Raw genomic sequence first — 288,358 nt, 5'->3', positions numbered from 1 at the left:
ACATTTAGACATTATAAAGAAGAACCAGGCAATACAGGGAAGTTACCTTGTCCGTGCCCATATAGCTGCTTAGTGGACAACCCAGAATGTCACCCCAGGATTCAGGCCCCACAGATGTCGGAGAATATGCTGTGACAGCAGCCTTTATCTCCAAGTGTTTGTATTCCAAACCATGATTTATTTATGGTGATAATCGAGAACCATGGTGTCTGGATCTTCCGAACCTTTCTGAGAATAAAGACTATACTGAACAGTTTGGGAACTCCGCTTTCGATAAACTAGGTTTTCTTCCGAAGAAAGCGCTGACTGGGCACAGCGCATGTGTTCAACTGTTTATCTGTGCCCAGCACTTATTCAGCGACGCTGTTGGAACTTTAGACTTCATTTTCTGTGCTAGATTGCCAACATTTCACTTTCTACCACAAATGAGCGAATTCTCTCCTTCCTAGAACCTAAACAGCTGTGCAGTTGGCACATCTGGAATTCTGGAGAACATCGGAACACACAGCTCTTGATGGGGCATGAACTTTATTCCAAGTCACTGAAGGTTTTCAGGAAGCCATCACTGCAATTTCTCTTGCTCGCTGTGTGCTCGCTGTGTGCTCGCTGCCACCTCAAGTTGGAGTGCATTTTTGGCGGAAGTGATAACGTTAGTCTTTCTCCGCAATGGCATCTGGGAGAAATAGGCACTACATGCTTCTGTTCCTGCTGCTGACTGGGGCCCAAAGGCCTCTGGGTAAAGAAGTGGGTGGGCATTGCACAAGGCAGCAACAGTCGGTCTCTGCGAAAAGCAGTTGGTGGACGTTACATTCCAGCGCAAAGGCCTCTGGGTGAAGCCGTTGACGAGCGGCTGCTTCGGCACAAAGGTCTCTGGATGAAGCAGTTGGTGCTCCTGCTTGGCGTGGAAGACTTTGGTGAAATTCGAGGCCATGGGCACTGGGCCGTTGTTATTTTAGGTGAAAAGGGGGTAATGCAGTGGATGTCTGAAATCTTTGTTTTCTACTTAACAGAAGTATTCGCTTCAGGGGAGCCCTCCCCCTTTTTGTGAACTTCCTGTATTCGCTCCTTAGTTTCTTAAGCTAGGTGTGGGAGACAGTGTAGTTCTGTCTCCTTCACTTACTTGTTTTGTAAAGCAGCTAAAAGCCTTGCCTGCCTGTGCACATCTGAAGCAGGTTAACTCGTGTTTTCCTCTTCCTTATTACTGAAGGACATCGGGCAATTTAATCTCTAGCAGTCCTGTTGCTTTCCCAGGGGTCATTTCCATGGCGGAAGTGGGGTGGAGTGGGCAGAGGGGAGGAAGCAAGAGACTGAGTTTCCCTAGGGCTGCTGGAACAAACTTGGTGGAGTAAAACAAATGTACTGTCTCACACACTGGGGTTGTAAGAGTCTAAAATCCAGGTCCTGTCAGGGTTGGGTAAAATGAACTCTTAGAGAGTATGCACCTTCCTCTTAGCGTCAGATGCTGGGTGGCAATCCCAGATGTCCCTTGGTTTGTGGACTCACCATCACAGCGTCTTCAGCCGGTCTTCCCGTCAAACCCTCCTGGGTGTCTTTTTTTCACTTTGCATAGGAAAGTCACCAGTTTAGAGCCCACTCTAATCTCGTGAACTCATCTTGGTTACATCTGCAAAAATCCGTATTATGTTTTGAATCTGAAATGTCCCACATAGACTCATGTTTTGAATTCTTGTTTGCTCTTCTCTCCAGCCTTGGTTTTTTCTGGAAACTTCTGGACATAGGACAGTGGCTCTTAATGGCTCTAACCCATGGACATACCTCATAGACGGCCTCTGCTCCTTGGCCGCTGCAATGTGTGTGCAACGGTGTCTGCTACGCTCTGCTCTCTGCGGCCACTGCGTCCTGCACTCAGCTCACATGGCCAAGTAAGTGCGAACACTGGTTTAGGAAGCTGAAATAATTAACTAACTCATCTCTCTTGTTACTTTTATCAGGGACTTATCCCAGTTATGCTGAATAACTACACAACCCTATGTTCTGGAGTTAGAGTTTAACACAGTTCCAGGAGCATGTAACTCACCCTACAAAAACACACAATCTTAATAGCTTTTCTTATGAAGAATACCTTGGACCTGAGGAGCTGTGGTAGTTGGTAAAATGTTCTTGGTTTTGAGAATGAAGCCCTGAATATGATCCCCAGAAACTACGTAAAGCCTGGGTGTGGTAGTTTGTGCTGGTTGTCCTTGCCCTGGGAAGAGGGAGACAGTCTTCTCTGGAGCTAGCTGGCTAGCCAGTCTAGCTGAGTTGGTGACCCAGGTGCCAGTGAGAGACTGCCACAGAGGACAAGGTGGACAATGGCAAGCTGAATGGCTTCTGAAAAACAACACCTCAGGTTGACCTTTGGTCTTTGCCCACACACCTGCCTGCAAACTTCCTGCCTCCTTTTATGCTCAGCTCACACCTGACTTTAAATATGATGTATTTATTTTTATTTTTTAAATTAAATAAATTTATTTTACATCCTGGCAGTAGATTTCCCTTGCTCTTCTCCACCCAGTCCCTCCCCTTTTCCCTGTTGCCCCTCACAACAATTCCTTCTCCGTTTCTTTTCAGGAAAGGACAAGTCTCCCATGAGTAGCAATGAAACATGGCATATCAAGGTGCAGTCAGACTAAGCACCTCTTCATGTATTAAGGCTGGGCAGGATGATCCAGTATAAATAGATTCCAAAAGCCAGTAAAAGAGTTAGAGACAGCCCCTGACCCCACTGTCGGGAGGCCCACAAGAGGAACAATCCACACAATGTTAACATATATGCAGAGTCCCTAGGTCAGTCCCAAGCGGCTTCCTGGTTGTTGGTTCAGTCTCTGTGAGCCCCTATGGGCTCAGGTTAGTTGATTCTGTAAGTTTTCTTGTGGTGGCCTTGATCCCTCTGGTCCCTATAATCCTTTCTCCCCCTCTTCTGCAGGATTCCTCAACTCTACCTAATATTTGGCTGTAGGTCTGCATCTGTTTCCATAAGTTGCTGGATGAAGCCTCTCTGATGACAGTTGACCTAGGCACCAATCTGTGTGTATAGCAGAATATTGTTAGGTATCATTACATTGACATTTTGTCCTCTAGTCATGGTTGGTTCTATCCTAGGTCTCTGCATCAGCCAACCTGTAGGTCTTGGTGTTTCAGGCCGTTCATAGGTAGACTTATCTCCTGGTATGGGTTTTTGTCTAGACAAGTCATTGGTTTGCCATTCCCTTAATCTTTAGGCCACTATTATCCCAGCACATCCCATAGTTGGGACAGAATGTAAATCGAAAGTTATGTGTCTGGATTGATTTTCCACTCCTTCCACTTGAAGTCTTGCCTGATCCCAGGAGATGGCAGATCAGGCTCCATACCCACTATTGCTAGGAGTCTTAGCTGGGGTCATCCTTGTAGATTCCTGGGACATTCCCTTGTACCAAGTTTTTACCTTGACCCTGAAATGCCCCCACTTTCCAGTAGTCTCTTTCAGTGCTCTCTCCTTCCACCCCACCCCAAGCTGATGTATTTACTTTTTGAAAACAATGTGTGTGTGTGTGTGTGTGTGTGTGTGTGTGTGTGTATGTATGTGTGTGTGTTTTGCCTGAGTGTACATATGCGCACCACAAGTGCCTAGTGCCTGCAGAGGGCAGATCCACTGGAACGGGAGTCACAGATGGTTATGAGTCACTGTGTGGGTGCTGAGAACTGAACCCCAGTCCTCTACAAGAGCAAGTGCTCCTAACTGCTGCTGAGTATAGCCCCTATTTTAGATAATCATTGAGTGTAATTAGTGCTTTCCACATACACATGGGTGTGGGACCGTCCCCTGGAGCACGCTCAGCCTACCACCATGGACCACACTCCTAAAGAAAACTGAGTTTCCATCTCCTTGCCGCTGTCAGCTGTAAATTGATCCCCAGGGTTGAGGTTCATGTGGTCAACCTGGTCCTCTGGTCTATTGCTTAAAGGTGTTTTCAGTTGTCACCAATAATGTTTTCTTCATGTTGAAATTCCTCCAGAGTTAATTTTGGGGTCACCATCTTCACAGCAATAATTCATCCATAATTTTGATCTGAAGTCTTTTTCATTATTTCTCCCTCTCACATAGACAAAATTTGTGCATTTTCTATAGTAAATGTATCAACACTTGGGAAAAAGTGTGATAAAAATAAGATTTGTAAGTGTTTTAAAGTTCCAACTTTAACCTTAATCATTACTAACTGGCTGCCTGACTTCTGTAGATGTGATTTAATCACACATAAGATATGAATATATAAAAGGGCATATTTAGATTAAAATAGATGGATCTTTCACTATTCTGCTTATTATTCTTAGATTTAAATAACTTGATATAACTTTTATTGCTTTAAGTAAATGCAAACCAAAATAATCAAAAGGATATCATAGCCTCCAGAACTCACAACCTCTGAACAAATTGCTGAATTATCAAAACAATATGAAGTTAAGTGTGTAAATTTAATTGGAATAGCATTTTTTTGAGACAGACTTTCTCTGTAGCTTTGGAGTCTGTAGACCAGACTCTGCCTTCTGAGTGCTGGGATTAGAGGCATGCACTACCACTGACCAGCTCAGAATAGCAATTTTGTGGACTAATTGAATAGTATAGGGCTTTCTTTTGAACTTTCCAATGCTTTATTTACAGGGAGGGATTAAACTTTTCATCTATAATTTAGAAGCTAAGTTCACAAAATGCAGACAGAAGTTTCTGTCTCACCCAGTCCCGCAGACGTTCAGTCCCAAAGAAACAAACATACAGAAGCTTATATTTGGCCTATTAGCTAGACTTATTAACTAGTTCTTATAACTTAAATTAACCCATAATTCTTGCCTGTGTTTAGCCACATGGCTTGCTACCTTTTCTCAATAAGGCATTCTCATCTTCCTTCCTTTGCAGCTAGCTGGTGATTGACTCTCTCTGCCTTTTCTCTTCCCAGGATTCTCCTAGCCTGGTTGCCCCTTCTATACTTTGTGCCTGTCTACTGGCCAATCAGCATTTTATTAAACTAATATGAGTGACAAATCTTTACAGTGTACAAGAGCATTGTCCCACAGCAAATAAAACATATATTAGTCACTAGCAATAAACTGGAGAATGTTCCAGAATTGCCTTATGAAAAAGGACTAATTGATTCACAGTCATCATCTAACCCAAAGGAAGACACTGAGCAAAATCATTTGAGAAGAAGATTGGAACAATTGTCCTAACATCTGGACCACTGGAGAACTCACTGAATGATGTGCTTTGCCCATGATCTCTAGGAAGACACAGGAACAAACAACAAAAGTGAAGTGACTGGAAGATGATAGATGACAAGCTCCTGAAGCTGGTGAGACACTGATGCTTCCCATGATGGGTGAGTTCCCACAGTGGTGCCAGGTCTGGTGATTCTCTAGCAGGATATACAGGACTCAGCACACAGTCACACCTGGATAAGATTTATTACAGAGAAGTGGAGGGTGGGTGCCTATGAGGAAAGGAGAGCCAAGCCTACAAGGTCTCCTCCAGAGTCACACAGAACTTGTTTAATTTCTTTGACAGTGAGTTGTGGGAATGCATGTGGTATGTGAGCCCGTGAAGAACATTAGAAACAAATGCAGTGCTCAGAGTTTATTGCAGATGTCACATAGGTGTCGTGTTCATAGAAGGCACCAATAACCCAGACTCACACAGAAGCAGGTGTTGGACACAAGCCGCACTGATCATGCACACAGCTTAGTGTGTCCACCACTCTTCTGAGTGAATGGTTGGAACTTTCTTGAAAACCAGTTTCTTAGGTGCCAGGTTGAGGCTGACTTTGTGACAGCCAGACTTTGTGGGGAGAGTGTACTTAGTGCTTTGGGCATTCATGGACAGAACAGGTAGAGTCCTGAGTATTCCTTCATCACTAGGAAATAGGGCAAAGACCACTGTCCTTGCCCTCTTCCTCAGCTAAATGATAGACAAAGGATGGAAGTTTGTTTATGGTGCCGACAGAAATAAGTCTGACTGCTAACAAGTCATGATAGATCAGTCATGGCGGAGATTAATTTACATATAAATTTTGTTAAATGTAATTTCAAACTGAATTTATTTCATTTGCTTTGCACTCTTTCATAGGTTTCTATGGTGGAAGAAACTGTTAATTCAGCAGTGAAAGTGGAAATAAATCACGATGCTTTGCTTCTTCATCTGTAAGTATTTTAAGCCTAATGCAGAAGAAATGGAAGTGGAGAGGCTGAGGATTTTCCGTTTGAGTCATGTGTATAGTCAGAATGGACCTGTAACCATTGAAATGATCCCGTTAGGAAACTACCCTGCTCATTAGTCCATCCTCTGCCAACCCTTATCTCCGCATTGAATTATGGAATGTCTGTATTAGTGTGTGTGAATAGTAGGAAAACAGTTTGTTTACATGGATGGAAAAAGCTACAGTAAGGTCTGTAAAAGGTGTCAATATAGCATTGTCTTTACAGAACAATTCAAATGTGAAGAACAACAAATAAAAGGTGCACAGCTTCCTACTTAGCAGGGTAATTAATTCACATTGCAGTAGAGGTCAAGGCCAGTGTAACAAAACCAAGGCAGGTGTTATCCATTATAATCAGTAAGCTGAGAATTACAGGGTGAAGACTACTTCTGATTTAAAAAATACGCAGTCTGCACAGACTATCCTAAGATAAGGGAACCCAGTTATCAGTTGTTGAGGGCTTCCAGACTGCTTTTTAAAAAAGCAATGAGTTGATATACTTAGAAATATATAGCTTATACAGTAAAAGAGTACACATGATAAAGTGAGAAAACAGTTAAGTCCAAAACACAGACTTGTAAAAGCGATAATATCTTACCCAACACACGTAGTATTTTGCATGTAAAAGTATCTGGTTTCTGCAAGGAAAAAAAATGTGCTTGGTTTTCAGCCGTATTGCAGCTCTTGTAAACTGATTCCCTTGTGTGCAAATTTCTCCGAGACAAACTAAATGTCTTTTCAAAGCACACAACACTACAAGTGTTCTCACCACAGCCTGAAGAGTATTTTGTCTTCTCTTACCGCAGAAACGCATTTAATTTTAAAGATTTGTTTTATTTTTAATTATGTATATGTGTGTTTACTTGTGGGTATGTGCAGTTGCCCATGACAGCCAGGACAGGGCAGGGATCCCCTGGAGCTGGAGTTACAGGCAGAGTTGTGAGCCTTCTGATGTAGACTCTGAAAATCTAACCCAGGTCCTCCAACAGAGCAGCAAGTGCTGGGCTGCTGAGCCAGGTCTCCAGTTCCTGGTGGCACATTTAAAAACGGTAAAAGTTCATGGTACAATGACACATTAAACAACGCGGTGGTAAATTTTTGTTATAAAAGTCATCCTTGGTTTGTAGGGAGAGTCTGCCAGGAAGGGTATGGTAAAGAAGACCCTGCTTACTCAGACTATCAGGAGTCCCACAACAGTTGCTGCCCAGAGGAACCCTGAAATAGAATTTTTGACTCATTTACAGGAATTCAAACCTATCCTTTTTTTCCCAGCCTGTTTTGTGTTTTATCGTGAGCCTCCTTAGGCCTTGGCAGTTCCTTGTGCAATGGGCACGGTGCTCCTTCTGCAGCTGCTGCTTGTCTTTAGCTCTGTGGTTGGAGTTCACTGATGTGCAGTGCAGGGGCCAGGCAAGTGTCTGGTTCCATGAACCAGCTGTACTATTTGTGAGTTAATTAAAAAGGGATGGGATGCCCACGTGTGGACGTACCAACAGTTGAGGGCACAGTGCCACCAATTTAGTCATGATGTTTCCTTAATAACTGTAGGTCTGAGCTCAGCTCTGGGAGCCTTTATCACTTGCAGCCCTGGGAGCAGCAGATACCTTGAAGCACCTGCCCACAGACCAGGTAGTGGCAGAAGCCCACATTCAACAAAGAAAGAGGCAGCAGTGAGAACCATAGTGTCCCTTCTATGGCACTGGGTCAGAGCGTTGACAGTGGCACACCCCAGCATGGCATAGGGGAACCATGCTGGCTTCAGGAACTGCATGGTTGCCTGCTTTCAATCCTAACATTGACACCAAACCTATATAGGTTGCTACAGGCCCATGTTAACAGGGACGATGTCCTCGTCTCTGAAGGAAGCCCCAGGTTGTTAACAGGGGACGATGTCCTCGTCTCTGAAGTAGCCCCAGGTTGCTTCTCTAATGACTCATTCTGCACCCCCCCTTTTTTTTTTCAGAACTGGAGGCATCTACTGCTGCAGTCCTCATAGCTCAGCTCCTCAGCTCCGTGGTACTGCGGATAGTTGCTGTCTCTGCTGTCTGTGTCCACAGGAGACAGAAGATCTGACTGTAGGTTTGAGGGAGGGTAGTCCAAGGATTGTTATAGAAGGGGCAAGGCTAGCCGGAGGGTCAGGTAAGACCACACAACATCAGGTTTATGGAGTCTGGAGAAGTTATCACACATTGCTCGGCATACTCAGGAGTCTCATGAAACTCTGGGTAGTTCCCAGCTCCCAGGAGGTGTGTGATTTGCAAGGTCAAGGACTTGGCAACAGTATTCACAGCATCCTAAATGACCTAAAGGAGGTGGACCACGGGGTGATGGAAGGAACACTGACTTTCATGGTCTCCATGGAGGCCGTCTCTGGATTAGTGGGTGGCTAGGAGTCTGTGGGCCAAGCAGAATCTACATTTTTAGAAGTTATAGGTGGTCTTTTCTTAGGGCTGTTTCTATTGCTTATGATCAAGAAATGACAAGGAAAGATGGTCATGACTTGGGAAGGAGACAGAAGTGACAATTCTCTGGCATGGGGTTCTCATCTACTGAGGGCATGCATATCAATTCAGGGGTAACTGACAAATGGTAAGAAAATTATTAAATGGGACATATTTCCTCATTTCTCTCTCTTTCCTCTGCCGCATTGGACCCTTAATTTCTGCTGCCTCCTAATGCCTTCCCTCCCAGGATGGCAACCAGCCCATAATATCTGGTAGTTCCTCTGCATAGGCTTTGATGCCCCAGAGGTGGGTTTAGATTCATGGTACTGAGTAGGTGCCCAGGAATGGGCTCTGGGCCCTGACTCTGGACCCTCCCTAGAGTGTGAGGAATAAACCCAATCTGAGCACATCAGGGGGTTTTTGACGCTCACCATGGGATTGACTGTCACAACAGTTCTTGCTCCATAGCTACACCATTTTCTGGATTCCTGTTTAACCAAACTCTTAAACCTTGTTGCTGTTTTCAAATAAGTACCATCCTAACTTAGGAATAAAAGTCATTCTTTTTCCTCTTTATACAAGTGGGTCCAATTTTGCTGGAGGAACAGCAGGGCTTGTAGACTCCCTCTGTCATGAGCTGCTTTATGTGAGTTCTGGTGACACCAACTCAGGTTCTCACAGTTATCCAGCAGGCACTTTACCCCGCGAGTCATCTCAGCCCCTTGTGAACCTTATGAGGTTCTACAAACATTAAAATCCTTCAAGGCTGGGGACATGGCTGAGCAGTTAAAAGTGCATACTCTTCTTGCAAAGGACCTGAGTTCAGTTCCCAGCACCCACTTCTACATAGCTTACAGCTATCCAGGGATCCACTCCCTCTTCTAGACTCCATGTACACACACACACACACACTTTACACATACATATAGACATAAAAATTTTTAAATAAAAAAAATCAATCTTTAAAACCATACTGTCAGTAATAAATGTGTAAATAAAGAATAATACAAAACAATTATTCTTAGTATAATACACTGCAGTTTGAAATCTTAGACATTGTGAGTTTTGACCTTTATTTATGGAGAAAAGCATATGAAGAATACTTTGAACAGTGACTTCTTATGTCTTCGCTCTGTAAGGTAGACATATTTTCTATGTTGTTAATCATCATCCTCTGTGTGTTTTGGATCAACACCTAATCCCTTTGTATGTACTTTTGGTGCTGGGAGATCTCTGCTATAGTTTCTTTAATGTGAAGGTTTAGATGGTGCCATCTTTCTTCTTTTGCTACCACCACGTTCCTCATGAAATTATCTGCTGCCCACGTAGAGTCTCTTGAAGGGGGTTGGTGCCCACACTGCACAGTCACTTGCTTACCTTCCCTAATTCCATGCTGGTCGAGATCGCATCTGACCCCAGCAGTAGCTCTTCCTGCTTCTTCTCTGAACTCTCATCTTTTTTGCCAGTTCCATTTTACGAATTGTTTACATCTGTAAACACTGTGAGGCCTCATCATTGAGTAACAAGGGGACAATACAATTATCTGCTTCCTGGGTATGCAGATATGGAAAGAGATGCCCACTGAGACCAGCCTATTACCAGCAGCACTAGAGGAAATGATAGGATTGGCCACTGACAGTGATAAGCATTTTACATTGGTATGTTCATTTGTGGAGTCAAGGGCCAGCACTCAAGTCTGTGCATGAGGAATTCCTGATGCTACATTTGTGAGGTATCTGCCAGAGAGACCTCTCAGGCATGGCTCAAGCCAATAAGAACCCTTTATTAGCCAGCCAGCAACTACACTGGGTGTTGGGGATCTGAGTGCAGTCCTAAGCCTTTTTCAGGGTGAGCTTTTAAGCCTGAAAACCACATCCTGGTTTGACAATCCACAGTTAGCAAGAAAATCTAGCCAGAAGTCAAACAAAAGAAGCCAAAATGCAAAATTCGTGTATTTAGGGACTTTCCCAGAACTTTGGACTTAGATAGATTACGTCTTTGTTCTCATTCTAGCAGGTGCTGCTGCTGCCTACATGCTGGCTTCCAAGGCCTGGATGGTACTTCCATCATGGCATCAGTTGTGCTAATGTCTGGGGAACTACTAAGATCTGGAAGCCTGCAACACTACATCTACCGTGAGGAAGGGAATTTGAGCCTTGTGTTGGACCAATGTTACGCAAACTCTGGCAACTAAAATTCATGAGTACCCACACCGAAACGAGAACCATTTGTCTTCTTTAAACATAATGCCAGGTCAAACAGGGAAAGGATGTGTAGAGCCTCAGTTTCTAGAATAGGGACTTTCATAGGATACACATTGAAGGCAAAAGTCACAAACAATCCCACACCAGTTTGGAATTATGATTAATAGAATGGTTATTTATTTAAATGGGAAAAAACTTACAGATCACCATCCCAGACAACAGCCCTCTGCGTGATCAGGAAAGGAGTCTAAGAGCCTGAAATGGAGCTGGAAGCAAGAGACTGAGTGGAGGGCTGCCACTGCTTTTTTAAAGAGAAAGAGAGACCACGCCCTAGTGGGCTGGTATCTCAGCGGCTATTGGCTAAAGGAGTGGAAGGAGCTCCTGCAGCACCTCCCCCTTTTGTTTAAGTAAGAGAGTTCTCAACCTACTACGAAATTATATACAATAAGAACAAATATCCTATTCTAACTAGCTTAGGTCTTGTATAATAAATAACTTGGCCAAGTCATGAGAGGAAAGTAACTACATTTATATAGTCTTCAACCCCATCAAAGATCTGAGAAGGGAAATAATGTTACCTGAGTAATTAGGAAGTGCAATCAAACAACTTCCAAAACATGCAACAAATCACAGAGACAACTGGCTACCTGGGCAATCACCCAAGGTCACGTTTGCAGCGTTGAAGGAACCAACTTTGGCTAAGGCCTAACATAACTGACATACCATTTTCAAAGGCAAGAAACTTTTCAAAACTATCTTACCCTGTCTTGGTAGGATATGGCAGTCCTGTTTTATCAGTTTACGGATATACTCTGTTTCTCTATCAATGGTTGGGGTATGGGCATTTCTTTTCTAAAGGCCAGTTTTGCCAAGAAAAAAGGCTCCTGGTAGAGTGTTTTGGTGCTCAACATTCTCTCGGGAATAGATTGGTGTTGCCAGGAGCAATTGTGTCTCACTACCATGGAACTCTGAGTTAGATTAAAGGCCATTTTCTACAGCTCTTTGAAGAGGTTGAAGATTATCTATCTATACTTAATATAATCTCTATGTATCTAAAGAACCTGATTAGTCTAATTATAAATGACAAACATAGATGACTATTGATCTATATAATTCTCAATACCTATCTAACTTAAAGACTAAGATAATAAACAACTGTGCAATAAATGAAGACAATGACCTCTAAATGTAAACAATGTACAAGTATACATTACAACATGGTAAATATATATATCAATACATAAACAATATATAAGTATCTTAAGCAGAGGTAGAAATGTACACTACAATAATGCAGCAACACATGAAATGATTTTTTAAATAATGGATGTGTTGTTGGTGATACCAATTTCTCTTAAATATTACACTTCAGTTTAAAACTCTTCTTCACTTTCCCACTATTCTCCAGATCTTTTAAATTTATTTTACTTACTTTGAATTAAAAAAACCATAACAATTCTGCAATCTTCAGTCATCTTTTGCTCTCTGGCAAAAACATAGAATGTGTAGCAGACGGAGGTAGCAATCCTGGGTTTTGCTTGGTGACCTTAGGAACAACCTGTGTGCCTCATTTCCCTCCTGGGAAGTTGTGGTGAAACACTGGGAGCTTCCATGATATAAAGCTTCCATGATAATATAGTCCAACAATGACTGTATAATAAATAATAATAAATTTATTTTTTATAATAATAAAAGTGGATCTTCCCACTTTAAGTAATTTAATTAAAAAATATTTGTCACAGGTATATCCTGCCACTTGGGTTTTAGTTAATACCAAACATAGTCAAGTTGTCAATCAAGAAATTGACCATTGCAGGCAGTGAGAAGAATTCTGATGAATCTTTGCCAGTGAAAGAGGTTTGTCCCTGTCACTGGGAGAGCTGTTCTTTCCGTCAGTGGCAGAAGCATCCTCTCTTAGTAGTGATGCATTTTGCCTAGCACCATCAGAGGGTGTCTCCCGTCCATCCTAGGGAAGCTCTTGTGGCTTCTGTGAGGCAGCTCCAAGCAAGGCCGTGCCCATGTGCTCAAGAAGCCCCCTTGCAGTCTTGCTTTGCTTCTAGGTGTATAGCAGAAGTCTAAGCAGGCCACTGGATATGAGATTAGGTTGGTTGATACATAGACCACAAGATTGGTCCTTAGTCAGTGAGTTGGATATGCTTACAATACTGTGGTTTAAGGGTTCAAAGACTCAGGCAGAGAGTTGTCCAAGGGGAACTGTCATTTAAGACCCACCCACACGAAGGGTCTGAAAGACACAACTTTCACCACTGTTGTAGGAATGATTCATAAGGGGAGTCCCGGCATCCATGGAAAGTACGGTCGCTACTCTCTGTGAGACAGACCTTACGGTAGGGGGCAGTCACGTACCTGTTAACCTGACACATGCCATGCCACTCCCTTCTGTCTCGTATCCCCATCTCACAGCGGAAGAGAGTCCTGCGTCCTGTCTACAAATAGTTCGTGTGACAGAACAGTTGGGCACCACCAAGAAGCAGGCAGTTGCAGATTCATGGCCAATTTTTAGAATTCCCTTTTTTCTAGAGCATATCCTTTTGTGACATATGTCCTTCCTAGGATATTCTCTCACAGTAGAGACAAGCTGGTTTACAATTGGCTTGTAAGAAGAAATGACCAAATTCATGAGTTCTGGAGGGTCACAGACTCTGGTGCATGAGCGTAATGTAGATCACAGGGAAATTTTTAATGGGCTTATTGATTCTTCAAAAATTCCATGCATACACACCATGCATCTTCAGCATATGCACCTCAACAGCTTCCCTTCCCTCCCGGTGTTCCCAACATATCCCTTCTCCTTCCATGTCCCCTCCTTTTCTGTTTGACAACTCAGAGTCTGATTAGTGCTGCCTGTTGCTGGTCTGACAGACCTTGTTGACTTAGCTTGTGCAAGTGAGTTCACTAGTTGAGTGGTAGAGTGCCCTAAAGACACAGCATTTCCCAGCACTCTGGGGACAGCCTATGGCTCTTACAACTTCCCTCCCTCCTTCTGTGATCCTCCCTGAGCCTTGCAGCTGGGGGAGGAGTTGATATAAATGTCTCCGTTGGAGCTGAGCACTCAATTGACACTTATTCTCGGCATTTTGACCAGTTAGGAGTTTCTGCACTAATTGCTGAGCACTGCAGAGGAGCTTCTCTGGCTGAGGGAAGGCAGCTCTAATATTTGGGTGTAAGCAGAACTATTTAGACAGCAGTTTGATAATACATTGTTTAGTAAAACAACAGAAGTAGGCTTAGCCATTATCTTATACACTCACAAGACTTTTGACAAAGGTATAGCACTGAGCCTGAATTCCTGCCTGTGGAGCAGACGTCAAATCCAAGCTAAAAGTCTTTGGTTAACCTGTAAAACCTTCATGTCACTATTGAACCAGTGGGCTCATCTTGCCTGGCAGATTGGTATTGTAGCCATTCAGGGATGCCATTGTTTTTTTCCTCTCTTTGGCCTTCATTGCACTTCTGGCACCATGAGAACTGGTCTGCCATGAGGAAGTTTTTAGCTTGACTTCTGTATGCATGATAAGGACATTTGAGGACGAGATGCTGTATAGACTTCTCTGAGTGGCAAATGATATAAAATTACTTGTGTTCCCTATGACTGGTTCCCAAAAGGTGGCCTTAGTAGAGAGAAGAGGAATTTAATAATTGAGTGAATAGAATGATTTGATTTGTGGCTGCTAGTCAGCTTTCTATCCCTACCACCCACCCTGTCATTACACAAATGAGTTTGTGAGCTCAGTGGCCAGGTGTCAGGGAGAGAGGTGATGCTGGGCTCTGCACCAAGAATCTTGCAAGAGGTGTTCAGTACCAGGGTCATGTACTCTAGTCATTTTCTAATAGAGGGGTTGATGGGGTCTCAGGGCCCTCACTTGAGATTCCAGCTACAACATCCCACAGCTCCCAGGCATTTGGATGTAATTCTTCCCTAATGGCCAGCGTTGTTCAGTATGCTGTGTTGTTTTGTTTTGTAGCTGGGTCTTACCCTGTTGCCCAGCTTGGCTCAAACTCCTGGCCAACAGTGATCCCTCTGCTGCAGCCTCCTGACTGGCTGGACTGTAGGCCACACTACTGTGTCTAGCTGTACTTCCCATCTTTGTGTTCAAGGTGCCTGAGATGTCAGACAGCTTCCTGTTAAGGGCATTAAGATTGGGTTTGCATTTTTATTTTGTTTTTCTGCATACAAGGACCCAGCTGACAAAAGTTTTATAAAGGTCAGCATTGGGAATAGGAGTTGTCATGCCTTGGGGATTGTTGCTTTGGGGGTCTTCATCCAAGTTCTGGCATTAATTTCTTGCCCAGTAGCTTACCCATCAAAAATAATAGATCTAGTATCACAGAGATGGCTCTCTATATACTGAGTCTCCTTGGCCACAGCTTCTTTCATAGTCTAGAACCTCCGAAGTAGTAGGAACTCAAAGAATTTTGGTTCTTACACCCTGCTGGGTAATAGATCCACTAAAGCCCAAGGCTTTCCCCATGGGTTTTGGATACCCACATTCACAAACACCAGATCTGACTTTTAGAATCCCTAGACCCCCCTCCCCCCCGGGCAGTGGCGGTACACACCTTTAATCCCAGCACTTGGGAGGCAGAGGCAGGCAGATCTCTGTGATTCAAGGCCAGCCTGGTCAGTTCCAGGATAGACCCCTGTCTTGAAAAACCAAAAAAAGGGGGGGGCTGCTTTGGGGATGGCACGTGTGTGTGGAGTGGGCCTTAGGCCTTGTCAGACCCTGAATCCGGCTGTCTCATTACCAGATTCAAGCTATGCCCCCTCACCCCAAAACTGCTGCCTGGAATCCTTATCTGGAAACCAATGAAACCAGGCCAGAACTTCCAGGACAATCCTCCCTGGTCCTGAGTCCCTGTGCTTCACCTATGGTCAAGGCCAGAACCTGGACTACACTTGGTTACCTTGAGCCTTACTGGAGTTGGATTCCCTGTAACACTTCCCCCTCCCTAGCTAGCCAGACCCATAGTGGCACCAAAATCTGCCTATCATTCTGCCTTATGCTTCAGTCACAAGCCAATAGGACACTTTGTGTCGCACACCACTTAGCTATTGCTCCCATGTTGTTCATGTCCATACTTCCACTCAGAAAGGTTACTAAATAGCCCACCCAGAGCCCCACCTAATATCATGGCTTTACTGGACGCTATCAGACTCCTAGAGTAGGTGGTGATCATTGCTTGCTAGGCTCCCGCAAAAGAAAATGACCAGTTGTCACTCAGAGATCACGATGCTGACACGACAGCAGCCAAGGCAGCAACTGCACGGCCACCTCAGTTATCATCGTCCACCTCCTGCCTTATCAGCACAACACCCAGGAGGAGGCTGGCATCAGTAGCCGCAAGTGTCATTCATCTCCCTGAGCATGGAGAAAAGGGGCCAAGTTATCAGCGCTTATTGCCCTGTCTTTCCTTTTTGAGAGTCTACCCAACCTCCATAGGAGATACTCCTACTCCACACACTCACACACACACACACACACAAGCACACACACGCTCCATCCCCATAACAGCCCTATCTTTGAGGGAAACGTATTGCAGAAGCTACCCAGCAGCCTTATAGAAGCAGCAGCCAGATGTGTGCAGTGCATGCTCTGACCTCATCCCTGTCATTCTGCTAACTCATAGTATGACCCCAGGTAGAGCCTGACTGCAGCTCTGGCCCGAGGACTGCAATCTATTTCACCCCTTTCTCAGCCAGTCTTCTAGGTCAAGTGTTCACAGCTGCTGTACTCTAACTGCTGAGTGATTTGTAATTGATTGTGGGTTTCCTAATCCTAGGACACCCTTCTTCTAATAGGTCTTCGCATACTCATTCTTTATATTGTCTGTGTACTGACTGCTAGTCAATGTGGCAGAATGACACACCACCTCCATAAGACTCACCTCTGTACTGGGGCAGCAGCTATATGTGTCTTTCTTGCAACTGGGAACCTTAAATGCACCAAAGGTTTTCTAGACTGAAAGACTAAGCAAAGCATTCTGTCATGAGGTTACAAGTGCTTATTTTTCCAATAGAGACCACAGGAATGACAACTACACAGAACTAAGTACAGGAGGAATGGGCACACCTAACTTGTCAATGGCTACCAATTACTCCTTGGCCTGAAAAGACAGAACCCTGCTGCAACTACAAAGAAAGCCACCAGTGGACACCACCTGTTCTTCCAGTTACTCCCATAATTCTTGTCTTGCTAGTTTAGTGCCCTTTCCTCACATATGCTCTCCCACTCCTGAGTTCCACAGTCGGCCATGTCTTTATGCCCAGGAAAATGTCTTTAATGATAGTTGTCCTCCCAGGCCGTGAAACCACTGTTTCTCATTACCAGGGATGAGCTCTAACCAGCCAGGCTGTGGGTGGTGGGCATGTGGAAGTACTCCTTCCTGGTTTATCATCAGGAAGGACCTCATTTCAGAGTTCTTATTCCCATAGATTTTCAAAGTACCCTGAGCGATTTTCCTGGATTCCCATGAGAAAGGTTTGGGAAGGGAGATGGGTGTCTGGTGAGGGGGTGATAGTACCAGGACTTCTCAGACAATTGTCCCCCATGTTCCAGTTATCTACCCATCCGTTCCCAAACAAAAACCCCTCTTCCACTTCCAAATCCTTCAGGCAGTCTCACGACCCTGAGGAAATCCCAGATTCTTGGGAAGGAAGGTCCTGGAATGCCTCTCCATCAGATTAGGTTGCTAACTTCCAAATTGATCAGGAGACAGGAGTCTGGAACCTGGCTAAGGAGTGACAGGCAGACAAATACTGCCTCGAAGGGTTCTGTCCATTGCCAGGCCTGTTGTCCAGGCAGCTCTAGGAGGCTTTGAATGGCTTCCTCACAGAGATACCCAGAGGCCATGCAAGTTCTGTGAACCTGGAGACTAACCCATGGTCAGAGTCTCTGGTTCACACATCACCTAAATTCCCTCTGTGTGCTGGTGGGCCAGGCCAACAGCACCTCTCTGAAGTATCCAAATACCTACGAGAATCACACAGCTCAGCACTAGTTTGACTTCTGCTCTCCCTGATCGCCTTCATAGCAACTCAACTCATAGTATAAGATATCCTTTTTCAAGCCCTACTGATTTCTACCAGGAGTCCAAAAACACTATGAGGCAATGAGACTCATCCACCCAAACCAGGACTCATCTTTCCTATGTTATCCTGTGCAATAGCTTAAAAATAAAAGAAACAGAAAAGTTGGACATGGTTTCCCAGAGATGGAAGCTTTCCAGGTGCCAGGATCTATGTGGGCACACGCGGTTCATTTTTTTCAGGCCACAGTGGAATTGTCTTTGATGAACCTATCTGCCTATCCTTAGTGCCATGGGGCTTCCTCAGGGGTATCTGAAGCATGGTGGGGCTTCCAGCATCCTTGCTATTTAAGGTTGCCAGTGTGTGACTTTACTGTACACTAGAAATCCCCGCCCCCCTCACAATGTGTTCAGCAGGAAAGCTAAATGACTGTCTTCTAAATCTGGCAAATGTGAGCTTGGGTGGCCTGGAGAAGCAGAGTAGGACAGAGTGGGGTCCAAGAACTCCCTGATCAGAGCTCTGGTCAATCAAGCTGACCACACAGCAAGTGCTGCTCGGCCCTGGTCATTGGACAGGGGCCACACCTGTTATCTAGGGTGGTTCTTGGCTCATCTCACCTTTCACAATTTGTGATTCTCAAACCTATTCAGGGTCCCTGGTGTCATGTTGTCCTGCCCGAAGACATGATTCTGGGCTGGACATGTAGCCATAGAGGTTGAGCTCTGTCTTATTAGAGTCATTCGGGGCCAGCTATCTTGAGTTTCTGATGTATCATTCCAACCTTGTTCTTTGAGAGACTGGGAAGGACACAGCAGCCTCTCACCAGTCTAAAGGTGGAAAAGGAGGCAGTATCTCTATTGACAGTCTCTCTGTGCCTTCCCTGAGCAGGAACCAAAGTCCATTCAAGATGCCCAAGGCTCAGCCAGAATGCCACTCATAGGTCACCAGGAGAACTGCTCTTGCCTAGGCTAATTGGTTGGCACTTGGCATCATTGGCATTAATTCTGCTAACTCCTTACTGGAAACTTGGCACTTGAAGGAATCTTGTAGCCGTAAGAGAGCTTATAGGCTTTCTTGAGCTGCTGACTACCTGTTCATGGCAGAACATCTCTATAGGCCCAGGGGAGCCCCAGAGTTAATGTAACTCCTTCCTTTCAGGTTTCTGTTCTCAGGATGCCATCTTGGCCTTGAGTGGGGTGCAGTATCCTAGAGGATCTGTTTGTGTGGTTTTGAGAAATATTAGAAAAGCATTTTCCAGGAAGGCAGGGAGATGGGGCACAGGCAGAGAAAACAGTATGAGCAAAGGTTGTACAAGTAGGTGTCAGGGTGTTGCTTGTTAGAGTGCCAGGGCTGCTTTATAATTTGGCTGGATCTGGCAGTGGAGCCATTAGGTCCCAGGTTGTTGCCCTGGATCTGTGGGTCAGTGGTCAAGCTGGAAGACTCACTCCAAGGTGGAACAAATGATGGTTTTGGAGAAGACCATTCTGCAGTTCCCTTCAGGGTGAGTAGTTGTATCATATCCACCCCTGTAAGCAGAGGGGCCAGTGTCGCAAAGGAACCTCCAGCAACGAGTGCTGGACCCCATGCAGACACTGGGTGTGGAAGACCAGGAGCAGTGCCTGTGCCTTTGCCAATGGCCTTCCTTATGCCCATACTGGCTCTCTGGGAAAATTCAGGCTCCCAGGTTGCCATAATCCCAGGAACAGCAGTTCTGGTGAAGACCTGGGAATTAACTCTTTGTTCATTGCTTGCCTCCCTGTCCTCTGCCTCTGGCACATGTGTCTTCTACCTTCTTTTCATCGTGGCTCTCTCTTTCTCAGAGACTTCATTTATGGAGGTGGCATTTCCACTTCAGTGCCCTTCTGTCTGAGGACCCTAGTGTTAAGAAGGCTAGGATGTCTCTTTGCCGGGAGCAACTTGGCTTCATGCTGTCACAAACCACGAATGGCTGTGTCTTCCTCCTTTCTTTCCCTCATCGGCTTCTGCAGTCTTTGAACGAAGTTTCTAGACTGTAGCTTGATGGCCTCACTGGTCCTTCTATTTTTTTTCTTACTCTAAACCTGATCAACAGGTTAATCTGAACTATACCAAACCCACATCGATTAAAATCTTAAAAGTGAACCTTACAGATATTGAGCCTAGGTTAGTTTTTTTTTAAATTAGTGGCACATTCCCCGATGTTGAGGAGGTTTCATGCCCTGAACGTTTTGTTGAATCATCTTTTCCTGACACAATGTCTGAGTGAGATGTGTTACCGTTGCTTGCACTGCTGTGAGCTCTCACAGGGACAAGGTTTCAGAACCGTAAATGATGCCCTAAAAATGTGGTTAAGGCATTCTGATCTCCCTTGCCCCACAAAGCTGACTCAAATTGGGCCCTTCAGTCTTGATGCAAAATATACTTGACAACTTGTCTGCTCTTGATCACCAGGAAGCTTTTCGTGACTCAGATGCAATGAGGATAGGATGGTAATCGAGATTTGGCTAACTTCTGGACTAAAGCAGCAAAGTGTTATTGCAGCCCGCAAAGATGTGTCATCAAATGAATGGAAATTCATGAGGCTCTCCATAGTAGCTAATGGACTAAATGCGGCAATGCAAGAAAATTGAGGTGCATCACTTCTGCTTGTATATATTTACCCGTAGGGCAGAGATTCATTCTATGGCATTGAAGCTGAAGTAAGATCATCTTGAGCGGCTTCACTTTGCCATGCTATCAATAAAAGCAAAGTACAATCAGACAGGTTTTCTAATTTATGGTCTTCATTACAAAAGTCATTCCTTTTGTAATAGTGTGGGGCAAATGTCTTTAGGCAGGGGAGGGAGCGAGACTGAGCACTTGTTGTCACAGTGCCTGGCCAATAATTGCTGTGTTGTTTGGGAGCAACCGATAGGTGAAGTTGATGTTGAGCCAGGAGCAGGGTTGGCCTGCACTTGCCTGGGCTCTTTGTCGATTCTGGTCACATTGACAATGATCGACACTCATTCGAGTATACATAACCCAATCTATTGCCCAACCTGGGGGAATTTGAAGTATCATTTAATTTTCCTCCCTCACTGGTCCTTCTGTGAAGTTTCTATCCAGACTGCAGCCTGAAGGCCTCCCTGGGTCCTTCTGTGAAGTCTCTAGACTGCAGCTTGAGGGCCTCATTGGTCCTTGAGCAGCGGTTTGTTTCTATGAGGCTCAGGCATGGATTCTACCTTCCAATTGCTGGACCACACCTGAGCCACTTTCTCTGGTTTCAAACTTATCCATTTTAAACCTTTGCTCAATCACAAGGGCAGGCTGAGTGGCTGGGATCTCAGTTGTCATTCGAGATCCCTGGACCGTCATGTTTCCAGCTGGAAGGAAGCTTCCCTGACTCAGTTCTTAACCGAACTCTTGCCACATTTCTTTATAGAAAGGATTAAGCCTTTTTCAGAGAAGTTGGATATACTGTTCAGTGATTTTCACATACCCATGTGTACACCTACAGTTAGCTTCTGCATTGTTTAGTTATGTTTCCATCCCCTGAACTTTTTCTCTTATTTGCCTTGTCTCAAAGACGAGCTCCTTCAGTTGCTACTAAATTTCCACCACTCACCTCCGCTCCTGATATCTTGGACTCTGTTCCCATTCCTGCGGACACTGGAAGCTCATAGCACATTCCCCTCCCAGTTGCATCTACTGTTCCTGGTTCCCCTGTGTGCCAGGGATTCAACAAAGGGTTCATTTCTTGAAGCTTTGATTTCAGGAAGTTTTGTGAGAGCCAGTGTTTTTAATGCAACAGACCCTTCCAGAAGTCTCCTTAACTTCTAAAGGGACCCTCATCTCCAGGGCTCTGAGCCTAGGATTTTTAGTTCCAGTAGATGCCTTTCCGTGATTAGAGGCACTGTTACTAACCACCCATCTCCACCCTGGTGCACTGTGAGCACTGCTGAAATAGGCGGACAGTTCCTTGGGGTTACAATTGTCCCTCAGTTGACTGGATAACTTAAAGTGGTAGCCAGAATCCTGGGTGTCCTTTGGGTTAGCCCTGACATAGTCAGTCTGTTGGCATGAGTATCTACAGTGATGATTCTGTGAGGGGCCATGCCAGCCCTTACGGTTGTTTAGGCACCTCGTGGACAGCTGCAGGCCAGGTGTCTCTCAGGGCAAGTCGCTTGTACCCTCTGCTTCCCTCAGATACTGAGGGCTCTTCAGACATTGGCTCAGGACTTGCAGCAGCATCTCTGGATTTCCTCTCTGGTGTGCCAGAGTCTCTACTGACTGTCAGGGGATTGGTTCCTAGTCAAGTTTCTGCAGACAGGCATCGCCACTAGGATGTGCCCAGGTGCTGTTCATACCAGAGATGTGTGGAGAAAGACACCCACTACAAATTATGGCCAAATCAAAGCAAGCTTTATTTGGCGCATGCCTGAACTAGGTTGGCAACTCAGGCTCTGTCTAGGGTGGAGTTCTAGAGAACAACTCTGAGCCAGTTTCCCACATCTCTGTTATATGGCAAATTCAGAGGGTGGGGGGAAAGCATGGTTATAGAAGTGAGACCAGGAAGTTAAGAAATTTTTACTGGAACATCTGCTATAGAACATTCTGTGGTCATGGGGTTGGGGCACAAACAGAAACTTGTTGTACAGTAAACAGAAATCTAGCTGAACTAGAATATCAGAATCTAATCTTGTCTATCTATCATCTATCAATCTATCTATCTATCTATCTATCTATCTATCTATCATCTATCTATATCATCTATCTATCTATCTATCTATCATCTATCTATCTATCTATCATCTATCTATATCATCTATCATCTATCTATCTATCATCTATCTATATCATCTATCATCTATCTATCTATCTATCATCTATCTATATCATCTATCATCTATCTATCTATCTATCTATCTATCATCTATCTATATCATCTATCATCTATCTATCTATCATCTATCTATATCATCTATCATCTATCTATCTATCTATCTATCTATCTATCTATCTATCTATCTATCATCTATCTGCCTGACCCAGCAATGCTTAAGCATGCACGGGCAGCCTGGTATGACAGTTCTCCACTTGTTCCTATCCTGGGCAGTCCTAGTTGCTTGTGTTACTGTCATACCCAAGGTTCTACAATCTTCCTTTATGCTGTCTGTCCAGGGTTTTTTGGGTCTTACTCTTCATCTTGTCCCATGCACTCCTCCAAGCAATGCTATCTTCAGCTATCTGCCATCATTCTCATAACATGGCCAAAGAATCTCAAGTGCCATTGCTGGATCCTGTAGTTTGCTACCTTCTGTAGGTGGAGATGTTTCTTATGTCATCGTTGCACAGCCTGTCTCTTCGTGTGATGCCTGGAATCCTCCTGAGACGTGCCACCTTGAACACATTCAGCTACTGTGTTTAATTGTGCAGGTTTCAGAGGTATGGAGAAGGCAACTCAAGCAAATGTCTCATAGACTTGTAATTGTGTTGTTGTCTCCTGATGACCAAACACTTCTTAGTGCCTGGAATGCAGCCCTCGCTCTCCCTATCCACCTCTTGACATCTGAAATAGTTCCGTCCTTTGAAATGAGGAAGTTTCTTCCCAGATAGACAAAGTTGACTGTTTGCTTGAGGTTCTGATTCTTTATTACAGTCTTAAAAACCTTGTGCGCCCTTCCCATGTGTTGTATCTCAGTCTTCTCAATGTTTACAGCATACCAAGGTTTTCACTCACTATTCACTATTACTATTTCACTGTTACTATTCACTATTACTATTTTACTGTTACTATTACTGTTCACTATTACTAATACTATTACTATCACCACCATTAGTATTACCATTTCACTCGCTCTATTTTCCATGGCCTGCAGCTCGTTTGGACTCTCAGCAAGTAGTGCTGTGTCATTGGGGAAACACAGCTATTGATTCCCACACCGACTGTCTGCACAGCTGTCTCCTCATCCTCCAGGGCTGTTGCAGTTGTTAATTTCAGGACTGTACTATAGAGCAGTGGTGGGAGGACGCACCCCTGCTGCATGATTGTCTTCCACTCATCACTTAGTTCTCCACAGACTGTGACTGATGCAAAGGTATCTTTATAGGCATGTTCTAGTGTTCTTATGATTTTCTCTGGTTACCTGTAGACCCTCATTGTTTTCCAAAGTCCTTTCCTCCAAATGCTCTAAACGCCCTCCTGAAGTCAATGAGGCAGACATATAAGTCTCCAAATTCTTCACATTTTTCTGTCAGTTTCCTCAAACTGAAGAACTGATCAATTGTTCTGTTAGCTCTGAATCCACTCTGGGCCCCTACTAGGATTGCCTCTGTTCTGTCCTTGATCCTTTGCAGGACAATGGAGGAGAAGACCTTGCTGCTATGGCACAACAAACTAATGCCCCTGTAATTTGAGCAGTCCAGCTTGTCCTTTTCCTTGTGTTCGGGAATTATGGCTGAGTGCTTCCATTCCATAGGAATCACTTTGTGTTCCCATATCTCTCTGAAGAGCCTGAGAAGCGCCTCCACCCCTGAGCCTAGAGTAGCTTCCTCCATCTCCTCCACCGTGATGTCAACTCCTCCTGGGGCTTTCCTGGAGATCGCTCTCTTTGTATTGCTCCTGTCAGTATTTAATATTTCCCCATCGTCTCTGGTGTTGGAGTGGCTGCCGAGGTCTTTCTCATTGCAGTCTATGTTGGTAGCATTAGGGTCATTGTACCGGGTGTCACAGTATTGCCTCCATCTCTGCTTTACTTCCCCTGGTTCTGTTAATAAATGACCTTGCCCATCGATAATCACCCGAATCTGAGGAGCATATCTGGCAGGTGTCCATCTGATGGCTTCATAGACAAGATGTGGTTTATTATGGAGTCGAGCCTCTTCGACCTCCTTGCATATGCCTTGAACGTACAGCTCTCCATCTTTCTTTGCTCTTCGTTTGACCACCCTGCACAGATAGTCGTGGTGTTTTGCTGCCTGCAGATTGCCTCTTCATTTGCTCTTTAGCTTCCTTCTTTCTTCTGCCAGGTTGATCATCTATCTCTGCAGTAAGCATTCTACTGGTGTTGCCCTTTTTGCATAACCAAGCATCTCCTTTGAAGCCTCCTGTGTAGCTCTTTTGACTTTCTCCCATTTCCTTTCTATATTTGTAAAGGGTTGTTTAATGATTTCACTCATCTTTTTTTTCAGCGGTTCTCTTATACTCTGTCCCTACAGCTGGACTCATCAGTTGTTAAGGATTGATCTTCTGGTTCATCTTGCCTGGTGTTCCTCTCCTAAGTTGTAGTAATATGAGCGGCGGGCTACATTCCTGGCACCCGGCCGCCCTCACGGCTAGCTTTACCCTGAAATAATTACATGGAAACTGTATTCTTTTAAACACTGCCTGGCCCATTAGTTTAGCCTCTTATTGGCTAGCTCTTACATATTGATCTAACCCATTTCTAATAATCCGTGTAGCCCACGAGCTGGTGGCTTACCAGGGAAGATCTTAACCTGCGTCTGTCTGGAGTGGGAAAATCATGGCGACTCACTGACTCGGCTTCTTTCTCCCAGCATTCTGTTCTGTCTACTCCTCCCACCTAAGGGTTGGCCTATCAAATGGGCCTAGGCAGTTTCTTTATTAATTAACCAATGAAAGCAACAGATTAGAAGGAAATCTAATCACTGTTTCAGCTGAATGTTGGCCATAACAAAGTTGGTGATCTGACCCTAAGTCAGCACTAGGAAATGATTGGCTGTTTTGGATGCTAGCTAAGAGTTTCCTGCTGACCTGAATGTAGTCATGCAGTCAGTTTGATCGTGTGTGCATTTGTCAGGGGATTCCCACATCAGCATCTTGATGGTTTGTCCTGCTTGAATTTTGCGTTGGATCTGTGCAAATCGTTTGCATAGCAGAGGTCAAGCTGTTGTTTCCGTCTATCGTTCCTTTGTCCTCCGAATCCATGTGTTCTCCTGACACTGTAACAGTCCATTCCTTCTCTGGATCACACTCTTGCATGACGACTAGTATGTCGTTCTTGTGCTCCCTGCTAACCGTGTTCTGCAGATCTGTGTCGAAACTGTTGATGGCATCCGCTTTTGCTTCTGCTGTTGGCATGTATACCTGTGTGATAGTTACTAGATGTGTCATTGTTTGAAATCTGGAGGTCTGTACCAGAGCAGGCCATTTTTTGGGTCAAACTGGATAGCACTAAAGGTACACCTGCTGTGTGTTTTCTCTCTCAACCTGAGTTTATATTGTGCATCCATTTATGACAAGTTCTTGTTAAGGAGTATTGCCGGGTGATAATGGCGCATGTCTTTAATATCAGCACTCAGGAGGCAGAGGCAGGCTGATCTTTGTGAGTTCAAGGCCTGCCTATTCTACAAGAGCTAGGTCCAGGACAGGCTCCAAAGCTACAGAGAAACCCTGTCTCGAAAAACCAAAAAAAAAAAAAAAAAGAAGTAGAGTATCAAGTGACTCTTCCTAATCTCCCCAACCAAGTTTGTTTGGAGTGTGTGTGTGTGTGTGTGTGTGTGTGTGTGTGTGTGTGTGTTGAAACAGGGTTCCGCCGTGTAGCCTTGGCTGTCCTGGAACTCACTCTGTGGACCAGCTGGCCTTGAACTCAGAGATCAGCCTGCCTCTGCGTCCTGAGTGCTGGAATTAAAGGCGTGCACCACCACTGCCCAGAATTCTTCCCTTTCCTTATGTGTCCTTTCCAAATCCTTGATAGGGATTTCCATTTCTAGTTGTTGTTAGTATAGGACAGAGGACAAGTGTTTTAACATTTTCTTTCTGGTGGGAAACAAAATTTATGTGACACGGAAAGATACATGGAGCGATTGTGAGGACATCGCCAGGAGGATTAGGGCACCTGCGGTGGCTGAAACAAGCAGTAACTGGATGGGTCAGGAGAACAGTGATTGATAACAATTGTTTCACTCCTGTTGGTCTAAGTATTTAAATTTTGTTTGTTTGTTTTTCAGTTTTTTCTGTATAACAGTCCTGGCTGTCCTGGAATTAGCTTTTATAGACCAGGCTGCTCTTGAACTCACAAGAGATCTGCGTGCCTCTGCCTCCCCAGTGCTGGGGTTAAAGGCACTGCCAGCTAGTATTTAAGTTTTAATATTGCTTCTTACCATGGCCAAGGTGGCCCTGCTTATTATTCCTGACTGGTTGACATCAAACAGCTGGTTTCTCCTAAGGCTACACTGTTTCATAGAAAGCAAGTTGAGACCTCTCCAATTCTGCAAGACTACTTCTATCAAGGGGTCTACTTGGTTTTCCAGCCTGGATATCGAGTCTTCTAAGAACTCTAAATCTTCCTTAGTCTGGGCATTCAAGGTTCTGAACCCTTGTTTGATCTTATAGTATCAGGGCTGACATTTCCTAGTGCAGTAGATCCTCCAATCCCTGAACTCACTAAGAAAGGAATTAGTATGGGGATTGCTCGTTTTGGTTGAGAGTGGTCTGGAATCTTGGCTAGATGTAGGTGGCCTGTGTCCTCATCATAGTTATAAAGTTGTGGAAGGATGTGAGTAAGGACACAAAAGAGAGGATGTGTCCCATGAACATTGTGGGACACCAATAGACATTGTCTGATACTTTTGATACAAGCCCATCAGGTGTCAGAGAGGGCAAGAAGGAACAGCTGTTGACTGTTGGTACCTGTGGCAGTTAGGTTCCATGTAATAGTTGCACAATTATCCAAATAGGGAGAAGCCAAGTAACCTGATACCTTTGACATGACACATAGTCCTTGTCCTTATAAGTCACATAGGGTTATTTGGGGCTGGGACCAGGAACAGGCATCAGCAGTGCTTGTGGCAGTTGTGCAAGTGACAGGTTGTAGACCATTCCTAAATAATAAGGGGGTTTTGGGTCAAGTCAGAGCCAACAGTCCTGTGTCAGGTTAGGTGTAGAGTGGTTGAGGAAAGAAAAGGTTGCTGTTAGCTTAGTTGGGAGAGGGACTTCCATTGGAGAAGTGGGTAGAGGGGGCTCTAACAGAGGTTAGAAGAGGTGAGATAGTTAGTTAGTGGACTCTTAGGATGTGGGTGTACTGGGAAAACCTGAGGCACCAGGGGGAGGTCTCTGTTGGGGCCTGTGGGTTTGGGTTCTTGTTTTACCCTATATCTTTGAATTATGATTGAGAAATCAGAGTCTGACTCAACTGCATATAGCCTAATTGCCCAAGTTCTTCTGGCATCCCAAGGTAATTTGCTAGAGTAGTCATAGATGTCCCAGAGTTTAGGTTGGAAACTTGCAAGGCTGCATGACCCAAGCTGACAGAGGTTTGGGGAGATGGTAAGAAGATCTTTGTTGGACTTTTCCTAGTGGCTAATAGTTACACAATTCTAAAAGGCACAATGATGTGAATTAACACCCTGGCGAGATTTGCCTTCATTGGACTGGTCATGCATAGATCAGGATACCTTGTAGGTTCTTCTGCAATTGTAAGTATCCCCACGCCATCCCAGAATGGAGGGGAAAGAGCTTGCAGTATTCTGCTTTCAAGTTGGGTCAATTAGAATTTGTAACAGTGTCCAATGTCTGACCTGTATCAGAGACCCCAAGTCCTCATTTCTAGGTGGGTGGTTTATGTGAATTGGAATAGCTAAAGTTTAAGGGCGTGACTATAATTCAATATGCTAATATCATGGCTTCTACAGTATCAAATGAACAAGGCTACTAATAAAATATTAAACCTTGAGGGGACTTTGTTCAGTCACTTTCCATCTCTGGTGGCCCGTTTGTCTATCTGAGGGATCCTCAGGTACTTTCTTGAGATGAGAGTGATGGATGCAGGCAGGAATACCAGAGACCTGAACAGTGCTGGGCATCCTTCCTTGGCTTGAGGCATAAGTTTTACAGTGATGTTGGGGTTATATTTATGGAAGTGGAGTGGGGTCTTAGGGACACCTGACAGCTCCAAGATGGTTTGGGGACAAAGCTTCCCTGGGTCTGAAGGCTACTATCCATCTGATGTCCCAGCCAGTGTATAATAAGCCAGGTCAGGGGGCAGTGAGATGGCCTCCAGCAGTTAGGTGATTTCCTGTTTATTTTTAATGTTTTTTCTTTTTGAGTTTAGCAGTCCCCTTTGTTTATTTGTCCATGAACATGAGCCATGGAAAATGGTATTGGCTATCTGTGTAAGTGTTTACTTCCTATCTCTTGGCCCATTCAGTGCCTAAGTTAAAGCTATTGTTTCTGCGTTTTGGGACGATGTGTCTCTGGGTAGGGTTTGTGCCCAAATTATTTCCTTTTAACTTGTAAATATCACTGCTCCTGTGTACCTTATTCATTCACAGATGAAGCTGCTATCAGTGAAGAGGTCAGGGTCTCTGATGGAGAAGGGAATTTCTGTCAGGTCTGGTCAGGTCTCTTGGATGACATCTAGCATCTTCAGGCATCTCCAGTTATGGATGCGTTCCTCAGGGTAGTTGTCCAGGAACAGGGTGGCGGGATTGATGGTCATGCATTCGTCAAAAGTCAATCTGTCTTTATCCAAGTGAAGGGCCTGGTATTGGGTTAGGTGGGCATTAGACATCCAACAGTTAGTGGCATCTCTTAATAGGGTCTTTGTAGGATGTGGGGCCATTGTGGTTAGAGTCTATTCCAAGATAAGTTTGTCTGCCTCTTTCAACAGGATTATAGTTGTTTCTATGGCTTGTAAACAAGGAGGCCATGCTGAGGTCACAGGATCTGTCTTTTTGAGATAGATCTATCGGTCCTTTTCAGGGTCAAGACTCCCTTAGCAATGCCTTTTCTTCCATGTACGTAAAGATGGAGGGGCTTTGTGATGTCAGGGAGGGTAAGGCAGAGGTTCTCTACAAGAGCCTCTTTCAAGTTCTTAAAAGGCCTGTTCGTGTTCCTCAGTCCATTTCAAGTGGGTGTTGCCTTTGTTCTCAGGTGTAGACTTGGCGATTTCAGCAAACCTGGGGATCTAGAAGTGGCAATATCCAGCAGCCCCCAGGAATTCCTTTCTTAGTGGTTGGAATTGAGATTTTTAATATGGTTTCTAGGCATGTTTTAGATTAAAGCCTTTTTCTTTCTCTAAAATTATAAGCCAAATAAGTAATCTGGAGTCAACAAATCCGAGCTTTGTTTGTGGACACTCTGTAATTGAGCCAGAGTTTCTAAGAAACCCTGAGTAGCTCTTAAATTGTCTTCCTTTTCCTTGGCTACTAACAGGAAATCATCCACACATTGAAGTAGGGTAACTTCTGGGAACTTAGGTACTTACTGTGAAAATGGCTGAATTTCTTGTTGAGAGCTTCATCAAAGATGGTAGAGGAATTCTTGAACCTCTGAGATAATCAGATTCAGGTTAGTTGCCTCGATATCCCCATTTCAGGATCAACCCATTCAAATACAAAGATGGTCCGACTTAATTTTGATAAAAAGGATGGGGGGAAAACGTGTCCTTCAAGTCCAGTCCTATGTAAGCCTTACATCCTGGTGGTAAAGACTGAGTATGATATAGGGAGTTGGGAAATTGGGGGGGGATGCTTTCTACCCATTTATTCACCTCCCTTAAAGCTTGGACCACTCTATGATCTTGAGTCCCAGGTTTCTGGACTGGTAATAAGGGAGTATTCCAGGCAGAGTGACATATGTTTTTTTCCACAGGGATTGTTTGACATGAGAGGGGATAGGGCTAGGATTCTCTAGAACATCAGGAGATCAAGACCACTTAACCTCAGACCCCACTGTGTCCTTGAAGGAAGGTGTGATGGTTGTTCTTAGTTGTCAACTCGACAACATCTGGAATTAGCTAAAAGCTCAAATCACTGGGCATATCTGTGAGGGAGTTTTAGTTAATTTGATCATTTGAGGTATGAAGACTCACCTTAAATTCAGATCACTAGAGGTGGGAAGACTCACTATAAATCTGGTTCATTTGAAGTCAGAAGACCCACCTTATACTTGAATCATATGTCCTGGTGGCAGCCTGTGTTTAAATAAAATGAAGAAGAAAGTTTGTGCTCCCTGACTACTTGCCCTTACTCTCATTTCACTGATGTTTAAAACCTACTTCTTTGGGATCTGGATCTACAGAAGACCAGCCTCATGGACTGACCAACTGCTTGGATTCTTGAACGTTCAGTTGGTAGACAGCCTTTGTTGAATCAGTTGCCCTACAGTCAGTAAGCCACTCTAATAGATTGAGTCTATGTATTCCGTCTGTTCATTCTTTTCCCCTACAGAGAGAGCCCCGACTAATACAGAAGGGATTCACGAGGGTTCTTTGGACCAGATGTCTGTGGACATCCTTTTGACTTAACCTCTACTCTGAAGAGGTCCAGCACTGAGGCAATGATTTTGTGAGTGGGATTCTGTGCGGACAAGCATATGGTAGTTTATATCCCTTTTGTGCTAGACAGAATCCTCTCGACCAGGGTTCAGCCATCAGGGGGCCCAGCCAATCCATCAACACTTAAAAGCAGAGAGATATGGGAAAAACAGTTTGGGTGTCATTGAAATACGTGGACTTTCTCTTTGACTGTGCAGGCCCTGCAGTAGGATGGTTTCCTTGGCTGACTCTTCCTGGGTGGCCTTTTCTCTCACCAGCCCTTCTCTACCATTCTTGCTTAGCCTCCAATCACCGTTTTCTGTTGTCTAGTCTACTTCACGGTCCTCAGAAGGGAGATGCTGTGAGAACTGCCTTCTTAGGTGACAGGTATGTTAAGTGAACCATTCCCAAAATATGCATATTTGAAAAGGATATTAAAAGTGTCCAGAGAAAATGCAGACGTTCATGTGGCCACTCTACCTATTTGTTCCCACCCCCGCCTCCACTGTTTTTCTGATTCACTGACAGGTGTCTCTTCCTGGTCAGTGCTGCCTCTTTGGGGTCAGAGGGCAGTGACATAATCTGTTCAAGCAATTTACAATTTGATTCTTTAGACCTTCTGCATTTATAGTGAGACTCTATCACTCCTTGGGGCTGGCCATGGAGTTTTGCCTGGGGTGATATCTGCAGAGGGTTGTGAGGAGAACTGCTGTCTTTGTCTTGAGGGCTCATGTTCTATTCTGGGCTTCCTTCCTGGAGATGGGAGGTGTTGTATCCTAGGAGTTTGTGTTACTCTTTGGGTGTTAAGCCCCAGCTCTGGTCACTTTCTGGGGTGGCTTGATGAAGGAGGTTTCTGATAATGAACTCTCTGAAGATGGGCAGGTCCATAGTACGTCCTTAAGCATGATGGTGCTCTCCATCTTTCTCCAGCTGCTGCTCACACCGCGAGGCCTCCTGGCTAGCCTAGGGTATGTTCTGTTAGAGTCTGATGCCACTGGCTCCTCTCTGGCAGCACAGAGTTGCAGATATGCTGTGCACTGTTTCACCCTTCCCGCCATGATGGAAGCTTGCCGTTAGTGGGCGAGGTGGGAGTGGAATGGCAGGGAAACTGGGTCCCGTCAGGCAGAGAAGGAAGGTGGGAGGATGTGCAGAGGTGATGGTGCTACCCGGCTTCCAAGTCTTAAAATGCTTGTCAGTTTGTCCTCTCCATGGAGACAACTGCTGCACAGTTAAGTGCTATCTCCTCCTGCTTCTCTGTCTTAAAGAGGTTGGGTTTTTTGAAGGCTGCACCACAAACCTATTTGTAAATTCATGTAGGGTTCTAGTTGGTTGGGAATTTGTTAAAGAACCCAGGGAAAGTTGATCACCATGGTTCATACACGGGTGTCTTATTATGTGGCCTAGTTGGGACTCTGCCCAGGGTCAGTGGCCAGCCATGGACTGATCATGTCATAAAGTTCTAGAGAAAGTTAAGAAGGGATAATACAATATTTTATAATATTTTCTACCTACACATGCATTTCCTTTATTTTTAAGTAAGGGAGACAAGACATAGTAACCACAAAAGAGTATTTCTCCCGTATCCCAGATGTCCACAGCAAGCCTATCATACACCGTTCCTAAAGAATTCAGGTGCACAACATGCAATGGTACCGCAGAAGGCCATGAACTTCTCCTTAGTGCTCGGTTTGTTACTCAGGCCAAAATCATTTATTTTTTAAAAAACCCAGAAACACTTGGCGAATTTGAGCGTCATCCTTCCACAGGTTTTGAATTGTTCCAGATTTAGTATATGTGCTGCTGAAGCGAGCACCAAAATTACTTATTTCATGCCCCCTGGTTGTCCACCATGATGTTTTCTGTTGTTAATTACCTGTGTCTATTTCCTTTTTACTGGAGAACGCATACTACCTGCTTGAATAGTTTAAGAATAGTTATGAGCATCCTTCTGCAGAATCCAAACGATGACATAGTTCATCCGCTGTGGCACTCTGCATTGACGCCATGACTCTCTGTAACCTGGCTCACCTACTAGGCTTGCGCCATGATGATACAGGTGTTGTATAAGGTCAGTGGTGTGGTAGAGTGTGATAACATTGGGATGGTCTAAAGCTTTTATTATCTCAACCTCAGACATGGTAAACCAGGCTTTCTTCTTTCCCACTTCAGGATTTTACTGCTGTCAACTAATGTTGGCCTGCGCAGATCTTGTCTGCTGAACCTGGGGCCTGAGGACCTGAAAGAATGGGGCAGACCTTACTTCATTTCCAGTGTACTTTTATACACAAATATAGCAAAGAATGCAATGATCCAGGGAAGGTTGTTTGATTTAAAAGACATGCAAAGATGTCAGGAAGCAGATACTAAATATTAATAGAGCAGCCCTTTCCCAGAACGTTCCCAGGACAGACCAATTTAAACACGATTTGCCTGGCGTGTACTATAGATTATATCTGGGACAGCATGAAAGAAAAACTGAAGGCCGTATCCAGATTCAGGGTATCCTGAGGACGACACCCAGCATATCCTTTCACCAGATTGGGTTCCATAGCTATGTTCCGACATCCAACAAGAATAAACTTGTCTTGTAAAATGGATGTAAATGTTTAACACAGGAGGAACAAAATCACATGCAAGAACAAAATATATCTGAGGTAATAATGCCCTCTGCCTTTTTCCTGGAACCTCTCTAGCAGTTCCCAAAGTCATTGTTCACCATGGGTCATTCCTATGACCATGTTTCAACACACCGCTACCTATGTCTCTATGAGGAAGACCAGGCCAACTTCACCCCTTCAAAGACACTTGGGCCAAGCAAGTTTTGTGATAACAGTGTTGGGTTTTTTTTGTTTTGTTTTGTTTTTTTAAGACAGGGTTTTTCTGTGTAATTTTTGAGCCTGTCCTGGAACTCCCTTTGTAGACAAGTTGGCCTCGAACTCACAGAGGTCTGCCTGCCTCTCCCTCACAAGTGCTGGGATTAAAGGTGTGCACCTCCACTGCCCAGAAAGTAATCTGCACATATCAAACCAGCAAGGGATCAAACCTAGAATCTTCTGATCCGTAGTCAGACGAGTTATCCATTGCTCCCAGGCACAGTGAAGATGATATTTTTCAAGGGTGTGGTCATTAGAGACGTTGGCCTTAAGGTCCTCCTCCATCACCACCCTTCCCCTTGGCAGAAATATTTAGTAGCGGCAACAGCTAAAGAAGGCAGATGAAGAAAATTAAACTCAGATGTTATAGAATTTTGAATGAATTCCTGTGCTAGGAGTAGACTACCTCTTTATGGGTTGTTGACCTGGAGGTTGCTGTGGTACACAAATTACAAAGGATTCTGGCACTGTTACTGAGTACATGCCAGAACTATTTGATAAGGCCCCGTTCTTGAAGATGCCATATGTTTTGGTTATAGGTCATAGAGAAAGAAAGCTGAGACTGACCTGGAAGTTCCGTCCTCAGTGGCTGGCCTTCATAGTGTTGAGAGGTGCTTGGGGGAGAAGTGTCTGTTCATTTATGGACCCTGTATGCTACAATACCAGTATCTGCCTTCTGGCACATGGCTATTATGGATACAACCACAGCTTTCTGATTAAATTTAAGACTTGCTTGACCAGAAGGAATTCATGTCTGGTGCTGTAAGCCAAAGCAGAACCCTGTGGCTGCAAAGTCAAAGCCCCAATAGGGAAGCGACTCTAATTGTTTGGTTAAATGGATGATCATGATAAGTCTGTCTCCTAAACTGCCTTCTAAATACTTGTGCTTCCTTACCCCATAGACCACTGTTGCTGTCAGCTGCAATCAATCACAGAAGGAAACTTCCTTTTTGGAAATGATGGTGTGTGACGGAGACTCATAACCACTGGTGAAGATCCTGATAAAGAATTGACTATTACTGTGTCATAGGGACTGAATACGTAATCAAAGGCACGCATGTGCATCACCCTCTCCAAGGCTCAGGGAACATTGCGGAAGAGGGGACGGGAAGATTGTAAGAGCCAGAGGAGGAGGTAGAATATTGTGTACCATTTGTTTGTTTTTCCTAGAATGGAAGTGTTACCTCTACGAGGGAGCTGGGAGGCTCACCGAACTTAAGAAATAAAATTCACAAATCTGAAGAAGTCTCTGAAGCTAAAAGGATTCACAAGACCCCTCCCCAAGATTACAAATATAAGACACAACTGCTGGGGGAGAGATCCTCCTACCTATGGAGCTGTTTGCAAACCATGTAGAAAGCTCCAGTTTTGTGGCTCTTGTGAGTTTGAAGCATGGGCATTTCAGTGTTGTAGTTTCTTATGAGTCACTGATGCGCTTGCAATTAGCTTCGGATTCTTGTAAATAAACCCATTAAATACATTTGTTTATCATGATGGACTTTGGTAGAATTGTTACTTTGGTCTGTCATTGGTTCTATATCTGAGGTGAGTAGACATTTGCTTGTGATTCCCCAGGAAAAGTCACATAACACCACTTATGCCCTCATTGACCCTGTTTGTATATCTGGGCCACACTTCCTGAGGGTCCCACAACTCCTGAAAAGAGCAACTCCTGGTGGGAACCTAGTAGCCAAACACACGAGCCTGTCCTTGACATTCCACATCCAACCCATAACAAGGACTTAAGATAATAATGACAGTAATGAGGATAATGATTTTACTTCATTGTGTTATATTCTAGTTAGGTAGTAGACATGTATGATGCTGTAGTGGACTTTTCAAACTGTTTCTACTATTCTCTAGTAATTCTTTTGGTTTTAACAATTCTTATCATATCACTAAGCTATGCAATTGCCTTTTCTAAACTTTTGTTGATTGATAGTTAAGAAAAAGTGTGGTATCAAAGTGTTTTATTAACATTAACGGGGCTGAGATGGACAAGCTTCACCATAGATTCCAAAGAAGAGCCTCTGTAACTTTCTTTTAATTTATTTATGTATGTGTGTGTCTATGCATGAGAATGTGCAAATGTATATGGGTGCCCAGGAAGGACAGATGAGAACATTAGATTCCTTGGAACTAGAGTTATAGGCTATTGGGACACTAGACATAGGTGCTATGGAATCAAACTCTGGTTCTCTGCAAGACCAGAAAAGTGTTCTTAACTGCTGAGCCCCCTTTCTAGCTTTCTCCATTATGTTTCTCACCAGAACTCCAGGGTTCCAGTAGGCTGCCACATTTTAAATGATGAAGAAAGAACTGAGTCCAGAATCCCACAGAGAGCAAAAGTATCCTTCCCATGGATGTGGGTGAGGGGCCCATGTTTTAGTTATGGTTTCTAGTGCTGCAATAAAACACCATGACTAAAAAGAAAGTGAGGAAGAAAGGATTTGTTTGGGTCACACTTCTTTCTATATCACTGTTACTGTTCTTCATTGAAGGAAGTCAGGAAAGAAACTCAACTAAGGGCAAGAATCTGGAGGCAAGACCTGAGGAAGAGGCCATTTAGGGAGGCCGTTCACTTACTTGCTCTCCATGGCTTGCTCAGCCTGATTTCTTATAGAACCTAGAACCACCAGGCCAGAGATAGCAGCACCCATAGCACCAATGGCCTGGGCCCTCCCCCCTAAATCGCTAATTTAGAGAATGCCTTGTAGTTAGACCGTTTTGTCTTTTTGTCACTCCAAAATAATTTGGTTTTGACATCTCTCACTATGGAGGCCCAGGTAGCCTTCAGATACTTTGTTTACAGCTCAAGACCACCACTGCCCAGAGTAAGCTGGTCCTTCCCACTACATACACGAATCGAGACTGTGCCCCACAGATGTTCCCACAGGCCAGACTGATGGATGCAACTCTTTAATAGATGTTCCCTCTCTATTACTACGTAATGCCAGTCTGTGTCAACTGATGAAAACTAACCCACACACTCAGTATATGAGAAGACCACCACTCCCTCACTTCTGGGCAGGCCCATAGCCCAGGCAGTCACTACTAGGGTGTAACCAGGCCGAGACTAAGACTCAGAAGGTTGTGTAGATGCTGACCTCCTCGAAGGTCATTACCCAGTCTGTTGACCCTGAGGTGTGTCTAATTCTAGGGGGAATGCCCATAGGTTTCTGTGAAAGCCTATGCAAACCCATGCCCTCTTGCTTCTATGCAGTTCAAATCCAGTGCCCACTTCCTTGCTTCTTCCAGTTTAAACTCTGTACCCAGACGAATGCCCACACTACTTCACAATGTAGGGATGGTACCCAGGAACACATTTAAACATTGCTCACAAGGCAAGACTGCTTGCCCAGGAGTTTGACCCTTTGTTGACTTCAAACAAGGCAAAGAACAAGTGTTTCAACTCAGTTCATACATAGTAACCAGGGACCCAAATATACTTTACTCCTATGCCAAATATCAAGTGGGCATTTGGACTGCATCTCCATATCAGGTCTGTAGCACCCAAGGGGCCATCATGCACACAGGCCCAAGGGTAAGCCAAGTGGCCATGGGCTGATCGTGTACTGATTTAGACAAGGCCCAGATCTGAGAGCCCCATCAGGCACCGGGGCAGTCACAGTACCCAGGAGATTTTCCGCACACTGCTACAAGGACAAGCCTAGTATTAGTATCTAGGAGGCCACTGAAGGCAGACTACAGGACTGACCCTACATCCTGGGGCTGAGTAAAGGACACACCCACAACTGCTTAGTATCCTAAAGGTTGAATACATACTGGATTCAGGGCAGGTCAAGGTCCTAGAGGTCTGCTCACATACCACCCTCCTGTGCGGACCCACTACACATGGGGCAGAAGTGATACCCTGTCCCCAGGACAGACTACTGACCACTTAGTAAGCTCAGTAGCCAAGAGGCCACACAAACAGAGACCTCTAAGAGGGCAGTGTCCAGAGGACCCAGAACGTTTTATTGCAAGGCTGGGCTGTTACTCGGGCAGCAACACTGTTCCCCAAGGTATGAACAGTGCCCAGGGTTGGAGCTGTAGGTTGATGCCAGGATTGGCCAGTACCCAGGTGGGCCACAGAAATGGCAGTTTCCAGGAAAGAATAGTCAGGAACCAATTGCATTGTACCACTATGTTGGGAAAAGTATTTAGGGCCTTTCCCCTGACTGACCTTAGGAAAGGCACAATGCCAGGGTCTGGACCTTGGGCTTGTGCCCAAGACAGATGAGTGCTTACTGGGTACTATCACATTTATGGCTGTTTAGGCTCAGTAACCACAGGCTCTGCAAGATTGGTCTAGTATTCTCGGTGCCAACTACATGAAGACCTTAGGTCAGGCCTTGTGTCAAGGGGCCACACCAATGATGGCACATGGCAGTGTAGTACAGGGAACCCTTTAGGGAAGGTTCAGTCCCCAGGGGCCATTGTCATCTTTGGCATGAACAGAGGCCCTCTAGGATTTGATGGCAGAGGGACAGGACTCCCACTTCTGTCTGAGGCCCCCCCCCCCCATGACTCCAATTGAGAGGATTGTTTTTCTGTTCAAATGAAGTTTGAGATTATTATTGTATCGTATATTCCTCACAGCAGGGGCCCCTCTCTGCCTGCCTGCCACTTTCAGTTTTTCTGCCTGGCCCTTCTGTTAGGATGAACAATTATTTGTCCATCCATGGAATGAACTCCATAGTTTCCCTAGGTGAACCCCCAAGACCCCCATGACAATTGTCCTCTCGGGAATGCACATACTAATTCATGACCCCCATACTGCACCCACATAACCAGAGTGCAGAGAGTGGCCCCAGGATAAAAAAGAGCTCTCCTTTGCATAGATCACTCTGGAGGCTGTGCATGACAAGGCCCCATCTCCTGTTCCAGAGGGAGACACATAAACTGGGTGTGAGCCAGACACTGGAAAAAAGGACCAAGTCTGGGCTCTTATGAACATTTTTAAACCATCAACTCTTTAAGGCGGTGAAGGCAACAGGTGTGTAAAGCAAACAAGAAGCACAGAGAACATTCCAGTCACAGTGAATATTTGTCAAGGAGTCAACACTGGTGTGGTGGTAAGGGTTGGAATCCATGATGTGCCTGCCCAAGACACCCACATGTCTAGGAAGAGGAATGGGGTTAGGCCTAAAATTGCAGGATGAGAAAGCCTGTCACCATGGCACCCAGGATCCTGAGAGGGATGGTGAGTTACTGGCCAGCCTGCTCTTCACAGCAGCAGCCTGCTTCAGGGAAAGAAAGGGGAAAGATCCTGCATTTATGTCAATATGGGTGAAACAGGAAGGTAACATGCTGAACAAAGGAAGCCACAAGAGGAGGAAAATATTGCATAGAGGAACCTAAAGCGAGATGCTAAAGTGATAGGAAGACATTGGTCTAGGATGGAAACGAGCCAGTTTGTAGCGGGAACAAGCCAGAGATCTACTGTACACAGTGACTAGTGGATTATTGTGGATCACAGTGGTTCTCGTCACCGGGGGAAATTGTATGATGAGAAAATGTATCATGAAGTGGTGGCACCTGCTGGCTTAAATATACAATAAGATTTATTTTGTAAAGAAAATAATAATCTTAATATTGCAATACATATATTTTGTCCCAGTTCCTGTGTGCGACACTCTTGGGCACACTTCTGCAGGCACCGTGCGGTGCCCAGCTCTCTGCACACATCCTGCCTGGCTGATCTTCACCCAGAAGCACAAGGCACAAAGTCAGCAGTCTTGTGGCTTTCTCTCTCTGGGTGCTTTGGCACTGCTTCAGTTCTGCAGGTATTGGCTGATGTCACTGCTGTCGTCGTGCAGAGAGAGCCCCTAAAGTGACTGTCAGTGTTCTGTATGTCTGGCCCTCACAGCTGGCAGTCTTTCTGAGTCCTCTTACTGGAGAAGTGGTGTCTGTGCCAGGTGCCCACAGGGACAGAAAGACCAACTGACTCTCCATGCCCCATACACACAGCAATAGAGGTGACAGATGGAGGGGATTCGAGAAGCACCTTCCCCTCCCTTGGCTTCTGCCAAGACAGAGAGGAATTGCCCTCACTGAGGAAGTTCTTTAAGCTGCCTCAGACACAAGGGGTCAGGGTGAGGTGCTGGGTGCTCCCGAGATTGGAACACATTGTTCTTGTTCTCCTCAGCCCATCCACTTGTGAGTCTGGCTCTGGCCTTACTTCTCTGTCAGTCAGCAGGAGCTTCATTCAGCAAGGAGCCAGGAATAAGAAGGAGTTTGGTAAGAATCACAGAGTTCAGTTGTGACCATCACTCCCTGATGGCCTGAGCCAGGGAATATCACCTGTGAGCCTCTCTTCCATTCAGGGTGTCTTGCTCCGAAAACAGGCCCTTTCCCAGGTTCCTGCAGATGAGGCTTGTTCCATGTTGAGTGATGTTCCTAGTCGTTGTCTGCAGTTTCCATAGCATGGGGCTTTGGATGTTCACATATTGGCACCCGAAACACCTGGCCTTTCCCAGCCTGCAATGGAGATAACAATGTAGCAGCAGCAGCAGCAGCGGCAGCAGCAGCGGTGGCAGCAGCGGCGGCAGCAGCGGCGGCAGCATCCAAGGCAGAGGTGGCAAGGACCTGTGCATGCTAGGTGCCCACAGTGTGGTAAAACGGATGAGAATGACCCAAACAGTTTGCACTAGAAGTGGGGTCAGGAGGTGGAGGAATCCAGTTCCTCCTTAACCACATTTGAGGGTCTCTGGGTCTTTCTACTTGGTGGGAATATGGCAAGACACTATGGGCCTCCCAGAGGAGAGCCCACACCATCAGAGCAGGGGATCTCATGGGTTTTCCCATCAACATTCCCCTGCCCCCTGCAATACTTGTTACCGGCTCCTTCTCTGGACTCAAGTGGCAAACACTTCAGACCTCACCTTGGGTCTTCTCAAAGGACAGTCAGTAGGTCAGCCTCTCCTTGCACGTGGCTGGATGCCTGGGGCAAAGTGGGGAACAAGGAGCATACTGGCTTCACGTGGCTCCCATGAAGCCCGCAGGCAGGATGATTAATGCTGCAGGTGGGGGTGGAGACAAGAGCAAGCTGATTTGAAGGGACATCTAGGTGTTTACAGAAGTCACATGGAATATGAAATTCTCTCCATTTCAAGCAAACTTCTCCAGTTGTCAGCTGTGCATAAGACAGGTTAGGAGGAGTGTGTGTGTGCGTGTGTGTGTGTGTGTGTGTGTGTGTGTGTATGTGTGTGTGCGTGTGTGTTTGTTTCTGACCAGTTATAAAAAGTAGAGATCAGATGACTCATTTCAGAGCATCATGCACAATCAGACATTAGAGCTGGGGTGATGTGGGAAGGTTCCTGTACAGTAGCCAGGGTGCTGTTAAAGCCTGCACCCGAGCCATGGGGCTGAGCTGTCCCTGCCACTGTGTCTACACTTCTGAACTCCAGATGGACCCTTCGCTGTTGCTTCTCTGTCTTCTGTTGCTTGCTCTGACCTGATCAACAGCTTATCTCCTAGACACACCCACCAGGTCAGGACCTCTGGGTCCTCTGCTTCCAGAGCCAGTCACCTCAGCTCACAGGTACACCCACACCTGGAGACAGATAGCTTGGGTGACATTCCCATTGTGCATGGAAGGTTCTCTGAAGTCTGGTGTTTCTTCTCCTTTTCCATAAGAATCGCCGGCACTCCATGGATCTCCTTTCTCAGGGTTTCTGAGTCCTGCTCAGAGCAACGCACTGGGCCATGACTATTCTGGGATTGTTGCCCAGTACTGAGCTCCCTACAGAGGAGAAGCAGAAGGACCATTAGCACAGATGATCTTCCCAGAATCTTCCCTCAGTCCTGATAGAAAAACAATGCTTTGCTCCTAGTTTCAGCCTGTGCTATGGACCCAGCTTCCCCCTGGCACCCACCATCTTAACTTCTTACCTGGCTCTCTCCTGCGCCTGCAAGCATCCTCAGCACACTGCTCTCCACTCCCCAGTATCAGCTTCCAGGGAGCACAGTGCCTCCAACAGCACTTGAAACAGACACAAGAAATGGGTCTCTTTAGGCAAACATGCAGGACTTCCCTTCGACTGTGCTGGCTCTGGGCTGGGCCCTCACTCTGATTCCTCCTGCCAGCCTGCCCCCTTGCTCTCCTCATCAACCCTTCTCCCACATCCTCCAGCCACTGTCCTCTGCTGTCTGTCTACATCCAGGTCAGGTTTTGGAGGACTCCTAGTAGGAGGGAGGGCAGGCTAGGATTTTCTCTCTGGGGTGATAGACACAGTGTCACCAACCCGCTAAACATGTATGCGAAGACTATGTTAAGGGAAGAGGAACGAACTGGTGAAGTGTGCCATTTCCATCTCACCTACTTTTAGCCTGTATCTCTGTCTCCGTGACCCTCCTCATTGGCTGCCATGATTTTCATCTTGCCAAGGTGTTTTCTCTTATTTTGGGGGCAGCAACACAGGCTGTATAAGGCTTGGGAAATCCTCTTCTTCAGGCCCCTCCTACCCTGCTGTCTCTGTGGGACTCTTGGTCCACCCTTGCATTGGTCTCCAAGGTGCTCCTGAGGTTCTGTTTCCCTGGAGCATGGGCTGCTATCTTGTAAGGATTTGCTGTCTGTGCCGTCTCCCTGGACTTGCTCCCTGGATCTGTACTCCTGGAAGGAGATGCTTGTATCTGTGTTCATCATCTGAGAGGTCTCGATGCTTGCATCTTGGGTGTTTTCACAGCTTGAGACTGCTGAGGATGCAAACTCTGAGGATGTTGTTGTCGATGAAGATGTGGACTCCATGGTCCACGGAATCTCTCTGAATGTTGCCATCTTAAGGTGAGGTATAGGTTCATGCTGGGGGGAGTTTTTTTCCGGGAGAGCCCACTTCAGGGAGGAAAGGGTAGGAGGCTCACTATGTACCTGGCATCCTTTCCTCTTGTCTCCAGACAGTCCAGGGAGAATGGGCAAAGTGAAGGTGGGAAGGGTAGGGACACTGGACCCCTTCCTTAGAGGCAGAGGGAAGTTGGGAGATTTTTCTGGTGCCATCGTACCATCCTGTTCTCCATCTTGGTCATTTTTGTGCTGCCTCTGCTTCTTTTGAAGAATTAAATAGGTTGCCATGGCACGAGTATATTCTTTTTGGTTCAAGGCATCTTTGATCTCTTGAATTTTGTACCCCATTGAAAACATTTGGAAAGCAATGTCCCAGTCTGGTTCTTTTGGGATTTCTGTCAAGGAAATCAATGAGTCTTTCTCTTGGCGCAGCCACGGGTGTGCCATGACTTCCACGATGAGGGGCCTCTGTGTGGGGTCCACTGTCATTAATTGGTTTAGTAGGTCTTGAAGCTCTGGGGAGAGGTGATGTGGGATCCAACACTTTCGGGATAGAATCTGTGCCTTTATCTTGGAGAGCTTTTTGTCTCGGAATGGGAGGTATCCAGTCACTAGAAGGTAGAGGACCACTCCAAGGCTCCAGATGTCAGTGGGAAGCCCTTCATATTCTGTGAGACCGAACACCTCGGGGGCACAATATTCAGTCGTGCCCCAGAAGCCCTTGACCTTTTCCCCAGAGGTGAATCTTTTTCCCAGACCAAAGTCACTGAGTTTGATGTGCCCCTCCCAATCCAGTAGGATGTTCTCAGACTTGATGTCTCTGTGGGCAATATTGTGACTGTGGATATATTTGATGGCCAGAGTCAGCTCCCTAAATAGAGCCCGTGCCTCATCCTCCTCCAGATGGCCACATTCAGTGACATGTTTCAACAGGGAGCCCCGGGCGGCATATTCCATCACCAGGTAGGTTTTCTGCTTGGTCTCGATGACCTGCAGCAGCTGGACGATGTGAGGGTGCTGTAAGGTTTTCAGGAGCTCAATCTCACAGTTGATCAGGGGTTCGGTACTTGTGCCCTTTTTCAATATTTTGATGGCGACCAGGGTCTGGGTCACAAGGTGGAGAGCCACTTTGACTTTTCCCAAGGATCCTTCACCGAGGGTGCCCATGACATAATAATCCTTGGCCAGGGTGTGCCCTTCGAAGGAACTAGTGGTGAACTTTCTTGTCATCGTCATTGGGCCTCGCTTCTCTTGGTGGAAGTGACGAGTAGCAACAGCAAGGAAAGGTGGCAGAGAAGAGAAATTAAATCCCTTCTCGTAACTCTCATCATCACTATAAATTCTAAGATTAGCCATCAAAGACACCCCAAGAAACAGTAAGGATATGCTTCCTGGGAACAGGAAAACAAGAACACAAGGGCAAACACCGTGGATGGGAAGAATGAAGGATCAGGGCAGGTAGGAAAGGAAATGGAAAGACAAGAGGGTCAGGAAAATGAGGATCCCATTTCAAAGGGCAAAACATTGAAACTCTTGGTTAAGGAACCCACCAGGAGGGGAAGGCACTGAGTTAAAGGCCACAGTTGAGTGTCAAGATAGGTTTACCCAGGAATGCATGGGATGCGATATGCCCCAGCTGAAAGACTGACAGTATATAAACAATATTAGGGGCCACAATCACACAGTGCCTATGGAGAAGAATGAAAATTTGTCATTTTCTGAAAATGGAGGTAATTTGAGGCTACTGTATTACATGTAATAACCTAGCCCAACAAAGACAAATATCCCAAGTTATTCTCGTTATATTTTGCAGGATCTGGGCAGTTTGGGGCTGGACTGAAAGGAAAGGGAACTGGTGGGAACCTTGATGATAAAAATCGGAATGGGTAGAGAGTTGCAGAAAAAAGCAGGCTCACACAGTCAAAGTGCATGTGTGCAAAATGTCAGTGAAGTAAAGTGTAATTAATGCATACTAAGGTCAAGTTGGAAAGAAAAAGCGAGTTACAGTTTTAGCGTGACAAAGGAAAATAGGAAGTTAGGTAAAGAGAAACGGATGTTTGCCAAGTGGTGGTGGCGCAGGTCACTCAGCACTCAGGACAGAGGCAGGTCAGTCTCCAAGTTGGAGGCTAGCCTGGTCTACAGAGCGAGTTACAGGATGGCCAGGGCTACAGAGAGAAACCCAGTCTCTAAAAACCAAAAAAATTAAGAAAACAAACAAACAGCAAACAAAAATGAATGCATATGACGGTTCAGTCACGAAGAAAAGTAAAATAAAGTCAAAGGCTGAAATCAAAGCACCCAAATGAAAAAGGTCACATACACAAAAGCCCCAAACTTCTGAGCTTGTGTGAGCAAAACAGCAGGAAAGAATGTCAGTCCAACCAACCACCAACCTCCAAGTCCTACGGTCACCACCAAACAGCTCTCTGCACAGAAGGACCCAAACCAGTCCCAGGTGTTAGAGGGACAGCTGTCTGTCATTGCTCACAATGGCTCTTGTGAGGTCAGAGCATTAGTGAACCAATCCCAGCTGGCACAGCCCTCAGTGGCTCTTCTCACATTTTGGTCCCATGGGGCTAGCTCTACCTGCCACTTTTCATTTCATTGAGACTCATATCTCGACAAGAAACACCTTAAGGGAGGAAGGGCTTTATTTAGGCTCATGCTGTGAGGGGGTCCGAGGAGTGTTGGGGTTCCTTTTCTTGCACTTGTAATCTCATAAATAAAAGAATTCAGTAAGACTTGGGAGAAGCTCCTACACAGCTTTGAGTTGAGGGACTGTGGAAGGGAATGGGAGAAAGCCCTCCCTGCTGCGTTGGAGGCCCGCAAGTCAGCCAGGTGGATGAACTGGGTGTAGAGAGGCTTTGGAGCATGTGAGAGAGATTCCAGAGTGTACAGGAATACAGGAATACATTTCAGAGCTGGAACTGGTACAGAAAAGAAACAGGATCAGAAGGGAAAATTACTCTTCCCTGAGATAGGACCAAAAAGCTGAGCAGGCTCTGTGGTGCTACGTGGGGGAAGCTGCATGCATCCGTCAGTTTTGAGGAGGGCCTTTTGGAAGCATGACTACCAGCAGGGACACAATTATTCCTCCCATCTTCCTAGCATGGCTTCAGTTGAGCCAGCTCTCATGGGTGAAGGTCTCTTGGCCAAGGCCAGATTTCCTACAGGCTGCATCCCCCCCCTTTTTTTTTAAGAATGAGAGAATAGGATGTAACATTTTGAGGACTCAACAGAGACAGGACTAGGCAGGGCTAGAGAGAGAACTGACTTGGTCCACACCAAAGCCCAGATACCTACACTTTCATATAGTGTGCAGCTGAGTCTTATCCTTTTCACGTTTCCAGGAAAACAGGAGGTGGCATCCACAGTTGACAATGGCGGGAGGCTTTGGGCCACAATGGCCTCTAAGGCTTTCATCTCTGTGACAAGGCAACTGATAAGGCGGGGAAAGTGATGGTGACCGTAGCAGAGATCCAGGAGGGGGCTGGTTAATCAGCTTTGGACCCCCCTGTGAGGGGGTCCTGTTCTTTTTTTTTTTTAAGATTTATTTATTTATGTATACAACATTCTGCCTCCACGTATGCACGCCAGAAGAGGGCACCAGGTCTTATTACAGATGGTCGTAAGCCACCATGTGGTTGCTGGGAATTGAACTCGGGACCTCTGGAAGAGCAACCAGTGCTCTTAACCACTGAGCCAACTCTCCAGCCCCTGGGTCCTGTTCTTAAAGCTGTACCACATCTCCCAAGCTCTCTACAGCTTCCCAAACAGCACCTACTGCAGACTGTTTAAACAGACGAGCTGGGAGGGATGTTTGCAACATCCAAACCATGACAGAGATGCTCTCCACTCCACAATAACAGTTACAACAAGGATAATGATCATGCTTCACTATGCGTGACACTGGTATTTAATAGTTACTGAATGTGCAAAATGCTGTAATGACCTTTTCAAACTGTCCCTAATGCTGTGTTGTCACTTTTCAGGTATTCAACCCGCATCATATCTAAACTCATGTAAATAGTTTCTTCAAACAAACAAACAAACAACTCAGATTGATTGGTGCAGTTCCTAGCTGGGTTTCAGCTTGCTCTGTAGAGCACGCTGGGCTGGCCTCGATTCACCTGTGTCTAGATATACTGCTACACTGCTGCTTCTGCTTTCTCCCAAGAGAGGCCAAGGTAAGACCTGAAGCACAGACCACAGACTAATGCTTACTTGTTTGCTACTCTTGGGTTACTCAGCTGCTTTGTTATACAACCCAAGACCATCTCATCTACCTAGGGGCAACACTGCCCACCGTTGGCTGGGCCTTCCCACATCATTCATTAGTCAGGAAAATGCCCCACAAATGTGTCCACAGGCCAATCTGCTGGAGGCAATTCTTTGGTAGATGTTTCCTCTAGGTTACCAGGTTACCAGTTTGCGTCAGGTTGACAAAAACTAACCGGCACACTAAGTATATGAGGAGACCACCACTCCCTGACTTCTGGACAGGCACATAGCTCAGGCAGCCACTACTAGGGTGCATCCAGGGCAAGACCAAGACTTAGAAGGTTCCTTGGATGCTGACTTTCGGGAAGGCCAGGAGCCAGGGTTGACCCTGAGGCATGTTTAGGACTAAGGAAATGCCCACAGGGTTCTGTGAGGGCAGATGTGTATCCATGGGATACCCTCTTGTTCCTACTCGGTTTAGACCCAGTACCCAGAGAAATGCCCACATTGCTTCAAAAGGTAGGGACAATGCCCAGGAAAACACCTTGCACATTGCTCACAAGGCAGGACTGCTGCCCAGGAGAGTGAGCCATTGTGGACCTCAGACCAGGCGCAGACCAAGTATTTCATTCCAGTTCATGCCCAGCAACCAGGGACCTCTAGGTCAAATATCAAGTGGAGAGATTTTAAAAATTTTTATTATTTTATTTTACTACTTAAAAAAATACCAATCCAAATTCCCACTTCCTCCTCTCCTCCCACTCCCTCCAGAACCCTCCCCTTTACCCCCTCCAATCCAAGGCACCCTGCCCTGTGGAAAGTCCAAGGTCCTCCCTGCTACATCTAGGTTGAGCAAGGTATATATCCAGAGAGAATAGGATCTCAAAAAGCCAGTTCATGCAGTAGAGACAAATCCCCGTGCCATTGTCATTGACCCCTCAGTCTTCCCCAACTGTCAACCACATTCAGAGGGATTAGTTTGATCCCATGGTCGTTCACTCCCAGTCCAGTTGGAGTTGGTGAGCTCCCATTAGCTCAGACAAATTGTTTCAATAGGTGAACCCCTCATGGTCTTGAATTCCTTGCTCATATTCTCCCTCCTTCCACTCTTCAACTGGACCTTGGGAACTCAGTCCAGTGCTCCAATGTGGGTCACTGCCTCTGTTTCCATCTGTTGTTAGACGAAGGTTCTATGGTGATATTTAAGATAATCATCAGTCTGAGACAGGGCAAGGCCAGTTCAGACACCCTCTCCTCTATTGCTTAGGGCCTTATCTGGGGTTATCCTGTGGATTCCTGGGAATTTTTCTAGAGACAGGTTTCTTGCTAACCCCAAAATGGCTCCCTTGATCAAGATTATCTCTTTCCTTGCTCTCATATCTGTCCTTCCTCCATCTCGGCTATCCCATTCTCTCAAGTTCTCCCCAACCCTCCCCTTCTCCCCTCCTCTTTCCCTTCTCCCCTTCCTTCTACCCCCTCCACCATGCCCCCAAATTTATCAGGCGATCTTGTCTGCTAAGTGGAAAGATTTATACTGTGACCCCAAGCTTCTTCAGTCTCCAGCACCCAAGAAGCCACCTTTCACACAGGCCCAAGGGCAAGCCCAGTAGTCAGGAGATCATCAGTAGCATGCTGGCCTCAGGACAGTCTCTGGAGCCAGGAGTTTTTCTAACATTGATTGACTGACAGATCAAAAATCTAACTCAGCCAGAAATGGGAATCTTGGATCTTGGATAAGCATCTCAGACCTTGGGAGAAGAGGAAGGAGGGTTGTGTGTTTGAAGCAAGCCTGGGCTACTGGCTGAGAACCCGATCAAACAACAACAATAAAGAAACAAATGGAAATCTCATCTTGAAGGGGGTTTGCCTGCCTAGAGCCTGATGGGAGAAGAGACTCCTGGGCTTGTTTTAAGCACTCCAAATGCTTCTCCGTTTTTCCCTTTCTTGATAAGTAATAAAACTTATTTTCTCCCATTAATCCTTATATTTCCAATCTATTTTATAGAATATAGTTGTCAAAACCTTACTATTAGGTAAAACTTTTGCAGTGTTTGAAGAAGCCACGAGCTCCTGCCTATCCTAAAGCTCTGTTTGCTGCGAGATAGCAGGTGAAACCCACATCCGAGTCTATCCACATTTCCTGACAAAGAAAGTTTCTCACTCTGTGGAGAAAGATCTGTTTCACTTCAGCAACATTGGCCACTAGGTGTCAGGGCTGGCCTGAAAATGGCCTTATTGCAGCTTTTAAATGAAGCTTACAGCAGGCAGAGAAGCGGAAGGCCAGACATCCATGAGTGAACCCCCTATGCTCTGTCTGTTTGTCAAAGAGAAAAAGCCACTAGGTGTGTGCTGTGTGACACCGTTCCTGAGGAGACCTGAGCAAAGGCTGACTCCCTGCAGAGAGGGAACAGACAGCAGATCATAGTAAGGAAACCACCAAAGTCCAACATGGTGAACCAATGACTTCAATTGGGAGGACAGGGAAGACTGAACCCTCCCATGGAGCAGAAGGGAAAAGACTCACTATCTTGATTTTTTGTAGGAACAGAGACTGGGAATGTGGGAACCAGCTCTCCTTTGGTGCGGGACTTGGATCTTCAATGGAAGTAAACACAAATGAATGGGGTTCACCAAGCACCCTCATCCATATGGGAGTGTTCATTTCCCAGCAAGGAGGGATGGACATGTGACACCTGACCAGGCAGAGATAACCCAGAGGACTTTCTGATGGCCGCCACCCTAGGGAGCTTATCTGCATAGTGAGATCTTCACTGCCGTGTCTTCTTTCCTTGTCACCGCCTCTCGCCTGCAGCATCAGGTGTCTTTCTGTATGTTTATAACAACACATTTCTCTTTTGAGTTTCATGTCGTAATTATGTGGCTCTGAGCATCTGCACATCAGCATCATCAAAAACATTGGAGCTATAATTAGGGTTTTAACCAGGGAGACACAGATCCAGGCAGCTCTGAATTGGGTTCTGAAGCTCATAGAACATTTGAGATAGTCCTTGTAATTCTTTTCTTCTTTCGAGAGCTCTCTATTCCCAGTCCATTTTTGAGTGGTTCCTTTATCCTTTTCGCTTTATGTTTTGAGTTCTGTGTATATCCTGTTTATTGAACCTCTGCCATATGTAGTGCTAGCCAAGATTCTCTTACATTCTGCAGGCTTCCTGCTCATCTGGTCGATTGTTTCTTTCTCCATGAAGAATGGCCTGGGAACTATGGTTTCTGAGACTGGGTGGAGTACTCTGGAAGTGTGTGGGTACAGAGGGCGTAGCTCACACTGGTGTGGCATGAAAGTTGAATCTGAAATGAGATTGGAGTTCTACCACAGATGGAGCTGCGGAATGAGTGAGAAGGGAGGCTGAGCGTCATGCCCAGCTCTCAAGAAACAATGCTGCTAGAGCTATTTCTAGCCTTGAGTTGGCTGGAGAGAACTGCATCCACTCCCAGGACACCCTTCCTCCACATCCACAGGTCCAAGGCCTGTCCCTGTTTCAGGCCTTTCATGTCCAGACCTTCCATGTATCCACCCCCATCCTATGTACAATCCTTTCCCTGCTTCATCTTATCTTGAAATTTCCATCTGTTATCTTCTTTTGTAGATGTGTAAGGGTTTTTATGCCTGCACATATGTCTCTCTTGCTACATGCCTTTCTGATGCCTATAGAGGTCAGACTAGGACATCACATTCCCTGTAACTGGAGTTTCAGGCAGTTGTGAGCCACCGTGCAGGGACTGTGAATCAAGTCCAGGTTCTTTGGAAGAGCAGCCAGTGCTCATAACCATTTAGTTATCTTTGCAGGCTCCCACCATCTGTCATTCTATTTTTTAAATAGATCATCTGACTTTTGCTTTTGTTTAATTTTAGTTACTTCAATCATATAGGTATATGGAGCACAATGTGGCATTTCTGCCCCTGTGCACAACATGGACTGGCTAATGGAGACTGGTCACACTTTCATGTCCTCGTCGTTACTGTGTGTGCAGCCTTCAGGCTCCACCCTCTGGTTCTTATGCACTATAAGGCACACATGACACCGTTGAACACTGGTTTATCACTCCCATCTAACTGTGTCTGATAGCAGTTACCCTGGCCCCCAGCCTCTGCAATCACTAGTCTACACTAGTTTGGCTTTTAAAAGAATCCACAGGTGAGATATTTGTCTTTCTGGATCTGGAATTTCCCTCAGTTCAGAGTCCTGCAGTCCAGTTTATTCTGCTATAGGTGGCAGGGAGTCATCTTAATACATCTGAGGAATTCTCCACCATACACATACCACAGTTTGATGGAGGAAGGTCATTGGTTAAGTAATAAAGAAGCTGCTTGGCCTCATAGGTTAAAACATAGGTGGGAGGAGTAAACAGAACAGAATGCTGGGAGGAAGAGGAAGTGAGCTCAGACTCGACAGCTCTCCTCTCGGGGGCAGACGCCTCAGAGAGACACCATGCTCCCCTCTTCTAGGCAGATGCAGCGGTGAAGCAAGCCGCCAGGTCAGACATGCTGAATCTTTCCTGGTAAGACTGATGCTACACAGATGATTAGAAATGGCCTAAATTAATATGTGAGAATTATCCTAGAAGAGGCTAGATAGAAATGGGCCAAGCAGTGTTTAAATGAATACAGTTTGTGTGATGTTATTTCGGAGCATAAGCTAGCCATGCGGGCGGCCGGGTGCCGGAGACGCAGCCCCGCCGCTCCTATTTACAACAACAGTTTTTGATCATTCATCTGTTAATGGACATCTAAATTGATTCTATATCTTTGTTATTGTGAATGGCAAACAATGAACATCTTCTCTGTTGTTACAGAAGACCGTTGTGTCGGTATTTGAGGAGCAACTGGCTAGGGGACTCTCTCAGTCTCCAGTTCAGTGGCACTAATGTTATGTTTCTTGGTGGAACATTTACCCTTGGGAAACTAAGAATACCCAAACAGCTGAATTGAGAGTCAGGGTCATATCATGAGAAACACAAAGTTAGCTGTGGGCTGTAACCACTGTGCTGTTCTATGGGCTCGTGCCCGGGTGGGCAGACAAGCACTGTGTTTGTCAGGGCAGTTAGGACCCAGAAGTCCACATGGGTGCTTCAACACACTCTGAAGTGAGGTAATGGTTAGGCCCGTGCTGGCAACTCAAAAAGCACATAGATCAAAACTGGCCAAGTCAGGCTGTGTGGGCCCTTTGTGGGAACCCAACACTCCTAGCCGTTTGCACTCATGTCTCTGGTTGAGGAACAACCCAAGGACCAGAGGTCTTCTGGGTTTTAGATCTCATTGATTAGCTAGGAGTGGCCCCCTAGTCCAATTTTAATCTTTTAAAAATTATTCTTTGACGGACACACACACACATACATATTTTGGTCAGTTTAGCCCCTCGTTGCCTAGTCTAGTTTTAGTAGCTGCTATTATTATGCTTTAACTCGGAGGACAATTTTGTGTCCCTGCGATTTTGTCAAAAACCTTTAAGAGTAGGCAAGACTGTTTCCATCTAAGGAGGAAGAGGGAAGGAGTAGTCAGGATCTGATATTAGAAGTACATGAATTTTTGTTTTGAATTTTGGCCTTTTTGTCTCCACATTAAAGCGCAGAGGAAGCAGTGAGACAGGCATCCCAAGTGGCAGGTGGATCTGCTCTGCCAGGGAGCAACAGGAAACAAGAACATGGAACGAGCTCTTACAGATAGATGTAATGATGCTGCCTCCGACAAGGCATTACTGTGCTGTATCCCAAGAAATCTGGACCGTTAACTCTCCAGGAGTGCACAGGCCGATCTTACGTTGGAGTCTATCCTGAAGAGAACAGGCTAAGTTCTGTGGAGAATTCATTCCCATACATGTCCATCAGTAGAGCCATGGCCAAGACATCACTTTGCTTCTGGAAAAAAGGTGGGAGAGCAGAAAAACATCAACAGAACCTACGGATGCTAGACACACTTCTCCTTCCTCCCACTTCTTTCAAGGGCTCCTGTCCCAGCCTAGCTTATAAACACAAGAACCCAGGAGCTGAGGAAGGACAAAAAAAATGAAATCTAAGTGCTATCTTTTGTTGTTTACTTTTGTAATGATGGTTAAGCATGGGCTTCCACTTCCCTTCCATGGGAAGAGACTATAGAATTCTTTATTTCTTTCTGCCTCCAGCACCCCTTTGTGCTGTCCATAGGACCCTTCCTATTTGGGGACTGTATGGCTGGTGCCACATGCTGTTGTTCTATGTGTACTTTTTTGTAACTTATTTATTGATTCTTTGTGGATTTCATATCATCCCATTAATCTCCCCAGCCCTTCATATCCACACTCTTCCCTTGAAATCTCCTCCCAAAGATAAAATAATCCAATTTAAAAGAAAAGGGAAAAAGAGAAAAAAAAGGAAAACTCTCTTGAAAGCTGCAGTGTGACACAGTGAGTCGCACAGTGTACCCTTTGTCCGTACATCTTTACTTGCAAATGTTCATTGCAATGAGTCCTTGGTCAGGTTTGAGGCCCCTGGACCCTCACTGAGTCTCCTCTTGAATATCCTGTTGTTGTTCCGTGTCATGGAGATCCTGTAACTTTGGGACAGCAGGATTAGCTCCTTTAAGTGCTCCAGCAGATCCTCAATGAGGAAAACATTAGGATGGACCAACTCATAGTCCTATAGTCCTAGTTCTGGGACTGGCTGATTGCTGGTTTGATCAGCCTTCAGACTCTCCCTCATCCTCAACACCGGAGTGGGCTTTCAAGCTAGCTCACCCTATACAGTAAGCAGCGAGGAGCGCAGCTCTCCTGCTCTCATGAGGTTATACTGTCTGAAGTGAAGATGTAAGTGAATAAGTCAAGCAAATGTCTCATCAGCTGGACTGAATCATTCCTGCAGAGCTCGCTATTGACTCTAAATATCCACTAGTTCAGTGCAAACCCCTTCAAATACTGATACTATTTGTGGGGAATGGACAGGGATGTCCATAGAAAGGATAATAAAGAGAAAATAGTTCTATTAAGTATAAGATGTGCTATTCAAGTCCAATAGCTGGGTTTTATTGGTGCTGAGGGTTTTCATGGCGTAGACAGGGCTCTAAAACACATAACAAATAATCACAGTTTGTCTACGTGACAGATAGTATTTCAAATCAGAAGGTCAAAGAAGGATTATTGTTTAGAGACATTTGCCTATTCAGAGAAGTGCTGAACCCCAACCCCGCTGACTCAGCACCCTAGAAAATTCTAAGTGTAGCTGAGACAGGGACAAACGGAAGGGAAACCCGGCATTCTGAGGTGGAAAGGTGAGTTCACTGACCATTGCACATGGGAAATGGCTTTCTATTAGGATATGTATTAGAAGCTTGAAGCAAAAGGGTGAGATTCTGTATTTGTCTGAAAATAAAAAAAATCAATGAGGGAAAAAATATTGCCAAAAAGAGAAAAGTATGAGCCGAAGAAAATGTTTGAAGTCTAAGTGACAAGGAGCTTATGTGCCTCACCGAGCCGCAGATTTTAAGAACAGCCCTCGTTGTCAAGGAGGACAATGTTTGCGAACCCATATGAAAAGGGAAATGCACATGGAACTATAATGAAATGGGCCAATTCGTTCACTAAAAGGAAGCTTGCCCAGTGTCTCTTGGAATTAAAAATGTACAATTTAAAACAAGAAGACGAAAATCCTCCTAGTAGCAAAAGTACCCATCAGGCTGTGCCGACTGCCTAAATTGGCCTCAGATGGAGAGGGAGGGGGAGGAGGGGAAAGGAGCTAGAGAGAGAGGGAGGGAGAGAGATGTTTGTTAGTACTGAGAACCCTCCCAACAGGCCTGAGTCCCCTGCCTACCAATTTACCCCATACAAGGCTTGCCCATTGGTGGTCCCATCCCCACCAGTCTATTGAAGGTCCCAAAAAAGTGGCATGGTTTTACGGCTCCCACTAAGGCTGACATGTGCCTGTCAGCCAATATGAGCAGATTCCTGGACAGGGGCAGAGCAGGTTCTGAAGCCTGTGTAAAAGACAGCTTCCTCTCTCTGTTTCTGCTAGAAGGATTTGCTTCTGCCCCGTAGGAATCACTCCCCACTCCTGCATGTTCCTCATCCTCCACCTCTACTGGGAGCTTCCTTCTCCTTTGGCCAGATAACGTGTGGGCTGCAGGATAACAAGGCTCTATTTGCCAAGAATCAGACAGTGGCTGGGAGACAAGAAGGCCAACAGGTCTGGACGTGGTAGGGTGTCAGGGAGGTGGTCTCAAGAGGTGCAGGGGCTGGGAGTGAGGGGCTCAACTAAGGGTTTGAGTCACTGGGGCTCAATAACAAACACACTCAATCTACCAGTTCACGAAATAGGCTCTTAGCTGAGAACTCAGAGATTGAACCATTTACTCTCCACTTTCGGTCAACAGTCAGCAAGGATGTTCTGGCTCTAAGACAGGAGGATAGATCTAGGAAGGGTCACCACTCCACAGGAAGTAGGCTGAGGACTGTCAGAGGCCATGATCTTTGTAGGGTATGGACAGTACCCACAGGGTCAGTTCTGGGAGGGACCCATTGTTATTGGATGATTAGTTGGCTGATCTCTTGGAATTAGAAAACAGAGTCTATATAAATAAATAATTAAAAGTGTTTTTTTCCCCCCTATCTTCTAGCTAGCTGGACTGCTCTGGGACTGTAGAACTGGAATGAAGCCACTGCAATCTGGGTCCCTGTTTAATAAAACAACCACAGCATTATCTAGCCATCGATATTTGTCTTCCAAGTCAGTTGGCAGCACTGGTGTCTCTAATTGCTGAATACATGTGGTTAGCAGGAAAATCTAAAATAATACAACACATACTCTCTATTTATTGCAGTCAAAGAATGTACGCTATTTCGAGTCCGTGGGAAATTAGACATCTTCGAGCACCGTGGTAAACCAAGCCTGCGTTGTACTTTCTAATGCAGAGACAGCATGGAGTTCTGCGTTCATTGCAGGGATCGTTCCACATGCAGCACTGGCTGATTTCTGCAGACAACTTTACAGGCACGGTGTGGCATCGCTTCTCAGAGAAGGCATGCCATAGTCCCTCCACAAGGGGGCAGTGCTGAGTGGAGAGTTTGGGTTCAGAATGTCCCCTGAAGCCCCATCTGCTGGGCTGGTGAGATGACTAGGTGGGTGGAAGGACTTACCTGCTGTGGAGGTAATCCTTTTGTACATTGTGAAGATGTGTTGCTTCCATTGCTAATAAATAGCTGATTGGCCGATAGCTAGGCAGAATTTTTGGGGCGGAGAGAATGCTGGGAAGAAGGGCGGAGTCTGGGGAGTCATGAGCCAGGTGCAGAAGCAGCAACATGGGAAGTTCACAGATGAGGTAAATTAGCCTTGGGGCAGCACATAGATGAATAGAAATGGGTTAATTCAAGTTGTAAGAGCTGCCTGGAGACAAGCCTAAGCTCTTGGCCGAACATTTATAATTAATATTTAGTCTCTGAGTGGTTATTTGAGAAGCGGTGGGCGGAACAAAGCTGGTCTCAGCCTTGCCAAAAGCCTCTGCCTACGCTTGCCGCAGATCCTGACAGCCTGAGTCTGACCTCAAACCCACATGGCAGAAGGAAAGAACCAACTCTTGCACGTTGTCCTCTGATCTCCCTCAGCACGCCATGAGATGCCCCCGTCCCTACAAACAGTCAATAAACAAATAAAACAAAAGCTTGCTGCCAATCTAGGGAGCTATTAGAAGGTAGGGCCAAGTATAAGCAAGTTAGTCCACTGGGGTACGTTCTTGAAAGGCATATGGAGTCTCTGGAACCTTCTCTCTATTTCCAGTCCACTATGAGGTGAGCAGCTTTAGTATGAGATTCCCTACTATTAGGTGTTCTCCTCTGGGTTGCTCCCTAGCTCAGGGGCATGAATGAGTCACCCCGGACCACTTAGGCCACTCTTTCCCAAGTATATCCAATTATCAATTCATTCAGCAAATGCATCGCCAGAAGCTGTGACGTCCCAAGCATTTTAACGGAGGGGGGGGGGATTGGTGAGAGAAACAAAAGTACTCATTCATAAAGACTCTCATTCCAGTGAAGGGGAGAACACACAGACAAGATAAAGAGGGGAAAAGTGTAAGGCACCAGATGTTGGCAGATTCTGTCATGAGAGTATGTGAGAGATGGGTTTTAAATAGAGGTGTCTCAAGCGTCTCACTGAGAAGGAGTCTTTGAACAAAAAGCCCAAGGAGGTGGTGACAGAAAAGACAACAGAAAGAGGTGTTGCGTTGGGAGGGATGGAGTGGGGAAAGACTGAGGAGGAAGGGCTAGAGGGATAAAGGGACAGAGGAAAGAGACATGGGAGGGGGAGGAATGGAAGAGGGCTGATGGAACAGGGAGAGAGACAGGAGAGGAAGAGATGGAGAAGCAAGGGACTGAGATAGAGGGGCAGAGAAAGGAAAGATGGAGGAGGGGAGGATGAAAATATAAATAACCCGTGTCTGACCCTTGGTGCTGGTCTAATTTGGAGGCAGGTGTTCTGTTCAGGCTTCTCACAGGTTCTCCATACCTGTATAGCCAACCGACCTGCTCGCACAGCCTGTGTAGCCTGCCTCTACCCCATCTCATCTCTATTCCCCCAGTGGCCTATGCTGGTAACCTCCCAAATCAGCCTATTGCCCTCAGATCATGGCCTCAACATCTGTTTCCTAAATGTCTGTTTCCTATAACCCCAGTCTAGCTCTATTATATTCTGCACGTGTTAAAGGACAATCCTTCAAAGCCAAAACCCCACGGTGCCCTTGCTCTGTCTGAACACATCAGTGACTGCATCTTGAGGGACATATGTGGGTACTGGCAATTGTCCTCAGGGTGTAGACTTACTCATTCAGCTTCACAGTATGATACTAAAGAAGGCAGGGCAGACACGCATCATGGGCCCATCCTGGAGATTAGGGCCTGTCCCATCACACCATGTCTGTCAAGGGGGCAGGGAATGCATTTAGTTACCATGAAGAGAGTAATATGCTTTTGCACTTCCATCACACTTGAACCGTAAGTACAGTGGTGTAGAAATGAGCCTTCTCCCACCTCCATCTCCCTCTAGGTGTGGCTGACTCTGCCTGGCATCTGAACTTCTCTTCTACTGCCTTTCCTGGGTGTGTGGTGCTGGTGCTGGTTGAGCTTTGTCATCCAATACTATGCGGTGTCACCGTACATCATGGACTCTAGGAAAATTTCTTGGGCAGCTTGGCTCTAGGATATGGAGCTGACGTAGTGGGAGACAGAGCTATTAGAAATAGAACTTTAGCCAAGAGCTTTGGGCCTTGTCATATGTATCCTGGTCCCATGTTCATGACATTCTGCTTCATTAAATTAACATTACTTTCCTTCTTATACCTGTTTCTTCCTGTTTCCTCAGGAAAAAGGATGAGTTATTTAGACTGGGGAGTGTTGGGAGAAGGAACTGAAAATGCAGGGTTTGCCCTTTTATGCCTCTAGGAAACCTCTGGTGAGCAGAGGAGACCCTACCTTAGGGGGAGAACTATGGTCCAATATCCTGTCCCTAGTGGAGAAGTCACCTCATCTTGGATATATCAGGAAACCTGGGCCTCATGCATTGGTCATATCTGTAGCAAAGCAAACCTCTGACCCTAGGACTGTTTCAGTGAGCTTGAAATTGGTTGTGTCTTGGTCCATTTATTGTTATAACAACATCACAGAATGGATGGATTATAAAGAAGACAGGCGTATTTGGCTTGTGATTCTGGAGGCTGGGAAGTCCAAGAGCATTGCGTTGTCTTTTGCTTAGCCTCTAGTGGGTCATAGCATGGTCAAAGGCATCAAATGATGAGCAGAGGTGGGCTATCAGAACCAGAGTACCCCCAGAGCCAAGTCTTCTATAAGCAGATTAACCCCATCTTCCTCCCAAACACCATTAAAAACAGTCTCAAACACACGAATACTGTGGGATAATTTGATCACACTGTGAAACTCTGAGACTGTTAATAAAATTAGCCTTGGATCAGGAGGTGGAGCAAGTGACTAGTTGACAGGAATTAGCCATAGAGAGGACAGAGGAGCCGGGAATACTGATAGAGAGACACACAGGAAGGAGTAGGGAGGGACTTAGAGATTCACAAACTTTTTTGGTTTGGAGGGCTGGAAAGATGCTTCTCTGCCGGGTCTCTGGCCAAGAAGGAAGGCAAGCTGGTTGCTTCTCTGGTTCCCTGATCTAGCAAATTTTCACTTTCGCCCGAATCTTTATTGGTAAATATAACAATAGAGACTTAGTTAAAACCTACATTTGGCAGCTGTGGAACTGGTGCTGGCCGGACTGGAAATCCCACCAGGCTGTGGTCTGAGCTGCGAGGTGCTGACTGCAGGGTCCTAGGCAGTTAAAATCTGAATAGATTCAGGTGTGGTCACTAAGACGGCTGAAGAACACACGTGAACTTAGGGAGATTGCTTCAAACTGTAGCAATGAGTATGTCTTGGTTCTGAGGTTAAATTTGGAATAGGGGCATGGCCTCTAGGCCCTTTGTACACACGTGAGATCTCTGATTTGCTCTCTAGCTTTTCTTGTGGATACCTCTCGTGGCTTCAGCTTGTGACTATGGTGCAGGACTGGCAGGTAGCAGGCACCAAGGTAAAGCTATGTCAGCCACTCTATCTGCCTTGCCCAGAGATGCTGGAGGCATCTCCTGTTGCTAGGACTCCAGGACCTCCGTGGGCTCCATCAGTGACATGGGGGGTATCTATCCTCTGCCCATGGGCATGCTACAAGAACTCCTGATTAATGGTGCCTTCCATTCTACCCCTGAGATGTCAGCATCAGGAGTTGTTCCAGAAGCTTCTTCAGGGAGAGAATTCTTCCTATTCAAGGTGGGTGGAGTCGCTCTGGGAAAGCTGGTGGATGGCACCGACTGTGAACCTGACTCTGGAGCAAGCTGTCAAGGCTGAGACTGCATCAGCCAATGCTGAGATTAGGCTGTGATAGTGGAGAGAGTCTCATCAAAGGCAATCACGATTCTGATGTAAATGCCATTTTGGAAGACTGATTAATATGCCAAAATATTCAGCTCCCAAGGTATGATAAAAATAAGCAGAGTCCTCTGTAATTTCATGGCTTAGCATTCAAGTGACTGATTTAAATTCCATTTCATAAAATCCTATTTAGTATGCCCTCTTTTTCTGGGAAGCCTGCTTCACTGGGACCTGAATTTGCATGGGCCGGAAATAACATCAGAAACCACAGGCTATTGTGAGACTGTCTCCGGACTAGGGTGACAATAATGCTCTGATCCTCAGTGGCTTTCATACAGTGGCCAGGCACATGAATCACACACAAGAAAATAGGATGCTGGGGACAGGTAGATGGACATTGCCCGTGTGGCAAACTTTAGGGCACACACCTACACCACACCCAACCTGGAGAGAGTATTTCTGTTGATTTTTTTTTTAAGAGTCAAGGTCTCCCTGAATGACCCCAACTCCAAACTGCTGGGTTTTTCTCTCTGCTCTCCTCCTGTCTCAGCTTCCTGGGTGCTGAAATATAGGCTGTGCCACCAGGTCTAGGTGGAGAAGCTTATTTAAGCACGCTCCCCAGGGGCACATGGCTCTAGTGATGTTCTAGCTAAGACAAGGCCTTGTTGTCTCTGCCAGCCCGCTTTCTTTCTCTACTGTAAGTGTTCTCACGATTTTGTCAAGGTCTAAATGTGCACAAACCTTCCATGTGCTTAACATGCTTGCTCAGATGACTTTGTGACACCATCAACATGGCTAAGGTCATACACACATCCTTCAAACCTAGGTGTCCTGACTCTCTCTCTCTCCTCCCTTTCCCTCTCTGTCTCTCCCCTTTTCTCTTTCTCTTTCAGCAGGGTCTAAATAGAGAAGTTCCGCAGGCTGAGCGTAGACCGGCTCTATTTCCTGGGGTGTCCTTGCACTCATGGTCCTTCTGCTTCAGCCTCCCATGTGCTTGGAACCACCCCTGGTTCAAATTTTAATTTTTAATTTCACATTGTTAGTGGTAAGAACAGTCCATCTGACAATTGTACTTCCAAGAATTTTTCAAGTTTTGTTGTGGTACAAATGGCAAATGGAAATTGGATATAAAGTAACATATAGATGAACATATAGAAAATGATGGTGAGCTAAGATGTGAATGATTGTGAGATGGGATAAAGGATATATGGGAGATAATTGCTTCAATATGTACCTTTTCTAGAGCTTTAAATGATGCCAAAAATGGGTTGTAATACACACACATTATATATTATATAGTGTATATATTATGTGTGTTATAATAAATCATTATAATGGTGTTGATCACAAAATGTGCAATTTATCTTCTAGCTTTGTATATTCTCTAGTTTATGTACAATTTATCTTCTAGTTGCTTATTTTGATCTATTTACCTATACGACCTTTACTCTATTCACCAGTTGCTTACATTTTGGCTCCTTATGATTTTATCTAAGAATAATTCATGTTATTTTATTTTTCTGACCAGTTCTGAGAAAGTGGGACTTGTTATACCTTTATCCCAAAGTCCCTTACTTACATTAATTTTACTTATTTTGTGGGTGTTCCTGGAAGTGGGCAGGTGGGAAGTACAGCATTACTCTTGTGTCACTCTGTGTGTGTGTGTGTGTGTGTGAGTGTTTGTTTGTGTGTGTGTGTGTGTGTAGGCCAGAGGACAACTTTTGGGAGTTGTCTCTCCTTACTCCATATAGGTCATGTACCTGAATGCTGGTTTTTAAACTTCAGCAACTGTTTTTAATCACTGGGCCATCATGTTGGCTCTGTCCCTGAGCTTTTCATTGAATGTCTTAAGACAATAGCACACATTTTTACAAAGCCACAACACAACTGTCAGATAGGGAACCTGAATATAGTGGTGTTCTTCAGCCATGTTTGTTGATTTTCTTGGCAACGCCCATAGTCAGTTGTCTCTTCCACGTGGGCTCCAAGCATGGATTGTGAGTCCTCTTTCCTTTCATTACTTCATTCTTTAACTTTGGAATGATTTCTTAGCCTTCCTTTGTCTTTCACTGCTTTGATATTTTTGGGAACAGATGTATTATTTTGATTATGTTCAAATAATCAGACTTGAGTAAAGACACACAGGGCAGAGAAAACCCAAAATCAGCATACAGGATAGTGTAGCTGACTGAACTAACCAACTGACCAGTTATTTTTTTTTTTGTCAATTTGACACAAGCTAGAGTCATTAGTGAAGAATCCTCAATTGAGAAAATAATTCCATCATATTAGGCTGTAGAGAATTTTCTTGATTAATGATTGATGTGGAGGGGTCCAGCTCCTTGTAGCTGGAGCTTCCTAGGATATATAAGAAAACACGCTGAGTAATCCATGAGGAGCAAGCCAATAAATAGCACCCCTCCATGATTTCTGCTACAGTTTGTACCTTCAGGTTTTTGCCTTGACATTCTGTCCTGGCTTCCCTCAGAGATTGACTTATAAGCTGTAAAATGAAATAAACTCTTTCATCCCGAAGTTGCTTTTGGCCATGACAGTTTACTACAGAAAAGAGAACCTAGCTAATAACCAGCTATGTGTGTGAATATTGGATTGTACCAACAGCAGTCTCTCTTGCTGTTAGAACCAAACTCAAGTTCTGGAAAGAAAATTCTTAGCAGGCAGTAGCATAGGGGGAAGCACAGCTGTGACCCTGGGCCTTGAACCTTGTATCCACATGCCTGCCTTCCACCCTCACTGAGAGGTTTTTACCTCAACTAAAGCATTCTTCCGGGTGATACAGGAACTGCATGTACTTCTCTTGCCCCCGGAAGCATAGAAACATTTTCACTCTGACTCCATTCCTTGGGAGACAGAAATTGTTCTTCTCATTTCTTGGGGGAGAAAACCATGGCTAGAGAAGCCAAAGAGCAGCTAGTTTCATACAATGAGGTTAAGGGAGACCCAGACTTTAAATAAACATCTAGAAATGTCCTTCTCAAGTTAGGGGCTCCCATGATTAAAATTAAAGTTCTATGGACGCAAACAACAAATAGTCTCTGAAGCTCCTAGGACGGACAGGATTTGCCAGGTTGTATCTTAGTTCCTTCGTGCCCCTCTTGTATATTGTCGACACCCCTATAGGATTGCTTGTTTGCTACATTTCTTCCCCCAGAGGCATGAGGTTTCTTTACTTTTGCCCCCCCCCCCCCCGCGCCCAGTTCCCAGGTCCCCAGAATTAAAGCTGGCCTATAGTAAACCTGGCCCTGAATTGATAGCGCATAAAAATCCACAATCTACTCTGTGGCCTGTCCTTGACTTAAAACTCCAGGCCAAAGAGTCTCCACGAGGCAAACTCGTCTAAGTGAGAACTTTCTGAAATCCCATGCAGGAGTTTTAGAGGAGTCCCAAGTTTTCCCAAGTCATTGTTACTGTCTGTATGCTGTCCTAATGGCCAAGATACCCCTTGCTCCTGAAGAAGTCCCAGGACGCATTAAGGATCCAATTTGCTGGTGCCTTCTTGTGGTCAGGGCAACCTTGAAGCCTCAGCTCAACATTAACAGGGTCTCGGAACTGGATTGAACTGGAACATCAGGAATCTGGCTGACAGCTATGACCTCTGGAGTAAAACTTTGATGTGTTGTAGGATTCTGAGTCTGTTTTTCAGGCTTAGAGTGCTATGATTGGTTAGTGTTGTCTGTCTGCCTAGAGCTAAGAGTGGGCAGATGAGGGTCAAAGTTGTCAGCTCTATCCTGATTATCAACACTATGGGATGCGAGTCAAGGAATTCAACCTGAAACTCTTAACAGACACCTGCCATGTCCTTTGGAATGGTAAAGCAAAGACCACAGGATCCTGAATCTTCGATTCTAGTGGGATTTCAGTGGGCCTCAGTCCTCAGATCTATCCAGAGTTTGTTCAAATGCAGACTTTGGGGGTCACATTGTTCAGATATTGTGATCCAGTTTGTCTTGAATGTGTTCCAGCGTATTAACTTTTGCCGTGACTCTGAATAAGCCTCTAGTGATCTGAGAGGATCAGAATCAACCAGTGGAGGCTGCACTAGGAAAGAATACAATAGTGGAAGAAAACCACATTGGTAGGAGGCCTTCAACTCCAGGCTAAGGCGTAATGGGGTTCTGTTTTCAACCTAGGTGGCCAAACACCCCATTCAGGCATCTCACCCGATTCACAGCCAGAGGCACACATTGCTGGTTTATCTCCTTGTGTTTTCAGTGCTGCAGACAGATTCCCACTGAGCTGGAGTCACTGAGCTGGAGAAAGTGTCATCTACATGCCTGCCTCCCGTGGCTCAGTTATGTCCTTGTTGGCTTCTCAGCTAAGGGGAATAAACCGACTTAGCATCTATGATCCAGAAATAGAAACTGAGACTATGAAGTAAATATCCAATTCTGTCTTGCAATGGTGGCCAGATATCCTGTTGACCCTCTTCTGTGCCTCTCAGAGATGCCGCTACCTTTGGTAGTGACTACACAAGGCTGGTCTCTGGAGGATAGAGTAGTTTGTTTCCCCGGTGTGTAATCTTTAGTGTGTAAGAATGAAGAAAGCTTGCTTCTGTGCCCAGTGAGAGGCATTTTAATAGAGGCAGGAAAGTCTATGTAAACAGCACAGTGATAGATTCTTCTATTCTACATGCAGGTGCATAGTCAGCACAGCACAGCTGGCCGGAACTCCCTGGCTCCTCCTTAACAGGCTCTGATAGCTGCCAAGCTTCCCTAGACAGGTTAGTATGCTGATATCTTGAAGGAAGGAGTTTGTCTCTCTGGAAGAAGAGCTGTAGAAAAAAAAAGGCAACCTTGTTGTCCCTGCATTTGAGAGATATGAGGGTGATGGGTTGGTGTGGGCAGGTCTGGGGGACAACAGAACAGCTGGCAGCAATGTGTGGGACTCAGCTACTGTGCGCTGTATCGCTGCTGTGTCGCTTCGCTGGAGAATGTAAATGTTCTGCCCCTCGTTACTTTCACTGGCTGGCTCCAAAGCTTCAAAGACTTTGGATTCCAGGCTGCCACTTTCAAACATTTGTGCTGGGAGCCTTTCATCACCCCTTTGAATCTGGGGAGGCCTCTCTCAGCTCATTATAGCACAACTCCTGCCAGCATCGGCTGCCACAACACTCACATCTACATGAGATGGCTACCCCAAGGAATGGCTCTTCTGCCGCCTTTCTGGCACTGGCATTGTTGCATGTGTTTCACAAAGGATCTCTATGTTGTTTCCAAGTGCAAGAGCCTACTTTAATGACGCTGTCTGGATTTCAAAATACTAGGTTAAAATGTCTATGGCAGAGCTGGGGAGATGGTTCAGTAGCTAAATCACTTGTTTGCTTAAATGGTAGGACCAGAGTTCAGATCGCCTCTGCTCATAATCAAAGCTAGGGAGGCATGGTGGCAAGCACACGCTTGCAATCAATCCTAGGATTCCAAAGACAGAGGCAAGTCGTAACCAGGGAAATCTGGCAGGGTAGGTCAGCTAGCTTATGAGCTCTGGGTTCAGTGAGAAACCCTTCCACAATCAAGAGCAGAGCCATTGAAAAAGACATCTTACTAACATCAGCTTCTGTCCTCCATATGCGTACACACTTACATGATTGCACACTCATGAACAAATGCACCTCCACATATACAAGCAGGCATACACATGTACAAATGCACACCACACATATTACACATAAAAAGATTTGGTGGGGGCAACAGGACAGAGTTGTTTTAAATGTTTAGTGTGTTTTTGAAAGTTTGAGCTCATTACTGCTGTAGATACTCAACCAAGTCTGTTATCCCATAGATAAACATGAAAATCAGAATCCAATGTTTATTCAGCAGATAGGAGCTCACCTGAGCTGACTTCACTGCCATTGGTCTCATTAAAAAGCTTTTAGAGAACCCTGCTGCATTCGGTGTAAAGACGAGGCTAAAACTGAGGAGGGCCGAGTCTTCACTTCAGCCAGTCTAAGCTGAGGACTTGGTGTTTTAATTCAAGTCTGGCTCTGGGGCTCACAGTCTTCCTTTGCATGTGGCATGGTTCCCTTTTCCTCCTGAGAGTTGGATGCTTTGTTACATCTGATTTCTGCTCTTCCCTTGGTTCCTTCAACTCTCAAGTGTACAGTTTTGTAATTATTTTAATAATTTAGTTTGGGGTCTGCGGAGATGGTTCAGCGGGTAAGAGACTGCCGTGCAAACATGAGTCCCTGCATGTGGCTTCCTGGCATTCCCATAAGAGCCAAGGATAGATATACACGTCTGCAACTCAGCCCTGAAGGGCAGAGACAAGCGGATCTCAGGAGCTCTCTGAGGACACAAGTTCATTTCCCATTTGCATATCTGGTGGCTCACAGCAATCAATTCCAAAAAACATAATGCATGTATACCACTCCCATGTACATGTTGTTGTTGTTGTTATTATTATTATTGTGTTTTGAGGCAGGGTTTCTTTGTTTAACAGTCCTAGCTATCCTGGAACTAGCTCTTATAGATCATACTGGCCTTGGACTCACAGAGATCCACCTACCTCTGCCTCCCAAGTGCTGAGATTAAAGGCACGCACCACCACCACTGGGCTACAAGTAATTAATTTTTATAACATTAAAAATGATCCTATCGTGTCACCTTGTTAGACTGGAGACAGTATTCAAAACACATTAAGATGAGAGATTGCCTTTTCATCTGAAGTCCAGTACCCAGCAAACGCATGCCAAAATGGCCATATGATGGAAGATTGCCCAAATACACAGCCCTCCAGTCCCACAGCCAACCACCTGCTGGCAAGGTTACTAGTGGCATTATCGAGCAGAAGAGAACAGTGGAATAAAGTTAAATGTCAGGAAATTGAGATAGGTGCTCTGAGGAAGGGAGACCACCTGGCATCCCGCCTTGTCCTGAGCTCTCTGGTGAAGTTAGTGTGTGTCTAAAGTACGTGGCCACCTTGGAATCCTAGTGGCTACATGTCAGCCTCTCCTTTCTACATGAAACCTGCCATCAATATAAAACAACCAACACAACTTCATAGTATTTCAAATAACTCAGTGGTTTTCCTGACCTCATAGCCATGAACCATATATAACCTTTCCTTGTGCTGTTGAACTTATTCCTGCAGATTTATTAAGGAAGGGTTTGTAGTGGAAATGGAGTATTGTATCCCAGAGGGACCATTTCCTAAGGTCTCTGAGAGTGCAGTTGCATCTGCCCTGGGTATGCCTTTGCCTGCTCCATCCTGTTCCATTCAGAACCAGAGAAAGATCTTCACACCACCCCTCATACTAATTGACTGTCACTCTTGGGTGTACTTGAAGAACTCTAAGTCATAACACAGAGATATATGCACTTCTGTGTTTACTATAGAACAAGTCACCATAGTCAAGATATGGAACTAGCCTAGGTGTCCGTCAACAGATGAATGGATACAGAAGATGTGAGGCTGGAAAGAGATCAGGGAGGTGAAACCATGTTCAGTATATATTGTATAAAGATATTGTCAATAAAATATTTTTATAAAAGAAAATCTGGTTGTATACATGCAATTGAGTTTTATTTAGTCATGAAGAAGAATGAAATTATATCATTTGCATTTGCCTGGAGATCACTATATTAAGTGAAATAACATAGACTCAGAAAGACAAATATGTTTCCTCATATGTAGAATCAACCAGCCAATCAATCATCTATTAGTATAGATGATATGACCATATATACCTGTCAATAAAGTATAATGGGGTCAGTGGTAGCAGGGAGCCCTGTTTCCCCTTTCTTCCCAGTTATTTCCAACCCTAGCTCCATCTTGTTACCAGTCTTCTTTGCAGCCATGTTTCTACCACCTGCTCAGCATGTGGACTGTAACTTTGCTGTCCTCCTGCTCCTAGACAGAGTGAGCATCTCTTGCCTTTCCCAGGGAGGGCATGTAGCTGGTCTGAATGGGCAAGCTGCAGGGAGACAGTGAAGAACTCTGTACTTTCCCTCAGTCCTTAGTTGGCTAATGGCCATCATTTATTTGTAGTTTAGGACTAATATCAAATGTGAATGTACAAGTCACTTTACAGTTTGCTGTGTCACCAACTTGACAGAGACAACTTAAGAAGGAAGGGTTTCTTTTGTCTATCAGTTCTAAGGTGCAGTCCTGCAAGTCCGGCATGCAGAAAAGTCACAGTGCCAAGAGCTTGAGGCAAATGGTCACAGCTTCTACAGGAAGGAAGGAAAGGGAGATGAATGCTCGTGTCCAGTTCCCTTTCTCCTTTGTATTCAGTGCGGGAACCTCGGCCCACGGGATGTGGTGTCCACAGTGAAACTGGATCATCCCACTTCAGTTGATATAATCTAGATAATATCACACAGATATTACTGTAGGTTTATCTTCTACATAATTCTGGGTCTTATCAATATTGGCACTAATAGTTGTTTATTAATTAACCATCACAATGGGTAGCTGCTCATCTTTTTCAGAGAACCCAGAAGAAACCTGTAAAAATGTTCCCATTGACTTCCTCAATCTTGGAAGAAAAGAATCAAATAATATATCAAAATTCAAGTGATAATGTGGGAACACTGTCACTGTTACTGTGTGGATTGCTCACGTAGCAGACTAAAGGCTACCGAGACCCAACCCAGACCCTCACAGGTGACTACTGACGGGTTTGCTGGATATTGGGGATAGCATTGCTATGTGAACTATATTCCCAGATGGTGCACTCTGTCATGAGGACCCACACTCAACCACCTCCGAACCTTGGAGGAGGCCCCTCTGTGTCCCAAGGTGTAGAAAGCATAGTATTTATTTATTCTTTGGGGAGCTGGACAAACCCCAGGGGATTTGATACAACTTTGTAGAAATCATACAATCATCTTGAACAAAGGCCAAGGTTATCCCCTCTCTCATGGTTATGAGAAGAATATTTATTGGTTTACCTCTAAATGAGTCTTTGCTTCCCATGTGACCTTATGGTGTCTCGCGCAGGACAGTTACCACCTGTGAATGCGCAGCAATTCATAGCCTTCCCAGAATCCTTCCTGGCATTCTACTCTGCTCTTCTTAAACAATCAGGTGAAGCTGCTACACATTCTACTGATGGGCCAGACATCAGGGTCTCGGGGGCTGTCTGGCAGGAGATGGTACACTGGCCTAAGCTCTCCCCTGATACACAACAAATTTGCTCACTGGAAAGAGAGGAGGGAGGATGAGAAAATGAATGAGAAGGAAGGCTGTTTGTTGGGCAGCCTGTGGCTTGGAGACACTCTGGAAACAGAAGGGCGTTTCTTCTGCCGCTGGTCCCTCACTTCCAATCAAGAATCCCAACGCCATTGTTGAAAGCCAGCTTCACTCCTCAGTTCATTCCCACTGCCTTAGCCTGTCATTTATCCCCTCCAACATCATCTCAGTCTGAAATCATCCTCCATTGTTGACAGAATTTCTCCTCATGACCTAAGAAACCATTATAGGAAAAGCCTTAGCAAGGTGCAAATGAAAAAGATCACACTTAGTGGTATATTAAAGGTCCATCTTTGTCAAACAAGCACACAGTTTCCGATTTCAGATCACGATGGTGGCCATTGCCACTCATCTCTTCCTCTGGGAACAACTGTGCATGCCCCATCTTACCTCCGTCCACAGGTGTAAAGAGGAGTCGTACCTGAGATACTTTTACGTTCCTGAGTGACCGGCGTGACCTTGATGTGAGATAGATCTTCAGGAAATGTTGCTGTTCATATACCAGCACAGCGTTTTCAAATTGCTCTGAAATCACCAAATCCCCAGAAACAAGTGGGTTTTTTATCTGCTTTTCCAGGCCTTAGAAACACAGCTTCTGATACAGTCCATGCTCTCCCAGATGGCGGAAGAACGAGATAGTTAACTTAGGCATCTGAAGCAGAGCCCTAAACATTAACCTCTAATTAAATCATATCCTCCTGACACCTATAATGTTGAGATTATGGTAATGCATGAGGTTATTAATTATATCTAATTATTCAATTAACGGAAAGAAATACCACTGGAGATGAAAGTTGGTGAGTGATTTATGAGAAAAGCCAAGTTTGACAGGCTTGGAGCCTGCTGCTTCTTGACAGAGAGAATTTCCTAGGGATTGGGACAGAAAAAAAACCTATTATGGTTTCACTATGCCTCATTGCCCAAAAGTCGTGGTGGAATTTGATACATGCTATGAGATGTTAGGAGATGGGACCAAGGGGATGTTTAGGATATGGGACCATGGGGGTATTTAGGAGATGGGACTATGGGGGTGTTTAGGAGATGGGACCATGTCTCTATGAATGGATGAATCTACTTATTCAATTAATGGATCAATGGGTTATTGAACTGTTTCCAGATTGGGTCTGCTATGAAAGCTATGTTGGCTAGTTGTCTCACACCCTTCCTGCCCCTTACCATATGATGTTTCTTGTAGTGTTGGGATTCCACCAGCAGCAAGACCATTATTAGATGTATACCCTTGATCTTGAACCAGAACATGAGCCCAAGTAAACCTCTTTTCTTCATAAATTACCCAATCTCTGGTACTATGTCAAACTGTGCTGGAAATCACTATAGTGTTTACTTTTACCTTATTATGCTCATCTATTCATTTGATGGCAGACACTTAGGCTGGCTTTGTATCTTGTGTATTGTGAATATTGCTACAACAGCTTGTGTGTGTATGTGTCTCTGTGAAATCTCACTGGGGATGCACCCAGGAGCGGTAATAGCTATAGCAGATGGTGATGTTTAGGTTTTTAAGGTCACAGTGGCCAGGCCAGTTTACATCCTCACTAGCTGTGTGTGTAAGTTTCTCTTTCTCTACAACCTTGCCACTGTTTTTTTTCTTGCTTTTTTTTTTATTTATTGTGATAGTTATTCTGATAGGGGTGAGATGTAATTCCAGTGCAGTTTTACTTTCTGTTTCCTGGATCCCTAAGGATTTTAGAATATTTCCCTATATTTGCTGGTTATTTGCTTTCATTCTCTTGAGAACTTGAACTGATCTCAATTATCTTTATAATAAGTTCACAATTTATTTCTCAACATTTTATGCTATTTCTTGAAACACATAATTTGCACATTTAATTGAGTTGAAAAACAATGTACTAGTTTGGTGATAAGAGATGGCCATTTGAGACTCTTTGTCCACCATTATTAGGAGACCTTACTGGGATTGCCTTCATATATTTTGGGAAGTTTCTGCAGGTGTGGCTGGGAACTGGAGGAGCAGTTAGGGAGTAGGAGTGGAAAATAGGGTTGAGGTAGAAAATATGAAGAGAGACAGCTGGAATTGACCAGGCTGGTCTCGAACTCACAAAGATCCGCCTGCCTCTGCCTCTCAAGTGCTGGGATTAAAGGTGTGCGCCACCATCGCCCGGCAAGCTGAAGTCTTTAGATGATACCTCTACATCTGAGAGAGAGAGAGAGAGAGAGAGAGAGAGAGAGAGAGAGAGAGAAGGGAGAGAGAGATCCTGTTGTTATTGCTTATATATTTACAACTGAAAGTGCATATGAGTTTGTCTCTTAATTTCAGTCATGGAACACAAGGAAGAAATCTAGAATCAGGCCATTCCTTGATGGGTGTCAAAAGAGTATTAGAAGTTTGCATTGATTTCTTATTTGAGAGATGAAGGAGTTGATACCCAGAGAGAGAGAGAGAGAGAGTCAATTGTCAGGGCTATGTAATTACCGGGTTTGACGTCTTGGTTGGGACTAGATCTAGTAATAGTTTATATTATGTGCAGAGAAAATAAAGTAAGTGTTCTACTCTTGTTACCTCCAAGGGAGAAGGCTGATTTAGAAAGATCTTAAAGTCCTTTATTAAATGACTGGGAAAGGGAGCTGCTAGGATGGGTTGGTCAGGAAAGTGCTTACTTTGCAAATACAAAGACCGGACATTGAACACAGCATCCACATAAAATGTCCATGCATAGTGGCGTACATTTGACATCCTTCTACTGGGAGGCTGAGACAGGAGGACTCCTGGGGCCCACTGGCCAGCCAGATAGAGTAATTGACAAATTCCAGGTCAATGAGAGATACTGCCTCAAAAAGAGATGTACAGCATTTCTGAGGATGGCGCCCAAGGCTATTCTCTGACTTCTGTTTTTGTACACAAACATTCATGTGAACATATATCCGCAAAATGCAAAGAATGGGATAATGGGTAACATTTGCTTCCAAAATTTAATAACAAAAGGAATGACTCTAATTTCAAGAACCAAAGTAGATAGAAATAAACGTATGTAAAAAAGGGTTGCATGCAAAACAACCCAAAGAGAGCTAGGCTACGTATGTTAATCCAGGCTAAACAGGCAGACTTTAAGACCAAAACAGTTAGGGTAGACAAAGAAAGACATTTTATAACAATAAAAAGAAAAACACTTAAAAAAAACCCATCAGAATTAGAGAAATCGCGATTCAGTCATAATAGTTCAACACCTTTCTTTAAAGAGTGAGCAGAGCAACCAAACAATCAGAAAAATATGGGTGACTTAAAAACTTTTAATCCCCCAGAGCCAAGAGCCCAAATAAACCCTTTCTTCTATGTTTGCTTTGGTGGTGGTGTTTTATCTCAGCAACAGAACAGTAACTAATCCATCAGGAGAGGAGGTGGGCAGGTGATGAAGGTTAAAATGAGATCCCCACCTTGCAGTAGGTCTCAGCTGAAGAAGGTGAGTGATTAGGGAGCCGAGATGCTGCATGGCAAGGCTGAGGTGAAAACACACCATGGTGGACAGAGAAACTAAGCACCGCTGGATTTGAGAATGTCTAGCTTAAAGTGACATTTGAGGCACTGTGAAGAAGATGAGGGTTTCCGAGCTCAATACTCAGTGAGTCTTCCAAATTTAAAGGCTTTTTTTACATGGAGTTGGAGCTTCATGTTCAGCTGAGGAAACAAGAAGGAACAAGGGTAGTACCTTTTCTAAACCAGGAAAAGGACCGGGAGTGTGGCAAGATGCACATCTCTGTGTACCACCCTATGAGGAAGAAACCATCACTACCTTCGCTCTACAGGGGATGACTAGGACACTCATGGTGACTAACGAACCTTTGCAAATGCACTTAGTTATGGGTTGGTGACTGCCCCCACAGCAAATGTCACTGGCTGTCATGGTGCCAAGCTCAGCAGCAACAAGACCAAAGTTTTCAGATCATTTTCCCTTCACCTGGCCGTCCTTCCCAGGGAAAACTGAAACACCATCAGTGAGTACCCTGATATCAGTGGTAGGTGGATCTCTTGTAGAAGAGGCAATGTCCCAGTTATTCAAAGACATGGCATTCACAATATCACTCATCCTGGCTGTGACAGTGCACTCTTGCAATCCCACAGAGGATCTCAATCTTCCCCAACTCACGGCAGAAAGCGGTAGGGCAAGAATAAGCAAGCACGATCTTCACCAACCCCGCAACAGACAAAGGTCTGATCTCCAAAATATATAAAGAACTCAAGAAACTAGACTTTAAAATGCTAATTAACCCAATTAAAAAATGGGGCACTAAACTGAACAGAGAATTCTCAACAGAAGAAGTTCAAATGGCCAAAAGACACTTACGGTCATGCTCAACCTCCTTAGCGATCAGGGAAATGCAAATCAAAACAACTTTGAGATATCATTTTACACCTGTCAGAATGGCTAAAATCAAAAACACCAATGATAGCCTTTGTTGGAGAGGTTGTGGAGGAAGGGGTACCCTCATCCATTGCTGGTGGGAATGCAAACTTGTGCAACCACTTTGGAAAGCAGTGTGGCGGTTTCTCAGGAAATTCGGGATCAACCTGCCCCAGGACCCAGCAATACCACTCTTGGGAATATACCCAAGAGATGCCCTATCATATTACAAAAGCAGTTGTTCAACTATGCTCATAGCAGCATTATTTGTAATAGCCAGAACCTGGAAACAACCTAGATGTCCTTCAATGGAAGAATGGATGAAGAAAGTGTGGAATATATACACTTTAGAGTACTACTCAGCGGTAAAAAACAATGACTTCTCGAATTTTGCATGCAAATGGATGGGAATAGAAAACACTATCCTGAGTGAGGTGTCCCAGACCCAAAAAGATGAACATGGGATGTACTCACTCATAATTGGTTTCTAGCCATAAATAAACGACATTGAGTCTATAATTTGTGATCCTAAAGAAGCTAAATAAGAAGGTGAACCCAAAGAAAAACATATAGTTATCCTCCTGGATATGGGAAGTAGACAAGATTGCCGAGCAAAAATTGGGATCTTAGGGGTGGGGTGGGATAGGGGTAAGGGGAGATGTGGAGAGAAATGTGAGAAGGGAAGGATGGGGGGAACTTGGGGAATTGGGATGGTTGGGATAAAGGAAGGATGGATATGGGAGCAGGGAAGCATATATCTTAATTAAGGGATCCAGCTTAGGGTGGGCAAGAGACCTGAACCTAGAGGGGCTCCCAGGTGCCCAGGGGATGTCCCCAGTTAGTGCCTTGGGCAGCTGAGGATAAGGAACCTGAAATGGCCCTATCCTATAACCACACTGATGAATATCTTGCATATCACCATAGAACCTTCATTGGGCGATGGATGGAGATAGAGACAGAGACCCATATTGGAGCACCAGAATAAGCTCCCAAGGTCCCAATGAGGAGCAGACGGAGGGAGAACATGAGCAAGGAAGTCAGGACCGTGAGGGGTGCACCCTCCCTCTGAGACAGAGGGACTGATCTATTGGGAACTCACCAAGGCCAGCTGGACTGGAACTGAAAAAGCATGGGATAAAACCCGACTCTCTGAACAATGAGGACTGATGAGAAGCCAAGGACAATGGCACTGGGGTTTGATCCTACTTCATGTTCTGGCTTTGTGGGAGCCTAGCCAGTTTGGATGCTCACCTTCCTACACCTAGATGGAGGGGGGAGGACCTTGGACTTTCCACCTGACTGCTCTTCGGTCTGGACAGGGATGGGGAAAGGAATGGGGGGAGGGGGAGTGGAGTGGGAGGAAGGGGAGGAAAATGGGAGGATGGGAGGAGGTGGAATTTTTTTTTCCAAGAAAAAAAAAAGAATAAACAAGCACACATGTGTCAGACAGTTAAAGCGTGAGGATGGTCATGATCTGAAACAACCACTCTGGGTGACGTGGTCTCTCCAGACTAAGAGCTTTTTCCGTGAAGAAAGGCATTAATCCCCTTCAGGTCAAGCCCTTCCAAATGATAATGCCTGACAATGTAACCCAGAGGAAAGGAACACACAGAATGGAGGTGAAGACTCCACATGCGGTTAAACTAGAAAGCCCTCTATTACCTCAAAAAGAAGCTGGAAAATAAAGTGCAGTTTTGAGCCAAACAGAAATAAGAGTTTAGAGGCAAAAGAACACCCTGCCCTCAGGACAGAATCCTCACCAAGAGGTGAGGCAGCCAGACAGCCACGGAGTACTCACTGCTGCTACAGTCACAGGACCAAAGAAGAACACGATCTACCTGCAAGAGAGCCTCCTGCCTTTGATGGAATGGAGAGTAAGCAAAATAAGAAAGAACATGTAACAAACTGCAAATACAGGGGGAATAGCAGGCAAAGTGCACTTTAAGGGACAGAGCATGTTTCAGAGGCCCATTTAATAATAATCAGAAGGCCCTAATTCTTAATGATGTTTAATAATCCTAAATTTACATCTACCTGTTAATATAATTTCACTATTTAGAGCCCAAACTGGTGGAAGTAAATGGTGAAATATCCAAGGCCACAGACTGTGGGCAACTTCAGCATGTTTCAGTTAACTATTGATTAAACAAGATGAAGAACCTTGAGTCTGATGCCAGAGACCTTGAGCTGACTTCTGTAGGAAGAACTGAACCCGAGGTGCATGAAGGCACAAGTATGCCTTTCCGTGGGTCAAAGAACTGAGAGTATCATTGGTGCACTGTGTGACTTCATCTGAGGCAGAGAAAAACGAGCTACTGGGAAGTACCCGCACACCTGCAGGTAAATCAGCATACTTCGGAAACGACTCATAGAAGTGTGGGGGAGCAACAAGAGCAATCAGCAAACATCTGGAAATTAAAAATTTATAACATATTAAATCTTGGTTTGCAGCCAAAACTGTGTCTAGAGGGAAATTTTATTTTTCACTGCATATATTAAGGAAAGCAGAAATACTAAAATCCATGATAAGGCTATTCATTTCAAGAAGCTTTAACAATAACAGCAAACTGAACCCAAAATACATGGCAAGGTCAAAATAGTTAAGGGAGTAATAACTAAATGAAAATAAAATATGGACTTAACTGTATTATGGGTTTTTTAACACACACACACACATACATATATAATTTAGGTGAAAATTTCTCATCTGAACTGACAGTGTTCTCCCCAAGAGGCAAAGACCATCTAAAACAAAACAAAACAAAAAAACAAAAGCAACACCAGCCATGATTCGAAAAAGCACTTAAAAACCAAACATTTCCGTATTCCCTTTCTTTTCTTTTTAAAAATCAAATATCACATTATATTGCTATGATGTAGTAAAACTAACTCCTAAGGTAGCAGAAAACAGTGAAAGTGATGTCATGTAACTGAAACTGTCCATTCAGTGTGGGAGCCCACGTGTGACTCAGTTTCCATCTGGAGTCATTTCTGACTTAAAGAAGCCAAACACAAGTTCCAAAGAATATATACTTAGTTTTAACTACACCTGAAAATATATATGGGTTGAAGGATTTCTTGGAAAGGCATAAACCAATGAAATGAATTCTATAAGGTTTCAGAAGTCTAAAATCTCCAAGGCCATATTATAAATTGAGAATTTGCTCAGGTTATACTAGAGAAGTATTGAAAGTGGTACCAGTAGCCATTTGCAGATATGACATGGCCCCTGGAAGGCACTGCTGCTGCGCGGGAAGACTGGGATAAAGTGCTGCATATCCCCTTCCTGCTGTAGTATGGTGCGTAGACTGTGGATGTATGTGCACATATACCACCTTGTGCATGGACGTCCATGCCCTTGGGACAGGAGAAATGACCCACTCTGGGGTGCGAGGGTGCTACTCAGGCATGTGGGTTTGGGAGAAGCTAGATGATTACATTTTGTTTATCTTTTATGATCACTCTGAATAATTTTTAACCATGCTCTTATTTTAAAATGGAAAATAGACAAAACGTTTACACACAACATTAAATAGTCTTCCATGAGTTATTTCTTATCAATTAGTCAGATGCAAACTTCAGGGGCTGAACTATGTGGAGTCTCCAGCTAAGACAGGCATGGGGCAGGGTGTGGCAAGTCCCAGCTCCTCCGTTCCCCGGTTGTTAGCAATAAAAAGCTGAACTTGGTGTCCCTCGTTAGTTCTCTTTCTGCCAATGGCCTCTCACTCATGCTTTTGTCATGAAATAATAATAAAATTGAGCCTGGAGGGTGATTTCCGAAGTGAAAATGGTGATTAAAACCCACAACTGTAGAGAGTTAGCAGAAAATGTCATAGTTTTCAAAGAATGAAATTCCTCCTCCATTAAAAAATGACTAACAGAATTAATTGTCAATTCAACGGCTTGCATGCCGATGAGAGTTCCTGAACTTTTAATGAACTGTTTCCTTTAAAATGCTCTAATGAAGCTGACTTCAGAAAGCAATTCTCAGATAATTACCAAGATCCAAGACTCTCCCAAATGAGCTCTTGGGTGTCATAATTTCCAATTGACCTTGGGCTCTTGGTGAGAGGCATTGTGGGATGGTCAATTCTATGACTCCAGTGGACTGTCTTATATCCTCACCCCTGGTTCATCCTCTTCCTTGCTAAGTCTGGATAATGTTGGGCAAGCTGTTTGGGATGAAGTTTGTGCTGATTGATTTCTGTCAAGTGGACACAAGCTAGACATGCCCGTAAGGAAGGAACCTCAGTTGAGGAGTTGCCTCCATCAGATTGGCCCATGGACACACCTGTGGGAATATTTTCGTGATTGATTCAAGAGGACCCCGTGTGCTCTGGGAAGTGGCACCCCTAAATAGCATAAGAAAATAAATGGAGCAAGCCAGCAAGCGGTTCCCTCCATGGTTTCTGCTCCAGTTTTTCCCTCCAGGCTCTGGCCTTGAATTCCGGCCCTGATTACCCTCACTGATGAACTGTAACATGGGAGTGTCAGCCAAATAAATTCTTTCTTCCCCCAAGTTGCTTTTGCTCATGGTGTATTTTTTATAGCAATAAAGAACCCAACGGGACAGGACTTTAACAAACACAGCTCTGAGAAGAGACTTGGGGACTTTTGTAGGTGTAATTGTTTTCTTAGGATTCTACTTCATGAATGCTTAATGTCCTACAAGAGTATACCTGGTTTGAGACCATTAAACCATAAGGACATGAAAATCCGAGCCATTGCATGGCCAGACCACATGGAGAGGGGAGTTAAAGTCTGGCTGCTGTCTTGCTCTGTTGTAGAGTGGTACTGGGTCTGTAAGTACTGGGTGCCACAGTTCTGGCCCAGAGGGGAGAATTGCAAGATAAACCCTGGTTCTATTTTATTATTATTATGTTTGCTTTAAGTGTCAAAGTGTTTGGTCATGCATGAAGAAATAAAGCTAGGAGCCAGGGCCTCTAAAGAAGACAGACCTGAGGAGAAGGTAGCAGGGATAATATAGGAGGAGTGACAATCTTCCCATCTGCCAAGCTTCCTGTCTCACAGAATCCTGGAGGAAATAACCAATATTGGCCCCTGAGGACTCAATCCCTCTAGAGTGCAGTGATTTTTTTTTTTTAATCTCAGCTCCTGCCTTTTGCCTGCTGATTCTGATCTGTCTTCTAACACGATTTCCCATGTTTTCTGTCTTGGAATCACATGTGTAAACTCCCAGGGACTCCACTCTGCTGGTCCATGCTCAGAGCAAGTTATTCCACCTTGCACGTCCTTCTGCTTGGAGAGGTCTCTGCGTCATCCACCAGGGGTCTCACTGCCGCTTTCACGTTAAATGCAGTGAGGCAGGATATTAGAAGGCCATGCGGCATTCTGAGTTTCAAGGAGGAAGACTTTTTTAAACAGTCAAAGTCGTGCTTTACTGACTGGGAAAGGGAACGAGCGGGAAGGGCAATATCCTGTTTGAGAGGGGATTTGAAGCTCCAGGGAAAAAAAATCTCTGAGCCCTCTGACTCAATGCCTGGAAGGCTAGCAAGGCCCCTTCTTATTAATGTGCACACAGTTGTCACCTTTTCTAGTCAGGGCACAGGCCCAGTGCAGAATCTACTTTAGGAGAACAGGCATAAGGCAAGTTCACCTGAGAGAGACTGCAGGAGTACCACTTTTAATTTTCTTTGGAAATATTGCAGTGAGATCTTAGTGAACCAGCTATGCAGAAAAAAAGGAAAACAAACAAACAAACAGCAGCAACAACAAAATCACAAATTCACAAATAGACAAACAAATCCCCAACCAGCTGGTTTTTCCTTACTCAGCATCCCCTGATTCTGCATTGTAAACATTCCCACATTGCAGACATCAGTCTCCTAACAGTTTGGCCACCAGCTGAAGGTTTAACAGTGGCCCTCTTGTACTTGTCTGCTCCGAATGCACCACACCTGGGAAGAGGCTTTCCCTGCAGTAATGCTAATGCTAGCCATAGCATCAAAACTCCTGACCAGAAAAACACAGTGCTCAGCCTGTGTTAGGTGATGCATGAGCTCACCTCATCAACCTGCAGGGGATGCAGAAAGAAGCTGAGGTTTCACTGGTACTTACTGGCCTCATGCTGAGAGACGGAGACAGTATCGTAGTCTTCAGCTTAGCGGTATTGATGATTTTCAGGGAACTTGCTTGGTTCCCTTTTTCTCCTTCCTTCCTTCTTTCCTTCCTTCCTTCCTTCCTTCCTTCCTTCCTTCCTTCTTTCTTAATTACACACACATGCATGCATACACCTCAGAGAGAGAAAGAGATAGATAGATAGATAGATAGAGAGAGAGAGAGAGAGAGAGAGAGAGAGATAGACAGACAGATTGCACAGTATGAGAGTGACGTGACTGCCCAAAATTCCTGGCTGCATGCAGTTTCAGAGGCATCCATGTACACGAACCCCAGCTGTACGAATGGAGTGCTCACGTGTGAATAAAGTCACTACAATGTATTTACAATATTTTTAATTGATCCATTTGGTCTCCCCATTGTATAAGAGTCACACCCCGAAAGACTTCCTGGACATGCTTTCCAAATCCAGATGTTCTGGGTACAAGAACAGGAGTTTCAGGGCCCTCAGTGCATGCTAATTCCTTGATGTCTTCCATGGCAGGCTCCGACGACAGGCAGGCAGCTCTGTTGCCTGGGCAAACCCTCTTCCAGAACAGTGTACAGAGGGAACACATTTGTGCAAAATTGTGTCTGTTATTTACTACAAGTAGGAATGAAAGGTCATGCATTTCCTGCTCAGTGATTGCACGCGGACTGTTTTGCTGTTTCTTGCCACGAGAGACACCAAGGTGAGGCAGGGGGTAAAAGATGTGAAAAAGCAAAGCCAAACAGATCTCCACAAAGGAGTGAGCTGCCACTTCCTCTTGTGTTATAGTTGACAATAATCCTGGCAGACTCATGGCCCATAGGCTACACAACAAGCAAACAAATGTCCTTGGGGAAGCTAGATTGTTTTAGTCATTAGGACTGCATGCCAGCCCACCCCTAACATTTATAGATTTAGTAAATGAGATTTACTACATTCACGACTCAGTAGGTCAGACATTGGTTCCCAGAGCTGATCTCTGGATCCTCTGCCTCAGACAAGGTCTGGGGTTCCACTGGACAGCAGAACATCTTAGCTCTGTGACATGATTCCACGATTCCCAACAGGGAAAACTTCAGGGTATTGTCATGTGGCATCCTCTGGCCCCCAGAAGCATAGAAGCCAAGAAAGAGGTAGCTCGTCTCATAAGCCTCACAGGGTCACTTCTGCTGATATATTGGACAGGAGGGTTACACAGTCCACTTGGGTTGGGAAACACAGACAGTCCCTTCCAGAGGCAGCCGAGAACCACACTGTGAGAATACAGGGATAGATACACCTTGGTGCAGCAGACTGGGACCATTGTTTGTTAAAGGTGACACCAGGGATAATACCAGTTGGACACATAGGGTCTTATCCTGGGACAAGAGAATACTGAGATTGGGGACAATCCCAAGGAAGAGGGTTTGCCAAGAAACTAGGTGCCCCCCCATTGTGGGTTTCATGGACAGCCTATAGCTCATTGACCCTGTCCATGTCTGGGACTTGAGTGGGAATTGGAGTTCCTGTGCCGAAGACCAATTTCTGTGAGTCTGTAGCTCTGACCCCTGTGGGGCTTTTTTTGCCTTACACCTTGGGAGACTCCCTCAGTCTTCCTTCTGGAAGCCTGTAATGTCTGCCAACAATTACCATGACAAACCAGGGAAAAGGCTGTAAGAAGGAGTATGTTGCCCGCCTGTGCAGTCCTAGGAAGATACACTGGCTGTTCCTGGCTATGCCATGGTAAGTCTTGACCACTAAGCATACACACCTGGGAGGATGTCATGAGGGTCTGGAGCTCCACTCAAGATGTAAGTCTGGCTGTTCAGGGGTTGCTCTCCAGCATAGATCAGGAGTTTGAGGAGACATAAAATAAAGGCAGCTGTCACTCAGTCCCCAAGGCCTTGAGGTATCTTCCCATGTGTAGCCAGAGGTTTTTCTGCATCCTGTCTGATCCTGCAGCCATTTATCTGTGTATTTATTTATTTATTTATGTATTTATTTATTTATTTTCTTCTTTTAAAATTGTTTTAATTGAGATATATATTTTTCTTTGTTCCTCTCACTTCCTCCCTCTTTCCTTTCTACCCTATATAAGCAGCAAGTGAGTATACTCTTTCCCATGATCCCCATGCTCCCAATTTACTCAGATCTTGTCTTTTTTTACTTCCCATGTAGATTAGATCCATGTATGTCTCTCTTAGGATCCTCTTTGTTGTCTAGGTTCTTTGGGGTTGTGAATTGTAGGCTTTATGTCTAAAAGTCACTTATGAGTGAGTACATATTATATTTGTCTTTCTGGATCTGGTTACCTCACTCAGTATGATCTTTTCTAGATCCATCCATTTACCTGCAAATTTCAAGATGTCATTATTTTTTTTCACTGTGTAGTACTCCATTGTGTAAATGTACCACATCTTCTTTATCCATTCTTTTTTTTTCTTTATCCATTCTTTGATCGAGGGGCATTTAGGTTGTTTCCAGGTTCTGGCTATGACAAATAATGCCTGCAGTCTTTTTAAAAATAATCATTCAGAGACTTAATATCATTTAGAATTGTTTGGTTGATGGCTCAGACTTATTACTAGCTATCTCTTACATATAAATTAACCCACTTCTAATAATCTGTGTATCGCCATGTGGCCCGTGGCTTACCAGTAATACTCTGGCATCTTACTCCTACAGCAGCTGCAGGTGTCTCCCTTGACTCCACCTTCTTTCTCCCTGTATTCAGTTTGGCTTTCCTACCTAGCTATATTCTGCCCTGCCATAGGCCAAAACAGCTTTATTCATCAATCAATAAGAGAAACACATATTTACAGTGTGCAGAAGGACATCCCACATCATCTGTGTCCTCTAAATTCATAATTAGCACTGGAAGGCTGAGTATTGTCTCCAGGAAGCAGCAAGTGACTAGATCAGCTCATGGCAGGGAAGGATGCTAGGTGTATCTGGGTGTTGGAGAGAGTTTTATGTGGCATGGATGCATAGCAAGATGATGTTGTGTGAGGAGAAGCTGTAGTCTGGGACCCTAGAGGAGAGCTGCACTTTGCCTAGGGCCTGGTCCAACATGTATTCTCTGTGGTAGGGTGGTCCTCCCTATACCTCAATATCCACACCTTTGAACACACTCCCTCCACTAGGACTTGCTCTGTTGGAGCCCAAGGTAGCTCCAGGTAAAAAACTGTATTCGAGTGTGAGGTTCTCCTGGGAAAGCCGAGCTCAGCTGGCAGGCTCCAATTTTGTCTTTGGTGACACTTTCTTTCCTTGGAACCTTAGCTCCTTCTCCACAAATACCAAGCTCACTATTGTTGTCTGGGGGATGACTCTGAGACCTGGCTTCTGTTCCTAGTTGCAGGATGTCTTCTGTCCCCCCACGCCACAAAGGGACTCTGACTTGGCACATTAGATGATGGAGAGACAGTGGTCAGCAGTGCTGGAGGTTACACAGTGCATGATGAGCCCTAGTGAGCTAAATGTAAAGGAGAGGACGGAATGCCAGAAGATTTGTGTGCAGGGGCCTGCCTGCGCGTAAAAGGCACTGAGAGAGAGAAGGTGGAAGATGTTCAAGTAACATATCTGGGGAGACCAAGGGCAGAGTAAGAAATCTGCCTGCTGGACCAGCCTCCTCCTGTCCAGCAGCCTTGCCTAAAGCCCAGCAGAGGGCAACAAAGACTAGAGAGAGGCTGTGTAGGCCATAGCCCTGCCTGGACAATGCAGAAATGTGGAGGCTTAATTAATGCAAATGTGTCTTAATCATCCTCAAATGCAGTTCCTGGTGAGGGTTGCCATGGTCACAGGTCTCTGTCTTCCACATTAGCTCCACATGTCCACGTATGATTCAGGCAATGCGTGACTGTGCGCTGAGCCCTGGGTACTGATAGCAGTTACCACAGGCAATCCTGGAGCCTCTTCCTTCCTCCTGCCACATTTCAAGAGCCACCGGAGGTCTCCATGACGATAAGCCATGATAGATATGAATGGTGTGGTAAGCTTTGTTCCTGGCTTTTGTGTCACCTCCGTGCCTTGAAGCAATACTGCCAGGCAAGGGCAAGGCAGAGGCGACTAAATCACCAGGCAGAAGAAAAAAATCAGCTCAGAGAGAATAACTCATACCCAAACCTCTCCAGGCTTCAGGTCTGGTAAAGAGGTTTATAGCCGGGGTAGTTCTGTGCTATGTATTGGTTGAGATGGGCTTCGTCGTCTAGCATCCCAGAAACTCATCAGGAAGGCATGACATCACCCTGTTTCCGGGTGATGAGAGAAACTTGGGAATGGTGTCATTCCCCTTGGGTCACAGAGCAGTGGGGAGGATGAGCCACGAACCCATGCTTGGGAGCAGAAGTGGACTCTAATCTCTATCATACATTTCTAATCTCAAGCCCAGTATTTAAAAATTGCTATAAGCAGGGGCATGGTTCTCTTTACTTACCCCGAAATGCTGCTGGAGGGCATGGCACTTGTGAGAGGGGAGAAAGATGGGGATCATGTCTTAGTGGGGGCTTGTGTCACCACGGAGGGATGACATAGGATCAGCCCAGATGCGCAGTGGGTCTGCACCAGATGCAGGTGTAGGGAAGGCACTCTTGGCTCCAGTGCAAATCAGATGTCCTCAGCAGAGGCCATAAAAACTAGGCTGGAGCCTTCATGACTGGTGTCACATTCCTGATGTCCTTGTCCCCTCATTAAAGTCAGATGTAATCTCTTGAAAATCACTACGTTTCTTCTTCTTCTTCTTCTTCTTCTTCTTCTTCTTCTTCTTCTTCTTCTTCTTCTTCTTCTTCTTCTTCTTCTTCTTCTTCTTTTTGTTCTCTTTCTCCTCCTCCACCACCACCTCCTCTTCCTCCTTCTGATTTTCCTCCAAGAAGCCACATAGGGCCGTTAGTTACCCTAATACTGTCAGAGGTTAAAGTAACACATGGTATTAGATATTCATGAAGAGACTGGATCTCTGAAGTGTGAAGTTACACCTCTACATGCCTGGCTTGGGGCTGGAGGGAAAACTTTGAACCTGGCATTGACAGCTGGAGGCCCAGGGTTTCTTTTCTTGGCAAGGCGTGTGCTTTGAGGGCGGGGCCATGTGACTGGGTCCTGGGAATGGAATTCTTTCTGAGAGCCTCTTAAGGATCTCTGTGGCTGACTTGGGCGCATCTCCACTGAGACAATACTGGTGGTGAGAGCCAAAGGATCCTAAAGGCCGAGAATACCAAACACAAACAGTTATGTGTACTCATTAAAGAGTCCAGAGTGTCACATTCTTGTCATCAGGTGGCTTTCCTTCATCCCAAGAGTCCTGGCAAGAACGCTTCCTCACATTCTCTCGGTAATGTCTGCCCTTCCCTCCGACCCTGACCCCGTCTTCCATTTCCCCACTGGATTTTATCCTGGCTTCTTCTTTTGATTTTCCTTATCTATTTCTCCAAGTCCTTCTTCCAAATCTTCCCCATTACCTCTGGTAGGGTTTCTGAGTCCCTATCCCAGTACTCTAGCCTATTATCCAACCTTTCTTAACCCCATGCCTTTCCTAGCTAATGGGAATTCTGAGCCATCTTCCTCCGAGTATGGGATTTGGCTGTGGCACTCTCCTAGGGATCTTCTACCCAAGAAGAAAAGAAGAGGAATGGAGTCATAGGAATATCCCAGCAATGCCCTTCTTACTTGTTGAGCAAATACAAAAAAAGCACAAAAAACTCATGTTCAGAATCAAGCTAAGAAAGTTTCCATCATATCATATCCCAGGGGCCTGGTTCCAGCACAGGGCCCTCAGGATGAAGGGACCACTGGGAATTCTGAGCTTGAAGGACTGATAGCGCTTGTGGATTCATGCCATCTTTAGCATCTGGCACTGCCTGCCCTCCTCTTACTGCCTTACTTTGGGCATTTGATAGAGAATTCCTATGGCCAGTAGACCTGCCATCCATGGGGACTTCTGGGAGACTTTCCAAAATGCTCTTCCGAGAAACAGAACAACCCACTACCTCTCTTAGGCCAATGCATCTTCATTTTTAGATGTCTTTATTACTAAATAATGCATAACACACACACACACACACACACACACACACACACACACCCCTCCTCCATCCTTCTTTTCCACTCTGGTGTAATTTCTTCGCATAGTGCCTGGATCATGCCAGTTTCTCAGTTGCGTTTGTTTAAATTGTCACTACATGTGATGTGATATGAAGTCGAAGGTGGAAAGAGATGGCTGGATCTGGGAGGAGTTTGGGGGAGGAGTGAGGGTAAACATGATCAAAACATGTCATACTAAAGAATTAATAAATGTCATATTAAAAAGGAACTTGTGAGTAAATGAATGGATGAATGAAGAATGCACTTGCTAAGAATCCATGTATTTCAACTCTACCTTATCATCCAAGCATATTGAGCCCATTACTTGCCAAGCCCGTTGTAAATTTCCTATGTTTGGGTCTCATAGTCTCCAGGGGAGGGAGAGGATGAGATATTGGCCATTGAGTTGGCATGTGCTCTGTGTCACGCCGTGACCATCAGACCACCCTCAGACTGCCTTCACCCACTTCCAGTGCTTGAGCGGGAAGTCTTTCTGGTGTCAGCTGTGAAGCTTGATCAGGTCAGCTGTGGAAGGGGTTTGTATGGAAGTCAAGAAAGAGTGGAAAATGGGTGCAGAGAAGCAAAGCAGGCAGCGAGGAGATTCAAGGAGCCCTTCAGCATGTGCTTGGACAAAAAAAGTCACGGGGTCACAGGGAGGCCCCAAGCAGTCTGTCTGGATAGCCCACTCAGTGACAGTTAGAGGGAGGTGTCAGGGACAGAGGACAGCAGACACTTCTCAGGGACTGAATTTATAGCAGCTTTTCAAAGGAAGCCTGGCTTGAGACCAAAAAAAAAAAAATTATCTTCTTCTATGCTTCATTTCCTTAAATTTACAGCACCAATAACTCCTTCAGCTCTCACTGCCCAGCCCGGCAGACTTAACAGGTGGAGACAGAGCGTGAAGAAGACTTCCAGGGTCCTTCTGTGACAGATTCACGTCAGCCTTTCCCTCAGGCCAGCCATGGCCTCGGTGTCTTCTCATCCTGAAGGTTCTAAACCCAGGACCTCCTAAGAGTCTATGGACCTTAGCTCTACCCAAGACTCATAATCCAAGGCAGAGAACACACTGTGGCATGGTTTGTAGGTCTCCCAGGCCCAAGGCGTGGATCGCCCAGGTGATGGAAAAGCATGTGCCATCCTCAAGTAGTACAGAAAATAATCAGGACCAGTCTCTGCTCTGTGGGGCACATGTGGCCCACTTTTCCAATTGCACTGAGATTGTTTATTAACTGTTCCCAGGACATTTTAAGTGTTTCATGGAAGCTACACTGTGGGTTTTTCCTCCAGTCAAGCGTCTGCTCCCCAAGGCAGTCAGTCACCTTCAGGACTGTCATTCTGTCACCTGCCTAGCCCCTCCACGTCTGCCAGCCCAGCAGGGCCCCATCTCCTCAGAAGCTTTTCTCATTCCCATGATTGCTGATTTCCCTCACACTGACCTCTGCATCTCTAGCTGACTTTGCTGTCCCCTGGAAATGTTTTTGTTTTGAGGAGCTTTGTGGCAGAGGAAATGATGTTAGAGACAGGCATGGTTGGGACTTGGCTTATCAAGGATGGTAAGGGACTTTCATGGTATTGACTTATTCTGTTTCATTGTTTGTATGCAGGGGCTATGTCTTCTACACATTCCTCCGTGTTTACTTCACAGTCAAACCTTGGACTGGTTGCAAGCTTCTAATGTGTTTTTTAGGCACAAAACCTATGGACTGGCACTCTGGGCATCCTGCATTGCACATAAATGAAGTTAGGCAAAGGGGATGTTCTTGTCCAGCTTCATGTCCTTGACAGTACTGAACTTCTTTCTTGGTATCTTTGGGTCTTCCTTGAAGATCTCAGAGCCCATCTCTGTTTCTATTGTCACTCAGCCTTCATTGGGCCTCTGTGGTTTGACTTTCATTGCATCTCTGCTCCCTTACACTGAAATCTGATTCCATGAATGTGGGAACCAGGAAGGGCTATAGCCAGGATCCTCGGTCCCCTTCAAACCCCGGAAAGCTCCATTTAGCAACATAACAAAACCCCGAGTTACCCAAGGGAGTCTCAACTCAGGGACTGCCTTGATCAGATTGGCCTGTCAATTTGTCTGTGGGGTGTTTTCTTGATAGCTTACTGATGTGGGGGTGCCCAGCCCACTGGAGGTGGTGCCACACCTGAGCTGGTGATCTTGGGTTGTATAAGAAAGCTAGATGAACAAGTCGCGGTAAGCAAACCAGTAAGTAGCTTTCCACTGTGGTGCTTGCCTCTCTTGCTGCCTGAGTTCCTGCCATGATTTCCCTCAGCGATGGACTGGTGTAGAACGATTAATAAAAGCCCAGATACAGATATTGGTGTCTAATCCGAAGGTCAGAAAAGCAAAAGGTCAGCCAGTCATTGATGTGTTTCACTGGGACTGAGCTGGTGCGGGACTGGGCGGGACAGAAACTTCCGTCTACAGATTTGGATGAGGAAATACAAGCCACATAAATTCTCTCCTTCTCAAGCTATTTTTGTTAGGGATATTTTTAGCACAGCAACACAAGTAAATCACAACAATACCCTTTCCCTTTTAGTGGAATAAGGCAATGTCAGAAAGTGTGAAAGGACCAGCTACAGACATCAGAAATGGCGGCATCCCTTCACCCAGAAAGCAAAGGTCGTTGCTGAGTAGATGAGAGGAGCGCGTCTATGATTTACTCGCTAGTGTAAAACGCTAATTCCCTTTATGCACAGAACATATCTGAAGTGACTGAACATAGCTGTTAATGGAAGTTATTTTTGAAATAAGAATTGTGAAGAATTTTTACATTTTCCAAATTATAGGATCTGTAAAATAGCAAATAAAATGGAAAAAAATGAGTCATTGCAACATAGAAAGGGTGGGGGCCTCTCATTCTCCACCAGAGGTCTGACTTTTGTGTAAATTTCTCCATGTAAAATGGTCAGTGTGGAGCTGACAGCCAGCGTTGCTTAGAACCAAGGAGCTTCCTTTTCCAGGAAACAATGGACTTTGTACACCATCCACCCATAGCTAGCAGAACTAGCACTGCTCTAGGGTGGCCCATCTCACCCAACTTCCACTTTCTTTTATTGATTTTATTGAGCTATATATTTTTCTCTGCTTCCCTCCCTTCCTCCCCCTTTCCCTTCAACCCTTGCCTATGGTCCCCATGTTCCCAATTTACTCAGGAGATCTTGTCTTTTTCTACTTCCCATGTAGATTAGATTCATGTATGCCTCTCTTAGGGTCCTCACTGTTGTCTAGGTTCTCTGGGATTGTGATAAGGAAAATGTGGTACATTTACACAATGGAGTTCTACACAGCAGAAAAAAATGATGACATCTTGAAATTTGCAGGCAAATGGATGGAGCTAGAAAACATCATATTGAGTGAGGTAACCCAGACCCAGAAAGACAGATATCATATGTACTCACTCATAAGTGGTTTTTAGGCATAAAGCAAAGAAAACCAGCCTACAAATCACAACCCCAACTTCCGCTTTCTATAATGGTCATATGCTGCTTTAGGTTGGGTCTCCCACATCACAGCTAAGACAAAGTCTTCGGGGACCGTGGTAGAAGGAAACGTAAATAAGGAAATGCAGACACGAGACAGGGAGAAGTCACAAGACAGGTGTTAGCAATACTCTTGGCATTTGCCTAACCCTGCATACACTTGCCCCAAACTGAAAATAACTCAAATGTTCCTCAGCTGGCAAATGGATAACTATTCTATAGCCACAACATGGAGAACTGCTTAGGTACAAAAATGAGTAAACTTGGATGCCAGCAATGACCTGGAGGGATCTTAAAAGGTGGGCTGAGTAAAGCCAGACTCAAAACCATGCCTAGTCTATGATACCAGGTCATATAATTCTCATGAAAAAGGCAAGAATAACAGGACCAATAACTAGGTAGTAGCTCCCATGGACTGTGAGTGGAACAGGCAGTGGCTCCAAGGAACATCCATTGCTATGTTCTGTATGACTTTAGTCCTAGAACCTTGACTAGGGGTGGTGAAAGAATATGACAGATACACATAGAAAAAAGTTGAGATCAGGTAGGGTATGCGCACTCTGATACTGAGGCACACACCACCATACCCTGCACCCTCGGCATGTTCATAATGTACAGCACAGGGCAGGGGATGGCTGGTCTCTATAGGTGACCAGTCTCAGATGGTTATCATCTAGGAGGAGGAGGGAGATTCAGTTGCTAGTTTTTGTGCACACTAATCAATTGTCTGTAAACTCTTGGACCAGAGGAAATGATGTTTCAACAACTCTGAGCACAGCCCATGGAGGGATAGCTTTGCCAATGGTCCATGGGTCCAAGGCCTTGGTCTTTGTTTTGACTGTGCCCATGTCAACAATATGCATTTACTCCAGGCTTCACTAACCCAAGGCTTCCTCTGCTTACTATAGAATATGGGTTTCAGTGATGAACTATCTTTGTGATGGCTCTTATCAGTATATATTGTTTAAACGCCTGTACATGTCAAAGGGTCAATTTCAGGCTCACAGTAAGGGCAGAGACAGATAGGATTGCTATTATATTCATGAGGCCCCTGGGTTAGGAAGCTTGTTGGAGCAGAAGCTACAAGCATAGAGGTGCATGGTATTTCCCTGAGGAGCCACGTGCAGTGTAGGGTCCACGCCTACAATGGCTGTGGTAGGCAGTAGTCCCACTACCTACTGCATGAAGTAACAAAATATTGACGACACGAGAAAATGAAGCAGGGTTGTGAAGGTCAATTTTTGTGTTAGAGCCTTTGTGTTAAGAAGGGGAGGAGAGGACAGGGAGGTGAAGTCTTGGGCAGTTGCCCCTGCAGATTGCTTTACCTATTGATGGCAGTGATTTGCTTGGGAGACAATCCCAGGAAGCACTGGGGAGATCATGTGAGACCGAAAGGGTGTGGAGCTAGAAGTGGCTACTTGCAAAATCAGGCAGTGCCATGGCTAGCTGAGGCTTAACCTCACCACGGGCCCTGAGGTCCTATAGTCCACACCTCTAAGAGCTAGAAACCTGGAGCATGAATTCCCATTGCTATTGGCTGGAGCTGCTGCCTGCGTGGCACTGGCTTGATCATGTATCTGACTTTCATCATTTGCAGAGACGGTGTAGGAGGAAGCAGAAGTGAGGGCTCATCAGCCTTTCAAGAAGTCAGAGCCTGCCGGGGACAGCAGGTTTGACTTCTCTTTCACCGAAAAGCCTTGTCAGAAAACAAACATTGCTCAACATGTTGTTTCATTTTCTAGTTCTGATCTCACCAACACCCACATGAGAGAGTGAACATAAGATGGTATCTCTTTTCCCTGCCTCCATCCATGAGTACACTCACACTTGAGGATCAGGGAGACATCTCAGGCAGACAGAGACCTGAAGGTGCCATGGATCTGATCAAGGGCCAGACCTAGACCTTCCCTTGGTGGTGAAGTGAAAACCCACGACATCAGGTCTCTGGGAAGGGAGGCTGCCAAGCTCACCCCTTCCCGTGGAGCTTTCCATGAACACATTTCTCTGCTCTCTGGAGATGAAAGGAAGCTTGCCACAGCTGTGTTGTGAGCCAAAATTTTTCCAAAGAGAGTTTTCAGCTTTCAAGCACATGTTTTTCTCAGTGTAGCAGTCTCTCCAGTTCTCTGGTAGCTGCGGCTGGTGTTGCTGATAGGCTGACAGGAACTTTGGGGACTGATGGGCTGTAGCAGCTGGATGTCCTTGGCTGAAGGTTTGAACGGGGTCTTTTCATTTTGTGGCTGGGGTGAGATTTTCACATGTGGAAAGCAGCCTTTGAGGTTTTGTACTACTTCTTTGGAAGATCAGGAACTGTTTGTGGAGTCAAATCTAGACGTAAACTTTGAGTTCTTCAGTTTTCTTCTCAACTTTGGAAATAGCTTTCCCATTTACATACTTCATCAGGGCATTTTTAATGGGGTCAGTTTTAGTCAGGTCTAAGGACATTTGCTTAACACAGTCTTTCCCCTCCCCCAAAAATAGTATTGAGAGAAATAAGCAAATACATAGTAAAATATCTGCTTTAAAAATAAATATTCAAATACAGAAGGAGTTAGAGTCAGGTGGGCAGCATGATACAGGGCTGGAATGGGAATCAGAACTGCAATGAGATAACTGTCACCGCGGTTCCTGGGTTGTGCCTGTCCCCTGTGTTGTCTCAGTGTTTCTGCACCAAGTGTCTGCTTCTCCCACTTTAAAAATGAAGAACACAAGTCTCAGAGATGTTTGATGATGTTGGTGGTTTGGGTTTCAGAATTCCCCCATTCACGTCTTCTGACCCTAAATCTCTCTCTCTCTCTCTCTCTCTCTCTCTCTCTCTCTCTCTCTCTCACACACACACACACACACACACACATACACACACACACACGAATTGTGTATGAGGCTGGACACATGGCTCCCTGGATAAAGTGCTTCATACACAAATATGAAGACCCGAGTTCAGATCCCCAGCACACACTTAAAAGCCAAATGGGCACAACTTCCCCTTTAGAGTCCCAGCTTTTGAAAGATGGAGGCAGGCGATCCCTGAAGCAAGCTTGGTTGGTCAACTATGATGAAGGACACTGCTGCAGTAAGTAGGCAAAGAATAATTGAGGAAATTGAGGAAGAAGCTGATGTCAACCACACACACATACACACAAGGGTACACACATAGAGCACACACATGCACAAATGTTGGCGAATATGTTGTATGCAGTGGTATATTATTTGTGTTTTAATAAATAAAACTTGCTAGAAGGTCAGAGGGCAAAGAGCCATAAAAATCAGCCAGACAGCCAGGGAGTGGTGGCACACACCTTTAATCCCAGGACTCAGAAGACAGAGGTAGACGTCTCTGTGAGTTCAAGGCCACCCTGGGCTACATAAGATTGAATCTGCCTAAAAGAGAAATAGAGCTCACACAAAGGTGATCCCAAAATTTGGGACCATATGCCTTCAATCCTAGCAATAGGGAGGTGGAGACAGGAGTGATATGCTTGGGTGGAGAGATATAAAGGGGAAGAGACAGGAACTCAGTGGAGTGTGGAGTGTGGCGTTTGAGGATTTGAGGAGACAGGATCTCACTCCTTTGGTCTGAAGATTTGGTAGAGGTAAAAGGTCTCTTTAGTGGTTGACTGCTTTGCTTTTCTGGTCTTCAGGTTGAACCACCGATATCTGTCTCTGGGATTATACAAGTGTATGGGCACCATCCACATACACACATGCAAAACCACCGTGTACAGTGTGCACACACAGTCTAAGATGATTAGAAGCAGTGTTATCCCTCTCATCCCGAGAGCTGAGTATTGTCAGTATTGCAGTCCTGCCTCTGCTGCCTGCCACCCTCATGCCCCCCTCCCTCACGAACAACCACCACCTTGAAGTGCGTATGACCCCAGAGACGAGGGACACAAAACCTCTCTGTTGTCAGAGGGTCTCAGTGACAACAATCCCCAGGATTGATAATTGAATGCCGTTGCTCTCAGCCTGTCATTGCCAGGCAGCCTTCATTCTTGCCTCTCTGGCCCTCCTCACATTATGACAGGCCTCTCATCCAAGTTTGGACAGGCAACGGATTGCTCACTGCCCACCAAGAGAGAAAGCATGGGCTGTGTATAAAATCACAAGTTCAAGTTAATCAGATTCAGCACACATCTAGTGAAGGGCCTTCCTGTTCATCATTCTAGACACTTGGGCAGACCTCATCGTAAAAGCATTTCATTGACCAGCACTCCGTGATGCAGAAAAAGAGAGAGCTCCAGAGGTGGAACTGGCAGGCGAGAGACTGTGGAAATGGAAGCGTCCACCAAGGAGCATTACCCACAGGCAGCAAACGCAGCCAACCCTGGGGAAATCAATGCATTTCAAGTAGACTGGCAGAAGGGACGCTTGAGTGGAGTGGTTTTACAGTTTTCCTGCCATTGATGAGAGACGGGGAGGAACGGATGCTGCAGCCCCTGTCTGATGATGAATTCTCTGCTGTGCTCCAGGTGGAATCAAAGAGGTCACTGGTGTCACTGAAGATTGGCAAGGGACAGCTGGAAGACCTGCTATACTGCTGCTGAGAGGTGACAATGTAATGACCAGTCGGGTAAGCCAGCAAAGCCGGGCTGCCGTGCACCGGCTGCAGTGTGGCCAGCGGTGGAACGGATTCTTCGGTGTAAGGAGCCCTTGTGTGTAATACATAGGCTGCAGTTATGCTGCGCTCGGCCTGTGAGTGTAGGAGAGAGGCTGGGAACAGTGCTGGATTCTCCGTGTCTTGGGTTACTGGCTAGAGGTACCACAAGTGTTTCTGGTGCCTGGTTAGCCATATTCACGCCTGCCTTGCCATTTTGCAGGTTCCTGGGACAATCTCTAGGAGCTGTGGCTTTGCATGATTAACTTCCCAAACAAATCATACTTTCTGTTTTAGCTTTCAAACTGAAAAATTGTTATGTATGTCTTTGGTACCTAACTAGGAAGTGAGGCTGCTTTCCCCGCCACACGGTCGTAATTCAGGAGTGCTGCCAGATGACAGAGCTCCGTCCAGAGGAGGTCTGTTTCAGATGTCATCTGCAAGTGAACCCCTGTGGGGGTGGAAAGTGAACAGGGAACCTCAGGAATGCAAGCTTCTGCAGTGCTGCTCAGATCTTAGCTGCAAACATCCACGCCTACACATTCCACCCTTCTTTGCATTCTGGTAGTAGGGGCCTCGGCAAGCAAACCTACGCCTGGTCTCTTTGCCAGGGGGAGACGGTGCTCTCTGTGTTGTGAGTTCTGGGCACATTTGGCAAGCCCGTCAAACTTGGCTTCATCTAATGAGTCTGTAGGGGCCAAATCTGTGATTGTAGCCTCCAGGTAGTGGCGCTTTTCAGCGTTTTACATAGTTGCCTCTTGTTCTGACAGTGTACAACGAGACCAGATGGATAGCATTGGGGAATGGGTATAGGTCTCAGGTGAAGCAACACGAAGGAAGAGTCCCCCAGCAGCTGTGGTGGAGGCTGGGTCCCCATTCTGGAGAAGGAGGCTGAGGGGACCACAATGGGATGTGTTGAGGGATGTTCTAACTGGTATGTGGACAGTTTGCTTTGCTATGGGGAAGTCACATGGGGTTGAGTTCTAGTCACTCGTGAATTCTTGAGCTCTACTTTGCTAAAGACAGAGCTCTCATTTCCCTATCCCTTGTCCATGGGTTTGGGGTAGGCTGGTTTCTCTAGGAAACACACACACACACACATCTGTACACAAACTATATAAAATCATATATGCACATGTATATATGTACACACATATATGTACATATGTATGCACACACACATATATGTTTAGTGGGGAATAAGGTCTGTAACCTAGAAGCAGTGGAGCTTGGTTGAGAAGAGTAAGATCAGGAGTCTCTAGTACTGTAAAGGGCCAGTGAGGCTCACTGTGGTTCTCTGCAGCAGAAGCTGCTGATAGAGAATCTGCATTTTGAAGGCAGGCTAATTGCCCCTCCTCATCCCCTCCCCCTGCTTCCTGGAAGTGAGGCCCAGCCAGAGTGCAAATGCTAAAGGGTGCCTGTTGACCATACCCCTCACAGCTGGACAGTCAGTCTAAACTGACCTTCAGCGAGCAGTACCTAGAGCCATGTAGGTATTAGTGGAACACACTTGGCTGGCTCAAGTAACACCAGCAGAGACTCATCAAGGTGAAACTTTTGCTTGTCAAAGATTTGTGGGAAGTCCTTAGGAGCACATCAGTCTGCCGACACCACCCTTTCTCGATTCTCCTCTCTGCTCCCATCTGGGAAGTCCCTTAAGTGCAGACAAGCACCTTCCATGTGGTCTGAGGTCTGCATCGTGGTGTATGCCACTAACTCCATCCCCCAAAACTCTTGTATGCCAGCTCCTAGGTGAGATTTCCTTGTGCACATGAACAGCCCAGGGTTTAGCCATGATGCTTTTCTGGGCTTCAATCAGAGTCCGTTTGTCTTTCAGGACTCTGGTGTAGCTGGGCTGAAGACAAGCTGATTGAGAAATGATTGTACCCTCTAGGATTGAGGATTTTATGGCCATGCCACATATCCAGCCTGGCCTATTTTTTCAAATATAGTATGTTCCGTGCACCCTAACTCAGCTGACACACCGTGCCCGAATCTTGAACAAATACAAGCTGGAATCCCTGCCATGACAAGGAAACAGGCATCTGGGTACCCAACACTTACTATGTTCAGGCAGCGGGAACCCTTTGTAAACAACACATTTTTAATTTAGGACTACAGACACAGGTGGACAGACAGATTGACACAGAGACAGGGCTGAGTGTCATTGCTGAGAGTGGTGGGTAAGAGGCTATGGTGACTGCTAACTGAGAATCTGGCTGAAAAACATGTGTATCATGAGATGAATGATGCGGAGCAGTGCTAAGGGCTGGGTTTTGTACCCCTAAAACTCTTATGTTGACACCTCAAATGTTAGGCCTCAGGTAGATGACTAAGATAACACAAGAGTGTAAGGATAGTCACAGTCTAATAGTCCTTACTAGGGCAGGGACTAGGACATGTGTGACAGTGTCCGGGAGAGCATCCTTCAAAGGACCAGAAGACAGCAATGCATGTGCCTCATGGGTTGTGTCAGAATCCTTTATCTGCCTAAGCAGAGCGGCAGGGAAGGAAGCTTGGCCTTTCATGATGGGGAGGCCCGAGGCCCTTTCTACCACCTTGGCTGACTTAGGAAAGCTGCCTCACAGAGAACCCTGGTTCTGCCATCTGTGAATAGGGCTGTGGCCCTTCTAGAGGGATGTGGAACCTTTCTTTCTAAAGCCATGGCTTCACCAGTGTGAGGACCATCATTATCTTATTCCTCTTGTACTGGAATTATGATACATGCAGGCAAAAGCAGGTAGAGCTGTGCCTTGGGCTACACTGGCATTTGGCTTCCTCCTCCCCTCCTCCGGTTTCACCCTCCCACTTCTATTGCTCTCCTGCTCAGCTGTGAAGCCTTCCTTGGGTCTGTGAGTGGATCTCAGGCTCACCTAACTAGGTGGCCTTCCACCTGTGTGGCGGGTCCTTCTCTATGGTGCTTAAATTGTAGTCAGTGTTCAAACACGACTTTTTATTTACAGCCCCCTTGGCGTCTGTCTAGAATACAGACAGTCATGACCATGTCTCCCGACATGGACTGACAGATACCCACAGTGGTATAAAGTTGCCCCTCGTTTGTTTATTTCCTTCTCTGTCACACCTTAATACTGCCATGTGTGTATTTTGACTCTACGCCCTTCTGGTCTTATGTCTTTTCTCTCAAACACTCTCCACCCCCAGTCTCTCCCTCCCTGGGAATCTGACTTAGACGAATCCACTGCTAGAGGAAGTCTGGGGAAAGATCCAGAGAATGTTCCTTCCCCTGTTTGAAGTCCACACCTGCTGTAGGCGAAGTCACAGGACAGGGCATTTGAAGGTCATTATGTCCAGCTTTTCTCCTGCTGCAAGTCTCCCAAAGGGGTGCGCTGTGTTGGGGTGGGCACAACTGGGTGTCCTTGCTGCCCAAATTTTAGCTACACCTGAGTTGGGGACACTTAAGGCTATCTCTGACTATTGCTAGGGGGCATTGGCCTTTGTACCCCCAGACTGAGCCTAGGGCCAGATTCTGTCCTTTCCCCAGTAGGTGTCAAGGAGAAAGTGTCACTGAGCAGTTTCTTCCTCTAACCCCAGGATGGGGACAAGGGCGGCAAAATACTGCTACAAATATGGAATGCAATGGGTTGCAATGTGTTATTCAAAGGCAGGACACATGTTATTTTAAAAGCCCCGTTGCTAGGAAATCCAGAAGACGCCTCGTGAAGAGCTGATTTGGGATATCGGAAGAAGCTGAAGATTTCTTGAAATAAAAATTAGAAGAACTTCATTTGTGAGGGTTCCACATCACCACCCCTGACTTCATCATCAACTGAGTGATAAAGCTCAAGTGAGCCTGATCTCTTTTCTGAATTAAAACTGCCGGTGGTCAGCCTTTGCTTCTAATTGCCCAATGCTTTCTGGAGAAAGCAAACAGCAATGTTGTCAGCTCGTGCTAACAGCTCCCCATGAATGGCTGACTGACTCTGTCCTCAGTAAGAGCAGAAACAGTCTTCCTAGGCGCTGCCTACTCCTCAGCTACACCCCACCAGTGACAGAAATCCCTTAAAACATGTGGGAATCATATCCAGGTGGCAAGGATGCTAGTTAGCACCTGTGACTTAAGAGTAGCGCTAAGCATCTTGGCTAAACAGCTTGATTTTCCATATAAAATCATTTGAGTCTAAAGATAGATTCATCATGTGGTAGAGACAGATCCAGATCGCTGCCTCTTATTAGTTGCAGTTTGTGAGTTAGACCCCAGGTGTCATGAATGTTGCAAGCACAGCACTGTGGGAACGGAGTATATTAAGTCAGAGCTGCATGCTGATCCTGACTGTGGGGCACCTCTGCTCCCCACACCTAGACCCATGGGTATCATACTGCCCTCCTCGCTGCCCATCTAGATTCAGATTGTTCCCAAGTGACCTGACTTCAGTGCAAAGCAAAGCATGTCACTTCGGAGGGCACAGGGTGCTCACTGACATTCACACCACGGCTGGCAGAACACCTTGTGTTTACTCTTTGTATGCCTGTGTGCTGGGCATACACGTAGACTTTTCTCTCAAGGCTTGGTGGAGGCAGACATGAGCTCACACTGCGCTGGAGCAAAGGGCTTGGCTGTGAGAGAAGAGACTGTTTATAGTGCTAAAGGGACTGTCATTGCATAAGTGGGATAGGTGCAGTGGCCAGGGAAAGCGGCGGCCTGATGACTCAGTCAGCCGATGCTCATCCTGGCAAGCAGGGAGGCAGAGAGCCCAGAGTGTTGGTTCAGAAGGAAGCATGGAAGCCTTGCGGCCTATATCCCTTAGTTGTGCTAATTGTGGCTAGCTAGTGGGGCAGATGTATGTCAGGCAATGACAGTGCTTACAGTCAATGTCAATGAGTGTGAGAGTCAGAATAAGACTGTCCCTGTGACTCCTCATAGGTGGCTTTAGTGCCATGACAGTGCAGGCCTGGCAGTAGACAAGCAAACGCTGTCAGGGTCTCTCATGGACTCTTCAAGTGTGGTCATGGAGAATCGCGATAGATCCTGAGGCTGCTGATAGCCAACAACACAGCCTTCATAGGGCACCGTCTTGCCAGGGGACCAGCCCTCACACAGTGTTGGCAGCAGACTCATAGAAGACAGTGGGGGAGAGAAGAGGAGGTGGCACGTGATACCAATGTCAGGGACTCAGCCCTGACTTCACCCCACTGCCACCTGGCTTTCCAGGGTTTCTGCAAGAAATCTGTCCTGCACACTGTGATTTAAAAACAAAGAAAACCAAACAATAACAGCCACACTCGCGGTGACAAAACCCTGAGGAATTAGCTCTTGGCCTTCCTCTTGGAAACAAGGCTTGTTGCCAATTTTTGCCTCAGGAAGATACAGATGCCCCCACCTGGCTCCCTTTTGCCATTGTTAAGCTTTAGAAAGCCCAGGAAGGCATCACCCCTAGAAACTAAAGCCTCTCCCAGGAGGTACCGTGTTAATGCTCCATCATCTCCATCACCCTGAAGGTTTCCCTTGCCATGAATCACTTGGCCACACAGGGCTGTGGAGCTCCTTGCCCAGTGTGTTGTCCCTGGTGTGTGGGCAACAGTACTCAGCCTCCGGTGTTCAGGAGACTGGCCAAGGCTGTGACTGCCATGGCTGTAGCGAGCAGCATAGAGCCACACCTGATGGAGATGTATAATCAACTCCTACGGCTAAAGTCTGACTTATGCTATGATCACGCAATGATCATCAGCTGCTTGCATATGCGTGGGCCAATGGGCAGTGCCCACCTCGCAATCCGGGATTGGCAGCCCATGCCTACTTAAGGGCTGGGAGAGGTTCGTCTGAGAGGAAGGAGAGAGGGAAAGAGAGAGAGAAAGGGGAAGAGAGAAGGAGAGAGAGAAAGTGAATAAAGTCCTGGAATAAACTGCAGTGAGAAGAGCTCCGGTGTGTCGAACGCGACACATGGCCACCTTCATTCCTGCTGGGACAGACAATGCTCTGGGATCTCCAGCCCTGCTTAAAGAAGCTCTCATCCCTGCTGCCTTTCTCCACAGGGAGCGCTGACCTTTTCCTGGGGTGCTCAGCTGGCTGATGTAGTCATTACTCCTTCTACAAGCTTGTTTGGCGGGGTGCCAGCCACCCTCAGGCCCATGTGTCTGAGGATAACATCCACAGTTATCTTCCAGAGCAAAGAAGACAAGTCCAGGAGTGCAGAGGCCTCTGGTCCTCTGCCCCTTGGTCAGCTGAGCTTATCCTGATGACCAGGGAGGTAACTAGCTGGGAACATCACAGACACAGTCACCTCTTCCGGTGCATCTGATATTCTCAGTGTTTGAGAGCAGAGGCACAGCCTGGCCTCTCTAAGAGACAGAGCTACTCCACTTTCCCAGAGCTTGCATGGACTCAGGTTCAGAGCTGCTAAGCCGTGGCTTATTAATACAAGTCAAGAGATGTCAATATGCGTAGCAATAAATGTGCAAGTAGAAACACAAATGTGTCTCGAAAGAGATTAGGATTTTAACCAGACCACTAGAGCCTCACAGACTCTGAAAATCCTCGAGGGTAAAGCTAGTTCTGAAAATCAGATCAAGCTTTGGCCACGGCCAGGACTGTGGTGACCATCGAACATTTATGTTCAAGGAGATGAAACAGTTACTGGCAAAGGAGGGGTATCCACTGATGCTCTTTATGTCCAGAGCTCATTCTGCATTCCAGGTGGCCTCTAGTGCTTTTAGAGGGCAGGTATCTAGCCAGGCTTGAGGGATGTCCTGATCGGCATAGAAGAGTCCGTTCATATCATCCTACTTAGACATGTGGCCCATTTGTAGAAATTGGGCAGCAACCAGGTCTCAGTAACTTACAGATAGGGCTTTATCATCATGTTCTTAGGACCCATTGTAGTTTCACGAGGATAGCTAGGATACCTGGTCAAATGAATGCAAATGGCTATGTAGTGTCTGCTGAGATTGAGGAAGGGCACTTGGAGGGTGGAGATGCCTGGCAAGTTGGAGATGCGCATTAAATGGGGACATATTGTGTATTCCAGAGACTTAGTATGGTTAACTAGCTGGTCAAGTGGTGACTCCAGTGAGGTGGGATACAGGATATCATGGGAGAGCCTCGTGAGGTGTGATGTGTGTGTGTGTGTGTCTGAGACACTTGGTAAGATGAGGCACCTAGCATATGCAGGACACGTGGTGGTAGAAGGATACTTCATAAAGAGGGAGAGCTATTGAGCTAAGGATACCCGGTAAAGTGGGAACTTCTGGTAAAATCAGTCTTCTCAAGCAAATTACAAAGATCAGTGAGAGAGGTGGAAAAGCCATTTTCAGGAATGGAATAGCAGCATCTGGAGAAGCGAGTTGAAGATGTACCACAGCCATTTTTAAAGAAAGGAGCATGGAAACCAACCATTGGAAGGGAGATTTCCTAAGCATTGATGTCATTTCAGCTCTCTTCATCCTGCTCCCTACATTTCTGACAAAGTTAGATGGACATATAGACACACAAACATCTTCCATGTCCCTAAGCATCATGTCTGTGTCTTACCAGTTATGTGATCTGAGCCATTTCTCTTGCTAAGGAGCAAGACATGGACCAAACTGAGCAAACCAGGGTTGCTACTTGGCTCACAGGACTTTGGGGGAAAGTACTGTGTGCCTCTGGGTCTCTGCTTTTCAACAATACAGTTGTGAGAATGACTTTTTTGTAATACTTGAATAAGCTGGCATGGAAAAGACACCTTTTCCTTGTCGGGGGCAAGGGTGTAAATGTCAGAAGTAGCACTCATGCCTGCTGGGACTTTCGCAGGCATGGCTCTGCCCTCTTGTCACACCTGTGGTGTGCAGTGTGTTCGTTTCTCTGTACTTCAGTTTTTATCCTTCCTTACTATGCTTCTCCTAAGACGCTGGTATGAGACTGTGCTCATGTGCTCAAGGATAGGTTTGCCCATGTGGTATTAGTCAGTGACAGGAACAGCAATCATGCTGATAAGATCCAAGGAAGTACAGGCTGCAGGAAGGTTACTCTGCTTTGCAGTTGATACTAACAGGGCCACTGAGGATGCCATTCATCCACTCCCCCCATGGACACCACAGCCATGCTGTTGACAGCACTGCGCTACCCACTCAACATGCGCTACCCACTCAACACAGCCCCAATACGCTAGTTCCAACTCTGCATGCAATCACTTTTGATTATGACCAGTATGATGCTTGAAATGGCCTTGGTCCCCGGCCCTGGAGAAATGAGTAGTGATTCTTGAGACTCTATAGCAAGGGCAGCAGCATTGTAAATGAAGCCTCTTTCATCTGGAAAGACAAGACCAGGATATGGTGGGTAGCTGAGCTAGCTCAAGAGGACTAACTTGCCTAGTTAGTTAGGACCGAAACTCTGTCTTCACCAAACTGTAAGAGATGGCAGTTTTGGCATCCCTTGAGTTTAAGATGCATCACTTTAGGCCAATACCCTCCCTGTTTTATACAACACTTCATGAAGCTGAAATCCTGAGAGGTTGGGCTAAAAGAAAAATGTGAAAAACACGCTGTGAAACGGCCTATGAATAATTCTGACAGTAACCAGAACCATGCCGGCTACTGTACCAGCTTACACCATCACTGTCTCTTGGCCCCAGGAAGTCTCCAGCAATCCTATGAAGCAAACCTTTCAATTATCCTGTCCCAGAAACACAGTTCAAAGAGTTGCAGACATCTGTCCCAGAAAACAATGATAAAATAGCATGACTGAATTTGAATCCAGGATAGATTGACCCCCCCCCCCCAATCTTATACTTTCTACCTGGCCAGCTCGCTCAGCTCTCATTGGTTCATCTTCTCTACAGTCCTCATTTAACTGAGGAAAACAATGCTAGTAATATTGGAAACATTAAGAGTTCAAGGTCAAGGGGGGGCAGTGTCAACTGGGAGAGCCTGAACTTGTTATCATTATTCCCAGGCAGGGGTTCTCACTTGTACTGTACCCTGAAATCACCAGGTTGAATTTCTGACGAGCTAAGTTAGTATTTCTGGGGCATTGATGCCAGGATTCCAGAGACTGGGAATAATGTAAAACTGCAGAGAGAACCCAAATAGAGCGCCTTGGCATTATTTGAAGATGCTCAAGATGGACTTGTAAGCAGCCAGGGCTGTGTGATTCATGATTCTTTCCCCGCAAGGCCGCCCAACCATAGTTGCCGAGTGCTGGCTGGCTCTTTCACTAGTAAAACATGAAGTAAATCATCAAAACAGAGCCCAGCAGTCACCATTCATCAGAAAGGAAAAACTCATAGGCAAACAAGCTAAAAGATAATTTTTGTTAAATAATGAACACTCATAAAACAGCAATGACATGGTATTAAAACATCTGTGATTACTTATTTCTCAGCATTCACCTGGCAACTGAAGCAGCATGAAGCAAGAGTTGCACTTAAAAAATGACAAGAAAATAGCCATTCATAGTCGACAGAGTAAGGCCCATTTCATTTCCAGGTTCCCAATATTGCTGCTCACGAGCAGGATGAATGCCCACGAGTTAAACATCCTGTGTGTCTTCACAGTTCCTTTCCCTCAGGCTGGGGTTGTTCTCGAGAGAGGTGGGGTTATGGCTGCCTCCGCTTTAAGACTGATGAGGCCCCAGAACTGTGTATTGCTGGGTATCTGCAGGAAGCCTGATGCTCCAAGCTGGGACAGCGTGCTGGGATGGAGCAGGGCCAGGGTAGGCGCTGTGCTCCTCTAGGTTCGCATTCTCAGGCAGGACCCATCTGTGGACAGAGATAGCCCATCTCCCATCATGTGCTTTTTGCTCCTTCTGAGCCCCACTTGTTTCTGACAAGGAAGCCACAAAGATGGGGGACACAGAGGAGTTAAGCGGGCCACAGCTGTGGTGACATGTCTCCTGCATTCTGCCTATTGCACCATATTCCATAAAAAATAAACATATATTTTTTTTAACTGTTTGTATATTGCTAATGGGGCGGCGGTCCAGGCACTGGCAGGCTGCAGAGCTGGGTTGTCATTGATCCATTAGAATCCATCCAGGGGCAGCCGCTGGGCTGGAATCTTTGGAGCTTCCATGTGGAAGAATCAGCATTGCTCGCTGCCTGGGTGCTCTGCACAGTGCTGAAGGTGAAGTGGAAGGATAAGAACAAAAAAAAAAAAAAGAGGAAGAAGTCTGGGAGTAGAAGATTCCAGGGCATCATGGAGTCGGTTGACAATCATTGTACTATACAGCATCACACAGGTGTCTCTTCTCTGCCCTCACACGGGTGGCCCGGCTCCCCCTCCTTCCGCCAGCCTTTGGGAAGCTTACAGGTGGTTGTTCTTGGAGAGGTAGGCGATGAGGGCAACGGCCACACCCACGTAGATGCCAGTTCCGATGGTGATGGACAGGACGGCCAGGAAGAGGGCTCTCCGGGAGCTGGTGCTGGCCTGATGGAAGTCTCCTTTGGCCACAGCTTTGTTCGTCTGCAGAGGTGGCAGAGGAAAACAAAGGGAGAGTGAGCGAGTTGGAAATAACGGGGAGGAGAGGGTTCTGCTTGGCTTCTTTCCGACATTCAGCTTCTCCGGATTACAGAAAGGGTATACCAGTACAGGCAAAGACACGGGAACAACATGTATTCCCATAATGACTGGGCACTAGGTAAGTCTCTAACTGTTAAAGAAATGGATGGCTGGTGTTTGTTCCCCACATGTCAAGGGAGCCAAAGCTCCCATTCTGTCTGGTCTCAAGGAAGTGACATCTTGAAGTATCCCGATGAGACCACAAAGGTGAAGGCAGGGCCTCAGAAAGGATGCCCCAGGGATGGGCGAGGCTCTCATCTCTACTGCCACCCTTCCTGCTCAACAATGGTATGGTTTTCTCTAGGATGACAATTTCTAAAGAACATTTTCAACCCCGATAGCCCAGAAGAAGTATGGGGAAAGAAACTGTATTTCTCATTTCTCAGAGAGAAAAATAGGGAATAATGTTATTAAAAGCATCCTAGAAATGCTGCGTTTCCACTCTTCAGAGGTTAGCCACCGTGTGCTATGACACCCTTGATTCCTGACTGCTTCCCACCCCTGCAATAGCTGGGGTTGGCACCATTTGTCTCTTGGTAAAAGTATTCTGTATACGGCCCTCATCTCTGTGCTTGAGCACTTGGTTATAGAACGGGGCACTGGTTTAGACATAAACTTCTTGGAGCCATGAGATAAACAGTGATGTTGAGATTAGATATTGGCTCGGAATCAGTGTTTGGGGGCAGAACCTGCAAGCTCTTCTCTAATTCCTCCTTTCCTTTTCCCTTTGCACAGTTGAGACTACAACCAGGGAGGGGAGATGGGTGTTGTAGGAAGGTCTCATTCATCTCTGGAAGGACTCTGGGAAGTATTTTGTTCTCTGCTAAGACACGAAACTACATAAGATCTGAAAGACACAGTCCTCCTGCCTGCCTGGGGACATGGCTATGGAGCCATCTATAAATGGGTGTCTTGAGACTGGGGAAGTCCCAGAGGTGATTACAGAAGCCCATGTCAACACTGAGAGACCGCTGAACCCGTATTAGAAGCCTCCTGGTCCACACCTGCTGGCTGAGGAACATGAGTCCCTGTGTTCAGATTCTACGGGCTGGCTGGGACTCTGCTATATCACACACACTCCTTGACTGAGGAAGTGGAGTGCTGTGGAGGGACTTCCTGAGTCACATGGCTCATGGACTAGTGGAGTGGATGCTGTGAAGACACATGATGCCTGTAGTGATGCTGAGGAAGGCTAATCTGAGAGGTAAGAGACTCTCTGCTCAGCAGAAAGGTATAGCCCATCCCACAGGTCAGGGAACCCTGATTGCTCTTCGAGTTGATGAGGGAAGGGGACTTGATTGGGGGAGGGGGAGGGAAATGGGAGGCGGTGGCGGGGAGGAGGCAGAAATCCTTAATAAATAAATAAATTAAAAAAAAAGAAAGGTATAGCCCACTCTTCTGTGGCATCCCCTAACTGGCTCCAATTTTCATGGTGCATTTGTGATGTTTCTGCCTTATATGTGGGTACAGGAGGACATATTGTTCATTTAACCTAAAAGCAATAACACGCCATGAGTCACAACAGGTCAGACTTGGAGATAACTGTTGAGTGTATTTTCATTTTCCCAATCTCCCGATTCTGATTTAGGGAGATTGGAACCCTGTGATAAGGAGTCACTTCTGCCACTGGACTCCTTCTCTGGACACTAACTTATGAATCTTGAATTCTAGGTTTTATTTTTTTCCCCTCCCTCATTTCTTGCCTTGGCATTGAACTTGGAAGCTAACAGCGGACAAGGTTCTGATGAAGTGGAGTTGAGGCAATTTAAAATGAGAAGCCTCAGAGGACAGCAGTAATTAATTAATTAAGCTATAATTAGCTGGGTTTCATTTTATATATCAATGCTTCCAAACACTCCAATGTCCTATAACATAATTCAGTGTAATTGCCCTTCTTGGCATTAACCCCAAACAGCCCTGGGACATCAGCAAGCAGCATGGCTTGTCACCAGCTCACCAGCTGTCGTTATCTTAGTCTTCACATGGTGTGCCTGGGCTAGGATGGAGGAGGGGAGGCAAAGGAAGCCTGCGGGCGGGATAGAGCCCACTTTAACTGATCGAGAACCTTCTAGAAGATCCCCTGAGTTCCACTTCCCTGTCTCATCAGAGTTGAACCTGTAGATACATACTATGGACCAGGGCCTGCACTTCCCTTGTCCTCTGTGGTCACCTGGGAGCCAAGAGGATGCACACAGGTGGTGGTGGTATGCTGGTGGGCAGTGAATAGCTACTAACGGATGACTAAGTTGGAGGTGCTGAAATATTGTCTTCAAAAGCCACGCAGGGTTTGCCCTTTAGTAACTGGTCTTTGTTCTTCCAGGAGTGAAAGCAGGGAGTCGTAGCCTGCCCATCCCTACAGGTGAACCCTGACCCCATATTGAAGGTTCTGAGCATAGGGAGCCAAAGCACTCATACCCAAAGTCTCCAAGTCTGAGCTCCAAGCTTACTCCTCCTTCTCCTGGTCTGCCTAAGAAGAACTTGCTTTCTCTTTATTGTTGTTGTTATTGAGTTATTGAATATTTCTTCCAACACATACCAGGGAGTGTGACTTGAGGACAGTGGGAAGAGTTGGTCAAAGCATCACGTAGGTAAGGTCAGGCTGTGCTTCAACGAGGCACTCACATTTGCTTTTCCCAGGCTCAGAGAGTTTCTGGGGTCCCAAAACCTTGAGAACAGTTGTCATTTACCTACCCTGTGACCCCAGGAAGGGGATTCCACACCAACCCGTCATCTCAGAGAGTAGGTGACTGTGACTACCTGCCTTCTTCTTGACCCTTTGTGAGAGGACAAACCAGAAGAAGTGTCTACCTCCTGGCTCACAGCATAAGGTCTATGGCAAGTTAATTGCTTCATATGAAGGTTAGGAGTATTCAGCCTGTTTGCCGATGATGGCAGCAAGACTGTGTACAGGAGTTTTCTTCCTAAGAGGTTGGCTCAGCTCAGCGAATTCTTCAAGCAGCCCCGCTGCTCCTGACCACTCTGTTGGGGAAGGGGAAGGAGATGAGGGACAAGGGACAGATGTAACCAGTGCCTCAAGGCAACTGGGAGGTTGAGGAGATTGGCTGAAGGAACAGTGCCCAGAATAACTAGATTTGTCTACACTCGGATCTACACAGGAAACTCCCGTGGCCAAAGTGAGTCTTTCGAAAGCACTCAAAGAAGTTGGTCTCAGGGTATTCTGTGGGTGTGAGACTATTTCTTGCTTGTATGTGAACTAGCCACCTACCTGTTGCAGCTTCCATGAGACCCAGCCTGACCTGTTAACGCTCTATCCCAGAATAGGCCTCACTCCCCACAGTCTAGAAGTTTGTGCTGTGTCCATCATCTGTTGCTAAGAAACATGGCATCTCCAACCTCTGTGGCCATAGGCAAGGCTACTCACTTATGCCATACAGTCTTTGTGGTCAGAGGTCTAAAAGAATTGGCTTGCGAGTCTGATTTGGATTCGGCTGTGGCCATCTCCCTGTGCTATTGAAGATGGATGCTCCTTGGGTTGGAAAGAGTCAGAATCTGTTCCCACCCCTGTGGGTCCTTCCTTGTGCTGATTCCTCAATCTTACTCAGATCCCACCTGCCCTCAGTGATTCTTGGCAACCTCCTCCTGATTCTTACTTAGGGTTCATATGACCACCAGGAATGTCCCATCATCCTCCAGATAGACAACTTGCTCATCCTCACTGTGGCTCAGGATCTTTGCCTCTAGGAGGTTCAGACCATAAGGTTATCCCTACCCCTAAGGCCACTGGGAAAGCACCATGTGATCCCTAAAGAAGGCAACTAATGCCACTACAGAGGCACATGCACAATGTCTACCTGGGGGTTCCTCTAGTCAGAATGGAATCTAATCTCAACCAGCCTTTGGAGTGTCACCAAATTCGGGCTCCTGTGCTTAAGAGGCTGTGCCTCTGGAGGGTCATCACAGGGGGCTTTCCTTCAGTTCTTCCTCTGCCACTTTAGAACCCAAAGCCACCAGGCTGAACAAGAGGGAGGTCACGGTGTGTAGCAAGCACTAAATAAATATCCCCCTCTCATCTGAATACACCTTCCTAGCCACAAAGATGTTATGCTTCATGAGGTCACGCTAACCCCCATTAGCCTATGCCTTAGCATGGTGGCAAAGCTGCTGTCTTCTTCCCTCAGTGAGAACAAACTCCCTTGTGCCTGGGTACTTCTTTCCCTGCCCTTTAGCCAACATGCTGTGAGTAATGTTTCTCATAAAACAGAAAGTGCAGGAGGTTCACAAGCCAGGAGTAGCAATGGCTTGTGTGCACCTTTGCCTGCCAGAGGAGTAGGGCACAGGGAGGGGCCTTAGTGTGGCCGGCAGCCATGGCTTCTGTACTCTTGAGCGCTGCACAGGTGGTTTTCAGCCTGATGATAAAGTCCCAGGAGGGGGAAAGAGAACCTTAGAAACTGGGCTGGGAAGATGGCTTAGTTTATAAAGGATAGGGCTTACTGAGTCAGAGTGAGAACCTGAGCTCAACCCCTAGCTGGCTGTGGCAGTCTGTGCCTGGAAACTTAGTGCTGGGAAGACAGAGACAAGAGGAACCCTGGGGTTTGTTGGCTAGCCCGCCCAGCCAAATTGGCTAGCTCTAGTTTCAGGGACTGTCTCAAAAATCAAATGAAAGTAATTGTTGAAGACTTCTGATGCCGATCTCTGTTACTACAAGCACACACAACACATGTATGTACACACACACACACACACACACACACACACACAGAGAGAGAGAGAGAGAGAGAGAGAGAGAGAGAGAGAGAGAGAGAGAGAGAGAGAGAGAGAGAAAAGTACAATGCAGGCACATATGCAAGTACAGTTTTGTTTTAGACATAGCTGGAAAGGGAGAAACCACCTAAACCATGAGGAGCTGGGCATGCAGAGGCCACTGTACACACTCTGGTTCCTGAGCTAAAGTGCGCTCTTCTTTTGCCTGGCTGTAAAGATCAAAGGAAAATCTGATCTTAAATTCCGAGAGCAAAAGTAGCCATTAAAACTCAAGACAACAGGTTCACCTTCCCGAATGAAGAGCAGTTCCACCTGAGACTGAGCTCTGTGCTGTGTGCTTGCCTGGCTCCCTGGAGCCCACCCCCCCCACACACCACAACCAACAGATGAAACCAAGAAGTAAATAAAGAAAGGAACAAATAAATAAAACCCGAAGCTGAGAATATAAAACCTCTGAAAAATGGGGACCTCTTGGTGAAAACAACTGTGCGCTGGCTAGAATCGCCACGCCTCGTTTATATCTCCTTAGGCTAGAGTTGTGGCCATCCGACCACTGGGCCAAAGAAACCCACTGTGGAAGAACTCAAGGCTTTCTGACATGTGATGACCTTTGTGCTCTGATTTTCGAGTAAGACACACCAAGTTTGCAGAGAAGCGGTTGTTTCTTCTTCTGGGGTGGTCGTTTTAATGGCTCTGTCTGACTGCTGGGGGAGCTCACCCGTGGGCAAGGGCTAGATGATGGTTCAGTCTCAGATAAGCACTGCTTTCTGTGGAGGAGCAGGGTGGTTCTGCCAGCATTCCTGCAGAGTCTGCTGGTGGGGCCACATATTTCTAGAGATCTATAAGGCTGGCCTCCCCTAGCTTTCCGAATGTCTCCCCTTTTGTTGAACACCAGGTAGGAACAGAGCCTCAAGCACTATTTAATCACCCATATACAAATCCGGCTCCATCCATCTTGTTGGGAATGGATGGAGACATACACATACGCACTAAAGTATAGCATATGAACTCAGTGGCTATTCGGTGTTTCAGGGTTGCAATGAATGTGACCGTGTGACCTCCATCCAGGAGGAACACTGTCCCCACAGCTGTGCCTGTTATGATCAGTGAGAGTGAGGACACAGACCAATTTTGACACATGGTGGGAAGAGCGTCACAGAGGCATGAATTCCCGGGCTAGGAAACACTAAAGCCCATCTTAGAGACTGGCTACCACAGTCATGCCCTGGTTATTTTGAGAATACTGGCCTACTTTACACCTCTTCAAAGTGTTAATGAATGTAATCAAATTATAAATAAAAATTGCATCTAAAATCACCATTTCTCTGCATATCTAGCCATACTGGAAAACTGTCACTATACAAGGAGTACAATTTTATCATCGGTACAGTGTCAGCTATTTTTCTTGAAACAAGAGTTTCTTTTCTAAGAAAAAGTGTGTGTGTGTGTGTGTGTGTGTGTGTGTGTGTGTGTGTGTGTAGAGGCACCTACAAAGGCCAGAATACAGTGTTGGGATCCCCTAGGGCTGTAGTTACTTGTAGGTTGTGAGTGGCCAGATGTTGGTGTTAAGAATTGAAGTTGCAAGAGCAGGAGCCAGTGTGCTTAACTGCTGAACTATCTTGTCCAGCCCTTATAAGGTACTCTTAAGAGACTTCTGAGAAACATCATACCTAGGCTGGACTATTCCACTTTCCCCTCTCCCTCCTCTGTGCATTTGGTGGCTTGCTCTTTAACAGACACGTCAGCTGGAAGATTCCTATGAGATTTAAGGTCAGGTCACATGACTTTGCGTTGGCTCTATATTTGGACACAGTGAAACACTTCAGGATGAAGGAAATTGAGGAATTCTATGGAGTCAGGGAAGGGATCTTGACATCTGAAGAAACTCATGGTCCCAGCATCTCCACATCCCAAGTGTCCACAGACCTGTGCTCACACTTGAAGTCTCAGAGGAGGTTCAATGACATCCAAGGACCCTGGATCTCAGCAACACCGTGACAAGCTCTCCTGGAGGACACCCTGTCTTCTGCTGGGATGAGACTAGTCCTCCACAGTTCCTGGACTCTGCTCTTTCAAGGTGCCAGTGACTGACCCTGGGCTGAGGTTTCTCTAGCTCTGAACTAAAATCTTGACAGGCAGTTCTCAAAGTGTTCATTTCCTTTGGCTGGAAAACAACTTAGTTTGAGGTTTTGGGAAAAACCGCAATTTTCTCTGAAAGACTGCCCCGCTGCTCTGCTTCTCTTAAAGTTACTATCCTAAAGAGAAGAAGGCAGTCAGGCCAGATGCTTCCATGATTTGCATCATCTACCTCGCTAGCCTGCTGGCTGTTCATGGAGAGTGCTGGATCACGCACAGCATGAGGGCTCTGGCAGCAAATGCTGGATCCCCCCTCCGCCCCATCCTTGAACTGTGACAGGCTCCTGTAGTCTTCGAAGACTTCTCTGAGAATTACTAGCACCACGGGCCCCTTTACTGCCTGCGTCCTCTAGGCTGAGTGAGTGGCTGCCTTTGCATTCTCAGCGTCGCTTCCATGATTTAGTGCCATCTAACATCCACTGTGCCAGGACAAGATCCCTAGGGCTGTGCTGTACTGTACTGCTAGTGGGAGCAGCGCAGTGACCCCAATATGAGCCCCCAGAAGAGAATGGTCCTTACAGGCAAACGGCTTTCATTCCAATATTAGCTGCCCTATACACAATGTTTGAGAAGAACGAGGGACAGATGGAAAGCCTGAATACACATGTCTAGCTACTTGCCACTGCTTAGATCTGAAAATCAGGTACTTATTTCTATGCTCACGTGATCTCCAATTCTGGTCTCAAGGTGAAACTTCCTGCATTCTTGAGAACTGTTGCACCTTAACAGGCCACATTAAGGTCACCTGGTACGGCCTGAGTAGAGCAGGCTCGCTCAGGCTCTGAGACATTTGGGGGGTATAACTGGCTTTGGAGTCTGACTCTTGCCTGGATGACAGAGGCTACAGTGAGGGAAAGTGAGCAAGAGGAGGGCCTTCTTCTGAGATAGGACAATGCTTTGCATACAGGACAGCAGATCCCACATTCCCTGAACAGACTCTTGAGGGCAGCTTGCCTCACAGCTCCCCACCCCCCCTCCAACCAGGCAAGCTGACCCTGATTTGCAGGCTCATCTGCACAATCCAAGGCCAGCATACAGAAGAATACAGAACATTTATTCTTCCTATTTATTAAGAACCACCTCCATGTGGGTTATATGGAGGAAGGCCTCCTCCGAAAGGAAGTCTAGCTGAGTGCATCCCAGGATTTGGAGGTTTCTGTATTTTATCTACCTTGTGATAGCTAGGCCGTGAGTCCATGGCAACCACGGCCATTAGGGGCTCACAGTTGTGTTCTGTGTACAGTGAGATCCTGAAGGTTTGACCTAGATGTGTAGATATCTACCTAGGACATCTCCATTCCTGGGTATGGTACCCAGACTACATACTGTGGAGTGTCTGTTGCATCCCTTTGTGATGTGTGCTGACAGACCTGTGGTCAAGACCGCTTGACTAGCACTACTCGTGAGAATTGAACCACAGACCACTGACCTGGGCAAAAACCCAAATTCAAAATTTGCAGTATTTTCCCCCTGTTCTCTTGTTCTTTGGCACAGACTTGTATGTCACAGAAACCCCACCTCCTCAACAAGGTATCCTTAGCACTAAGGAGATTAGGGTAGCCTCAAAACTCAGATATCCACCTGCCTCTGACTCCTGAGTGCTGGGATTAAGGATGAGTACCACTCCACCTGGGTTTTCCGCTGTTCTCGTCAGTGCTGCGGTTCTAATTTTCTGGACCTCCGGCCTCCACACAGGAATATATAGCCTTACAATACATGCTGCTGAAGTCGCCCAGAAATCCATGCTGTGACTATGCATACCTGTAAATCACCAGATTCTAGCCACTTGATTATTTAGCATTTTGGATGGATACATAAATCCATGTGGGAACTTCCTTTTCCTTAATTTTTTTTTTTTTTACAACCTTTTCTCATTTCCAGTACTTACTGGGTCAGTATCGGCAGCACCCAACGTACTGTGACCCTTCTCTTCTCTAGGAATGTTTGAGGGCACCCTTCTTCCTGCTATTCTAAAAGGCTTCCTTGAAAGCCCTCTCTTCCTGTTGGATTGCTGAGCTAGTCTCCCACCTGTCCCTTTTGTGTGCATGCATGTACTACTGTCCGCTGCTTGCCCTTGGGGACATTTGAGGAGAATTTTCCAGCGCTGTCCTCCAAGCCTTTTATGGGATGTCATCCTGAATGTCGCAGGCTGTATTCCCAAGGACTCCTCTTGCACCCTCGCTGCTGTATCTTTACTTCCTTGTTTTGCTTTAGAAAAATAATTTTGCTTTTTAGCTCTCTGAAAGTAATAATTGTACAATTTAAAAAATGTCTTTGTTCCTAAATGTGTTTATAGCTCAGTCCCTTTCTAAAGGCCCCTCCATTTGTTCAGGTCCCATCTGGGGCTTGGTGTAGTGGGAAAGGCTATCTCAGATGTCGGGCAATGGCTGGGTGTTATTTAATGTTTAAGAACATCACAAGGCTGACTGGGATATGGGGCCGACGCTCATGGGATTTTCATGGGAGCTTTTCAGACTCCACTGCCTGCACTGTATATGTCACTGGAAATATATTCTTTTATACTAAATGTCACTCCAGTCAGGCTGGGTGCTTGGTGCTGAGCCAAGGATTAAGTGCAGGCAACAGCGTGAAGGTGGTCACAGAGAAGGCTTCTGAGAATGTGGAGTCAGGAAAGGGAAGCGAAGAGCGGTGTATGGCCAGGTAGTGAGCAGGGATGGTTACATAGGTCTTACTGAAGACAACTGGAAAATATTTTGAGGGTTTCCTGAAGGCAAACCCTCCACCAGTGCTGAGGACATGCCTGTTCCTGAGCTGACTTCCCAGACTTCTGTCCTCCCCACCCAATGACTGATCACCCTGCAATGCGCTCTCAAGTACTTCCAGGGCCTAGGTAATGAGAACTTTTGAGTGTCAAGGTATGTGAAGGTCACACTGACACCATCTGCTGTGTCCAAAAAAAATTGCTTCATGTTGTTTCCATGATCTCCCATATCCCTATCTACTGACATATGGACTGTATTGGGTCCCTTTGGATTTCAATGAAAGTGCTGGCTTCAGCCAGGCCTGATATGACTTGCAAAAATCCTCTTGTTTGATGTGGTGGTACATTCTTATAATCCCAGCACATGAGACTGGGGCAGAGGATCAGGAGTTTGACACTAGCCAAGGTGATATAATAAGTCTCTGTAAAAAACAAAAATGACTAAGCTTCCAGTAGTTAGAGCCAACAATGATCTATGAGGACTGGGCAGGTCCAAGGGCATAATGAGTTCAGGAAATTCTGCGCGTATCTTGGTTTGGAGACAACTATGGTGATGGGAAGAGTCAGAGGTAGGAGACAGAGCAGGGCCAAGTGTAACAGGGTAGCCTAGGATAAGGGTGACCCCAGAACCAAAGACTGAAGATGTAAGAAGGTTCAAGGAAGAGGCCAATCGACAAGTGTTACTTTGATCTTACCATTCATCTTACTTGGAGAAGTCTCCGCTCATTAATCCTCCCCATTCATGGACTCTGCCTGGTTTCCTAGTCAATCACCTGCTTTTGGAATGCAACCCACGGCCTGGGTTACCTGCTCACACTTCATTCCTCATTGATGACTTCCCAGTGGGTAGAGGGGACTGACTGTCCTAATTGTCTGTGGCGGGGTAACAAGCGACTCCAGAATTAGTGGAGTGCAACACAAGCATTTAAAGACAGGGCCAGGAATTCAGGTCAGACCATCTGACTTCTATTCCACTGGCATCAAATGGGGTTGCTTGTTCTCTAGCTCGTGGTTGTGCTCCTCTGAAGGATCCAAGATGGCTTCATCCATAGCTAGTGTCTTTCCCCAGGGCTCCCAGTGAAGAGACGAGAAAGAGGAAACTCAATGTCAAACTAAATGGAGAAAAACTCAAAACGATCCCACTGAAATTAGGAACAAGACGAGGTTGTCCACTCTCTCAATAGCTATTCAATATAGTACTTGAAATCCTAGCTAGACCAATAAGACAACAAAAGATCAAGGGGATATAAATTGGAAAAGAAGAAGTCAAACTCTCACTATTTGCTGATGATATGATAGTATTAGTGACCCTAAAGTTTTATCAGGGAACTGCTATAACCCATAAACAGCTTCAGAAATTTAGTAGAATACAAGATTAACAAAAAAAAAAAAAAGAAAAAAATCAAATCATTAGCCCTCCTTTATACAGATAATAAGCAGGCTGATAAATAAATCAGAAAAAACAATCACCTTTCACAATAGCCACAAATAACAAAATATCTTGGGGGTAACTCTAACTAAACAAGTGAAAGACCTGTGTGACAAGAACTTTAAATCTTTGAAGAGAGAAATTGAAGATACCAGAAAATCTCCCAAGCTCTTGGGTGGGTAGAATAAAATAGTCAAAGTGGCAATCTTACCAAAACCAATCTACAGATTCAAGGCAATGCCCATTAAAATCCCAGCAAAATTTTTCACAGACCTTGAAAGAACAATGCTCAACTTCATGTGGAAGAACAAAAGAAGGAGGAAACTCCACAGAAGACTCAGAGAAGTCCCCATGTTGTGTCCTTTTGGTACAGGTTCTAGGGAAGAGGGCACAGCTGGCATGCCAAGAATCATCCACGGCGAAGGCCTCCTTCCTCAACATCTCTTTTCTGCATACATAGCCATGCACTGGAGGAGTCTTCATCTATGAAGTCCCCAGCTCATTGCTGGTCTTTTAATTTGGGCAGTTGAGTAAATTTCCCTTGTTTTAAATACATGTCAAAAACCCTCCAAGCACAGAAAAAGAAAAGTATGCCGCCAAAAAACACCTTAGTCTGTCCAATAACTGTGCATTAGTAAATACTATTTAAAAAATATATTTCCCCTTATGCTATTATTACTGTGGTTCATAAAGGCTTGGGTTCTTTATTCTTTGTCACTCAAGAGCACTGTGGCTTGCTAGTAACATAAGGCATTTAGATGAGTTCTGGGTGGAGCAAGATTCTATCAATCAACCCACAATTTATTGCCACTTAAAATGATTTTTGAAAAAATGAGGCAGGCATTTGTGACATTCAGTGTAGTTGTGGTCATGGTCCCAAGATGGTGTTTGAGCCACTGAAGCTTTTAGCAGAGTTTCTCGGTAAGGAAATAAAATGGACAAATTCTAACATGTTTTTATTTTAAATAAGGTCACGATCAAATACAAAGAACCTAGGATGGTGAGAAGAGACATTAAAATCAAATGTGAATAGAATACAAGAAATAGAATCAGGCCACGCCAGATGGACAGCCTCACAGAGCTGACTGGCCTTGGGGCCACTGCGATCTCTAAGAGGTACAAGGTGTACTGCAGTTCCAAGGAAATCGTGTTTGTTTTCATATTGTGAAATAGCCACTTTAAATGTAAATTGCAAACCGACTTCTGACTGTGGTTGACACCAGGATGCTATGGCTGTCACTGATTCCCAGCTGGGCAGCTAGGCCAGAGTTCAGTCCCAAGATTCAGTGCTTATGACGGAGAGCGAGCTTTTCTCTTACTTGGAGAATTCATATAACATTTAGGACTGAATCTGTTATAATTCAAGTGAAACAAGGATGGTAAGGACACCTGCTCCGCCAGGCTCACTCTCTTTCTCGCCACATATGTGTGTGTGTGTGTGTGTGTGTATAATCAAAACCAGTCTTGATACCACCTAACTCTGAAGGAGCACCAATTCATGAGCCATAATGGAGACCCACAGTTAGAAGCAATGCTTTATGGGCCTTTGACATTAAGGTCAGCAGACTCAGTATTGACTGCGCAAAACATTTATTTGTAGTGCAGTTGGCAAACTTGCATCTTTCTATTTTTAAATGTAGTATCTTCTAGAAGGGAGAAACGTTATAGAGACGCCTCGCTTTTGTGGAATCGATTTTTCCAAACAGCAAATAGAGGCTGAGAAATACGCAGAACTGCAGAACCAAGGACTTCTGAGAGTGAGATTTGTGTTGGTGACTCTTACTCAGAGTCGGCCCTTACTCCTGTGTGCACTGACTCCATGCTAATTTAGTAGAAACTTATTATGTGGCCCAGCTAATTGGTGGGGAGCCCTGGCTTGACCTTCCATGCCCAGGGTAGCCCAATCCTGCGTGCTGCATAGAATATGCCAAGGATGAATGCAAGCCACAGGGAGGAACGACTACCTACTTAAAAAAAGCAACAACTGTTTGCATTAACGATTTGAGAATTTAATGTATTTCAATCAGATTTGTCCCCTCCCCCAAGTCCTCCCATGACGTGAACGACATTTCTGTTTGTAATTTTGCTTTCTAACATGTTCTCGTTTCCAAGAGTCTTTGTCACTGAGGCTGGTGCTCACCTGTTAGAGAACCCAGTTCGTATTCTAGTAAGATGGTGAGCTGGCCTATCCTTCCAAAAGAAATCCACGTAGCTGGTGGGTGATGAGCATCCAGCAGACAGGCCTGCAGGCTGGGGCTGAGTTTCTAATGCCTTGACAGGGAGAGAACGGAAAGCATCTGGCAAGGAGAGAGCCCTTGCATAAAACCAGAAATTCAAAGAGTGTGTCCTCTCCCCGCAGGGGGCCAGACACTCCTCCTTTAGGCTGCAGAAATCAGCAATCTCTGCCTTTGACCTGGCCCTTGAGTAAGCAATCAAACCAAGTCCAGGCTAATCAGAGGTGTGGGCTCTGTGCTTATTATATTCAAGGCACAAGTGCCCTGCTGAGAAATTAAAATACAAATGGATTCAGCACTCAAGCTGGGGGAAAAAAATCAAACCACTACAAAGATAGTCTCTAAGGACAATGACAATTCGCAGCAAGAGCTCATGAGTTTCCAGCAGAGAAAAAAATATATAAACCTGGTTCTAGTTAGACCCACAATAGGAAATTATAAACTGCAGGAGACACGAGAGGTTGGTGAGAATCCCATCTCAAGCAGGATTGTTACTTCCCCAATCATGTCTTTTCATAGCAACTTTGTTGTAACGATCTAAGAGAACAGAGTTGTAGAGTGTGCAGGAACTGGAGTAGATGGTCTATTGCAATCTCAATGTTCAAAATAATTGAAATGATTTCAGTAATTAAGAGGGACAGAAAGCTATAATTAATCTAGAGTGGGTAATAGGTCACATTAAAACATGAAACAAAATCTAAAATTGGAAGCAGCAAGAATTATCGAAAGTGAAAGAACAGTAAGAGTTATGGTTGCAAAACAGATGATTCCCTACCCACGGCTGAAGAAAGAATTCGTGTTCTGGAAGAGAGATTTAAAAATGTCAACAAAGCAGGCCTAGAAAGAGAGAGAGCTGAAAACCCCTGAGGAGATAAAGCACACCAGAGAGTGGGGTAGAAAGAGTGTTCAAAGCAATGGCTGAGGAGAGTCCAAACTCAATCAGGAGATGAGTCTTCAGACTAAAGGGGTTCATTGAGAGTGAAGACATGGGGACAGGACAGTGGACCTGCAGAGCACAAGCTGGAAGAATCACAAAAGGCTCAGTTTAAAGATTATTTTACCCTAGACCACCCATCAACCCGCACAGGTTCAACCACCGTCTCCATGTACTGAACCTTGGCTTCCTAACTCCAGCCCATATACACACACGGTTGAGTTCTACCACTTGATCTCCTCACCTTCACTACAGCTGAACTTGCCATCATCCTAGCTGGACATTGGCAGTATAACCAGTGGGCTGGCCACCCTTTTCCTTGATCATCTGTCACAACAGAAACTTTTGCCCAACAGCTTTAAGTTCAGGATCCCCTTTGTTTGTCTGACACCATCTAGGCCAATCTCTGTCCTGCTCTCATTGTGGCTGCATCGGAGGATGAGGCAAAAATGGACACATCCTATAACTATCTCCCTGTCCACATTCTCTTGCCTCTTCTCAGAATATCCCTCAAAAGACTTTCAGTTTTAGAGGCCCTCAAGGCCTGCAAGTCTTGGCTCACCTGTCCCTGTCTTGGTTCTTTTTGTTCTAGTCCGACTGGCCATTTCTCTGGGCTTTTCATTGAGCCTCAGTGCTTTTGGCTTATCTCCCCAGGAGGACGGCTCCCAGTCTCAGCACTAGTACTCACAGAGAAGTCGCCTGCACCCACTCTCTCTGGTCACGCCTGTCTATATCACGCTTCCACAGAACTGACGCCTGTGTGTCCACACCGGTTGCTGCAGTGCTGTCTCCACTGGACCGTAATGCCCCAAGGAGTAGAGGCTGCTCCTTGCTCGCGTTTTAATTGTCAGCAGTTAACACATCACCTTGCTCGTGGGTGACATTGAACTTTACTCCTTTAATGAATGGTTTTCGCTGGTTTTTATTTTGCAGCTGGATGAAATCGTTTCTGGGAACCATTTTTTTTTCCAACATGAATTAAAACAGTCCAGTGATAATATATACATCAATCTAGCAGGTGCTGAACCCCATCAGCCAGGAGTATCCTAGTGCTGACTGTGAAAATTGAATTTGGCACCACTGGCTTGTTTTCTACGTTGCTGCACTCGACTTCAATGCTAATTTCAGATATTTGGCTCATCGTGTTCTGGCTTGCTTAGCAAAGGTGTTAGATATGAACTTCCTCTCATTGCTTTGTACCTGCAGCCAGGATATAGTATGCTGGGCTGGTGCTCGGCTCACACCTGGCTTTCTCTCTGGTGGCAGAGTCTACCAGCCAGACCTGTGCCCCTCTGAATTCACTCTTCCGGGGGATGGGGGAGGAGCATCATGTTTGACTTTATTTCCTGCAACAAGAAACAGTTCCTGTCCCAAACTAACACCAAATGTTTGATGAGACAGTGGGAGCCAGGGAGCTGGATGTCAGACTTTATTTGACAGGTGAAGTAAAACTGAGTAGACCTTGTGGTGAGCACAATGTTCTTTGTGTCCTCAGATCTTGGGCGAATCCAGGACACATCCACAAGAGGAAAGGCTGGAAATCACAACCCACATCAATGTCCTCTCTGAGGAGAAAATACTCATTTCAAAAGTTGGTTTTGCCTATTTATTCCATGGAGGTGCTTCTGTGAGGCAAAATGCTATAGATTGAAAGTTTGTGTTCCTATTGGGTCCTTATGTTGAAGCCTAATTCCCAATGAGGAGGGGAGGTGAGGCCTTTGGGGTCAAAAGGTGAAGCTCTTATGCTGCTATTAATTCTTTTGCAGGAAATTGAGAAAACAGCAGTATCAAAGTCTTCCATGTAGGACACAGGGACCAATATGGTTGCCTGTAACCTAGAAACGAGTCCTGACCAGAACCTGCTGACACTTGGCCTCAAATTCCCACCCTCCAGAGCCCCATAGAAGGATGTCTGTTGCCTACTGCCCACAGTTTACATTCTGCGGCTGAAGCTGTCCCATCTGACCGTGCAAACTGCTCACTCTGTCCTCCACCTCCCACAAACCTTCCTTGCACGCACCTAATTACTAGTACAAAACTTATGACTTGGGATTTTCATTCTAAGTGAAAAAGTCACTTCCTCATTTGAGCCAGACTCCAGCCTGATTGACTCCAATGGGATCGTTTGAGAAATGCATTTGAGCCTTTTCTTCTCCTTCCAGTTCCTTGAGAGATTTCCACCCTGTGGAAAATGCCTCATCTTCCCAACCAATGGGCACTTGTTACTCTTTTCATTGCTGTGATCAAATACTAGACAAGAAGCAACCTGAGAGAGGAAGACTGTATTCTGGCTCATAGCTGAGGGGGATACAGTTCACCATGATAGTGAAAGCCTGGTGGTGTTCACAGCAGTGGGACTTACATCTCGGAAGACAAAGAAACGAAGAGGGTAGAACAAAAGTGTGGCTGAACTATAATCCCTAAGACCTCCCTCCTCCAGCTCACTTCCTCCAAAGGTTTCACACTCTTCCAAAACAGCACCACCAGCCAGTGATCCAGTGCTAATACACATGAGCCTGTTGAAGCTATTTTACACCCAAACCACAGCAAGGCGCTGGTTCTGACTGGTTTTATGTTGACTAGAAACAAGCTGGTCATTTGGGAAGAGGACTCTCAAATGCAAAAATCCCCCTATCATATTGGCCCATGGGGTATTTTATTCATTGATCATTGGTGTAGAAGGCCCAGTCCACTGTGGGAGGTACCACTCCTGGGCTGGTGGCCCTGGGTACTGTAAGATAGCAAGCCGAGCAAGTCATCAGCAGCAGTCCTTCCAAGGCTCCTGCATCAGTTTCTCTCTCTAGGTCCTTGCCCCGCTTGAGTTCCTTCCCTGACTTCCTTCACTGGTGGACTGTGCTGTGTAACTGTAAACTGAAATAAATCCTTTCCTCCAAAGATTGCTTTTGGTCATGGTGTTTTATCACAGGAATAGAAACACTGAGTAAGACAGTGCATCTGGAGATACCGGGGCTATTTGGAAATATTTACCATCATCCTTCCCAGAGAAAGTGTTTGGCTCACAAGCAATGTCCCCGTGGCACTGCCTTGCCTATCCTAATCAAAAGGAACCTTACTTCTGAGGCAAGAGCTGATGGGACATGTACAGAAAACACATGTGAGTCTGCAGTGTGCTCTGTGGCTTTCTGTGGCTCTGCTCAGGAGAATGGATGCCGAGCCCTGCAGAGGACCACCATTTGCTCTGCCCATGTGCAAAGCACTCCTCCCCTGTGCATCAGTCCCCTGTGATCCCTGATTGGAAGCAGAATGCCAAACTACAAGTCTGCCTCCATGGGCTTCTTTGTTAGAGCTTTTAATGAAGTGCCAGTTGTTAGATGAGCTAGCAAGAAGCTCCCTGTTTGCAATAAATTCAAAGGCAAAGATAGGACATTTACTTTTACCAGACTCGAAAGAATGAGATACAAAGGAAGCTAGGGTCCCTTGTCTTTTGGATGGTGCTGTACATGGCTCAACATGAACACACTGACATCTGCTTGTAGACCTGTAGGTGTCAGATAGGCATGCATAGCTTGTCAGAACTGTTTGTGGGTTCCAAGTGAGATGCTGGATTGGAAAGGGAAGGTCTCTCTCCAGATACCACCGTTGGGAGAGGAGTAGCTCAGATGTAGATATGAGAATCTCCTGAGGCAGGGCATGCATCTGTCCTCTCCTATCTATCCCAGGAGAAGTAGCTTATGCGTTAGCATCCCAGGTAAAGTGTGATCTTTATCCTTGTGAGAGAGTATCTCAATTTTATGCCAGAAATTTCTGGAGCTAGGCAGCATGGGGAACTCTCACTGCAGACCTCTGCAGCGGAAGGGAAGAGCCCACATCTGAAGGTTTAGCTTTCGAGGTCTGTTGGGATGCTGTTCCCTGAGAATCTGCTGAGCACTTTGTACCTTATGAATACTGGACAGATGAAACGGTGGTCAAACGGAATAGTTGTGTGAGGTTCTTCTTGCTCCAGGCTCTGCCACTTGGCAGTGACGCCAGTGCTTCCGTGTGGGCCAGAAGGATAGAAGAGTCAGAGGGCCGAGTCTCCTAGAGAGCTCACAGCTGAGAGTCTCCAATCCTATCTCACAGGGACGAAGGCTGTCTCCACCAGCAATTCCATCTATGCTTGTTCCGTCTCCCCTCCTCCTTATCTGTAGCACAGACTGGTTATCCTTGCTAAGCTGCTTCAGTGGGAGCTGTAACTATGGGAACAGACACTGGTGAATTAGCTCTGAGTGTCCTCACTGGAACCATGGGATCCTCAGCAATGGCTGGGAAGCCAGTTAGTTTGGTCTGCTCATCTTGTGTTTTGGCTAAGCGGTCTGCCATTCCTATTCAGATGATCTATATTTAAGAGGTCCCGATGCTTTCAATGGAAAAATCATATGATAGATGTAATTAGCAAGGGCTTTTTTTCTTTTATTTTTTGCCTGGAAATGAGGCAAAAATCCTTAAAGACACTTTGGTGTCCTCATCCTAACAGGAGGCTCAGTTCACAGGCCAGGATAGCAGTGATGAGAGTCATCTTGCATGTGGCCACAGTCTGATCCTGCAGGCAAAGCAGGCAGTTTTAATCTTCCAATAGTTCCTTCCCTGAGTGTCTGCAAACATTTTGGGAACCCAAGAGCTTGCTTCCCTAATTGTCCAGATTTCAAGTTCACTGCTTCCCACTCGAGTGGTTTTCGGCAAGAGTTTTTCTTTCTCTGAGCTTTGATCTTCTCCTCTGACAGCTGAAGATAATGAGTCACTATGTCATGGGGTCTCTGGGAATAAACAATTTTTGAATAGTAGCTAAGGCATAGTTGTGGGAGGGGTCTGGCAATCAGTCATTCCGCGGCTAAGTATGCCAGGGGCTTAGTCAGAAGATGTTCATGGATACTGTGGGCCAGAGTCTAGGAAAGGCTCAGCAAGGGATTCTCAAGAATGTTCACATGGAAAGTAGACTGGAGGTCCAATTTGGAATTCTTTTTAAACGTGTGTAGCCTGGGCTGAGGTGACTCAAGGGTCTAGTGCCAGTGGTCTGTCTGTCCATGGCGCCAGGCTTGCTTTCAGCATGACGGCTTTACAGGGGCTAATTATTTGCACAGCATCTTGGGTCTGTAATATTTGCATCTCCGCAGATGAGGAAGAGGCCAGGCCTGCGTGACCCTGGCCTTGGAACTCACACAGTTCTACCTTCCTGCATTCTCTCTCTGACATACTGGGTGCTAAGCAAATCCCAGGGTGAAGAAAATGGCTGAACTCCTCCAGAGACAGAGCAGGGAGGGGCAAGGTTACCCAGAAGAAGAGTGGGTGAAATGGAATGTCACTGTAGCCGTGTTTGGAAAACACAGATTGCCACAGTGAGTGAAACGCTTTAAAAGTCATTTTAAATTACATCCGTCTTAGAATCTGTATGAGTTGCAGAGGGCTGGGGATGAATAATAGCCTCGCTTAAGGGATGAACACATGGAGGTTTGGTAAAGAAGATTAATTTGCTAAAAATCATACACTTAAATGAAAATGTGTTCAGAATCTGAAGTGTCCTGCATCCAGAATCAGCCACAGATTTCCCTATATTTCTGTGGGTAATGAGAGGTAGTTAGTCTTCAGGATTCTGCATTCTTCTTTGGAGTATAAAATCTAACTTTTACATTTTGAAATATATAAATCAACCCAAGGTAATTACCACTCAACATTCTTTTGTTTTGGTCAGTGCTCAGGATGAGACCAAGGACCTTGTTTTGATGACTTGTCTACTTCTCTGTTGAGAAATCTAGACAGGAGTTACAGAGCAAATGGGAAAAGCCAGTAGCACACCATTGTTTTGAAGACTACAATTTAAAGACTCTACAGTGAAGCTATATTGCTTCTTGTTTGAAGCTGAGGTATCTGAGAAACTGTCTTGTTCACATAGACCGTCATGGTAGAGACACATGTGCACTGCACGTAACTGTCAAAGCTCAGGGCACTTAATCACAGAGTATGTCTCAATGCTTACAAAGAAAATGAGTAGGAGGGCAGGGGACACCAGGATGAAATGCAAATTATGACAAAATGTCTAATTTTGCCTTAGAAATTTATGGAACAGCATGACTGAGGGGCTTGATGGGAAGATGTTGACCCAGGTGACTTTGGAAATGAAGTGAGATTGTGGACTAAGGGAAAAGGAACCGCACCTGTGTTTTGCACTCAAGTTCTTTCCTGTGAAGCAATTAGTCAAAAATTATGAAGCTCCAGGTTAATATTGGAGCAGAACAACTGAGTAAATGAACAGTGACTATCCAGAGACGGGGTTCTCATTGCAGAAGCAGGGATCTGCAGGAACACAAGAGAAGACTGCTATCATGATACGTGATAATGGGTTAGAGCTGGAGGCATCATCACGGATGGACCCAGATTTAGATTAATATGGACACAGATGGAATGCATATGCAAATGTATTCAAAGTAAGTGTAAGGGTAGAAATACTATGTATTTAAATGTACAAATTCTATTAGAAGTAGTCAGATGACTAAGCATACATATTTACTTCCTAGTTTTGTCACGGTGACAGCTGAGAATCAACAGTTATTGTCTAAATCTTAGTTTCTTACCCTGTTATCCAATCAAAGAAGCCAGGATCTATGAGGAAACAGCTGGTTCTAGAGCTAGAACCGGGAAGATGCATGACAGCAATTCTAAAGCTATACATTACTGCACATTAACACTGGGTGAATGGGAAGAGCATCTTGTAGTGAAAAGAGTGAGCTCTTGAGATGAAAGGATATCAGCTGGACACAGGGGCTGGTGTCAAGTGCTCCCCCAATGGTCAAAGCAATAAGGCAACATAATTTTAGACTGTAAGGCAAGAATAAACGAATATGCAAGGTTCATGTAATAACTCCTTAAATCTGTCCCGTCTTTCCACCATGGATTACACTGTCCAAAACTTCAATAGTAGGAAGAAAGTAAGAAGACTACCAAGGCTGAGACATGAGAGCTATTAGATCCTCATTAACGTTAAGCCAATATTTCAATTTGTTCCTACAAGTACAGGGAGGCCCTGGATGTGGTGTTCCTGTCATGCAGGTCAGCAAACTGATCCGGAGGGTAACCACATCATCTGAGCCTGAAGACACTAGACTGCTCGTTAAAATGCATGCCAAGGCTCTGCCTTAGGTGCAACTGGTGAGGAATACTGCCTTGCTCTCTTGGTTCTCATGGGCTTTCATCCATAACACAGGGGACTACTGTGTCCCCAAGCCAACAACCAATATTGTAAGTGCCACTTGGGAAGCACCCAATAGCACTGGAACTACAGGGCACAAGTCTCTGTTGGGGGTGTGCAATCCATTCTAGATACCTTAGAACCCTGCCACAAACCCAGTCACGATCCTCCTGGCTGTCTTTCACCAGACCAGAGGGGCATCTCTCCTGTTCACGTTTCAGACATTGCACATTTCTGGCTGTGACCCTGTGTGCAGCCTCTACGGTCCCTCCATGAGATGGCGTCTCCTTGCCTCCACTTCCCGCTCACACTGATCATTCTCCAAAGACAACAGTTTTACTTGCTGCCCTGGAAGAAATGGTCACAGAGCTGGTCTCCTGGCTGGACTAGAGTATCTCAGCATAGTTGTCAACAGACAAGACCTCTGACACTCCTGGGCAGTCCCTTTTTGCTTCTATTTCACAACTGACACCGAACTCATTCTGAATTTGGAAGTGAAAACCATCATGGGCCCATGATGAGGGTCACCGAGAGCCTTTCACGTTGGAGTCCCAGCCTCTGCTTGTTCATTTAATGTTACTCATCTTGACAATTGCTAGTCTCTTTTTTCCTAATTGTTTTCAGTAGCAACCACGTCCACAGAAGCTCCTCTGAGTGCACATCTGAAAACACACAGATTCTGTCTTGCTCTTCCACCACACTGCTGTTCTCATGTCTGCATGCCTGTCAGTTGGTATCCCCTCTTTGAAGAATTCAGTTTCATGCCTATAGTAGACAGACGTGGCGATGACACGGCTCCCGAATTTAAGTGTGTGTGTGGGGGGGCTGTTACTCTATAGGCAGCCACCTGACCATCTTCTTGTGGTGGGACAGAGTTGCTGCACAGCCTCCTGATTGCCCTTGCATTGTAGCCCCAAGGGGGAATTCCTTCCATTTTCATTGATTGTCATATTTCCCATCCACTATCCCCAGGAGAGAATGGTGTGTGATTCTCTGATAGGGCATTCTCATGGATGACTTGCCTCCTCTTCTGTGTTAACAGAGGATAAACCAGTTTGCAGTTTGCCTTTCAGACATAGGAGCTGCCCCTCCACCCCCCCCTCCCCACTCCTGCTGCTCTTAGCTCATAGCTGTACTCTGGCTGTCTGGCTTAGTCTTCTGTAGCTCAATGTCGACACTTTGGGACTTTCGGCATATTTTCTCCTGACTTTTCCTTTACCCATTTTTTCCTTTCCCTTCATTGCTCTTGCCTTGCCTTGCTCTGAGATGGTTCTTCTGCCATGCCCAGTCACGGAGTCTCTGGCTTTGGGACACAGTGGCAGGGATGTCCTGTACTCGCCCTTTTCCTATTTCAAATAAGGGGTGAACAACAGTTACTTATTTTACTCAGGTGACCCATTCACCTTCATCTTTCACAACTGTGTGTGGCAATACAACGTGCTGGCTGGAAAGAACACTAGACATTTTAGCCTTGGCCGAGAACCATCTGTTGCATGCTACAATACTTTTCAAGGTGTTTTCTATGATTGTCTGAGATTGCATCCACAGAGTCCTGACATCAGGAAGTGGAGTGGTAGTTTGGAAGTAAGGAGGTCCAGAGGGAGCACATGGTTTATACCAGCTGACTATTTTCATTCCTATTCTAGAGCCAGCTGTGCCCACTCCCATCCACTCCACAACATGAGTGTTGGGCCTTTGCACAGTGCTTGCTGGCTGAGTACTTGCTCTTGTTTCTGGGATGTCTGCCCTCTCCATTTAAATATAGAATATCAATGGCTTGAAATGGGTCACATCCAGGGATATCAGCTCTGGGGATAACTCTCTTCTGAGGACCCTCTACTGTGCTAGAATTTCCTAGGTTAGTAAGAGGCTCTGGGATCCCGTGCTAGGTGGGACATCTGAAGACAAATGTCTCTGGAGGGGAGGATCTATTGCACCCTACTTTCCTATCTGTCTAGGTTCATCGCTTTTGACCTAGAAGAGTTGTTAGCATGAAGGGAGGGGCAGATGAACACACATCTCTCCTTGTTATTTTTTTTCTTGGTTTTGTGAGACAGGGTTTCTCTGTAGCTTTGGAGTCTGTTCTGGAACTAGCTCTTGTAGACCTGGCTGACTCACAAAGATCGGCCTGCCTCTGCCTCTCCAGTGCTGGGATTAAAGGCGTGCACCACCATCGCCTGGCCACATATCTCCTCTTGCTCAACAGTTCTCCAAAAGAACAGCTAAGCAATGACTACTGTTAGGAGCAAATGCCCAGACGACACTGGATAATCTTCAGAGGCCTCCATAATAACTTTTAATTTATACCTGTGTCCCTAGGACATCTAAGTATGCTTAAACAGTTTCCCTGGGTTTCCTCCTACAATGCGAAGTCACTTTCCAGATATGCTGAAAGGAGTTGACTCTTTCTACTGATATGGAAGAGCTCCATTTCCGAAAGGAGAAAAGTAGACATTTTCCCTTTGTAAGTTGATTATCTCAGTCATTTGTCTGCACAGTGGGAGGCTGACTAACACTTGAGTTAACTGTGAAATGTCAGAACACATAGCAGCTTGGTTATCTGTATAAGACCTGCACACAAGACACACACACACACACACACACACACACACACATACACACACACGGAGGGCAAGAAGGGGAGGGAGGATACTTGGGAAAGTGGTTTTCAAGACTAGGATGTAGATAAAGACAGTAATGAGGGTGAATATGAGCATAATACATTGTACACATATATGAAACTGTCATAAAAATTAAATAAAAAGGATATTACAAAATATTTTGAGTGGAAACATTGAGATGGAGAAAGCGTGTACAATCTTATGAAAATAAATTGTTGACACAATTCTAGAGAAGAGACATGCATGACATATTATGTGATGTGTATATGCCTCCGTGTGTGTTTGTGTGTGTTTGTGCGCATGTGTAAGCATGTGTGTTCATGGAAGTAGCAAGAATGGTGGTCAAGGTAAGTGGTACAGTTCATCTGTGGATCAAGTACCACACATACATGGAACCAGTGAGGACCAATCTCACACAGAGTGTAAGAAAAAGGCAATAAAATAGGAAGCTCATATAGATAATTATAATAGTTTGCCTGTGCAAAAAAAAAGTGTTATATGAATGCAAGAAAAAACTGAGTTTACAATAAGGTACTCCTTTGGTTGGCCTCGTCTCTGAGTTGTATTTCCAATTTAGAGACTTACATAGTTGCCAGTAAAAAAACAGAAAAACCAGGAAAAGCGGGAGAAAGGCACAGGGTCTGCTTCCTCTATATTCTAGTTGCCAAGAGTGGCAATGTCTTCTGTTCTCAGGCCTGTCTTTAGCATATCAACAACCTCCCTTCCTTACCACACTGAGTTACAAGGAGGTCATTGAACAAAGCAGCAAGCCACAGAGATATTCAAATGGCAAAATGAAGTTGCCTTGGTGGGAGATTCTGTGTAGTAGGTGAAGGGTAGCTTTCACCTGAGGACCAAGAACTTGGTTCCACTGATTTCTGCTTGGCTCCTTTCTCTCAACTGAAAGCAAGCACACTTCATCCTCAAACGTTCAGGAAACACACTGTGAAGCCACCCTAGGCCCCACAGCTCCGCGATAAAAAGAGAGGTCTCTATTGGCATTGGCTCCCTTGTCTCAAAACTCTCCATGACAACACAATAAGAGATGGCTGGGAAGCTGTGCTCTCTTCCCATTCAGAGCTGGCAGAAGCAGCAAGGACCCGAAGGCTGCTGAGTCAGGTATCCAGACTGCCTGGTGAGATTGGATTGTGTGGTGTTGCCTGGGAGACCATCAGTACAAGTTTCTGCCAAGCAGCATCAAGATTCTGCACAGTCAGCTTACATTTTTCTCCAAGCCACAGAAGAGATTATTTCAGGACTTCTCTGTGTGGCAAATGGCACTTCTGACTGACAAGTCCATTGTCAGCAAGTATGGGAGCTGCAGCTCCTAGGCAAAGCAAATGGCTGATATGAAAACAGCATCTACAAATCAATAAAGTATAAAAGGTCTATAGTGTAGGAGAAGGTGTGAACTAGTAAGTTACAGAAGCAATGAAAATAATGAAAAGAATATATATGTAAATATTTAACATTGTTGTGACCAAGGAAATGAGAGCTGAAAAGCAGTAAGGTCTCTGGCTTTATCTATCAGGTGGTGGAAGCTGAACACCGAGCCCTGCACGCAGAAGGAACAGCATTCCATATTTTGTTTCTCAGGAGTAAAAACTGACCCACATGGCAGAAGGATGGTTTATAGTATCTGACTAAAATTGGGCATGAAGAATTTTTGATCCAGTGGAATTTCACTTGCTGAGATGGATACAAAATGAGAATTTGAAAGCAATTTATATGTTCATTTGGGGGGAAATGATTAGATTATTACACATTCATAGATCATAATGCTACAAAATCATTAAAAATATCAATACTGAACAGGGTACTGAGAACAAAAGTATTTATATTACGTGAAATTGCAAGCTGCATTAGATCTTGATGTTCTTTTATTTGTAACACAAAACTTTATCCGTGAACAGGTTAGTAAATTCTTGGTCTCCTGGGGAGGCTGTCTTTAGGAAAAGACATGGAGAGAGAAGTTCACTTAAATTCTTTTCTTATTTTTCTCCTCATATTAACTGCAGGGGTTCCTCATGTGAATTAAAAGGTACTGAATGAATAAACGGAGGCATAAAACATTAACACGTCCCACTGTGTGTAAGGAACACAGAATGCAGCGGTGCTGGCAAACTGAAGGGGGTTGGATCTGGGAAAGGCTGTTGGTGCTGATGAGGGGCCCCACAGAGGAGATGGTACAGAGCTCTGGTACAGGGATGCTGTGCACTGTATCTCCCTGCGCACTGGGATGCCTAACAAAAGTGACTCTGGCTATTTAGGAAAATACCAACACTGGCTTTCTTTATCCTAGCAGCTTAGATTCAAACATGAGCTGCGCCAGTCTCTCACAGATTTGTCCATTCAGAGTCTTGTGCCCACTCTCGAGGGTCTCTTTCACAGCCGAGAGTATGCATGCATCCCTAAGACGTTCCAAGGCAATCGCTGCTGCTGGCGCGGGGTCCACACTTGAAGAACTACCCTTGGAGCCAGTAAAACAGAGGCATCTGATTAAATTGTGCAGCTTCTTCCTCCAGGGTGATAAACCAGAATTAAGAGAGGCACTGAAAATCTGCCTTCACCAAGATGGCAGGTGATGGGTCCATACTGATGCATGCTCATGCTTTAGTTTCCCTCGGAACTGCCCCTTTCCTGGGTCCTGTTAGCTCTATCCCAAAGGGAGGAGCAGGAGGATTTCACGTGGTGGTTGAATGCCACAATGTCATCTATGGGTTGTTGTGACACTGGGGAGGCAAGCAGGTACCAGAGAGGTGACAGAGTTTGGGAGTGGGCTCTGATCCCATGACGGCACTCAAGACTGTGGCACCTACTCAGATTGTGGGACAGGAGCCTTCTACTCTGCACATGAACTTTGGCTGGAGACTACTTCCAGGCACACACCACTGTTGAGTATGGCTTGCTGAAGACCAGCAAACCCCCATTGTGCTCACATTACACAATTCCTTCATTTCTAGTTTTCCTGAGGGCATTGAGGACCAGAACAGAATGTGAAGAATGGCTGGAAATGATGGGAAAGATTGTGTTGTGTAGCCGGAGCCAACAGTAACTCTACTGACCAAAGAGAAATAAGGAAACCTCATAGCATCAGAGACAGGGCCTCTAGCATCTCTGCAAAATGCCATCATTTCTTCCAAGTTCTGTTTTGACTTCTTCCAAATGTATTCCAGAAGGGAGAACAGTGTGCCTTGGACCATATCCCACACCAGGTTCCCTCCCTGCATGAGGAGACTTGCTTAAATCCCCAGCTATTAACTGTCCTCTTTTCTTCAAACATGTACTAGACATGGCCAGAGGGCCTTTTCCCTACTCAATCCGTACAGCCAAATTATCACCCCACTCCCTGGACACTCTACAAAGAACTAGAAGGGATGACTTTGGTGTCATTTTGATAAGATCTCATGGAAACATTCAAATTCTTCTCTGGTAGTTATTTTTGTAGAACCACAGAACTATGTCTTGGAAAAAAATTGAAAAAAAAAACTGTCAGAAGTGTGTTTCCTATTTTCCTAGGTCTGCACATTTTCACTAGCCTTATAATTAAATCAGGTGCTCAACTGAGACACCAAGGGATCTTGCACACACAGGTGTTCAAGAACTGCATCCAGAATACTCACTGGCATCCCTGTGTTTCTCATTCATGGCATTTGCTCAGACAGACTCATGCTGGGGTATGAAGAGCAATTTTAGCTTAGCCTGATAGCAGTGGAGGACAAAACCATAAGGAGACATGTAGCTGGACACTAGTGACCCCCTTTCTACAAGCTTTCAGAATTTTTGTTGAACTTCATTATGCTCCTATATATTTCTTTTTAGAACATCCTTACCCCATCATGCAGCCATGCTCGGGCTTGGCACCCAGCTTCTGACTTGTGGTGCTTGTGTGTGGCTTCAAAGTACACAACATCGCAAGTGGGACATGGCCACTTTTTGCATCTCTAAGCAGGTCTGTGTCTACCATGGTTGCGGACGTCACCTTAGCTCCTGCAAGCTTCCTGCACTCCTCACTCTCATCCATCATCCATACCACGGTTTGAAAGGATTTTGCCGAAGCCGTATCATCTTTGCTTCTCTTTGCTGGCAGCCTTCCAAGGTTAGAATTGTAAATCACTCCCAGCTTAGAAGCCTCGGTGCTTTATAAATATGTGGAAAGGCTCAGATTCTATGTGTTCCAACAGCACACACGGCACAGACAGTGCCTTGCTTCCTTTCTTTGGCATGTTTATTCGGTGTTGACATAGCAAAGCTGTTGGATTCTGGAAGGACTGAGTGCATACCCATGATTTCACTATAGCTTTGACTTTCCTTCATGTCTTTTCCTTTTTCTTTCTCTCCTGTCCTTCCCTTTTGTCTCTCTTTCCTTGCTTCTTTCTCGTACCCCATATATTGTCAGCTTCAAACCTGCTATCATTCTCTGAAAGACCCCTAGGCAAGTCACAGGCATCGTTTCCTATTCCAGGATCATCCATATAGGACTTTCTCCTTCCAACCAGGTTCCCACCAAGGGAGGCATCAGGATCCATTCCTGGAGTTGTACAGGGGCACCTGAGTCGCTCTTGGGGAGTCCTTCTAGTGTTAGTGGGGAGTATTCATTAACTTTGTAGAAGCTGAGAGACATGCTTTGGTGTGGTCCAGGAGGATGCTGCCATCTTTCTTCAGAACATATTCTGTGATGAGCGTTTAAGTACGTGCCACCACCTTCTAAGTATTGTTTTCATCCCACCAGTCTCAGAGTCACATGCATGGCATTGACACAAACAGGTGCAGCAGGGCACTATCCCGGACTAGCTGTCTGTACCCTGCTGTTGTGGAATATTAGTGTAAGATGTGTTACATTTGTTTTTGCTGTGGAATATTTGTTTAACAATGCAAAGATGTGTTGCATTCTTTTACATTGTATCTCTTTAACTCTGTGAAGCTGTGTTGCTTTGCCTGCCTAAAACACTTGATTGATCTAGTAAAGAACTGAACGGTCAATAGTTAGGCAGAGAGGGGTAGGCTGGGCTGTAAAGCAGAGAAAATAAGTAGGAGAAAAAAAAGGGAGGAGCGATAAAAGGAGAAGGAGAGGAGGACACAAAGGTCAGCTAACCTGCCGCTCATAGAGTAAAAAAGGAAAGAAAGGAATATAGAAAAGAGAAAGGTAAAAGTTCAGAGGCAAAAGATAGACAAGATAGTTTAAGAAATATTGGCTAGAAATAAGCCAAGCTAAGGCTGGGCATTCATAAGAATAAGTCTCTGAGTGTTTGTTTGGGAGCTGTGGGGAAGGTCCCTAAAGAATAAAAAAAAAAAGCGACTACATTTTGGTACCCAATGAGTGATTCAAATATCCTTCTAGAGCCTGAGAAAGGTGAAAAAAAAATACATGAACAAACTGACATGGCTCCTTTTGGAGTTTCTTCTTACAGTAAGCTCTTGAGCAGCTAGTACATTAAAAAAAAACAAAACAATAACAACAACAAAAACCCAAAGTAAAAACCCCTGCCACAATGCAAGCATTGGCATTCTAGAGCTTTGAGCTCTGGAGAGTTAAATGCAGTTCCTGGTCAAATGCATCTCCAACCAGGATGCTAGCTTTAGGCTTGGCTTTCATGGACCAAGAAGGGTGTGGAGTCAGCTGATAGAGTTATGTGGAGGACCCAGCTGTAGCTTACCAGTTTAAAGTTGCTTACATGGTCAGAAAAGGTCCAGATTAAAAAAAAACCCTATAAACAGGTTATAGTGTGTTTAACAATGTGCACAGAAAAGAAAAAGAGACAGTCATAGGAAGAAATAGTTTAAAAATATTAAAGTAAGATCTTTAAGGAGACAGTAAAAATTATGTAAAACAATAAGCCACATAAAGATGAAAATACACAGGAAGTCTGGATTCTATATAGTATTGTTTTGGTTTTGAATTTTTTGGTTGCTGATAATTTGATAGCTGCCAAGAGACATGGGATTGAAAGAGGGACTGCTGAAATAATCCAGTCTAGATATTTTAAGAATGTCTTAACTTTAAAATGAAACTCAACAAACAAATGCTTTGCTTTGGAGGTTTTGCCTTTATTTCCACAGGAAACGAGAGGATGTGGATTCCTTCAGGGTTGATATGGATCAGGTTTGATCAGGGAAGACCTCCTGAATCTTGACAGGTGACATAGATCAACAAGGTCTTCCCAGGACTTGGTCATTACGTCAATTTTCTCAGGGATCCCTAAAGATTCCTGAGCCTACAGACAACAGGGGTCTTTGATGGGGTTAAAACTAAATGGAGTTTTCTGTAGTTATTATAGAAAGTAAATTAGGTAAAAAAAAATTTGGAATCACTAAGATAAAAAAAAATTAAACCCTGATCCTGCTTTTGAGTTTGTAATTTTTCATCTCAATTTTTGATTTTTTTTTTACTGGAACTTTCTAAGGGAGACTGTAGGGGTTTGTGCATTGCTCTTCAGAAGCTGAATCCCTTTTCCCTGTGGCTACACTGCTCCTACTTCAGGCAGTAAGCCTACAGAGACCACATAAGCCACAGCCACATGGTCTGTGGCTGATATCAGAAGAGAGGTGCTTCCAGAGAGGGTGAAACCAAATAGATGCCATTCAGACTTGCTGTGCATATGATTTGGGCCTGTTCCTCATCACCAGGACTGGTTTCTTCATTCATGTGAATGGCTTGAGATTCTCTCTCAGGGGCTCTTTCGCTCTTTCTAGCTAGATGTGCCTATGTGAACTCTAGAAGCTCTCCTTTAGCACAGGCAGGGTAGTTTTCCCTCAAGATAGTAGGCCCTCTGGATCCTTAGCTTCCTGTTTTTCAGAATCCTGAGATCCTTTATATCTTAGAGCTTTATTGAGTGAATTGACTGGGCTCAACTTCAGCTGTAGGCTTTTTTATGCCTGGGGTGGCTTTTTACTTCTGTCTTCTGAAGGTCAAGGGAAAGAGAAGGTTCAAAGGTTGCTGTAGGATAATGCTCTTGTACACTGTAAAGATTTGTCACTCATATTAGTTTAATAAAACACTGATTGGACTGTAGTCAGGCAGGAAGTATAGGCAGGGTGACCAGACTAGTAGAACTCTTGAAAGAGGAAAGGCAGACATGCATTCCCCAGCCAGATGCAGAGAAAAAAAGATGAGAATGTCTTACTGAGAAAAGGTACCAGCCACATGTCTAAACATAAATAAGAATTATGGGTTAATTTAAGTTGTAAGAGCTAGTTAGTAATAATCCTGAGCAATAGGCCAAACAGTTTATAATTAATAAAAGCTTCTGTGCATTTATTTGGGACCAAACAGCTATGGAACTGGGTGGGTCAAAAGTTTCTGTCCTCAAATAGCAGAGAGGTTTCAGATGTGAGAAACAGATGAAAATGATGGGAATGGATGCCAACTTCACAAGGATAGCCACCTCACAGAGGGCACATTTCCCAGGAACTGTTATTCTGACACCAATACCTATGCCTGTGATCACCAACATACATATTCTCATTCAGCGAGGAACAGAAAGGGGTCTTCAGCTCTAGGCTGTCAGACTCTGGAAGAATTGTGTGCATGCAGGTCCTTATGTACTAATATAGGCTATCCCAACATGGGAACAGTCCTAGAGTCAGCATCTCTGTCCCCCAGTAAACAATCAGGGTACTATTCACTCAGGATTTCCGCCTCTGATATAATGGGGTTATTGTCACACCTGGACTGCAGAAAGCCCATCACTTCAGTTCATGAAGGTCATGGACACCCCTGTTTCTTCTGAGAATAGGGTAAACAACATGACCTCCAGGCTCTGGCTGTGCCAGAGTTTTCTACTTGTCTTCTGTCAGTCACAGTTAATTCTGGCCTTGTTTCTTCTAAGAGAATCATGTGTGTGTGTGTGTGTGTGTGTGTGTGTGTGTGTGTGTGTACGCGCACGCACGTGCATGAATGCACATGTATCCACTATAAGTTATATGAACAAACATGTATACAAGTGCCCAGAGTTTAAAGATACCATAAGTATCATTCTTTAAGAGACACTTGTTTTGTTTTTCTCGAATAGAGTATTTCATTGTTATCTGGGGCTCACTGAGGTGACCAGATGGCTGGCCAGTGAGATGCAGATATTGTATTCACCTGCCTCTGCTTCTTTCATGCTGGGATTATAATCATGTGTCTTCCAGATCTTTATGAGATTTTAGTAATGCAAACACTTCATTGGTTAAGCTATCTCTCCAGCCCATCCAGAAGAATCTTTGCATAAGGACAGGCTGAGCAGGCTGCTTACAACTTTCTAGTGCTTGCCTCTCTGACTGGGTTTCCTTCTTCCTAGCTGGGGACCATTCTGCTCTCATCTGAATGCTGTTAAGTACAAATGATCCAACTGGTTTCACATCTGCTGTGAACCAAAAAACATGAATAAAAGATGTCCAGACTGGCCACCACTGAGCGGGACTGCTCTTCAGTTCTTCACAGCTGCCCTGCTGTCTAGGGTCAATGTGTGTGCCACACAGAGGGGAGTCGCTGGTGCTATGACACCACATTTATAATGTCACAGGGAGAAGGGGATCTGCTCCAAGGAGGATGTGAGGGAGGGTTGAACAATGATTCCTCTCTTGGGGCCTTCTTTGCCCTATTTTCAAACTCAGATCATAAATGTGTTCTTTGTGAAGGTTTGTGGCAGAGAACTCTGGTTCTTGATGTTTGTTTTTATGAGAACTGGTTGGTTGATTGTCAAAACTGTGCTCATTTCCGGGATTATGGAAAAGTGTTGGTTATTGAAAAATACACTAAAATGGAATATGGTTTTTTGTTCAAATGACATTAGAATAGAAAGGATGCATGATCGATTTGTGCAGGGTAACCAGGAGCGGCGTTCTAAAACTTGACCTTCAGACCAATTCCAGAAAAATTGCTAGGAGAAGGACCCAGGCATTCATAGGCCTTAACATTTTCAAGATGACACTATGCAGGCCAGAGGGAAGGCCAATGTTTCTTAGGTTAGAAAATTCAGGTTCTTTGTGGCAGAGACTGCCTTGTGTTCACAAGGCATTGAAAAATTTTATCTGTGATATTTTACTCACAGGCATAGGGTTGCCAATGGTGGGGGTGTATACCAGGAAGACAGAATGGGGGCAGGCTAGGTATCATGTCCTTTGGAGCTGGAGTCTCAGTCATTAGCGAACTGACATCTATGGGTTTTGGGATCTGACCTTAGGTCCTTTGATAGAGCAATAAGCACTTGTAATGACAGCCACCACCTTTCTAGTCCTAATGACTGTTTCATATATTAACTATCTGTGTAAATAGTTTTCTCATTATTATATTTCTTAATTTGTGTATTTGAGTTTCTCCCTTTCCTTCCTCAAAACTGTTTGTTGTATATTATATTAATTAGAACATAATAAAATGGATTGTTTACTTACTCATTAATTGACTGCCTTTCCATTATTAGTTGTTAATTTCCCTTTGTACTTGTATTAATTCTTGTATTTTATTTTGAGGTCATTTTCCAGTCTATAAATTAGTCCTTATATTTAGAGATCAATTGCTAGCACTTTCAAAAGTTCTGGAATTTCATTGTCTGTTAATCCCCTTCTACTCAAGAGTTGTTTAATGGTATATATGTGTTGCTGTTAATTTCCAATGATATGACACCACAAGCTGACAATATTCACCAATGCTATGTGCACCTGTGTGAACCACATTTGTGCAATCCATATTTTTTGAATAAATTTCAGAATCTACCACATCCTTTACAATTTTTCTCTTCTTTTCAATCTTTGATTGTTTTGACACAGAATGTTGCTACCTTAGGCACTGTGACTATGCATTTGAAAAGAGAGTGTATTCTGCTGTTAAGGGAGCTGTGTCTTTACTGTCAATGAGGTCAAGTTGATTGACAGTGGTGGTGGTTAAGTCATCTATATCGTTCCTAATTTTCTCTCTAATCTGTGAGCTAGTGATAGGAGCTGAATCTCCAACTGTAATTGCACCTACACCTCCTCAGTTCCATCAGTTTCTGCCTCATCTGTGACTCTTTGTAGTCAGATGTGCATATGGTTAGTGTACTGGTGTACATTGCTTTGGAAAACTGGTACCTTTATCATCATGGACACTTTTATCTTGATAAGTTTTCATTGCCTGAAATTAACATAGCTACCTGTGATGATTAAATCTAATTGCCAACTTGTTGTAATCTAGAATGACCTGGGAGGAGATTACCAATGGAGACTTTCCACATTGTATTGTCTTGTTGGCATGTCGATGGGGATGGTCTTAAGCTCGTTGATGTGTAAGGACTCAGTCAAAGCTGGAAGCACAGTTCCCTTAGCAAGAGGTCTTAAGAACTCTCTGAGTGGAAAGATTGAGCTGAGGACAACAAAGGAAGAGAGTATGTATGCCTTCATTCTCTCTGATCTTGACTGAGGCTATGATGACCAGTTGTTAAAGTTCCCATTACTGTGACATCCCAAGCTATAGTATGGGATTATGAGCTGAAGTAAATCATGTCTAGGTAGTATGTCATAGCAACAGAAATAAGACTGGAATACTGGGCTATCTTTATTTTTACTTGCCTTATAATAGTTCATTTTTCTATGCTCCTTTTCATTTGTTTATGTTTTTATGTTTAAGATTTCTTGTAATCAACATATAGTTTGATTTCATTGTTTTAAAAATCTACTCTGTTGATCTCTATCTTTTGAGGATATCCTTATAAGTTATCACCTTAATGTTTGGTACATTTGTTCTGGTTTTTCTTCACTTTTTTCAGCTTTTTCGGATTTAGTTGAACATTTTGAATCATTCCTCTTTTGTCTCATCCACTGACTTATTTATTCTGCTTTATATGTACATACATTTCAGTGGCTGCCCAGGGTATACAATGCATGCAAACTAACTCTAAGCCTTTTCATGTGTCACTAGAGCTCCTTCCAGCTGTGCGCTCTGCTCTCTCCCTTGGGGTGTGCTGCCATGTCTCACAGTCTATATACTAGATTCTTGCTTTAGAAAAATCAAGAAGAGGAAGAATGGGATTATCTTTTGCTAGTATTTATTCTTTATCTACCTATATCATTTCCTTCTGCCTAGAAAATTTATTCAGTATTTCTTATAAGCTCAGATCTGATGGCAATCAACTCACTTGTTTGAGAATTTGTACTGACTTTGATGGATGTTTTCTTTCTTCCCCTCTTTTTTTTTTTACAGGTGATATAATTTTTTAACCATTTGTTATTTTTAAAAATTCAGTTCTTGAGATTTTAATATATAATTGCATCATTTATTCCTTCCCTTTCCTCCTTCCAAATCCTCCCATATACTCTACCTTGCCCTCTAACAAATGGCTTCTTTTTTTTATTAGTTGCTATTTCATGCACATATGTATATGTATACAAATGTAAACTGCTTGGTCTGTTATGTTACTTGTATGTGTGTGCAAATGTGTGTATATTTATGTTTCTTGTGCTTTTTCTTTGATTTTTCTTTGTTTGATTGTTTGTTTTCTCTTATTAAGGTTACTGGTTTTATTTTACCTTATCTTTTTTCTCTTTTGCTCATTTTTAGATGCTTGTTTCCTAAGAAAAGAACGAGAATGTGTATAGATTTAGATAGATGGGGAAGTAGGAACAATCTGGTAGGAGTTGGGGAAGGGGAAGGCATAACCAGAATATAGAGTATGAAAAAAATCTATTCTCAACTATAAAAAAGAAAGAAAGGAACAGACAAAATCGTTTTGTCCTTGGTCATTTCCTCATATACCTTATAATACATATATCTTAGCTCCATATTCATTCATTCTTGGAAATATAGCTTCTGGCAGATTATACAAATCCCAAAGGGCTGCTGTGATGGGTATCACCTCTCCATCTCTTCTAGTATCCTCAGTGTCTTAGTTGCATCCCACGAATACCTCTAGCTGGAGTCTAGCATATGTAAAGCTGCATGGCTTTGGAGGTCAGATCATAACAAGGTCTTGTGATCCTAGGTGCCTGAGACATTTGCTCCTGTGACACATTGCCATGCTATAAGGATGCTCACATTAGCCTGTAGAAAGATCACTTGGCAAGGAAAGGGATGGCTGCTCTCCTAAACAGCCTGGTGAAAGCAGCACCCATAGCCAACTCTGACCACCAGTCATGAGAGAAGACACTTCCTAGTGGTTCTGCCCGATGTGGGATTCCCGTCTGTATGCTGTGAATATGTTTTATTACCATTGGTTAATAAAGAAGATATTTTGACCTATGGTATGGCAGAATAAAACCAGGAGGGAAATCTAAACAGAGATAGAGAGTAGGCAGACTCAGAGAGACACCATGAAGATGCCAAAGGAGAAGGATGCCAGAACCTTACTGGTAAGTCACAGCCTTGTAGAGACACAGATGAATAGAAATGGGTTAATTTAAGATGTAAGAGCTAGTTAGGAATATACCTAAGTCATTGGCCAAACAGTGTTGTGATGAATATAGATTCTGTGTGATTATTCAGATCTGGGCAGCCAGGAAATGAATATGCAGACTCAATTTATATCTGTCCATCTGAGGTTCCAGATTTCACTGAGCAGAGATAAGCCCACGTCACAGTGATCACTGAACTCCTTGGCTACACAGAAACATGAACCTAATGATGGTGTTGCCTCATACCAAAAGGTATAGGAGTTTTGCAGCACCCAGGTCCTACATAACATTTTGAGTTTTAGGAAAACAGGGAGCAGGTTATATACATAACCTTCCTCCAAAAATCAACAAGAGCTATGCAGAGAGGTCAAAGTTTGATACAAGTTTACCCTGCCATAGACCTCACTTTCTCCTGTAGTGTTAAGGAAGCTCCTGCCTGGGTCAGGATTTCTAACCACTCAGCAGTTAGTGTACTTCTGGGTCTATATGAAGGTTCTGGGGCCTGTGTTCTGATAGAGAACCTTGATAGAACCTTGCGTTATTCAGGCTTTGAACCCAGAAGGCTTAGTTTCATCCTGTATGTAAGTTACTTTTCTTGTTGCTTTGACCAAATACCTGACAAGAAAGAGCAAAGGAGGGAAGAGTTACTTGGACTGATTATTTCAAAGAGTAAAGCCACAGCGTCTTGGAAAATATGGTAGAGCAGAAAACACATTATAGCGGCAAGAAAGCACAGACAATGAGAACACAGAAAGACCCCAGAAGAGAGAAAGTCCTCAAGGCTAAGCCCAAGTTAGCTATTTCCTCTAAGTCCTAAGTCTTACCCACATCTTACCTATTAACAATGCCATCATACTATGAATCTATCAAGGAGCTAATCTATTCATTAGATCAAAGCCTTCAAGATCTAATCAACTCTGGAAAGACCTGACAAGCACACCCAGGAGCATTCTTTACTAATTCTTCTGGGCATATTTTATGCAATCAATTTGACAGTCAAGATTAACTACCATAAGCTTCTTTGATGCTCTCAACTGGAAAATACCGAGCTATGATTTTACACATGAATGTTCAGCTGGGTCATACCGTCTGGGGTTTGGATACTGCATGTTCTTGTCACTATTGGGAAAAAAAAAAACCCTTCTCTTTTATCAGTGGAGTCTCACAGAATAAAGTACTATAGTTAGTAAGGGTTATACTATTAGCTTATTCTGTGTTCTGTTGTGTATCTCAGAATAGCCGAGAGCAAGCGATTTATAAAGGGAAGTAAATGTGGCTCTCAGTTTGGGAGGTTGGGAACTTGGAGAACAAGGAATGGCATATGCTCAGCATCTGGCTAGGACCTTCTGCTGCATTATAACATGTCCAAAAGCATCACATGGTGATAGAACAAATATGCATTTCAGGTTTCTCTTCTTAGAAAACCGCCAACACCACCATGGGACCACTTCTACTGACCTTATCTAATTAACAGCACTAATCCCTTCTCAAAGGACCAACCTCCAAATACTATTAACACGTGACTGGAGATTAAGTTCTCGATGCAAGAACGGTGGAGAGATACATTCAAATTACAGCAGCTGTTCATGACAACATCGGTTGTATTTAACAATGTAAAAAATAAGCACAGTGTTTGGATAAGGTGTGATCATGTGTGGAGTGCACCAAATGCCTGATCTGGTTGGTGTCACACTAGCTTGTTCCATGGGAATCACCTAAGAACAAATGTGTGTGTGTGTGTGTGTGTGTGTGTGTGTGTGTGTGTGTGTGTGTGTGGTGATGGGGGAAGCTGGGGGAAGGGAAGGCTTTTCTTCTATTTTTTGGCTCCACAGCCCTACTCTGCTTTGCACTTGGGAAGTCTCAATGCTCCCACTACCCTTTTCTCATTGCAATAAGAAGAATCCTTGGAAGAAATGAAATTTTTGTGGCTGACAACTCTTGCTGATGAGGGCCCTGTCCCTCTGTTCCACATCCTCCAGACTGGCCCCCTAGGCAAGTTCTGCTTGAGATCTAGTACGAGCATCCACTTCTGTCCTGTTTCTCTTATGACATCTTAAACGCAGGTGAACTTAGGGAGACTTGCTTAGTGCCTTCCAAGTGACTTCCTGCTCCATGTCTGAGAATAGTCTAGAAAGGAGAGACTAAGCTATGGCAGGAGTGACAGCTGGGTGGCTGTGCACTAAGGGTTGCTCAGATCATAAGGACATGTGGCCCCAGCACTGGCCAGATCTTTCTTTCATACTCTGATGGAAGAATCCCTGAGACCTTCACGGTCAAGAGTGGCTGCAGGTTCTACTTAGTCACATGGCCAGAGTGGATCCAGACTCATTTTCCTATTACTAAAGCAGATGAGCCCCACACCACAGCCTTCCCCCAAGCATTTCAGCAAGCTTCAAACTAAAGAACCTCACCCCTGCCATCTGGGCCTGGGGATACTCTCACCTCCCATTTGCTCCCCAAACCTCCATCTCCTCATCAGAGAACCAGAGGGTCCACAGAGGCCACAGCTAGGTGAAAACAAGTAGTTTTTCATTCCTTCACATATCGGGTGACATTTCTTGTTTGTTTTCTTGTCGTTGCTGTAATTGAGGAAACTCATCATAGAAATTAGCCTGGAAACAGGAGTTAAAAAACTGAAAGAGCAGAAGAGAACTAGGAGGGGAGGAAAGATGAAAGGGAGGAGGGGCAATGGAGGAAGAGGAGGGGAGGAAAGGAGAAGGAAATCAAGGGAGAGGAGAGGCAGCTGCCGTCATCAAGGTGAGAAGAGTGAGACAGAAAATGAAAGACTCGCCAGTACGAAGAAGAGCTCACAGTGGCTATTTCTGGTGTGTAAAGCATTCCATTAGCGTGGTTATGCGGAGGGCATTAGTGCTGTGACCTGCGGGAAGAAGTGATTTAATACCGAACATCCTTCCTTTAGCTTCAGAAGGGGAGGGTCACATGTGAAGGCGGTGAAGACACTGCTGAGGGGGGCTTTCTTCTCTTGGGGAGCTTTGTGAACAGACTGAAGAACAAGCCAAAGAGCAATGTGGGAGTCTACTGCCAACTACAGGAGAGCAGTAGGAGGCCAGAGCATCGCAATTCTACTGTCCTATATAGCCTTGGTACTATCCAACGATACTGCAGGCATACTGTCTTGAGCACCCCTTCAGTGATCCATTTTGGGGGGCAATCACCTTACACCCTCCCTCATTAGTCTGCCCTTAAGTCCTCCTTTGTGAGTTCCCTCAGGCTCTCTATCCTGGAGAATGCTTTTAAACCTTCTGTTCTGCAGCGTTCCTTCATCCCTTAACCCCCCCCCCCCCCATCCTGGCAGTGTCTTAGGACCTCCACCATCAGGCATTTTTCAGGCCCACCCCCATGAAGTACACTTCACGTCTTTCATCACAGGGAGCCTCTCAGACCTGCCATCCTGGGGCACCCCTCACATTTGTCATCTTCGGGCACTGCCCGGATCCTTCATCTGGACCACCTCCTCAATCCTCTGACATGGGGCACCTCCTAGGTATTTCTTTCTGGGACATTTCTCAGACCCACCATCCTGGGGTACTTCCCAGACCTTCCATCTTTGGACATCCTTTAGGGCCCCCATCACTGGGCATCTTCCAGGCCCTCTGTTCTGGAGTATCCTTTAATCCTTCTATTATGGGAGTTGACACATGATTAATAAAAACTCAGAGAGAGAAATTGGGGCTTTATCTGAAGATCTGAAAAGCAAAGCAGCTAGTCTGAAATGGTGATCTTGCCTCTAGGAATCTCAGAATGAGACTGTGTCTGAGAGCTGTCTCTTCCCGTTTTATAATCCTCTCTAGTTCTGTGATTAAAGGCACGCACTACTACCGCCTGGTTTCTGTGGAAAGCTAGTGTGGCTACTGAGATTAAAGGTGTGTGTTATTGCTGCCTGGTTTATAAGGGACAGTGTGGCTATTTTATTTTTCTGATCCTCAGGCAAATTTTATTTATTAAAATACAAGTGAAATGACACTACAGGGAGTCATGTCTGTTTTTTTTTTTCCTAGGCTTGGAGTATCTTGAAGAAGTAGGCATCCAGGTCCAAGCTGAAGATAGGCATTGCCTATGACCCTAGTAAATATCCATTCCTAAGACACCAGCGCCGCTGTCCCGCCAAAGACAGTGTAAGGGCTATTCTTGATTGTCAACTTGACTACACCTGGAATTAACTAAATCCCCAAACTGGAGGAGCACAGCTGTGAGGTATTTTTGTTTAATTTGTGGGGAGATCCACTTCTAATCTGGACCTCTGAAGTGGGAAGACACCTTTAAAGCAGATCTTTAGAGGTCTGAGAAGACCCACCTCTAATCTGGGCCACACCTTCTGATGGAAGTCTAAATAAGCACATTGAGAAAGGGAGTTTTCGCTCTTTGACTGATTGCTTTTGCCTTACTAGCAAGCTCATTCCTTAATTGGCATTAGTGCCTACTTCTTCAGGATTCTGGCATATAGTGAAGACCAGCTGAGACATCCAGGCTCATGAACTGAGCAACTACTGGGTTCTTGGACCTGCCAGTCATAGGCAGCCATTGCTGGATTAGCTGGATTAAAGTCTATATATCATTCTAATAAATCCTCTATGTATGTATGTATGTATGAATCTATCTATCTATCTATCTATCTATCTATCTATCTATCTATCTATCTATCTATCTATCTATCTATCTATCTATCTTTATATCTATATGGACAGGATCCGCGGTGGACCTAGAACCTGTAAGCTATAAACTCCCAGGTCCATGAGGCAGATGCAGTGGGTATAGCATGAAGTTCTCACTCACACTCCCATATTCCTTCAAAGTCCCACTGACCACATGGAGATGTCCAGCAATTACGGAAAAGTGAGTACTCTTATGGCAGGGAGTACTGGTGTAAAGGAGTGGAGGACAGGGCAGAACCTAAGGGACAAAGCCCTTGAGTATTAGTTACTTTTGCCATTGCTCATGCAAAGTACCTTACAATGATCGCTTAAGGAAAGAAGGCTCTGTGGTAGCTCACTGTTTAAAAAGGGAGCCGTCTACTATGGCTGGGAAAGCAGAGAGTTAGGGTGTCAGGTGACTGGCCCTGGTTCATCTGTTTGCAGTCCTGGAAGCATAGAGCAGATAAAGAGTAGGGCTTTGCCTTAAAGCCTCCAGCTTCCTTCACCAGCACAGAGTCCATGACACACCTTCCCTAGAGGAATATTCTCTCCTAAAGGCTCTACAGCCTTCCAAAACCAGCACCTACACCTGCAAGTCAAGTGTTCAAACACATGAACTTACATGGGCATTTCACATTCAAACACAGCATGTGGCCTGGCTCCAGGTCACAACACACCTCACTGCCTTGTGGCTTCAGACATCACTCTCAGCTTAATCTGTGATATTAGAATAATAATACTTCTGGGTTCATCAAACAGCTTTTAGGGCGGGAGAAATATAAAAGTACATCACATTAGCAAGGCAGGCCATGATGATGTAGAAAAGTCATGTGGACCAACTACAGGGAGGGAGGTTCAAATCCCAGCAAGGAAAGTGCCTAAGCGTCTTCAGGTATGAGAAGCTGTAAAGATTTTGATAAATGTGTGTAAATCAGCTATTCCTTTCAACTTGAGGTTTTCAGTTATTAAAGCAAGCCTCTCAAAGAACCCCTTGACATATAAGCTAATTGCAAAGGAGCAGAAGCACTTGAAAGCAATAATGTTATACCAAAATATTTGACAACTCAGGACTTTTCCCCACTCTTGATCCCAACAAGGAGGTATTATTAAACTCAGTTCATCTAATTCCCTAACCCACCAATTGCATTAATTTACACACGATAAATATTTTAAATATACTTTGAGCATCTACACAGGCAAATCAGGATTTCCATTTTGACAGCAAGGTGGTAATGATTAAGGCTTTAGTCAGATTTATCTTATGAGCACTTTTCAAGAGGATGGAAGCTGGAATCCATTTCTCCTATACAACTGACCATTCATTTAAATCTTCTGACTGAATTATTCTAGTCTTAGCTTCTGGTGTCAGACTACATTTCCTCAGATTCTTCTAATTGGTTTCCTGAAATTGTCTTTACAACTTATATGAGCAGAAAATTTGAATAAAGAGGCTTTTAACAAGTTAGTCCCTCCTGATTTCAAGATTTTCTTATTTTTATTTAATGTATATGAGTGTCTCTCTGTCTGTCTGTCTGTCTGTATGTTTATGTATATGTGTACACTCTGTATGTGCAAGACCCACAGAGGTCATATGGGATCCCCTGGAGACTCAGTTCCTTTGTAGGGAATTCCTTCCTTTCTCTTCTCAGTTGTGAGGAAGGACTTCCGAACTATAGATTAATGTGGCACTTGGTACCTGTAAGTGTGGCTAAGGCACCACTCAGTACCCACATGACACACTAATGTTCCTGAGTGTCCACTCTGCTGTCTGCATCAGGGCCTTCCTCAGATCTCAGGCTGCTGAGGGGTGAACTCCACTTGCTGCTTAGGCTGAAGAACCATTACCCTTCTGGGCTGGATTTGAGAAAGGATATGTCTAAGGTAAGCTATATTCAGAAAAGTGTCTGAGGTGGTTCTGTTGAAGCCTGTCCCCCAGCTTTCCAATTCTGTTTAGTTACTGAGGTATAAAATTAATCCTTCCTCAGGTTAATGAAAGGTTGTGCCAAGTCTGCTTTTAGCCTTCTTGCCAAAGTCGGCTGTTAGACTTTGGGCTTGGGATGCAACATGCGATGGAAAATGAGGGTAGAATTATTTCCTCCCCTGCTTCAAAACAGGGTGGCTTGGATGTCTGGGTGGGTGGGGACCACCACAATATTCTCAACCGGACATTACTACATTGAGAAGTCCTTTCTGAAAGTTGAGGACACAATCCCCCTTCCAATCTGCATCAGAACACTCCCCTCTACTGAAAAAGGGAACTGTTTGTTGTGAAATACGCAGACTGCTGTGTGGCCTGCATGTCCCCAAGTTAGGGCTAAGAAATATCAAAGAGTTTTAATATTTAAAAAAAAATCCTATTCACTTACCCAAGTATGTGTGAGTGAGCATAGCATTTGTGTAGAGGTCAGAGAACAACTAGAATTTGGATCTAGATGGAGCTTTAAAAATTACAGTATGCATTTGTTTTGTGAGTGTGTGTAGGAGGGGGGGTTAGAACAGACTGGCCAGTCTCAGGAAAGCCTCTGATGTGAGTGTGGAGAGAAGCCAAACTGTCTGCATTTAACAGAGCGTGGGCCTGTAGGATTTGTGATAAGTTAAGTCTTGTTCATCAGGATGCCGTTTTCTTGCTTGCCATGAAGTGGTTATGTCAGGACACAGGAAGAAAACTCTTGTTACCACATGGCATTTCAAGCCAGAAGCAACGGCTGTGTGAAATCTGTATTTTATTCCAGAACACCTGAATGACAGGTTGTTCAATCTTTGGGATCATGTCTGATACTGACAGGAAGATGGGTCTTGTGAGAATCTCTGTGATTCCTGAGCCTGTAGCTGCTCCACACAATGAAGCTGGTACCTTGAGGGGAATAAGGCAAAAGAGCCAGGTTACTTCAAGGGACCAACGGGGTCACGGCCTGTACCGTAAACTGAGTTGTTGTCCCCTGAAGACTCAGGTGGTAAGGACTCAGTCCTCACTGGTGCTTCTGGAAGTGCTAGAACCTTTAAGAGCTGGGGTCTAGGGGTATGCCCCGGAAGGAGGTAGGAGACCCAGCGCCTTCGTCTTTGTGTGTCTTTTGCATCTTACTGTTGTGTGACACAGTTCCTGGGGAGATGTGAGCAAATACATCATCCTAGGTAGGAAACCGAGGTCAGACCAAAACATGAACCCCACTTCTAACTTGGTGAAGCAATGAGCTTTGCTGGAGCTACTTATAGGGATGTGGGGGAAGGGTTACTTACAGGGAAAGAAATGACTCAAAGACAGCTGCACCACCAAAGCCTACTCTAGTATGAGACAGATCACAAGAGCTGGAACTCTGGAGCACGCAGCACAGTCTGCCGCCAGCTCAACAGGTTGGAGAATATTCCTTTTCAGTGGCTCAGCTGGTCTGCACCTCTTTAACGAAGCTTGGCTGGCTGTTGTTTCCCGTAAGCACTTGGGCTGGTCTCTGCTCCCTCCATGCTGCTTGATGTGAGCCTCTTCTGAGAAACTCAGCTTGTCTGAGAATAAGTCTCAGCAGCCTTTATTCAAGAAGGAGAGGCCTAGTGAATCTGGTTGGTTTCGGGGACTTCTTGAAGCTATTTTGAGTTGTCTGCTTCCTGTCTTAATGGGCATCCTGTAGGAAGGGGTGTTTCACTTTCCCCTAGGACATCATGTTATTTCACTGCTCTTTTCACATTCTATTTTTTAAGAAGTTTCCATCCAAACTGGGAAGTTTTAACGTAGGAGGAAGCAGAAACATAGGAGTTACACAAAATCTGCCACAAGTCCCCCAAAACAACAAGCCAATGGGCCACTGGCTGAAACCTCTGAAACCATGAACCACAGTGGCTCTTTCTTTTCTCAGGTTATTACCTTGTAATAACGGCAAGCTAACGCAGCCTGGCTATGAGGGAGGGGTCAGGGCAGCACCCTGCACAACAGTCATGAGTGACGTGGAAGCTGAAGGCGGGAGGGCAGGCAGCAGGGCAGGGAGGGGCTCTGGGAGAGGTGGGACGAGTTCTAGGTGGGGCTGTGGACTTTAATTAATTAATTTCCTTGAATAAGAGATCAAGAACCTGGAAACGCTAAGCCCAAACACCAGCAACAAAATGGTGTAAAAACCTAGTTGTCAAAAAGGATGTGATTGTAGCCTTTGTGTGCAGAGGCATGCACATGTGTGCATGTGTGCGTGTGTACACGTGTGAATGGATACAGTATATTCCTGTGTGTCTGCATGCATGTGTGTAATCCAGACAACCATTCTTTGCCTGGCTTTTTATGTGAGTGTTGAGTATTCAAACTCAGGTTCCCAGGTTTGCAAGTAACTGCCTGAGTCGTCTCCCCAGTCCTGACCTTAGCTTCAATTCACAGATTTGGAAGTAGTTAAGAGAGCAGGATTTGTGTTATCTCCACTGCTGGCAATCTCTGTATCCTAACTGTGCTGCTCTTATCCTCGTCTCTCTGAACAGTCACCTGGCCACTGAGACACGGCTGTGCCTCATGAAAGCCTGAAAGCGTCCCTTACCACAAGGAAACGTGGTTTCCGTGGCCTCTTAATCAGTGGCTTACCCATAAAAGGTTCGCTTAAGTTCTTGTAAGTTCCTGCCAAATGTGGCGTGTTTGGGCCTCTTTCCTGAGTTTGTTAACTCCTGTGTGTGTGTGTGTGGGGGGGGGGGGGTTGAATGTGAGTACTTTCAAGTGTTCCCATTTAAAGCTGGTCCCAGGGTGGGAGACAGATCTTCTCTCTAGGGTTGGATTTAGAAGATAACATTGCTAGTGTTTTATATTGCTTATGCATTATTCATGTGGGTTTACCTACTAGAGAGAATATTAACTGGCTAGCATAGCAAAAGAGTGAAATTTCATGACAAAATGGCTTCTGTAAAACCATGTTTGTGAGTCATTGCCTGCAGCAAGATCGGCCAGTCCTGGTGATCACACGAGCTTAAAAGGCAAGAGTATCTATTCACAGGTCATAGAATCACAGTCATGTCCCTGGATACAGACAGAGCCTTGAGACCAGACCTAGGCCATTGGATTTTGGCATGGGAACCCAACCCTTGTGAAGACACTGTGGGGAGGCTGTGACCAACCAGAGCATTCCTGAAAGAAAGTGTGTCCCCAGGCTCTGGCTAAACAGGACTTAGCTCTCTCAGAAAAGGCTGGCAATGCTGTCTACAAACCAGCAGCTTCTGGCCTTGCACCATCAGGGTACCAAAATCCTCATCTAGAGGGCTCAGTGTTCAAAGAGATGCAAAAGAGGTGTGTGAGCCACTCTGCTGCTCGCAGCCCGCTCCACCTAATTAACAGCTTCAGTGACACCGCCTACCAGAAAGCATCACACACTGGAAGCACACTCCCAGCAAGCCCTAAGCCTAGACAGAAGAACACACAATGGAACACACTGAGATTTCACCTCTGGGTGCCAAAGTGTCCACAGAGCACCAACAGTACGGTGCTTTCAAAATCAGCTCACGTTATTCTCAACTATACACCACTAATCACAAAATCAACACTAATTATCCAGACAAAGCTTTCCCACAACTGAAAAAAAATCCATTCAACACGCCACAGGGGAAAACAGACAGGATTTGTTCACTTATTTATCCAAACAAGTTTTGTTTTTTTTGTTTTTTTTTTTAAATCAGTGACTCATCTACAGCATAGATATTCCATGGAAAGAGGTGGAAATCAGGAATCTGATCTGTCTTGACTGTATCAGGTCATTAATATTTATGTGGAATTGTTTAAATTCAGAAGTTGCAAAAATGACTCTTAGATGCTACAATCAGCATATTAAATATTCATATGGGAACACAGATAGAGATAGGGGAGGGGAGAGAGAGGCAGGAAGAAAAGCAGTGAGGGAGAGAGAGAGGGGAGTCAGAAGAGGGCTCACAGCTGATGCCTGTTGAGTTGAATGCAGTCTCTTGATGCAGGTATGACATGTCCACCTGACACACTGTCCCCTCTGTCAGGCTTTTCAATGAAGCAGCCGCGCTGTCCTTGATCCGGCCTGTGTTTACAGGCCACCGCAGCTCCCTCACTGTCCCCTGTGCTCTTGTGTCACTTGCCTGGGGACGCTGAGGTACCCCAGTCTTTCTATCTACTCTGTCCTTGTCAGCAGTCTCCTGGTGTGGTCTCCTGTCTCCTGTTCCCCAACTGTCTCAGCACTGGGGTACTTTCTCTTCCCATTACAGCAATCTCCTAGCTCTCAGAAGACAATCCCCCCCAACTCCCTGCCTGGAGAGCTGTGGCTCTCAGGTGCAAAATTAAAGCTTGAGCTGATGAAATCGGCTAGCGCTTATGGGGTGCACTCAGCCATAGGATCCAATTTACTCTAAACCTAGTGACGCTGAAGAGTAATAAACTCGAGGTCAGAAGAAGCAGACAGCGAAGTGCAAAGGGCATTGCCCCCAAAGACCTGTGACTGTTACGTATACCATCCAGTGTGGGAAGCCCATGACCTCCAGACTCACGTGATTCTCAAGTTCTAAGCCACAATATTGAACAATAAGAAATAAATATTTCTAAGCCTATCTTTGTGCCCGGGCTTATAGAGGTCAATGTATACATACGCCCCCTTTTTTTTCACAAGAGAAAGGCAAATAGGTGATAGTTTCTGAAAACAGCCTGTCAGTTTTGGTTTAGATGACTGAGAGAGTCCAAGGCAAATAATCCTAGTAGTTAAAGGAGCACCAGGGAGTGAGGCGAGGTGCTAACAACCCGGGCGGCTGGGTCTCAGCATCCATCTCCAGCAGGGCCGGGCAGTGCCTGACCAGGGTCTCCGCTCTTTTCCTCATGAAAAAGACACCCTGGGTAAGACAATGTCAGAAAACTCTGTTTCTCTCCACTGCTTCTTGATGCTGTGCTTGCAGGGGAATTCCCCCTGGCTTTAAATGCTGTGCCCATTAGAGACAATTCTAGTTTGTCTAGAGGGCTCTCAGGTCCCACCTGTCTTCTTAGCTTGTAGTCAGTCGGCTTTCTACTACATACAGTGTGCCTTCTCAGGTCAGCCTCCTACTTTAATTGCCTCTGTCTTATTTCCAGGAAGGAACTGGAGGGCCAAGGGCTTAGCTCATTTAGGAATAGTTTCACCTGACCGCAACAGCCTATTCCTTCCTGGAGAACAGTTTAGAGAACACACTGGCTCTGCCTCTAAAGCTCATGAGGCCTCGGTGGTGTGAGTGCTGGCTGCCCGTTGTGTTTCACTCAGAGCACGGAGTGGCTGGATTGGCTCTTTGCTGTAGCCAGTCCTGCCCAACTATGTCTGACACCCTTAGGTGACACTGTACTTGGATCTCTACATCAGCTACAAACAACTGTATTGACGGAGCAGGCACAAGGGGCCAGACCTGGCTTGCTGTTTCTCTGTATTACTGAACTTCTTCTTCCTTGGCTTTTGAATGAGAAGTACCAGGGATTGCCAAATTTCTTACACGATTCAGCCCCAGTAGATCGCACTCGGTTATCCATGCAAATTTAAGCAACACAGCTTAAATTTCAATTAGCACCAAAAGGGATGGGAGTTTGAGCAATAGATAATTGAAATCCATCATGAGGATACACCAATTCACCAGTCTAAATTCAAATACTGATACTGGAAAAGGAGGATATTATTCATTTGAATAATTTAAAGAGACAGAAGTGGAGACTCCTGCTTTGGGTAACGGCAGACTAGTAGTCTTTCAATAGATGGTGTCTAAAAATTTTGTAGAGAAAAATAAAAGCTATTTTAGCAAGCATCAAAGAAATAAGACGAATGGTTATAAGACCAAGATTAGGGAGAGGCCAGGAAACTAGAAGAATGATTAAAACGTGTGGGAACACTGTTGCGTCATCCATAGAGGTGCCCAGGAAGGTGTTTTTGCTACTTTGTGGGACAGGAGAGAAACAAGTTTAAGTCTAGGAGGCACCAAAAATGGTGACCTTGGAAAATCAGTCACTGCCCTGAGACAGAGGACCAGAGAGCTAAGCAGTGGGAGGTCAAGGGAACTGACCCTTGCTAGGAAAAGTCTGTAAAGTCCTTGCTCATTGTGATCAAGAAACTGATCAAGAAGAGAAGGCTCAGAAATGTGGGAAGGTGAGTGGAATATAGAAAAAGCCTAGCTGATCTGAGGAAGCAGAATCAGAACTCTGAAAACTTGTCAACAGACAAACCCAAGGTTATCACTCTGGGATGGTTTGTCAGAAGTTGAGACGTGGAAGAGGGAGTTATTGACTAGAATTCCACACTAGGGGCTCACACCTGCAGGGGTCAAAGTGACAACAGGATATTTCCAAAGACACAAAACTGAGAGGATTTACCACCATCAGATTCACTAGAATGGAAACCCCAAAAGTCACACGTTAAGCAGGCAGGGCACTAGCTCTATCAAGTGGAGGGTCAAAGATGCTATGAGGATGAGGACCAAGTCAACTGGAAGATGAGGCCTATGCAAACAAGTACCTGCCAGATCAAACAGTAACATTACTGCCTTCAGGAAGCATTTGCGTCTTTCTGTTTACCCATCCATTCATATATCTGTCTATTTAGAGCCAAAAAAGAAGACAGGAGCAGCCTTAACTCATATCTTGAAAGAGATTGGTGAAATTGACGATCTATACGGAACTGACAAAAGTCAGTTTCAAGTGCCTTATCAACCTATCATTCTTCCCAGGGGCAAATCAGCTTTTCTTCTCATGTTAAAAACCTGATGGATGAGGCACTTCCTCCAAGACTCCCACTCCCAGTCCCCGTGTTCTAATAACCACACATGTCCAGTCACAGGCAAAAGCACAGGCACAAGTGGCATCATCTGACAGATGCTCTATGAGAAGCTTAAAAGCACAGTTACCAAAACTAATGTGAGAAGAAAAAAAAATCCAACCAGCCTTATCAGCATTAAAAAATTAAACCATTAATTTAAAGTCCTCCTGACAACAAAGCCCCTTCCTAGGCACAGAAGCCCCTACCCCTGAACTTTACCTACGGTTAAAATAGTTGATGATTTGTTTCAAACCAAGCCGCAGAGAACAAATGAAGAAGGAACTCTGCAAGCAGCATACCAATGGCACCAAAACTCAATGAAGAAATTACAAGAGGTAATGAGGCAAAGAGAAACTCAACAATTCTGCAGGGAGTGTTCTACAAACGCAAGGGAGCTCAATGCTTTCTAACAGCCTGTACGCTTGCCACATCGGCACAGGAAAGAAGAGCACTCATAGATTATTTGTCATTGGTCCGAAGTGTTTAGGTACCCGAAACCCATCCATGACTTAAAGACAAAGTGCCTAAAGATCTTTCTTAACAATGAAATGGTGGCAATTTCCCCTTAGAGATGAAGGAACCAAAGAATGCTGTGGAGATCCCACAGGCTTTTGTGAGTACAGTAATGGGTAGGTAAGAATTAACATAGTAAATGTGGCAATCCTACCAAAAGAAATCTATAGATTCAATGCAATCCCTATTAATTAACATTAAATATTACCCTATTTTTATTCATAACAAACTTTAAAAGCCACAGCTCTGTCCATATTCAACCACATCCAACTGCTGTTTCTCATGTATGTGTGCATCCTTTTAACTGTAGTGTGATAGACCTGCAGACAGTGCATGAATCGTAGGCGTGGGCAGAGCTCCAGGAGTTTTCAGTGTGTTGCCAACAAGAGATCAAGAACTAGAATGCCCCAGCACCCACGGTGCCTTCCTGGGTGCCTGCCCAGGGCCTACTGTTCTGTTTTCTATGGCATGGTTCCCTGAGCATGGAAGGGTTCTGTCTCACACCCTCTCGAGTCTGCTCCTCAGACTGCCTTCTCCCTCCAGTCTCTGAGGACTTTCCAGTGCCCACCCACCTCCTGACTGCTCCCTCTGATGCTTAAGGTTTAGTTCTTGGCTTTAGTCTTGGCTCACATTTGTACCCAATCTTTCCCCTGAACCCCAAACCACCACTACATCCAACCTACCTGCTCTGCGCGCCTCTCTTCTGTGCCAGCACGCTTGCTGAAGCCAAGCCAAGCCCCCACCCTGCTCCTTTTACATGCTTGCCTTCCTGAGGCATAATGTCCCATCTCCAGCGACTCCATCCCTGTCTCTTCAAGTCACAATGCAAACTCAGAGGTCATTCTTCCAAAAGACATTCCAGCCTCTTTACTTTAAAGCCCCTGGTAGCAGGAGTGGTCCGGTCCCAATGGCTTTTTCTGGATTATCGTGACACATTTAACTTTGGGACTCTGCTGCCAGCTGCCTTCTGCTATAAAACCACATGGCTCCTCAGACCCAAATCAGAGTCTAGCTCATTTTGACAGATAAAGGTCTTTGGGTCTACCTACGCAGCCATACCTGTTTCTCCGTCCTGGTTTCCAGCTCTCACCCACAGGAGTCTCACCAGGTCATTCTTCACGCGTGCCAACATTGGTTGTCTCTGCCAGGAAGGCTATTTCTCAAGAGCACCTCCTTGGCTTAGGCCTATGGCTTTGTCATGAAATGTCACCTCCTTAGCAGCCCTTTCTGTGACCACACCTTTAAATTTTATCTCCCATATCCGTTTGCAGTGTTATCTTTCTCCCACATAATCATAATCCTCTGGTTTTATTCTTGTTTCTCCCTGCCTGACTTCACCGGAATGCCAACTCTACGAAGGGGGAGTTTGACCCGTCTTGTTTACCACAGCACCCTGGATCAGGGCTGACACAGTCTGTGTGATCAATCAATGTAGGCTCCTGGGTACATCCCAAGGAGATGCTGACCAGCTCTGCAGGACCCCTGTCCCTCCAGAAGAAGGTTCTCTTTCCCCTTCATTTTCCTGGTTCTCTTAGCTGTCATTATTCATAAAATTCCTAAATTCGTAAAATTCCACCTCCCATTTAATTATTGCTGTAATATTGCCATTAGTAAAGGAAATGAAATGAAATCAAGGGCATAATGAATGTCTCAAAGAGAGCGCTCTGCTAGTCACCTTGCACACGCAACCTCAGGGCCTGTGGCGCAGATCCAGACCCAAGGCCCCTGGGGAGTGTGTCCAGCTGCAACTTCAGGTCACCATCTGTTCCAAGGCACAGTGCCGGGCCACAAAGTCAAACACGACCATGTTTCCCCTGGGATCCCCGTGCCACACATTCTTCAAGTGGGCTGTGAGGGCAGAGGACCAAGGAGGGAGCCCTGTGATCCTGGATGTGTTTGTGTGTGGATAAAGGGGTTCTGGGGCAGCAGATTCTATCTTAAGGAATAGAAGTACCAGCATTTTGCCTCCTGCGCCCCATACTTGCCACCTTTATGAGATATGGAAGTTGTTTTAATCCTTGAAACTTTTTCCATTTCGATGGAGATATTAATTTTTCACTTTTAGACTTATTGGAGGGATTAAAGAAGATAAACGTGGGCATTAACTAGCTTACAACAGTTGCTCAGCAAACTGAGATTTATTTCTACCCTTAGTATCGTTTGGAAACACCAGCTTCTCACTTAATCTGCAGTTCACGCCTTTCTCTGTGAGCTGGTTTACTGAGCTGGCTCTCATGGGGGGCAGATGACACCATGAAAATGAAGTGGGCCACAGCCTTCACTTGCCGGCCCCCACTCTGCATCTATACCAAGTCCTTTGTTACAGCCCAAGGCACAATGTTGCCTGGCAGGTTTCTTGCCAGATTCTCTATCCTCGACCCCTCTCCCCCAGTTTGCACGCCACTTCTCTGAGTCCAGGCTCAGCCACAGTAAGATATATGTGATCCCAATCCTCATAAAGCCACTCGGGTAGACAGCAGTCTACCTGAGCTCACTGAGTAGACAGCTCACACTGAGAGCTTAAGAAATCAGCCAGCAAGATTGTCAAAATGGAGGTTCCCAGGCCTCACAACAGAGGAGCAGGTCTGTGCTGGGGAGGGAAAGTGTGGTCCCAAAGCATTCTCTTCCCAGAGGGACCAGCGCTTTAGCAGGGATGCACGGTGGCATGTGGTCTCTGGCGCATAGTGAGTGGCCTGTGGCAGTTACTCCTGCTGTCTGTAGCCACCTGCCTGCAGATCCACAGTGCTTGGACAACTGTGGGCCCAGCAGGGCACCATTGTGCTTTCTGTCCTAGCTACCTCTGGGAAATCTTGGGTGTGGCAATTATTTTGATGAGATGCTGTGGACCAGGAAACAGGAATGGAGGGACTGCGCATATGCAAGGATCTCAGATCTGTCTTAGAAAAAGACAGAACCCCAAAAGCCCAAGTTTGTAAGCCCATAACAGCGATTCAATCTTCTCACCATGGACTGATTTAATCAGCCCCCCTGCTTTGCTTTCCCAGAATGGTCGTGTGTATTTCTGTCACCTGAGAGTTGCTTTGACAATAGGCAGGCACAGGTGACTTGCCAGTGGATACACTAAGATAGGTTTAGTGGGAAAGGAAAAGAAACAACAACAAAAACCAACCAATCAATCAAACAAAAACAACTGAAGTCCCATGTGGAATTCAAAGACTTCTTGGGAGCACTTCCACAGCCTTGGGGAGCCTGTCTTTAGAATAGCACTGTGCTTGGCTGTAGCTCCCTTGAGGCTCCACAGCTGAGCACTCTGGGCCTTGAAAACATCTGCCAAGAACCTCCAGAGAGAGCAGTCACTGGGCTTCTCCCTCCAGGCCCCAGGATTAGAAGTCCCAGCTGGCCATGTGCAGGCCAGTGTGTCCAGGCCAGCTCTGATTCAATTTAGAGCTTGATTCTGAGGGTGTCTGTTCTAGTCCGTGCCAGGCACTCTCCTCCCGGCAGCTGCCTGCTCTCCTCAAAGGGCCTGGAGATTTCTTTCCTGTCTGCAGTTTGGGTTGCAGAGGCATAGACAGAGTGCACAGCAGCCCTTGGGCTGGGCGAAGGCTCTGGGAAGTGGTTGAGTATAGAAGCCCCCATCTAGATAGGACTTGGACACAGGCCCTGCAAAGGGCACTCCATCCAGACAGCTCTAATGGAAACAGCAGTAGCAGAGCCCTGGGACCCACAGCAGGGAACTCATTCTCTGAGTGCAGGGTAAAGCGAAGCTGGGGAGAAAGGAGAGGAGCTGGGAGCACCTCTTCCTTCTCTAGTAGCACAGACCCACCCCCTACCCACTGCAAATATTTTAGTCTTCCTTCCAAAAAAAAGAAAAAAAGAAAGTCACTAGAAGTTGGTACAGAAGGTATACTTTGTATTTCCTGCCGAACAGTAACAACCATCTTGACCACCAAAGGCATTAAACTCCTTGAATCCCAAGGCTTGAGTCTAAGAGGTTCTTACCATGTAGAAAAGCAGCTTGATTTCTGAGATGAGACTCTGAATGCTGTAACACCTTTGGGACAAAGGTGCTGGCCACAACTCACCCAGCCTATAAGAGGCAGGGGCTTCACTGCAGGATATGTGAAGAAGCAGCTTCTGGTGTGGACACATAGGGCACCATTCCTTGATCCATGCCATTTTTATCTAGGGTTCCAGTATTTGATACCCCGGGAAGAGGTGACACCTTCCCCAGTGAAACCTGAGTTAAAACACCAGCCCCATTTCAAAACTTGATGTCAAATCTCAGCTCTGGTTTTTCACGTGTTGTTGCCTATGCCCCTGTGTCCAGGAGGGCAGAAGAACCACATTCTTCTTATTCTAGGACGACATGGATAAGAAATACAGGATCCTGGGTCTAGATGCAATTGGTAGCATATTCAGTTCATGAGTTAGATCCACAATGGGCTTGCTGGGTGAGCGGCTGGCTCTTTTCACATCATTGTCTTGGCCCCGCCCCTCTTTATTAGTAAGACTTATTGTCTAACCCAGATTTAGGGTGCTTTTTATATAGGCAGGAGCAGACTGGACTCACCAAGAATGTCTCACAAAGTCTTTCTCAAACCCTCACATACCCTTATGGGCAGTATGGGCAGTGCCTGTGGAAGCCTTGGACGCCAGGCTGATCTGAGCCTGCCTCAACTCACAGCTGCCTGGGCCCGGGCATCTGGCCTTCTGCACAAGTTTATACTGTTGAGTACAGTCATGGGGTGTAACATTCATAGAGCACATTCACAAGAGACACCTAGACAGACCTTTCAGGCCAGGGCTGGCCCTTGAGCAAGCTCTCAGCATAACCTTAGGGGTCCAGGATCACCCACCTAGTGCTTATCATCCAGAACTGAGATCAAAGAACAGCACAAAACAGGAGCTGTGCCCTGCTCCACCCTCCTTGTCTGTCTCCATATGCCTCCCACCCCACTCACATCCTGTCCAGTGTACCCTCCCTTCTGTCTTGAAGCAATTCTCTGTGTCTTGGTCTTTGCAAACAGCAGTGATCCTCATGAGGCCCTCAACCCTTCCTCTTAGGATATTAGAAAATGGAGGCAGGCAGTTGGCCACTGGAGCCATGCTGGTGCCAAAAACGGAGCTAGGCAGGGCTTCCCTCACCACACCAGGTCAAACTTCATCAACTCAGAAGCCAACAAGAAGTAACTGCTGGCTCAGGCAGGAAAGCCATGTTCAAACAAGGAAAAGGCTATTTCAAGTATGTCCGTGAGTAGTTTGCAGCCTCAGCCTGGGAATCCTAGCAGCCAGTGGGAGTATCCTGGCCTCCCGCAGGGGTCATCTGCCACCGGGAGAACTTCCAGGAACACTAGGGTTTCTAGCACTCTGCGCTACCCTGGGCTGCCTTCCTCCCTGCTCTGGTTGGGACAATGATAGTAGGTGGTGGTGATGGTAATTTCATGCTTTAATTAGTGCATGTGAATGCCTTTCCTTTATGAATAAGAATATAAAAGCTGTCTCTTTGATAGGAAAAACCTAGCAAATGCATTCCAGTGGGATGCTGTATAGTAAGATAAGCTGGGAATTGGTACCTTAGGGTGTCCTACACACCATGGATCCATGGGCTATTGGAGACTAGGCTCTGTTATATGAATATTTTACAACAATGAGCCTTTGCCAATGAAAACAAACTCTGTTCCCTCCTTTCTGGCTAGGTTCACTGTTTATAAAGGTATCTCTAACCCGGACCAGATGTTTCCCTACAAATGACACACCAAGTCTCATTTTAAGGTCAAGCCTCCAAAGGCCATCTGTCCTCTGATAGGTGGATGCCTGCTTCGGTCATCAGTTCTGTTTCTGAAGCCAGTATCACCTCTACAAGGACAAAGCTGACTGACCAGGAGGTAAGGCCACCTAACAACCTTGCTTGACGACACCCTTCATGGCAGACAACGGCCAGGCTTCCTTGGCTATCCTTGGTCATGGTGTGTTTGTGTGAACATCACCCTGTAGTGTGTATACCCAGCTACTAGAGGCCTTACCTCATGGGACAAGTAGAAGGCCGCAATGCCCAAAGGCCAGAAGCAGCAGAGCATGGAGAAGACGCTGAGCCCCAGGTGGTCCCGAGGGGGCATCATGAGGAAGTTGTCCTCACTCTCTGTGTCACTGGAGTAGTCGCTCTGCAGAGACAAGGGGAAGGACGGGAGGGAGTTCAGTGAAGGAGTAACGGAACGCCACCTGGCTGGAGCAGGTCCTGCCTGGCTGCTGCTCTAGCTGCCCTTGCTGTTATTCTTGTTAGCATGATCACCAGCAAGTGTGAGCCTCGAACAAGCTGGGTAGCAGTGGGAAAACTGGCCAAGATCAGGAAAGCTAAAGGCCTTCCCAGTCCAAACCTTGTCCACAGCTACACAGTAGGCAAATGCTTCAGAAAAGAATTGTGATACAAGAGGTCCTCAGCTCACCATGGTTCAACTTAGAGCTTTGCTTTTGTTGTTGCTGTTTTGTTTTAGTTTATTATTGATTTCTTCAGGCATTAAATGAATTCTGACATAGAGGATTGCTTAGACTTATAGTGGGTTTATTGGGAGGCCAGTGAGGAAAATCATATTTCAGAGATCTTTGGGATCCTGGTGTGGGGTGATAGGGATAAAGATGGTGGCCTTGGGGACTTCCAGGAGACATGACCTACCTGTATCTTGCTTTTTTTTTTCAGGAAGATTTGGCTTATATTTTACTCATAAATATCCAAAACTTTGCAGACATTTAATTGTATGTATATTCACATTCATAAAATAATAAATGCATTGTAAATTTTAGTGATTGCTATTTTGTACATTTTAGAATTTATTTTCTCCAATTAAAAAATTCTACACAAGACAGCAAACATTTTACCTCCTAAGTATAGCATAGCATAAATTTAGCTTTTAATGCAACAGCCAGCATAAGCACATATTACAGGCTGGACAACTTCAAAAGTCTCAGAGCATCATTATATATTTTAAACTGAAATACAATTGGGAGACTGCTTTTTTTAATTTTTGAAAAATTCTGCTTTTCATTAGGAATTGTCTTTGAAAGTCTTTATTATGTCTTAATGATTCTCAACCTCTATTGGCTTTCTCTTGCTCTGCATCCCTAAATGGTAATAAATAATAGAAGATTTAGAATTGGATGAACTTAGTTCATGGAAAGATACTGTATCTTGCTTTTTGTGCTCAGCACATGGTGCGGCTAGTGTGGACAGAGGGAGGATGCTGTCTCTAGGTATGCTCAAGTTTCCTTTGATGCTGATCTGAGTCAGGATATAAGAGTTCTACCCAGATGTGCAGCCTCCCTCGTGCGGATGTGACAGCTGTTCTGGGAGCAGCTGCCTGTAAATGCAGCTGTCTCTTCCCTGTGATACAGTGGCACATGGGACTCTCACAGACGTGGTGAGAATGTCTGGGAATCTGATGTAGGTGGTTTGGTGGGTGGGCTGGGAATATCAGTGAGAATGATTCCAAGACTTTGGGATAACCACTGCCTAGCTACCTCGTGCATGCTTGCTTCCCAGATCTTGGATGGACACCCTTGGCTGGTTCCACTCCCGGAGGATTTTATCTCATCAGAGCACATGCCCTTCGTGCCGACTCATCAAAAAACAAGGCTGCCTCCTCCAACTGTTTATCTCACACAAAGATGAAGCCCTAGCTTGCTCCAGACACTGTTTCTAAAAACAAAAAAGAACCAGAGCATCTCCTCTTCAAAGGGCTCATTATCATTCAGCTCCCGCCCCAGCCGGGAGGGAGAAGCTTGACAACGTACTATGGTGCATCACTGTGGGGTGATTCCACTCGACACCTGCCACACCAGGCTAGCCACCGCCCACCCCACCCCCCAGCAGCATGGAGTCACTCATACACAGATGCACAAATCCCCCAAATGAAAATGATGCTGTTCATAATTTAACACATAAAACTGCCGGAAGCCCCAGCCGCCAGGCAAGACCACACAGCATTGCATTGAGAGGTCAGGGACTCTGAGTGAAAACTTGGTTTCTGTGTAGAGAAAACAAGCACAGGATGTTGGGATCACTCACATAATAAACAAGGATTTCTTCGGGTGAAGAAGAAGCTGATGACCCACTGCCCACATAGGGCTGGTTCTCCCCACCACACACAGGCAGACCTGAGGGGCAGGGGTCCCATGCTTCACTCCCCAGAGCAAAAGTCATCTCTAGAGGCTATAAGGCCAGCTCCCTATTATGGCCCTGTCCTGCTGGTCACTGTTGCTCTCTGTCCAGATATGAGTCTTCCGCCTGGTACTGCATCCCTTCCATGTGTCTGGGATTGTACAGTGTCCCTTCTACGGAACTACATCTGTGGAATTTCACTTCGTTTTATTCTGTACACATCTCCCATATGGTCTTCAGAACAGTAAAGGAAAATGAAAATTACTATCATTATGGCTATCTGAGATGGAAATCAACACAGCCAGCAGGGATGCATAATTCATGCAAGATCCAGGGACTGCACTGCCCAGGCCTTGCATCGCATGGAATCACCTATCAGGATGAAGGAGGCGCTGTGCTCAGCCTGAATGTTGTCACACAGTGCCTCTTCACATACAGACCTGTCACCTTTAGCTCTATTTCCTGCTGAAGACTAGTGACGTAGAGAGGAGGTTTACGGCCACAGCTGCATGTTGACTGTCCTGCTGGAGGGCCATCTCTGCAGGAAGTGCCTGAGAGTTTGGCCTGTGACAAGTCCACCAGGGTCTAAAGAGCACTCTTGGAAGTCAAAGGTCATCCATCTTCTTTCTCCAGACCTTCACCTTCTTCAGCTACAGACCAAAGTTGCCCTGACCAGAGCGGAGGTTTTGGCTCATGGGCAACAAATCTGTGCCTGTTTGTTTGGATTCTTAGTTTTCAGGTTTTGGCTTTTAGTTTACAGAGAGTTCTGTACTCCTGAGGTCATTGTGTCTCATAAGGACTCTAGAAATAATTGAACTTTTATTGCCATTTCTGTTTTATAATGGGCAAAGCAGTGGCCGGAAGAGGTTGACATTCTTGCCAATCACCCTGCTTAGCCAGCTCCTCACTGTTTATTCCAGGCTTCGTGCTATGCTTGAACTCACAGCCAGCTGCACAGAAAACTGTTTTGTTTCACCTACGTCTAGATGCTCCTTCACTTTGGTCACCAGGGACTCTGATTATCTTGCTTCTTAATTAGTGTGTGCCAAGATGGTTGTGTAGGCACGGCAGTAGCCACAGAGATTCTGAAATTTTCCCATATAGACAGGATAAAATCTGCTCCTCCACAGCACCCCAAGCATGCTAGCACTGTAGGGGCTGGCTCTCCCGTCTCTGAAGAATCACATCACTCTCCCTGTGCTGTAGAGAAATGGGTTTCAGAACAATACATACTTTGCTGCTTCTTAATTGAACCACACACAGAAGTTACAGAGTTGTTCTTGCCTGACACCAAAATAATTAATCAGCTTGATTAAAATGGATTTTCAAAATTCAAGAAAAATTACAGAGACGGTAAGAACACCCTGGCTTGTAATCCTTCCTTTGCTCCAGGATCCTGATGGGTTTTAAGTGGTCATGGGCAGAGAGCCACTAAATGGGGAGAGGAGATACAGCTGGCCCAAGAGACGTGCAGATTCCTTTGCCAAGGAGATGCAATATGCACCGTCCATGCAGAGGAGACTCGGCTTGTAGGGCAGCTGTCTTTAAAATCCCTTTCGTAGGTCACTGTCTGGAACATCTGCAGCAGATGTGAACCACTCACAGAAGTTCAGGATTCATGAGATGTCTCCTTGCGAGCTGTAAGAAGCAAGGCAGAGGCAAGTAGACTGCTGGCCCTGCAGCCTGTGCCCGCTGATTGGTTGCTCCCCTGAGTGAAATATCTCCCCACTGGGCTGTGGGTTTCAAGTCTCATTTTATTTATTTGTTTTATTGTTAAATAGTCTCAAGGTCAGGCTTTGTTGTTGATCTTCCCCGAGTTCCACACCGACTGCAGCAATGCAAGCAAGTACTACTGATTGTTTCCAGGGAGCAAACTTGGATTTAGCTCTGTTACTTGAACCCCCTCCAGGTGTCACCACCAGTGTGGTGTCCTGGAGTCATCCTTCTTCCTCCACCCTGTCATCTGGGAAGGAAGGTCACCATTTGGTCCTAGGAGGCACTCTGGCTGGGTTCATTATGCTAAGCCATCAGCTGCTAGCCACACAGACCTATGCAAACCTCAATCACTTAGAATTAGATACAACCAAGAGCTGGCTCCGGGGACTCACTACACATTCTGTTACTCAGAAGCCACAGTGTTCAGTATCTATCTGTCTGTCTGTCTATCTATCTATCTATCTATCTATCTATCTATCTATCTATCTATCTGCACACTTCTCTCATGTACCTGCATCACCAGGGACTCCCTGACACTGGACAGACTGTCTCAACCTTCCTTGGCAGAATCTTCACCTACCCAGAAATTTTCAGCCATGTTGCTGTCTACCAACTGACTTGGTCTGAGCTCCTGGCAGGCAGAGATCACAGGTGACACACATCCCTGGCACAGAGAGGACTCAGTGAACCTTTGCTGGATAGAGAACTCCCCTGAGGCCTTAGTCAACAGAAACATCAACTTCAGCTGAGAAATGACTCCACCAAAGTGGCCTGCAGGCAAATCAGCGGAGAATTTTCTTGATTAATGACGATGTGGGGAGGTTCCCATCACTGCGGGTGGTGCGGGTGGTGCCACCTCTGGAAAGGTGGACTTGGGCTGTATAAAAACCAAGTCGACTGAGTCCTGGGGAAGAAGCTAGTAAGCAGCTTTCTTCCATGGCCTCTCTTTCAGTTCCTACCGTGAGGTCCTGCCTGGTGGTCTGGAGTTTATGAAATAAAAGATGAAATAAACCCTTCCCTCTGGCTTTTGGTCATGGCGTTTTTTGCATCAATAGAAACGAAGCTCAGATAAGGTCCACGTTCCCTGCTTTACTCAAAATCGGGTGACATTAAAATCCATGGCATCCTGCCTAGCCTTATTGTGTGGTACCTGCATGGCTCAGAGATCTGGGGTCTCACAAACACAGGACACAAAGAAGGCCCATTTCAGGACATGAGTACAATCATCCTAAACAATACATAAACCATCTTGGGTGTATCTTAGGAGTATGTGTTTAGTTTCTCCTTTTTGGCCCTAGGTTCCCCACAGATTGAAAGTGTATCATGAGGTGGTAAGGCAGAAGCAAAGTAAGCCTGCAGCAGGTTGAGGATGTAGCTCAGTCTAACATGAACCAGGTCCCATTGTCTTCTTTAAAGACACACCCACTACGGGCTTCCTGCTAAGTTCCACCATCACACAATACTGCCAGAATGGGAATCAAGCATTTAACACATGGTCTTTGGGAAATACTAAACATACACAATAAACATCAGGCTTTAGGAAGAAAATGAGACTTCAGTTTGATGATTCCCGACTTAGTGAAGGATCTACATGCAGAAGAATCAGCGCACGCAAAGGCCATGGGTCGACGTGGGCTTAGGACTCTGGACAGTAAGAGGGTACATAGCATGAGGTGGATGGAGGAAAGCCTACATCTAGCCCATGCCACCAGCCAGCCACACCCTACTGCGTGAGAAAACTAGGCATATCCTACATCAACTTAAGTAATAGGGAAATACTCAGAGGGTTGGTCTCGCAGCTACAGGCCAAGCTGTCAACGGTGGACACAGTTAGCAGATAGACCTGCATCATTCATACAGGTGATTCTTCATAGCATGTAGTGACCACATGCATATTTTCTAAGACAAGTGCCTATTTCAGATTTCAAACTCTAGTTTGTTATGTTTGGGGAACTTAGAGCTTAATCTGACCTTTACTATTTTTAACTGGTTTTACAAGGAAAGTTGGAAAAATACCCTGTCATATAGGCAGGGACCCTGTTCCTCACCCCTCCTGAAAATGTTCCCTTTCTGAAAGCAAAGTCAAGAACAGAGAAAAGCTATAGGCAAGGCAAGTGACCGACCACTGTCACATTCTATATTAACCAGCCCCATTGTTCTTCCAGATGCTGCTTGTCCAATAAGTTTCTCTGGCCTTAAGCTTGAATTACAAGACGGTCAATGTCTCTTAGTCTAGTCTGGTGATATCAGTCAACCTTGAACACACTTCCCTGTGACATTTCACTTCCTTTTCCTTGGTGAGGGACCTTAAAAGAACAGGCTCTGTTCTTGCACAGGCTGAAGCTTTCACTTCAGACCCCACTGCATCACCAAACTTGAACAAGCCCTGCCTGAAGGCTGGCTGAGCAGCTGTGTGGTTGGTGAGACTGCACGGGAATGGGGACAGGATGCTAGTCAGTGCGACCTTTAGGAAGCAAAGCTGTCAGGATATAACAACAACATGGATTTTAGTCTTTGGTCTCACAATCCCAGAATTGATCTGGAAGATTACACAACAGAAACGTAAGATGCAGGAGCACACGAAGCTTCATTGCAATGTTATAAGTAGCTGCAAAATATTGGCAACAGCTAAACTTGAATGTTCATTCCATGAAGGGTGTTGTTGAATGACTCTTCCTAGACAGACATAAGCAAATGTTTACACGTCAGAAAGGCAAATGGCAGACCAAAGAACTGACTGTACCCAACTCTAGCTTGGTAAACCAATGGGCTCATTGGAGTAGTTCCTAACAGGAGCATGGGGAGCACACAGGCAGCTGAATAAACCAAAAGCCCACTCTGAATGGATCATGACTCACAAGGCTGCACCTCTGGGGCTCCCTGTACAGTCTACAGACAGATCTGTTGGTTGGAGTGTCTCTCTCACCAGCAGTTGGTATTGCTTATATGACCTTGGCCAGAGGCATTGTGACTGTCTTTGCTTCCTGAGTCTTTTAAGTTCTGTGAGTAGTTCCTGAGTCATATGTTCCTCTATCCTCACTTCAGGAAGGAGTGTTCCAGTTTTGAAAGAAGAGCCACAGGACAGGTGGTAAAATGAACTGTGCTGTGGCCCTACAGGGGAACATAATGAAGCTTGTAAGAAAATGATAGATGAGACCAGAAGTGAATATTAATAAATACCATATCCGTAGAGAGATAGAAAAGTACACATGCTTGTAACTCATGACACTTCCCTCAGTGACGGACTCCATATACAATGATGGTCACACAGAATATCATTCCAAGTGACATCGGAGCCATTTTAGTTTATGCCACTCCAATTTATGATGTTTGCGCAATGAAATTTCCTAATATAAATATAAATATAAATTTCCTTTTATAAGCTACATCTAGTTATCAAGTGTGTGAAAGAACATGTATGTTGCTGTGTACTACACACATCATATACAAGTCTATTCACAAATATCACAGGGATCACAAGTGCTGGGCATTTGTCAAAAGGTGCTAACATGAGCACCTCCCTGCAAATCACTCAGGGATTACCAAGCAACGTAGTCCTGTGCTCAGTGAGAAATTTGGCAGGCACCAAAGGAAGAAATCAGAGCTACCCAGACTGGTAAAAGGCAAGTAGATGCTATCATCATCCTGACTGGTCAGACTGGGAGATATGGTACCATTTGTGTAGCTTAAGATTAATTATATAGAGTCAATCAGACAAGCCTGAACTTACAGCTGGCCTTCAATGTAACTGACACATACTCTTAAAAAGTCAAGGTCATGACCAACAAGAACAGACAGCAGGACTCTTCCACACTAAAGAAGATAGCAGTGCTATGACAATGTATGCAGTGTGGGAACTGGATCTGAATTTCTTTCCTTTGCTACACAAGCAATACAGGGAGAAATGAAAGAAAGAAAGAAAGAAAGAAAGAAAGAAAGAAAGAAAGAAAGAAAGAAAGAAAGAAAGAAGAAAGAAGGAATGCATTTCATAGATTAGGAAAGAGTATTGTAACTGTTAATTTCCTAATAATTATATTCTTAGAATATGTGTATGTGCACACACGCATGCGTGTATTTGCATATGTGTAAATATATTTTTTCTACTTATATTTAAGTGTAAATAAAGAAACATCACAACTGCAGCTTACTTCCAAAGAGCACAGAAGACAGAACTTGTGCATTAGTATTGCAACTTTTTGTCTGCTATCACCTTAAACATAAAATGTCAAAAGTCTCCTCATAAATGTTCTATTTCAGTAGGAAAATTCCACTTTAAATTGAATTCTTTTCCTTTGGGGATTAAGCATTGCATACAATTTTTTTCCTTCTTCTGATTGTGCTTTAATGGAAATGCTGATGTGGATGCTACTGGAAAAAAATGAAAAAAAGAAGAAACTGAATTCCTTTTTATGACACATGAAAATGTGTTTAGCATTGCAATCTGGCTCTCATCCTGTTTGTCCTTTTTGTGTTTCCACTGGGAAACTACTTCGTGGTATTTGGTACACACATCTGCCCTTAAGAACATAAGACATCAAATGCTTCCAACAGAGGAGCTTGAGCCGAGCAAACCAAAGAGGGGGCAGGCCTTGGGGTCAGGATGGCTTCTCAAATGACACAGCAAATGAGCACCTAGTGCAGGGCCACCAAGCAAACAGCTGCTGGCTCATCTGGAAGAGAATTCGTTGTTTAAGTCACAGGATGCTGGTTGAATTCTCAAGCTCTGTAGCCTAGCAGCTCCACTAGTGTGAACTAGAAGGAATTTGCCAGAAAACCAAGACTGTACCTGCAGGGTAAGGAGTACGGGCTGGGAGGTGCAGCAGCCAAGCAGCAAGCCAGCCCCTTCTAGAACTCAGGGCAAGCTTGGGGAAGCTGAAACTCATTTATCCACAGCTAGCATCTTCTCAGTAGTATTCTCTGTGCCCTTGCAATGGATAAAGATTATCCCAAATGCTCTGGGAAAGGAACACCACAGTGTCCCTCCAGCTGCAAGACCATTTACCCAGCCCCGTCTTCTGCCCAGGTTGCCAGCCCCTTTATCTGGGATGAGGATCTCATTGCACTTGCTCCAAAGCAGGTGAGCAGCAGATCCCCACCTGAGCAGTGTGATACCAGTTCACCATCTCCAAGTTCCAGGTACCGGCCAGCAGCACCAGCTCTGGAGAGTTTTAGAACTTGGTGTCTACATCTTTGCAACTAGGCAGGAAGCCAAAACTCAAAACATGGGAACTGAAGGATCCTGTCCTCCAGCAGACCCAGATGTGATCCTGCCATCTTCTCTTTTGGCCCCGTATCCCCAGCTGACCAAGGGTCTACACATACCGCATTTAAGAAACACCTACAGCACAGGTGGGCACTTTCATTCAGAGAATTATTTTCTAAACCAACAGCTGCTTCTGCGAAAGCGCCAATTACAGCAAATCTTTGTGTTCACCAAAACGGCTGTGTGCTCTGTGTAATTGGGTATCGGCCATTTTAAACAACTCTCTGACTCATATTTTCCTTAGGTGTTCTAAAACACTCTGAGATTTAAAGGAAAGCCTTTATTTAAGGTATCTATTTAGTTAGAATTTGAAGACTATAGAATAATATTAGAATTCATTAGTAATTGCCATATTTACATACATTTGAGTGTGCATAAATTATTTAAAGTATATAGATTGTATGTACTTCGAAATAATACACAGAAATATACATACTTTGAAATAGTATATATTCACTTTGAAATATAACATGTATATATATATATATACACTTTGAAATAATTTTAGACACTCATACAAATTTTAAAAATAGAACAGAGTTCCTGTAGAAATGGCAAAGATAGAACAGAGTCCCCACATGCCCTGACTTATGCCTTACATAACCACAGTCCAATGATCAAAGCCAACACAGTGACATCGACTCAGTACCTGTGACTCAGTGCTAGCCTGACGGCAGCCACCTGCTCTCTAGTGTCCTCGATGTCAGTGGTAACGCTTCTGTGGACTCAGGTCCTCACGTGGGTTTATATAACTCCCAGTAATCAAGAGAAACTGTCCATCATTTCCAGGAGCCTGCGTCCTCTTCCTCTTCAGATCACATCCCTGCTCAGTCTCAGCTCTGGACCATCGTTGAACTATTGTCTGCTCTTATGGCGATGACTTTGGGCAATGTCACACAAAGGGGATCACACAGCACATAATCTTGTGAGACAGGCCTTCTACCGTCAGTGTAACACTCCTAGGAGACATCCAGGTATCACTCGTTCCCTCTTGCTGCATAATAATCCATGAGAAAGAAGTACCACAATGTGTCTATCCAGTCCTCCACTGGAGACGTTTGACTGCTTCTGTTCTTACATTATTCAAAGTAAATATTACGGATTGATTTGTCCAGAAATTCACGAGGATGTATGATTGTATTTCCTCAAACACGCACATATAGAAACCACTTAGACAGGGCTAGTTTAACTTTATAAGAAACAAACTGTTATTCGGAGTGGCTGCAGCGGGCTGTGAGTCTTGCAGAATTGAAGGCTCTCCCTCTCCATCCAAGACCCCACCAAGCTATCCTCAGTGCAATGCTCTAACTCTTGCAAGGCACCCCCAGCCTATCGTGGGCTTCATCGTGGCTGGTTACGGCTATGAGGTTGTAAGTCTCCTAATAAAGTTCTCTTCAACAGGATTTCATGACACTTCCTGTCTTTGAGCCTGCGGTAATTTTCAGAGCTGTTTACTCTGCGTCCTCACCAGCACCTGGTGGTGCCAGGTTATGGGATTTTTGATGTTGTGGTCTGTCTTCCTTTCCTTCTGATTCTGGTCACTCTAATAGGTAAGTCATAATATCTACTTATGATTTTCTCTGTGCTTCCCAGATGGCTGATGCTGTTGGACATGTTTTGTGTGTACCCATTTGCCATCTATTTATGCTACTGGATTTTTCCCATTTTAGACTGAACTGTCTGGTTACTTACATTTGAGTTCAGAGAAATTAAAACATACTGTGCTAAAATAGTTTAATTGTTAACTTGACACAATCGAGAATCACGTTGGAACGGTCTTAGTGAGGGGTTGTCTAGATAAAGTTGGCATATCTGCAGGAGTCTGTCTTGATTCTATTTTCTATTAACTGAGGTGTGAAGACCCAGTCCGCTGTGGGAGGCACCATTCCCTAGGCAGGGGATCTGATCTATGTAAGAATGAAGGAATCAAGCTGAGCCCAAGCACGCATGCATTCACGGCTTCCTGTTCTCAGTTATGGATGTGACAAGATCATCTCCCTTAGGCTCACGCCACTATGAATTTCCTGCTGTGAGGAACTGTAACCAGGAACTTGAGGTAAAATAAACCCTTTATTCCCTAAACTACTTTTGTAAGGGTATTTTTTTTTTTTATCACAACTAGAAAAGAAACGAAGAAAGTGTCATACAAAGTCTTTGTTGGGTACGTGATGTTTTCTTTCTTCTAGTATTCTCACCCACTCTGCAGCTTGGTTTTTACTTCAACTTTATAGTGGCTTTTGTGAAATTAAAATACATTAATCTGCATTGTACTTTTGGTACCATATCTAAAACTCTTCCATCTAATACTTAGGTAACGGATAGTTTCTATGCTTTCTTTCGCCAAATTTTTATGATTACATGCCTTACATGTAAGCGAGATGACTTATCTATTTTTAGAATAGAATTCCTATATATTTAGTTACTAAATTGCCTTATCTAAAAGTTCAAATATGCCTACCTGTCTAAGCCCTAATGTGAAAGACACCACTAACATCAGTGTATGATAGTTTTAAAACAGGTTAGAATGGGTTAGTTGACAAATGTCAAAAGAAAACTACCTGTGCTATGTTCTGCACCAACATCTATTCTGAGGCGATAAGACCCACCAACGGCTAAAAGAATCCTAAAGCAAATCCTCCCGTGGCTGCTACTCAGATGCCACGATTGGCTTCATCCTGTGTCTGCCCATCTGCTCACTTTTCTACCCAGCCTCCTCTTCTCATCTTTCTAGATGCTCGGCACTGTGAGTCACGGCCATTTCCCCGACTCTGCAGTGCACACCCTTCACTGAGGTTCGGGATTTACTTGCCGGTTTTTAAAGTAGTTTAAAAATGATTTCAATAGAAAGCTGGGTCTTCTAGTTCTGATTCAGCTCATTTGGATCAGCATGATCTTAAGATACAAAGCAAGGGGGGAGTGGCTTTAAAGTTTGATTTGCTCTTTCCTAGCTGTGAGACCCTTGGGTCAATCATCAACTTCCTTGGTCTGAGATGTTCTTGTGGCCAAGACAGCATGATGCCTCAGGGCCGCAGAGATCTAATAACTGATTCTATATGTGAATTTAATATGCAGATAGATAGGGTAGAAAAGCGGTGGTTGGAATGTCTACTTTGGCATCTGTCACTCTATGGGACATGATTGTCTTCCTTTCACATACAGCCTTATTCCTCTCTAGTGGAACACTCACAGCCAAGGCTGAAGGGTGGCAGTGGTCAGCTTGCAAAATTCCTGCACCCCGCACAGTGACCACTCTGGCTTTATTTTGTGCCTACATTGCTGTCGATAGCTTGGTTGTAATAGGAGGTGGGCACATCTCCCTGACAAAAGGTGAGGCATTCTACAAATGGGTTAGCTGGCAGACAGAAGCTTTTCTGTGTCCCTCAAGTTTCTGGACTCCCACAGCTAGTTCTGGTTACCGCAGACAACTCCAGTCTGTCAGGCATTGCTGGTGGTGACTGGTGACCCCCCAGCAGGGAGCAATGTGAGCAGAGGGGACACAGCAATCTTCTAATCACATATTTATGCTGAAGTACAGCATCATCTTGACGAGAATGGCAAGAAGTTCTGCTGCTGTTTTTCATCAGCCTTCACTAGCACACCAAACACGGTGACTACCCTTAGCCCGTGACCTCTGGAAGCACATCCTGAGTACTTACAGGAATATAGGCATTTCTTCTTACACTTTTCATTTCTGTGAGAAAATATATGAGGTTTTATATAGACAGGAGGTTTTTGGAGGATGCAAGTTCAAACAGTAGTTCTGGTGAGGGCTCCTGTCTACATAACACCATGGAGGATGGGCTCATGGTAAGGAGGACTTCAATGGTGAAGTGGGAATCCAGAGATGGGTGGGGGATGGTCTTGTCCTTTTATGATAATCCTCTCTTGAGAACCAAACCAGGAACCAAGAGAGCCATTTAACACCTCTCATGTTAGTTAGCACTTGAACAATCAAGCTTTTGAAGCCTAAACTGTTGGGGCCACATCCAATCCATGTCAATCCTGTGATGGGACTTTGATCTATAGCTGTAGCACCCAAGGGGATTGTTGGGGCAACATGAGTCTCTTATTTGTTTGGTAGATGTGGTGTGTTTTGTGTGTGTGTGTGTGTGTGTGAAAACTCTCCTGGAAGTCCCCAACATCTTTAACTCAGGGTCTTATAACCCCAACTTCAGTCTTTCACCATGTAGACAGATCCTAAGTATGACAAAGGAATTATACTGTGAGGGACAATAGTCAGTCCCTAAAATGACAGACCCTGTGATCTCCAAGCCTTAGAAGTCTAAGGGTTTCATAGTTCTCCTAGCCCATGCTAATGACAGATGGGCTAGATGTTACCAGCAAACAATTGCAACCAACAGATGGCTCAATGTACTAACCAAGAAAGAGCCATGTTGAGTTCCTTTTATGAACCCATTTATGGCTTCCTGGTCATTCCTTGAAGCAAAATTAGAGCACCTGCCTCTAGCAGCTGCCATAAACATCAACTATCTAAAATGGACAGGTCACCACAATTCTCCAAGCTCAGAGAAACATTGTGCAACAGATTTAAACACCCTGTTACAGCCAGTATCTCAGAACCAAAGCTTGGACTAAATTTTTCACATACAGAACTTGGAGGTGCTTACTATGTTCATACCAGATTCTGACCTAAGACGCATCATGAATTTCTAAGTCCTTTGGGGCCAGATACTTGCCTAGGATTCTGGTAGATCCCCTCCCTCCTAGTCTCCTTCTCTCTTCCTCTCCTTCACTTTCTCTCCACTTCACCCCTTTCTCCCTTCCTTTGGTATATAATAGTCAACTGCCTCATCCTGGACTCTGTACCTCCAGCCTTTCCGAAACAGCAATCTCCGTGCGATCCTCCGTGTTATAATCCACAGAGTAAAGCTTGACAGAGATCACCACACTCGAGGCGTTAAGATCCCCAATAGCGCAACGGTTCTGAATGAACTCCACCGACTGCTCCCTTGCTGCCTGTAATCCATTGGTTTCATGGCAGTGCTGCCTCCCCACACAGGCCCCGGCGGCTCTCACCTATGCAGCAGTGGGATGCCTAAGTACTTGTGGTCTAACACATGGCCCTGCTGTACCCCGACTCTCTGCTTCCAAGTGCACTTCAGGTGCAGTGTGAAAACCCGCTGCAGACCCCGGGGATGTTTTCCAATTAACACCAGCGACCCACAACGTGAACTTCGTGTCTTGAGCATGTGGTTTCTTAATGAGATGGTGGCCGCTTTTCCTCCCTCGGTTTCCCATTTCCCTGGTGACTGGTTCATGAGAAACAATGTTATTTTTCATTTTCTGTGAGAAAAGAGAGAAAGAAAAAAAACCCCACCTTTCTTGGGAGATCTATAGGAAACTCCAGCTTCTAAACTATCCAGGCTCCCTGCTATTCCTTAGGCCTCCACTTGGGAGTGAAAACAGGTCTCATTGAAGAGATCCCAGAAAAGATCTGCTCAGCATGCATTTCACAATGGGGGGGGGGGGTCTTTCTCCCATCCTTCTGTCCCCAAATGGTGTGTTTGTTTCTGAGGAAAACACTAGTCATGCAGCCTGCAGTGCAAGACCCCTGAGCATGGAGGGTTTGGTCTTTATCTATAAGGACAGCTTCTGTCTCCAGCACCTGATGATTCTAACAGGCAAAGCTACCAAAAAAACACAAAACAAACTCTTACTATTTCAAAAGCCTAACTTTTAAAACTGCAGAGCACCAACCCTAGGTCTGTGTCATCCATCCCTGCCCAGCGTTCCCTTTGACTCGTCCTGTGCTGCAGCCCAAGCTAGGCAGCATCCAATGCGTGCTTCTTTTATGTTGCTAGAAGATACTGTGATCTGAGCCACGAAAGGAGAAATGGAGACTATCCACTAAAGCCACACACGTGCTCAGCTTTGATTTAATGACGGATTTCATGGCTTGTTGTCTATAGTATGATTGGTATGGCCAGTAATATCAGAATCATAATATAAAATGTGTTTGTGTTTTTAGTTTCTTCTCTAGTTGTAATGAAACACCACAACACGAGTACTACGGGAAAGGAAAAGCATATTTCAGCTTACGGTTTCCGGTCACAGTTCATCAAAGCAGCAAATTCACAGGAGCTGGAGCTGGAGGGAGCTGTTCTTGGCATCCTTTTTAGCAGACATATACAGGTGTAGCATGTGTGCCTGTGCACATATTCAAAGGTGTGTGGGTCCAGGCAATTGGAGGCTGGAAGTTGACACTGGGTATCTTCTCTCATAGGCGAGGCATGTTTTTTCTTACTCATCCTGGAGTGTGCCATTTTGGCTAGTCTGGCTAGCTATTTCACAAAAGGAATCACCTTCCTGTCTCCTGGGTGCTGGGATCATGGGTGGGCTCCACACCCACTTGGCTTTTAAGTGGATTCTGCAGTGTTTTTACCCATTGAACATAACTCCCCCCCTACACACTTCTTTAGCCAACACGCTTCCAGATTCAATGACTTCTTTGAATGCAAAGAATGATCTTTTATCTTAGTCTCACAATTACTGTCAGTATTTTGTCTTTCTGATTATTGGGGTGGGAAGACCCACCTATAATCTAGGCCACACCTTTTGCTGGCAGCCTATATAAGACATGGAAGAAAGAAGCTTCTATTCTTTGCCTGTTTGCTTTTATCTCACTGGTGGTGAGTCTATTCCTTCACTACCATTAGAAGCTCCTTTTTTTTTTTTTTTGGATTCTGATGTACACTGAAGATCAGCTGAGAAATTCAGCCTCATGGACGGAAAAACTACTAGATTCTTAGACCTTCATTCATAGACAGTCACTGTTGGATTAGCTGGAGCACAACCTGTAATAAAACCTCTCTTTCTCTCTCTCTTTATATATGTATATATATCTACATTCATACATACATACACACATATATGTATATATACACACAATTTGTTACTCTAGAAAACCCTGATAATGTACTAGGGACAGCATCAGCCACAGTGGGTTGGGCCCTCCTATGTCAAATAGTAGTCAACACATTGCACCACACACATGCCCACAGGCCAACGAGGTCAACCTGACCTAAGCAGTTCTTCAATTAAAGTTCTCTTCCAAGTGACTCTAGTCTGTGTCAAGCTGACAACGGGAACTAAGCAGCACAATCTGTCCTAGATCTTTTTGAGTGTTGAGACAAGAAGACTTTAGTCACATTGGGGAAACAATATAAGCACATTTTCATTTAGAAGGAGAATTCTTTTGGTATTTGTTCGAAACTGAGTATGAAAGAGGATCTGTCAGTTACGGGCTTTCCTTTTTCATTGTTATTCGAACTCCATTTGTTTCAATTTCCATGCTAAAAAGCACGCGGCTCAGAAAGGGCAGATTTCGTGACGGTAATGATCATCTTGCGGGGACAGGAGGCTCTGTTCTCTGGTGATGATTCTGTTTATTGGCTCCATAGCTATAACAGAACTTCAGCTACTCAGGAGACTGATAATGGCCCAGTAGTCACCATGAAGGCTGCTGACCAGCACACTGCGTATTCCAATTACAGCCTTTGCTGCCTCTAGCAAATTTGGCTGTTGCCTGTGCCTTTGCTTAGTGCCGGGTTGGGGGTACATTTCAGGGGAATATGAGTAATGACCCTGAATTTCTATGACAAGAGAATATACTATAGGACAAGTCTGCCCTTCCCATCAAATGGCTTTGTTACAACCTCAGCACTTCTACTGACATGTATAAGATAAAAATATAGAAGATGGTGACACAGAGTGCGAAGGGGCGAAGGGGTGCAGTAAAGCAATTGCCGACATGACCACTCCATTATTTGGAAAGGATTTTATTGCGAATGAGAGAGAGAAAAATATCCAGAGGCATCTGTAAGAGACCAGAGAGAAGAGACAGCAGACTGGACATGGCCAGGGCTAGGGAAGTGGGAGAGCAGGACACAATAGTAGAGATAGAAACAGAGCATAGTGAGAGAGCAAGGGAACAGCATAGGTGGAGAGAGAGAGAGAGAGAGAGAGAGAGAGAGAGAGAGAGAGAGAGAGAGAGAATAGGAAAGAAGGGTTAGTAGCCTAGCAGGGTTGGATATAAAGAGGGTGAGTAGCTGGGGAAAGGGAAGCCAGGGAGCTGAAAGAAGTTTAGGGCAGAGGAGATAAGAAGGGCTAGGATGCTATCATGGGCTCCGAAATGTATAAAAGGGAGCATGGAGACCAGAATGGGCTTTAATATCCTGATAGGCTGATAGGCACCTCGGGTGAATGTCAATTGGAGAACCATGTGTCCCTTCTGATAGATGTAAGGAAAATTACTCCTTTGGTGTGAGTGTAGAGGACGTACACAAAACTTATTTCACAAGTTACTGAGAAATGAGAAATGCTGTTTTTTTTTTTAATCTAACTACTAGAAATCCTTCTATAGTCCAGATTGGGCTCATTTCTGGATATGTGGATTTCTTGAGACATAATAGACACAAGATTGTTGGTTATTGTTATTTGAAAAGCATGTCTGTTATACATTTCAATGAATTTTTATACCCCAAATTAAAATAATCAATGTCATTCTACTATATAATACTATATGTCACATATATGACTATATATGATTTAAAACATATGATATAAATAATATATGACTATATATAATTTAATATATATATATATATATATATATATATATATATATATCTTCCCTGTAGATAAGGATGGGGATCGTGGCTTAATAGGTAAAGTACTTGCCATGCAAGTATGAGATCCTCAGTTTGAATCACCAGAATACACATATAGCTGGACGTGATAGAACATGCATTTATAATCATCCTTTCCTATGGGGGATGTGTGTGGTTAAGACAGAAGAATTCCCAGAAGTTTGTAGGTTAGCTAGCATGTCATATGTAGCAGAAAATACAGACAAAGCAAACAAAACAAGGAAACAACAAAAACAGTTGGAAGATGAACAACACACACACACACACACACACAGAGGTAAAAATAATTTATATGGAAATTGCATTTGCTATTATGTCTAGACCAGCAAATACATTTTTTGAAGTAAACTTCATTTCTTGGTGAGTCAAAGTTACTTGTACAGTGTTTTTTCATAGAACAAGGTGGAAGGGCAGCTAGAGCCCTTGAAAATCCCATGGGACCACAGTGACATAAAATAGTTACCTTGTTTGTGACCTAACACAGATCCCAAAGAAACAGAAGTGTTTAAATACAATTTTCATGGGTAGATTGTCCCAAGGGAAAAACATGAATAGCTTAATTTTCTAATACCATATGTAGTGATTTGTCATATTATTTAAAGATAATTAATTTAATTAAAAATTCTCAGGCTAACCATAAGCCATCTGTTCTAGTTTGATTTCTGTTGCTACAATAAATCACTGACCAAGGGGCTGGAGAGATGATTTAGCAGCTAAGGTCATACTGGTTGTTCTTGCAGAGACCCAAGTTCGATTCCCAGCACCCACACAGTGACTGGCAAAAGAAGGTCTGTAACTCCAGTTCAAGGAGATGCAGTGCCTTCTTTCTGTCTTCTAGAGGCATTGTGTGTAAGTGGTGCACAGATACACATGCAGGTAAAACACCCATGCACCTAAAATAAATTTAAAACAAAACAAACAAAAGAACACTAACCAAAACAAACTTGGGGAAGAAAGAAAGATGGATGTATTTATTATACCCTGCACGTTAGAGTCCACCATCAAGGGAAGAAACCCAGAGGCAGGAACTGAAGCAGAAATCACAGAAGAATGCTGCTTCCTAGCTGACTCCCTCTGACTTACTTGGCTACCGACCTTTCTTATACAGCCCAGAAATACCGCCTAGGGATGGCACCACCTACAGTGGACTGGGCCCTTCAACTTCAACCAGCAGTCAAGAAAATGCTCCCCAGACATGCTCATGGGTGGAGAAAATTCTTCAGCTTAAGTTCCTTCTTCCTAGGTATCTCCAGTTAGTTAGCAGGAAAAACCAGCCAGTATACCGTCTGTTCACATCTAAATACTCTCTGTCCTCATCTGTCACATCTGAGGTATGCTGAGATACCCATGTCCAGAAGTTCACATAACATTCCAGTAAGTCTTCACAAGAGTTTTTGGAAGCAAGAAAGAAGAAGTCAAATCCTGTCTCTAGAAACTCAAAAAAAAAAAAAAAAAAGTAACAGCCAGATCAGGGCTCTCAAGCTCAACAAAGGCCATCAACACACCAAAGATCTGTGGAAAACAATTGAATTAAATAAGAACAGATGGGGTCCTGCCATTCTTGTGGGCTACTCCTTGCCTTCTCTCAGCATGGTCCCTGAAGCATTTCTTTGAGAATAGAACTGTCTAGAGAAACTAGGAGCTTTGCTGGTAGGAAGCACAAACTGCTAGAAGCAGAAGTTGAGACCCATGCCTGGTTAGGAGAGTGGGGAATCTAGGGTTATAGTCTTGGGCCAAGTGTCAAATTGAAAATAGTCAGAAATTTAATAGAGCATTCCTGGAAATGAGAGACCCATCGAGAGTCTGTGTAAGCTCACCTCTCTTCCTGGATGACCTTGGGACAAAGCAAGGGATGAAGCAGGGAAGCAAGGTGGACAGTGGAATCTGGGGAAAACTGAAAGATGCTTGGGTACATCCCCAGCAACACAGGATCTGTGGGTACATTGAAAACATCATCTGCTGGAATTATCTGGACACGGTTTCTAACCAGTAATGATCTAAATCCCAGTGGTAGAGGGGAGAAATAGAGAGAGAGAAAAAAAAAAACAAACAAAACCACGACGGGAGTAGTAGAATTGGCCACATACCACAGAAGAAAAAAAGATTGTACACATTAGTCCAGACCAGTCACTAACAAATCCAGTAATAAAAATAAATAAAAACAGAGAGGATTAAGTAACCCACATTTCAAGTAAAAAAATCTAGAAAGCATGATCCATATCCAGGGCAAAGAAAAGCAGTCTGGAGAGTGGGCACAGCTGTGCACTTGGTAGGAAAAGAAAGACTCAGTGCAGCTGTTGAAAACATAAGCCTAGAATAAAGGAAGCCATATTTAAGAAGAAAAGAGAACATGATGACAATGATTCAACATCTTGTTAGTAAAGGGAGAGAAACTGCTATTGACTCACCAGAAAGCAAATTGAAAATGCAATCTGAAATAAATTAAAATAATAAAAATCTTTCTCAAGAAAGACTCAATGGGACAGAGGAATCTACATACTTGAGAGACAGATCTAGTACCCCACATGGACGGAGAAATAGCAGTGTCAAAGGAGAGTGGATAGCAGGCCAGCATATTTACATCAGCTAACAGCATCCTTCACTGTGGAATCCCCCTTCTCTCTCACCCCAGGGCACACAAAGACAAGTTGTTCATTACAACTACCCTTCTTTAAGGTTCACACTTTTCTTTTTAAAGGTTTCTAGTCAGTGCAATGATGTAAACAAAAACAAACAAACAACAAACACACAAACAAATCCTCCTACCCAAATCAGCCTAAGTTTCCCTGACCACATGATCACATAATTAATCCCTCATATCTGAAGCCAGGAAACTCAGAAATTTTGAAAATGCTACCATTTTCTAAATTTGTTTTGCATCCTTTGAGTCAACTATTCTGTATGTTACTGGCCGGTCTTATCCTCATTATTTGGTTCTCCTCAGTTGTCTGTTGAAGACTCTCTGCTGTCCTGAGCATGAATGACTGCACAGACATTCATTGCAGTTGCAGTCACACAAGCCACAAGTTTCTGAATGGAAACACAAACACAGAAGTCTCAGAGGGCCCAGGCTAGGGGGTTCTCAGAAGCCAAGCAGTGGCCAGTGACAATCCCAGATGTGTCTTTTTGTGATCAGTTTGCGGACACTGCACAACGCAGACACAGTAGTTTGCCATAGTATACCCCTCTTCCAGTACATACATACATACATACATACATACATACATACATAAATAAATAAACAAAAAATAAAACCATCATGGTCATGAGGCAAGAACCTAGAGTTAGCTGCTCTGTCTTAGCTCTAAAGGCTCCAGCAAAGCCAGATGTGTGATGTTGGAAGCGCTTCTAGCATGAGCCATCCCTCATCTAGGGTGAAACTCTAGTGTTCCCTATCTCTAGAGCCATGAGCATCATATGTCACAATCTGCAAAGTGTCTGGAATGGAGCCAGTGCTCTGTGGGCTCCCGCTTGTCTCCCCCTTTTTACCACAATGAAGAAAAGGCCCAGACCTCATCATCGGCAGGTGTAGACAATGTTCTGTGCAAGTCTGAACAGATGCACATTGAAACAAGCAAGCCAGCAGTGATGTGTCTTTTGCTACAGGTCATCACTGCTGACAGCAGGAGGTCAGGGAAGTCCTCCTGCAGTGGCCTCTAAGCACTTCAGCTCACTCCGTGCCTTTAACTCCCATTGTATGTTTTGTAGGATTGCTTTGTTATGCGCCCCTGTAATCTCCCTGCTTGAGCTTATTTGTGTGAAATGAGAAGTGGCTTCCTGTTGTCTATGCTCCAGGAAGCTTCAGGTTTGAGGTGAGGGCTGGCAATCAGATAAAGCAATGATCACACACCAATACCAAATTCCTAGTATGTGACTATTGCTTCATTTGATTCCCAGCCCTCACCTAAACCTAAGCTTCCTTCCTGCCAGGAAGGATGTCCTGAGGGGTTGGACACCAGGTAATTATTTCTACCCTGACTGCCCTGAAGAAACCAGCAAGATGCCTGTGTAATGAGTGAGCTACCCTGAAAAACCCTGGGAGGTCCTTCAGCTTTCTCTCATACCATACCAAACCGCATCCTGATTCACTTGGTAACTCGAAGCAGGAAAGATGGCGAACACCTGATGAAACAGTAAAACCTTCCAGGAGTCTTCTTGAAACGGACTGTGGAAGCCATGCATGACACTTCCACAAACAGAAAGGCCAATGGAGACTCCTTACGTAGTCTCAGAACTGTGGCTCTCTTGGATGTAGGATTGCCCTCTCCAAAAGGAAAGCTGGCGAGCATCTTGCTACTTTCTTCTCCTGGTGGAAAGCATTCTAACCTGTCATTCCATCACTGCAGCCCAAAGGTATCCAGTATTCACAAGCACAGCTGCTAAGCCAATCAACTAACAGTTAAGCAATGAGTGAGGCCAGGGGACCAACAGCCAGCTAAGCTCAGCCAGTGTTGTGGCCTCATGAGAAATGCTTTTTTTAAGTCACCAAGCCTCGAAGTGATTTGTTACACAGCACATGCTAACTAGCATGTGTCTGTCAATTACTTCATAGAATGAAGACACAAACAAAACCCACAGAACAGTTAATCAGTTAATATATTTTTTCTTTTTTTTCTTACTTCTCCACCCCCCCCTACAAAAAAAAGCACCAACAACAGATAGCTGTTATACCCTAAGAATATTTTTGAGAGCATTTCTTTGTTCTTCTAAGTTTCTTGAAAGACCCAGTAGCCACTCTGGGTATCTCCTTAAAATCCACCACTGGGGTTAGGTCTTAGATTTGAGGAGGTGAGAGTGGCTATACTAGGTCCTGATTTGTCCTCAGAGTCTGTGGGGGAAGGGACTGTCTTAGTCTGGGTGAGCTCCCAGAGATTAACCAGAAAGTCTATCTAAATGCCCGAGCGGACATTTATTCTGAACACTGTGCTGTTCCATTAATATTATTTAAAGGCCTTTCATCTGACCAAAGTAGAAATACCAATGTACTGTGTCAAATAGTGAAAGGCCACTCTAAAATACAAATGCTGAGTAACACCATAACTCAATATTCCAGTTACCCGATTCTTAAAGAATTTTTTTCTCTTGGTTACCAGTGTCGTTGCATGGGCAGAGGAAGGCATTTGGGTGGTACAGCTCATTTCCTCAGGCCCTTGTACTACCCATCAAAGTCCTGTACTTATCAGGGTAGGCAACTCTGCCCCCCTTAACACCACCTCCTAATTTTTAAATCAAGAGGTCACTTCTGGATGTCAGACCTCCACAGGGTTCCATAAACAAAACAAAACAAAAACCAATAAACTGAGGTCACTGTGTGAAAAAAAAAAAACTTGCACTAAACGGAGCCCAGCTGGTAATGGATTGCCAAAAATGTTGATCCAGACATAGCACTAATCAATACCAACCACATTTGAATATTGGTCGTTTAGTTGCAAGCTCAGTCAGATACCCACAGAAGTGTTAAAAAGGAAGAAAATTCTTAGGCCTTTCTGAAGTCTCGGAAGAGATGTTGGCTGAGGCCTAAGAAGATACACAAGCACCTCTTCAGCTCCCAATGGTCTTGACAGAGTCGATTATTCAGGGGAATGTATATGAGTGTGTCAAGAGGGAAAAGGAAATAATACACACATAAGAGGAAAAAGGATAATGGAGACATTCATAATTTCTTTTACAGTTTCAATCTAGCCAGTATCCCACGCCGCAATGACAAGGACATAGTGTACCTTGGAGCTGACTTTCTAACCCCCTTCCAGAGCTGAACATGCTTTGTGGGCCCCTCTCTTTACCACCAATCATTTCCATTGCTAGTGCTGTCCTGATTTCCTCTCCATCCCGTATGATAACAGGGCTCTGTGCCTCCAGTTCGCTATGTCTCCTCCTTCTGTTCCCCTACATCTCTCTCTCTCTCATCCTCTGTCTACTCTGTAGCTAGAGCAGCTTCCCAAAATGCATGCTGTCTGTCTGAGTTAGGATTAACATTGCTGTACTGAAACGCCATGGCCAAAAGAACTTGGGGAGGAAAGGGTTTGTTTTACTCACAGTTCCACGTAACTGCTCAATATCCAAATTAGTGAACGGAGCTGCAGCACTAGGGAGAATTGGCCCCGTCCCTCCCCAAGTGCAGCCCTCGGGAGAGGAGCTCCTGCATCTCACCTGGGCAGCACTGCAGAGTTGTCCCTGATGGTGTGGGTGCAGATGAGCCGGCCCTCAAGGCAGGAGAATAGGAAAGCTAGACCCATTGTTTGTCGTATGGTGGTGTGGGCAAGGGAGAGATACTCACCTTGCCCCTTGTCCCTCACCGCCAGTGGCAGGTGGGAAAAGCTGGTCCAGGGATCACAAGAATAGGAGAGCTGACCTTCACTGGCTGCAGAACTCATAAGAGCAGGTTCTGCACCCTGCCCTGGCAGCACAGAAGGACTGACCCTGTTGATGGGGGAGGGGGTGCAGGTGATGCACCCCTGCAAAAGTGTGTGGGATACCTGACCCCAGTTCTCATCTGCCATATGGTAGTGGGTGAGGGAGTGAAGAGTTCCCCCCAAGCCTGTGGTGAGTGGGAGAGCTGGCCCTGGGGTCACGAGAGAGTAGGAGAATGGGCACCTCACCAGGGCAGCACAGCAGAGCTGACCCTCTCGGTGGGGGTGCAGATGAGCCTGCCCAGAAGGTATGAGAGTGGGAGAGCTGATCCCACACCCTTTGTCACCCATGTGGTGACATGAGTGAGGGATAGACGCCCCCCATTCCTTGCCACCTGTGACAGAGAGAGTTGGCCAAAGAGGCACTAGAGCTGGAGATCTGGTCCTGCCCCTCACCGACTACAGCACATGAGAGAGCAGGCCCTGCACCTCACCTGGGGAGCCCACTAGACCCTGCTGGTGGGGGGTACAAGCGAACTGGTGTTGTGGACAAGAAACGGGAGAGTGGTACCTACTTCCTCCCTTGTATGTGGTAGCATGGGTGGAGGAAAATATACCCTCCTCCCAGCCCTTGCCAACTGCAGCAGTCCGGAGAGCTGGCTGCTGGGACACAAGAACAAAAGAGCTGCCTTTGTTCCTTACCAACTGCAGCAGTCTGGAGAGCAGGCCTTACACCGTGCCTGGGCAAGACAGTGGAGCTGGCTCTGGTGGTGTGCGTGCAGGAGAGCCAGACATGCAGGAGAACTGGCCCTGCTCCTTGCTGCCTGCTACAGTGGGTGAGCTAGCTGGGTCAGTGCTGGAGAGCGCACCCTGGGGGTGACTATGAGGGAGGTGACCATAAGGGAAAGCTGGTGGACTGACCAACCCAGCCACCACCCAGGCTCAGAACCAGGACTATGAGTTATCCTGCCCCAACATCCACCTTATCTGTGATCGGCTGGAGAATGTGAAGGGGTCGGATCTGCAGATCTGAAGTTTCAGGGTCTACATGACACAGGACAACAACAGGATATCCAGGAGGAGTCCCAGTGAGGACCTAGTATCAACAGAGTAGCAGAAGCCGGAAGCCTTAAGACAAACCGACGTTCCATTGCAAAGAACACTTACAAGTAACAATGTATGGACTAGGAGGTGTGTGGTTCACTAGACCACACTACAGCTTCCACATTGAGATTTTTATTTTGTTTTGTTTTGTTGGGGGAGGGGGGACGGTCACAAGGACAGAGGGTAGAGGCAAGGGGATGGGGATGAATGAGATCAGGATACGTAATGTACAAAGAATAAATAAAAACCTTTTTTTTTAATGTATAATGCCTTATGAGGTTTCTTTTATTTGCTATTTTTTGTATTCTTTTTTTTTAAATCTTTTTTTTTATTGAGAAAATGAGAAAAAAGAAAACAAGTTTCCACCTCCTCCCAGCCTCCCATTTCCCTCCCCCTCCTCCCACCCTTCTCCTCCTCCTCCCACCCTTCTCCCCCTCCCCCCACTCCTTTCCCCCTCCCTCTCCAGTCCAAAGAGCAAAACCTTTTTTTAAAGTAGTGAGAGCAAGAACTCAGGCAGGTATAGTGGTGTGGGACAATGGTCTGTATTTTGTCAATTATATTTTAAATAAATGCAGATTGGCCAGTAGCCAGCAGAAAGTATAGGCAGGACAACCAGACAGGAAGTAGAGGTGGGTCAAGGAGAACAGGTAATTTTGGGAAGAAGGAAGTCCTAGTCTGTCGTCCTGATCCAGCCACAGAACAAGCAAGATGTGACTGCCTCGCCGAAAAAGGTACCAAGCCACCTGGCTAACATAGGCAAGAATAATGGGCTAATGTAAGTTATAAGAGTTAATAAGAAGCCTTGGTTAATGGGCCAATCCATTTATGATTAATGTAGACCTCTGTGTGATTTCTTTGGGACTTAATGACTGCGGGAACCGGGCAGACAAAAAACCCTCAGTCAACAACATGAAAGGAGGAGCTGATGCAGAGGCCATAGAGAGGTGTGGCTTACTGGCTTGTTCCTCATGGTTTACTTAGCCTGCTTTCTTACAGAATCCAGGAACACAAACTCAAGGCTAGCACTACTCACAATGGGCTGGGCCCTCCCCCATAGATCACTAATTAAGAAATTGCCTTACAGGCTTGCCTACAGCCTGATCTTATGGAGGCATTTTCTTAATTGAGGTTCTCTCCTCTCAGATGATTTTAGCCTGTGTCGAGTTGACACAGAACCATCCAGCACATTTGCCGCGGCCTTCCTGTCTGAAATCTTCTTTGATCCTCTGCTACAGCTAAAGGCAGAAATCAAAGCCTGCAGCCTACAGGCCTCAGTTCCTCCATGTAGCATTCCACTTCCTCTGTGCTGTTTTGCGGATTAGATACTAGAAGGTTCCATACTTTTTAAATTGGAATCTAGCAGGTTGGCCCACAAAATGTTGCACAGCAGAGTAGCCAAGGGACATGAAAGGTAGGGATGGGCTTGGACTCCCCCGCCCTGCTCCCTGTCCCTGAAAGCTCCAGCTTGTCAACCTGCCCTTCTGTTCTATGGCTTAGTGTGTAACTTTCCTGAATCCAGTCTCCATTAGATGGTTAAGGTTCTGGGTGGTAGGACCCTGCTTTCTGAGCTCTTTATTTACCGTGCCCCAAAGTCCTCAGTATTTCTATTCTGATTCAAGGCCAGCTGTTTCTGTGTTTACCGTATCTCCTAGGGCTGAGATTCTCTCACAATAACCCCTCAAGCCTCTACATATCTGTTCCCCAGATACAGGATAGGGGTTCCACTTCTTCTGTAATGATCTCCGACAGCCTCACATTTAAACCACAATGTCAGTTCCACATCTTCTCTGGGGACTGTTTTCAGAGCCGACAAGATAGTCCTTCGTCAGAATTTCTGTGTCAGATTCACACACAGGGTGCTTGCTTCCCTGATTCATGCAGGACAGGCAGATTTAGACACTTCCCCTTGGCCAAACTCTGAGACTTTGGAAAACAGCAGACACTAGCAACAGGCATTAGCCCAGAAGTGAGAGCACCCAACATCTAGCTTCCCTCAGGCTCTGGCTGGCCTCATGCCCTCTCTTCCTGTCATAAGATGGTCTCTGCTTATGGAGGTGGCTATTCATAGGCCTGTTGGCCCTCACGGGCTCCATTCCTGACCACTGTACTCAAGTCCCAGCAGAACACCCTCTGTTCACTACTCTACCTGCATGGTAGCGGCCTCTCAGTGACTCGCACATCACATGGCTGGCAATCGCTGTGTCCTATCTCAGAGTCCTGCTTGCATGTCTTTGTGTGTGTAATTCAAATGCCCTCACTTGCCTTAACTACTAAAGAGGTAAGGCGTAGTTCAATGGACCAATGCTTTCCTAGGATTTGAGAGGTCCTAGGTTTAATTACTTTTTCTCCCCTTTTAAATTTCTTTTGTTTCTTCTGGAGAGTTCTGAGCTAGCAATGATCTACTAGTAGAAACTTCAGGTGTCAAACCAAGGGACCCACTATGACAGCAAAACACTTCTCCACTTGTTCCCACACCATGTGTCTCTAACTCATGTGTCCCTCTCTCTCTCTTGTAGGTTATTCAGTGGCAGTATCCTCAACTACCCTGCCATCCAGTGCTGGTGTCTGTTGCCCCGCCTACAGGGCTATTACCAAGGGTCACCTTTGGCCAGAATCACTGCCACAGTCCCCAGTCTTTTTCCATTCCTTCCATCCTTTGCAAATGCTCAGGAATAAAGTGATACCAAGAACACCGTCTGTATTTTTCCATGGCAAAACACAATGGCTTTTGCTAAGCGCTCACAAGTATCCCCCAGACCCCGTGGCCCCAATCCCAGAAGGATTCCAACAAGCACATCCTCTGACCTCCAGCTCCTGTAACTCCTCTTCCTCCTCCACGTCATAGGACAGGGTGTGGATTTTGATGTCATCAGCTGAGAGGTCGATGAATTTCCCATCGGGGTACTCCAGGCTGTCTTTGGTGGGTGACCGGTCCTCAATGAAGGTGGTCTCACAGCAGTCAGTGGCCACGCCATCCCCCCAGGAGCGGAGCACACCATCTGAGTAGAGGATGATGTTGGGACGATAGTGGGACTCCATGGACTGCTGCAGTGTGTTTGGGTCCAGCAGCTGCTGCACTGGCTCACTCCTGCCTCCTTCCAGGCTGCCTGGTGCTGCACTGGCCACCAGCCTGTGGCTCTGGTACTGAGGTGCTGGGTAAACAGACACCAGGCCATCCCTGCTCTCAGCCATGAAGTTTCTGGTGTTAATTAAGCCATTCCTTTTGCCAGCATCGCTGATCTTACTGTGTACCAGAACACTCTTCTGCTCGACGATGCCATCCATGGTAGACTCCCTCCCTGCTGGGCGTCAGGCTAGCAGGCTGTGCTCACTGGTCACACGAGCCCCATAGGACCCATTTCCCTAGAGGAGCAGGAAACAGAGAAAGTAAAAAATTATGCAAAGCTCATCACACAGACCCACATTGCGTCAGAGTTTACTAGGCATCTGCCATGCATAGTAGTTACAGAGTCAGACAAATACAGTCCATCCTGTTCTGTGAATTTTAAAGAGGCTCCATTAATGTGCCATGCAAATGAAGCCAGAAATCGATTACCTGCTTCTCTATGAAGTCTTGGCTTCCAAATGGAGGAAGCTGCAGGAACTGGATCTACTGCAGCCCTACAGAAGCCTCTGCCTGCCAACAGACATCCTGAAGCTCTAAGAAACCCAATCACATTAGCATCCCAATGGTCTACAGAGAAACAGAATTGTGCGTCTGTAGTGGGAATTGACTATAATGAGTACACAACCATTCATTCAAGAAGGAAACATACCAAGGGAAGACAGTTTAAAACCATACCCTGCACAGACAAAGAAAATAATGACAGGAAGCCCATGCCCCTAGACTGCATGTGGGCACAGTTCCACACTAAGGCATACATCATGCATTCTTGTGTACCTAGTAGGATGAACACCGACTGCACTTACAAATAAACACCAACCCCAAATTGGTCCCCCTTAGATAATTTTATCACCTAGGCTTGCACAACATACAAAGAAAGAGAAAGAAGAAGGAGGGAGAGGAAGGAAGTACGAAGGAGACCAGAGCTTAAAGTTCTAGGGAATGTAATGAGTGCATTTCCTCAGATTGCGTGTTAATAGCCATTTTCTGTGTAATATCATCTTGTGTGGGCAGAGGAGACGGCACTATTAGCAAAGTGCTTGCCGTGCAAGCATGAGGCCCTAGTTTCATCCCAAGAACCCACATAAAAGAAAAACGCCAAGTGTGGTGGTCTCTGCCGTGGGGGCAGAGACAGGAGGATCCCTGGAGCTCGCTGACCAGCCAGTCTCCCTGAATCAGCAAGCTTCGGGTTCAGTGAGAGGCCCTGTCTTAAAAAACTAAGGTAGAGAAGTGACCAAGGAAGACGTGTGATGGCAAGCTCTGACCTTCACACACATCCAAACACGTATGGAGATATACACACGAACATGGATCCATATACACAAGCTTCATCTCGGGCTCCTCTGGCACTAACATTTTCTATAACATTTAAGTATTTTCTAATTATAGACGTTTTATTATATGCAGTGGTAAATAGAGTCATCTAAAATTGCACTCTGATGAAAGGAGGAGCGGTAGAGAGGACCTTTGTGGCTAATTGAAAATTCTGAGATCAGATTCAAATAGCGAGGTCAAGCTACAGCAAAAAGCACTGAGAGATAATAAGAATTATTAATGTGAAACCATGGACAGTTTAGAGAGGGGTCACAATGCACCATCACCTCTGCTTATGCAGTTTTGACATGCCTGTCTCTGGAGATGTTATTACTATTTGAGAACTAAAATCTTGAATTAAACTGCTTGAAGAGAGATTCTGTAGGGGTGACTGTAACACAGCAAGGGCAACATGTTTGAGGACCACCTCTATGCTTCATGTCTTCCAGGCAACCACAGTGTGCTTCTGGGATGTTTCTGGTCCAGTCTTCCTCCTTCTACAGAGTACGCTCTGGCCTGTGCTCCTAACTGAGTCCCTTGCACCACTGTGGTCTGGTGGGTGCACTAGCAAGTCCAGCTAAACCCTGAAGACCCAGCTTCTCAGCCTGAATTCCATCTAAACAGAACCTTGTAAATAGTTTTCTAGCAGACACTAATTACATTTCTTCAAATTCAGCCTTTTAGCCTTTTCCATTGAGTTGTATGCTCTTGGACAGCCAGACGTAACATTTCCACTGGATGGTGAGCACCAACCGCCTCTTCTTGACTTTTACCCTTAATGATTCCTGTTGCATTCTGATAGCCAGTCTGACAGCTGCTGAGGTCAGCATCCTTCTTCTCCCCAGACCGGAAGTTATGATCAATCAATCAGTGGCATGTTTTCCCTTTCTAGCACAAGGTATGGAGCCAGCATCCAGGGACTGTGTGTTGAAGTAAACCGTCTTCAGAATTATGCAATTAGAATAAGCCTTAGTGTGTCTCCCTGACTGTGCACTGGAGGGGGCTTCAATAGGAAGGTGTAAGGTGCATTGTAGCAGAAATGGCTCCATTTATTTCATTGTCCCTGTAGCTTATTGTTCAAAGTGAAACCTGAGAGTTGGTTAGATCTTAGTAAAAGAGCTGCGGTAGAGCTCAGAGAGACAGAACACAGTGCATGTGGGGTCCTGCGTCCATCTCCTGCTCCACACATGCATATAGGACACATGCAGAGCAGAAACTGCAGCAGATACATACCTTTTGAATCACAACCTACATTCTAAATATGATTTCTGCATCTCAGTCTGCACATGAAGGCTTAAGGTTGGGTGAGCTGGCAGGGGGCTTATACTAGTCTATAGCAGTGTTGTGTAACAAGTTTCTTGATTCTATAGCTGATTACTTACTCTTTTTGCTGCTTTATTTTTAGATTATAATATAATTACAATATTTTATCCCTCCAAACCCTCACATATACCCTCTCCACTCTCCTTCAAATTCATGCCCTCTTTTTTATTAGTTATTATGGCATGCATAATATAAATATGTTATATCTATATAAATATATTTATAGAAATAATTTTCATATGCATTTAATTACATAAATAATATTTATATAAAATTATATAATATACTATATATAATATGAATATAACCTGCTCTGGCCATATAATGCGTCATGTACGGACACTTTCAGGATGACTGTTTGGCACTAGACAACCAATTGGTGTGCTCTTCCCTAAGGAAAACCACCTCTGCTGCTCCTAGAATAAGACATGGAAGTAAGAGTGAGACTAGCTAGAAAGAAAAAGGGGTACAATAAATGAGGGAGGGGGGGAGAAAAGGAGGGATGGAAGCAAGAGAGAGTCATGGAGCTGAATCTGAACAAAACACATGGTATATAAGTATGAAATTATCAAATATGCATTGAACACAGGTATGATTTTTTTTAAAGAAGAGAAATGTAAAATATGAATGCAGGTCCCACGAATTTTCAAAAGATTTATTATTTAATTGTGTATATGTGTATAGGCATCTGAATGAGAATTCAGGTGTTCCCTGAGGCCAGAAGAAAAAGCCAGATCTCCTTGTGCTGGAGTTACAGGAAGATACAAGCTGGCTGACTCAGGTGTTGAGCGCTGAACCTGGATCTTCTGTAAGAACAGTAAAAACCTCTGAGGCATCTCTCTAGCCCCAAGATGAAGTCTACTAATAGATATTATTAATAGCTAAATGCCTGGGACTGCTTTTAAAATGTTCTATGTAGAAGGAGTGAGTACTGACATAACGCTGATGATGAATTGAGAATTCATGAAATTGGTTGATGAAATATGTGGTCTGCTATATAATTCTCTCTAGTCCCATGCATATCTGCAATTTTCTCTAATAAAGAAGATCATTTGCCGCTCAGTGAAGCTGTGTGTGTAAGGGATACTGCACACAGAGGGAGAAGCATCAAGCCAAGGCCGAGAGTAGGGGAAGTGCTGGTGGTGGTAGGTGAGCAGAGAGAGGACCAAGAGACACGGAGAAAGAAGGGTGGCGTCTTCTAGGAGGCTTTGCATTGTTTGTTTTTCAGTGCTGGGTGTCTAAGCCTGGATCTGGTACATCCTAGAGAATGTATCACTAAACTGCATCTCTATCCCTACCTGGAGGGTCTTGAGTCCCTGTGTAAGGAGACAACCAATGAATTGCAAAGGTTGTTGAGTGGAATGCGCTCATCACACAGGCCATTTAAGTCTTCGGGTCTGTGAGCAGCGTGGGGAATGAGTGCCAGGAAAGAATAGAAACCCAGATCTGGTACTCCACGGTAATCCCGACTCTACTGCTCAGCTGACTTCAGGGTAGCGAATAGAATATGCAGAAGCACAAAATATCCTACAAGACCCTTTGAGGTTGCATGACCTGAGAGCCATGGCAATGCTGCTGTGCACTGTGTGTCCCACCTTTGTGAAAAAAGTCATGACGAGGCAAGCCGAAGAGTCTCCTCCAGTGTGGTTAATGTCAAGAAGAGCAGCTGCTCATTGCCCTTACTCCCTAGGGGACAAAACTACCTATCAGTAAGACTTAGTTTAGCTTCTCCAGTCCTCTGTCATGGGCAGGCTTCTGGTGTGGAAGGCAGGCACGGGGCACGTTCAGAGTCACGAGCTCCATTCACAAAAGACGAACTCAAAGCATAGCTGATCCAACTTCAGTTTTTACTAAGGTTAATAAGGCAACTGTTAACCTGAGACTACTTCTGAAGAACCATTGAAAACCTGTTATGAATTTCCTCCCCTAGAAAACCACCAAAATAGAAGGTATCAAAGGGCAACAGAACACACCTGAGTGGGAAGAGACAGAATTCTCACCACCTGTCCACTCCCCCCTTTGCCTGTTTTCTTTGTGGCTGATTTGGTGATTGATTCTTGATGCTTCTATTGTTCTTAGTCTAGACTTAGCTCTCCATATAGAGCTTATTCTGTCTCCAATTTCAAAAAGCCATTCCCCATGCTTCATCTCCTGGATGCCATTCAGGGACCAGGTTCTATTCTTGGTACTGGTGATTCCACTGAGGCTCAGCTCATTCTGCCCTGCTGGTCAAATGTTTAATTTACAAATCAGAAATATGGTCCTGGGATGGTCATGTTACTGTACAGTATGGGGAAGATCTCTCTCTCTCTCTCTCTCTCTCTCTCTCTCTCTCTCTCTCTCTCTCTCTCTCTCTCTCTCTCTGTCTCCTGTCCCTCCTTTCTTCTTCCTTCCCTCCCTCCATTTTCTGTCACTTTCTCCTTTCACCTCCTTTCATCTCCCCCCACCCTCGTGTGTGTGTTGGGAAAGTTACTTTAAATTCATCAAAACATAATTAACAGAAGAGATAGTTTATAAAATATTTCTAAGTTTATTCATGATGGCACATTTGAAAACACATGCACAATGGTATTTGGGGTCATGGGCAATCAAGCTAACCATCTTTATCCTGAGGGCAATTGGTGTAAGGTTCTGCTGGCATAGGGTCTTCTGAGAGACTCTCTTGAATGCTGATCACATTTCAAAACCCCAAATTAAACTTTATCTCCCTCCAGCTCGGTCTCATGGACTAAGATTCAGAATGCCCACTGCTCACTCTCTCTGGAGCAGGTATCTGTTTTAAACTTATCTTTTGAATGTGAAAGATTCTCTTGGGGGATCTATCACCCTGTCTTTATCTGCCATCCAGTAATTCCCATTTGAACCTTTTCAGACATCACTTGCTCTCAAGGGTCTCACAGTGTTCTGCTCAAGCTCTCACAATGTGCCTACCATGTTCCTAGACCCAGCTTCCTAGCGGACCCACTCTGTCAGCCACCTTTCCACTTCCACTGAGCAGCTCTACATCCTTCGCCTTGCTCCATAAGTGCCTGAAGAGTAATAAACAGTCTGCGGTTAATGACAGCCAACAATGGGTCTTACAGGAAGTGCGCCAAGAACTTTATTGATGAAAACAGCATTACTCTTATTCAGTGGAGAAAAACCTCTTGTTCAATAAGTGGTCCACAGAGCTGTGCAATAGATCACCTATCTCAGACCAGACTGTGAAATCCGGTAGCCTCTCTTGATTCATAAATAAAACGTTCATCTACAAAGAAGCTATTTAACCAGAGGTTCTGCATTTCTTAGCAGGAAGTGTATCACTAAACGATCTCCTAGAACTAGCAATTTCCTAGAACTTGCCTCTGGCAACAAAAGCTGCCATTTGATTTCCTTCAACAAGGTGTCGGCACAGATGACTACAGAGAACATCACTACGGACTTTATTAGGGAAGGAGTTGCTTCTATTCATCTTAGTGTGGTTTGTGTTGCTATAGTAAGACATTTGACGTTGGATAGCTTACAAAAAGAGGTTTGTGTGGCTCATGACTCTGGTGTCTGAAGGGTCCAAATATCAAGGTGAAAGCAAAAAGGCCAGGAAGGGGCAAGCACACAGGGTGACCTGACTTTACAGTATGCTTTTGAGAGAACTCATCCAATTTTGATCCATTCCCAAGAGACAGCATTGATCTGTTCATAAGGGCAGAATCTCTGTGACCTAATAACCTTTCTCTAGGCCTGGCCTATTAGCGGCACCTCAGTATCTCTATGAAAGGATCTTGGCATGGACTTCCATGAGTGAACCTTTGGGGAATAAACCACATTGGAGCACAGCACCGTCGAATCTCCAGCCTATTTAAGGTTGGTGATATCTGAAGACTACAGATGTGCTGGGCTTTGAAGCTTCCTAAAGCCGAACCGAGGCCACCAACCTGCAAAAAGGAAGACTCATCTCCTAGTGCCAGTGAAAGCCAGTCTTTGAGAACAAAGGGCTTCAAAGGGACCCATCAGCTCCTCAGAGCGCAGCTGGATTCAATGAACAATGCAAATTCACCAGTGGAAGGGTCAAAATGGGGGATCTAGATTATCCCTCAGATGCAGGTTCAGGAAGGAAGTGAGCCAAACCATCAGCATGCAGCAAGGACAGAGCAGGCACAACTGTGCATCCACTTGACAAGCAACCAGTGGCACCAACTGAGGGAACGCACTGGACGAGGTGTCATGGACACCCTGGCTGGGATGCTATTCACAGCATAGGAGGAACACCAGTTGGCCCAAGTGCTGGGGTGTGAGGACAGCCAGGGACAAGGTGAAACGTGCCTGGTAGGAGGAAGCGATGGGTAGTAACCTAGTTTGTGGATAAAGATTTTGCATTTAAGGAAAGGCCTGAAGGGTGTGTGGGGGGGAGTTAGTTTGGTCACAAAGAGCAGGGCATGATCCATGCCATATGCTTAGGGCCCTGAGGCAGGGAACAGACAGGAGAAAGGCTAGGACAGCTGGACCGCTCACAGGCTAGGGAATGGAAAGGGGGAGGTGAGGGCAGAAGCATCATCCTATTATCTCTGGGACTTAGACCCAGACCTAGATCTTCCTCAGTGTGTGATGTGGGAGGGAAGGAGAGGAGAGTGAAGACTCTGGCTTCTTTTTCTTTTTCCGATGTGGTTTGTATTTATTTCAACATCCCAGAATCAACTCTGTGAAAGCATTTCCCATCTCATGGTCTAGTGACACTTGTCTTCTTAAGCTCAGATGATTTGATGCCATAAAGTCTAGGACTGGGTGCTTCTGACTCTGAAGGGGACAGCCGAGTAATGAATGAACTGTGTCTTCAGATAACGGCATGGGGGCACCTAGGACTGTCATTTAATATCTGTTCTTCTGCATCTTGCTTGTTCGGGCAATTTTCTAAATACAGAAATTACAAATAGCATGTCATAAATAACATTTGCCAAAGCCTGCTACATATATTGTGATATATATTTCTTCCACCCACACGCATGGACAATAGAAGACAATGAACAAACAGGACAGATAACTAATTGTCTGTAAATTTGTAAAATGTTGCAAATTTCAAACTAGAAGATTGTCTTTATTTTAAAGTGCTATTTTAAAACAATGTAAATTCTTATGTGCTTAGTTTTATTTTGGGCCTCATCCATAATATCAATGAATGTGTTTTCTAGTACCAACCTTAATTATTTATCTTCAGAATATACTTTTTTTTAAAAAAACAAATATAATTCTATTTATTTTAATCTCTTTATTTTTATTATTTTAGTACATTTTTGAATATCTTATTTATGAGTGTTTCTATATGTATATGCACATATGTGCCAGAGACTGTCAGATCCCCTGGTACTAGAGTTACAGGTGATTATGAGCCCCACCATGTGTGTGTTGGGAAGTGAACTTGGGTCCTCTGTGAGGCCAAAAAGCGCTCTTAATTGCTGAGCCATCTCTCCATGCCCTTTTACTAGCATTTAAAAAGACTTCTTTTTTATAATTATATTTTTGGAATAATTCCAAAATAAAAAATTGAGAATGTAATCAATGTGAAAAACATATGCTCTCCATATTTGAAAAAAAAATCTTATGATCCAGAAATTTAAATACCAGATTCTTTAAAAGAATAGTTCATTTGCATTCTTAGTTATAATAATTGCTATAGTTGAAACTTTAAGTAAATTGTGACAAATGAAAAAACATTTTTGACTGATTATTCAATCATGCTATCCATTTAAAAATCTCATCTCTCATTTAAGCAAAACTAAAAATAGTTAAAATTTGGCTATAAGTTTATGTCTTCTTTCATGTCAGTCAGTTTTCCTTGCAAACAAATCAAACTATGTCAAATAATTTTTAAAATTCCTTTCGAACACACTGAGAATGTTGCTCGTGTTCAGCACGCACAGATTTGGAAATCTCACAGTTGGCCTTCCTTTCAGTTCTGCATCCACTCACTCAACCAACCACAGACAACAAGTATATGGGAAATATCTCATCTGTATTAATATTTTCCCTGTCATCATTCCCCAAATAATGCAGCTCTTAACCTAATATCCATGCTGTACTAGATATTCTGAGTCACCTAGCGATGATCTGAAGTGTATGAGAGGATGTGTGTAAGTCACATGTGTTTTTTTCATGGCTTTATTTTTTATTGTTTTCATTGAGCCGTATATTTTTCTTTGTCCCCCTTCCCTTCCTCCTCCCTCCCCCTCTGCTCTCTCCCATGCTATCCACGCTCCCAATGTATTCAGGAGATCTTGTCTTTTTCTACTTCCCATGTAGATGAGAAAGACTCTGGTCTGATTAGACCCTTCGACAGGGAACAGTGAGGACCTAGTGAAAGTTCACACGTACCAGCTGAGCTGACCTAATGGGAGCCTCTCCTTACCCAGGCCTCCCCTGCTTAGGAGCTGATGGCACCAGCCAGGACAGGCCAGCAGGGTTTCAGGGTGCCCCCTGCAGTTTTATCTAGCCAAAGGATAAATGGCTCAGCACCAGTATCCTAAGGGTTTGATGATGCTGAGGCCAGTGTCTGGTCCTCTCCTACTGAGCCTCAGCTCTTCAGAGATGAACTTAACTATATGTCTTGCAGTTTCTCTTTTCCTTGGTTCTCCAGACCCTTCAAAGTTGTTGGCTCGGGGTGCTGAGGTTTAAATATCTTTTTGCCTCTGCTGGAACTCACATTAAAATTTGTTACCAATGTGAAACATTGTGGGGTGGAACAGGTGAGTATAAAGGGACTTTAGGGAGGGAATTAAGCATAGAATATTGTCAGACTGAACCTTTGTGATGGAGTCTTGCTGACTTTGTAGGAAAAGGGACATTCCAGGATACACACACACACACACACACACACACACACACAGCCCTCTGTCTTTCTCTCTCTTTCAGAACCATTCATACACACGTGTCTGCACAGTACCCTTACATGGCCACACACATTCTCATTAACAGCCTCACACACACACATCTCTTGCTTACACTCAATCCCCCTCACAAACCCTCAATTCACACACATTCACACGTATTCATTCACTCAACCCACAGAGCTCTCACAACGCCCTTCCACGTACACACACACACACACACACACACACACACACACACACACACTGTGTCCTTACACAATCTCACACACATTTGTGCATGCACATAACACATCCACCCTAGCACTCACTCACATATTCTCACAGTGAGAGACACACAAACACACACTCACTTAGGCACACTCTCACAGTGACTCATCCTCTCACACAGACACATCACACACACACACTCTAACACACTTGTGTACCCACGCACAAATCCACACTCTCACGCTGACTCACATTTGCACACACTGTACCTTGCCGTGTGATGGGTCCTATGTGTCACTATAAGATTCTGCCAAAGGGAGGGGAGCAGAGAAAAAAGTAGAGCTCAATAAAAATCAATAATAATAATAAAAAAGGAATCTGCCAAAAAGATGTGTCTTCTCTATCTTGGGCCAGAAATGTATGCAGAAATTAACCTTTTAAAAAATTATTTTTAATTTTATTTTATCTCTTTTCTTTATAAAAACGGTGGTGTTTTGTGACAGAATCTAGAGCTGCAGTGGCTGCGTAGCCTGAACTGGCCATTCCCCTGTGACTGATTTGGTGACTGCCTGGGTTGTCAGAGGAGAGCCTTCATCCAGCAACTGATGGAGGCAGATTCAGGGACCCACTGCCCAACATTGGGCCCTACTCTGGGGGTCTTGCGGAGAAGATGAAGGGGTTGTAGAGAACAGGGGAGTCAGGACCATTGCAGGAAAACCCACAGAAACCACTAGCCTGGCTCATGGGAGGTCACATAAAATGAACCAACAAGCAGGAAGCCTGCATGGGACTGACCTAGGACCTCTGCATATATGTGACAATTGTATAGCTTGGTCTGTATATGTGGGACTCCTGGCAATGGGAGCAGGGGCTGTCCCCAATTCTTTGACTTGTTCTTGAGAACCTGTTCTTCATGCTGGACTGCCTTACCCAGCCTGAATATCAACATGCTTTGTTGAAGCCTCTGAGAGGCCTGTCCCTTTCTAAGAGATTACAAAGGGGGATGTGTGTGAATGGGAGGGTGGGAGTGAGGAGAGGGGAGGGAATGGGAGGAAAGGTTGTTGTCAGGATGTAAAATAAATAAATAAATTAATTAATTAATAAAAAGAAAAAAAACCCAGAAAACTAGAATTGCATACAGAGCTTGCTTCTTGGAGAACAAGCCCCAGCCACTAGACTGCTATCCCATAAGCCTGGATGGCATAATTGTAAGTTCTGTATGGCCCGTATGTGCACAGGTATCTCCAAACAACTAGAACTCTATGGTCAGGGCTTGGAGAAATGGTCATCTTGACATATTCAAGCAGAAGCTCCCTCACCGAAGTTTAAACAGAAGCAAGAACACTGGCCTGCAAGAGGAAGGAGATTGTGTTGGCATCTTACCACAAAAATCAGAACCAGGTCTGCAAGATGGTTAATTTTCTCTGCAAATTCATAAACTGTTGATTACAGGGAAAGGGTGTATGGGGGTCACACAGTCTTTGTGCCCTCGGTCCCCGAGAGAATAGTTCCTCATCACTAATTGATAAATTGGTATTCTGGTTCCACAAAGCAGTCTCAGAAAGTGGAATAATTAAGCCTGCTCTGAAAGATGCACTCTCTCACAAAGGCTTGGGCAACAGTTTCCTCCTGGCCTTCAGGCACAAGAGCAAACACAGCTCGCTGAGCGCTAAAATAATGAATGTTCCTAGGCACGTGTGGGCGCAGCCTCACGGCGGCCTTGGTGGTATATTTCAGATTCTACAGGGGCCTAAACAGTACAGTTGCTGAGCTAAACGCTGAAAGAAAAGATACCCTGACTAGTAAGAGGGACGGCGGGACTGGAACCAACCCAGGTCCACGTGATGAGAAAGGTGTGGTCTCACTGTTCTGAAGACCCATGAGGCAGCTGAGCAGCCTGAAATTGCTTAGACTGCCTCTCAGGCTGAAACGTTTTGGGACTGAGAGTGGTCCCCAACTCTGCTGGAATAATGAATGCTTCCAGACACCTGTGGGACACTTCAATTGGTTCTCTGATTTGATTGTAGTTTGTCCCTAGGGTTATGTACAGGCAGTCTGATCCTTTGAGGAGGAGAGGAGCATTTGAGGAGGAGGGGAGCATTTGAGGAGAAGGGGAGCATTTGAGGAAGAGGCCTTTGCAATCTTTAGGTCAACTCAGAGTGCCCTGGGGATATAGGAAGGGACTTCTAAGGGAGGGAACCCTGGGGAAAAGAGGATGAAGAAAAAAGAAAGGAGGAAGAAAGGGGACAGAGGAAGGCAGGGGGACATAAAAGCTTGAGCCAGGCCAATCAACTTTCTGACTTCCTATTTTTAATGGCACCCCAACCCTCACCCCTTCAATTCCTCTCTCACTATCGCACTCTGCTATGGGGTGACAGAGCTCAAAGTGGCTCTTGAGAGAATCTGTGACAAGTTGCTTGGCCTCCAAAGCTGAGTTAAATGAAACCTCTTCACAGACTGCCTCGGGGCTTTCGTTACAGGCACAGAATAATAAACTAATAAGATTAACTATTTCATTCGCTTCTTGTCTGCAGTGCTAGGGGTTCTGGGCCATTCTACACTTTCGAGTTACAGCCCTATTCTCATTTTTCAAACCTTCAGCTCTACTGAAACAGAATTCATGAGTCTTAAAACTTAGCTAACTTTTCAAGCGCTGCACTGAGTCTAGGCACGGACTATTAAGAGCTAGGCAAATTTCTTCACTAAGTCTACAGAATTCCCAACACACCACACCCAACAGGCTTTGCCACTCCCTTTCCCAGGCCCCTGGCCATTACTACTTTCTCTCTCTCTCTGAACTTGTTTGTAATGGACATTTCACATTCACAGACTCATGTAAACCTTGGTGCTTGGCTTCTTCCCTTTAGCGTGTTGCTTTCAATGTAGACCATTCTACAGCCCTGTATTCCTTTTATAACTGAATAATATTCCTTGTATGCATACGTTGTGTTTGGATGCAGCTTTCATTTGGGGGGGGGGGTGGATATGCTAATTATTGTCGCTAAATCCTCCAATAACACTGAGTTAGTTACAATCTCAGTCTTCTGAAAAAATAATTCTTTCCTTTGGTAGGCATACAGTTAGAATAAAATTATCTTTAAAAGGAAACAATATAGCAATACTCTCAGTAGACACCTTTGTGACGAAGGAATGGTATGGAATATGGGTGACAGATCTCATACTCAGCTGGGGAGGGGCGTGTCTCAGAAACTTCGGCAGGACTAGACCATCCCTACCAGGCACGGTCTCACTGGGAAAGAGAAAACCCAGACACAACGAGTGCCAGGTGACTGCACCCTATGGAGCTAGATTCCTGCAGATAAGGCAGCTATTCTTGAAGGCTCTTCTCCACCTTCCACCCCAAAAGAGCATCATCTCCTCACACACACCCAGCTTGTAGCTTTCCTGCAGGCCAGCCTGTCCAGGAAGCATTCTGCACCATGACTACATAGGATCCCTCTGTGTAGAAATCAGGATCGTATGTTACAGGTTTAGTTTTCCTGCATGTGGGGCTAATGATCAATAGAAGGTTTTGCTCTGGAGAAATAACAAAAAGAAATAAACATTCCGGAGACCAGTGCCACAAGAATAATTGTTTTCAAACAAAGGTATGAATAACAAAGTAAATACAAACAGTCACTTTTCCTTTGTTTCTGAAGATATCAATAATTCTAGGTTTAGAAATATCTGTATTTCCCCCTTTCTCTGCTTTTTCTTGGTTGGCCTAGTTGGTCTCCTCCGTTTCTTGGTTGACAGGCCTGCACCCATGGTCCTGATGGGTTATTCATGTGAGGGATACAGCGAAAGTTAGAAAGCCTATGTTTGGATCTTTGCTGCTGAAAGGAACTTTAGAACAAAGACTTCGGTGAATAATAGTCATATTTAGTACAAAACTCAACCTACAGAGCAGCTTCCCCAGCAGAAGCTGAAGGCTAAAACAACCCAGGAAACCGAGGGAGAAAACTTAAGTAATTGCAGTTAGCTGAGCCAGGGCTCTGGGTGTGTAATGGGGCAGGGATAGTTCCTAATCCTTTTAATCCCTTCTCACCCTGCTCAATTAAGCAAAGCGCTCAAAGGGCACCAGGTGCCAGTTGCTCTTGAGCCCCAGCACTGCTAGAAGTCTTGTACACAAATAGCCAGCTCCCCTACAGCTAAGCAGACAATACCCATGCTAAAAAAATGCAAATCTTTATTCAACAATCCTTGCCTAGCTTTAATATGAGGAGAGGTGCCTAATTTTGTTACATCTTGAAATGCCATGTTTGGTTGATATCCATGGGAGGCCTGCAGTTTTCTGAAGAGACAGAGGAGAAGTGGGTTGGGGCACAGAAGGGAAGCAGGATAAGGGGTGGGGAGGAGAGAAGAGAGGAGTAACTTTGGTCAGGCTGTAAAATAATAATAATAATAATAATATCAATAATAACTCATTAAAAAGAAAATTAAAAACAGAAAATTCACCTCTAGTACAAACACATGGAAAAGTCTGGGATTTGGCAGTGGTGACTGTCGATGAAGTATTCAGAGTCATGCCAGCTATTATTACTAGTAGTGTTATGATTATTAAAAATTGCCTCTAGTACAAACGCATGGAAAAGCCTGTCAATCAGCAGGGGCAACAGTTAATGAAGCATCAGGGCCAACATCTGAACAGCATCTTGCCCTGCAAGTCACTTAGACAATGTGGCCTGGTACTTCTTGCTCACAGGTCAATCCAAGCTTCTGCTGGAGAGCGAAGGCTCCATATAGCACCATTGGGGCTGTCTCTATGCATTCTTAACCTGATTTATTAACGGTCAGAGAAATCTAGCAGTTATAATGGAATTCAGAAATAAGGACACATGGCATATTTGAGCTCTTGCTGCCTTTAAAAGTCATGCTAATCCCCCATAGCTTTGTGATTCTCTACATTTCTCCCATCTCCTCAAGCAACTTAAAAATTGTATAAGCACATAACTATGTGAATGTGTGGGGCACAGTGTGATATTTCAACACGTGGATTCAATATGAACAGACAAAATCAGAATGATTAGCAGTTCTATCAGCATGGCATTTTGTAAGGGAGATGTAGGAAGACGAGGTTGCTTTATCACCAGCAGGGCCGCCTGCCAATCAGTGCCGTCTCCAGCACCCCCACTACCACCGTGAGCATAACTTATCTCTACCATGGGAAGTGCAACACCACTGTCGCCATTACTACCACTGTCGCAAGCAGAAACAACCTGACTACCAGCCTCAGGACCACTCCCTGGACCATCTCTAGCTCCATCCCTAGGGGTGCTACCCACACCACCATCACCATCACCATCACCATCATCCCTAGCACCCCAGCATGCCATAATCACCACCACTACCATCACAAACACCTTCACATCACCAGGATTTGCAAACTATTGCTTATGGGCCGAACACCTAGTACCCATGTATGTTTATAAAACCCAGAAGATGGGGATGGATTTTACCCTTTCAAATAGTGGAAGGAAAGAATTTTCCATGACACATGATAGTGCCATGAAACACGAATGTCAGTGCCTATAAACAGACTTTCATTAGACTATATGCACACCTCACTCCCGTTTATCTATGGCAGCTTCCTCACAAGGACAGTTCTGATAGGAACCATATCATCTGCAAAGCTTAGTCCACATAATTTGACTTTTAATAGAACACCTTCATCCCCTTCCGACCACTATCCTTGTTACCTCATCAATACTCTGGAGCGCCGCTGCACTATAGCTGATGCTAGCAGCATGTCTGTCAACGAGGCCACCACTACCCAGCAAGGGAGAGAGGGGAGGTCTTCAAACCATTTGGTCTCTAAACATCTCATTGCTGAAGCTAGTTTTGAGGGGGCAAATCTTGGAGCTTAGCTTCTCTTTTGAGGATTTCTACTTAGAAGCCTCTCGGAGGTGCCCATACTCTCAGTCTCTAGAAATGTTTTGGCCATGAATTCCCTTCTCTGTTCATGGTAAAATCAAAAGAACCTAGAAAAAAATGTATGTTAGAGAGACAGGCCTCATAAGTTCTCCATAGATGAAATGAACCCAGGTTTAAAATTAAAGGGAAGGAAATACTTCTATGGTTTGAATGAATTGCTTCCCCCCCGCGACATAAATATGATAGAACTTAATGCCTAAAGTAGACATTAGAACTATGAGAAATAAATTTATATTAGTTATTCCTTAACCTGTGGTGTTTTGTGATTGCATCAAGAGCAGACTAAGACATGCGTGCATGCAAGAGGAAATAAGATGCAATTAGCAAGGACAAGCAAAACACCACAAATCAGGAGCACAAAGGCTGCAGATGCTGACACCATCAGATAAAGACTACAGGCTAACAATGCTGAATGTGTCTAAAAATAGAAGACGCAGACTTTTAGAAATAAAAAAATACATTGGAGAAAATTAAACACTCAACAGGCAGACTATTACTTCTGGCATTAAAGTTGATTAGATGTTCTGAATGATCCTCTGGCTGCAAAATGAGAGCTTGGATTCTGAGAGACACTGCTGGCTTGGAGGAAAATCTCCAAAGATTGCTCCTGTACCACACAAACAATTAGTGGAAGGGGTATAATCACACCCAGAAGCCAAGACCAAAGAACTATTCTCAGCTAAGATTCATTAAAGACTAGGTCTCAGATGTATGTGTGCATCAGGCTCTCTAGAGAACTTGCTAGAATCCAGATGGCCAGGTCTGAGAATGTGAAAAAAAGTAAAGGGTGAAGCTGGAAAATCACATATTAAGTAGAAAACTGAGTAGATGGAAAATAAAACTGTAGACTGTAGAAAATCTTCAAGTCTGCATCTGGTGCAGCACAATTCTTTATTCTGTCAATTATGTTTTAAATAAATGCTGATTGGCCAGTAGCCAGTCAGAAAGTATAGGTGGGACAACCAGGCAGGAAGTAGAGGCAGGTAAAGGAGAACAGGAGAATTCTGGGAAGGAGGAAGCCCATTCCTCCACAGTGCTGACCAGACATGGAAGAAGCATGATGTGATCTGCCCCACTGAAAAAGGTACTTAGCCATGTGGTTAACCTAGATAAGAATAATGGATTAATATAAGTTATTAGAGTTAATAAGAAGCCTGAGCTAATGAGCCAATCAGTTTATCATTAATATAGACTCTCTATGTGATTTTCTTTGGGGACAAATGGCTATGGGATCTGGTGGGAGGACAGAAACCCCAACAAGCAGGCCCTCATGTTACATGCATCAGTTTCTTAATGGGTGTAACCTACAACATTCAAGCAGTGTTTTTGTGGTGCTGGTAAGGGGTGTATGTGTGTCAGGGGGGCAAGGATGTCCATGGCACATGAAGGTGTGAAGGTTTTCCACTTCTAAAGGACACAGTTTCAAGAAAAATATAAATTATCCAAAGATCACAGAGTCCAGGTGGAGGCAGCTTTCTGTATCAATAGTGAGGATACTCAAGGCAGACGTAGGATGCAATTTGCTGTGGCTAGGAGCCAGTTCATGGCAAAATGGTAAAGAAAGCTTCAATAGTCACATGCTGTTTACTTGTCCAAGTTCACAGAAACAAACGCAGAGATGATAATACAGACAGCCCATCATTCATAACACAAATAATGTTACTAAAAAATGCTGGGGTGGTTGGAATATAGGTACTGGGTTTAATCCCCAGCACATAATGATGATGTTGATGATGATGATGATTATGATGACATAATAATGACAATAATAATAATGATGATGACATTGATGATGATGACATCCTCAGTTTACAAAAACAAAATAGTACAGTTATTTGCTTTTTCCTATGTCATAGGTTTTTCTTCAACCTCAGATTTCCCAAATAAACCAAAAGCAAAAAACTAAAAATCATTATTCTATTTTTTTCTATAAAATGTGTGTGTTCAATACAAAACTACAACCTGTTTATCACAAAGATTCAGAAATAAATACACAATTTCATGGGCTAGGATTGAATCCACCCTCTAATTAGAATCACATTGCCGTAATGAATGCTTAGCCTGCTTCCTGGACCTTCACATAGAACACAGAAGACCAGTTCAGGCTGATAAACAAGAAAATATCTGTGGCTAAAATTAGTCTTTCATAGTTCTGACCAATGAGAAAATGATTCTCAGTGCAATGCAGAATTTCTCTGCTAATATCTTTAATTTATTCCTATAGCTATTTATTATTTGAATACTAGTCTATAATGGTATCATTATTTGCTTATTAGCCTGTGATGGCCTTCAAAGATGCAGTGAGGTCAAGCAACACAAACTGGGCTAAAACATCAACTCCAGGGAATGTGATGCCCAACCTGATTCCACTCATTTGGCGTCTAATGCCCTGGCCAAGAGGAAGGCCTTTAAGAAGACAAGAGGTCCAGCCCAAAGCTGGGCCAAAGGCCCCTTCATTCATTTCACTACAAAACTTGCCAATAGATAGGAACTTGGGTTTCTACTGGGTGAACTCTGGGGGCTATGTTTTGCTCTGTGGACTATGTTTTAGACTGGAAAGGCAGTGCGGAGAGGGATGCTCCACAGTGAATAGAGAGATGAGTCAGCCTTCTGACAGCAGCAAGGGCCCTGTGAATCAGACCTTGGGCAGGAAGCCAGGGGCTGGGACACAGGCATGGCTGGCTAGGGAGCTCCTGTGATGACCCGATGCCTGAAGCAACAGAATTAAGCTTTCTTTCCAAATGAAGATATATACATACATATGAAAACATTTCCTTTAAAAATGTAGCCACTGATACAGTGTCCCAGAAGGACACTGCAGTTTCCATAGCCATCATTTCTGCACAGGAAGCACTGCAGGAACACTGCGGTCCCCAGGCCTCTTCCTCACCAATGACATGCTAACATGTCATCAGTGACATGCTAACTAGAATGACATGGCTCATTAGGGCGGTGAAGAGAAACTGGAAACTGTTTTATTTGCCTGGCTAGAGAAATCTCTATGCTAGAAACACTATGACACATGGCTCTGCTGTTTGAAATCCTGACATTTTCACAGTTGGGAAACCCTACACTGAGGCTCTCTGAAAGGTTGTCTTGAATGGGCAGTTCCTAGGGGTATCTGTCAGGCACACCCTGACATCAGAAGATCGTCAATGACAATTTTCAGTTATAGTTCCATGGAAGACAGTCTTAACTCAAGACATTAAAAATTATCCAGAAATAGGCAGAAGAGCTTTCTAGAACTTCAAGGTAGTGAATGAAATAAGTCTGCTCTAAGATATCCAAGACACACAAGAAGGAAGTCAGTCCAAACAGGCAAAACTACAGCATCAAAAAACAGTCTTTAAAGTGCTTGCTACCCTAAGTATAAGGACCTGAGTTTCGTCCCTGGCACCCACATAAAAAACTGGATCTGATGTCATACATCTGTGATCCAGCAAAACCACGAGGATTGCTGGGGCTTGCTAACCATCCAGTCTAGCCAAATGAGTGAGCTCCATGCTTAATGAGGGAGCCTCTCTCTAAAAACAGGGTGCAGAGTAAAAGTCAAGAAGGACACCTAACACCAGTCTATGGTTTCCAGGTGCACACTTGTATACACATAACTACATAAACCACACACACACTTAGGCAAACCAAATTGGAATTTTCTAAAATAAAAGTAAACACTGAATTTCACACATAGCAATTCGTTAATAAAAAACCTGAAATATTTGATGAGGGAATTAAGAAACTAGAAGCACGAATTTAGCATAAAATATAAAAGATGCATTAAATGAGCTAAGACTTTCCCTCAGTGAAGTAATAAAAATTCTGAAAGAATAGAGAAGGGATTCCAGAATAAACGAACACAGAGGAGGAGAAAAGGCAACATTTGAAGAGATCTGAGAGTTTCTCAGGACTGATAGATGGTACTTTATAGATTCAGAAAACCTAACATCAGGCAAAGGAAAGACACTAAAACAAAACTAAGAGGTTATATTACCCAGAGGGAAAATGCTGAATTCCTATGTGGAAAAACACATCAAGAGTATACTTCTCACAACAGAAACTATACACACATGTGTGGAAATGCACACACACACACACACACACACACACACACACACATACAAACCTGAAAATGATTTAAAAGTTCATTAGAAAAAGCTTTAAATCTAAAATTTTATATCTAGCTAAACTTCCATTCACAATGTCTTCATTCAGGGCCCAGGAAAAGAGACACCTGTAGACTGTTGTTAGGATGATTAAAAACTATCATTAGGATGATTAAAGGATGTTCCTCAGACATCAAAGAAAGTGAAAGCAAGACACAGGTAGAAGAAGAAAGCAAGGAATGCTGGTTGTCTTAAGCAAGCATTGAAAGCAGAAAACAGCACCAAAAGCTATCAGAGAGATGAGCTCTGGTGTTATACAATCTAGATGGAGCAGAAACAGTAATAATAATATTACATGGGGTGGGTGAAGGGTCTAAGTTCTTTGTGTCGTTAAGGAGAATGATGACAGTACTCTAGAATTTAGTCACCTAGAAACACATTTAGAAATGATAACGGTAACATTTAATATTATGAGTAAGTAGTAAATAGTAGTATACCTTCTATATGTGTGTATGGGATATTTATTAGAATGGCTTTCAAAGAAATAAACAACTTTAGAAAAGCTGGAGGGCCAAGATTATTTTACACTTATGAATTACTGGAACACACACACACACACACACACACACACACACACACACCACACACACCTCTGCATACATATGTGTGTGTTCTGCCTCTAAGGGCTAAATAAAGCACACCAGCAGCCCATCAGATCATCACCTCTGAACATCAGTCATCTGCACCCAGACTCAGGACACTGTGGTGAATCAGAGCTCACTCTAGGGGGTTCTCCTGTATCTTACTTTGGCCTCCTCCCTCCTCCCTCTTCTTTGGCTGCTTCTGAACACACCCTGCAGCAAGCTCTGCACCACCACTCATTCTAGCTTCTTCTTCCTAACCCAGTGGCGAGGCTCTGCTAATCTGCAAGCTCCTTGCTTCCCCCTCTGTTCAGTTTCCTTTTCCATGACTGTTCAAGATTATTCCAGGATGTTCTGTGGGGGAGGTGGGAGTGGGAGCTGGTGAAGTCTTGTCTTAATTTTTTTTTACCATTTTGAAGGGCTATATTTATTTCATTTCCAATTTCTGCTCTTGTTTTAACTTTTGCATGCTCATTTGGATTTTATTTTAGGTTTAAAATACAGCCTTTCACTTCTAGACTTCCCTTTTAATTTTGTTGGCTGTGGGCTTTTGCTTGTTTGTTTTAGCATTTATTTTTAATCTCTTTTTATTATACTTACCTCATTATTCATCTGAGCATTTAAATTACAGGGCATTTCACTATTATTCTATTCAGCATCAATTTCCCACTTGTCCTACTGTTAACATTGCCAGTTAATCTTTCTTTCTCGCCTCTTCTCTTAATCTCTTAATCTTTTTACCCTCTTCTCTATGTTCTATTCCCTCTTTAATTAAGTACTGTCCTTTCTAATGGTTCTAAAGATTATGTTGTGCACCCCAAAGAAGTCTAGGCACTTGATCAGGTCAATCAGCCTACAGTGGTCTCTTTGGGAGACCACCTATACCCACTGATGTCGTGTTCCATTGGAATGGATCACACTTGTGTCCATTGGACACTGGACCTCCCATGTCTCACCACCCACTCTTGAAAGATGAGTTCCCTACTTGCAGCATCCAATTGTGGCGAAACTGGACTCCCAGGGATGTTAAGGAGTCATCTGAAAACAGAGATTTAGACACAGGAGGCCCCACACTGTGCTATATGTGGCTTCTACCGCAAGACCCTTGCTCTCAACAGCCAGTGGCAAAATGGTGCTGAGTCTCATTTGTTCTACCTTCACCTTCAGAAACCACAGGGGGATAATGATGGATCAGGGAAGCTGTTCAGAACGTCTCCAGGGATGTCGATAGGTCCCTGAGATGCTGAAGTGTCTCAGTGAGCCACACACTAGCACTATCCTAATGGAAGCCCTGGAGGCGTGTTAGGCAAGGGCCTCAATGATGGGGCCTTAGTAGTTAGGGCCAACCATGTACTATCACCAGTCTCTAGGCAGAGCCAATCTGAAGAGCTTCTCCTTGTCTTCCTGGGCTCCAGCAGGACATGGTGGTGGCTCTTGACAAAGAGTCATGTGCTGGTTGCCTTCCTTCTCCTGTTTCTTCCCCATCACACTTCTATGACATCTTGGAGTCAGTTCTCAGAAAGCTACACACACCCGAATATTGACTTACAGTGGGTCTTAGGAGGGTTCTGGGTGCCCTATTCAAATCTTCCTTTGTTCTGGTTGCTATGTCCCATAGTGTGAGAGAGAGGGTGTCCACACCTACCTCTCCTGGCATAGCAGATTCTTTCTCTTATGATGAACTTCAGAAAGCTGACTGGGAGCTAATTCTTCAGTTTCCAGGAAAAAACATTTAAGTGACAATATACTGACCACCTTGAACTCTGGTGGCCTCAAGGGAGATGACTACTGGGCTCTCCACCTCTCAGGGGCTTTCTTTGTATCACACATGGTTTCCTTATAGCATGAGCATACCATGGTACTTGCCTTTTCTCCTTCTGGAGGTGTGGACACTTGGCATTAGTTTAAAAAGGTAACTTTATCCTATGCTCAGTGGATGTGGTGTGCGAAACTCTGTGATCGTACTTTCTCATTGGGATTGCCAGCCTGCAAATAATGGCATGGAGACTTAGTATTAATCGTGAAAGCTTGGCTCTCATCACATAAATTCACCTGTCTCTACTCATCTGCATTTCGTCACATGGCTCGGTTACCTCTGCCCTGTACTGTACAGCCAATGTCTATACTTTTGCTGGCATCTCCTGAGTGTCTTCCCAGAGTCCTCTCTGCCTGGAAGTCCTGCCTATTGTCTCCTGTCTAGCTAGTGGCCATTCAGCTCTTTATTGCACCAATCACAGCATCACATTTTCACACAGTGTACAAATATCCCTGAGCATCTAGCCCTAGCTCTTGGGAGGCTGAGGGAGGAAGACGGGAAGCTCAAAGACAGATCTGGCTACACAATAAGTTTGAGGCCAGCCAGGGCTACATAAATAGATCCTATCTCAATAGACCAAGGGCTGGAGATATAACTCAGTGACAGAGTTCTTGCCTAGCATGTGTGAGGCCTGGGTTTGGTCCTTGGCGTGGAGGAAGGGGTCTAGAAGCACAAAACAGTTTTATTTTATATGCCTTTTGTCTATAGCCTCTATTTTTTTTTGTCCTTTAAAAGCCTGGGTTAACAGACTCTCACGTCAGAGCAAGTGTAAGCTCCCAGATACAGATGTGCTGACTTACATGAAAATTCCTCTCTGGAGCTGTTTATAGAACTTTGCAGCACTAATTCAGGCCCTTGATATAAACTGGGACCAGGAATGGAGAGTATCATCCTGTGGGGGTCAACATTTGAGATGGTATGAACCCCCTCTATCAGATCTGTCATCCGGGGCCACGTAGTGAACAGAGGACCTCACGTCAGCAATACTGTGATGTAGGTGGCCTACATTTAGCACAGGACCAGAGGATTTCATGGAATGGGGAGAGGGAGACAGCTAAGAGTCCCAAGTCTTTAGGAGGCACGTTACTGTTTTTAACACTTTGGTTCAGGTGCTGCAATGGTGAAGAAAGTCTCGCTCCCATCCCCTGCTGTCTGAGCCGAGCTCCTTAAGGATAGTTCTGGAAAGCATCCAATTAACACAAACATCTGAGGCAGACTTGGAGAGTCAATTTTGAATCAGCAAATATACAATAATACAAATATTAATATATTTATAATTAATATTGATTTTCAATTTGGTATGATCTAATATCATCTAGGAGGCCAGCCTCTAGGCATGCAAGTAAGGGGATATTAGATGAGAATAACTCAAGTGGGAGAAACCTCCTAAAATGTGTTTGGGATTCTTTTGTGGATTGGGATCTTGGACTAGGCAAGCATTTATCTTCCTAACTGCCTCCTAACTGCTGATGCAATGTAACCAGCTGCCTCAAGCTCTTCCTGCCTGGCTTTTAGCTGTAAGGGACCTGGCACTGTGAGTCAAAACAAATCCTTTCTCCCTTAAGTTGCTTTTGTCTGAGTATTTTATCATAGCAGACAAGTAGTTAGCACAGACAGTTCCTTAAGATCATATTGCATTTAAATTTCATTAAAATATTGTGGCTCTACTAACACACAACATAGACATCTCAGAACTCCATGCAGAGTTCTGGCATCCACCCAAACTGAGCTTCTAGGGTAAGGGAATTAGGGGCAAATCAGGAGTGAGGATGTGTGGACGCAATCCTGATCTTCTTCTCTTGTCCCACTGAAGGGAGCCTGCATAACCAAGAGCCAAGAGAAGCCTCCCTATGCCTCACCATGCTTAATGTCTCAGAAATACATCAGCCATGGACCAAGGCTGCACCTACTTCCGGTTCTCTTGCCCCACCAATGTCGCCCTGCACACTTCTCTGTTTTTTTCACTAGAAGCTTCAGTTTTTTTCATCTCCCTGGAGCCAAGGGTCTGTGAACAGGAGACCATCCCCACACATCAGACCCTTTGTCAGATCCTCACCACCGTGTGCTGTGAACTGCCCCACCAACTGTCCGCCAATCAAAATGTCAACCCCATAGCATATTTTTCACCAACTCTTTCACTCCTTCTATAATAGTTGTCTTGATTGTCAAGTAGGTGAGATCTGGAAGCAGCTAGGAGCCAGGGCTGTGCACAGGTCTGTGCGATGATTAACTAGAGGAAAGACGCTTCCCCAGAGTGCATGGTACTTTTCTTCAATCCTAAGAGTTTGGAGGGAAATCACTGCACTTTGCATGTCTGCCTTCACTTCTTGCTGGCGTGTCTATCTCTGTTGCTGCTGCCGCCATCAAACTACAGCTTCTTTGGGCTTCAGTGTAGACTGAAAAAGCAGCAACTACTACTCCTGCCGTCTTCCCGGGTTTCAGCACCATATTGGGACGACTGAGATATCCAGGTCTGTGTACTGACCACCTAACATATATATGCTCCTCTTTTTCAGCATGAATACAGCCATTGATGAAATACCCAGCCCCTATGTGTCACAAGCTGTTCTATCAATTCACTTTACACACACACACACCCCTCAAGTCTACTCCTGTAGGGAAGTCTCCCTAATAAACCATACAAAGTGCATCTCTGACCAGAACAATCAATTCTCCCTTGTTACCCTAGACCAAGTAAGCATCATTTTTCACCCAGTTTATATCAAGGGCCTTCTAGCACCTTCCTACTTACACGACTGGTTTATACGACAACATCAGGGGGTCTCCTAGAAATGGAAGTGATCTTGTGTCACTTCTGAGTAAATTCCTACAATGACATTATGCCTGGAGAACATACTAGACTCTAGCCTGGCTTTTGCTACCTTTTTTCACCACCCCTACATATTCTCTACTCATACTCTTGATGAGTTCCATCTTTCTATGTCCAAACATTACAGGCCCTCTTTCACTCTGGGAGGATAGAGGGGTATTTTTGTCATCCAGATGGTTTTCAGATTCCCAGGTTCAAGAGGTACCATATATCTGTGACTACAGGTATGAGTCACTATGCCTGACTTCTTTGACATTTTTTTGAAGAATTATTTTTTATGACGGGAAGATTGGAAAGTGTATATCCTGTTCCATTCTCAAAAGGACTGAACTCCAACAGCTTTCTTGTTTCACAAAAGGATGACAAAGCTCCCAGACTCAGAGCTTAAGCAGCTTTATAGCCATAGATAGACAGCCAAGGCTAGGGTAGACAGTATGGATTGCACATCTGAACGGATTGCCTTTAACTTTCTTTCAAAGGTCTTGTATGTATGTATGTATGCAAGTATGTATATATTTGGTTTTAAGTAGAGTCTCTCTATATAGCTTAGCTGTCCTGGAACTCATTATGTAGACCAGGCTGGTCTTGAACTCACAGAGTTCTGTCTGCCTCTGCCTCACAAGGGTTGGGATCAAAGACAAGCACCACCACACCGAGCTACCAACATTATCTTTAAACAGTTTGGTCATTGATGCAGTCCTTTTGTTAATGTTCCACCTGTATTTGTTCCCTAGGTCACAATACATATAAGAAGCCATCCAGAGACTGCAGTGGAAGATCATCTCCAACCGTGAAGTCTCTCTCCACATATTATGTAGCTCTACTTTGCGAGGACTGGCTTTTGAGAGATCCCACCAGCCTAGTAACTTCACAGCTTCGTGCTGTTCTAGGGTCATCAGGGATCCAGCTGGAGCAGACTGTGTCTGTGTAAAGCTGGCACTCCATCCAAAGTTTGGAGGCGGATGGCGAATTTAGTAAGGAGCGACATGGGAAAGAGCCATAGAGAAGCCCTGCAAGCAGGAGGGAGCCTGGAGTGTGTGGGTTGTAAGGCATCTCCAGTGGGTGTTTCTGGGGATGGTGCTCATTGCACCTTCTATCAAGAGCAGAAGGAGATGAGCTCTCCATGAGTCTCTAGTCTATTTTTACCTCTTGGACACCATGAGTCATGCTACTGATTGTCTCTCCGCACTGCTGCTGCTGAGCTCACGGTCGGCCATGGACATCAGAGTATATATTTGGGATCCTGACCTCTCTCTGGTTTAATCTCATTTCCCCATAATGTCTTCCATCCACCTCGTTAGCATCACCTGTGCATCTTGTCATACTGACACATCTGTCGGGTGTGCCCTGGGTGATAAGTCCCAGGCAGAAGCAGCCCCTTCCCCTGCATCATTTCTATCCACTGGCAAGCTGCCCCTGGCAAAGCAAAAGAAAGCCAGCCTGTCTCCATGGTCATCAGGAAAGGGCAGCCAAGAAAAAATGATGAGGCTCTGGCGCTCTCACCTGCTTCAGTTAAAGACAACGCTTACAAGCCCTGACGCTGAACGCGACCACTCTTGTGTGCTTGCCAAGCTCAGTCACGACAGCCTTGTTACTGGGATATCTTCAATGATTATCAAATATAATTTTGTAAAAGTTGATTTCTACTGAGGGCCTGATCTTGTCTAAGTTTAGAATAGGGCAAACGTCAATATATCAGAAAATCCCTCAAATGTGTTTTCCAGGCACCCCAGAGCTCTGCCTCTGATCAAGCCTTACAATTCAATACTCTTGTCTTACTCAGTGGCCTTGGCATTCTTTCCTCTCTAATTGAGAGCGACCCCCCCCACCCCGCCCGGCTCCGGCTCCCTGCTAGCCAGAAGCCAGATGGCCAAGTACCATGGAGGACGTGCATTTGATCCAGAAAGTGGATCTGCATGTTCCTAAGAAAGATGTAGATGGGATGTTCATAGAATGGCGTTTATTCTTGAAAGCCACTAAAATAGTTTTTTCAGTTTGAGAGAGTGTTTATTTCAGGCCAGTGCTCTTCCCCAGCAGGGCGAGATGCACTGTGGAGTACCCTGAGAAGTATTCCTTCTCCGCACACCATGATTCATTCTGAATCGAAGGAGCCAGAGCCCACATCAGCAAAGCTGACTCCCAAGTGACATTGCCTCCCTTGTGACACATCAGCTCCAGGCCATGCTGCTCCTGAGACGAAATTCACTTGCTGATAAAAGGTGATGATGTGGAACAGGCCACCTCTCAGCAATGCCACAGTCCCCATGCTTGGATGTTGTCACAGCTTCCCAGAAGCTGACCTAAGAGGAGGGCTTGGCAGGGATAGTCAGTCATCCCTCAGCTTCTCTGAGGTTGGCTTCAGAAGCTGACTTGAGAGGAGAGGTTTAGTGTGGACACTGCCATTCCTCAGCTTCCCAGTGGGGCTGACTTAGCATCTCCACAAACAGTGTATGATCAAGTCAGTGTTTGCATGTAACTAAGACACATCTTCCAATATACTGGAAACCATCTCTAGATTGCTTATGATATATGATATACATAAGAAGGTGCTACACTATTCTACAGTTTAGGGAACAATGACAAGGGGAACATCTATACATGCTTACTACAGACAATTATTTTCTAAATGTCTTTGAGTCATGATTGGATCAAAATGGTTGAATCTACAGATGTGGGTCCAACCCTCAGGACTGATTGTAATTTATTTAGGAAGCAGTTCCAGAAAACTGGGCAGGTAACAGTGCACAGGGTGGGGAACACAGGAGAAACGCTGCTCAGTCAGGTTCTGAGGAAGCCAGGCTCAGCCCTGCAGGGGAGTCTAGAAGATGATACTCAGGAACTCCATTGAAATGTGAGAACTGGGCCTCTGTTCGCCACCCTCCTGCCCCTTGTTGATGGGAACCATTCCTGCGACATTCTCTCTCCTCTCTCTCCGACTCTGGTAGTTCACCAGTGTGAGCTGAACAGTCTCCCGCTGCTGAAAATAAGTCCCCAGGTAGAAAGCCCTGATCACCAGTGGTAAGAAGCTCTGGACTGACAGAAGTGAGTACCTGTATCTCACACCTGGGCAAATGGCCTTATTTGCTCTAGTGTATAAAACTCTTGGATGTGACGCCAGTGAATCATCCATTAACTTTGTAAGATACAACCTACTGATGGGTGGATGGATGGTGGATGGATGGATGGATGGATGGTAGGTATCAGAGGCACACAGTCAACCACTTGCGACTGAGTATGCCACCATCATTCTGTAAAAGTGGACATTGTTATCACTGTCACCACTTTCAAAGCAGGGAGGTAAACCTAGTTGCTTACAGTTGAGTAACTAACACAAAGCTGAAGGGGAACCTAACTGTTCTGGTTCATGGCCTCTTTTCCAATCTCTGCTCCCCAAAATGCCCCCCAAAAGACATGCAACCACTGGAAAGACTGTCTACAGCATAGCTTGTGACCTGAGATAAACCTGAAGGCTGGCGTAGAGATTCAGTGACATGGAGACAAAATCTGCAATGATTCCGCTGTTCTGCACCTTCAGACCCATCAGTTCTTTGCCTTGACCCAACCATGACCCCAGGACTCATGATCCTCTATAGAGAATTCACAGGCAGAACACTCTAGATCCCAGTGGAACAGCAATTTTCAATAATTTTAATGTATAAGGAAGTACAGTGTTCTAAGCAATTCTGAAATATGAGGCATAAACTAAACTATGCTATACATAAATAGATAAAATATGCAAATGCACAGTTTTCCTAGTTAGAAACATGAAGTTATTTCTTTTCCTAAAAGCTTCCAATTATTTTAGTATGTGTGCCAGCTTGAGGAAATCTCACCTCTTTTTATTCTGTGTGTGTGTATGCCGTGGTGTGTGTGGTGTGTGTGTGTGTGTGCGTGCATTTATATGGCAGTAAGCTCTCTTGCTTCCATTTTCAATTTTTCTTCACTAATTAGGAAACGTTACCCCCGGGCTCCCCTGGAGTTGCAGGAACTGCAGCTGCCAGAGTCAGATCAGCAATGGAATCTGTTTTGCACAATGGGAAGCAGCTCTCCCTCTGCACAGGTATGAGGATAAACCACACAGGCCGCAGCCCTCTTCCTCATCAGGGGGCTCCTGCCACCCCAATAGACACTTAGGGATGTTCAGCATTTACAAGTCAAGCTTTTACTGAGGTTTTCATTTTGGGGGTGTTTTTGAGCCAGGCATCGAAGTTAAACCTAAGGAAGGGTGTCACTGTGTCTGACAGGACAGTGCTTTGGTTTCATGTTCTGTGACAGGCATAGCACACATGTATTAAGACATAGAAAATAAATATTTGTGTTACAGTTTGGGCTTGGAAGGCCCTCCAGCACTCATTTGCTGAAGACTTGGTCCCCAGCACATTAGCACAGTGCTACAGGCAGGTGCTGGATATAGGAAGTAACCCTGAGGGGGTGGGGTTAGGTTACTATGGAGGTATCTTTGAAGAGGCTATTCAAATACAGACCCCATTCCTCCATTCTCAGTGCTAATGTCTTCTGTACTCCTTCTAGGATGGCTCATTAAACTGTGCTTGATGCTTTCAACCACTTTTCTAGTCCAAAGTCTCAAAAGTATCCCACATTCCTTCAAAACCAGCATGGTTAGGAAGGCCACAACAACAGCCCTCTTCCTGGTACCAACTTCTCTCTCCGTTACTATTTCTGTAACAAAACATCATAAGCAAGGCAACTTATAAAACAAAGCACTCAGCTTGAGATTTATGGTTTCAAAAGGGTAGAGGCAGTGATGACAGAGCATCTGGGAGCTTACATCTGGATCCACAAGCAGGTGGCAGAGAGAACATACTGGGAATGGGGAGAATCTTTTAAAACCTTAAAACCCACCCCCAGGGGCACACTTCCTCCAACCAGGCCATGCCTCCTAATTCTTACCAAACAGTTTCAACAACTGGAGACTAAGAATTCAAATACACAAGCCTGTGGGGGCCACGCTCATTCAAACTGCCACAGAGAGTTTCATCTATTTATATATGGAATTGTGCTTCCTTTCACCCTTCATTTTCCTCCCACATTCCCTTTCTCTCCCTCTGGTACCCTTCAATGGGTCCCCTTCCTACTTTTAGGTTTTATTTTTATCTGTGGCTTACTGAGTTTAATTAGAGCTTCTTGATAAAGTGGGGAGTTATTCAGTGAAGCAAGGGCAACTTACCTGTGGCTACCCTACTGAAGAAAGTGACAGCCCTCCCAGCAGGTGGTAATTGCCAACAATCCTAAATTCCTACATGCGATGGCTGTGTCCTATCAAAAGACTGTTTTTCCTGTACATCTCCCCATCCTGGATGGTTACCTTTCTTCCATCCCTTCTTTTTTTTTTTTTTAAGTTTGTCAGAGCCTCCGTTTATTACAATGGGGTACAGCTTTATATATAGTAAAGAGTTGGGGGATGGGCACAGGGGCCTGGGCTCTTGCCGCGTGGTTCACGTTGGTCACGTGGTCCGAGTTGGTCACGTAGGCAGGAGATTATCTTCGGTCAAGTCACTGTAGGCCTGGAAGTTGACACACCTAGCTCCCTAGATAGTTTGGAATGTGGGGTGGGTTCCGCTAACAGATAGTTCTCATTAACAGCCAATTTGGGTGTGGGGTAGGCTTTGTCAATAGAGCGATTCCTAACACAATTAAGGGTGTGGGGTTCTCTGCAGACTCCCCAGGGTGCTTCCATCCCTTCTTTTGCGGTGTTTCCAGAGCCTTGAAGAGGGTGCTATAGACACTCTATTATCACTGTTCTAGGTGCTTTGATCAGCTGCAGGTTTCTACATTTACTGCATAGTGCACTATAAATCTTCTTTGATGAATGTTTAACACAACACTGGCCTCTGAGTATAAGCGGGAGTCTTAGAAAGCAGTTAGAAAGCAGTGTGGCAAAAGGACTGTTTAATATAGCAGTAGTAAACGATTTCCCCCTACGGCCGAAGACCTCTCTAGCAAAGGGTTCTTGACCAAGTTTATAGAACCAGACATGAGCTATGGAACCGGCCTCAAATCCAATCAGAAAGCAGGTAGCTACTTCTGTATCAGAGTTGATGCTTTCTATATAGCTAATGGCCATGGACACTTCCTTAAGTGACATGGTTTTCAAGGCACCTGGACTTTGATTCTGATATTCCCTGTGAGTCTTTTGTGAGGATGCTATTGGTTGGGCCATCACTTTCCACTGTGCTATTTTCTAGCTGTTTCAGGTCCAAAGACACCTTTTCCTGAGAGCATCTAAGGAAGTAGTCATGATGAACCTGAGTGGGCAATGCCAGAGAGGTGCTGGGAAGTGGTGTGGAGGTCTGATGAGGACCCACTGGAGGCATCCTAGAAGCTGGATTTATCAACATTAGTGCTTTCTCCCACATTTGTCCTTGTGGATTGCAGTTGCATTGCCATTTTCAATGCTCATGTTGGGTTTTGCTACCTGTGAAGTCACAAAGCCTCTCCTGCATGGGGAGATGCTTGCTACCCATGTGCAACCCAATGACTTGCTGGTGAACTTCTGGCAGATGAGACACAAATAGGTGTCATTATGGACATGTAGGTCCACATGTAGGTGTCTTTGGTGGAAAACATCCAGTCTCAGATCTTTTAATTTTTATCTTTCTGCCCTTCTTTATTATTTTTATTTTCTTAGTTTTTTGAACCGTTATCTTACACTGTAATCCTGGCTGATATAGAACTCATCATGTAACCCAGGTCTTAAACTTTTTGCCATCCTCCAGCCTCAGCAGCCTCAGCTCTTGTACCGAGATGCTTTTTCTCTGATGTGTGTGGGGTAATGCATCTTGAGGGAGCTCTGGCAGCTGAGTGTTCTGTGGCAAGTGAGGTACGTGTTGAGGCTTGTTGAGGTGGTAGGTTTGCTGCCTTCTCTATCAGATGCTGTAATTTAAGGGTCTCTGACTTTGTATTGAAGGTTCCACACCTCTGAAAGCCAAAAACACTCAGGAGATATGGATTGGGTCCACCTCAGGTAGTGAAAGCTTTCCCTCACCACTTTCAGAAGAAGGCTTGGGCTATAAATCATTGGACAGGAAGTCACCCTTGAGGCACTTGGGGTTAATATCCAAAGAAGACTTTTTAGGGTAGTCTTAGAGAAGGGGTTCCTGGGACAAGGTTTGTTGTCTAAACCGAGATTCTGTTCAGGTGTGTCCTGTAGGTGTGCTCCGCATTTTGCCATTGCAACATGATGTCTTTTACAACATTCAGAACCGGGAATTGTTGAGAACAGGGTGATTAAGACACACACACACGTGCAATCTCATAATATTTTAAGTGAGTTTATGATTTTGGGTTGGACTGCATTCTCACTGATCCTTAGGTGCCTGGAGTGTGTGGGCTTCAGTTGGATTTGCCCAATTATGGGGACAAGAATGGAACATGCATAGCAGGTGTCACCTTGTCCTGAAATTTGCAGACAGTATGTCCTCCCTTCCTTTTGTAGCATTTCAAGTCTTGGTATTTTTTCTGTCTCTCTCTATCAATAACACCTTCCAACAGTAAGGAACCGCTCACTTTTAAAGATGCAAGCATCATATGTGGCATCATTTCATGTGCCGTTTGTAAGATAGAGCTGAGCGAATTAAGCATCCCCTGGGGCAGCAGGGATGTGAGTCTGTCCTGGTGCTTTGCCTGCACAGATACAGACACCAGCTCTGGAGTCCGGTAGCAAAGCCATACTCGGTGAAAGACTGACTGCCCTCCACTTTCCGTTTCCCTTTCCTAATGCCTATCATTTGGTCACTTTACTTTCCACTAAGCATAGGAAGAGTGAGCATAATTCTTCGAGATGCAGAGACTGTATTTGAAATATGCTTTGATTAGAGTAATAAAAACAATAGCAATGACACAATTTACAACAGTGATGCTCTTCAGTCCCTAGGTTGAAAATTAGGAGCTGGCTTTAATATATACATACATATACATATATATATATAATTATATATATGTATATATAAACTGTTCATAGAGATCTCAACTATTACCTAATTTCTAAATGGCAGAAGAGTGGCTCTCTCTTAATTTATTACAAATACATCTAGTTGTTCCCTTCTCTTCCACCACCAAACCAAGATTTGCTTAGACAGACCAGTGAGAGAAGCTATATACACTACAGCGATTCGCTGCAAAGCTATGGAATGTGGAGAGGAACTAACCCAAGACATATATGTCACATAATCAAAATTCTGCTCCTTAAATGCTTACGCCACTCAGGCTGGCAGGCACTGGCAGCTCTCCACAGCTATGGGTAAACATCGTAACTGTGTTTATGGACAGCATGCGATGCAGCCTTGCTGGGCAGCAGAGGCAGACCATAGAATATGAACCAATTATCTTCCATGCCTTCCTGAAATAACTGTGCGCCAGCAGGTGGGATAATGAGAGAACACAAAGCCCCATTTCCTGTTCTTTTCCAACCCAGTCAGAAAAACATCAGCTCAAGAAAATATTTTCACCTCTCCTTCAAATGGTGACATTCATGAAAATCAAGACCCGCTGGCCAGAACAGCCATTGTGGAAAACAGTGTGAACACTCCTCAAAAAATGAAATGTAAAAGCACTGTACGATGCAGAAACCCCATTACTGGCCATGTATCTAAAGGAAATGGAATTGAGCTCTGGAAAGAGATATCTGAACTCTGTGTTCACTGCAGTGCCGTTCACGAGAGCCAAGATTTGTAACCAACTTAAGTGTCCTTCAGGGGATGGAAAATTAAAGACCATGGTTGTACAAACATGATGTTCAATCTTTTAAAAAAAAGAAACAACAGTTCCTGCTATTGGCAATATGGATGAGCCTGGAGGACATATATTAAATGAAGTAAGACACGGGACAGATACCATATACATGACAGAGAGAATAAAAGTAGTCAAATTTATAGAAACCAAAAGTAAAATGGTGATTGACAGGGGCTAGAAATTGCAGAAGCAGGAACAAGGAGATACTGGTAGAAAGGCACCAAGTTTTGCTCATGCAAAGTGAGCAAGTCTTAGATACCTACTGATTGGGAGTCTATACATAATAATAGGGACTAAACTCCTAGACATTTGCTAGGAATGAATGTCTAATGTTAAAGTGTTCTTAGCACTCATAATTACTAGACAGCAAGGGGAACTTTGCAAGTGATGGGTGAGTTGTAGATGGGTATGATTGATGTAGATTGATGACCTCAGATCTGCATGTTTCTCAGCCATCAATGCTCACAACTTTCTGCCTACCAGTGATATACCTCGATAAACTCGGGCGCTTTGGATTTTTCTTCTGAGCCTACAGATAGATGCTTTCTTATGGTCCAGGATTTGATATCACCATGTGGTAAGCACCCTGGGCTGAGGTCTGGGAAACAGCTGAGTGACCATTGATATAACTTGTCAGTGTATTGCATGGACAGCAAAGCCTTCTCTGTATGCAAACCTGTACTAGGCTTACTCACTCATTGGTGGATACTAGCTGGAAGCAAAGGATATTGAGCCTATAGTTCATGATCCTAGAGAAGCTAAGTAACAAGGTGAACCCATAAAAAAAAAAACCATACATAAATCTACCTGGAAAGGGGAAACAAACAAGATTGCCTGACAAAATTGGGAGCATGGGGGTGGGGGTAGTAGGGAGGGTGGAAAGGGAAGACAAGGGGAAAAGAGAGGGGAGGAGAACTTGTGGTAACAGGATTGTCAAGATGGGGGAAGGACAGAGATGAGAGTGGGAGGAGTGAGAATATGAGCAAAGAGGTCAAGATCATGATGGGTTGTTGTAATAGAAGCGGCGGGGCTGCGTCCCCAGCACCCCGGCCCCCTGGCTAGCTTATGCCCCGAAATAATTACACGGAAACTGTATTCTTTTAAACATTGCTTGGCCCATTCTGCTCGGCCCATTAGCTCTAGCCCTTACTGGCTAATTCTGATATCCCGATCAACCCATCTCTAATAAACTGTGTAGCTCCGGTCTTACAAGGAAGATTCTAGCCTATGTCCATCCTGGGTCGGAGCTTCATCGCATGTGTCTGCCTGGGAGCTGAGCTATGGCATCTCTCTCCTGAGAGCAGAGCTGTCGAGTCTGAGCTCACTTCCTCTTCCTCCCAGCATTCTGTTCTGTTTACTTCTCCCACCTATGTTTTAACCTATGAGGGCCAAGCAGTTTCTTTATTGCTTAACCAATGAAATCAACAGATTGATATGACACTCCCACATCAATGGGTTCACCCACTGAAACAATTTATCTGAGCTAAATGGGAGCTCACCAACTCCAGCTGGACAGGGAAGGAACCAGAATAGGCCCAAACTAGTCCCTCTGAATGTGGGTGACAGTTGTATGGCTGGGGCAGACTGCAGGGCCACTAGCAGTGGCACCAGGATTTATCCCTACAACTTGTACTGGCTTTTGGGACTCTATTCTCTTTGGATGGACTTTGCTCAGCCTAAATATAATAGTGAGGGCCTTGGACCTTCCCCCAAAACATTGTGCCTTACCCGGGCAGACCAGAGAGCACTGCTCTCTGAGGCACATGCAATGAAGCTCCGACCAGGATGGACATAGGCTAGAATCTTTCCTGGTAAGACTGATGCTACACAGATTATTAGAAATGGGCTAGTCCAGGTGCAAGAGTTAGCCAAGAAGAGGATAGATATAATGGGCCAAGCAGTGTTTAAATGAATACAATTTGTGTGTTGTTATTTTGGGGCATAAGCTAGCCAGGCAGCCAGGGTGCTGGGGACACAGCCCCGCTGCTCCTATTACATTACCCTCTCTAAGGAATGGATGAGGGTATGGTGGGGGAGTCAGGTGGAGGGGATGGGAGGAGGGGAAGGGAGTGGCAACTGGGATTGGTATGTAAAATGAAAAAAGATAGCTTGTTTTATTTTTAAAAAAATAAAAAAAAAAACCACAGATAGAACAGGCTGAGAAGACCATGAATTGTGAGCATTTAGCCAACAGTTCCTGTCTAGTTGCAGTGGAAGTGAACCCACAGATGAAATAGAAAAACAAAACAGAGTATAATCCTCAAATATTTCTTGGAATCATTAACTAAGTTCTGAAACCCATATGGGAGGCTTCCCTACTATGCTTTCTCTTCAGACACAATGGATCTAGGGTTATTTCAGAGCCTTGGTATCAGGCCAGCTGGTGGCAAAGACTCAATGTTACTGAGGAAAGAGACCATCCAATTGTCTGTTACTTCCTCATGGTTATGGTGTGGTGCATAAGGAAGACAAGACCTGTCCTGTTCCAACCAGGTACTCAGCCTCTTTCTATCATTTTGAAATCTAAAGATCTTGTTTATGATTAAAAAAATGAATTAAAAGACAGAAAAAATTGTTGGTTTTTAAGATCTGGACATCAGCTATCCCAAGCTTTACATATAAAACAGATAAAAACAAACAAACAAAAATATTCAGATAAAATTGTGTACTTCTAAGAAAATACAAACTAGTAGTGAGATAGTAAGTGAACTAAATTTTGCCCATGAAGATTCTATAAAACCCTTTAATAGACTCTAACTCAGGCTGGATTCAGAGTAAAGTGCCCAGGTTTGTTTTTTAAGGAAAGAAGTGGGTAGGAATTGAGAATTAGAAAGAGATACAGAGGCTGTCACCGAAGAATAAGTAAGTGTGAGACTATCTTAAATATCGCCAGTGCAGGAGCAAACACATTTTCCCACCACCAAGAACTTTTACAGGAGCATTTGATTTAGTGTCAAGCTTTATGGCCAATCTAGTAAAGGGAGGGATAGACTTTACTATCGCTGAGCCATGGACACTCATCATCCTGGGTGGAGAGCCTGCCAACAACAGCAGGGATGAGTTATGGTGCCCATTTTATAGATGAGGAAACAGATGGTCAGGGAAGCCAGTTATCCTGCCTAGGGTTAAAACCTGGTGAATAATTACATCTAGGTTTCCCAGCACCAATCGAAGCTCATATCCATTCCAGTGCATCCTTCCATCCTTATGGGAACAAAGAAAAGAAATAAAGTAAGTTTAACAACGATAGGAAACAGCTGTAGGCTGAAGACTGCAAGGTGTCATTGGAATAAATGGCAGGGGTCTAAATAAAAGGGGGAAACTTTGTGACAGTGAACTAGAAAGCTTCTATCTTTGATGGCAGTAATTCTAATTGAACCACAGGTTCAGCACCATCCCTGTTGACATACCAACTGGCTTGCTGGCAGAGACTGACAAGTGTATCCCCAAATTCACATGGAAGGGCAAGGGACAGGGTCACACACCGACTGCTTCTGAGCCATATAGTCAACGGAGCTTTTTTTTTTTCCCCTGTAAAAATAATAGCATGCTTCACTTAGTGGGCAGCCACTATTTGCCTAGCCTACTGCCAGGCTTTAGCAGACTTTGCCGGTATGATCCCACTTGAATCCCCAATAGCTTTAGGATTGTGTTACTTTTGCTTTGTGTACTTAGAAGGCCAAGTCCCAGTTCTAAGATTTGAGCCTAGTTCTGTCCAATAAATCCCCTGTACGTAGAGAAAAGGCTGTTCTTTAGTGGGCATGCTGTGATCAGTTTGATGTTGGATGCCAGTCTGGTGCATCTCAGAAACAACAGGGCGGTGAGTCAAAACTGTCCTCCTCATGCTCCTCCCCCATGAGTGAGACAGCTTTGTGTCACCCTGGTAAAATACCTGAGACAAACAGCTTAAAAAATTTAAGTTGGCATCTGGCTTCATGCAATCCATGGCAGCTTGAACCTGTGGCTTTGGGCACAACACATCCTGGCGGGATCATGTGGCAGAAGAGGCTGCTACGTCATGGCAGTCAGAAAGTAAAAGTCAAAGGGGGAAGTGGCCAGATCCTAATATGACCTTGAAGGGCAAGTCTCCCACAACCTAACTTCCTTTCTCCAGACCACATCTAGTGTGTGTTCTCTTTCTTCCTAAGAGCTCTACATGATAGCCCTTGGAAAACATATGAGTTCAAAAGCATAGACCATATCTGTCTCTCAATATCATTGGCTGGTCAATCAGAAATGGAGCTACTCTGAGATATGAACTAAGACAGGGATAACAATGATGGATGAGTGTCCTTCAAAAAAGCATCAAAAGGAAGGAACCACTTGAGGTTGTCTAGAGCTGACCTTCAGCAAGCTGGGAACAGACAGACCATACCATGCCATTGTTCTCTTACCTAATAGAAGCACAATTCATCTTGTGATGATTATGAGAAGCTGTGGACATTCAGACCACAAAATATAACTAAAAAGAATCCCATTCTAGGACTGGAGCAAGTCTTCCCTTTGGACCATGGCATCCCATCCTTGTCTTGGATGGTACTATATAGTGTTGTACCATAAAACAACTGTTTGCCAACTCTGAGATTCCATCTTACACCTGAAAGAATGGCCAAGATCAAAAACACTGATGACAACTTATGCTAGAGAGGTTGTGGGGAAAAGGGAACACTTCTGCCTTGCTGGTGGGAGTGTAAGCTGGTACAATCCCTTTGGATGTCAGTGGGCAATTTCTCAAAAAATCAGGAAACAACCTTCCTCAAGACCCAGCAATATCATTTTTGGGTATATATCCAAAGGATGCTCAATCGTGCCACAAGGATATGTGCTCAACTATGTTCATAGCAGCTTTGTTTGTCATAGTCAGAACCTGGAAACAACTTAAATGCCCCTTGACCGAAGAATGGATAAGGAAAATGTGGTACATTTACACAATAGAGCCCTACACAGCAGAAAAAAAAATGACATCTTAAATTTTGCAGGAAAATGGATGGAGCTAGAAAACATTATTTTTGAGTGAGGTAACCCAGACACAGAAAAACAATATTCACATGTACTCACTCATAGGTGGTTTTTAAACATAAAGCTAAGAAAACCAGCCTACAAACGACAATCCCAGACAACTCAGACAACAATGAGGACACCAAGAGAGATTTGCATAGTTCTAATCTACATGGGGAGTAGAAAGTAGAAAAAGACAAGATCTCCTGAGCATGGAGACCTTGGGGGAAGGTTGAAGCAGGGAGGGGAGAGGCAGGGAGGGGAGCAGAGAAAAATGTAGAGCTCAATAAAAATCAATTAAAAAAAAGGGAGAAAAAAGAAAAATCCAGTGCAATTACAAAACAAAACAAAACCCCCAAAACAATACAATACAAAACAAAAAACCAACTGTTTGCATCCATAATGTAGCAAGTGCAGGTAAGATTGTCTTTGTGACAATAAGCCATTATTTAACATCTATCTACCAATCAAATCCAGAAGGTATCAGAGTTTCTCAGACCCTAAATGAAACAGTGTGCATTTCTCCCAACAAAGAAGGGGACTAGACACATAGCCTTACAGAGCTGGGAAAGACCTCTAAAGGGGCCCGGGGACAAGGGGGGTGGGAGGGGCAGGATCCAGAACCACATGATACTTGCCATTTCAAGTCCTGCCTGCCTGCCTGCACACTGGGGTTTCTCTAGGTAGCCAACCACACCTCCTGCATGAACTGAGGCAGGAGCGAGCAGGCCTGCTCCTTGAGGCACCATTTCCACTCTAGGACCCCCTTCTGTCAATTGTGCCCTGACCCGGTTGGTCTGCTTCCCCTTTCCTGTTCCTGGTCGTCTTTAGGGCTCAACATCCAAGACACTTTCAACACAAGTGTCAAGAAGAATGCCATTCCTTAGTCCTTTCCCTCTTCACCATGGGTTATGTCATTTTGTGACATCGATGTTTGTTAACTCACTCCTGAAGGTCTTGGTTTCTCAACCTCCAAGCTCCTCTTTCCTCTTTCTTCCTCAGCTGCCATCACGCTTCTAACGTCGAATTCCTCCAGCTGCACGTTATTAAAACCTCAGTTGTCAGTATACTTGATTGCTAATCGACTCATCTGAGCATCAAGGCTAGGCAGTTCCTGACTCTGAACCCTCTGTTACATCTTTCACCCTCTTCTCAACTCCTCAACCTCAAGCCTCATGAGTCTTTCATGTTTTACTCAGCCTGTGCTTTTTTTTAATCAGACTGCCATGTGAACACTGTTCCCTTGCCATATCTCTTGCTTTGTTTCTGGTTGGTGAGGCTTCTGCTTTGTTTAAGCACAATTCCTGGTCCTATAGTAAGTCATGGGTGGACTAGCTTCCATTTAGGGAAAGAGTCTATGGTGTCTACTGTTCTTCATCCCAGCTTCCACTGCCAGTCTTCTGCCTAGACAACATACATTCGGATGATGATGGAACCCAACCTGTTCCTCTTTTACCTGGCTGAGGTTGGCTAGTCCTAGGTCTTGGGGATATTATGATGCTAATGGCGCCTCCATGCCTCATTTAACCCCCATCATGCCAGCCCTCTGAGCATGACTGGCTGACATGAGCACTGGGACAAAGTTTTGATGCAGAATTCTGCCTTCCTCCATCACACTGTCTATTCGCTCACCTGTACAGAAGCATCAGACATTTTCTAAGCACTGAATAGAAAAGCAAGACAGGTAGCAATCCTTGTCTTCATGGAGACTACCACACAGTCACTGCACCTGAAACCCCAGAGTCATCCTGAGTCACAATGGCCTGACCCATCTCCAGCCATAGAAAATACTGTTTCAGTCCACATCATCTGGACAAGAACATCTATTTATTACCTGTAACCTGATCTCTTCTCCCCCTGCCTTCAAAACTTCCACGCTCATTCTTTCCTTACATGCCTACTTTAGAAAGGCCAACCATCCCATCTTCCTACTGCACAGAGCCTGCCAAACCATCCCCATATTCATAGACTGAAGTACAAACCTATTTGAGACCCAGGAGACAATCTAACCTCTAGTGGATGCTCTGAGATCATCTCTAACGACTGTTCCTGCTTGGTTATTCTCTAAGTGTGTGTCCAGCCAGTACAACCACATTTCTGCTCAATTTTCACCTGCACCACATGCTATCTGGATTTCCATTTGGATTTCACGGTCTGTGCATCTCTACTCTGATGCTCTGTGTATGTCTTTGCAAGGTGAGATCACTCTTGTCTTCAGGATCTTTGCTGCAGGATTATTTTCTTGAACACACTGTTGTTCACAGCTTGTGCATATGCTGCTCCACAAACCTCCAACAAGCAGCCGTGTGAACTTTCTTCTGAGTAGTCACACAACCTCAAACTCTCTCCTCACACAAATAACACCATCACATTGAGACTCTGGTTGAGTCACAACTTTTGAATACCATGCACCCGGAGTAAAACTTGGCATATCAAATCGCTCATCTATTGGTTGGAGGAGAAAGCTAAGCCTCTGAGAAAAGATCCCACCTATGCTTTTCAGAATACGCATGTACCTGGCTGGGAGGAGACTCTCATCTGCGTGGTGGTTGCCTGCTGACACCTGCTCTTTAACTCTGCTTGTGGTGTTATGAGCATGAATGTGAAACTCGAGCTTTCACTGTTATATGACCTTGTTTGGCGCAGACCGCTGCCAAGACAGAGCCCTAGTTAGTCATGCCCTGTCAATGAAAGTCCGTGCTCCTAAATGATCATAGTCCAGTCAATGCATCCCTGTTTGTGACATCCCTGTGGAAGAATCCTCTGAAAAACCTCTCCTGAATGAAATGAGGATATGATCACTCCAAGGTATGGATGAGGAGAAAGTTTTTGGTGTAGACATGAGGTTGAGTACAGCCAGAGGCATCTGGAAGAATCCAGAGCAGGAAGAGAAGGAACTAGACTAAACATGGCCATCAGACTGAACTGGGCTGGCTGTGAGGCTTGGGGGGAGGTAAGTGAAAAAGGAAGATAAAAGAGATGAAGCAAAAGAGACAGAGAGAGGGGGAACCAAGAGAGGAAAGGGCAAAGAGAACCAAGTGACTGCATGGCAGAAATGGCAGGGTCGTATAGGAATCAGAAACTGGAGAAGAGAAACAAAGCCCATGGGCTAGAGAGGTTTATGGTAAGGGGAGGGGGTAAGAAGAGTCAAGAGCACTTGGGGTGTTGGGGGCAGTGCTAATAGGCGCCACAGTTGGACTTTCGTCCTAAGATTCTTTGGGCCCTGACATCTAGCAATGCATTTTTATTCATTTATTTCTATTCATTCTTTGTGTCTTTCATATTATGCCTCCTGATCCCACCCATCTCTTTTTCCACTGCTCTCTAGTATTGCCCTGGCTAGCTTCCTGCTTGCAGTGATGAGCAAGGGGTAGGGCCAGTTCTCAGGGGTTTAAGTCCTCAGGGTCAGTTCTCCCATACCTACACCTTCGGGCCAGCTCTACTGTGTTGTTCAGGTGAGGTGTAGGGGCCACTCTCCCAAGTAGCAATGTATTTTCGTGAACTATTTTCAAAGGATATCTAATATCAGAGGGAAATCCACTTAAATAAATCAACTTAAAACAAGAAAAAAGCTTTACAACTTTATAGTGTGTGTATAGGTGAGGGGGAGGTAGATAGATTGTGTGATAATTGAGATTCATGTCCTTATGACCATGTAAATAAGTTTGTTTAATCTTTAGCAAGATTCAGAGTCAATTTACAAGTGTGTGCTAATTGCCAGGACAAAAACTGGTCCAGATTCATTGAGGTTTATTGGCATAATTCTACCAAAGCAATTGGTTTTGACAGTGGCAAAGAAAGCTTTCCACAGCAACGTCCAAAGGCTTCCTTGCATTTTTGAGCATGCCACAGCGCTTTGATAGACTCATACTTGCAAAGTGCCTCTCCAGCCCCAGGCCCGGTAGGCTTTCTCTGCATCTTTTATTAATGGGTTAGCAGAGCAGAGTTATGGTAATTAATGTCTTAATCCCACATAGACACACCCCCTACACTGCAGCCACCTCCTGGATTCCTGCCATTCTGCAAATATGTTGATTCTCATGGACCTGACTTTTAGGCAGGAGAATCAGACATGCCTGGATGTGACCGAATGGAAGAGCGAGTACAGGAAGACTGTAAGTGGTCTGAGTCGCCAGGTGCTAAGGAGGTGGGTGAGATCCTGCTGGGGGAACTTGTAACTAGAAGGACTTGTGTTGAATGATTACACATGTTTAGTCATGGGCAATAAAGAATATGCAAAGACCAGCACAGCCCAACTCTAGGAAAACTGGTGATTTTATCCATTGTTTCCTCAGCAAAAGTTTGTGTGTGCAGACATTGGCTTTCTACATTGGAAGTGGGAATCTTTAACAGACTGGCCTAATCGTGGGGCACAATAGTAGTGTCACAAAGGTGTGAGCACTCAGAATAATTATACCCTCACCTCCCCATTCACACACACACACACACACACACACACACGAATGCTCACGCACACACACACACACTCATGCGCTTCTGGCAGGGCTCTTTCCAGCCTTCACTGTGTGGATACAGTCTGAACATTCACCCCCAAAACTACGAAACCGCTAAATGAAGGATATTTCTGTGTAAAGCTGGCCTACCTCAGGCTTCATCATAGCCCAATAAGCAGACTAACATGCCTTGCAAGGGCTCCACCAGGCTTTGTTGTTTTATTTTTCCTTTGGAATTTGAGGATTTGCCCATGACAGGTTGAAAATGCACCACCAGTGTCTTGTCTGGAGCTGAAGCTCAGTGGAACCCACACTCTAGGACCCGCCCATCCTGCTCCTCTCCAGCCTAGGGTATTCTCACCCCTCAGTAGCTCCCCCAACCTCGGGTCTGGCACACATTTTCTTTGTTCAGTGATGTTCCTTGGTGAAGTCTCAACCCTTCGAGAAAACCATAAGGCCTTCCTGGGACTTGCAAAAAAGGGTCTCCCTTTCTGAGGAAGTGCAGGTGGCAGAGGTTCTCCCTGGGTCCCTGTGGGTGCTGAAGCAAAACATGCCTGACCCATGCTAAGATACTTAGGGTTACTCGAGGAATAGTGAAGTCAATGAAGCCGGAACCAGAATCCACTTTCTAGGCAGGAAACAGTCAAAACACAGGAGGGCGCAGCTAGTACTCCCAACCACAGCTCTAGTATGGAAGAGACTCCAGCGTCCCCTGCTTATCACAGGAAGCAGTAAACTATGACCATCCCACCTTGGTTCAACAGGCGGAAGTCTATTCTCAGCTCCTGTCAGGTTGTGAAAGCCATGATCAGTGACAGACAGACATCAGTGTTGGTGGGAAGGTAAGGCTGCCTGGGAAGTGCCTGTGTCCATATGGCATAATAAGTGTTTGGCTCTCCCAAGTCTGTATAGGTGTGAATACAGCATCAACACAGGATCTGAAGGACCCTGGCTGAATGATTTCCGTACCTCCAGTGTGGAAATTCAATGGTGAAGGTCTTGCTCACAGCCAACATTTCCCCAAGGACTGAATTACTGAATTGACTTATGAATACAGATGTTTCTTTCTAGCCATATGCCATCACTCCCTAGGTGATACACCGGAACACTTAGTAGGTGGGTTAAAAGAGCAGCTACTGAGTTTTCTGATCCAGCTACTGGAGCGATGCTGGGCTCCTGGGTTCTTGGCTTCTCTCCTGTGGTCACTCCTCTAGCTACCCAGGACTCTGTGGTGCCTGACTGGCACACAGTGATGTCATTAATGTGCCCGACAGTGAGAATGGTCAGCTAGACCATATTCAGTAAGATGTGTTGATCAAAGACAGCCATGGAACCCAGGCTAGGTCACGCGGAGAGCAGACTAGTACTCTTAATGGAAAACATTGCCAGTGTAGAGTAGGGAGCTTAGTCACAGATCCTTCCTCAGAAACAATCACCCACCATCACCAGAAGCAAGAGCCTCTAGAGAAGGAATAAGACGTTATCCCGTGCACATGTGTGGGTGGGTGTTGCAGATTTACACTCATTTATTTACCTGATTCGACTGTATGCTAAAGAACGTACTGCATATCTTTGCAAGTATTCCCTCCCTTTCTTTGAGAACATGGGACTCATTACAGTTCAGAAATAGAGAAGCCAAAGCAAAGAGATTAATGAACTCAGGTGAGCTGTGGGGCTGGGAAGAGAGAGACCTGGCTTTGAAGCCCCAGTCCCTCACAGGCCTCCTTACAACAAACTGCCCCCAAATCAGATGTGTGGCAGTAGAGAGGTCGCACGCTACATGCATTCCCCTTCTCCAGGTGTAAACGAAATGGATGCTAGTGCTTCTTTTTACTGTAGGGTTACATAAGATGACCTCAAGTGTGTGGTCCTCTTGACTCCTAATCCAGATAATGTAGTTTCTTTACAGCAAGTAAAAACAGATGTGGACCACAACAAGCTGTTGTCAGCATCTTCAGCTGAAACCGTGTCTACCTCCCTTGGCAATACATCCCCAATACACCTACCTACCCTCCGGTCCCCTCTCCTCACCTCAGCCCGTCACGACCTGGCTGTGTTAGAAACACAGGCTATCAAGCCCAATCCTGACGGGTTAATCTGTAACCTGCAGGTCTGCGGAGCCCAGGTGGCTGGCACAGGCACCAGTTTGAAGATGCCGCCTCCTGAATGCTGCAGCAGTCAACACTGATGCTGATGGGTTGCCCAGGACTGCTCCAACTTCACCTACAGTAGTTGAATATTCTCTCGTGTCATCTCTTTCCCGTTGCTATAACCGAATGCCTGAGGTTGATACTTCACACATACACACAGAAATGTCTAATCAGCTCACAGTTTGGAGAGCTGAGAGCAGGGCACTGGAATGGCTCAGCTCTGGCGGGGGAGCTGACAAGATAGCAGAAGTGCCTGTAAGAGGAAGCCATCACATAATGAGCAAGAGGCCCCGAGGGACCGGGGTTACTCCTTATAAAAACCCATTCTTTTAGGAACTAACTCATTTTTGTGAGACCCAAGTCACCTGCAAGGCCAGCATTAATCTGTTTCTGAAGAATAGCATCCCTGGGGGCTTACAAGCTCCCCATTAGATCCCCAAAGTTCCATCAGCTCAACCACCATACCCGGATGAAGCTGCCAACTCAGAAAGCTGTGAGCGAGACACTTAAAGCGTTTCCAAACTGTTACAGAAGGTGAGCCAGTTTTAAAAAATTTCAAGTGAGTCTAACAGTCAGCAAAATATGAGAGCCACTCTGGATCTGGGTGCTCTCGAGGTGTGGTCCAGGAGCTGGTCACAGTGAAATTCAGCCAACGTGCTCACCAGTTGCATTGTACAGTTGAAAGTACAGAGAACTTCCACCCTAGATCTGTCTTCCTGATGCTCTGACCAAGCCTGTCACTAATAGGTTCCTCTCTGAGTTTACAAACACATTCATCTTTGCCTGAAAACCATGCCCCAGGCTGTGCCCTGGGGGCGTGGCATTGGCTGGATGCAGCACTCACTGAAGGATGCCAATCCGTCACCTTTCCCACCTTCCTCGGGAGGCTAGGAACGTTAAATCCTCATGCTTATTCCATACTTCCTTATAACCAATGGTGGCCATGGATCTAGCTAAGGAGTCTCCTGGGAGGTTCTGTCCACCTTCTGTATTTTCTTTGACTTCATACATGCTATCTGGGGTAGAAGCAGCCGCATAGCAGCCATGATGGGAAGGCTGTGAAATCATAGAGATTCAGTCCTGATTTCACTGGGCACTGAGTCAGCACCTTCTGCCTCCAGGCTCACATCTGGGGTGGGAGGGGGCTCGATTCTTCAGCTCCTGAACAGGAGGATGACTACACACGGCTTCTGTAATTTCTTGCTCTTCTACTTCTGACCTGTGCCATATCTGCATGTTTCAAATTTTCATGCTTTAAGGGAGACTTTACAGTGTAGGAAGGAAAGAGAAAAAGGAATAAAACCACAATAACAACAAAAGCCCAGAGAAGGTAGATCACAATTGGCATTGACACCGATTCTTGTGTAAGTCTGGAGAAGTCCCCAGAACAATGATGACCCGACATTTCCAATCTTTCCTCCATCTTTCTAATCTACCATTTCACTAAAGGAATTTGGAAGTGATGAAATTGAAGAATTCCAAGCCCTAAAACTCCCTTTCACAAGAGTAATGTTTCCCTACAGCACGTAAAATTGGTGCCATTCATCTCTGTCCCAGTTTCTGACTTATGACCTTAAGAGAAGCTTCACACTCTAGGTGAAGCTTTTAAGAATAGTCGGACACACTATTTTTACTGACATTGGAGAACAATTAAGACTAAGAAAAATTAGTATAATTTTTTAAAAAATAAACCTTAATAAATCCTCTGATGAGAAAGGCTCCTCTTTTCATTTTCATGTAACATAAAGGCTTATGGTGTACACAAGCATTTTCCCGCTTAGGATTTGTGTCCACTCATATTTCTGAGGGTGAACAGTATTTCTTGTCTCACATTTATGCCATCTGTGGCCCTGGCACTTCTTGCCTGGAGAGGTATGGGTCTCTGCTCCCTCCCCTCAATTCTACTTAGGTGGGTCAGGTTAGCAGGAGGAGGGTGCCAGCAGGGATATTTGGAACTCCTGAGATTTATTAAGAGACGTTTGTGTAACCTTGATAGAAAACTTGAGCTAGAGCTGTGAACTGTCACTAAGAAGCATACAACCTGAAGGCTGCCACACTGTGCTGTGGGGTAGAATGGTGTAGTCTAATGTAGAGTCCACATGGGGACCCTCCGGTAACAGTTTGGGGAAGGATCCCAGCTTTCCAAGTCTCACCTCTTCCAGGTCCGGATGCCTGTAGATAGTGCTTCCATCTGGTTCTAGAAGATGCAGCTGACCCTCCAAGGTATCCATGCACTAAGTCTGGGACAATCTGAATGCAGCAGTAGGCAAAGCCCAGGGGAGGTGAGTCTGTCTGACTTCACCTGCTGTTCCTCAAGTTGTCCCCTAAACCCGAGTCACATCATCAGTGCAAATTAGATTCTAAAGTCACCTCAAAATCTGACACTTCACAAGACCCGGCCTCTCTAACCTTTGACTCGGCCCCATTCCCTTCGCCTAGAAATCGGAACTCTCTCCTCTGTCCAGAGCATTTATGTTTAGGTCGTGGCTGATTCTTGCCACAGCATTCTACTTACTGATCTGGCCAGAGGCCTGGGTCCACCTTTCTCATCACACTCCTGACAGCACAGGGTAGCCTACCCCCTGGGCATGGCTACATGGTCATGGGGTGTTCTACAGTCTTCTCAGCTGTGTTTCTGAGCCTAACACCACACTTAGCTTATGCTGGCCGAGCAACCCAGGCTCTAGAAGAGCTTCCACTGTTGTGGTAATTGAGCCAAACCTGCTACCACAGAAAAGAGAAGGCACACACCCACTCCGAGCAGAGGAACACCCTCAGACTGCAGTCTTGGGGAACCCAGGACAGCTCTCTCAGGAGGGAAGACGGTGGAAGTACGTGGCCGGGTGAAGTACATGATGTATGTAGACTCCAGGCACAGAGCAGGGGCAGACAGCATGACTGAAACAGGGCTCTTGTTCTCTGATGCAAGTGTTCATTTCTACTAATTGTATGTTTTCAGCTCTTGCTTTCAGTTCTTTATGTAGAATATAGAATACGAATTTAGTTCACCAATGGTTTTCATACTCACCAATGCTAAGGTATTCTGCTATAGGCTAGACATAGCCAGGCTTCTTTTTACATACCTTTATTAATGCTTCTTATATTCATTCAGAGACTGTTGAAATAGGAGTTATACTCCCCAGAATCCGTGAATTACATGATTACACAGTCTGCCCACTTGCACCTTATTCAAATTCCTGATCCACAGATCCCAAAGCACTACGTTTGGAGATCAGTTTGTTAAGCACCAACAGCAAAACAAAACAAACAAACAAAAAACAACTAGAAAAGTCTATTCATGGTTTCCTAGTACCTAGGATTATATGATTTCTAACGTAGTTTTTATTTTTATTTTGGTAAAACCTAAATCACATAAATTTTACCATCTGAATACTTCATATGAACTGCTACGGTGTTCTGTTCACTCAGAATGTGTTGTGAGGTCGTGAGGGGGAGATGTAAACACTTTGCACACAAGTAGCCTATTTGCTCCATGCTTTCCCCAGGCCCCCACATTGCCGTCCCTAGCACTGGGCTCCCAGGAATATATCTTAGCGTGTTTTATCTGCCCTAGGTTTTCTCATGATAGATCGAATGTAACTGCAAAGCCTTTAAAGGGTCCAGTTTACCTCTTCTTGGGTCTAGACTGGCTTAGAGCCTTGCTACTGAGCAGAAGAGCAGGATCGAATTAACATAGTATGAACTGGAGACTGTTATGTGAGGCTGGCTCCCTCCTGTTCACACATCATCATCTTTAACACAAGGAAATCAATTACTTCAAAGCTACTGTGTTGGGTGCAAGCTCAAAGATGAGATGTGTCCATGACCCAGTTCTAGGGGGCGCAAACAGGCACACTCCAATCCCAGATATCTGGGAAGCCACAAAGGGTGACAAACTGTCTCTGTGGACCCTAGTTCAAATCCTAACCCAATGAACCATGAGAATGGAGTTGGGGCAAGTTAGTTACATAGCAGTAGATAATATCCACATCCTATAAACTATTTGCCAATAACTAAGATTCTAAAAGTTCAAATGTAGTTATCATTGTTTGTTGCTATGGTAAAAAGTGTACTGCCATCAAATTTCCCCTCTTAGCCACTTTGTACTTTACAGTGCAATAGCATTAAGTGAACCGTGTTAGCTTCTAACAGATCTCTGAAACCTTCTCATTTTGTTTCTGAAACCCCATAACCAATAAACAATAACCCACTATCTCCTCTCTTCCTAGCAACCACCACCCTCCTTCCAGCTTCCATAAGATTGACTACTGGTATGTATCTTTTGTGATTGGTTCATTTTACTTAAGTACCCAAGTAGTTCATCCAGGTTATAACATATGTCAGAACTTCCTTCTTCTTATAGCCTGAATAATATTCCATCATATACATATACACACGTATTCACTCATCTGTTGATGGCTTCCATGTTTTAGTTGTTGCCAATAATATGGCTATGAAATATCAAGACTTTGCTTTCAATTATCTTGGATGTATAGCCTGAAGTAGGATTGTTGGATCACAAGGTAATGCTGTTTAATCTTCCTTGGTACCTCCATTTTTTTTCCCACAGTGACTGTCCAATTCTCTAATCTGACAACAGGTGTGGATCCACTTTCTCCACCTCCTTCTTAAAACTTGCCTGGATGCAAGGTCAGTGAATGTGATCTTGCCACTTGGTTTTATTATCTGGTAGAACAATTCTTCACGCAAAGACATGCTTAGCATTGCAGCCTCATTATTTTTTCATGAATTTGTGACTCACACCATCAAGCTTAAAAGGCAGCGAACACTGACATTCTGATTAAACGGCCTCTGCCCTATCACTCACCATGAAGGGTTCCTGCTCTCTTACTCCATGAGGAAATCTACATAGTCTGCACTCTATGGATCTCAGACACATCTTGCTGAAGTCAATTCTCGATATCTCATCTTTGGTGGTTCTGCTAGTGCCACAGCAGAGTTCAGGTAGGCCAGATACCAGAGACACCCAGAAGTGAAAATGCTGAACTTGAGAGGAGGCCACCATCAGGATAAGGGGATAACTAAGTTGAGCTCTGAATGAAGTTAGTGAGAAGAAGCTAAATGCAGCCGGACATGGAGGAGGGCATATGGCATGTATGCACACATACACTGATGCACGTATGTGCAAGTGCGTGACAGGGTAGGAGGAACCCCATGTTCTGGAATTAGGGGGAAGTGGTGATGAGATTGGGGGGCTACTGTTTCAACAGCTTCATATTCTCTTTAAATGGTCTGTCCCGTGTGTCTAGAATGGGGATGCCTGATAAGAGAAAGGGAAGGCTGGTAAGGGGCCAGAGGCAGATGTGCATTCTGGTCAGCTTATTTCTGGACAATCCTCACAGCCAGGTGGCAGGTAGAAGGAGCTGCAGAAAGGCTGTGACAGGGTGGTCAGAAATGGGTCCAGATGTGTCCAATGAGAAGGAGTGGCTAGACAGGTAGCAGCGGCAGCTAAGCCTAGAAAAGAGAAGAAATGAAACCTCTGGGAGTGGGTACCCCAGAGGAGGTAGGAAGTGGGAGGAGGGCTGGAGGATGGTAGGGAACCTGCAGAGAATGTGGCCACTGAGGAACATCACATGTAGTGAGCTGAAGGCCGAGCCTTGAGTACTGTCTTAGAATAGAGAAATCAGCTGGGACCCAGCTGTATCTGCGAGTGATCTCTGACTTACAATGGCTCTGCTTAGGATTTCCCGACTCTACAGTGATGCAGACTGGTAAGTATTCAGCAATGAATACATTCTGGATTTTGAATTCATTTCTTATCCAGTCTGGTGCTCTTGTGTCTGGGTCTTATTCACCTTGCTGTCCAGGGCAGAGAGACACAGCCACAGAGAGCCATGCAGTGCCAAGGGAAAACAACAGAGAATACAGCCTGTGTGCTGCTAAGCCATTTAGATGCTCGGCAGGTTGGGTGCTGTGGTGGTGTGAATCAAAATATACCTTGCAGGCTCAGGTATCTGAACACTGGATCCCCATTTGGTGGTGCTGTTTGGGGGGTTTTTGGTAGGGCAGCCTTGCTGGAGGAAGTACGTCACCGGGGGTAGGCTTTGAGATTATATAGCCTTCTCCTGTTTCCAGTTCCCTTTCTCAGCTCCAGGCTTGCAACTGAAGATGTGAGTTCTCAGCATCCTACATCTGCCATCATGGCCACCACTTTCCATTGTGCCTTCCCACCACAACGGATTCTTCCCTCTGGAGCCATAACCCAAGTGAACTCATCCTCTGGTAAGCTGCTTCTGGTCCTAGTGTTTGATCATGGCAACAGGAAAATAACACTCAGGTGTGTTCAGGGCAGTTTAAACTTACCATATTTCATCATGGGATTGGTCTCTCTGGGCAGAATCCCACTGTAAGCTGAGGAAGATCTAAAATCCACAGCCAACAGTGATGCCATTGGCCAGCTTGGTTAGGAGTGCCAGTTATGGTCTGGGTGTGAAACAACACCACAGGATTATCTGTTTAACCTTGGCCCTCAACTAGGGACCAACTTTAGAATGTTATGGAAAAGGTAGGTCACAGCAACGTGACACTCCTCCTTATCATGGGCTGAGAATGAATGGAGCCAAAGCCTAAGGACTGAAAACTCTGAGATGGTAAGCCTAAATAAATCCTCACTTGTATTGTTTTTGCCAGTCATTTGATCACAGTGTTGCAAAATAGCTCACCCTGCAACGCTTTGTAACAAGCAGGAAGGGCAGGAATGGGACAGATGCAGAGGGAGGAACACATGCATCACCAGTGGGGTCTGAAGATCCTCTTCTGGACTAAGCCAGACCCTATAGAGACAGAAGTACTTTGATATGGCCCTTCTGAGACAGTTGGGATCATGCCTGATTTCCCCCCACAGATGTACTGGCCTAAAGACTATTAGACAAAGTCCAACACAATAAAATGTATTTCTGAAATGCATAAGGCTCTGAAACCAGTTCCAGGAAAACCAGCGTTTTCTGGGCAGTATCGGCAGAGGAAAAAAAGATTCCACCATCAGGGAAAAGATTAATGTTGAGAGCAAGGGAAGAACAAGCGTAGACCCGCTGTTCTATTTAGCTTAGGTTGTTGTTCTTCTGGGACCTGTGGCATTGGAGGCAGTAGGCACCTCCCCTATTTAGCTTAGGTTGTTGTTCTTCTGGGATCTGTGGCATTGGAGGCAGTAAGCACCTCCCCTCTGGCTGCCTGGATGTGCTGCAGGTGATTTCGGCTCTCCGGGACTCCTAAATCCTGAGTCATGCTTAATCTATGTCCTGTGTCTCACTTGCTGACTTGCTGTAAGCATTGCATCCCATGGAAGCCATCTAAACTGCACGGATAAACAACTTAAGTATGACTTGGTCCACTTGGGATCTACCATGTGATAGAATAGTCTCCATCTCTTTGCCTCTCTCAGAGGATGTACAACAATTCTAGCAGGTACTGTAGGTTCCAGCAGTATCCGGAGGCCTGAGCAGCCAAGCATAGCAGGGTGAAATAACATGACCTTTAGAGACAGGCCCGAAGCAGGGATGCTCTGGAGATGTGCCTCTGCAGCAGTACCCCACTCTGCAGCATAAGGCTGGACAGCAGGTTGGCACCCTCCGGCTCTCCTGGTCATGCCAAATGGCCAAGTGTAAAACAGGGGCATCTCCAGAGTGTGCCGAGAGAACCAAATGGAGCCACAGGCACACTCCACATCTCCCCTTCCCTTTTTCCACTCTGCCATTTCCTTCCTTGGTGCTGCCATCTGGCTATGGAGAAACATCACTAGCAATAAGGACCGAAGAGTGGAAGCTGCTGTCAGTTTTCCCGTGCCAACACTCATAACACTATGCAAATAAACCACACAAGCGTTGGTCTGGCCCCTCCATTAGAACCCCTGTATTTTCTAAATCCATTAGCTCACCCAGTCTTCAGAGACAGCCATCCATTCCTGAAGTGAGGAGCTGAACAGAAAGACCAGTATTTCCACTCCAGCCTGAATATAAATTCCAGGGTCAGAAAGTTTAGAAAATGGCGTCAGAAACCCTTGGAATCTGGAAGGTCCGCAGCCAGGCAGAAGTGACAGTGACTGAGACCCATCAGTGAGTCAGCACTCAGCTCTCCGTTAGTTCCTTCAGGATTCCACTCTCCTCACAGGCTCAGTTTCCATGGAGGTGCTAATGTTCCCAGGGCCCTAGCTCTATGTCATCTGGATACATAATTGCCAGGACAAAGTGGGACTGAGAAAGGAGACACTTGTTATGTATTCTATCAAGGCTCACCATGTCCTTGCCACAGCACCATTCACCTGCCCATCTTCTCCACACTACACTTATTTCCATTCTACTCCCTTGACATTGTCACTCCCCAAGCCCCTTCATACACATTCATGAACAGACAGCTGCCTCAACTCTCACTTAGCAGACAGACATATCTCAGAAGAAGGACAGTGTCTAAAGAGGTGGAATTGATTTCACTCTGGGGCAACAGAGAATCCCAGGAACATAAGACCTTTGCTTAAAGTGTCTGTCAGTGCTAAAGCTGCCCTTTCAATGTCCAAAGGTAAGAGAAAATCCCAAGACTATGAGGCCCAGGGCTGGAGACAGAACTTCCTAGCAGGGCGGTGCTGTGCCAATGCCCTTGGGGTAGATGGAAGGATCTACATAGTGCATTTGGGTATCCTAGGCAGCAGAGGGGTCCTGATGGCTAAGAAGAGGTATATAGCACCAGTTAAGGCATAGGATGATGACTTTTAACCTGTTCTTCACTCCTGGGTCCTGATGCTGGCAGAGTGGACATGCCAGATATTGAAATACTATGAGCCCACCTGTCAGGCAGTCTTTCTATTCAACCCTGGGAGAGATGAGCCTTAAATTGGTTGCTGCTTGCTATTCCTAGTCAGACAAGCCTCTGCCGGTCACTGCAATAGCTAGAAGACAAGACATGGAGGGGCAGGGGTGTCCTGGACCAGCTTATAGCTTATATCAAATATTCCAGCTATCTATGTGTTTTATTCCTTTGGGTCTCAGTGTACTTGGGTAAGGCTATAGGGTCTGAATTGGTGGCTGGTGCAGAGTTCTGTTGGGTATAGAGCCAGGGAACAAGGTCAGTGGATTGCAAAGGAGCCTCCCAGTGCAGGAAGCAAAAGTGGTCAACTAATAAGATGGGAAGCAAGCATCAAAATTCCAACTTCCCCAAATGCAATCTTGAGGCCACAGAAAACCTGGACACTTAAAAACACTCCTACTCTAATAAAGAAGGGAGTGCTGGAGGCTGGGTCATGGCCAAGCACAGATGGAGAGAGGTCACGGTGCTCCAGTCATGTCTGCACCAACATTTCCTATGTCCCTGGCCATGTAGACAGGTGATGCTCATCAAATAGGGCAGTTGTTGAAATGTGGGATGGAGACACACTCTGTGACCCAGGCTCCTGAAGTGTGCCGCTCTCAGAAAGGTGCCTGGAAAATCAGCAACAAGAAAGGGAACTGCAGAGCTCTACGTGTTCTGAGTCAACAAATAGGTTTTCTCCCCATGGATCGCTAACTGCAGTCCTGTAAAACACATCTGGGACTCTTTTTCACAGCCAAGACACCAGTCAGTAGGATCAGTCAGATTAGCAATGGTGCCAATGAGCACTACACACCAGGACCTGAACAAGGGGCTCAAAGAAGGTGACTAGGGATTCAGGATATGGCAGTTCTGAGCCCCTTGATCAGCTGTACTGCAGACCACATAACCCTTGCTGTCAGAGAAGCCACATCTGCGCGCGCGCGCACACACACACACACACACACACACACACACACACACACACACTGCCACCTTCCTACATACACACACTTGTACACACACCGGCGGTGTCAGGGTACAAATGAAAGCGAGAGAGTAAGGAAATAGTAAAACCGATTATTTCCCTGTATTTACATTTTAAATAAAATTCTATTTCTGTCAGGGAATTTGAGAATTTTTTTATGTCAAAGCACTGAAATAACTGGACTAAGGCCCCGGGAGCTGAGTAGGGGGTAGTTGGCACATCAGTCAGCCAGTTCCTGCATCTGTAGAGGAGATGGAAGGGATGGGAGGTGGGTGGGAGACAGCAGAAAAGTGAAAAGTTGGAACCCATACAGGCATATCAAGGCTGGGGTCCAGCCCGCAGATCCTCTTTGCTTGCAGTGACTTGAATTGAGGGAGCTGTTCTGGGTTATGCAGAGCAGATAAACAGTTCTGAAGTCTATCTAGAGATGTCTGAACTGCAAGCTCCGGACAGACCCTGCTGTAATCTCTCTCTCAGATGCTACACATAGCTTGCTCTCCTGTGAAGTCTCACCTCTTCTCCTCTTCTCACCACCCTAAGGCCCTGCAGCAGTATCCCATGGTATGTTCAGCTGGTAGAAATAGGGTCTCTTATGAGGAAAACATATGGAAGACAGGCTGAAACTGAGATTTTTGGAGGTGAAGGTGGGTGTAGAAGTGCTTGGATCTTACTAGATGCATTTTTAGACTCCATTTTAAGTGTGGGGCTGGTGCCAGTCTCTCATAGGATGAGTTGGGGATCCTAGAAATCTACTTAAACTCACTCTTGAGCTTGCCTCACCATGGATATGCACTGGTCGCAATTCTATCCCAGAGTGGTTCTTGGGACATAAACCCACTTGTTTCAAACCTGCTCCAGCTCAGAGCCATCATTACCAGGTGAGGACCAAGCCCATAAGAATTCATTTAAATGCATATTATACCCACCATGGAAGAATAGGCTTATATAACATCCACTGTTTTAATTTCCTAAGGGAGAAGGCTGAATCCCAAATGTGTTGGAGGTGAGAACACAGCGTTCTGCTTTCTGAAGTGTGTTTAAAGTTGAGGCAGTGGAATGCGACCGTAGTGGTTCTTAGTGTCTGAAACACGTTTGCAGTTTTAGATTTAAATACTTTTGGACCAAGAAAAAAAGGAAGGAAGGAACAGATAGACACACATCTGAATGGTAGCCCAGTCTATCAAATGATAGATTCAAGTGAGATATCACAACTGTTCAAAATATGAATTTCCACATAAGCCCTTTTGAAAGATGGATCTTAGGCTAAATCTAAGTTTCCTCTCTCTGAGTTACAACCTCAAAGTGTTCTATAATGCAACTTAAACCCAGCTAGGAACTAAGAGCCAACAAAAATATTCACATTAAACATATTTGGAGGGTCTGGAGAGATGGCTCAGCAGTTAGGACGTAGGTTCAATTCCCAGCACCCACATGGCAGTTCACAACTATCTGTAACTCCAGTTCCAGGGGATCTGACATATTCACACCAATGCAGCTAAAATACTTAAAAAAAAAAAAAGAGCCAATAAAGGCATTTAAACACCCACAGGCACACACAGAAATCACAGACACGCACACACTTGAAATTCAGTAGCAAAATGTTTGTCTCTGCAGTAATACTAACTGGATTCTAAATGTTGGTTTATGTACATGAAGTTCCAAAGTTGTCTCTGTGTTTTCTGAAACAATGTTTGCTTGTTTTGTGGTACTGAAAATTGAACCTAGGGCCTTTTGCACTCTAGACAAGCAGTCTGCCATCGAGCTATATCCCTAGTTCATCTTTAGTTTTTCTTTTCATTTGCAATGGGTTCTTGATAAGTTAAGGTGTCTAGGCTGGCCATAAACATTTTATGTAGCCTAGGTAGGCCTTGAACTTATAATCCCCCGTCTCAGCCTCCTGGGTAGGTGGGATTATAAGAGTATACAGATCCAGCTTAGATCCAGCTTTTATTTTATCTTCCGTGTGTGTGTGTGTGTGTGTGTGTGTGTGTGTGTGTGTGTGTGTGTGTAGGGGGTGGGAGTAGAGGGAGGGAGAGAGGGGGAGAGAGGAGGAGGAGGAGGAGGAGGAGAGACAGAGAGAGATATGGAGGGAGGGAGAGGGTAGAGATTCTCCATTTATGGTTATTTGGTTCTAACTGAACTTCCAATCCCAATGCTCACTCATTGTTTTTCTCGACTGTCTTATTTTACTTTATTTTGGGTAACAGATTTAATAGATTCTTTGTCACATGGAGACTTACAATGGTTTAGACTATGTCACGCGCACAACCTAAATCATTGTGATAGTCTAAATCATCATGTGTCCCACACGGTGGCTGGCTTTTGTTGGTAATCTGACATGATGGTTTAGGCAATGAATTGTAAGCAATGAGTTGGGAAAGTTCTGTAATGTGATAGGAATCCACTTTTCGCTAAGTTAGCTGTATTCAACACTACTGTTCACGTGGCTGTCTCCGTGGTCCCTGAAAATCTTTAGTACACAGGACTGTTGACCGTTTCACACACATTCCTGTGGGACAGCTGGGCTGCCTTCAGGAAGTGGACACACTCCTGATGACCGGTAGTTATAAGATACAGATACAGGAAAGGCATTCCCACTCTGTTTTCTCATCTAGTCAGTTACTGAAAACATGCCCAAAAGAAACAGTCAGTTAAGACTTGTGGTGTGGTTTGAATAAGAATGGCCCCCACAGGTTCCTATATTCGAATGCTTAGGGAATTGGCAGTGGGGTTGTTTGCAAGCATTAGTAGGTGTTGTCTTGTTGGAGAAAGTACGGCACTGCGGGTGCCTTTGAGGTTTCAGAAGCCAGAATCAGATCCAGTTTCTCATTGCTCCTTCCTGCTGCCTGTAGATACGGATGTAGAACACTCAGCTCCTCCAGCACCATGTCTGTCTGAATGCAACCCTACTTCCTGCCTTGCTGATAATGGACTAAACCTCTGAAACTGTGAGAAAGCTCAATAAAATGCTTTCCTTATTAAGAATTACTGCGGTCGTGGTGACTACAATAGAACAGCAACTAAAATCAGACCGAAGGGCGTCCTTTACCTAGAGCTTCCTTTCTTTAGCAAACAGTGGTGACTTTTTAAATGTTTTGTTTTTAAAATCCTGAGAAGCATGTGATGGAAAAGCAACAGAATCTCAGGAAAGTTAAGAGATTTCTCTAACCCATTCAAAGCTCAGTGGGAAAGCTCAGACTTTGGAACACCGACCTTTCCACTGCTTCTGAAAGTTCTGCAGGGACAGAGAGACAGCCAGGGGACAGAAGACTCACTCTTCCCTTTGCCTCCAGAACACCAGTGTTTGTAAGAAACGATGGCCAGGGAACTGGGTCGCAGAGTGCTGCTCGATTGCTCACAGCCTCCAATTAAAACAGGTTTGCAAACTCTCAGCAATAATTTGAAACACGTAAGAGTCTTGCACCGAGAATGTTAAAAATTTACATCTAAAACTACCTGCTGCTCTTCATTATTACAGTTCTGGTGGCCTGGGTAAGAGACTGAGTAGCCTGCCTTCAATGTTTTGAATATTTTCACCTTTTGGACACTGTGCCTCAATGTCCCCAGTGCAGTGAAACGAGCTCACAAGCTATGACCCTCAGAACATCTCACACGAGCGTATGTCTGTAAAACAGCCCCATGCAGCATTCCAGTGTCCCCGGCTCCTACCAGCTGATAGTGACAAATGGACCCCTCGGCCTCCCGTCTCATAGTGTGTCTAACATCTGCCATTGTTCAAACCACAGGTTGCAATACTGTGCCAGTGCCTGCCATCCCTGGGGATCTGCGTTCTCCAATGGGCAGGGGAAACTTGGAAGGGACAATGTGAGAAAGGGGCCTGCACTGGCATAAGGCAAACATATCAAGGTTTTATCTGGGAGGACGTGGTGAATGCGCTCACCGACATGACAGTTGTCCACTTAACAAAAGGTTAACCAAGGATCCCTTTCTACAGCGCTCTTCATGAAGGCATTCCGAAGTCTACCCAGCTCCCAGAACTCCACTGACATTCTCAGAGATGACTCTTATCCCAAAGAAAATACAGAGGTGTACAGCAGGGGTCTGCAGGGGAAGACATTCCTCCTGCAACGCCCCCCCCCCCCCCGCCTTCTCTGGTGTGTGTGGCACCTCTCTACAGTATGAAAATCACACTGGGTACCAAATCCCAGGCAGGACGCCTCTTCTGAGAGCCTAGTAAGCATGACAGGAAGGCCCATCCAAGGCTTCCCAATGCACCCCTCGAGCATGCAGCCTTCCCAGTGAGCCCTGCAACAGCAACAGCAGAGACAGTGTCTCAGAGAAAACTTACATAAGCAAATGTCTTCTGGCAAACAAGACTCACTGGAGGAGGCTAATATGAAGGACAAGTTGCAGCCCTCACATGTATGTCACTGTTAAATGTGGAAAAAATTGTATATTTAGGAACTGAGTAAAGTTTTTACCAATTTTTCTCCCAATTATTTTGTTGTTTTTGCAGCAACTGGTCAACTAAAATATCACTCATGCCCCCAGATAGATAGGTATAGAAAAATTTAAAAGTCCCCTTTCCTTAGTAACTGGATTTGTCTTCCCTGTTGCAATGTCCTTTCCCTGTTTGTCCAGAAAGAATAGCAGGCTGTCTTTCCACCCCCCCCCCCCGCCTCTATTAAGAATGGGGAGAGGAATGTCTTCCCTCATATTTGAACGTCATCTGTGCTCTAAGTGAGATCGCTAGTAACAGTCATATTTTGGAGCTAAAATGTAACCCAACCATGCTTAGCATTTGTGGTGAGACCCTGGGATTCAATCCAGCACAGAAACCAAACACATAACAGTTATTTCTGATGGTCAGGCCAACCTGCAATGAACTGCCATCAGCCACAGAGATAGGACTATGTGCAGACAGATGAAGTCAGCTAAGAATGCCTTTTTTTTCCTTAAGGTTAAAACCAAAATGATAATTCCATATGTAAACCTATCACCTTGCTAGGTCATTCAAAAAGTAAGTTGAAAAGGCAATATAATTTATTATTTTCGACCCATAAATTTGCTTTGTTGGTTACTGTATATATATTCATAATTGTATAAACTTGCAGGACGCAAAGTGATGCTATGATCTAGCTGTGTGATGTGGAATAACTGCACCAAGCTAATTAGCATATCCCTCCCCCAAACAGCCATCTTTTGGGGCATGGCTTTTGAAGCCTTTATTCAAACAAGGCCTCCAGTACTCTGAGAAACAAGGAAAGGGCAGGGGCATCTTTCTACGTTTCTATACCACTGGAAATTTCTGCAATAGAAAAGTTTGAGATGCTTCCTCACTCCCTCTGCCCCCATGGCGCAGTCCTCTCCCTTACTGAAAAGGGCCAACTAATTTATGAGTCCTCTTTGCACAGGCAGGCAGTGGGGGCAGGGTGAGAAAGAAGGGCACCTGATCACTGACAGAGCCAAGCTCACCCTAGCAAGGGGCCAAAGTGTTTGAAGGCGCGAGGCAAGGAAGCAAAAAAGAGAGGTGCTTTCTTACACATCCACAGGCCCCACACCTGTGGTCTCCAACTTCAAAAGGCCTGTCAAAGGGATATGCAGCTCCTCTGAAAATTCCTCTCAGTTTCTTACTCCCATCCTCCAAACTGACACCAGACTGTTGACGCTACTTTGGAGACCCCATTTTTCCTCTTTGAAACCATTTCTCTGCACGCACCCCCGAGGCTCCAGCAATGACACCTTGGCAAAGAAAAGTTGGCTGGCCCTGAGGTTTGGTTGGAGGCTGTCACCGGGCTCAAGCTGCAGGTCTGCGCAGCTCGCTGCCTCTGGCTTAGGGTTCTGACCAAACTCGCTGGGCTGTAGGAGAGGGCCTCACAGACGCATGTCCACTGCTTGATTCTAAACAGAAAAAAAGAACCCCTCGGTATTGCCCCAACCGACGTCCATTCCCCCAACAAATTCGCCGGGACCACCGTTTGCTGCACCAAAAACCTGGTGAGGCTCTGATAGGCGCAGGCAGCCCAGTTCTTACCCGCAGCGCAGAGGCGCCACCACCACAGCTAACACCGCAGGAGCCAGGAGCGTGGTGCGCACTTTAAGTCGGAGGTGCCCCGTGCCTGAGCTTCTGCTGCCAGAAGACCCCACAGAAAATGAGGACTCCTAGAAGACCCCTTTCTTTTTTCCTTTAATAAAGCCAAGCGCCCCTCCGCTGCCTCCACAAAACTCAGTTGAAAGGCTCCCACACCGAGGGAAGGGTCCTCAGAACAGGCAAATGCCCAAAGCCCTTTCTTAAGGAAAGTGTCCAACTCCATGGGTGGCCCACTCTTTCTCCATTATACAGAGAGAAGAGCGCGAATGAAGAGTAGAAATCTCGCCTGGGGACAACCAAATTAGTATCTGAACCCCGTTAGCGCATCTGCTTGCCCCCACCTAGGCGCCAGGACTGGCGGCTCCAAGGCTGCAGACTGTCGCGCTTGCCAGGGCCCGGACAGCTCATAAAACCCGGTCTCTTCCAGGTCGGACGTAAGGGGCTCTAGAAGTCCTGTCCTCCGTCCAAATAGCTTCTTGTGCCCCCTACTTCATCTAGGTCCTTCTGAATTCTACCTTCCCTTTCCTTTGGCCCTTTCCTTCTCTGTCCCATGTGGACTTCAGTGCCAGCTCCTCGGGTGCCTCGCTCACCAGCCCCTGTTGGACTCAGCTAGGTCGCTCCAGGGAATGATCGGAATCATCTAGGCTGGTGTTCTCGTATCCCGGCCTGGCCCGGAGCAGCCTGGCTCCGTCGCACTCAGTTCACAGACTCACTAGCTCTAACCGACGTCGCACAGCAGCCCCTTCACGCCGCCTGGGTACCCAAGGTGGCGAGGAGCCAAGGTGCAGCCAGGCTGATAGTACTGGTTCCTGTCCTCTGCATCTTCCCGGCCAGGCGCCATCTCCCCTCTCACGGGGCGACACTGTGTCTCCCCGGTCCGGCTATCGCGACCCAACGGGACTTACCGCGGTCGGCACACCGCCGCCTGGTCTGCGAGCTGCGAGGCGTCCGCCCGCCTGAGCCAGGGCATCCTCCCGAGCCCGCCGCCCGCTCGCCGTCGCCGCCGCCCACTCCCGCAGCCCCCGGTCTTCCCGCGCCGCTCCGGCTCTCAGGACTTACCTCCGGGACAAGGTGACCCGGCTGGTGCGCCCAGGCGGCCGCCCGCGCGTCTCGGGAGCCTGCGAGCGTGCGGGGCGCGGTGCGGTGCGGAGCCCGCCTCTGCTCCTGGGCTCGTGGCTCTCCGCCTCTGCCCTCCCCTGCGCGCTGCTTCCCCCGCCGCTCCCCTCCCTGGATCGCAGCCAGCGCCTCGGGCTGCCCCGCGCACAAGGTTCCCGAGCGCCAGGCGCGGGGCAGCGGCGCCGCCCTAGCCGAGCTGGGTCCTCTTGGCCCCTGGGAGCAGAAAGGGCTTGGTCTGAGCAGGGGGTGACCCGGAGTGCGCCGCTCCGCTCTATTGGGTTCACCGAGCCTGGCGACTTGCGTGAGGGAAGAGGCAACCGGGGCCCCCCGGGGAGGAAGAGGAGGGAGAGAGGGAGCAGCAGGGCGCGAAGGTGGCCGCCAACTTTGCCCCAGGCCAGCCGTGCCCTCGTCAGTGATAGCGGCTGGCGGGTGGCCCGGGGCGGGTGTCTGGAAACGTTGGGGCGACAGAAGCTGGGAGGGGGGAAAGGGAACTGCCACTGGGGACTAGGAGAACAGGAATTAGCCTCGGACTATGGAAACGATGGCTTCCCTTGGTCCTAAAAGGCTTCCCCAGGCTCCAGGTCGCCTTGAGGTTCAGAAGAACCCACTCTGTAGGTCCAGAGAAAGCCCAAGTCCTGACCAGCAGGACCAGGAATAAAGACAGAGGCGGGCGGTCACGACGTCGGTAACCTGAGACTCAGCCTGCAGCTCGGACCTAGACTAGTGTAGATGCACTGCGGGTGGCCTCATAGTAGTTGCCACTAGAAAAAAAAAAACTGGGGTGGCGGCGCTTCAGGGCTGGGGGTGGGGCAGAGTGGTGGTTTGGAGTAGGTCGAAGGGAGCCATAGCAGAGCCGCCTAGGAAGACAATCTACATTTCAAACGTTGAGGAATCAAGCGAGAGGGTGTGTTTTCATTATAGATTTAACAGGGAAGAAACTAGAAAATGTGCCAATAACAGGATCAAAAGTTGTTTTGTCTGTGCGACCCCCTATCAACAACTGTGGAAGACTCTGTACTTCAGCTCAACCAAACCCAGGCTTTTGTCCTGGGGGAGTCGTCACTGCTTATCCCCTAGTTCTATAACTAGTTGTATAGCTTTCTTAAGAGAGTCCGTCCCCTGCTTGAAAAAGTGGGGTTTCCATCTCCGGATTTGGAAGTGGCTCTGGTCCTTCCGGAGAGCCCTCTGCAGCACTTGGCTTCCATGGACCCTCGGCAGTTCATAGAGGATAATCTTATTAAAGTGACATAGGAAGAAGGCTGAGCTGATTAATAGACCCAGGTGTGTTCCCAGCAGCTCCTCGCTTGGGTTCACCTGAAGGTCTTTACATCTAAATATCACACCCATTCCCAACTCTGCAGCAGCTAGGTGCCTAGCTTTCTTCCTCTGGTTGCTCTTAGCTGTGGGCAGGACTGTTACCTGGGATGTCCCGAAAAGGACACTGTGAGGGTCCCACATCGAGCAGCTCTTAAACTAAAGAAGAATGTCAACCCTAACTATGTAAAAACACTTTTCAGTCTCTGCTTCCTTCCTGAAATGAACGTTCTCTACTCTCCTCTGAACTGCTAGGCTAAGCACATGTTGTTAAACCCATGTGAGGCCGAGAATCAGCATGCCTGTTTGTCATTTGAAGGACCCGAGGCTTGAAAGATTGGGAGCCCCATGGCTCCCAGACTCACGAGTCACCCACAACTATACTTCATTTTCTCTATATAAGGCAGTACTTTCTTATCTAACTCACAGAGATCTGTCTGCTTCTGCCTGCTGAGTCCTGGGATAAAAGACTTGAGCCACCATCACCAGGCTAAGGCAGTGCTTTCTTGATAGCCCGTCTTGAGATTGACTTTAGAGGTGGGCTTGGTTTGGCCAGAGCACCTGCCAGGTTTACAACTGCTTGAATTTTAAGTAGAATTTCACTGATATAGTAGGCAAGTAATTTGCAGAATGTAGTGTTAAGCCTGACCTCAGGCCCCCACTGGCTCTCTTTTTCTTCTGAACTGAGAGCAGAAGGAAGAAAGAAGGTGCTTTGGCAGTGGCCTCTAGGGTTGAGTCTCTGTAACCTGTTTCAGTGAATTAGGGACTGTTAACGGTTTCCAGTAGGTGCTTTACTAGGCCATTCCAGGCCATGTGAGCACAGAAATTTATCCACAGATTGACAGTTTTATCTGGCCTTTGGTTTGACTGGATGGATGGATGGATAGATAGATAGATAGATAGATAGATATAGATAGATAAATGGAGTCATGCGTGTGTGTGTGTGTGTGTGTTGGATTTCTGGGAAAAAGGATTTCTAAGACTTTAATTCCCTTAATCTGCCTTATCTACTTTGCCATTTAATATTTTACTAATTGTGGAGTGGATGTCCACCTCTCAATTGAAGGGTGGCCTCCTAACATGACTGTATTTTATACTTAGTACAGCTCTTTTTTTTTTGGTCACACCCCAAGTCTTGAGCAAATATTTAATGGTAAATAATTATTGAAGGATAAACCCACACTGGATTATGCTGTCAAAGGTAGAAGTCAGAGCAGGGGACAGCTCAGTGTTAGGACACTCGCCTATTGTGTATGAGGCTCTGGGTTCCACTCCCAGAACCACAAAAAGAAAAACTGATATCTGTTAAAGAAAAAGAACACTTTGGGAAAACAATTTATACACTGTATTAGCTGTTTTGACTTACTATAACTTTGATTATCATTTGCCCCATGCTGATCATTTAGCTTCCAGATCCCAGCTAGCTGCTGTCTCCTATTGAGAGCACTCCCCTCACCTCTCGCTGTGAATATCCGGAAGCACACTGAGACTCACGCACAGTTATGCCATCCAAATGAGCCTTTCATTTTGTTTCAAAAGAAATCTACGTTTCTTAGTCAGGAATCACGTGTTAACAGGGACACCACCTGTTCCTGGCAGACGACTGAACACCTCAGTTGATCTGGCATACTGGCACACATGTGGGACAATTTTTCCTACCTGCAAAGCCCTAGTTGTTGTTGGGAACGTGATCGGAGCTCTTTTGCTATGCTGTAGCAGTGAAATAGAGGCTTTCAAGAAAGTCAGTGAAGGGCTGTCAGTATCGGGTTAGAACAGGACACCACAGAAACTGCTAATCTCTGGAAATTGGCTAACCTTCTCAACAATGCTTATCTCTTAGAGGAGATTACAGAATTCTCAGAGCTTTGGGAGGTGAGTGGGGCCAGTTCCTGTGTTGTGAGCAACTGTCACTCAGGTGCTGAACAAGCTGTCAAGCCTCTGGGTAGCCGAGATAGGGGACATGATAAAGAGAACACAGATTTAAGAGGTTTTTGTTGTTGTTGGTTTTTTTTTTTTTTTTGCTTTTTTTAAATTTTAGATAGAAGGCATTTCTTAGTGTGGACTCACTAAAAAGCTTTAGAGTTTAGGGTTATGCATAGTGTCAGGATATTTAGGCCTCATGTTTAGGTGTCAACAACATCCATTCAGAGAACATCTTTAGATTATAGGTAGAAAGGTTCTGCCTCCTCAAGCTGATCAAAACGCCAAACAAGATGAAATCAGATTGTACCCAGTTCCAAAGCTATGCCACTAACTAGGGTTTTGTTTGTTTGTTTTCCTCTTCTCCATCCAAGATCTGTTATTAAGTTGTCTGTATTGAGCTTAGGATATTCAAGAATTAAAAAACTGGCTGTCTTGTTAAAGTTAAATCTTATTAACTTGGAAGGTAGGAAGATAGTCATTGCAGTGATTGATATGTTAATAAACACGGTGGCCAACCTCTACAGGGGGCATGAGTTGCTATCAAATACAAAGTGAAAAATTCTAACTCTTAAATAAAAGTCTGAGACAATGGTGGCATGAATTTAGGACAGGAAACAATGTCAGAATGTTAGTTGGCTGGGGCATCATCTAGCCAAATGCTTGGTATGCCAGCTTAAGCTGTTCAGAAGAGCTAGGATGTGAGTGTGGTCAACTCCAGGTTCAGCTCCACAATGGTCCAGAGTTTTCAGAGCTCACTTGCAGTAGGACTGCTGCAGGCAAAAACAAAAGCGAGCTTCTTTGAAAGTGCTTTTTTTCCTCCTATTTTTATTTTATTTAAAAAAAAAAGCAGAAAAAAACCATCTTTTTTTTTCATTTTACATACCAATCCTAGTTCCCACTCCCTCACCTCCTCATACTTTCTCTGCCTTCCCCACTACCTCACTTCTCAGAGGGGCTAAGGCACATTGCTTTGAGGAAGGACCAAGGACCTCCCTACTATATCTAGGCTGAGCAGGGTATCCCCCCAAAGAGCCAGTACAAGTAATAGGGATAAATCCAGGTACTACCCACAGTCTGCCCAGCCATACAACTGTTACCTACATTCCGAGGACCTAGTTTGGTCCTATGCTGGTTCCTTCCCTGCCCAGCTAGAGTTGGTGAGCTCCCATTAGCTCAGGTTAGCTGTTTCAGTGTGTATCCCCATCATGATCTTGACCTCTTTGCTCATATTCTCACTCCTCCCACCCTTCGGCTGGACATTGAGAACTCAGCCCAGTGCTCCGCTGTGGCTCTCTGCCTCTGCTTCCATCCGTTCCTGGATAAAGATTCTATGGTAATATTTAAGATAGTCATTAATCTGATTACAGGGCAAGGCCAGTTTGGGCACCCTCTCCACTACTGCTTAGGGTCTTAGCTGGGATCATCCTTGTGAATTCCTGGGAATTTCTCTAGTGCCAATTTTCTTGCTAGTCTCATTATGGCTCCCTCAATCAAGATATCTCTTTCTTTTCTCTTTGTCTCTGTCTTTCCCCCATCTTGACTATACTGTCCCCTCAAGTTCTCCTCCCTGCTCCCCTTCACCTTTCATCTTCCCCTTTCATCCAATGAAATTGAATTGAGACCCGGATATTAATCTACACACCTATGAAGACCTGATTTTTGACAAATAAGCTAAAATTATACAATGGAAAAAGAAAGCATCTTCGACAAATGCTGTTGGCATGACTAAATGTCAACATGTAGAAGAATGAAAATAGATTCATATCTATCCCCATGCACAGAACTCAAGTCCAAATAGATTAAAAACCTCAAAATAAATCTGACTACACTGAACCTGATAGAAGAGAGAGTGGGAAGTAGCCTTCAATTTATAGGCACAGGAGACCACTTTCCTAAATATAACACCAGTAGCATAGACACTGAGAGCAACAATAAATATATGGGACCTCCTGAAACTGAGAAGCTTCTGTAAGCAAAGGATACGGTCAATAAGACAAAAAGGCAGCCTACTGAATGGGAAAAGATCTTTACCAACCCCATGTCAGACAGAAGACTGATCTCCAAAATATATAAAGAACTCAAGAAATTAGACATCAAAACACCAAATAATCCAATTGAAAAGTGGGTTACAGAACTAAACAGAGAACTCTTAACAGCCCAAGGTCCCAATGAGGAGCAGAAGGAGGGAGAACAAGAGCAAAGAAGTCGGGACCACGAGGGGTGCACCCACCCCCTGAGACAGTGGAGCTGATCTATTGGGAGCTCACCAAGGCCAGCTGGACTGTGACTGAAAAAGCATGGGATAAAACTGGACTCTCTGAACATGGCGAACAATGAGAGCTGATGAGACGCCAAGGACAATGGCAAGGGGTTTTGATCCTACGTAATGTGCTGGCTTTGTGGGAGCCTAGCCAGTTTGGATGTTCACCTTCCTAGATATGGACGGAGGGGGGAGAACCTGGGACTTACCACAGGGCAGGGAACCCTGACTGCTCTTTGGACTGGAGAGGGAGGGGGAAAGGAGTGGGGGGAGGGGAAGAAGGGTAAGGGAGGGGGAAAGGAGTGGGGGGAGGGGGAGAAGGGTGGGAGGAGGGGGAGAAGGGTGGGAGGAGGGGGAGGGAAATGGGAGGCTGGGAGGAGGTGGAAACTTGTTTTTTTTTTCTCATTTTCTCAATAAAAAAAGATTAAAAAAAAAGAATCTCAAATGGCCAAAAGACACTTAGGGAAATGTTCAATATCCTTGGTTAATATCAGGGAAATACAAATTAAAATGACTCCGAGATACCATCTTACATCTGTCAGAATGGCTAAAATCAAAAACACCAATAATAGCTTAGACTGGAGAGGATGTGGAGTAAGGGGAACACTCCTTCATTGCTGGTGGGAATGCAAACTTGTACAACCACTCTGGAAATCACTATGGCAGTGTTTTTTTTTTAGAAAAATGGGACTCAACCTACCTCAGGACTGAGCAATACCACTCTTGGGTATATACCCAAAGGATGCTCAATCATACTACAAGGACATTTGTTCAATTATGTTCATAGCAACATTATTTGTAATAGCCAGGACCTGGAAACAATCTAGGTTCCCCTCAACTGAAGAATGGATAAAGAAAATGTTGTACATTTACACATTACTACTCAGTGGTTAAAAAATAATATATTGAAACTTGCATGCAAATGGACGGAGCTAGAAAAAGCCATCCTGAGTGAGTTAACCCAGACTCAGAAAGACAAGCAGGGTATGTACTTACTCATAAGTGGATACTAGCTGTAAGAAAAAAAAAAAAGGATAACGAGCCTATAGTCCACCACCCCAGAGAAGCAAAGTAGCACGGAGAACTCTAAAAGTAGCATATATAGATCCTCCTGGGAAAGGAAATAGACAATATCTCCTGAGAAAATTGGGAACATGGGGATGGGGGGAGGTGGAAGGCAAGTACCTCATCAGGCAGGCACTCATCACAGGACTTCATTTACTGATGCTGAGCTAGTTGCTCAGCCCAGACCAGAAGAGGGAGAAATGACCTTCTGGTGAAACCACAGAAGTCACATTGACATTAGAAATAGCCTGTTTTGCAGTGGGCCATACCCAGGAATGAGATGTGCTTATATACCTACATACACGCATACATATATACACACACATGCATATATATACACATGCATACATACACACATGTATACATACATACACATATACTTATATACATACATACATACATATATATATGCATACGGCTATTTTACCCTTCAGTACTGGGAATTGAATCTCAGGCCTCAAGCACTGTAGTCACGTACTCTACCACTGAGTTATATCCCCAGCCCTCTTTTCGCTTTTGAGGAAGGGTCTCAATATATAGCTCAGGTTGACTTGGAGCTCTCTATAGCACAGGCTGTCATTAACTTGTATTCTTCCTGCCTCAAACTCCTAAATATCTGATTTTACAGACCGGTGTCAATGTATTCCAGCTCCATGTTAAATGCTATCTTATTTGTCTGTTAAAGAATTCCACTCTATGGCCCAAGCTGGCCTTAAACTCATTAAGAGTCTCATGTCTCAGCTTCCCAAATGCTGAGATCAGAGCTTTTAATCCCACACTCAATTCTTTTTTTTTCTTTGATCAGGTTTTTATTCAAATAGGCTGTCTCTATTCCACACTCAATACTTCATTGAATTTTTTTTGTTTATTTGTTTGTTTTTCAAGATATTGTTTCTCTGTAGCTTTGGAGCCTGTTCTGAAACTAGCTCTTGTAGACCAGGCTGGCCTTGAACTCACAGAGATCCACCTGCCTCTGCCTCCCAAGTGCTGAGATTAAAAACCTACAGCACCACTGCCTGGCTCTTCATTGACTCTTAATGAGAACTCTGTGGGGTCCTAAGGATGACCTCTGAGAATTAAGAAACTAGGGTGCAATAGCTCTTCTGGGCCCTCTACGGTGGGTATTGATGGAGGGCATCAGCAAAGGGTTGAGTAAATGCATACCAGCCAGGTTAAAAACTCAGACTTAGGAGGCAAGGAAACCTGTGCCTGAAGTAAGTGTCTGCCATCCTTTGTCACTCTGTCCTGACTGGCAGAGCCAGGCTTCCTCGTGTGTAAATATGAATGATTGTTATGATCTTGCCTGCCTGGCATTGCACTGCTGTGCTCAGAGGACTCATTGTGTTTTCCTGATCAGAGCTGACTGGCTATTGTTCTTAAAGACAGCGTGGCAGGCTACTGAGTGCTTTATTCAAGGAAGCAAAGGGGAATGGTACCTTACGGATCCTTGGCACAGAGCCTGGTTGATTCTGGATGTCCTCAGAGTATAAGAAGCCTAAAGTCTATGGGAGGGGGGCTGGCACTCTTTCGTCTTTGATCTTCCTTTTTAAGCAGTCATCTTAGATGCTTGAAGTTACCGTTTATGGCTAGTCCTGGTTGTCCAGTTTTCTCCAGAGAGCTTCTGTTTCTGCCCCCTGAGTACAAACAAGAATTACACGTGTTTCCCCCACATACCTGGAGTTTCTGTGGGTTCTAAGGACCCAAATGCTGTTCCTCATGCTTGCATGGCAAGTGCTTTAACCACTGAGCTTCTTCATAGCCCAGCAGCTATTTTCATGAGCAAGGCCCTGAGTATGTCAAGCAGCTGCTCTCTGTCACGAGAAGTGTGTAACCAGGAGCCAGGACAGTTTTGCCTTGCGTTTCTTTGTGGAAGGCCTATATTCCCAATCATATACTAATCACCTGTACACTTGACCTGGGGTGTGTCTCAGTGTGGAGATCCCTTACCTAGCACGAGGGAGACTTTGCCTTTCTATCCTTAATACTTACTACGACAATTTACCACAATTTACATTTCTGCCCCAGGCCTTTGGGGTCCACCCTATTTTACATTGTAGAGGTTTTCTGTAATCCAACTTGGCCTCAAAACTGCTGCAAACACTGCTGGCTATGTCAGATAAACACGAAGGGAAGAAGTTTGATGTAATCTGCCCAGTGAGGTAGATTCTGGAGCTTTGCCTGCTAAAAGTCATTCTTGTGCCAAACAGTTAGGAACACTGTAAGAAAGAGTCTGTCAAGTTCCAGGCTGCACCAAGATGAATTGCAGCCTGTGGATCTGTCCATGGTCATCCAGCTGCAGCTTTCCTGCTCTCTCCCAACCTTGCTCATTCACTTCACCCTCCTAGATAGTCCCTTGCCCTGCAGGTCGACCAGGCTTCGCATTCTCCTGAATGTTTCTGGTTACCACAGGTAACAAACAGCCAGCCCACAATGGAGACTGTGGCCCACATGTCTGCTGTGTGGGTGGTCTCCACATGCCCCAGACACCTACCTGGTTCACCTGGTTCTGTTTTGGTGAATGACTTGCACTTCTGGTTCCTAATTTCCATGGTCCAGCTGATTACTCCATGACTCATACCTATTATGACGACAGAAGGCAGCATTCTCCTCATCCATATCTCTGAAAAAAATGTTTTAGTTTACCTGAAAGTTGGAAGCTGTGACTGTTCCCAGGACTTTCAGAAAGGAGGGGAAGTACAGAGAAAAGAAGAGAAGAAACGAGAATAGAAAAGGAAAAGTGGGGGAAATAAAGAAAAAAAAAGAACTTGACTTTAGAAATCCTTGCCATCAGGATGGGCTCGTGTCCCAGTTTGATTTCTGTGACTGTGATAAACACCATCACCAAAATCAACTCAGGGAAGACATGGTTTCTTGGCTTATACTTCTAGGTCACAGCCCATCACTGAGGGAAGTTGGGGCAGCAATTTGAGCAGGAATCTGGAGGCAGGAACTGAAATGGAGACCAGGAACACTATTCAGAGACTTGCTCCCTCTCGTTAAAACTGTGGCCTGCTCAGTCTTCTAACACAGTCCAGGGCCACTTACACACAGTGGGCTAGGTCCTCTCACATCAACCAACAACCAAAGCAGCTCCCTCCACACAGGGATACAGGACAACCTGATCTGAACAATCCCTCAATTGAGACCTGCCTCCTTCTCAGGTAACTCTTAGTTGTGTTGAGTTGGCAATAAGAACCAACCAGGACAGGCTGGGAGGCTAGAATTTAAAGTCTAAATCAAAAGCATTAACTCAAAAAAGTTGGGACAGACACCTACCCCAACTGATGCTCCGGAGTGGACAGTGCCCTCTGCTTCCTCACTAAAATGAGATGAAGCCATGTTTTCTTTGTTTCCAGACAGGAGCCCACGCACTGCCAGTTGCGGCAGGTCTGATGTGAACGGCTGAGAGGTGAGGACTCTGGGAAACACTGCTGGTGCAGAACCACCCATTCAAATGTGTCATTATTTATTAGTGTGATTTTCTAGCAATTTCTAAAGGGCCCAAGAAGTCGTTTTGGGCTCAAGAAAAATATATTTCTTGCTGCATTTGTTTTTTTTTCCCTGCAAGAAAAGAGAGAAAGTTCTATTGCAAAAATAACCTTCTATATCCGTGGAGGATGCAGAGCTGGAGGGGAAACAAGGGTAAGCGGTTTCCTTTCTGTGATTCTGTTTGTCTCTTGCTTTCTAAGGGAAGAATGACTCCTAGACAAAGGAACTCAGACAGGTGCCTGCAATGAGCTGCATCCTCTCCCTCCCTCCCCTGTTGCTGCTCCCCACTTGTGCAGAGCCTCCTAGGTTGTGACACCCTGGCTGTGCACCATCATGTCTTGCCTCCAGGGCCTTTGTGTGACTTGGAAGGTAGTCTCATGAGAGTCATCTCCCACAGTAGGTACTTTGCCTAGCAAAGTGGAATCTCTCCAGTTTGAAGGACAGGGTAAATATGCTTTGGCTAGTAGGGTCCTTTTGGTTCAATGAACACCTACCAAAAAGAGTCTGACCAGCTAAGGACCCCCTTGTCAGAGGAGCTGAATCTTCTCCCACCGTAACCATGGAAGGAAGAGCAAAGCAAAATGATCCAGAAAGAATAGAAAGGGTGGGGCTAGGGATATGGCTCAGTGGTAAATGGTGCTTGTAGTGGAAGCATGAGGACCCAAGTTTAAATCCTCAGAACCCATATAAAACGCCAGCATGTGCTGTGATCCCAGCATTGAAAAGGGTGGCAGATCCTGGGAGTTCAATGGCTAGCTATCCTATCCCCAGATGGTAAGCTTTAAAAGTTTAGTGAGAGAGCTGGTCTAAAACATAAAAAGGTGAGATGTAGTAATGGAAACAGCAGAGGTCCTCCATTAGTTAGCCTCTGACCACTAATCTGCACAGCTATGTGTGGATACACAGTATGAATGTGTGCACTGGGAAAGCTTGGGCAGCCCTGTGATAAGGCAACACTCTGAGCCTGAGTCAACCTGCATACTTTCTCCTGGAACAACAGCAGGATCTGTTGGGGTCTCCTGCTGGGCAGGTGGGGAGTACAGAGAGGTGAATCCTAAGGGCATAGCCTGCCAACTGTTCTAAAGAAAGGATACCAGAGTCCCAATTGAGCAGGAAGGAAGGAGTAATCAAGACAAGTGGATGGAGAATAATAAAGGAATCTCTGACCTAAGTAGGGACACACAGGGAAGTGAAAAAACGTGATACTCGTATTGGTTCTTTTGGTAGTGTTTCCCCTCTCAACTTGACACAAGTGATGTGGGATTCTCCTCTGTATGCTATGACTATGTTTTATTACCATTGGTTATTAAAGTAGCTATTTCCTCCAATGGCTTAGTAGAGTAAAGCCAGGCAGGAAATCCTAACAGAGATATAGAGAGAAAGTAGGCAAAGTCAAGGAGATGCCATGTAGCTACTGAAGCAAAGAGCCACCAGCCTCCAGTCATAATCTTACTGATAGGCCATAGCCTCATGTTGTTGGACCCTGGAGTCCAACTACCAGGAGGAGTCGCCCCAAGAGACCATCTCTCACACCACAGTTGATGTAAAAGCATGAGGATTTTATTAATTTTGTCATTTACAGGGTCTTTCAGCATTTGAGAGGCTAGAAAGACCCCAAATGGCTGGTAAGGGCTATTTTTAAATTAAAAAGCCACATAAACAAGGGGGAGTCTGGGGGTTGTTCTTTAATTATTATGATTGGCCTATTCAAAGGGCTATTATCAATAATTGGCTGGAGAAGGGTTGCCAGATCAGATGAGGTAAGAGGGAACATCTGAGAGTTACTTTGCCCCTTTCCCAGGGACTGAGTCAAAACACCAGGAACTGAGTCAACACCTAAGGGTTATCTTGCCCCTATTCAATAGAACATTCACAGGGACTCAGGGAGATAATGGAAAATTCTCAACATTTCAGTACATGCATGTATAATTGTTAGGTCTTTGGTTCTGGGGGCAGGGGAGTCAGCACTGAGGAAGCTGAGAGGCCTCAGAATTATTTTAAACTTCTACAATGCCTATACAGAGCTGAATGTAAATGGGTTAATTCAAGATGTAATAGCTAGCCAGGAATATGCTGGAATCATCAGCCAAACAGTGTTGTAATTAATACAGTTTCTGTGTGATTTTTCAGGTCTGGGCAGCTGGGAAATGAACCAGCAATCTCTGACTAGCAGCCTCCACCTACACACAAGCTAGTATTATTTGGGAAGAGGGAACCTTAATTGAGAAAATGCTTCCATCGGATTGGCTTGTGGGTAGGTCTGTGGAGCATTTTCTTGATTAATGGTTGATGTAGAAGACCCCAGCCACTGTGATGCCTGGGCAGGTGATTGTGGGTTGTGTGGAAAAGCAAGCTGAGCAGGTCATGGAGAGCAAACCAGCAACATTCTTCTTTGTTCTCTGCTGAGGTTTGGCTTCTAACTGCCTCCTTGAATCCCTGTCTTGACTTCCTTCAGTGAAAGACTGTGGCATAGACATGTAAGCCAAATAAACCCATTCGTCCCCAAGTTGTTTTTAGTCAATAGCTTATCATAGAATGGAAAGCAGACCAGCACATGGGTCAATTTTTTTTATTTTAATCTCACTTTTTGAATATTTTTATTGTTTATATTTAGATATATATTTTTCTCTGTTCCCCTCCCTTCCTTCTCCTCCCTTCCCACCTTCCTACCCTCTCTCATGATCCCCACAGTCTTAATTTACTCAGGAGATCTTGTCTTTTCCTATCTTCAATGTGAATTAGATCCATGTATGTCTCTCTTAAGGTCCTCTTTGTTGTTTAGGTTCTCTGTGGTTGTGAACTGTAGGTGGGTTTTTCTTCACTTTATATTTAAAAGCCACTTATGAATGAGCACATATTATATTTGTCTTTCAGGATTTGGGTTACCTCACTCAATATTATGTTTTCTAGATCTATCCATTGCCTGCAAATTTCAAGATGTCATTATTTTTTTTCACAGTGTAGAACTCCATTGTGTAAATGTACCACATTTTCTTTATCCATTCTTCGGCCGAGGGGAATTTAGGTTGTTTCCAGGTTCTGGCTATGACAATGCTGCTATGAACATAGTTGAGCATATGTCAACTATGATATGATTGAGCATTCTTTAAGTATATGCCCAAAAGCTGGTGTTGCTGGTTCTGAGATAAGCTGTTTCCTAATTTTCTGAAAAATTGCCAACTGATTTCCAACGTGGCTGTACAAGTTTGCACTCCCACCAGCAATGGAGGCGTGTTCCCTTTACCCCACACCCTTTCCAGTATAAGCTGTCATCAGTGTTTTTGATCTTAGCCATTCTGACAGATATAAGATGAAATCTCAGTGTTGTGTTTCTTTGGTGGCTAGGGATGTTGAGTATTTCCTTAAGTGTCTTTCAGCCACTTTAGATTCATCTGTTGAGACTTCTCTGTTTAGGTCTTTACCTCATTTTCATTGTATTATTTGTTCTTTTGGTGACCAATTTCTTGATTTCTTTGTATATTTTGGAGATCAATCCTCTGTCTGATGTGGGGTTGGTGAAGATCTTTTCCCATTCTGTAGGCTGTTGTTTTGTCTGGTTGACTGTGTCTTTTGCTTTATAGAAGCCTCTCAATTTCAGGAGGTCCCATTTAATTGTTGCTGTCAGTGTCTGTGCTACTGAGGTTATATTTAGGAAGTAGTCTCCTGTGTCAATATGTTCAAATGTACTTTCCACTTTCTCTTCTATGAGGTTCAGTGTGGTTGGTTTTATGTTGAGGTCTTTGATCCACCTGGGCTGGAGTTTTGTGCATGGTGATAGATATGAATCTATTTTCATTCTTCTACATTTTGGTATTCAGTTATGTTAGCACTGTTTGTTGAATATTCTTTCTTTTTTCCATTTTATATTTTTTTGTGTCTTTGTCAAAAATCAGGTGTTTGTAGGTGTGTGGATTAACATCCGGGTCTTCAGTTCAATGCCATTGGTCCTTTTGTCTGTTTTTATGCCAACATCAGTCTGATTTTAGTATTATAGCTCTGTAGTAGAGTTTGGAGACAGGAATTGTGATGTCTCCAGAAGTTCCTTTATTGTACAGGATTATTTTGGCTATCCTGGGCCTTTTGCTTTTCTATATGAAGTTGAGTATTGTTCTTTTGTGCTCTGTGAGAATTTTGCTGGGCATTGCATTGAATTTGTGGATTACTTTTGGTAAGACTGCCATTTTTATTATGTTACTTCTACCTATTCAAGATCTTGAAAGATCTTTCCATTTTCTGGTGTCTTCTTCAGTTACTTTCTTCAAAGATTTAAAGTTTTTGTCATACAGGTCCTTGATTTGTTTGGTTAGAGTTACTCCAAGATATTTTATGTTATTTGTGGCTATTGTGAAGGGTGATATTTCTCTGATTTCTTTCTCAGTTCATTTATCCTCTGTATAAACGAGGGCTACTAATTGTTTTTAGTTGATCTTGTATCCTGCTAATTTACTGAAGGTGTTTATGATTTATAGGACTTCCCTGGTGAAATTTTAGGGTCACTAATGTATACTATCATATTATCAGCACCAAACAGTGAGAGTTTTACTTTCTTGTTTCCGATTTGTATCCCCTTGATCTCCTTTTGTTGTCTTATTATGGGTCAAGTTGTTTTTATTGGTTCTTAAGTCTGAAAAAGCACAAGACACCAGAATATAGGTTGTATACAAGGAGATTGGATAGGCTGTGGTCATCTGATCACAAGAGGCCTCGTGTCAGTATGTGGGAAAGCCCGAGTAAATTTCCACAACAACTCAGAAAAGTAGTCCACAAAGAGAATTCTCATGACAGCTTCAAAATAGGTACATACCATTGTCACATACTTTCTGCAGTGTGTTTGGCATACGAAACACCTGAAACCAGTGATGTGTCTGTGGTTCCAGTTCTCTCTGAGTTCTCAACCTGGGCATCTCTCCAGGGCCATGTGTCATGGCCACAGGCGCATCTCCAACATGGCCTTGTTTTCATCTTAACTCTTTAGTTACCTGTGGTCCTCCTCAGGAAGTACTCCCATCCTGATCTCTCTATGGGTGGAGCCACCTTCTGCCTGGAGCCTCTGACACAGCTCACAACAGATCAAGCAAGCCCTGTAGTGGAGGGGTCACAGGAAGTGGAAAAGTTCTTTCTGGAGTGGTTGTGTTCTGAGCCAAGCCTTAGGACAAAAGAGTCAAAAGGGTTTTCAAAAAATAGAAATTTATACACTTACATCAAGCTGAAGTTAATTATCATTGAAGAGCAAAAGATATTTTAATAAGTTTAGTGCAGCCTAGACACAGCATTGATGTATCTGCAATGATGTCAGCCAAGTCTCCTGATGCCCCAGAGGCCCCACAGGCCCTGCACAGTCCATTCCTGGCACATACCTTACACATTCATTCGGCTTCTCGATCTTTATAATGTATCTTTTCTATGTTTTTGTTCGCATATTGTGTGCTCATGTGTGTGTAGAAGCACGTGTGTATCCTTATGGAGGAGAGAGACATCAGGGGCCAATCTTCAGGTGCTACCCTTCCCAACGCCCTCAACACACATCTTTTTTTTTTCTTTCTCTTTAGAGACAGGGATTCTCACTGGCACGTCACTTACCAAGTAGGCTAGGTTAGCCGGCCAGTGAGTCCCAAAGATCTGCATGTATTTCTTCCTCATCCCCAGCCCATTGCTGAGCCTAAAAACATATGTTTCAAGACCTGACTTTTTAAGGTGTGTTCTGAGGCTTGAATTCAGGTCCCCGCTTGCATTTGTGAGGTAAGCACTTCAATAGCTGAGCCATGTCCTCAGCTGGCCAAAGTAAAAGCCTCTCTCTCTCTCTCTCTCTCTCTCTCTCTCTCTCTCTCTCTCTCTCTCTCTCTCTCTCTCTCTCTGTGTGTGTGTGTGTGTGTGTGTGTGTATGCACATGTGTACCTTTGGTGACCTTTTCACTTCCTTTCTGCCTTTTTGATTTAGTACCCAAATTCTTACCCATGTATTACAGTTGCCCGTAACATTCACTATAGTAACTTGAGTCAGCTGTGCTATGCAGCCTGGGGCATCTCATACTGTATCCTCTAGCTGTGTATAAGTGAACTTTTCAGCAGCATCTACAATGACAGTTTCACCTAGTTCTCCCCACCAAATGTGTGTGTGTGTGTGTGTGTGTGTGTGTATAATGTTAGTGTTTCCTGACATATGCTTGTGTACTTCCCTATTGTATCACTGTCTGGAAGCTCTTATCTCATAAGGAACAAGCATATATGGATGTGTTTGTGTGCTAGTGTGCAGAATTGCTTGTGCAAAATAAGGATAAGCACAGGAAATCACACGCAGTGACTCAGGGATGCATTTTCCACGAAGTTTCACAATGGACCCGAGTTGGTGTGCCTACAGCCTGACATTATACCATGGTGCACTCTCCCAGTCACTTCCTGTGAGCACCAAAGGAGCACACAACACCCTGTGCACACTGTCCCCATCCTGCCAATAGTCTAAGTACCTGTGTGGTGTCAACAGCCTGTGAGTTGGCATATGTAGTATCTACCCTAAGTGAAAAGGTTTGAGAGCTGGGCATGGACTCCACTGTTATCTAGGGACATTTTCCTGTGAAATTCTCATTACCTAGAATGTGTGTGTGTGTTGGATTTTATCTTTCCTTTATAAGCATATTAAAAACTTACAGTATCTATAATGGTAATAATTTGTCATGTCATTAAGCTGAATAAATAAATAAGGCAAAATTTGTTTCTAAAAATTGACAGAATAGACATAAAGTACTTAAAAAGTTTCTTTCTCATAGTTCAGGATCTGAAGTCTAATATCTGTATGAGTCATGCCTTGACGCTGGCACATTGGTTCCTGGTGATACTTCCTGCCTTTAGGCCGCTTTCTCACTCTGCTCTTGCTGAGTGGAAAGAGTCCTCTGCACTCCCTTTCATTCTATGTATGGACACTTACCCAATCATGAGGAGCCCCACCCCCAGAACCTCATCTAATCCTAGATATCTCCCAAAGATCCTTCCTCCCCTAAATAGCACCACAATGGGGGGAAGGAGTAGAACCTCATCAAGTGCCCTAGAGGGAGGCACAGACATTCGGTCCATATACTGTAATAACAGTTGCTGCATCAGTGACAGTATCAACCCCCCACAATGATTAAGACAGGCACATTCTTGCAACCCCAGCAGCAACCTTCCCCCTGTTCTGCCCTCCTCTACTGTTCTCAGGGTGTGTGTTGGGGTGACAGAGCCTTGGGAAGGGACTGTGAGCTGAGATCAGTGACAGATAGTCTCATGGTCCCAAATCCACAGCACGACATGGGGTGCCTAGTGACTCATGTGAGTCCTGTATTCAATCAGCTACACCCTTCCCAGCCTCCCTGCCAGCTCTGCTCCGCAGTGAGCAGTGATTGGAGCTGTGTTTTCCCAGTGTATTCTGATGGGCTTTTCCAGACTGAGTATACCTGCCTTCTCAGTTGAACATCTAAGAGGGCACGGGCAGAAAAAGGTCAGGACAAGTCAAGGAGTGAAGTTCCAAGCTGACCATGTGGGCTATTTGCCTCCTGAGTGGATTAGCAACTGAAAGGAGAATACTGCAATGCTGTCCTGCTGGAGAGGAAAAGACCATTGGCTTTTGCCTTTATCCAAGCCTGCCACTGTCTTTAGGCCCCTGAGTTCTCACTGTCCTATAAATAGCTCATAAGCTAAAACCGAAATAGCAAAATAAGAACAATTTGACTGTTCTCATTTTAACAGCAGGCTCTGGTGGCACTCCCTTTGTGGCCTTGATGGGACAGGGCAGAGCAGGTTGCACTTGCTATCCTGAAGTGCAGAGGCTGACCTGACTTCCTGCTCCAGACTGCTGTACCCTCAGCTACAAAGACAGCTGACATCCCACATGTTGGAAAGAACAAACGCCTGGGTGTCTTTAGCACTGTGGCCAGCATCGTGCTCAATACAGGCCTCTGTTCTCATTGTACATTGTTGTTGGTTTTATAGATACCTCTGGTGAAAAGAGGGTGCTTCTGAGAACTCAGACTCACCAGCATCCTAGAGTTGACCACCATCTGGGATCCTGCAAGTAAGGGGTTTCTTTGCTGACATCTTCTGTCCAAAGAGATGGACACAAAGCTGCACGGACATTGTCTTTTTGGTAGTTGAGTCTACAAGTCTCCTTCCTGGAGCTGGTTCAGGTGTTAGGGGATGTAGAGCCCACACTTAGAAAAAGCAGGCATGCTCTGAATCACACCCCAGTGCTCCCCCATTTTCCTGACCTCTACCCTCCAGCTGCTGGTCTGCTTAGTCCCAGCTTTCTTTGGCCTTGGACTGAGTTTCCTGTCTCAGATCTGTTTCTGTGCCAACAACAATTCTGGGGTTGATCAACGGTTTGCCCTAGAACTCCACCTCTGCAGGAGCAGAGTAGGGTAAGGGGATGGCACATGGAGCCCATTTGGTCTTTAGGACCAAGTGCTGGTGACCCACATGTGGAGAGTGTCACTAAGGTCTTGGATTATGGGTTTTTCTTCTGTCCACAGCCTATGTATGGAGAAGGCTAAGCCACCCTACCTGACCAATGGGGGCTCCATCTATTGCCTTTGACAAGAGTGGGCATATGACAACTCACAGGCTGTTGACACCACACAGGTAGTTTGACTGCTGGCAGGATGGGGACAGTGTGCACAGGGTGTTGTGTGCTCCTTCAGTGCTTACAGGAAGTGGCTGGGAGTGTGCACCATGGTATAATGTCAGGCTGTAGGCACACCAACTCAGGTCCATGGCGAAACTTCCCTACTTCTGTTTATTCATTTGTTACTCTGTTCAGAGGAAGAGCCATTCACTTTTATAAGAAAGAGGAGAGAAGGAGGGAGGGAGAGAAAGTGAGATCAGAGAGCAGGGGAGGGGAGAAGTGACTTGAAGGGTTGGTGGGAGGAATGGAAGTTAAAACTATTAAGGAAGAAAACCCACAGTAAAAAGCTGCTTTTGCTCCAGGTCTGTGAAGTGGCAAGTTAATCCATTTGTCAGCTTTTATATCTGCCAAGTGGAGATACTCACTTCTAAATTTTTCCTAACACCCGAGGGCTTTGGGAGAATCAATGAGCTTGCACTTCGGCATGGTGCTTGGGTGATGGAAGGTGCTAAGTCAATAGCTGGAAGACAGGAATAGTAAGAACTGCATATTCAGGATGCCTGGGGTGTCCCTTGATGGTGATGTGTCGACTCAAAATAAATTCTGCTCCAGCAGAAGAGTGTTTTGAATCATGCCGAGCAGCAGGGAAACTACCTTTCCACCAGGCTGAGTGAGGACTGCACATTCAGGGAACCACTGGAAGAGTGGGGCATAGGAGCACACATTTGCAATTCTAGTGTTGGAGGGAAGGGACACTGATAGAGACAAGAACGTGGTAAGTTCCAGGCCAGCCTGGCCTACATAGTGATATCCTGACTCGAAAAGTGAAAACCACACAAAATCAAAAGAAAATTCATGTTGATGGGTTGACCTTGCCCTATTCATAACTTAGAGCTTATGGGGATAAAAAGGCTGTTGTGGCCACTGAAAAGTCTCAGTGGCTAAAGATGCATACTGCTCTTGCAGAGGAACAGAAGTTGCCCATATCAAGTGGCTCACCATTGCCTGTAACTCGGGGATCAAACTTCCTTTTCTAGCCTCCTGTAGCAACTGCACATACTTGTATATACCCTTACACACACACACACACACACACACACACACACACACACACACACACACACACTTACTTTTTAAAAAGGCTGTTCAACAGCCCAGTAACCCTATCCATGTGCATGCATGTGCTTTTGTGCGTATGAAAGAAAGAATGAGTAAGAGAAAGTGAGAAAGAGTGAGAGAGCAAGAGCTTGAGCAAGAAATCGGTAACATGAGGTTGTGAACATGAGAGCAAATGAATGAGAGTGAGCAGGAGGTTGTGGAGGGTCCCATCTGGGAAAGACACTTAATCTTAACATATAAAGTGGGGCAACAGTAGCATTCCTTCATAATAGACCAGTAAGTAGGATGAATAACATCCCAAATGCATGAGCTTGCTACGGAACCCCAGGTTAACATGCAAAATACATGAGGTTTTGCTATGGACTCCACTCTGCCCTTTTCACTTTTCTCATCAGCACCTGTGAGTCAAGGGTCAACAGAGGAAGGCTTTAAGCATGTGCGGAACGAGTAGGTGCCCATCTCTGGACTCCAAGGTGGGATCAAAAGTGAAATAATTTTCTCTTCCCTCTGGTTCATACAGCCAAGCAGTGCTTTATAATTAGAGGATTTTTTTTTCCCAGGGAGAGAATGTCAGAAATTTATGGCACTAGAGCCTGCTTCTTGGATACCCGCACATAAGCAAAGAAAGGACAAAACACTTAGGGAAATTAGAAGCCATTTAGAAAATAAACCCCCAGGGAATCTTTAGAATTTCAATGGGCTGAGGACAACTGCTACTTTCTACAATATTTTCCTGTCTCCTTTTTTTTTTCACTCCCAAAGCAGGCCATCCTTTCCCAGAGAGTGCTGAGTTGCCAGCCATTTCTGAGCAGAAAAATGAGCGATGCGAAAGTGAAGCATGCCTTTAAAAGGTGAGATCACAGGGCACAGCAAGCATCCTGCCTTCAGAGGAGTAGGCAGAAAGGAGGCTAAATTCACTACTCAATCAGTAGACGCATGATGCTGCAGAGGACATTGATGGTCAACACACAGCTACCTTGGCAAAGAGTTACAGCCAGAAGTGGGGGAGAGATGAAGAAAGAGGTGGTGCAGAGACACAGATATGAATCTGTTCATCCAAGACAGGACACTGATGACGGACTGAAGAAATGATTCTACCTAACTCCAGCTTAGTGAACTAGTGACTTTACCGAGGTTACTTATAGGAATATAGGCGAGGGGTTACTTATAGAAGCACGGGTGATTTAAAGCAACTGCGTCCCAGAAAATCGCACTGTAGCATGGACAAGGACTCGTGAGACCTGCATCCCTTGAGCTACTTATACGACTTGCTGGCCCCTAGACTGTATAGAGAAATTGTCTCCTTGACCACTCTTACCTTTACATGGCCTCAGAGAGGGGTCAATGAATCCTGAAAGCTTCCAGAACTTCCTGAGATTTGTGAGCTTTGCTTACTTTTGTAACCTCGAGGATTCTCCCTCCAGAGTGACTATTTAACTTCCAAAGACAAGGGGAAGAGCGGAGGGGTTCTGAGTGGCATCCGAGGCAAACCGTGTCATGCATAGCCCCAACCACTAGAGCCAGAGATCTGACTCAGTCACTAGGTTTTCCAGGGAGTCGCTAATCTTGTCAAAAGAGGGAGTGGATGCTCATTTTCACAACCCCTTTTCCCTGAAGTCCATATCCTTTGTCACCATGTAACAATCTGTTATTAAGCATTTGGTCTAAATAAAAAAGTAAACATTGAAAAGCACACCTACTTGGCAGGAGGCTCATCTCACGGGTAGAGCACTTGCCCAGTACACACAAAGATCTGGGTTGATGCTTAGCAGTGCAGAAACACAGTAGACCATGCATATATGTAGATAATATGTTTTATGATGTCCTAATTGAATTTTATGAGCATTTGAAGATTTTTTCTTGGTATAAAATATCTTCCCAGAAGAATTCTCACTTATTTGATCATAAATATAAGAAGATAATGAAAAAGTTTTCAGGTTCAGGGAAGTGGTTGGCTATTGGCTGAGGCTTAGGTTGGCGTTCGCCAACACTTTTCCCCCATGCTCTTCTGAGGTAGGGTGTGGCAGGGGCTCTCTGTGAGCATGGCACAGGATGCTGCTCATACATGCTTCTTCAATCTCCCCTCCACTATTATGATCTCCCAGCAAAGCGCTAACGGAAATAAACGACTACCTTCTACCCCAGCCCTGTCTCCTTCAACACAGTTAACAAAATCAGCGTTTTCAATGAATATCCGCAATCAGTCTCCTAATCTTAATTTCTAATTGGATGCAGCAGCATCATTGTGGTGCATTATTTAGAATAAATCACCAGATTTGCTAATTCGTATTTGTGATGTGTCTCACTCTTCATAAAGAAAATATTAGGTTGATTCATTAAACTGTGAATAATAGACTGGGTTATAGTGTTAAACACACAATGATCTCATATTAAAATAAAAATGAGTAGAGCATTCCCAGGACCAGCAAACTTCCAAATGCTCCTTTCTGGATGGAGCTGGTAGAGAGGCACCTGCACACTGCCTCTTCTTCTTTCCTCATGGCCAGCTGAATGTCATCAACCTTCTATGAATGCAGATTTTGTTTGGTTTATTTGGAGATAGTTTCTTGGTATACAGTTGTGACTAGCCTTAAACTTACCACACTCCTGCCCGAGTGGCCAGAGTGCAGTAGTTATCACACACCTGGCTTTGAATGCTCCTCTTTTTTGTATATCAAAGTTGCTTCCAAGTCTGTCTTTTCGCCAAAACCAAGAGACGAGACCAATATGTTTTCTTGTCTCTGTGTTAAATGACACCAGGATCAAGAAAAATAACCTACCTATCCACCCTCTGGATGAGTGTTCCAAGAAAATCGCTCTTGTCAGAAGTTAAGATTTAGCTGAAGAATCTGCCTATCATGCTTCTCTACAAAACCTCCCCTTTGCATCCACTCTACTACAGGCAATCAATTGCTAACTTGGTAGGAGCTACTTCATTATTGCGATCACCTAGCTAATTCCATAGGCAGCCTGTCTACCTGCCTGTCCTTTTCTGGGTAAGTGTGAGGAGCTAGAGCCATCAGCATCCAAACCACTGTTTTCCTAAGGCAGGAACCTGCATTAAAGATGCCTTTATCTTCTCTTTCTCTTCCTCCCTGGTCCCTCTGTTTTTCTGTACTAGATATGGAGCCCAGAAGCACAGGCATATGAGGCAAATGCTTTACCACTGACCTACAATTCCTGGTTGGTTTTTTTTTTTTTTTAAAACTTTCATTTTGAGAAAGTTTGCTAGGCTGGACTTGAACTTGAACTGTGGTCCAGGCAGGCATTAAACTCAAAATCCTCCTGTCTTAGTCTTGTTAGTAGCTAGGATTATAAATTCGTGTTGCCAAGACCCTGCTTAAACTTGCCTTTTAACTTTGAGAGCCCATTTAGTTCAAATTAGAGCTTTTAATAAACACTAATACCTCGACCTTTCCCAGAATAGTTAAAGCAGGAATTCTGGGTATGGGACTTTGGTATTCATACTTTTTGACAGTCATATGTGATGATGTGCTTCCAAGGTCAAGAGATTTTTGCAGAAATGGTTGGCATTTGCCACTCAGTTTTTCAATCATTCATTTTTATCAAATATTTATTGACTGCCTTGTATGTGCCAGACAGTTCTGAATTCTAGAAATAAAATACACATCGGAGTGACTGGAATCCCATAGTCAAGGACTTCCAGGGGCAAGAAAGGGGTAACTGTAAGATTAAGCACACACTGGGAAAAGGATAAAGATGAGATAATGAACAGAACAAGTCTGGGGACGTATCTCACACTACAATGATAGCCAGAGGAGTCCTAAGGGAAGTGAGCTGAGAGCTGGTCCTGGAGCTCCAAGAAGGAACTGTATAACTTCCAGGTGAAGGCAAGTTGTCCTGAAGCTGCTTCCTGTCACCCTGAAGTATCCGACTGAAGGGAGGCTTGTTAAGACTTAGGAAATGATTAAAACTTACAGCTCAGAAGGCTCCTTAAACTGACAAGATTAACAAAGCCCCTCTCATTGTTACATAGCAGTAGCAATTGCTGGGTAGAAGTGGGTTTTCTGGAGAAGCAAGTCACATAAGGAGTTCCAGGGATACAGCTTTGTGGTCCAGCTGGGCATTTTGGTGATACGGATGCCTTTGACTCATTCCTACTCCTGTGAGTGACCCAAATACACTGGTTCACTTAGGTTGTCTAGGGTGAAATAATTTCTTTGGTCTGTTACCAGTGCCTTATTTAGAATGAATAGATGTTTATTTCCTTAGGAAATCCATGTAACAGAAGGGAAGGGTCCTGTAGCTATTAAAAATTGTGATTTTTTTTTTTTGGCACAGAGAAAACAGACAAGGCAGTGCAGCCAGCTACACTGCATGGCTCATATGCATCTCGGGAGTGCACGGCGTCTGGGTAGAGCTTCACGGGGTGTAAGAAAGACTTGGGTGGTGCTAAGACACTAAGAGGCCTTGGCTAAGGACTGGACTAGGGTGGGCTCTCAACAGAACTGGCCCCAGACCTGACCTATCTACAAGGCCACTGCAGGGAATGGACTGCTGCTCCAGAGTACACCTAGGGAGCTGGGAAAACAGCCATGTGGCTACCGAGAAGACCAGGGGTAAGAGGAGGTGACCCACTGAGGGACAGAAGAACTAGACATGTTCAGGCAGGCACGAAGAAGCCAGAGAGCATTCTGGTGGTGGGTTAAGATGCGGGAAGGGGCTCCTTAAGAGTCACAGATGATATGAGGTGACTGGGGAACAGTCTTTCTTCCTCCCCCCCCCCAACAGCGCCAGAGCAGTTCAAACAGGGCTCGTCCTAGGCCTAGACAGAAGGAAATTATGCTGTTAGTTCCAGGTAGGGCCAGAGGGTGAATGCATTCTCTATCCTGAAGGAAATGAGGGCACTTCCCAAGAGCCGCCAGAGGCTGTCCTAAATAAAGGCAATTACTCTACCTGCTCTTCTCCAGAGAAGTGGGTTAGGGATTGGTCTCTTTTCAAGATGAGTCAGGAGGGAGGGGAATTGCAGGCAGAGCAGAAGTAGGTGAGGAAACCCAGGATCCAGACGTGGTGAGGAACCTCTGACACAGAACACAAGGTGTTTATGGAAGTGTGTGTGTGTGTGTGTGTGTGTGTGTGTGTGTGTGTATAACTGTGCATGTTAAATAGTGGAATCGGTGTGTGTGTGTGCACATGTGTATGTTTGTATGTGGAAGTATACAAGTCCCTAGACAGAATGAGTGACTGCGTGTAGGTACAGTGAGCGTGTATTTGTGTGTCATTGTGTATGAGAGGGGGAGAAGTATGTGAGTGTGCATATGTGTGATACTGTGTATGAGAGGGTGGCAGTGTATGCGCATTCCTGCATGTGTGTGGATGCATGTCTGTGTAAATTCTAGTGTGCACATGTGAACATGTGCTTGTGAGTGTGCATGGAAAGGTGACCACAGTAACTGGCAAACTGGGAGGAGGAGCTCACTACTGTCATGTATAGCTTATTTTTTTCAATTATTACTCTATCTGGGACATATTTTTCTTAACCAAACACTACCATGAGATATAGGTATCATATTTGTTAGATGTCATCATAAATTTGGGGCAGGGAAGAATTTGAGTGTGTTACTGACTTCCTTTACAAACTTGGCAGGTTCAAAATGTCCCAGAAAAGCAAGAAATTGGCCCCATGTTGAGAAAAAAAATTAATAAGGGCCTTGCCTGACAGCGCTATGTGTTGCGGGATGTCCTTCTGCTCCTCCAGCCTATAGCCGCTGAGATACCAGCCCATTGGGACGTGGTCTCTCTCCCTTTAAAAAAGCGGCCACTTCCCTCTCCTTTCTCTCTTCACTTCCTGCTCCACCGGAGACTAGGCTCCTTCTTGATTGCACAGAGGGCTGTTGTCTGGGACGGTGATCTGTAAGTTTTTTCCCCTTTAAATAAATACCACCCTATTAATCATAATTCCAAACTGGTGTGGCATTGTTTGTGACTTACGCCTTCAGCTATGGTGAAAAGAACATCATAACACCAGAGACAGGGGAGAGAGGTGGGTACTCTGCCTGGGAAACACACACATGTATTGTAACAGGAGGTAGGTACACACATAGAACCAGGTCTGTTAATCCCCAAAACATGGATGAAGGCTAGAGCCAGACAGGAGAGCTCACATGCTGTTGGATCCTGCCACCAGAATCAGACCTGCTGTATGGAGTGTATGGAGATCCAAGCTACAGAACAACAATTTGGAAAGCTCTGGAAGTGTTCTGCATCATAACATGGCCAGTTATAAGATGGCCTGCATAAAGGCTGACTGCACTCTGTCCCTTACCCTCTGGAGCTTACTTCACGGCCCATGATTCTTCTCTTTGCGCATGTGTGTTGCCTGCAGTTCTTTGTACTTGCTTTCAACTCTCTTGTTTATTGAAATATTTATTTACTTTATCTGTGTTCATACCCACATGTGGCGCAGCGTGCATGAGGAGGTTAGAAGACAACTTGCAGGAACTGAATGTGCAGGAATCAGTTGGAGATTGTTGGTACTGGCTGCAAGCACCTTTACCTGCTGAGCCATCTTGCCAACTCCACAAATAACCTTTGTTAAAAGAAAGTTTAAACACATTCTAGAGAAAAGTGATCCATACTTCCTTTTGCTGAAAGAGGCCTTGTTGTAGCATAAGGTGCTCAGAGATTCCAATTCCCAACACTGCTTATCTGGATTCCCATGGGAAAAACATAGCCTCATGCGACTTCTACTCATATCCCTGTCTATGTAATTCTGACCTAAAGGATCACAAGCCACAGCGTTGGTTAGTCCTATCCAGTCTTGACCTGGAAGAATTTTTTCACACCTGGTTTTGAACTGTCTAAGATGGGAGTAGCTGACCTCTAAGGAAGCCATTCATATTATGGCATAGGGGATTTACTTCATGTTTTAATGTGTGTTCTTGTAAATACTTATAAACAGAGTGAAATAAAATGTAAAGACAATCAATATATGTGGCATAGATGCTTTTAGAGAGTTGCCATGTGTGATAATCCATAGGAAAAAACAGCAATAGTCATTCTTTGGGTTAGTCACTTTAGGACACCTTAGATGAATTCTCCATGGGCATTTCTTTCTCACTGCAATTGAAAACATAAACTTGGCAATCTGGCCTGACTCCAAAGGCTGTTAATATTTGCTTTCACGTTTTCTTGCTCCCTTCTCCCTTTTGCAATCCACAGTTTTCATTATGCATTGCTTTCCCTGCACAGCAGTGTGTAGAGGTGATTAATAGCAGTGATTGTCCATGGCAAGGTAGGGCTCTCTGAGCCCCATGTTTGCTTGTGGCCTGAGGAGAAAACCCAGGAAATGATGGGAGGTGAGAAATGGCCAGACGATGGTTGCTGAGCTGAGACCAGGACTCTGTGCAGGGAAGGGTTTCTCTCTTTCATGCTGTGGCTGGAGCTGGTGGCCTAAGGCTCTTATTTCTGGAAGGTCATAAGGACTCAGAATGACACTAGGTATATTGAAAGGTACCTGTTACAATTTGTTTTCTGTTGCTGTGAAAAATATCATGACCAAAAGCAAACTGAGAAGGAAAGGATTTATTTTGCTTATTCTTCCACATCACAGTCCATCACTGAGGGAAGCTAGTATACGCACTCAGGGTAGGAACCTGGAGGCAAAAAATAAAGTGGAATCGTGGAGGAGTGCTGCTTACTGGCTTGCTCCACATGGTTTACTCAGCCTGGTTTCTTATCCAGCCCAGGACTATCTTCCCAGAGGTTACATCCCTCACAGTTAAGCTGGCCCTTCCCACATTAATCATTCATCAAGAAAATTCTTACAGGTCACTGTTAAGTAATTCTTTTTTCAATTGAGGTTCTGTCCTCTTAGATGACTTCAGCTTGTGTCAAGTTGACAAAATGACCAGCATAGTATCATCATACCAGGAAGCAAGTTTGAGGTATCAAGAACATTGTCAACCCCAGCCACAGAGATAGGGGAGTGAAGTCCTGTTCAAGTCTCTGAAAGTGATTTGTCCTTATGAATAAAGAATGCCTCTTAAGGGTCAGGGATGTAGTTCAATTGGTAGTATGATTGCCTAGCATGCACAAATCCTTGGTACTATTTCTAGCATTGCATAAAACTTGGCATGATGGCACACACCTATAATACCAGCATTAGGAAGGTGAACACAGGTGATTCAGTGTTATCCTTTGGTACTTAGAAAGTTCAAGGCTAGCCTGGGATACATGAAATCTCATCTGAAGAAAAGAAGGGGGGGGGGAAAGAATGTCTTCTTGTGATGCCTCTGGCCTCTGTGTTTCAGGTCATTTCTTCTCATCTATTCTCCAGATAGGCAGCTCAGCTCAATGGCAGTCACATCCAGTGTAAGAACACAGAAGGTTGGGTCAGTGACATCCCATTCATTACAGGGATGGCCTTGTGTCACTCTTAGCACAGTGTGTATAGGGCATTGTGTTGGGCAGCTATGCTACCGCTTTGCTTGTGTATCCAGAGTTGTTGGTGTTGGGAGGGGCAGGATGATACATATTCATAGCCACCGGTTTCTCTGTGATTTGAAAGTTTCCCAGTGGAAAGATCAATGGTGCATAATGTGGAGGGCTTTGCTGAGTCTGGGGAAGCCATGTTTGCCTTGGTTGACTCCCATAACAAATATGAACATCACATAAAATTCAGGGACGGTGGCCCTGTGGCCCTGCCATTCAAGTGAGTTTGGCCTCTGTGTGCATGTATTGTGTATATGTATGTGTGCATGTTGTACGTAACTATAGATGCACATGTTTGTTCATGCATGTGGAAGGCAGAGGCCAACATCAGGTATTTTTCTCAGTTGCTCTCCATCTCCCTTCTAAGATAAGGTTCCTCACTAACCCTGGAGCTCATTTCTTTAGCCATTCTGACCACCCACCAAGATCCAAAGGTTTATCTAAGGTGCAGACTTCTGATACTCTACACTGGTTTATTCTTGGGTGCTGGAGATCCAAAGTCATGCCTTCATGTAATGACTGACAAACATTTTATCAATGAAGCCATCTTGCCTGAGTCCTGTCTTTTTAAAGGTGGTGACGGTAGCAGTAGACACCACTGCAGTCATCATATACCATCAGGATCCTGCTCAGGGGGACAGATATAGAGTTGCTGATGGATGATTTCCTGTTCTCAGTTTGGAGGAGCTCTTAAATAACATGGGTATCTGTAGGTCATGTACCAAGTCAGTGAAGGGACCATCAGTTTCTGGACTGTCATGTTGTCACCGTTCCCTGTCTGGAACACCCTCCCCACATTATCATGATCATTTTCCAAGCTTGGAAGAAGATCCAAATTTCATTCCTGTCTGGTCCAGACCCACTGGACCTCTAGAACACAGAGAAAGGATTGGTCTTCTCCTTTGGATGCTTTGCAACCGCATCCCACCAGAAGTCCTCTCTACTTTCCATCCACGGGAAGGAGTTCAAAGTGTAGCTGTTTTCTTGGGAGGGGTTGAAAGAGAACAGGCCTCACCAGTAACCAGAACAAAATATGAATGAATATTTCAATAACGTCCCACTTACTAACTGTTTGGGAAGTCTTATGAGTGACTAGTTATTAATAATGACCATCGTCACCTGGCCCAGGAAGGCCAACCTCTTGGTCCTGCTATACAGCCGAGTAGGAATCAGCAGCAGAAAGCATCCTAAATATGATTGACTGCTGCTAACATGCTAGCTGCTCAACAAAGGACTTTTGCTGAAGTGCAGGGAAACCACGTATGTCTTAGTGCTTTTTGCATGTGCTCCTTACCATCGTTACAGCCTCCATCTATGTGGGCTCTGCTTAGCCAAGGTCTGCTGGCTGAGAATTTTAAGATCTGCTGATGACTCTCTGATCCCTCTTCAATTAACTTAATTATAAATTGTCTCTATAGCAATGAAACACTCTGCCATCTCTGCAAATAACTGCTAATTATTAACGAGATATAAAAATCATCTGCTGCCACTTTTTCTGGGGAAAGCAGTGACTTTCATCTTTCTTTTGCTGGACCCCTCATTTGATCGGCAGTATCCTTAATCCAAGGAAAGGCATGGGCTGAAAGTGCCCTTGTGTAAGGATCAGGGATCTTCCAGGTGAACTCATTTATGCCCACTCTTGATAAATCCTCCAGGTGAGCAGATTAGTTCTAAGATGTCCAGAGGAAACCGCCCATTGGTGCTACTAGTAGAATCATCCAAAGAGAAACTTGGTAGAAGGTATATGCACCTCCCTCTGCCCCTAAGTATGCAAGCCACAATCCCCAGAATTAAGAATTACTACTTGAATATGGGAATCCGCTCATTTTGTGGGAGGCAGGCTAAGGCTGGGGACATTTGCAAATTCCGTTTCCTGGGACGAGGTACCTAGCAATTAATTTTTTTCTGATGTGACTTGACTCTTTTCAATACTTTTATGATTAAAGTATGCTGAGTGGATTTTGCATGCCGTGGGAGCAGAATGCTGAGATGACCCAGCCACCTCCCTTGTGTTCTTCCTCCTTAAGTCACTGAAGGATATGGATGTTAGCGAGAATTCCAAAGAGATGGTAGCAGTCATGCCGCATTGACTCTAGGATGGGGGTTGTGCAATCATAATACACCCAGATGGGCCTTCCGATCTTTCTTCAGGTCTTCTCCCCTTCTTTCTCCCCTTCTCCCCTTTTTCCTCCCTCTCTTCCCTTCTCTCTCTCCCTCTCTCCCCTTCTCTCTCTCTCCACTTCTCTCTCTCTCCCCCTTCTCCCTCTCTCCTCTTCTCTCTCTCCTTCTCTCCCCTTCTCTCCTCTTCTCTCTCTCTCTCCCCTTCTCTCTCTCCCTCTCTCCCCTTCTCTCTCTTCCCTTCTCTCTCTCCCTCTCTCCCCTTCTCTCTCTTCCCTTCTCTCTCTCCCCTTCTCTCTTCCTCTCTCCCCTTCTCTCTCTCTCTCTCTCTCTCTCTCTCTCTCTCTAAGGAGTGGATGGGGTGAAAAGGGGGATTAGGTGAAGGGAATGGGAGGAGGGGAGGATTGGGAACTGAGATTGGTATGTAAATTACAAAAAGATAGTTTGTTTTCTTTTTTTTAAAAAAATAAATGGGCTGGAGAAATGGCTCAGCGGTTAAGAGCACTGACTGCTCTTCCAGAGGACCCAGGTTCAATTCCCAGCACCCACTTGGCAGCTCACAACTGTCTGAAAATCCAGTTCCAAGGGATCTGACACTTTCACACCAATGCACATAAAATAAAGATAAATAAATCATAAAAAATAAAGATATCTGTGAAATTACTTAAAGAAAGAAGGAGGAGGAGGAGGAGGAGAAGTGATTCTAATAGAAGAGATGAGGTTAATTCATAGGAGGAAATTTGGCTTGATGATCATGAGTTGTCAAATACTGTGTTTCATCTCTGTACTTGAGGCCACTGGTTTGGGCCAGTTGGGAAACACCAGTCAATCCTCAATACAAACATAGCTCCTCTGTTCCATCTACTGAGGCTCTTGGTTGTCTGAGATGAAATGATCCAGCCTTTCTTTGCAAAGGAATCATGCAAGATTCCGAGGGCCTCTTTTCCCCTGTTCGTTTTTTAAATTAAAAACAAGTTTTATTTTGAACAGTTAATAATACTCTGATAAAGTGTCACCAGCAGAATGTAGCCATAGATATATCCCAGGGCAAATGAGATTCAGTAGGATGGAGCCACTACCCATATTTCCTGATTAAAAATAATTAAAAAAAATAAAAAAGAGAATACTGCTAGAGAACTAATTAGCACAGAAAATTCTAGAACCATGACACCTTTGACATAAAATCATGATGAAAACTGAAAAGGGTTGATCTACCTCACAGCCTGAAAGAAATACCTTCTGCCAGACAGCAAAAGATCTTTGCCTTTTCCCCCCAGAAATGGCATCACAAGAGAGTTATTAGAGAAAAAGACCCTTTCTTCTCTGCTGTCATCAAGCAATCTGAGCCACAGTCAGTTTTTATTGAAACCACATATAGTTCAAAAAATAATGGCTATCATTTGCTGAGAGCATACCTCAGCCACATCAAAGGCATGCTTCACCCTTCACCCACATGCCTTTGATTCCTGCTGAGAAGAAAATGGGTATAGTGGATTTTCCATCTTGTTTGGTCTTCAGGTTATGGTCTACCACTTCTCTGATTAATTCTAAAATCCTCAGTCTTCCCATAACTTGGGTAAAGACTCTTTAAAAAGTGGGGTGTAACATGCGGTCCTGCTTGTTTTGTTGGGGTTTCTGTCCTGCCCAGTTTCCACAGCCATTTAGCCCCAAAAGAATCACACAGAGAGTCTGTATTACTTATAAACTGATTGGCCTATTAGCTCAGGCTTCTTATTAGCTCTTGTAGCTTATATTAACCCATTATTCTTATCTATATTAGCCACATGGCTCAGTACCTTTTTGAGTGGGGCAGGTCACATCTTGCTTCTTCGGTGATCTAGGCAGGACTCAGGTAAGAGCTTCCTTCTTCCCAGAATTCTCCTGCTCTCATCGCCCTGCCTCTACTTCCTGTCTGGTTGATGTGCCTTTACTTCCTGCCTGATCAATCAGCATTTATTTAAAACAGTATTGACAGAATACAGACAATTCTCTGGCACCAGTGAGGCCATAATCCAGATGTGGCAGTCATGCACAGCTGTAATCCCAGCTAGCCAACATAAGAAGATCATGGGTTTGAGGCCAACATAGGATGTGAAGTAAGTCTCTTACACACACACACACACACACACACACACACACACACACACACGCACACACACACACACACACACACACCCCGTAACTCAGTGCTACAGCCCTTTCCTAGTAGCGAATATAAGAGACTAAATTCCTTCCCCAATACTACACACATAAAAGTAGTTCCATATTGTCTTCTAACTTGTTACAGTTTCTTGGTTAATGTATTATTCAGATCTTCATTAGCATAGCAAATGCAAGAGATGGTTCGCTTATAAAGGGAAAAGGTTTGTTTGTGTTCATAGTTCTGTTGGTTTTACTTCACAATCACATAACCAACCCACTGGAGTGGTACTGTGTTGGCACAGCACACCACAGTGGGAGCAAGTAGCAGGGAATGCCTGTTAACCTCAGGCTAGAAGTGAAAGAGAAAAAGAGGAAGAGACTGGTATCCCACAATCTATCCCACCCCAAAGAGAATGCACTCGATGATTTAAGACCTTCTGGGAAACTACCACTTCTTAGAATTTCTAGCACCTCCAAATTGCACTGTAGATTGGGAAGCTTTTGGGGGTACATTGGCTTCTTGGAGACCTCCTAAAACTAAACCATGTCAGAATGCAACAAGTTTAGTAATTATTGGTGATTGTTTTCTTTTCCCTGTAGACAAGCATACTTAGAACCGATGATTCCTCTGTCCTACTGGAGCCACAGATTGATCTATAGGAAGGGAAACTGGAGACACACTAGGCTTTGGTTCAGCTTTACTGAGATGAGGAGCCATAGTAAGAGAACTTACTCAGCCATTTATTCTTCATCCAGTGCCTAACAGTAACCTCCAAAGCTTTGGAAAGCTTGATATCTATATAGTTCACACTTTAAGGGCTGGTATCCAGGCTACAGTCTTAAAGAACATACTTCTTAGAAAGACTTGGTGTCTTGCCATACTTCCCACACTATCCTATCCTAGGCAGCAACTTGGTGAGGGCCCTGATAGAGGTGCCAGTGGTCCCTAGGCAGTGTTTCTCTCACCTACAATGTGTTGGGGTCTGGTGGGTCAACTCATTCTCACACTGCATCAGATGGATGGCTGGATTTGGAGAGAGAAATCCACCTGAAAGCAAGCATTGCTCATTAGCTATGCTACTGAAGACACAAGTGGAAGGGCAGGCAGGCTCATGAACCAGAATGGAAAGGAAGGGTGCTAATATCATCTAACAGCTTAGGCAGCTACATTCTTTTGCTCAGGGTGTGAACATGTGTTAAGTAGTTGGAAAGTCACCCTCTATCCCCTGTAGTCTTCACCTAGCCTAGAGGCGGGCCACCTTCTTGTGATAGGTGAAAGCCATGACTGGCTCAGCTGCAGAAAGTCACAGGGTCTGACTCCCCTGAGCCTTTGAAGGCAATGTTGCTTGCAATTAAGCTCAATTAGAGTGATTTTTGTTTCTTTATGCATGCAATCAAAAGGAAGATGATAGTATGGCCATAAATCTGAAAACAGATCATGATTATTTTGTCATCTGCTGCATCATTGAATCAATAAACTATGTGTCATGCATTGTCATGTGATTCCAGTCACAGTGGCCACTCTGAATTTTCTCATAGCAACATGCATGCTGTGCAAATGTAGGGGTGAGGCAGTCTGAGGAAGCAGTTTGAGGACAGGATTGCCCCTTTGGTCTGAGCACTGGTAGAGGTAAAAGGTCTCTCTAATGGTTGGCCATTCTGCTTCTCTGATTCTTCAGTTTTCACTCCTGATAACTGACTTCAGCTTATTCTAATTAAGAACCATTAGAAGCCAGGGGGAGAGAGAAAGGGGGGAGAGAGAAAGGGGGGAGAGAGAGAAGGGGGGAGAGAGAGAAGGGAGAGAGAGAGAAGGGGGGAGAGAGAGAAGGGAGAGAGAGAGAAGGGGGAGAGAGAGAAGGGGAGAGAGAGAGAAGGGAGGAGAGAGAGAAGGGGGGAGAGAGAAGGGGGAGAGAGAGAGAAGGGGGAGAGAGAGAAGTGGGGAGAGAGAGAGAAGGGGGAGAGAAAGAGAGAAGGGGGAGAGAGAAGGAGAGAGGGGGAGAGAAAGAAGAGATAAGGCACATTGCTTTGGGGAAGGTCCAAGGCCCTCCCTACTATATCTAAGCTGAGCAAGGTATCCCTCCAAAGAGAGTGGGTTCCCAAAAAGCTAGTACATAGCAGTAGGGATAAATCCTGGTACCACTGCTGGCAATCAGCACTGATCAGTCTCCATAGAGGCCAAACACAAAAGGAGAAACAATACACACTCATTTCTCAGCATTCTTGGCAGGAAAGAGGGTTTCTGTGATTGAGGTTTGGCAATTGAATGGTAACTTGAAATTTTGCAGAATATCCTGGTGTTGGCAAAACCTCTCTTCATTTGATAGGGGAGGAAGGATGAAGAAGGTTGTCTTGCTGTCATTCTCCCCACCCCAACCACTTCATGCCTCTGGTAGTAGTTGTCTTGAGGGTACTAAGAAGCTATATGTAGGCAGAGTAATAACCAGGCTAGCTTAATATGAAACAGCAAATTTTAATGAAGGAATAGCTTACAACACCAGGGATCCAGCGATGAGCAGGAGATACAAAAAAGAGAGACCATAGGGCTCATGCCGCCAGATTTATATGTAAACATTAGCCCGAGGCGAACATGCCCCCCATTGGGCTATAATGTATTTGGATGAAAATCTCAGACCAACAGGATGGCCTAGAATAAGAACGTAACATCTTCTCATGAGCATCTGGATTAACACATCTGGAACGAACATCTGGAACGAACATCTTCATTAACACAGCTGTAATGAACATCTGGTTCCGAACATCTGGATCTACACATCTGGATTTGAACAGCTGGATTAACACAGCCGGAACTAACATCTGGATCTGTGCATCTGGAATGAACATCTATATTAGCACAGCTGGAACGAAATCTGGGTCCGCACATCTGGAACGAACATCTGGATCTGCACAGCTGGAACGAACATCTGGATTTGCACAGCTGGAACGAACATCTGGATCTGAACATCTGGAACGAACATCTGGATTTGCACATCTGGAATGAACATCTGGATCTGCACATCTGGAATGAACATCTGGATTTGCACAGCTGGAACGAACATCTGGATCTGCACATCTGGATCTGAACATCTGGATTTGCACAGCTGGAATGAACATCTGGATCTGCACATCTGGATCTGAACATCTGGATTTGCACAGCTGGAATGAACATCTGGATCCGCACATCTGGAATGAACATCTGGATCTGCACAGCTGGATCTGAACATCTGGATCTGCACATCTGGATCTGAACATCTGGATCCGCACATCTGGAATGAACATCTGGATTTGCACATCTGGAATGAACATCTGGATCTGCTCAGCTGGAATGAACATCTGGATCTACAGAGCTGGAACTGAACATCTGGATCTGCACAGCTGGAATGAACATCTGGATCCGCACATCTGGATCTGAACATCTGGATTTGCACATCTGGAATGAACATCTGGATCCGCACATCTGGAATGAACATCTGGATTTGCACAGCTGGAACGAACATCTGGATTTGCACAGCTGCAACGAACATCTGGATCCGCACATCTGGATCTGAACATCTGGATTTGCACAGCTGGAATGAACATCTGGATCCGCACATCTGGAATGAACATCTGGATTTGCACAGCTGGAATTAACATCTGGATCTGAACATCTGGATCTGCACATCTGGAATGAACATCTGGATCTGCACATCTGGATCTGAACATCTGGATCTGCACATCTGGAATGAACATCTGGATCTGCACATCTGGATCTGAACATCTGGATTTGCACAGCTGGAATGAACATCTGGATCCGCACATCTGGAATGAACATCTGGATTTGCACAGCTGGAATGAACATCTGGATCTGCACATCTGGATTTGCACAGCTGGAACGAACATCTGGATCTGCACAGCTGGTTCTGAACATCTGGATTTGCACAGCTGGAATGAACATCTGGATCTACACATCTGGATCTGAACATCTGGAATGGCCATCTGGATTTGAACATCAGGGTTCGCTCATCTGGAATGAGCATCTGGATTGCACAGCAGGGATGAAACAACAGGGACACAAATCTTGGATGCATAGCAGGGATGCACATCTGAGATGCACAGTGGGGATGCACATCTGGGATATGCACCAGTGGGGAGAGAGAAGAAAAGAGAGAAGGGGAGAGAGAGAAGGAGAGAAGGGGAGAAGGGGAGAGAGAGAAGGGGAGAGAGAGAAGGAGAGAAGGGGAGAGAGAGAAGGGGAGAGAGAGAAGGAGAGAAGGGGAGAGAAGGGGAGAAGGGGAGAGAGAGAAGGGGAGAGGGGAGAGAGAGAAAGGGGAGAGAGAAGGGGAGAAGGGGAGAGAGAGAAGGGGAGAAGGGGAGAGAGAAGGGGAGAGAGAGAAGGAGAGAAGGGGAGAGAGAGAAGGGGAGAGAGAGAAGGAGAGAAGGGGAGAGAAGGGGAGAAGGGGAGAGAGAGAAGGGGAGAGGGGAGAGAGAGAAAGGGGAGAGAGAAGGGGAGAAGGTGTAGTAATATGAGCGGCAGGGCTGCGTCCCCAAACACCCCAGCCGCCTGCCCTGCCCGGCTAGCTTATGCCCCAAATAATTACACGGACACTGTATTCTTTTAAACACTGCTCTGGCCCATTTCTAATAATCTATGTAGCGCCCCTAGGTGCGCTTACCGGGAAGATTCTAGCCTAAGTCCATCCTGGGTCGGAGCTGGGGCATGGTGTGCGTCTTCCCTGGAGCAGGCAGCATGGCGTCTCTCCTGCGTCTGCT

The 288,358-nt window shown here is 45.0% G+C and overlaps 1 protein-coding gene and 1 pseudogene across 2 annotated transcripts; both read right to left on the bottom strand.

The window, feature by feature from the left end:
• Positions 1-29,235: 29,235 nt before the first annotated feature.
• LOC142844395 (sperm motility kinase X-like) lies at positions 29,236-44,043 on the bottom strand (annotated as a pseudogene).
• Positions 44,044-102,996: 58,953 nt separating this feature from the next.
• On the bottom strand, positions 102,997-251,206 carry Syndig1 (synapse differentiation inducing 1). Of its 2 annotated transcripts, none has more exons than XM_075962407.1 (4): positions 251,083-251,206; positions 188,494-189,051; positions 160,458-160,595; positions 102,997-104,160 (listed from the first exon to the last, which is right to left on the bottom strand). In XM_075962407.1, the coding sequence occupies exons 2-4, from the start codon at positions 188,971-188,973 to the stop codon at positions 104,002-104,004; spliced, it is 777 nt and encodes a 258-aa protein (XP_075818522.1). In that variant the 5' UTR covers positions 188,974-189,051; positions 251,083-251,206; the 3' UTR covers positions 102,997-104,001. The 2 variants fall into 2 exon arrangements, with proteins under 2 accessions (XP_075818522.1, XP_075818523.1); XM_075962408.1 differs by lacking the exon at positions 251,083-251,206 and adding an exon at positions 250,929-251,049.
• Positions 251,207-288,358: the final 37,152 nt, after the last annotated feature.

Source organism: Microtus pennsylvanicus, chromosome 2, assembly GCF_037038515.1.
Source record: "Microtus pennsylvanicus isolate mMicPen1 chromosome 2, mMicPen1.hap1, whole genome shotgun sequence".
Lineage (NCBI taxonomy): Eukaryota > Metazoa > Chordata > Mammalia > Rodentia > Cricetidae > Microtus > Microtus pennsylvanicus.
Note: the sequence above shows the minus strand (reverse complement) of the source record. Positions and strands in the feature narration are given on the sequence as shown.

Coding starts and splice junctions, on each gene's coding strand:
- Syndig1 (XM_075962407.1), bottom strand. CDS start 188,973: ATGGATGGCATCGTCGAGCAGAAGAGTGTTCTGGTACACAGTAAGATC. Junction 160,596..188,493: donor AGGAGTTACAGGAGCTGGAG/GTCAGAGGATGT, acceptor TTGTCTCTGCAG/AGCGACTACTCCAGTGACAC. Junction 104,161..160,457: donor CCTTCTACTTGTCCCATGAG/GTAAGGCCTCTA, acceptor CCACCTCTGCAG/ACGAACAAAGCTGTGGCCAA.